This window comes from Oppia nitens, unplaced genomic scaffold (genome assembly GCF_028296485.1).
Source record: "Oppia nitens isolate AA-2021 unplaced genomic scaffold, nextdenovo-longstitch-racon4-pilon3 scaffold7_pilon_pilon_pilon, whole genome shotgun sequence".
Lineage (NCBI taxonomy): Eukaryota > Metazoa > Arthropoda > Arachnida > Sarcoptiformes > Oppiidae > Oppia > Oppia nitens.
Window position 1 is genome coordinate 3459050 of NW_026533251.1, and position 288358 is coordinate 3747407.

Consider the following 288358-nt stretch of genomic DNA (forward strand, 5'->3'; position numbering starts at 1 on the left):
TTGTTTAGTCAGTTTGTTGCTAATTATGGCCAGCAATTGACAAACCTTAGCATTAATTTCCGATTTCCTTATCAAACAAATAGCGAAATTCAGTCATTTGTGACGACATTGTTGTCCAAACAATTTTGTCAATTAAAGCAATTGAAAATTTTAAATTACAATTATAATCTGTTTATCGATGAACTATTGAGACAACAATTTAGCCGTCGATGTTGTCGTCAACTAAGATGTCTTTACTTAGATGATTGTTCTGGTGAAGAAATTCAATTAAAATCAATTCAACAATTAATAAAAACATTTGGCAAAGATCTGAAACAATTGAAACGACTGTACATTAATTGTCGAGTTATCAATGAATCCGATGATAAGTCAATACTGACTATTGATTTACTAAAACCTTTCAAACAATTAACACATTTGTTAGTCAATCTTAGAGTTGTTGTCTGTGACGATCGATTTTTCCGCGATATTGACCACAATTTACCGCGACTTCAATTCATTGACATTTGTTCGCTAGACATTAGCCGCTCAACACTACAATCATTGTCCCGATTGCGTCACTTAATTACCGTACGATTAGCTGATTGTCGTAACTTAGTTATCACTGACCACCAGATTATCAGTGATTTAATTTCGCCACAAAAATCAAAAGTGACTAATATTTCTTTAACTACTGATATTAGAAAAAAGACTTTTTCATTTGTAACTGGGTCATATTTAAAAAATCAATTACAATATTTTGATTAAATATTTTTTTACATTTATAATTTAATGTATTTATTTACATAATTAACTATTACATGTAAATGTAAATGTTTATCATTTATTAGAATTTACTGTATTATTATAAATATTTTTTTTTAATTATTATATATATATATATTGATGAAAACTAATTACAAAAGTAATATTAATTTTTTTATAAATATATAACAATAACACAACTATAATTGTTTGTATCTTTTATTAAGTTAATATTAAACACATATTTGCTATAATAGATTTTTTTTAAAAAACTTATAATTAATTCATACTAACAATAATATTTAAGATACTTTATATTTAATAAAAAAAACATTTTTTAAAACCTAAATAATTATTAATCATTGAATTGTATCAAACATTGCATTGATATCTGGTTTATAGTAATCCATAACAACATTGCGCTTCAATTTCATGGCCGCTGTAATCATACCGTTATCGGGTGACCACTCCTCAGGACATAGTCTACAGCGCACTGGTATCTCCAAGCGGGTCAAACCATTTTGTTGGCCAGTATCGGCTAGACCTTGGAGTACAGTGTCGACAATTTGACTATCAATACACAGTTGTTCCCAATTATTATTACTATCACTGTTGTTAATTAGTCCCAATTGTTTGGCCAGTTTATGGATAGCCCGACGATTAGGTGTTACCAGTGCTACACAATTGCTGTATTCGCTGTTAACAACAATACATATATTGTCGACAAAATCGCATGATTTTAGTGTCCCTTCAATCTAATAGTAATTTTTTGTAATAAATGTTAAGCACTGGTAGTTTACAATATCTCATAACATAACAAACATACAGTACTACTGTGTATACATACCTTTCCCAATGATACATACTCTCCATTAGACAGTTTTGACAGATCTTTTTTGCGGTCAATTATTTTGAACATACCGTCGTCGCTAACTTCGGCAATATCTCCCGTTTGAAACCATCGCTGGCCGTCACTGTCCACTTGAAACACCTGTGCCGTCAGCTCTGGTTCTTTGAAGTAGCCATTGCTAACAATATCGCCGCCGATCAGTATCTCACCCCTAGCTCGTGGCCGATCGGTAGTCAAATAGCCTCCCTCTGGCCAGTCGACCAGTTTTATGTCGATACCGTAAACAGGACAGCCAACCGATTCGTATTGAAAATCGTTGCCATACGTACCGATAGCACCGCTAGTTGTTTCGGTGGCACCGTATCCTAAAATAATATAATTTATTATTATCTAAATTTATCTTGGTTAATTTTTTAAAAATATATATATAACTAATTAATTACCAATCGATAAACGCTTAAGATTTAGTGCAGCTCTCATTAAGGCATTGATATGTGGATTCAATGGGGCCCCACCTATCATAAACTGCTCCAATTGGCCGCCCATAGCCTCACTGATCCGATTGGTTAACAGCCTATTGATTATCGGCGTCCGATAGCCTCTCTGAGTCCAACGTATCTTATATTGCATTAGATAAGCAAACAGAGGACCGGCTATTGGCGACGCCGACCGTATTTTTTCGTTGATATCTTTGAGCAGTCGGTCCAACACAAGCGGTACGGCCGGCATAGATGTTGGCTTAAGTAATTTTAGATCGCCCTGTTGGCCACTGGCCAAGTTTGGCGATGTATCGGTCAATGTAAATGGAGAACTGTAGCCTATTTTGACGCCACCTGAGAGTGAGAGAGAGAGAGAGAGAGAGAGAGAGAGTTTAGTAATTTTTATATATTATTTAGAAATTATTTTATTATATAATATTTAAAAAAAATTTAATTTAGTATAAATTTTTAATTAATAATTATATTATAAATATTAAATTATTTTTACTATATCTGTTTACTTAAAATACATTATAGTATTTTAAGTAAACAGGTATAGATTTTAATAAATATTATTAATTATATAATAATACTAAATTTTAAAAATTCAAAAAATCTAAATTCAAAAAAAATTAATACTAATTAAATTTATATCAAAATCTAGTTATATTATGTTATATATGCTATCATAACTAATTACTGTAGTTAAACTAAAAAAAAACAAAATTTTAATATAGAGATATAGAGATTTAAAAAAAACTAAAATATCGTATAAATTATAATTAATTAACAGATATTTTTTTAACAAACTAAATAAAAAACTTACAGAAAAAGCAAAACGAGTCCAACGAAAAGCCTAACATATGAGCCAACGGTAAGTAAGATATATGGATATGTCGGTCGACATCGTTGGTCATATCGTTGGTGGTAACGCTCAACAGTGATCGGGCACTGGAGTATAGCTGATGATGGGATATGCATACAGCTTTCGGTTGGCCAGTAGTACCTGACGTATACATAATCAGTGTTGTGTCGTTCAAATTTTCTGGCAACCGATAGCCGAGCGGCTCAGGTATGTTGCGGCCCAACTCTTCCAGCTTATCCATCGACCGGAGAGCGACACCCGAAGGAAAGGGATTGCCAGCGTATACATCCCGGTCAGTGTTTTTAATATAGACAATAGATTGGAGATTAGGTACCCTTTCAATGAAATCGTTTAGTTTCGGTAACATATCTATAGTCGTTATTATGGTTTTTGCTTCAGTTTGTGTGATGCCATGTATGATCCCTGAGCTACCTATGTGTGAGTGTGAGAGAGATAATGTAATTTATTAATCAATATATAACAAAATAATTAAGTTATATATTTCTATATAAAAAAAATTGATTATCTATTTAAGTTATATTCTGTATAAACAGTTAGGTCTGATTATTTTGATAAGGGGTAGTATGGGTGGAGGAAAGTGAGGCATTGTTACCTAAATTTGAGAGCAATGTAACAATTTTGGCGTCCAGTTTCATCAGTGCCAGTGCCGTAAGAAACCATTCAAGTCGGGTATCGGCCCATATGATAATTGGGTCGCCACTGGAGACACCAGATTTGGCCAAACCTTTAGCCAAATTGTCTACCCGTTCGAGTACTTGGCTTAGTGTTAGCCATCGATAACTGTCGCTTAGTATCAGTTTTTTGGATGGCTTTCCATTGGCTGTACACAAGTTTCCTACACATTGTTTAGTAGTTTTTTTTATAATAATAAAATCATATCTAAATAATTGTTATTATAGTTTTATTTTGAGTTAATTATTTTTTTCTAGTAAATACTAAATAGATAATTACTAACCGTTTTGGTCGGTCTCGACAACTTCCCTAATGATATCACGTTTACCGAGCATTGGCCGATCGGCAGCATAGTGTTTGTCCATATTGGCCAACATTTCGGCCATCGATCGATAGCCTAGGAGTACGGCATGCGGTTGTATTGACTGATAGCCCCGGTATATGGTTTCGCCGGCCGGTGTCTTATGGACAGTACCTTTAGGCGCTAGACTGTCCAACTCACGGAGCCGTTGCCATGGCTTATGTAGCAAATAATATATCGGTAGTGTAGTAACAGTATATGTTTGAACCAGTAGTCGGGTTTTCAGCATAAATAAGTTGACTAAAAATTTTGACATTTTTTGTTTGTTTGTATCACTTTGTATGATATTTTTTGGCACAGATATTAAATTAAAAATTATTAGTTATAAATAAAAAAAAATTATTTATTTATCATTGAAAATAAAAATTATGATAATAATGATGATGATAAATTACACTAATAATAATAATTAAATAATCATCATTGATAAGCATTTTTCAAATTTTACAACAAATTAAATAAAAACTATATATTTTGTATTTAAAACAATTTTCAAAAAAATTACATGACATACAATAATTTTAATATAATAAAAATAACCCAAGTTATTTTGAGGAAATTAATTTTTTAATATTATATTAGTTAAACAAAATAAAAAACAAAAATAGTATTATTGTTGTAAAAACTATTGTTTGTTTGTTTAAATTTTTTTTAATTCCTGGTTTAATAAAATATAGTGATTAACTTATTATTATTAATAAATATTATAAAAATTATATTATTATTAATAAATATTATAAAAATTATATTATTATTAATAAATATTATAAAAATTATATTATTATTAATAAATATTATAAAAATTATAATATTATTGATGCTAAAACACATAGACACATATTTTATTTGTAAATAATTAACAAAAATAATTATTATATATATTTTTTGATAACACATATAAAATTATATATCTTTTTTTATATTGTATTACATTTACTGTATATAAATAGACAGTTTAATAATAATAAACATACGGTATGTAAACAACTGATTTAATATGATATATCAATAATATATTTTCAATAATATTAATATTATATATACTGTTATAATAACAGTATATTTAGCTGTAAATAATATTTACATTTTTATTTAAATGATATTATATCGACAAACAAATACGACATTCCGGGAAATTACTGTAAAAATAATATACATATAGTTATAATAAATGACTATTAATTAGAGTTAATTTAGTATTTTTTTTATTTTATTTTTTTTAATAAATAAAACAACTTTATAACAAACAAACTATCAAAAATAAATAAATAAATAATTAATAGTAAATTAATTAATTATTATTATTCACATATAAAGTGAGTATACAGTACTAAACATTTGCATATATACTGTATTAAAAAAATTATATTTATTAAAAAACAAAATAAATAAATAAAAATAAAACAAACTTGTTTTAAATGATAAATACAAATAATTGTATAAATGACCATGTAAAATAATAATAATAATTGTTATTATTATTTTATTATTATTTTCTTAATATTACTCAGCTTTTTATTAATTTTATTTTATAATATTCAATAATATAAAATAAATTGTATTTCACATAAAACACAAAGTGTTTATAATAAATAAAGTTTGTATTAATTTACTGTTAATTTTATTTTATATAAATACTCGTATATCAAAAATTTAGATCATATTTTGTAAATTTATCAAATTATAATTTATAGCATTATATACTGTACTATATAAACATTGATTATTCATTTATAAACGTTGTTAATATTATATATGTATATAAAATATGTATATATGTTTGAAAATTTTTAAATCAGTTAAATGAAATTAAATCAAATATTGTGATAATTAATATACTTTACTTTAATTAGTAATATATTATAATTTATAAAGCATAGTAACATAATATTTATGATAAAATAAAAAAAATAAAAATAATTATTAAAAAATATGTTTACTAATAATGTGAGTTCATATATGATAATATAATTTTTAGTTTATTTAATATTTATTAGCGAATAAGTGATTATTTATTATAAACTACATTATTAGTGACAAACATAATAATAATAATAATAATATATAAAAGTCTATTGTATTTATATTAATTATTTAATAAATAATTTTGTTTTTTTTAATAATTAGTTTTGTAAAAAAAGAAACATTTTGTTTTTTTTAGTACATCATTACATGTACAGTATATCACTATTTAAAATTAAATCAACTAAATAAATAAATTCATAAAATACTGTATATAAAGATAAATTTTTCGTACAAATGAGTACATATGATAAAAAAATAGTTTTATTGATAAACTAATATAAATATTGATATAGTGTACTCAATAATTTTAATAATTGATAAATGTACAAATTAGGACAGTTTTAATTATTTTGATAATAAAAAAATTATTTAATTTAATATATTAAATAAATTTACTTAATTTCTTACTCTAGAATATCTAGTATAAAATTATTGTATAGATTTATTTATATTTATTATATTAAGCTTACAATATTTTATTCATTATTTATTAATTTTAATGTTAGTTAATAATTAACAAAAAATTAATATTTAAAAAATATTATACAATAAATTTTCATAAAAATGTTGTGATAATTATAAGTAAATATAATATCTCTTGATTTGTGTTGTCGTAAACAATGATTTTTTGTAAAAGTTTGCAAACATTCATTCAATGACATCGTTTTTCAACAAAAAAAATGTATTAATATTTTATGTTTATTAAAATGTATTTTTCGGGCAAATGTTTTATCGCAATACTTGACATCACATTTGAACTGTTTGTGTGTTTCAGTTGAACATTAGTTTTATGTCTTTGCAAATGATTACTTTGGGCCAAACTCTTTGTCGCAATCATTGACATCACATTTTGTATCGTATATTTAAATGTTTGCTACGTTTATGTTTATTTAGATTATTCAAAGCTAAATATCATTTAATACATTCACTATAATTACATTTATATTTATGATCAATATTTAAATGTTTTGTTTAGTTTATGGAAATTTATTACAGTTATCGACATCACATGCAAATGGTTTGGGCAATGAGTGAACCAATTGATGTCTGGATATATTGTATTCATCGTGTGTACTGAACTGACATATGGACCAAAAACACGTGAAACGCGTGTTGTTATTATCCACACGTGTGTTGTTGTTGTAATATGTGCTGTCATTTTCATTGGCCATTCAATCAGTAATTTTCACAGAAATGAAATCATTTGTTGAAATATTTGTTTGCTTTTTTCATAATCAATGTTTTCATACAAATAACACAATTTATTACTAATTAGTTGTAAACTATTTAATTTAAATTTAATTAATTGAATTAAATTCAGATTCAAATGTGTTGTTTGTTTGAATGTCTTCAGCGATTAATTGTTTGTAATGGCGATCACTTTCATCGCATCTTTTATCACATAATCAAAGCACATATCAAACATTCAGTCATATGAAATGGATATACATTTTTCTGGGATGAATTACTTTAATCCTTTAAAATCTGTTTATTTCATTAAATTTACGGTAATTACAAAAACTAATATACAGTATTGTATATAAATTAAATCAAATGTATATATATATATATAAAAAAAATAAGTTTTACAATATATAAGAAATAAAATTTATTATTTCTTAATAAAATATTTCAATATATTAATTATTAAACAATTACTGTAAGACCACTAAAAAATAGAGTTTAAAAATAAGTATAAAACATATATATAAAAAAGTAAAATTATCATTTAATCTAAAACAGATTATGTAGAAAATTGTTATTTTTATTACAAATATTACCCCGGGTAAATGTATTTTTACAATTAATATACGATATATAAACATTGGCCAGATTCGGTTGGGCCGAAATTAGATCACCAATAATATAGTGGTCAGCAATTGTATCGTTGATACAATCGGCTAATCGTACGGTATTTAAGTGACGCAATCGGGACATGGATTGCAATGACGAGCGGCTAATGTCCGCCGAATCGATGTCTACGATCTGAATTCGCGGTAAATGGCGGTCAATATCGCGGAAAAACTGGTCGCCGCAAACACTGAATCCTAATTTCAGTGACAAATGTGTCAATTGTTTCATATGTTTCAGTAAATCAATTGTTAGTATTGAGTTATCATTGAATTGATTGAAAACATTACAATCAATGGCCAATCGTTTCAATTGTTTCTGATTATTGTTCAATGTTTTCATTAATTCAATAATTAGATAATCAGATATCGAGTTTGAAATAATTGACAAACTTTTCAATTTACGATTCAACCGATGGCTAAATCCATGGATTATTAAATTACTAATAATTTCGATACAAAATTTGAAAATTCTTAGTCTAAGTCGTCTTAATTGAGACAACTGTGACAATGACCGGACAAATGACGGAACAACTGATTCGTCGGCAAAGTCGACAATAATGTCAAGTGTTGTCAATCGGTTGGCATAATTGGTTGAAACAAACGGTTGAAACAATGATTGCCCAACAGTTGTCAAAACAAACGATACCGACTGTAGACTAGTAGGCAAAACACAAATCCGGCGATCATTGAAAAAATAATGAAAATCTATTAAAATATTAATATTATTGTAACCGATAACCAGTTTGCGAAGTTTCGGCAAATACTCGACGACTTTGATGGCCAACTCGTGATGTTTGCGCATAACTTGTCTCAACTCTAATGACTGCAATTGTTGGCCAAATGCGGCCAATAATCGGTCAAAACTGTGGTCATCGATGGTGTGTGTACTGAGACTAATGTGTCGAAAGCGTCGACAATGGGTCACCAATAGGTCCAACAGTTGGTCGTTGCCAGACATAAACGGATTGCCGCGGATGACAACTGTTTGAATGTATGGACACTTTTGGACAATCGTTGCAAACAATGCAATACTTTGGCGTAAGTTTTGTGAATTGATGTCTAACTCGATAGCTGTCCGACTGTTGAATAACAATCTTTGCCACTGTTTTGACACTAATTGTAGTTTCATGAATGTCTCATCAGTTGTAATCTTCAGATACGACAACAATAGTTGTGCCAAATCATCGCCGAAACGATCAAATGAGTCCCTTATTGTTGTAGTTGTTGTAGTTGTTGTAGTTGTGGTCATCGATATCATTGACTTTGATATTATAGTCATTATTGTTATCTTCAATCGTCTACTGAAACAAAATATTTCTTCTTTTTTAAAAAATAAAAAATTATTATTTTTTATTAATTAATTTATAATAAAAACATACAAATTATATTTTATTTAAAACTTACTGTTAGTATTCAAACATACCTTTTTTTATAAAAAAAACTACTTATAAATTGTAATAAAATGTTTTAACAAACAATTTGTAAATTATTTGTTTTTAGTAACACAACAATTATTGAATAATTATTGTGTTTAACATACAGTATATACATTATAATAATAATAACAGTTATTGTAATAAATAAATGATGCAATTGATGTCCTAAACGATAGCTTTATTGAATTTATTCGAAAAAATACAACAATAAGTTTTATAAATAATTTTTTTTAATAATAAAATCTACAGTAAATATTTAATGTAATTAATTGCATAAAAACTATTAATTAATTTTGCTAGAAATAAGTCTAAATACAATTATATGATCACAATTATTTATACTTTCCAAAAAAATAAATTAAAATTAAATTATTTCCTACAATTTATCAACAAATATTTGATAACCAGTGTGAAAAAAACTTTTTTTTAAATGCTTTTTTCTAATTAAATTTCAAATTAAAAAAATTTTTCCATAATTTATTTATTTGAAAAAATAGATTTTTTTGGGGGGGAATTGATTACATTATTTAATTTTATTCATATAATAATAATCATAATCATAGAAATAAATAATTAATTGAAATAATTAATGATATTATTTGACAATATAAATATAGTATTTTTTATATTTAAGATTATATTTTTTTCTAGAAGATATCAAAAATATAAATAATTAACATTTTTAATTTTATTATTTTAGACAAATTTATAGATATAAATAAAATTGCCTAAATATGCATTAAATTAACATATTTATATATTTTTAACAAATATTTAATATATTGTGTTATTTTTATGAGATTTTTCATTACTATTATTAGTATTATTAATATTATATTCATTTATTTCACAAAAATTAACATAAATATATTTTTTTATGTTAAAATATTTATAATAATCTAACCTTCAAAATATATAAAGAAAATATATTTATTTAAATTATAAATCAGCTATCAATATTATTAGATAAATTTTCTATATAATAATACATTTACATTTAATTATCTTATTTTAATAATAAATATTCTAATAATAATTACAGTATAAAACTATTATAATATATGTGTTAAAAAAATATTATAAAATAAGAGAAAATATTTTTGATTTTAAATTAAATATATGTTCAAAATTTTTATGGATATACTAAATGTTGTACAAATTATAACATAAAATTTTATTTATTCAAAATATTATGTCAATAATTAAAATTTCATATTTAGTATATAATTACAAAAAAAAGGTTTTAATTTACAATAAATATTAATAATATGTGTTAGCTAAAGTCAATGTTAAATAAAAAAAATTGTTATAAATATAATATTAATACTAATAGTTATAAATTAATTTTTGTTGCATTAGTTACAACAAAAAACTATACATACGTTTGTGTGTTTTACTAACAATAAATTATTTTTTGTTTCTTAATTTTGACATTTATTTAAAAAATGTTTTTAAACTATCAATTTAATTACATTACATTAATCATTTAATTCAAAATAATAACTATAAACAAATATAAATCATATTGTTAATTTACAAAATAAAAAAATATATGTAAAAATTAAAAAATATCAAATTTATTATTTATATTTAATTATTTTTACAAATATATATATATTGTTTTATTTCCGTTTAATGAATAAATTGTCAATTATTTTATTAACAAATATTTATTATCAATTTAACCGTCAAACAAAAATAGCAATCAATTTGTTTAAATAATACAACACGTTTGTAATGATAAAATTGTTTACACTTTAAAAAAACAAATTTAATAACTATTTTAAATTGAAATTTTCAATATGAATTATTGTAATTTATTGTAATTATTTGTAAACAATTTTATATAAAAAAAACTATTGTATTTTAATAAATAAAAAAACAATTTGTGTATAACAATAATGTCAATGAATAAGTAAGTAAAATAAGATAATAAATAATTATATGACTATCGGTTAACACACAAAATCATATCACCGATAATATAGGGGTCAAGAAATTGAATCTTTTAGACAAAAAAAATTATATGAAAAATATCAATCAATGTTTATAATGTTTGTGAAGAGTAAGCGATCGATTTGATGAATAACTTTTATCGCATCCATTGACATCACATTTATACAATTTAATGTCTGAATGGGTTAACTTATGTTTCAATAGATACGAATTGCTAACAAATCTTTTATCGCAACCGTCGACATCACATTTGAATCGTTTGGAAATTATCTTCAGATGAACACTATTTATATGTTTTTCTAAATCATTTTTACTACCAAAATGTTTGTCACAATCGTCGTAATTGCAGCGAAATTGCAATTCAATTGAATGATCTCTGGATATGTGTTGTCGTAAACAATGATTTGTTGTAAAACTTTTCAAACACTTGTCAACTGAACAATGATAACGCTTTTCAACTAAATGTTGTAATTTGTGTTCAACTAATCGACTATTTGTAATAAATTTTTTATCGCAATACTCGACATCACATTTAAATGGTTTGTTTTTCAGGTGAACAATCATTCGATGTTTTTGTAAATCACTTTTACTTATATAAGTTTTGTGACAATTATCATAATCACAACAATACGGTCTAATCTTAAAATGAATACTAGTTTTATGTCTTAGCAAATGATGACTTTGGCCAAACTCTTTGCCGCAATCATTGACATCACATTTGTATCGTATATTTAAATGTTTGATACGTTTGTGTTTATTTAGATCATTCAATGCTATATACGATTTATCACATTCACTGTAATTGCATTTATATTTATGATCAATATTTAGATGTTTTTTACGTTTATGAGAATTTAGATCAGATTTTCTTTTAAATAATTTATTACAGTTATCGACATCACATGCAAATGGTTTGGGCAATGAGTGAACTAATTGATGTCTAGTTATATTGTATTCATCGTGTGTACTGAACTGACATTTGGGCCAAAAGCACGTGAAACGCGTGTTGTTGTTATCCACACGTGTGTTGTTGTCGTTGTTGTAATATGTTCTGTCATTTTCATTGACCATTGAATCAGTAATTTTCACAGAAATGAAATCATTAGTTGAAATATTTGTTTCATTTTCATAATCAATGTTTTCATACAAATCACTCAATTTATTAATAATTAGTTGTAAACTATTTGCCGTTGATTTCAATTTAATTAATTGAATTAAATTCATATTCAAAAATGTGTTGTTTGTTTGTTTGAATGTTTTCAGCGATTAATTGTTTGAAATGGCGATCACTTTCATCGCACATGTAATTTGTTTGTCTTTTAATCACAAATTCAAAGTACACTTTAAACAAACAAACAGTCAGTCATATGAAAAATGGATATAATTTTTTCTGATATGAATTACTTTAATCCTTAAACCTGTTTATGGATTTTCATTTAACATAAAAACAATAAAAATAAATACTTTTGTACACATTTATGAAAATAAAAAATTAATTTATTAATATAATATAAAATTAGATTAAATCATGATTAGGTATATATATATATATATATTTCAATTTAATTATAATTAAAGAAAATATGATTTCAGATTAAACTATGGTAAGCAATGTTTACAAATCTACCGATAATAGCAATTATATTCATAAATTATTTTAGTAAAAAAAATCTAATTTCTAATTAAATCCTCATTTTTCTATTAATTTCTATAAACATATCTATAAAAAAAAATAGACAACAATTATTTAGAAAATAAAATCATATAAGTTTTTTTTATTGTAATAATTATTATTATGTAATAATTAATGTAACCAATCGATAATCTATTAGATTGGTAAAAAAGAAATTAGCCTCTGTAGCTTAAGACAATTTTATTCAAATTTTTTTCAAATATTATTTAAATATAGTCTCCGTTAGCCCTTATGACACGTTTCATACGGTCGACCCACTTCTCATAGACCCCGCGCCAGTCGGCTGGACTTAGGTCTCCCAAAAATGACTCAATAGCGATGTCAATCTCAATTTCGCTATTAAATACCGTTCCTCTCAGGTGTTTCTTGAGGTTTTTGAAAAGCCAAAAATCAGCCGGAGCCAGATCAGGACTGTACGGTGGGTGTGCCAGAAGTCGAATACCATTGTCTTTGAGATACTTGGTTGTTACCAATGCTTTGTGAGGACGGGCATTATCGTGATGCAAAAAAATACCAGTTAGTCCCGACTTCGGGCGGTCCTCACAAACAGATTCAAAGACTTGAGGCAAACATTTCTTCACATACCAGTCGGCGGTAACCTTCTCTCCCTTTCCTAACTTAACGATTTTCACAATACCGGTTGAGCGAAAAAAATGGCGTACATTATCTTTTTTACATGCACTTCACGTTTGGCTAACTTCGGGATCTCTTCATCTTCTATGACCCATAACTTTGCTTCTTTACTGTTTAAATTGTCATAAAAGTACACATATGTTTCATCACCAGTCACTAATCGATAAATAAAGTGATCTCCGCCATCCGAAAATATCTTTGGGTTTTCCCGGCAGATCTTAACACGAGTGGCCATTTGGTCGGCTGACAGCACGTGGGGTACCCATTTGACACAAACATGTCTTGCATTAAGATAATTGTGTAGAATATGATGGACTCTCTCGGTTGAAATATTCAATGTATATGCCATCTGTATTAGTGTCATTCGTGGATCTACTTGAAGTAGTTCCCGAATTCTGGCCACATTTTCATCGGTGGTCACTTCCCGAGGTCGACCTGACTTCGGCATGTCCTCAAGTGATGTACGACCAAATTTGAACTCTCGATACCAATGCGTTACTGTAGAGTAAATAACAGTATTTGATCCCAATGTGTCATTAATTTCATCTGTCGCCTCCTGTGCCGTCAGCGCGCGCCGATAATAATAGGCAATTATTGCCCGACAATCACGAGAAGCAAAATTTATGGTTTTTTCAGACATTGAACACTTTAAGAAGTCACCAAAACTGAACCAAATGAGCAAATGTTGTGGAAATTTGTATTTATGACTAAAAATAAGTGTACTTTTGTTTAATAATAAAAGTTTTGTCATAATTTACAGTTTTGATGCTTATACTAATTATATATCTACTGTCCTAATAATTAATTTTTTTTATGATAAGTTAATAACAAACACACAAAACGCATGTTTAGTTAAATTTTATGTCAATTAAGGAAATGAAATTTAATTTTCTTTTAAAAAATATTGATAACTATACTGTAGTGTTAGTCAATTGAAATCATTATTGAATACAACAGTTACTGTTGAATAACAAACACATCAATGAAAAATAATAATAATATTTAAAAATTAATTATCTAATAGTATTTTGCATTATTTTTTAAAAATATTTTTATAATTCTATAAATTCATTTCACTGAATATTGTCAAACAAAAGAATAATTTTTTTTGAATAAATTATTAATATTTTAGTTTTATTTAATTATAATATAAACAGTATATTTTAAAAACATGAAAAATATGAAACAATACAAACAAATTTATTTTCTATGTCTATTAATCCAATCAACATATGAGCCGACATTAGTGTAGACACCATAGGAACCGGGCTGTTCACAGCCCCTACCAAACGATACCAGTCCTACGATTGTATTATTTTGTATGAGACCACTGCCTGAATCACCCTGGTTGTTTTTTAAAATTTTAAACAACTAAATTTACTATATTACTATGTATATTCAATAACATAAAATAACACATTATGATAATAATGCTTAAAAATTATTAATAATTATGTTTTAATATATATTAAATTTATAGATAATTAAATCTATTTATCTAAATACTAACTGAACATGGTCCTCTATTGCCTTGGGGCATACCGGCGCATATCTGGCCATCCTTGACCCGGCTAAACGTATCGTAATAGGTTTGGTTGCACTGTTGCCGATCGACAATCTCTAGGTCGACACTGTACAGACACGGTGTGGCCGGCGGTTGATGCCAGTGTTGAAAGCCCCAGCCGGCCAACATTGACTTTGATCCAGGTGCCGGATCGTAGCCCGAAACTGGTAGATCTATCGGTAGGGCCGTCTGGTCGTCAAACTTGATGTCCCGGTTCAATATGATAACAGCAACATCGTGTATCCATGATCCATTAGCATTGTTAATAAACCCGTACCGTTCCAGGTGATAAATTTCCTGTACTAGTTGGCCACCCCTAGCGTGACATAACGATCCCATACGTATCCAAATTGATCCATTTGGTTTACTTAAATGATAATAATAATGATAATATTAAAAATCTAATTAAAATTTTTTTTTATCAATTGATAAATCAATTATATATATATATTTAAATAGTTGCTAGTTTATTTGTATGAAAATTAAAGTAATATATTACTAACATATCGTTGTTAAATAAAATTTATTGATTTGCTTATTTTAAAATACAATTTTTTTATCAAAAAAAAAATAATATTTATTAATATATTTATTTAAAATACATGAATAAAGTGGTAGTTTATTATTATTATTATTATTATTAGTAACTAACCCGTAGGTACAATGGGCTGCCGTTAATATTGTACGCTTAGTAATGATAGCACCGCCACAAAAATGGATGATACCGAAAAACTGTAATGATACCATATAGGGGAACCGGGCTAATCGGTCGACTGGCCGACCACCAACAATTTTTTTATCCAAAATTATATGGTCATCATAAATTAATTGGCTATCAATTGCCAAAATTATTAATAATACTACTACTAAAATAATATTCAATAACATAGAATTAACAATTAGATAAATTAATCTATTATTAAAATAATTACAATTAATATTTATTAAATGAATTTTAAACAACAACAACAAAAATAATTAATAAATAATATTTTCTAATAATAATTAATTAATTAAATTTTTAAAATTTAGATTAGATAAAATAACAGTAAAATTATACAATTGTAATTGAGCATTTAAAAGTTATAATGATTTTTTATAATGATAATTGATTTAATTAATTAATAATAATAATAATTTTGTTTTAACACAGTCAACACAACTTGCAAAATTTTTTTTTTAATTAATTTTTTATTCAATCATTAAACAATATTATTAATATTATGGAAATAAATAGCAGTAATTAGTTATTATTAATTGATATTAATATTAATAATTAATTAATTTTTTTAAAACACAGTACTTAATTGTAACTATTATTTAGTATAATAGCTTATGTATAGTAAATTAGCAAGGTTAATATTTTTTATTATTAAATATTGATACTGTAGATAAAAAAAATTACAATAATCATTTTGCCAATTTATCAATAGCATCTCGATATTGACCAATACTAGTAAAAATAGCAGGTGCACCTTGCTGAAAACAGGACAAACTAAAGGTAAACAAACCGATTACCACTGCATTAGTACCGGTGCCAGTAGATACTGGGCCGCCAATGTCAAGCTAGATATTTATTAAATATTAAAATTATAACTAATTAATTAATTAATAGACTTATATAACTCTAATGTATATTTACCTGACAGGGATCGGCAGTATTTTTTGGTACTGCCGCACAAAACAATCCACCATCTACCTGTCCCTCATAGGTACCATTGCAAGCGTGTCTGTCAACAATATTTAGTGAATATTTTTCCATTACCGGCACCAACAATGGCAGGCCATTGGTAATGAAGCTCCAGCCGGCCGTCCAAACCGACTGTCCCAGATTGGGCAGTGCCGAACGTGGCGCCAATTTGGCCGCAGCAACCGTAGTAGTAGTAGGGTTGTCAAATACAATATTTTTGGCCAATTTAATTAGACTCCAATCACTGTGAAAATCTTGACTCTGGTTAAACTTGGGGGCCAATAGTATTTGCCGAATCGGTACTACTGTACCGCCTGATGACTGGTTCAGCGATCCGTATCGTACAGTCAATCGGGCAGTAGTATTGATCATGCTGAATTTTTTTATTTTGAATTAAAAATTAAAAAAAACAATCAATATTTTTAATTATTATACTGTAAACTATTGTATTGTATAAGCTATAATAAGTTTTACACCCCCCCCTATGCATATTATAACATTAATAAGTTTCATACAACAAAAATTAATTATAATATATATATTGATTGTTTACCTAATTGTACACCTGGCTACCGTCAAAATGGTTCGGGCATTCAATATGGTTCCGCCACATTGATGTCGGCCGTCCGATTGAATCGATACCATCCAGGGAAAGTCACCCGATCGGGCCGGCACCAGGGGGTTAGCAATTTTGTTAGCTGCCGGTTGCTTATTGTTGGCCCGGGCGATACTGATCATCAAACAGGTAACCAATGTATATATTATTATCATTATTATTAGAGTAACTTTCATAGTAATAATTTACTTTTCGGTCGATTTGATTATTAATAATAGTTAAAAAAAAATATTTAATTTACTAATAATTACTAAATACTTGTTAATAAATAATAATAAGTATTTATTTTAATACTGTATATATGTTGACTTTAAACTAAATGTCTATTAGAAATTTTATTGCAATAATAATATTTATTATAATATTATATTTAGCTATAAATTATCAATATAATACTGTACTACTGTATTATAATGATTAAATGATATTTACTGTATATAATGTAAATGTAATTTAATGTACAGCAAAAATAATATCATAGCATATGTTTATACTGTATATATACTAAAAAAATATCAATAGAAACTATTGGTAAGAATATATAGTTATAAATATTGGCTATTATAAAGTGTCAGGAAATTATTTTAAAACTAAATTGTTGTCATAATATTAATCATATGTTTATTCAATTGTAGGCATAATATAATATACTGTATATCAACTATATTATATAATAATAATATTTAAATAAAGACTATTGTTACACTTGATTATTGTGATAAAAATAATAATATTTATTATTTATATGTTTATTGAACTTATTTTTTTTTTGTATTTTACAGTACAACAGCATTTAATTATATAATTATTTACTAATATAATAAAAATTATTGAACTTTTAATTATTTATTCACAAGTTTAATAATAATATTATTGATAATATAATAAATTTTTAAAAAAATAAAATAAATATTTTAAGTCATACTTTTTTAGGACATACATACAAAACTAGTCATTATTATTATAATTATATTTGATAAATAAATTTTTTTTTAAATAAATGATTTAAAACATAATGTTGTTTTTATGCATTTACTTTAGAAAAAATTAAAATAAATCAATTATTTTCGGTGAATAAGTGTAAATATAAGTAAAAGAAATTAGAAATTTTAAATAAATAAAAAATTATTTATTAAATCCAAATAACTAATGAACAATCATTTGAACATTACGTTTGTGATCTACTAAATAGTTTTTATATCCAAAAAAATGTTTGTTACAATTGTTATAATAATCAGATTTTACACAACAACAAAATGTATGGATTTATGTTTAATTAAATGAGACTTTTGACTGAATGTTTTATCGCAATACTCGACATCACATTTAAATGGTTTATATTTCAGATGAACTGACTGTTGATGTCGTTTTAAATTTGTATTATTTGTAAATGCTTTGTGACAATTATTGTAATCACAAATAAATCGGCGTATATTATAATGAACACTAGTTTTGTGTCTATGCAAATGAGATTTATCATTAAATTTTTTGCCGCATTCATTGACATCACATTTATAATCATAATTATAGTGTTTTACAAGTCTATGATTAACTAATTGGGATTTATAAGAAAATACTTTAAAGCATTCATTAACATTACATTTATATTTATAGTGAAAATGTTTGGCATTTTTATGATTAACTAAAGCAGTTTTAGATGAAAATATATTTAGACATTCATTGATATCGCATTTGTATCTATTATTTAGATGATTAGCATTTTTATGCGAAATTAAACTACTATTAGTTGAAAATATTTTATTACAATTTTGATTGAAATCACATTTGATTTGATTGACAGTCAAATGAATTAATTGATGTTGACTTAAATGACTGTTAGTATAGCAACTGAACCTACATTTGGGCCAAAAACACTTGAATTTTGTTTTATTAGTTTTGTTATCCACACGTGTCTTATTGTTGTTGTTGTCATATATTTCAACAATAGACTCATTGATTATAAAATCAGTGATTTTCACTGAATGGCAATCATTTGTTGATTTAATCACTGAAATAATTTCATCATTTTTACAAAAAATATTTTCACTTAAATCATATAATTTTTCACTAATTAGTTGCAAACTATTTGCCGTTGATTTCAATTTAATTAATTTAATTAAATTCATATTCAATGTATTGGATTGAATGGTATTCAAAGTATTCATAATTTATTTGAAATCACTTTTATTGCACATATATTATAATTTGTTGTCGTTTATGATTAAAAAGTTTTACCACAAATTCTAAGCATTTTTATTGACCAAACAGTCAGTCAGTCATATGAAACGGATATATAAATATAATTTCAGTGTTAATACCAAAAAAACCTGTTTAGTAAACTAAAAATATTGATACTATGTATATTTATAAGATTAGCAATTTTATATAAATATAAAAATTTATATAAATATAAAAATTTATATAAATATAAAAATTTATATAAATAAACTGTATTTTAATTTATTACACTAATATAAAATTAATTATTTATATATAATATATTATACAAAATTTTGTAGCTATTTTTTCTGGTAAAATCTTTAAACAATAAATTAAAATCATAAATTTAATAATTTAAATAAAAATTATATTATATTTTTATATGATAGGATATTATTTTACTATAAATCTAATATATATAATAACTGTTAACAACACCAACAATAACATAAAATCCACTAAAAGAAAATAAATACTGGAAAATATTAAAATTTAATTATTATAATATAAATTATATTATATATAATATTATACAATAAAATATAATATAATATTTTTACTAATTATTATTATTATTAAAAATATGACATTGAATACTTATAATTTATTTATAAGCTATAAACTTATACAAATTATATTTTTATTATTGTACACAATTTTCAATGCTATAAAATGTTATCAAATATTAATCAATGAATTTCACTAATAAATAATTTATATAATTATTAAATGTTTACTAAATTTCAGTTAAGTTAAAATTAAGTTATTTAAAAAATATGTTTCTATATTTATTACAATATATTAACAATCATTTAAAATGAAAATGTTTTAAAAAACTTTTATACATAAATACCTGTATGATATAATTTTATAACTAATGTGTATATAATGTATATAAATTATATAATATATATATATATAAATTTATATAATAATCAAGGATTTCATAAAATAACTGAAATTTATACTGTATTAAGAAACTAGAAATTTTTATATACAGTATATCTATCATTACTAAATTTTTTTTATTATTATCGTAAGAATAAAAATAATAATATTACTATTATTTAAACAAAAACTTTTTATTATCAACTATTTTTTATTACTTTTAATATCTCAATTAAAAAATCTAATATTTCAAATTTTTATTTTATAAAAAGCTCATCAAAAAAAACAATATAATTTAGTTTACATCATAAAATGTATTGATGTCAATAAATACAGTACTAATTAATTAATTAATTGTGTTTTTTATTTTAATCATAATAATAATAATTTAATGGACATTAAGGAACTGATTACCAAACCTTCTCCATGGGATCGCATTAATTTTGTATCAAAATTTACATTTATGTAAAAATTATTTATAATATGTTTTTGTTTGTTTGTATTTTTAGTGGTAATAATAAACTGTTTTTACTTATTATTACTATTAATAGTTGGGTATGGCGTCTATTTATTCAGGCCCACAAAAAGGACCTGGAGTTTGGCGACCTATACCGGTGCTCAAAATCAGATGAAACGGCGTGTGTGCGAAACAAATTGGAAAAGTATTAAAAAATAATTATTAATAAATTTAATTTTGTTATTGTTTTTAATTATTTACAATTTAAAAAAAATAAATATTGGTGTATATTTTTTAAACAATATATATATATAGAAACTGGAACAATGAGCTAGCTAACAAAACAAATAATAAAAATAAACAACCATCCCTGGCTATGGCACTGTTCAAAACGTTTGCACCAGAATTTTTACCCTGGTTATTGTTGAGTACATTTCAAGTAAGTATAAATCAGTATATATTATTTTTGAATACATGTAGTTTAAATATGTGCATATTGTTACACTAATAAATTTTCAAGGAGGTCATCATTAAAGTCAGTTTGCCGCTTATGTTGGGCTATGTTGTACGCTATTTTCAGGGCGATCCCCTAATCGGCCGTCAGTGGGCCGTATGGGCAGCGGTAGGCATTGTGTTGGCCTCTATACTCGACCGGTTTGTTATCAATCATATAACGTTTTGCAATACATTGCGTATGGGTATGCGTATGAGAGTGGCCACATCGGCACTTATCTATCGAAAGGTACGGTTAGATCCCGTCACACACACACACACACACAAACACACACACATACATAAATACATTAACATTAATTAAATACACTAATACCTTACAAACTGTAATTTTTAAATTGTTAAATATAAATATGAAATTTAAATAAATTTTATTTATCAAGTTTATTAGGAAATAGAAAAGAAAATATACTTTTTTTTATAAAACTTTCTTAAAATAATTATCTTATTCAACATTAGATTACACAACATAACAATAAACGATATAGTTTTTAATTATATCATTAACATAACATTATTAATTATTATTTTGTTGTTTTTTATATTTATCGGTGTATTTATTATAGTCTATGAAATTGAGTCGTTCATCACTGGGAAAGACAACTGTCGGTCAAATACTTAACATACTGTCCAATGATGTCAATCGTTTTGATGAGGTTTATATATATATTAAAGAAATAATTTTAATTAATTGTTTATTATTATTAATAATTATCAAAATCTTAAATACAGTTTTCCTATTACTCGCACTCACTAGTGGTGGCACCGTTACAGTCGGCACTTATACTCTATCTTCTATGGGGACAGTTAGGCTGGGCTTGTTTGGCCGGTATGGCAATGCTTGTACTGTTTGTACCGTTCCTGTTGCTGGTCGGCGCCCTGTTTCGCCGGATCCGCCAAAAGACCGCACTGTTAACCGATCGGCGCATACGTGTCATGAATGAGATCATTGCCGGTATGCGTGTCATTAAAATGTATACCTGGGAAAAGCCGTTTGCACTGTTGGTTTCAGATACACGCAAGTATGACATTCCTGTCCATACAGTTTCTCAATATATAAATAAGCGTTAAAAAATAAGCGATTAAAATATAAGTTATAATATCTAACTAAACCTGTTTTTTGTAGATCGGAAGTGAAACGCATCCGTAACAGCAATTTTCTCAAAGGTCTCAACCTATCCATCTATTTTCTATTGCCCCGTATTATTATCTACCCGTGCCTATTGATGTATGTGCTGATGATGAACAACAACGACAACAATGGCCGGTTGACTGCCGACGTTGTGTTTGTTACCGTAAGCTATGTTAATACTATGCGGCTGATGATTGGTAAGGGTGTACCCTATGTTATCGCCGCCACCAATGAACTGGTAGTTGTTATCCGACGTATGGAGGTTAGCATATATAACATAAATTCAGTACATTTGTTTGTATAAAAATAATTTTTTTTAAATATAATAAAATAGGAGTTCCTATCGCTCGATGATATTAAACATATTGACGGCAAAGTTGATAACACCGGTAATGATAGTGTGAACAGTTGTAGCAATGTTGAGGAAAAGGGTGTATTAATTGATAATATGACTGCCCGTTGGTCTAATGTATGTAAAAATATACTATAATATACTATAAGAGTTAAAAAATATATTGTGTTTAAATAATTTAAATAATAATAATAATATTATTATTTTATAGAACGTGATTGAGCCGACACTTAAAAATATTAGTGTCTGTGTAAAAGCGGGACAATTGTTGGCTATCATCGGATCGGTAGGCAGTGGAAAGGTATAAGAAAACAAAACGAAATAAGTTTAAATAATATACTAAATAATAAATAAATATATATATATATCAATAAATCAAATAATATCAATAGAGTTCAGTATTGATGTCAGTCCTAAACGAGATGATACTGTCGTCTGGCGATTCACTGCGAGTAACGGGTCGACTATCCTATGCACCACAAGAGTCCTGGGCTTTCATTGCCAGTGTCAGGGATAACATACTGTTTGGTCAGCCGTACGATGAGCACCGGTATCGGCGAGTGGTCGAAGTTTGTGCACTGGACAGGGATTTGAAACTGTTTCCTTATGGCGATCGGACACTAGTTGGTGAAAAAGGTGTACTGTTGAGTGGCGGCCAAAAAGCACGTATCAATTTGGCCAGAGCTTTGTATCGTGAGGCCGATATCTATTTGTTGGACGACCCGCTATCGGCAGTGGACGCACACGTGGCCAAACATATATTTCAAAAGTAAGCTAGGATATATTTAAAATTAAAAATTATATTTAGTTAATAGAAAAACCATAATGATGATGATATTGATAATAAATTATTATTAGATATTTATTGTTATTAAAATTATAATTACGCTAATATAAAAAATTACTATTAAAATATTTAAATAGTAATATCAAATGGTAATTAAAAATTTTTATAATATAGTAAATTTTAATGCTATAGTAACTTATAGTACCGTTATTTACAATAATTATTATAAGTTATAGTTTCTAACTATTAAAATAAAATCATAAATTTATAATTTTCAACAATACGTCGGATTTAAAAATGACCAAGGTGGCAATGTTATAGATAATTTTGAAACTAAATAAGATTGTTATTGGTCATTTTTTTAAATTAATTTCATGATTGTCCAGATCCCATATTTTTTATACAAAAAAAACAATTTATTATATTATAATTTGTTTTTGTTTATAATATCACAACAGATGTATTGTTGATTATCTGAAAGACAAGGCACGCATACTAGTCACACATCAGATCCAGTATCTGAGAAAAGCCCATAAGATACTGGTGCTCGACGAAGGCCGGTGTGTAGCACTGGGCAGCTATGACGAGCTCAGGGAGTCGGGCATCGATCTGATGTCCTATCAACAGACCACTACTCCCGACAATCACACAAATCTGGTCAGCACTGGACCACCACTACCGATGAACGGTTCAATGATATTCACACCATCGCTGGTGAGCAGTACTATCAGCGACGGCGGTTCGGATATCAGATCACATGATGTCGTTGACGATGACATTGTTTCTATCATTGAGTCGACGGCCATTAGTTTAGATGACCCGCAGATCAAAGCCGAAAACAAAATAGTCGGTAGTCTTGATTCGACCATCTATTGGGACTATATTAAGGCCGGTGCCGGACCAATGTTGATGTCGACAACAGTTTTGATGGTATTGTTGTCGCAAATACTATATCAGGGAAGCGACTATTGGCTGTCTTACTGGTAGACAATAATAATAATTTTTTTTAAATAGATAATAATATTTTTTATTTTGTGTACACAATTACAGGACAAATAACAATCAAAACACTGATGACAATGAAAATCAATATATTTATGTATATACCGGTCTGATTGTATGCCTGTATGTGACATCACTGTTGGCCACCGTAACGTTTTATATGATGTGTATGCGGGCATCGATAATACTATATAAGCGTATATTTTCCACACTATTGAGAGCACCGATACATGTATTTGAAAGTTCACCGGCAGGTAAAACACTTATAATTTACACACTCACACACGCAATATATCTAACTTATAAATTATATACCTTTCCATTTACATTATAAAACAATTAGGACGTATATTGAACCGGTTCGCCAAAGATACCGGTATTATTGATGAACAGTTACCGTCGACAGCATTTGATCTAATAATAGTAATATTTCCAAAAAAAAAAAAATAAATCAATTTTTTTTAAACAAATTTTAATAATAACTCATTTAATACTAACTAAACCAGAACTTGGGTCTAATGATCGGCAATCTAGTGCTCAATGCAACCGTCAACTGGCTTCTAGTGTTTCCGGCAATCATATTACTGATTTTGGTATACATGTGCCGGTATTTCTATATTAGGGCCGCCCGTGATATCAAACGCATGGAAGGCTTATGTATAATAATATTTTAATAACTTATGATATAAATTATAATATAATCATGAATTTATTATATATATATGGCTGGACGAAAAAATAGCCCGGAGTCCAATCTACTCGCACGTTAGCAACACATTGGCCGGTCTGTCGACAATCCGATCGCTGGACGGCCAACGCATGTTTGAACGTCAGTTCGAGTGCCATCAAAACGACAACACCGCCACATATTTTATGTTTCTCTGTACGTCCCGAGCACTGGGCGTACTTATGGACAGTGTTTGCCTCATCTATATCGCAGCCATTGTAGCATTTGTAATGTCAGTGTCCGATGGAGACACAATGTCCGGCGGTAGCGCCGGTCTATTGTTATCGTCGGCACTGATGTTGACCGGAACAGCACAGCATGGGGTCCGGTGTTCGACAGATCTCGAGTCCTATATGACTGCTGTCGAACGGGTGCTCGAGTATACCCATATCGATCCGGAAGCCGATCTGGAATCGCCTGCCGATAGAAAACCTGGAGCCGGTTGGCCACAATCTGGTGGGATTGAGTTTGTCGATATGAGTCTACAGTATGCCGAATCTCCCGAACCGGTACTCAAACGATTGACCTTATCGTTGAGAGGCGGCGAAAAGATTGGTGTGGTTGGTCGTACCGGTGCCGGCAAGTCATCAATAATTGCTGCACTGTTTCGCTTGACCGAACCCAACGGCCAAATATTTATCGACGGTATCGATGTCGGCTGTATTGGTCTGCATGACTTGAGACGTCAGATATCAATTATACCTCAAGAGCCGGTACTGTTTACCGGTTCGGTTCGGAAAAACTTGGATCCGTTTGACGAACATCCGAACGACGAGCTGTGGGCCGCCTTAGATGAAGTACAGCTCCGGGATGTGATCAGCCAATTGCCCGGTACGCTTGATGGCCAGGTCACAGAAGGTGGCTCAAATTTCAGTGTTGGCCAACGTCAACTGGTATGTCTGGCCAGAGCAATACTTCGGGACAATAAGATACTGGTGTTGGACGAGGCGACTGCCAATGTTGACCATCAAACTGATGCATTAATTCAGCGGACAATACGCCATCGGTTTCGCAACTGTACTGTCCTGACGATTGCCCATCGATTGAACACAATTATCGATTCGGATAAAGTGCTGGTCAGTTACCATTCAACAGGACCGGGCGTTTTGTAGATAAGATCTTTATTTATTTTTTGTTTTGTTTGAAACCCCGGTAGGTTTTAGACGCCGGCCAAGTGGTTGAATACGGAGCGCCTCACAAACTGCTGGAAGAATCGCCCGACGGTCTGTTTGCTCAGTTGGTCAGCCAAACGGGCAAACATATGGCCAGTCGTTTGCGACAAACGGCTAAACATTACTATTCGCACAAATTTGACGTACAGTTTGATGAAAGAGAATCGGAAAATAATATAAGTATTTAAAACATTAAGTGTAGTTATAAACAAAAACTTATAATTAATAATTGATTTATTATTTTGCTATATATTTATTATGTTTTTTTAATAAATAACTGTACAGTTAATGATAGAAATAATATTTTTTTTAAATATCATAATTAAAGTAATTTAATTTTTTTAAAAATCACAATAATTACATTAATACAACTAAAATAATTAATATTATTATTGGATTAAGTTTAGTAGCAATTAATACAATAATAATGATTTAAAATATTATTTTAATTTAATTAAGTAATTTTTGTTAAATTTAAATAAAATAATATTAAAAAATTATTTTTTTTTAAAAAGTTAAGCACTTAAATGGATAAGACGTTTGTGTTTAAATAAAGCATCTGATGTAGCAAAATGTTTATTGCAATCGTTATAATCGCATTTGAATTTGGGTTCAATTGAATGATCTATTAATATATGTTGTCGTAAACAATGATTTGTTGTAAAACTTTTCAAACACTCATTGACTGAACAGACAAATCGTTTTCCACACAAATGAATGGATTTATGTCTAATTAAATTAGATTTTTCACTAAATGTTTTATCGCAATACTCGTCATCACATTTGAATGGTCTATAATTTAGATGCACTGCCTGTTTATGTGTTTTATAAATACTATAAGTTGCAAATGATTTGTGACAATTATGGTAATCACAAATAAATGGTCGTATCTTATAATGCACACATGATTTATGTCTATTTAGTTTACTATTATTAGTAAATATTTTGCCGCAATCATTAACATCACATTTGTATTGATTATTGAAATGTTTTACATTTTTGTGATTAACTAATAGAAATTTAGTTTGAAATACTTTAAAACAATCATTGACATCGCATTTGTATGTTTTAGTCAAATGTTTAGCATTTTTATGCAAAATTAAACCACTATTAGTTAGAAATATTTTGTTACAATTTATGAAATTACATTTGATTTGTGGAAAACATGAGTGAGACAATTGGTGTTTAAGTAAATTTTGTTTAATATTAGTCTTAAACCGACATTTAGGCCAAAAACACTTGAATGGCTTGTTATCCACACGTGTGTTGTTGTTGTTGTTGTTGTTGTTGTCATAACAGTCACTATAATCAACTATTTTTGCTGAAATGCAAGCATTTGTTGAGTAGTTAATCACTGAAATAATTTTATCATCATTTTTATAGCCAATGCTTTCACTTAAATCATATAATTGTTCACTAATTAGTTGCAAACTATTTGCCATTGATTTCAATTGAATTAATTGAATTAAATTCATATTCAAAATGTGTTGTTTTAATACAATGTTTTACAAAAATAATTGTTTGAAATGGCGATCACTTTTATTTATCACATATCACATACTTTTATGATAAAAGTGATATACAGTACAGCATATATAGTACATATATATTTATAGTACCAGTACTTTCTATATTAATCCCAAAACTTGTTTAGTATATTATAAAAGTAGTAAATATTTTTAAATACCTGTATACTATACAAATTAAATATTGTATATAAAAATTAAGCTACCTTAGTAAATTATTTTAAACAGTTAATTAATTTTTTTATAAGTTATTTTTATAATAATATTAAATTTTATCTATAACTCTATATTAACTCAAAAAATTAATAATACTAGAAACAACTAAACTTGTCAATTAATTAATATTGATAACATTTTGATAATATTTTAATAACTTTCTCTCTATATTTATTTTAGTAATAATCATTATAATTTAAAAAAAAAAAAATATTTATACTGTATAATACGGTATACAATGTAAACTACAATAACTATTGTATAAATACAATACTAATTTTATATTACTATAATAAATACTAATTACACATACAATTACTAATATCATACTAAAATAGACAATAAAAATTTTAATTTAGATTTATCTATCTATTACTAATTAAATCTATTTGTTTTATTATTATAACAATAAAAACTAATATTAATAAAACATAAAATTACATAAAGTTTACTTATCAAATTTTATTACCTTAAATATAACCTCCATTGTAAATGAGAAAAAAATAAATAATATTTTTGCAATTTTCAATGCTCAACAATATATTAATATATGACTTATTTTTATCAAAATTATTAATATCAACAAATATACTATGAAATAATTAATTGTATTTTTATATATATTGTTTTACAACAACAACAACAAAATTGATGGACATTAAGGAACTAATAACCATACCTTCCCCATGGGATCGCATTAATTTGGTATCAAAATATACATTTAGGTATAAATTATTTATTACTAGTTTTTTTTTAAAAAATTGGTAATAATAATAATAAATTGTTTGTAACTCATATTATTATTAGTTTTGTATGGCGTCTATTTATCCAGGCCTACAAAAAGGACCTGGAGTTTGGCGACCTATACCGGTGCTCAAAATCAGATGAAACGGCGTGCGTGCGAAACAAATTGGAAAAGTATTTTACAATTTATTTTAGTCTACTTTTGTATTGTTTATAGATATTTATTATATAAATTTTACAATAATTTTAATAATTTTTTTAAAAATAAATTACTTAAATTAACCCAGAAACTGGAACAATGAGCTAATAGCTAATAAAACTAATAAAAAGAAGCCATCCCTGACTATGGCACTGTTCAAAACGTTTGCACCCGAATTTCTACCTTGGTTATTGTTGAGCACATTTCAAGTACAGTAAACATTAAAAATTAAAATTATTAAAAAAAAAATTTTACAAGTTTATATTGTATTTATGAACTTTAAATTAATTTACTTTTGAATTGTTTTTTTATTAAGGAGGTTATCATCAAAGTCAGTTTGCCGCTAATGTTGGGCTATGTTGTACGCTATTTTCAGGGCGACCCACAAATCGGCCGCCAGTGGGCCGTATGGTCAGCGGTAGGCATTGTGTTGGCCTCTATTGTCGACCGTTTATTTATCAATCATATTGCGTTTTGCAATACTCTGCGCATTGGTATGCGTATGAGAGTGGCCACATCGGCACTAATCTATCGTAAGGTACGGGTAGTTACGGTCCGATCCGATTAGATAACGGTATATTGAATCAGATAGTTGTTGAAAGTAGTTTAGACACGCACACACACACACACACACACACACACACACACACACACACACACACACACACACACACACACACACACACACACACACACACACACACACACACACACACAAACTAACTAAACTGATTTATATACTGATATATACACTGATATTACAAACTGTAACTTTTAAAATCTTATATATATAAATATGGCTTTTATATTAATTTTATAGTTTAACTTTAGTTGTTTTTCACTTTTTTATAGCTTAATATTGATTTGTGTTAACATTAGTTTACAAAACACAATATAGTTTTTTAATTAAGATTAATAACATTTGTTTGTTATAATTATATATATATAGTCTATGAAATTGAGTCGTTCATCACTGGGAAAGACAACTGTCGGCCAAATAGTAAACATACTGTCCAATGATGTCAACCGTTTTGATGAGGTTTTTTTAAAATAAATTTTTAAGATATTAGTTGTTAACAAAAATCGGATACTTTTATTGTCATATAATACCTACATATATTATTGTTGTTAAAATTTACAAATATATATATATATATAGTTTTCCTATTACCCGCACGCAATTGTGGTAGCACCGTTACAGTCGGCACTGATACTCTATCTTCTATGGGGACAGTTAGGCTGGCCCTGTTTGGCCGGTATGGCAATGCTTATACTGTTTGTACCGTTCCTGTTGTTGGTCGGCTCATTGTTTCGACTGATTCGCCAAAAGACCTCAGTGTTGACCGATCGGCGCATACGTGTCATGAATGAGATGATTGCCGGTATGCGTGTCATCAAAATGTATACCTGGGAAAAGCCGTTTGCACTGTTGGTTTCCGATATACGCAAGTATGACATTCCTGTCCAAACATTTTCTCAATATATAGATAAGCGTTAAAAAATAAACGATTCAAATATAAGTTATAATATCTAACTAAACCTATTTTTTGTAGATCGGAAGTAAAACGGATCCGTAACAGCAATTTTCTCAAAGGTGTCAATCTATCCATTTGTTTTCTATTGCCCCGTATTGTTGTCTACCCGTGCCTATTGCTGTATGTGCTGATGATCAACAATGGCCGGTTGACTGCCGACGTTGTGTTTGTTACCGTAAGCTATGTTAATAGTATGCGGGTTATGATCGGTAAGGGTTTACCTCATCTATTCGCTGCAACCAATGAACTGGTAGTTGTTATCAGACGTATAGAGGTTAGGAATATACCGATAAATATAAATATATATATATATATTTATATATGGGTTGTAATATATTATCTAATATAGGAGTTCCTATCGCTCGATGATATTAAACATATTGATAACAACAATTCTGATGGAGTAACTGATGGTTTGAATAGTGGTTGTAATGTCGATGAAAAGGGTGTATTCATTGATAATATGACTGCCCGTTGGTCTTATGTATGCTATAAAAAAATACAATATATATATTTTTATCATTTTTATTATTTATTGATAGGACGTGACTGAGCCGACACTTAAAGATATCAGTATATGTGTAAAACCGGGACAATTGTTGGCCATCATCGGATCGGTAGGCAGTGGAAAGGTATTAATGAATTAAAAAATTATTTTTTAAATAATATACTAATAATAATATATATATATATTTAATAATAGAGTTCAGTATTGATGTCAGTGCTAAACGAGATGATACTGTCATCGGGTGATTCATTGCGAGTAACGGGTCGGCTATCCTATGCACCGCAAGAGTCGTGGGCTTTCATTGCCAGTGTCAGGGATAACATACTGTTTGGTCAGCCGTACGATGAGCACCGGTATCGGCGAGTGGTCGAAGTTTGTGCACTGGACAGGGATTTGAAACTGTTTCCTTATGGCGATCGGACACTGGTTGGTGAAAAGGGTGTACTGTTGAGTGGCGGCCAAAAAGCACGTATCAATTTGGCCAGAGCTTTGTATCGTGAGGCCGATATCTATTTGTTGGACGACCCGCTATCGGCAGTGGACGCACACGTGGCTAAACATATATTTCAAAAGTAAGCTAGGATATATATATATATATATTAAATTAGCTATTTTTATAACTTACAAAAAAATATTAGTTAATTATTTACAATATTTAAAATAGCTCTAATTTTATTTTTAAAATTAGTAAATAAATAATTTTATAATAAGTTATTTAAGACTTTATACTATAATATTTATCTATTGTAGTAAATAAAAAATAAAAAATAATTATTTACTACAATAGATATATATATATATATTAAATATAAAGGCTTAAATAACTGATTATAAAATTATTTATTTACTATTTTAAAAAATAAAATTAGAGTTATATTATTGTTACAAGCTAAATTATTGTAAGCTACAAATTTTTTTAACAAAAAATTTTAATATATTTATTGCAAATTATAGATAAATATTTATACATATATGATTTTAACTTTTTATTTATTTACTAGTTTATGTTTTAAAACTTATTTTCAAATAGATAACATTTATTTACAATTATTATTAAAGTTTATAATTGAAATAATTTTCCTATAAATAATACTGTATAATATTGTTAGCATAATACAGATTAAAATTTATATTTATCAGTTATTTATAAAAAAAAATATTATTATTATTGTTGTTATTTTAATTATAATATTACAGATGTATTGTTGATTATCTGAAAGACAAGGCACGCATACTAGTCACACATCAGATCCAGTATCTGAGAAAAGCCCATAAGATACTGGTGCTCGAAGAAGGCCGGTGTGTAGCACTGGGCAGCTATGACGAGCTCAGGGAGTCGGGCATCGATCTGATGTCCTATCAACAGACCACTACTCCTGACAACCACACAAATCTGGTCAGCACTGGACCACCACCACTACCGATGAACAGTTCAATGATGTTCACACCATTGCTGGTCAGCAGTACTATCAGTGACGGCGGTTCGGATATCAGATCACATGATGTCGTTGACGATGACATTGTTTCCATTAACGAGTCAACGACCGCTAGTTTGGATAACCCGCAGATCAAAGCCGAAAACAAAATAGTCGGTAGTCTTGATTCGACCATCTATTGGGACTATATTAAGGCCGGCGCCGGACCAATGTTGATGTCGACAACAGTTTTGATGGTATTGTTGTCACAAACGCTATATCAGGGAAGCGACTATTGGCTGTCCTATTGGTAGATATAAAACTAATAATAATAAACCTTTTTTTTGATAGTTTTGAAAATATTTTGTTTTTTGTTGTTTATCTACACAATTATAGGACAAATAACAATGAAACTAATGATAACAATCAAAATGAATATATTTATGTATATACCGGTATGATTGTAGGCCTGTGCGTAACATCACTGTTGGCCACTGTATCGTTTTATATGATGTGTATGCGGGCATCGATAATACTATATAAGCGTATATTTTCCACACTATTGAGAGCACCGATACATGTATTTGAAAGTTCACCGGCAGGTAAAACATTACACATAACTATCTTGAATTATTAGACCATTTACTTTACAAAATTAATACTTTAGGCCGTATATTGAATCGGTTCGCCAAAGATACCGGTATTATTGATGAACAGTTACCAACGGCAGCATTTGATTTTATAATAGTAAATGTTTTTTATTTAACAATTTGTAATATTAATACATTATTAATAATAATAATTATTATTTTAATTAACTAAACCAGAATCTAAGTCTAATGATCGGCAATCTAGTGCTCAATGCAACCGTCAACTGGCTTCTGGTGTTTCCGGCAATCATATTACTGGTTTTGGTATACATGTGTCGGTATTTCTATATTAGGGCCGCCCGTGATATCAAACGCATGGAAGGCTTATGTATGTCATTGATAAATAAAATAATTATTTTTTAAATACACATAATCATTATTTATTATATGCTTATACAAAATAAAAATAGCCCGGAGCCCAATCTATTCGCACGTTAGCAACACATTGGCCGGTCTGACGTCAATCCGATCGCTGGACGGCCAGCGCATGTTTGAGCGTCAGTACGAATGTCACCAAAACGACAACACCGCCACATATTTTATGTTTCTCTGTACGTCCCGAGCACTGGGCGTACTTCTGGAAGGCGTTTTTCTCATCTATATCGCTGCAATCGTAGCTTTTGTAATGTCAGCTACCGATGAAAGTGACACTATGTCCGGCGGTAACGCTGGCCTACTATTGTCGTCCTCACTGATGCTAACGGGAACAGCACAGCACGCGGTCCGGTGTTCGACAGATCTCGAGTCCTATATGACTGCTGTCGAGCGGGTACTCGAGTATACCCATATCGATCCGGAAGCCGATCTGGAATCGCCAGCCGATAGAAAACCTGCAATCGATTGGCCACAATCGGGTAGTATTGAGTTTGTCGACATGAGTCTACAGTACGTCGAATCTACTGAACCTGTACTTAAAGGTCTAACTCTATCGTTCAGCGGCGGCGAAAAGATTGGTGTTGTCGGCCGTACCGGTGCTGGCAAATCGTCAATAATTGCTGCAATGTTTCGCTTGACCGAACCCAACGGCCAGATACTCATCGACGGCATCGATATCTGCCGTATTGGTCTGCATGAACTGAGACGTCAGATATCGATCATACCTCAAGATCCGGTACTGTTTACCGGTTCGGTGCGGAAAAACTTGGATCCGTTTGACGAACATCCGAACGACGAGCTGTGGGCTGTCTTAGATGAGGTACAGCTCCGGGATGTTATCAGTAAATTGCCCGGTACGCTTGATGGCCACATTACCGAAGGCGGTTCAAATTTCAGTGTTGGCCAACGTCAACTGGTATGTCTGGCCAGAGCAATACTTCGGGACAATAAGATACTGGTGTTGGACGAGGCGACTGCCAATGTTGACCATCAAACTGATGCACTAATACAGCGGACAATACGCCATCGGTTTCGCAACTGTACTGTCCTGACGATTGCCCATCGATTGAACACAATTATCGATTCGGATAAAGTGCTGGTCAGTTACCATTCAACAGGACCGGGCGTTTTGTAGATAAGATCTTTATTTATTTTTTGTTGTTATTGAAACCCCGATAGGTATTAGACGCCGGCCAAGTGGTTGAATACGGAGCGCCGCACAAACTGCTGGAAGAATCGCCCGACGGTCTGTTTGCTCAGTTGGTCAGTCAAACGGGCAAACATATGGCCAGTCGTTTGCGTCAAACGGCTAAACATTACTATTCACACAAATTTGACGTACAGTTTGATAAAATTGAATCCGAGAATAATATAAGTATTTAATAATAATATATTAGTTTGTAAATCATTTTAATATAATAAATTTTTAGCTAAATCTATTAGTAGTAGTAGTAGTAGTAAAAATGCCAGCGAAATCTTTCTTAAAAAAACAATTAAAATTTAAGAAATAAATGTCTTTTATTTTATGTTACTTTAAAAAAAAATCATTTCAAATATTTTATAATAATTTTGTTTATTTAATAAATATTGTTATAATTGTATATCAAATGAATATTTTCTTAGAAAATGTATTATAAAATATAAATAATTAAATGTTTTTTTTGGTGTAAAACACATAATTAAAATAAAATTTAGTTATTAATTTAGATATTTAAACAATTCATTTATATATACAATATATATAGATCTGGTTATAAATAAAACTACATAATAATAATTATTATTTATCCTTTATAAATCTTGTAGCTTCAGGTTTAGCTTCAGTTGTGCTTGATATTATAAATAACTTAATTTAAAAAATTTAAAAATTAAAATTAAAATTAAACCAGTTGAGAATGCTTTAAAAGCATTTCCACACGAATTCCTTAACTTAAAAATGAAAAAATTTAAAAAAAAATAAAAAAACAGTTGAGAATGCTTCAAAAGCATTCCCATACGATCTCCTTAACTTAAAAAAGAAAAAAAACCAAAAAAAATCAAAAAAAAATCAAAAAAAAAATTTTGTAGCGGAGCCTGGATTCGAACCACTAACCTATGTGGGACAGACAGACGGACAGACAGACAGACAGACAGACAGACAGACAGACAGACAGACAGACAGACAGACTTTTTGAATGCATATACGTATTCCTTTCAGGAATTCGTAAAAATAATCATTTTAACAAATAAATTTATTCAATATTGCATCTAATTAATTATAATGTATGTTTGAGTAAACAAGTAATTTTTTTCATGATATATTTAATATAATAATAATATATTTATAATATTTAATGATAATTTTTATAATATAATTATTATTTATAAATATTAAGTATTATGTGTAATGAATAACATAAAATATATTTAATAATTTTTAATATAACTATAATAATAAAGAAATAATTATTTATTTAATTATGATATTAAACTTTATAAAATTTCAATAATAATATACTAATATACTTAGTGTCTGTAAATAAATTTTATTTTTATAAATATTTTTATTACATTACTAGACAATTATTTTCAACATAATAACCAAAAATATTATGTTTATATTGAATTAATTATCGAATAATTTAAATAAAAATATTAATGAATGCTATTATTTTAAGTTATTAAATGCTTTAATATATATATCTATAAATAAATAACAATTTTAAAATAATATATATTAATACAAGAAATATATTCAAAAAAAACTTGAAAAGTTTTGTTTACTGAAATCTATAATGGCTTTTTGAGTCTGTCTGTGTGTAGCATTTCATTTTGCGAATTTTGAAATTCTGACTTCAGATTCGGTTAGAGGACTACTAATAATGTATTGAAAAGTTGCATTAAAATTTTGATATCTCTTCGGGAACATAGACAAAATGGCGGCCAAAGTAAAAAAAAATTAAGAAAAATTTTTTTAAGTATAGATTTGAATAAAGCATCAAAAACAAGGATACATTAAAATTATGATATCTACGGGAATAAAAAAAGGAAAATCTTTATTCATATTTCAAGAATATGTTACATATAATAAAGGGAACAAAAAGAATAAGTATAAGCGGCAAAAGTATAATTATAGATGATTATTTTGTTATACTAAATCATTTGATACCACACATGAGTAGTTGTTTATTTTGTCATATTGAGTTAATTGATACTCTACATGACTAAAGTTGTATTTATTTTGTCATACTGAATCATTTGATACCATACATGACAATATTTATATTATGTATATTTGGCCAGTTTTTAAATTTATATGTTATTATATAGCCGCTATAATTATACAAACTAATGGTTTCCAATGCTATTCAAGTTTTTTTTCTGAAAATGCTTTCTAGCATTCTTAACTGGTTTTTAAATATAATTGTTTATAATAAGTAACTTAATATACAGTAAAGTGATGTAAAGTTGATGATATATATACAGTATATATATATATTATAATATTAATAACTTATAATGTTTGATAAGATTTTTATATTAATTGAATTTTCTTAACAAACTTCAAAAACATTAACGAAAAAATTGCCAAAATCTATATAAACAACAAATAAAATTCAATTTATTTATTAATATTATCATATTAAATAAATTATATCAAAATAAATATAAATAAATATTATCCATACTTTATATGATCTGAAGTAATCAATTGTAAACCATTTCCAACACGAAAAACCAACCCTTTTCTGTGCCGTCCTCTCCAGTAATACCAATAACTATATAATTATTAATACCATATATATTATATAACAATTATTTATTTTTAGAAACTATTTAATACAAACTTTTAGTTTATGATTAGTTGAAATTTGTTTATTGTTATGAACAAAAAATTTAATCAATAATTTATATGATTTATTATTAGCCATAGCCGTCAACGATGAGGCCGTAAATATAATAAACATAAATATTATGGTAAACATTATAAATCCATAAATAATTAGAATTTTTACAATTATATTGATTGGCATAAAAATTATAGTACATAAACATATTATGATAGATAAACCTAAAATACAGCAAAAATATAGCAATAATTTTGACCAAAATGTTTGGTTATAATCATTGATCTCAACAAACAAGTGATTAAATGATTTAATTGTAGACAATATGTCCATAGATTTACGATATCGTCGTCGACTAATAATTAACTTTTTTGTTAATTTATTTAATTTAAATTTCAAATATTTACACATAATATAGAAATATAACAATTGAAATGTAATACTATTCCACCAGTAATTGGACCAAACAGTAGTAATTAGTGTACAATAAATACCATAAACTAAAGTATTATAAACAGATTGTGTAAATAAATACATTAGTATTACAAATAGATTAGCAAATATTGGTATAATTAGTTCATTGTTTAGTCTACAAAACCAACACAAATATCTCATTTGTTTCAGTAGTTTCAAAATAGCCAACCGATCGGTAAATCCAATACTAGCGGGTGTTACCAAACCGGACATCATTTTGAATATATTCAAAAATCTAGGTTTTATATTATTCATATAATTCACTATAAAAGTCAATTGTGATGCAACTGGTAATAGTAGTAATAGTATTGGAAATATATTGCTAATATTTTTAGCATCAATCAAATAACTCCAATTACCAAATAGGACATAAAATTGCCAATTAGTTTTATTAATAAATAAACATATTATCCTATGTAATAAACATATATTAAGTATAATGAATTGAATCATTGGATTATTAAACCATTGTCTCGTAATTTGATTATTATTATTAGTAGTATTAATATTTTCATCAACTAATTCATTACATAATCCAATGCGATATAAATGAAATGCCGCTGATTTGTAGGCAATATTTGGTGGCAAACATTTTTTGACATCAAATTTATGCATTTTATATTTTAATTTTCAGCATAATATTTTTAAAAAGCTATTTTATTAGACAAAACGTTTAGTAAAGTTTATATTGAATATGTATTTTATGAAATAAATTTATTCAATATGGCATCTAATTAATTATACTGAATGTTTGAGTAAACATATAATTTATTTTCATAATGTATTTAATATAACTATATTTTGTAATAATATTTAATGATAATTTTTATAATATAATTATTAATTATAAATATTAATTATTACTTATAATGAATAACATAAAATATATTTAAATAAAACAATTTTTTATATAATTATAATAATGAAGAAATAATTATTTATTTAACTATAATATAAAATTTCAATAATAACACTAATATAATTAGTGTCTGTAAATAAATTTTATTTTTATAAATAATATTTTTATTACATTACTAGACAATTATTTTCAACATAATAACCGACAATATTATGTTTATATTCAATTAATTAACGAATAAATTAAATTAAAATATTAATGAATGTTATTATCTTAAATTATTAAATAATTTAATATATAATTAAATAGTATAATAATAATATAATATATATTGATATTAATACAAAAAATATAGTTTAATACCGGCTTAAAAATCATAATAATAATAAAATAAAATTTTGGTTATAATAAGAAACTTAATATAAAGTTCATGATACTGTATATACAGTATTATATTATAATATTAATTATTAATATAATTATATTTTATATAATGTTTTATTAAAATCAATAAATATTTATAAAAAAATTGAACTAGCTAATTGTATTATTACTCTAGTGTTAATAAAATTAATCTACTATAATATTAATAAGTTATAATGTTTGCTAAGATTTTTATATTAATTGAATTTTCTTAACAAACTTCAAAAACATTAACGAGAAAATTGCCAAAATCTATATAAACAACAAACAAAATTCAATTTATTTATTAAATTAATATTATCAAATAAATACAAATATGTATTATACAGTTATATAAATAAATATTATCCATACTTTATATGATCTGAAGTAATCAATTATAAACCATTTCCAACACGAAAAACCAACCCTTTTCTGTGCCGTCCTCTCAATCAATACAAATAACTACAGTATATTGAGAAATAAATAATTTTAAAAAAAAATATAACATTAGTAAAAAAAGTATTAAATTAATTACAAACTTTTATTTTATGATTAGTTGAAAGTCGTTTAGAATTATAAACTAAATATTTATTCAAATATTTATATGATTTATTAGCCATAGACGCAAACGATGAGGCCGTAAATATAATAAACATAAATATTATGGTAAACATTATAAATCCATAAATAAGTATAATTTTTACAATTATATTGATTGGCATAAAAATTATAGTATATAAACATATTATATTAGATAAACCCAAAATACAACAAAAATATAGTAATAATTTTGACCAAAATGTTTGGTTATAATCGTTAATCTCAACAAACAATTGATCAAATGATTTAATTATCGATAATATGTCAATAGATTTACGATATCGTCGTCGACTAATAATTAATTTTTTTAGTAATTTATTTAATTTAAATTTCAAATATTTACACAATATATAGAAATATAACAATTGAAATGTAATACTATTCCACCAGTAATGGGTCCAAACTGTTGAAATTAGTGTACAATAAATACCATATACTAAAGTATTATAAACAGATTGTGTAAATAAATACATTAATATTATAAATAGATTAGCAAATATTGGTATAATTAGTTCATTGTTTAGTCGACAAAACCGACACAAATATCTCATTTGTTTCAATAGTTTCAAAATAGCCAACCGATCGGTAAATCCAATACTAGCCGGTGTTAGCAAACCGGACATCATTTTGAATACATTCAAAAATCTAGGTTTTATATTATTCATATAATTCACTATAAAAGTCAATTGTGATGCAACTGGTAATAGTAGTAATAGTATTAGAAATAAATTGCAAATATTTTTAGCATCAATCAAATAACTCCAATTACCGAATAGGGCATAAAATAGCCAATTAGTTTTATTAATAAATAAACATATTATCCTATGAAATAAACATATATTAAGTATAATAAATTGAAAAATTGGACTATTAAACCATTGTCTCTTAATTTGATTATTATTAATAATATTTTCATCAATTATTACATTACATAATCCAATGCGATATAAATGAAATGCCGCCGATTTGTAGGCAATATTTGGTGGCAAACATTTTTTGACATCAAATTTATGCATTTTTTTTTCTTTAATATTTTTTAATCAATTAATTAATAAAAATAATTTTTTTAAACACAAAATATTAGAGCATAATATTATATAACTTTTATCGTAATTTACTGTATAACATTTTTTAAAAATGTTTTTATTAAATAAATTTCATAATTATTATCATTTATAGTTGATTATCAATTTATCAATTATCAATTTATAAGTAAACTAAACTATCATTTTATTATATTATTATTATAAAATACAGTAATGTATTTATAATTAGTACTGTAATGTATTTATAGTATCAAAAAATATTTAATGACAACTTTATTATTTATATAATAATTGAGTATTGTTTAAGTATAATGTGTATTGAATAAACTTGAAATAATAAAATAATTTTTTATTTAACTTAAAATAATAATAAGTGTAAAAAATAATTTATAGCAAAATTTTTATATAATAATAATAATCTACATTAGTATTACAAGTTTTTTATGTTTTGTATGTTACAAATGGTTTTTTAGTACATTATAATAATTAACCAAGAACATATTTTTGTAATAACTTATACATGTTTACATTATATTATAAAAAATAATAATTAATTAAAAAATTATTGTAATTACATTTATTATAATTATAAATTATAATTAGACTAAATAAACGATAATAATAGTTAGTAAACAAACAAATATTATAATTAATTTTTTCAATAATAGTATTACAATAAAATTTTGTAGACAATTATTAAAAAATACAAAAAATATATAAGGTCATTAATGTAACTATAGTAACAAAATAATAAACAATTAATAAAACAATAAATAATATCAATTACAGAATAATATCAATTTTAATATATATATTAAATTTTTATCATAATTGAAATTTCTTAACAATCTTCAAAAACATTAACGATAAAAATGCTAAAATCTATATAAAAAAATATTATATAAAATTTTTAATATTTTAAAAGATTGAAAAATAAAACAAAAATACTTTATATGATCTGAAGTAATCAATTGTAAACCATTTCCAACACGAAAAACCAACCCTTTTCTGTGCCGTCCTCTCTATTAATACTAATAACTATATTTCAAATAAACAAAAAAAAATAATTAACTTATATTTTAGTTTAATATAAAACTATTTAAAATTTATACAAACTTTTAAGTTGAAATGCGTTTACTATTATAAACTAAAAATTTATTTAATAATTTATACGATTTATTAGCCGTAGTCGTCAACGATGAAGCCGTAAATATAATAAACATAAATACAATTGTAAATATTATTAACAAATAAATGTATAGAAATTTTAATATCGGATTTAATGATACAAAAAATAAATTATGTAAATAAATAACTTCCGCCAAACCGATTGTTAACCAAAAATATACTAATATTTTTGACTAAAATGTTTGATTATAATCATTGATTTCAACAAACAATCGATTAAATCTATGGATAATAAATTTTATACGAATTGTTGGTTTACGATAACAATGTTTTTCATAGTCATAAAGTTTTTTATACAATTTTTTTAATTTTAGTTTTAAATATTTACATAATATATAAAAATAAATAAGTATTAATCCAATACTATTCCAAAAATAATAACCATATAGTGTTAAAATCAATGCATTTTGTATACCATATATGAGAGCATTAGTTAGTGATTGTAATGATAATAAATATGTTATTATAGTCAATAAAAATGTCATAATTGGTATAATAATCTGACTATTTAGCTGACAATACCGACACAATAATCGCAATTGTTTTGTTAGTTTAATAATAGCTAATCGATCGGTAAATCCAATGCTAACGGGTGTCACCAAACCGGACATCATTTTGAAAACATTCAAAAATTCAGGTTTTATATCACTAATAAAATTTATGACAAATGTCAACTGTATTGCAATAGCCAACAGTGATGTTAACATAAAAAATATATTGTTAATAGTTTTTATACCCATTAGATAACCTAAATCACCTAATAGTGAATAAAATTTCCAATTTTTGTTGTTAGACAACAAACAAATTGATCGTTCAATTAAATAGATATTAAATATTATTAATTGAAAAATTGGTTTATTAAACCATTTTCTTTTAATTTTATTATTATTATTATTATCACTAATACTTTCATTACATAATCCAATGCGATATAAATGAAATGCCGCCGATTTGTAGGCAATATTTGGTGTCAAACATTTTGCGACATCAAAATTATACATTTTTTATTTAAAACTATTGATATTTTAAATAAATAAATATTTCTATGTATTTAAGAAAATATATAGCAATGTTTGATTTTTTATAAATACAATTATTATTATTATAATTATTATTTTAAATAGTTTTATAAATGTAATATATATTTTTTTCATTAAAAAAACTTATACAACAAATACTATAAAATAAATTACTGAATTTTAGTATTAAATATATTACAATATTAAATAAGATATTATTTTTATGTATTATGTATTATTATTGTATATTATATTATAATTTTATAGATAATTACATATTAAATATACATTTCTAGTCAATAATGCTATTTCTATAATGAAAAATAAAAAATAGTTATTTAAAAATTAAATAAAATTATATTATATATTTATATATAATTATTATTTCTACTATAATATTTTATATAATTATTTGTTAGATATTTTTATATAACTAAATAAATAACTTTAAAAAATATTTAATAACTATTCTAATAAAATATAATTACACGCCGAGAAAAATCAATGTAGGTGTAGAGAAAAATGCACAAATTTTGGTGAATGTCCTAGATTATTGTTATTATGTATAGGAATGGGACATCAAGGCAAGTGCTCCGACCAATCAGGAGCAAGCATTGCATGAGATTGAATGAGCAAACAGGCGGCAACATCGGGTTAGTTTACACTAACTACCAGTGCTACCAATATTTTTATATTATCACACCTTTTATTACATCACATAATATGTATCACTTGATTAACAATTAATAAACTATACATTTAATCGTAAGCCGCGTATGTTATTTGTATTAATTAAATCGCAATAGATGTCAGTACAGAAACAAACAAACATTAAAGCGACTCTTTGTTTGTTTGTTTGTTTAATTTTTATTGTTTCTCATAGTCTGGTCATCAATTGGTTGAAAAAGTTTATCTTAATATTGTCTATATTTTATGTCAGTTTTTCAAATATTTTTTTATTAATTTTTTTATTACAGATTTACCACAGAAAACTTAAATAACCATTATTTTGTGGACATAAAGATTCAGAAACAATGTCTTCAAGATTATCACAAGATATTGGTTTTCAATCACATTTAAGTAATCTGTTGGTTCAGTATCAACAAGTTTGCCATTGTTTAGAGAAGAAACCAGAAACAGCCATCGATGAGTTGACTGAAATTATTAAACAAAAAGATAATTTGGATTATTTGGACAAAATTTTCTACGAATGTTCCGAAAGACGGATAATCGGCCCAAGACGACACATGTGTTCAGCAAAGAAGGTCTATAAGTCTAATTTGGGACATTATTCATCTGATGAACTACTGACTCATCTAATCATAATGAAGCCGTCGGTATCAATAGTCAAAGAACTAATTAAGCAATACTACATAACATCCTTTATGTTGAATGATAGTGGAAGTGATTTCGATGCGGCAACTGTTCGACTCAAGCATTTAGAAGATTCGTTAAGATTTGCTCTGAATAGCGACAGTAAGCTTATTCCTGCCGAAGAGTTTATTTACTTTAAGAGTATCGTCAATCCAGTCAATGATAAAGACAATGGCAAAGACAATGGCAAAGACAATGGCAAAGACAATGACAACTGCTGTCATAGCAATAGCGAGAAACCATCAGCTAATTTAGATGTCTTCGAAGCCAGACATGTTCGTCTGTTGGATCTAATTGAAAACAATTTCAATAGAAACCTTTTTTAGTCAATTATGTGACTCCAAACAGTAGCCATTTGTTTGCTAAATGTACGAAAAAAGTCATGGATTTCATATTATGCACCGGCTTTATAGATCAATCAAAAATATATGAATGACGGAGTGGACGGTCAGGTTTATGAACTGCTAAAATGTTTGTCTCACAAAATATATTTTCTATAAAATTATTACTAATAAACTATTATATTAATTATTAATACAGTATATACTGTATGTTAGTGATGATTAATTATATGTAAAATTGTAAAATTTAATTTAATTATTAGTAAAATATTATTATTATTAATTTTCTATAATCTGAAAATTATAGCGAAAATTAGTTAAAAATTATGTACATAAATAAGTATTTTGTAAAATTATTTATTTAATTTCTTAACAATTTTCAAAAATAATAAACTTAAAAATGCCATAATCTAAAAAAAATATATAAAATATATAAATAAATATATAATTATTTAATTTATTTAAAAAATAATAATATTTACTTTATATGATTTGAAGTAATCAATTGTAAACCATTTCCAACACGAAAAACCAACCCTTTTCTGTGCCGTCCTCTCTATTAATACCAATAACTATATAATTATTAATACCATATATTATAAACCAATTTTTCAATATTTCAAAAAAAATATATTAATACAAACTTTTAGTTTATGATTAGTTGATATTTGTTTATTGTTATAAACAAAAAATTTAATCAATAATTTATATGATTTATTAGAGGTAGTCGTCAACGATGAGGCCGTAAATATAGTAAACATAAATATAACGGTAAACATAATAAATCCATAAACGATAAGAATTTTGCTGATTATATTCATTGATACGAAAAATATATTATATAAAATCAAAATATCGACTAATCCTAAAATCAACCAAAAGTTTAGTAATATTTTTGACCAAAATGTTTGATTATAATCATTGATTTCAGCAAACAATCGATCAAATGAACCGATAATCGGCAGTAATTGAATAGATTTGCGATATTGTCGGCGACGGCGATGACGACGACCAGTAATTAGTTTTTTATATAATTTATTTAATTTTAGTTTTAAATATTTGGATAAAATATAGAAATATAACATTTGAAATATAATACAATTCCAACAGTAATAGAGCCATAACATTGAAATTATTGAATTATAAATACCATAGACTAGGGCATCATATAATGGTTTTGTCATCAAAAATATTGATATAGTAACCAAATAACCAAAAATAGGTATAACTATTTCATTGTTAAGCCAACAATATCTGCTTAAATATCTCATTTGTTTAATCAGATTTACTATTTTCAACCGATCGGTAAATCCAATACTGGCCGGTGTTATCAAACCGGACATCATTTTGAATACATTCAAAAATCTTGGTTTTATACCATTCATATAATTTATAATAAATATCAAATGTGTTGATATAGTTAATAGTATTAGTAATATAGCAATCAAATTATTGACAGTTATACCGCCCATTAGATAACCATAATTACATAGCAATGCATTTAAATACCAACTTTTTATGTCAACAAACAGACAAATTATTTGTAAAATTAAACAAATACTAAGTATTAATAATTGAATAATTGGTTTATTTAGCAATTTTCTTTGAATTTGATTATTATTATTATTATTATTACTAATATTTTTATCAATTAATTCATTATATAATCCAATACGATATAAATGAAATGCTGCCGATTTGTATGCAATATTTGGTGGCAAACATTTTTTAACATCAAAATTATGCATTTTAATTTTATTAGTTGTTTTAGCTAAATTACATACAAACTAATATGTTTATAAATTTATATATATATATATATATATATATATTTATATTAAGTTAAGTAAGGGTATTAATTTTTTTTATAGTTAATATAACTTAAACAATATAATTAAGTAATATATTAAAATTTTTTACATAATTAATAATTAACTAAAAATTTAATAGTCTTAGTTAATTAACTGTATTTGTATAAAATATATGTAAAGTTAAAAAATTAATTAATTAATTTTTATTGCATTATTAGGATAAAAAATAATGATGTTTTATATTTTATAATTATATAATTATAAAACTAACAATCATTAGAAAAAATTATGAAATATTATTGATATTTAATATCTTTATATATTCCTTATAATAAACATTTATCTAAATAATTTTATATATTTTATTAAATAATAAAATTTATGTTGTTATAATTAATTGACAAAATAAGTAACCTGTACCATTTAAATCAATAATTAATACCCCTGTATTAGTATTAAGTATGTGTATAAGTGTTATTATTTTATACATTTATATAAATATTAATGATTAAATAGATATTTAGTAGTCTAAGATAATAAATATAAATTAATTAGTTAATAATGTTAATAAAAGTTTAATAATTATAACAAAAAAAATTTTGATATACAGTATTATTGAAAAAAATATTTAATCAATTTGTTAAACAAGTTATTAATAACAATTACGAATTATTAATGCTAAACATATAATATATAAATATATAAATATACTTGTAGTAGATATATACAGTATATACAGTATATATTTCTAACAATTAATACATTTATTTGTTTATTAAAATATTACTTACTTTTATTTACATATTTTTACAATTATTTACAGATTTGGCAAACTATTTGTACAATTAAAATCTGTAAATAATTTACATTAAAAATATACAATAAATAAAATACAAACTTTTCCATACATACAATAAAGATTTTCAAATAAATCACTAATTGATATTAGAAATAATAATTTGTTTTGTGTACAACAAAAATAATATTTATTGAAAATTTATCAAATATTGTTAATTAAATCATAATTTTTTAAAAACATTTGTAAACATAAATATTATTGAACAATTTATATGTAAAAATACTATAAATAACAAATTTGTTGTTTAAATTTTAATTAATACCATTAATATGTTAGCTAATTTTAAAAACAAATTTTTTAGTAAAATTATACAAACTAATAATTATTTTGTTACATACATTACATTACATACATTATAATTTGTTTTTTAGTTATGAAATTTTTTCTATAAACTAATACTCACTAAAATGATTAATATTGTTGTTTAAGTGTAGTTTTCTTAACAATCTTTAGAAATAATAGCGACATAAAACTTAAAATCTATATAGAATTTTAAAAAAATTAAAAAATTTTATATAATACTAAAAAATAATTAAATAATTTTATTTTTTTATCTAATTTAATATTTATTTAGTATATTCAGTAAAATACTAAGACTTACTTTATATCATCTGATTATATATATATATATAAACAATTATTAAATTATAAAATATTATATTAAGACAAATACATACTTTATATGATCTGAAGTAATCAATTGTAAACCATTTCCAACACGAAAAACCAACCCTTTTCTGTGCCGTCCTCTCCAGTAATACCAATAACTATATATAAATTAATAATATAAATATATACAGTATTTATTGTTATAAAAATATTAAGTCTCTAAAAAATAATTACTTTAATTTTATGCTTAATTGAAATCCGTTTATTATTATGTAATAAATAATTATTTAATAACTTATAAGATTTGTTAGCCGTTGTAGTTAAAGACGATGCCATTAATGTAATAAACATGAATACAACGGTTAAAAATATAAATCCATAAATATATATTAATTTTGTAATTATATTCATTGATAGAAAAAATATATTATATAAGTATATAACGTCCGCCAAACCAATTGTTAACCAAAAATATAGCAATAGTTTTGACCAAAATGTTATGTTATAGTCATTAATCTCTACAAACAAGCGATCAATTGATAAAACAATAAACTTTATATGAATTGATTTAACAGATTGACGACGTCTTATAGATAATAGTTTATATAATTTGTTTAATTTTAATTTTAAATATTTAGTTAAAATAAAAAAATGTATTAATAGAAATGCTATACTATTCCACAAATAATAACCAAAAATTGTCAAAATTATTGCATTTGGTATACCATATAATAAAGCATTAGATACTGATAGCGATATATATAATATCATACTTAATAAAAATGAAAAAATCGGTAGAATTTGATTATTATTAAACATAAAAATCAATGATAAATATCTCATTTGTTTGATTAGTTTCAAAATTTTCAAACGATCAGTAAATTCAATGCTCGCGGGTGTCACCAAACCGGACATCATTTTGAAGACATTTAAAAACGTAGGTTTAATACCATTAAAATAATTTATAATAAATGTCAATTGCAGTACAATAGCCAATAGTGTCATTAATAGTATTAATATATTATTACTAGTTTTTATACCCATTAGATAACCAAAATTACCAAATATTACATGAATTTTCCAATTATTTTTATCAACAAATAGACAAATTAATCGTTCAATTAAATAGATATTCAAAAATATGAATTGAATTATTGGTTTATTAAACCATTTTCTTTGTAATTGATTATTATTATTATTATTAGTAATATTTTCATCAATTAATTCATTACATAATCCAATGCGATATAAATGAAATGCCGCCGATTTGTAGGCAATAGTCGGTGGCAAACATTTTTTGACATCAAAATTATACATTTTTTAAAAATATTTTATTTTATTTTAATATTGAATTTTGTAATAAATGACAGAACAAACTGATGAAAATAGTTAACTAAAAAAATAATAATTATTATACACTTTTATTATAATTATTTACTATTTTTGGTAAATTTATTATTATTAAAATTATTATATATATAATTATTAATTAATAGTTAATAATTAATTAAATATATTAATTTATAAAAACAATAACAAGTCTAATATATATATATATTATTAATTTACAATATATTACTGCATAATTATTATTATATATTATATTTATTGATTAAACAATATTATGTATTAAATGATTATTTTTTTATCTATGTTGTTTTATTTAATATGTACAGTATAAACATAACAATTTAATTTTAAAAAAATAATAATTTATAAATTAATTAAATACTTAAGTATATTAATTGCATAATTATTCTTTAACTATTGTAGTAATGACTACTGGTATTAAAGTAAATAATTAAATTTTAAGTCAATAACAAGTCTAATATAACATTAATAACAGTAATATAATAAGTTTGCCAATTCAAAAAAAACAAAATTTTTTATTAAAATTATACATACTAATAATATAATTATTTTTTACATAAATTAACATTATTAAATATATATATAATTTGTTTAATTTAGTAAAGTAAAAAACATATAAAGAGGCAGTCAATTGATCTTGCGCCACGTAATTTTTGAATAACTTTTAAACGGTTAGAGATAATTTAATTCTGTAAAATACATTTAAGAATATCATATCGACCACACTTAATATACACGTAATCATAAAACTATGATGACCAGATATACAAAATATCGGGACCAACGAAAGACACTATGCTACAGGCCAAACTACAACTGACAAATTTATTATGACAATTATAATTTGTAGTCAAGAAATAATAGTTTAATATAAAAAAGAATCATCAAAATCGGATTGGTAGTTTTAATTTTATGGCTTGTTAAGTTTATCATAAATCATATTATATAAAATAGTCTAAAATAAAAATGACGTTATTTATGAATATTATATACTTATTAGATGAACTTTTTAATTATATTACTATTTCTAAAAACGAAATTTTAAAATGTTGACTAGTTTTCAAAATAATCGAATTTCTATATGTAAAATAAATGATGGGTTGCAGTCGTTTTATAAGTTTTTTAAAAGTTATTTATTTAAAAAACTAATTAAAGTATAAGTTTTACACAAGTTTTATAAAAAGTAAGTTTAAAGTATTTATGTGTTGATCCAGTGATGATTTGACTTGAGTTGTATTATTGAAGGGCACACACTATCTTATTTAATGTCAATTTGTAACAATATTATTGCTGGATGTCTTGGGATCCGTTTGAGGTGATGTGGAGTTGGCTCCAGATGTGTGGCACATATGTGATGTGTTATGTTTGGCTCTCAGTCACTGAATGGCGGGTAAAGTGGAACACCAGCTTATATATGAACTAATGGTAATAAATGTTTTAATTGTGTTTAAGCGGTGTTCCCGGTCAAGGATTTTAATATAACTTTGTATGTGTATTAATGTTTGTATATATAATTGGCAACTAAAGTCAAATCTATGAGTTGACAATAGTTCAAAAGTTATTATCTAAAATGTTTTTAATTAACACATAGTGTTGAATATAAGGGAAAGTGGTTCCCATACTATGCATAGAGAGTATTGTCGGTGTATAACAAATACAGTAGATATTATGTGTATGTATATGTGTACTTACATGTTTAACATAAAGTTAAAGTAAGTGCTATAAAATATTAAATGTAATAAAAGGGTTGAATATTAATTGAAATAGATATTGAGTTTGTATTAGTTTTATTGTTTGCAAAATAAATGTATATCTAAATATAAAATATCAAATATATACTAAAACGAAATAATAATAAAATAAATGCATAAAATAAAAATATATTTTACATATATAAATTATAATATCAAAATACAATAGTGTGATTTTAATTGTAATTCGATTATTTTGAAAACTAGTCAACATTTTAAAATTTCGTTTTTAGAAATAGTAATATAATTAAAAAGTTCATCTAATAAGTATATAATATTCATAAATAACGTCATTTTTATTTTAGACTATTTTATATAATATGATTTATGATAAACTTAACAAGCCATAAAATTAAAACTACCAATCCGATTTTGATGATTCTTTTTTATATTAAACTATTATTTCTTGACTACAAATTATAATTGTCATAATAAATTTGTCAGTTGTAGTTTGGCCTGTAGCATAGTGTCTTTCGTTGGTCCCGATATTTTGTATATCTGGTCATCATAGTTTTATGATTACGTGTATATTAAGTGTGGTCGATATGATATTCTTAAATGTATTTTACAGAATTAAATTATCTCTAACCGTTTAAAAGTTATTCAAAAATTACGTGGCGCAAGATCAATTGACTGCCTCTTTATATGTTTTTTACTTTACTAAATTAAACAAATTATATATATATTTAATAATGTTAATTTATGTAAAAAATAATTATATTATTAGTATGTATAATTTTAATAAAAAATTTTGTTTTTTTTGAATTGGCAAACTTATTATATTACTGTTATTAATGTTATATTAGACTTGTTATTGACTTAAAATTTAATTATTTACTTTAATACCAGTAGTCATTACTACAATAGTTAAAGAATAATTATGCAATTAATATACTTAAGTATTTAATTAATTTATAAATTATTATTTTTTTAAAATTAAATTGTTATGTTTATACTGTACATATTAAATAAAACAACATAGATAAAAAAATAATCATTTAATACATAATATTGTTTAATCAATAAATATAATATATAATAATAATTATGCAGTAATATATTGTAAATTAATAATATATATATATATTAGACTTGTTATTGTTTTTATAAATTAATATATTTAATTAATTATTAACTATTAATTAATAATTATATATATAATAATTTTAATAATAATAAATTTACCAAAAATAGTAAATAATTATAATAAAAGTGTATAATAATTATTATTTTTTTAGTTAACTATTTTCATCAGTTTGTTCTGTCATTTATTACAAAATTCAATATTAAAATAAAATAAAATATTTTTAAAAAATGTATAATTTTGATGTCAAAAAATGTTTGCCACCGACTATTGCCTACAAATCGGCGGCATTTCATTTATATCGCATTGGATTATGTAATGAATTAATTGATGAAAATATTACTAATAATAATAATAATAATCAATTACAAAGAAAATGGTTTAATAAACCAATAATTCAATTCATATTTTTGAATATCTATTTAATTGAACGATTAATTTGTCTATTTGTTGATAAAAATAATTGGAAAATTCATGTAATATTTGGTAATTTTGGTTATCTAATGGGTATAAAAACTAGTAATAATATATTAATACTATTAATGACACTATTGGCTATTGTACTGCAATTGACATTTATTATAAATTATTTTAATGGTATTAAACCTACGTTTTTAAATGTCTTCAAAATGATGTCCGGTTTGGTGACACCCGCGAGCATTGAATTTACTGATCGTTTGAAAATTTTGAAACTAATCAAACAAATGAGATATTTATCATTGATTTTTATGTTTAATAATAATCAAATTCTACCGATTTTTTCATTTTTATTAAGTATGATATTATATATATCGCTATCAGTATCTAATGCTTTATTATATGGTATACCAAATGCAATAATTTTGACAATTTTTGGTTATTATTTGTGGAATAGTATAGCATTTCTATTAATACATTTTTTTATTTTAACTAAATATTTAAAATTAAAATTAAACAAATTATATAAACTATTATCTATAAGACGTCGTCAATCTGTTAAATCAATTCATATAAAGTTTATTGTTTTATCAATTGATCGCTTGTTTGTAGAGATTAATGACTATAACATAACATTTTGGTCAAAACTATTGCTATATTTTTGGTTAACAATTGGTTTGGCGGACGTTATATACTTATATAATATATTTTTTCTATCAATGAATATAATTACAAAATTAATATATATTTATGGATTTATATTTTTAACCGTTGTATTCATGTTTATTACATTAATGGCATCGTCTTTAACTACAACGGCTAACAAATCTTATAAGTTATTAAATAATTATTTATTACATAATAATAAACGGATTTCAATTAAGCATAAAATTAAAGTAATTATTTTTTAGAGACTTAATATTTTTATAACAATAAATACTGTATATATTTATATTATTAATTTATATATAGTTATTGGTATTACTGGAGAGGACGGCACAGAAAAGGGTTGGTTTTTCGTGTTGGAAATGGTTTACAATTGATTACTTCAGATCATATAAAGTATGTATTTGTCTTAATATAATATTTTATAATTTAATAATTGTTTATATATGTATATATAATCAGATGATATAAAGTAAGTCTTAGTATTTTACTGAATATACTAAATAAATATTAAATTAGATAAAAAAATAAAATTATTTAATTATTTTTTAGTATTATATAAAAAAATTTTAATTTTTTTAAAATTCTATATAGATTTTAAGTTTTATGTCGCTATTATTTCTAAAGATTGTTAAGAAAACTACACTTAAACAACAATATTAATCATTTTAGTGAGTATTAGTTTATAGAAAAAATTTCATAACTAAAAAACAAATTATAATGTATGTAATGTAATGTATGTAAAACAATAATTATATATTAAGTTTGTATAATTTTACTAAAAATTTTGTTTTTAAAATCTGTCAAATCTGTAAATAATATTAAAAGCATGTAAATAAAAGTAAGAAATATTTAAATAAATAAATTAATTGTATTAATTGTTAGTAATATATATATATATACTGTCAACAATATTGTATGTTTAGCATTAATAATTGTTATTAATAAATTGTTTAACAAATTGATTAAATATTTTTTTATAAAGAATAATACTGTAAGTTATTCAAAAATTACGTGGCGCAAGATCAATTGACTGCCTCTTTATGTAAATACTAATATTTATAAAAATGTGATTAATATTGTTGTTTAAATGTAGTTTTCTTTACAATCTTTAGAAATAATAGCGATATAAAACTTATAATTTATATAGAGTTTTAATTTTTTAATAAATTTTATACAATACTAAAATATAATTAAATGATTTAATTTATTGTATGTAAAGCTATATACACTGTATATATATATTAATATATATATATAAACATACAACAATATGAATACAGTATATAAATTAAAATAATTAATTAATAACACTATGCTAAAATCAATGCAAAAATTTATTTATTATATTATACATATTTTTTTGTAGACAAAAATAACAACAACACAACAAATAATAATAAATAACTTATTAATAATTTATATATAAATAAAAAATTTAGCTAGCACACAATTTGTAATTGTAATTATAATTTGGTTTGGTTAACCGTTTTTTTAGGTGTGACACCATTATCATCATCATCAGAGATAGAGGATACGGTTTGAATTATTATTATTAATTTTTATGTACACCCGATGCCACTGATTTAAGATTGTTGCCAATAGCCGATCCCATATGACTGGAGTCGCCGCCCTGTACTGATGTGCCCACTGCTTGTAGATTGTCCTGAATTGTTTGGGCCATACCATTAGATTTTGTACTTTTCAATGATGACGGTCCCAATGGTTTAGCATTTACACCACAACCATCATTATTGTTGCCCATAGTTATTATTAATAGTAATACTACTAATAAAAATAGTTTACTAAAAATTTGATTTCATTTTGTTGTTTAATAGTTAGTTTTTTTTATTTGTTTGTTGTTTTTGTATCGACTGTACAGTACTATTAACTAAACACTGTAATGACTGACTGATTGACTACTCTATGACTATATGATTATTATGATATATAGTATATAAAAGAAATTAAATTTTTTTATTGAATTATATATGTTTGTGTATGTGTATGTGTATGTGTATGTGTATGTGTATGTGTATGTGTATGTGTATGTGTATGTGTATGTGTATGTGTATGTGTATGTGTATGTGTATGTGTATGTGTATGTGTATGTGTATGTGTATGTGTATGTGTATGTGTATGTGTATGTGTATGTGTATGTGTATGTGTATGTGTATGTGTATGTGTATGTGTATGTGTATGTGTATGTGTATGTGTATGTGTATGTGTATGTGATTTACGTAATTGTTTTTATTAATTTTTAATATTTATATAATATTATATTACATTATTTTCAACAACAAAAATAAAATCTGGAAATTAAATTTCTAAATCAATAGTTAGGAAATAATTGCATAATAATTCATATTTTTTTGTTGTCCAAAACTATACTTTATATTCATTGATCTTAACAAACAAACTTTTTTTTTATTTTTGTTAGTGTCGTTGGATAACTAACTTATTGTATTATTATTTATTTTATTTTAATTTAAAAAATATTTATTTAAAAGTATAAACAACGCATTTCAGCGCATATTAGTTTTAATATAATTTTTTTAAAAATAATAATTATTTTTTTTATAAAGAAAAAATTTACTCCATTTTTATTTGTTAATATGTTTTTCTAAAAAATAATATTAATAATAATCAATTATGATATTTATTAATTTTCAGATAATAATAATAATAATAATAACACTATAACTATAGTCAGTTTATTGCAATGAAAAAAATACTTTATTTATTATATTTTTAATTCAAAAACAATATACATAAAATTATTATTGAAATATTATTATAAATGAAATCAACATCAAAATTAGTGTATTGTCCAATAAGTTTGTTTTATTGTTTACTTATTGATGATCCCAATGCAGCAGGGTTGCTGTTTGTATGAGATCCAAGTGCTCCGGGGTTACTATTTATGGCCGATCCCAGTGCAGCAGGATTGCTGTTTGTATGTGATCCCAAAGCTCCGGGGTTGCTATTTATAGCCGATCCCAGTGCAGCAGGATTGCTGCTTATACGTGATCCTAATGCACCGGGGTTGCTATTTATGGACGATCCCAATGCACCGGGGTGATTGCTTTTAATTGATGATCCCAATGGCTTAGCATTTCCACAATCATTACTTATTAATATTATCAATAATAATAGATAACTAAATGATAATAATTTTGATTTCATTTTGATTTCAATTTTCAATTAAATGTATTTAAAACAAAAATCTTTTTGACTGTTCAATACTAAATGACTGTAATGACTGAATACTAATGCTATAGATATTAATATCTATTGAAAATTAATAATTAATTAATTTTATAAAAGTGTTTCAATGAAAATTAAACTACTTTTTCAATATACTAAAACATACTTTTTTTAAAAAAAAATATATTAAAAACAAACTATTGATGTCAATAATAAATATTATAAAATCAATTAACACCTTATATATCTCTACCAGTTTAATAGTAATTAAATAATTTATTTAAAATTGTAATTTATATATAATATATAGTCTATATCAGGGTTAAGCAAGGGGTAGGATAGAGTATAGACATTTTGTCACCCCACCCCACCCCCAATGTTTATTGAGATAATTAAGATAATTTATAAATATATAACTATTGTGATGCTAATAAGCCAATAATATATAATTGATAAAATTATCAATGTTTATTACACAATCTATAATAATTACTACATTAACAATATGATGAAACAATAATAAAACAAATCAAACAAACAAAAAAACTATATCTAATAATATTGTTTTTTTAATGTTGTTTTCTTTACAATTTTTAAAAACAATAGCGACAATAAGCTCAATATCTATAATCAAAAAATAAATAAATGTTAATATTTTGTAATATAACGTCTAATTTAAATTTTAATAAAAATATCATATATATATATATATATATATATATATATATATATATAACTTACTTTATATGATCTGAAATAATCAATTGTAAACCATTTCCAACACGAAAAACCAACCCTTTTCTGTGCCGTCCTCTCTATTAATACCAATAACTACAGTATATTTCATTTAACAATTAATTTATAATCACTATTTATTATATATATAATATTAAACTAAAATTAAAATACCAAACTTTTAGTTTATAATTAGTTGATATTTGCTTATTGTTATGAACTATGAATTTATTTAATAATTTATATGATTTATTAGCCGTAGTCGTCAACGATGAGGCCGTAAATATAATAAACATAAATATAACGGTAACTGTAATAAAACCATAAATAAATATAATTTTTGCAATTATATTTATTGATACAAAAAATATATTATACAATATTATAATGTCTGCCAAACTAATTGTTAGACAAAAATATAACAATAATTTTGACCAATAGGTTATGTTATAGTTATTAATCTTAACAAACAAACAATCAAATGAATCAACAATTGACTGAATGTTTAGATATTTATGTTTTCTTTGATGTCGTCGACGAATTGATAGTTTATTAAACAATTTATTTAAATTTAATTTTAAAATTTTACATAACATATAAAAATAGATTAATTGAAATCCAATACAATTCCAAAAATAATAACTCAATAGCATATAAATCAATGAATTTGGTAAACCATATAATAGGCTATTAGTTAGCGATAGTAGACTGACCACCCAATTTATTAGTAAACCTGTATAATAGTATAAAATTATTATTTTCACCTGTATTTTCCTGTATATTAAATATTATATTCCTGTATGTTAACCTGTACTTAAATAACTATATATTCGTATATATTTATAATAATATAAAATAAATTTAATTTAGATACTATAATTATATAAAAAGTTGAAATTATTTTATATTGAACATGAACAATTTTACAAATATTTATAAATTTTTTATATTTAAAAAAAATATTTGAAATATTTAAACTGTATATTAAAAATACAAGCAAGCAACAAGCAATACAAGCAAAACTAACAAAACTTAATTCATAGTTATTTTATACTTTTATTAATCAATTAGTTTTACATATTTTAAAACTGTATATTTTATTATACAGGTTAGCCCTTTCCTGTCACCTGTATTAGACCCTTGATTCCTGTATAATACAGGCGGCACCTGTATGGGTGGTCAGTCTAAGCGATAGTGATAATAGATATGTTATCAATGAAAACATAAATGTCATAAACGGTGCAATAAAATCATTGTTTAGACAACAATACCGACACATAAATCTCATTTGTTTTGTTAGTTTTATTATTAACAATCGATCAGTAAATCCAATGCTCGCCGGTGTCAACAAACCGGAAATCATTTTGAAGACATCCAAAAATTCAGGTTTTATATGATTTAGTTTATTCATAATAAAAGTCAATTGCGATAATAAAGCCATCAATGAATTTAATATTATAAATATATTCATATTTGATTTTATATGTATTAGATAATCTAAATCGCCTAATAGGGCATAAATTTGCCAATTTTCAGTGACAACAAATAGACAAACAATTTGCTTATAGAAACAAAAATTATAAATTATAAATTGAAAAATTGGTTTATTAAACCATTTTCTATGAATTTGATTATTAGTATTATTATTATTATTAGTAAAATTTTTATCAATTAATTCATTACATAATCCAATGCGATATAAATGAAATGCCGCCGATTTGTAGGCTATATTCGGTGGCAAACAGTTTTTGACATCAAAATTATACATTTTATTAGCACTTAATTAATTAATTATTATTATTTTTTGCAATTTTAGCAATTAGTTAATTACAAACAAAATTTGTCTTTAAAATATTAACTTTAATTTAATATCAATACTAGTATCTGAGTCTTTAAAAAAAATTAAAATAATAAATAAGTAATATTATAAATGTTATTAAATAAAATAAAAATTCAAACATATAGAATACAATTTAATTTTTAAATTACAAAGTTATAATTTAACAAAAAAATAAAATAGTACTTAAATATTAAATTTAAATGTGTTATCAATAAAATAAGGTTATTTATATTAAAGTTATTTATTATACTGTATTATATTTATAATGCAATTTATAAATTTACTATTATCTACATAATTATACCTATTAATAATAAATTATATCTAAAAACAAAATTTTTGTATTTAATAGTTTTATGATAATTATTGCTTAACTTTAGTGAAAACTATTTTTCCTAAAAAATACAATTATGAAAAATAATTAGTAAATTATAAGAATAATAATAGTATTATTTAGGAAATTATTATTATTTTTTAATTAATTATAAAGTCATTACTCTTGTTATTAAGTTTATTTATGCTATTTTGAAAAAATATTTTACTTATACTAATATAATTACTAATTTTGCTAGAAATATAATAATAATTAAATATTATAGAAAAATGTGTATTAAATACAATTAACTTAATTATAAAGTAAAACTGTTAAACAATATATTTTTTTATTTATAGTTGTATTTATTGTTTATTGACATAACTTCAATTCATAATTATTTATAATACAATACAGTATATATTTGGCATAATTTTTTCACTAATTAAGCTGAAAATAACAAAACAATTATCAATCTTTATTTCACACAATTAAATTAAAAATGTAGAAAATATGAAACAATAAAAAAACTCTTTTTTCCTAAATCTAATAAAATTGTTATTTTTAATGTAGTTTTCTTAACAATTTAAAAAAACAATATCAACAAAATAAATTCAATATCTATGAAATAAAAAAATTAAATAATATATATATGATTTGAAATAATCAATTGTAAACCATTTCCAATACGAAAAAACCAACCATTTTCTGTACCGTTAATATCAATAATACCAATAACTATATGACAAACAAATATATATAAAAATAATTATTATTTTTCAATATTATTTTTAAAGACTTTTACTCAATCGCAAACTTTTATCTTATGTTTTAAATGAAAAACGTTTACTATTATGAGATAAAAAATATTATTCAATAATTTATATTATTTTCGTCAACGATTACGAAATAAATATAATAAACATAAATATAACTGTTAAAAATATAAAGCCATAAATAAATATGAATTTTGTTATTATATTCGTTGATACAAAACTATATATTATATAAATATATAACTTTTTATAATTATTTATAGTTAATTACTCATCTAAAAATATACTTAAATAAATAATAATGTGTTTTCAGTAAATTTTATTTTTTCATTATAAATTTAATTATACTTTGCTAATATTTCAAGTATTGTTAATTAGTATAAGTAAAACTAATTAATAAAATAAATAAAATTATGAACGAGATGATCAAAAATTACTTAAAATTATACAATATATATACCTTAAAATTTACTTTCAAAAACATTTACTTTCACAATAACTAATTAAAAATTATTAAGTTTTATGTATATACAGTATAATTAGTATAATGTTATTATCATAAACAAATTTAAAAGGTTATAGTGTATAATAATTTACATATAATATTACAAGTAATAATTCAAAATTATTGAAAATTATTGCATTTATTATACTATATAATAAAATATTAAATAATAATAATAATGCATAAATTATTATTTTATTTTATCGTTTAATTGATATTGTTTATTGATAATAAAATGTATAAGATAAATATTTACATAATTAATAAATAATCTTAATTAAATAAATTTTCATTTAAGAATAATATTAATAGTTATGTTATAATGTTATTTATTAAATTAAACTTTTTTTAAAAAAAAAACATTATTATACTATTTATTTAATTAAATTCATAAAAGTTTACAAAATAATTTTAGATAAATTATTGATTAAATTATGTTATAAATTATTTATAAAAAAAAATCTATTACAGATTTTACAAATAAATTTTTTACAATTATTAATACTTTACTGTTTTTATATTATTATTTATACTTACAAACTATTATTTCACTATTTTTAAACAAAAACTAGTTTTACTATTTAATAGATTTTATTTAATGTAGTTTTCTTTACAATTTTTAAAAACAATAGCAATAAAAATCCCAAAATCTATAGGTATGATAATATTTATTAGAAAAAGATGTTTTTATATTAAATAAATTTAAAGGAAATGTATTTAATATTAAAAATATATTTTATACATACTTTATATGATCTGAAGTAATCAATTGTAAACCATTTCCAACACGAAAAACCAACCCTTTTCTGTGCCGTCCTCTCTATTAACACTAATAACTATATTTCAATTAACAAATAATAATAATAATAATTTCAATTTTATTATTTGATTTAATTTTCAATATTATAATAAAAGTAATCATTAATACTAACTTTTATCTTATGTTTAAGTATAATATTTTTACTATTATTAGCTGAAAATTGATTCAATAATTTATATGATTTATTAGCCGTAATCGTCAACGACGAAGCCGTAAATATAATTATTATAAATATAATGCTAGTAATAATAAAACAATAGATAAATATAATTTTTGCTATTATATTCATTGATACAAAAAATATATTATATAATACTAAAACATCTGTAGCGCCCAGTGTTAACCAAAAATATAGCAATATTTTTGACCAAAATGTTACATTATATTCATTGATTTCAATAAATAAACGATCAAATGCTTTGATAATTAACGATATTTTCAATATATATTTAGACTTCTGGTAGATAATTAATTTTTTAAATATTTTATTTAATTTAAATTTTAAATATTGACATAAAATAGTAAAATAAATTAATTGAAATATAGTTTGATTCCAGAAATAATAACCCAAAAACATGAAATTGATTACATTTGGTATACCATATAATAGGGCATTAGATAGTGATAGGGATAATAAATATATTGTTGTAATCACTATTACTGAAATAATTGGTATAAATATATTATTATTTAGCTGACAATACCAACACAAATATCTCATTTGTTTGATTAGTTTCAAAATTTTCAAACGATCAGTAAATCCAAAGCTAGCGGGTGTCACCAAACCGGACATCATTTTGAATACAATCAAAAATGTTGGTTTAATATCATTGAAATAATTTAAATAAAATGTCAATTGCGATGCAATAGCCAATAAAGAAATTAAAATAACTATTATATTATTAATAGTTTTTATACCCATAAGATAACCAAAATCACCTAATAGTGCATAAAATTGCCAATTTTGTTTAGCAAATAATAAACAAACAATATGTTGATGTAAAAACATATTAAATATTATAAATGAAAAAATTGGTTTATTAAACCATTTTCTTTGAATTTGATTATTATTATTATTATTATTATTATTATTAATATTTTTATCAATTAATTCATTACATAATCCAATGCGATATAAATGAAATGCAGCCGATTTGTAGGCAATATTTGGTGGCAAACATTTTTTGATATCAAAATTATACATTTTATATATTATAGTATATATTATATATTAAATAGTTTATATTCAAATATCTATTACTTAATATAATAATATAACATAAATTTTCAATTTATATTTTTATACTAATTTTATTTTGTATATACAGCTACTTTTGATATGAGAAACTAATACAAAATAAAATGACAAAACAAACTATAAAAATGCTAAAATTTAGTATTAAATATTTAATTTTAATTATATTCTGTATAATGGGTATAATAAAAATATTAAATGCATTATATTAACTAAAACACTTTATACAGTTATAGACTTTATATATTTTACAGTTAATAATCAATTTATCTATGGATATAATAGTCAAACAACAATTGTTATGTTATCTATAATGTTTATATCATAGTTTACTAATTAATAATTTATATAAATTTTTTTAATAAAATAAATGATAATTATTATTATTTTTCTAACACAAATTATTTAAATAAAATATTAATTTATACTTATTTCTATTATTTTATATAAATATTATTATTGACTTTTAATTTATAGAATATTTTAATTGAATTAAAATTATATATATATTAACATTAAAATAACTATAATAAATATATTAACTATTAAAATAATTGTTGTTGTATTTAATAGTATTATCTTAAAGATAACATATATTTTTAAATTAATAAAATTTTTATATTTAGTTAATCAATAACATTATCAATTAATATAAAAGCGTGTTATTCAATTTACATATCTAAATGATATATTAAAAATATATACTAAAAATATAACGTTAACAATAATTAGAAAATAAATGAATAACAATTTTTAAATTAAATTTATTGATACAAAACATATCTGTAAACACAACATAATGTATGTATAAAAAATATATAACAATTATTAACCAAAAGTATAGCAATATTTTTGACCAAATATTGTTATGTTATAGTCGTTGATCTCAACAAACAAGCGATCAATTGATTTAATGAATATCTGTATCGAAATTGTTTTAGACTTTTTGTATAATTTTTTTAATTTAAATTTTAAACAAATTAAATAATATTGTAAAATATAACAATAGAAATGTAGAATTATTATAAATTATTATAAATCTTAAATATTGTATAGAATATATTAGAATATTAGTATAAATAATGAAAATAATCCAATAATTAATTAAAAAAATTAATTCATTGTTAAATTAACATTAAAGTTAATTTTTTTTATTATTGATTAATACAAGTTTAGAATATTATTGTCTTTTAATAATAATTATTATAATAATAAATTTAATAATAAACAATGTTTTATATTAAATTTATTTGTTAAAGATAATTTAATCTAATATATTTTATTTAATGTAGTTTTCTTAACAATTTTTAAAAACAATAGCAATAAAAATCCCAAAATCTAAAAAAGCATAATATTTTTTAAAAATGTTAATATACTAAATAGATTTCAATAATATATATTTAATTAAAAAACATTTTATACATACTTTATATGATCTGAAGTAATCAATTGTAAACCATTTCCAACACGAAAAACCAACCCTTTTCTGTGCCGTCCTCTCCAGTAATACCAATAACTATATATATATCGATATAAATAAAACAATTATAAAACAAATTAATTTAACATTAATTTAAAACACAAACTTTTAATTTATGACAAGTTTGTAAACGTTTACTATTTTGAATTAAAAATTTATTCAATATTTTATATGATTTATTAGCCGTAGTCGTCAACGATGAAGCCGTAAATATAATTATTATAAATATAATGCTATAAACAATAAAACCATAAATAATTATAACTTTTGTTAGTAAGTTTATTGATGCAAACAATATATTATATAATAATATAACATCTATAGAGCCTATTGTAAACCAAAAATATAATAATATTTTTGACCAAAACGTTACATTATATTCATTAATCTCGACAAATAAGCGATCAAATGATGTGATAATTAACGATATTTTCAATATATATTTAGACTTCTTGTAGATAATTAATTTTATGAATAAGTTATTTAATTTGAATTTTAAATATTTACATAAAATTGTAAAATAAATTAATTGAAATATAGTTTGATTACAAAAATAATAACCCAAAAGCATGAAATTGATTGCATTTGGTATACCATATAATAGGGCATTAGATAGTGATAGAGATAATAAATATATTATTATAATCAAACTAAACCCCAAAATTGGTATAAATATATTATTGTTTAGCTGACAATACCAACACAAATATCTCATTTGTTTGATTAGTTTCAAAATTTTCAACCGATTAGTAAATCCAATGCTAACGGGTGTCACCAAACCGGACATCATTTTGAATACATTCAAAAATGTTGGTTTAATACCATTGAAATAATTTAAATAAAAAGTCAATTGAAATGCAATGGCCAATAATGAAATTAATATAACTATTATATTGTTAATAGTTTTTATACCAATTAGATAACCAAAATCACCTAATAATGCATAAAATTGCCAATTTTTGTTATCAAAAACTAAACAAACAATATGTTGATATAAAAATATATTAAATATCATAAATAATAAAATAGGTTTATTAAACCATTTTCTTTGAATTTGATTATTATTATTAATATTTTTATCAATTAATTCATTACATAATCCAATGCGATATAAATGAAATGAAGCAGATTTGTAGGCTATATTTTCTGGCAAACATTTTTTGACATCAAAATTATACATTTTTTATGTAAAATCACTTAATTTAACTATTTATTAAGATTTTTTTCTAATTTTCAATTACTTTTGAAGTGAAAACTTAATATAAAAAATGCTAAACTAAAGCAAGTTATACGGGTTTATACATAAATATAATTAATTAATAAGCAATTTTTAATATATATATAATAGTTAAGTAATAATTGGTAAGTTAACTATAAATAAATGTTTTTAGCAGAATTCAAAATTATTTGAAAATACTTGAAAATAATTGAATAATAGACAAAACTAATATTACTTTTTTTGGTTATGTAATATAAAAACTATTATAATAATAAAATAACAAAAATAATCTAATAATATAGCAATTATATTAATAATTTAGATCAATGTCATAAAATAAATGGTTATTATTGTATTTTAGCACCAATTATCCATATGAAATCATCATTTATGATTATTTTTATTTTATTATTTTTTGATATAAATATTATTATTAACTTTTAATTTATAGAATACTTTATATTTAAGTTAAAATTATATATTATTAAAAATAAAAATATATTAAACATTAAGTTAATAGTGTTTGTATTTTATATTATTATAATAACACAAATAAGTATAATAACATAAATAATTTATAAATTAACTTACAATTTACGTCATATAATTAAACTTTTCTTTTTTAAATAAGTTTAAAAACTGTATAATTGACAATATGATTAAAAAATATTTTATTAAAAATAATATATATGTTTGTTTTGTTTTATAATTTTCAATCGATCAGAAAATCCAATGTTTATGGGTATCACAAAAACCGGACATTTATTTTTTGATAACATTCAAAAAATGTTGTTTTAATATCATTGAAAAAAATTTATGATAAAAATCAATTGCAATTACAGTAGCCAATTATAAAACTAAAACAATACTTATATTACAGTGTTATTATATAAATATTTAAATAAAAATATGTTTTAATAGCATATTATTTATTTAATAGTCATATGTATAATCTTAATACGTAACAATTTGTTATAAAATATATAAAATCTTTATTTATTATTATATAAATTAAGATATTTTATTTAATGTAGTTTTCTTAACTATTTTTAAAAACAATAGCAATAAAAATCACAAAATCTATAGTTATGATAATATTTATTAGAAAAACAAAAAAATGTAAATATACTAAATAGATTTAAATAAAATTATATTTATTTATTTTGTTTTATATAAAATTTATTTGTAAAAGATAATTTAATCTAATTTATTTTATTTAATGTAGTTTTCTTAACAATTTTTAAAAACAATAGCAATAAAAATCCCAAAATCTAAAGAAGCATAATATTTAAAAAAAAATGTTAATATACTAAATAGACTTCAATAATATATATTTAATTAAAAAACATTTTATACATACTTTATATGATCTGAAGTAATCAATTGTAAACCATTTCCAACACGAAAAACCAACCCTTTTCTGTGCCGTCCTCTCTATTAATACTAATAACTATATATATAAATAAAACAAATATAAGACTAATAATTTGTATATTTAACATTAGCTTCAAATACAAACTTTTAATTTATGATAAGTTTGTAAACGTTTACTATTTTCAACTAAAAATTTATTCAATATTTTATATGATTTATTAGCCGTAGTCGTCAACGATGAAGCCGTAAATATAATTATTATAAATATAATACTATAAACAATAAAACCATAAATAAGTATAACTTTTGTTAATAAATTCATTGATGCAAAAAATATATTATATAATAATATAACATCTATAGAGCCTATTGTAAACCAAAAATATAACAATATTTTTGACCAAAACGTTACATTATATTCATTAATCTCGACAAATAAGCGATCAAATGCTTTGATAATTAACGATATTTTCAATATATATTTGTACTTCTGGTAGATAATTAGTTTTTTGAATAAATTATTTAATTTGAATTTTAAATATAAACATAATATAGTAAAATAAATTAATTGAAATATAGTTTGATTACAAAAATAATAACCCAAAAGCATGAAATTGATTGCATTTGGTATACCATATATTAGGGCATTAGATAGTGATAGGGATAATAAATATATTATTAAAATCAAATTAAACGCCAAAATTGGTATAAATATATTATTGTTTAGCTGACAATACCAACACAAATATCTCATTTGTTTGATTAGTTTCAAAATTTTCAATCTATCAGTAAATCCAATGCTAACGGGTGTCACCAAACCGGACATCATTTTGAATACATTCAAAAATGTTGGTTTAATACCATTGAAAAAATTTATGAAAAAAGTCAATTGAAAAGCAATAGCCAATAACGAAACTAATATAACTATTATATTGTTAATAGTTTTTATACCAATTAGATAACCAAAATCACCTAATAATGCATAAAATTGCCAATTTTTGTTTGCATAAACTAAACAAACAATATGCTCATATAAAAACATATTAAATATTATAAATGAAAAAATAGGTTTATTAAACCATTTTCTTTGAATTTTATTATTATTATCAATTAATTCATTACATAATCCAATGAGATATAAATGAAATGCCGCTGATTTGTATGCAATATTTGGTGGCAAACATTTTTTGACATCAAAATTATACATTTTTAATGTAAAATCACTTAATATAATTTTGTAAACTGAATTATTTATATATATATATATATAGTTTTAGTATATATAAATATAGATAATAGTTAGGAAATAATTTATAAGTAAACTATAAATAAATGTTTTTAGCAGAATTCTAAATTATTTAAAAATAATTGCATAAAATACTAAAACTAATTTTACATTTTTGGTAATGTAATATAAAAAACTATAAATATTATAATAATAAATATAGCAATAATATTAATAATTTAGATCAATGTTACAAAATAAATGGTTATTATTGTATTTTAGTACCAATTATCGATATCATATAATAATTTATGCTTATTTTTATTTTATTATTATTTTTGATATAAATATTATTATTGACTTTTAATTTATAGAATACTTTATATTTAAGTTAAAATTATAAATTATTAAAAAATATAAATATATTAAACATTAAGTTAATAGTGTTTGTATTTTATATTATTATTATAATAACACAAATAAGTATAATAACATAAATAACTTATATACTAACTTACAATTTACGTCATATAATTAAACTTTTCTTTTTTAAATAAGTTTAAACAGCTGTTTAATTGACATATAGATTAAAAAAAATTATTAAAAATAATATATATGTTTGTTTACTTCTATAATAACATACTTATTTATTTAATAGTCATATGTATTTAATGTTAATACGTTTTATATTTTTAGTAACAATTTGTTATAAAATGTTAAAATTATAAAATATATAAAATCTTTATTTATTATTATATAGATAAAGATATATTTTATTTAAGTATCTTATATTATAATTTAAGTTAATTTTGTTTATATTTTCTATAAAGTGATAAATTAAAATAAAATTTCTATTATATAAACTACAATATTTTATACCGGTATATATATATATAAATATATATATTATAATAATAAATTTATATATCAAATTAATAATTTAATTTTATTGATAGCAATATTATTAATAATCCACATCATAAGTATTTTTATATATTATTATAATATTTGATTAGTATTTATTTCATTTAATATTTTTACTTTTTTTAATCATCTTTAAAAACACTAGCGACAAAAATACCAAAATCTAAATATATTTTAAGTAACAAATTATTATTTTACAATAAAAATGAATATATATTTTTTAAACAAAATGATTACTTTATAAGATCTGAAATAATCAATTGTAAACCATTTCCAACACGAAAAACCAACCCTTTTCTGTGCCGTCCTCTCCAGTAATACCAATAACTATACATAAAAATAAAACAAATATAAATCTAATAATCCTATATTTAACATTAACTTCAAATACAAACTTTTAATTTATGATAAGTTTGTAAACGTTTACTATTTTGAATTAAAAATTTATTCAATATTTTATATGATTTATTAGCCGTAGTCGTCAACGATGAAGACATAAATATAATTATTATAAATATAATTATTATAAATATAATGCTATAAACAATAAAACCATAAAAAGTATAATTTTTGTTAATAAATTCATTGATGCAAACAATATATTATATAATAATATAATATCAATAGAGCCTATTGTAAACCAAAAATATAATAGTATTTTTGACCAAAATGTTACATTATATTCATTAATCTCGATAAATATGCGATCAAATGCTTTGATAATTAACGATATTTTCAATATATATTTAGACTTTTGGTAGATAATTAATTTTTTGTATAAGTTATTTAATTTGAATCTTAAATATACACATAATATAGTAAAATAAATTAACACAAATATAGTTTGATTACAAAAATAATAAGCTAATAGCATGAAATTGATTGCATTTGGTATACCATATAATAGGGCATTAGATAGTGATAGAGATAATAAATATATTATTAAAATCAAACTAAACACCAAAATTGGTATAAATATATTATTGTTTAGCTGACAATACCAACACAAATATCTCATTTGTTTGATTAGTTTCAAAATTTTCAACCGATTAGTAAATCCAATGCTCGCGGGTGTCACCAAACCGGACATCATTTTAAATACATTCAAAAATGTTGGTTTAATACCACTGAAAAAATTTATGAAAAAAGTCAATTGCAATGCAATAGCCAATAACGAAACTAATATAACTATTATATTGTTAATAGTTTTTATACCAATTAGATAACCAAAATCACCTAATAATGCATAAAATTACCAATTTTTATTAGTAAAAACTAAACAAACAATATGTTCATATAAAAACATATTAAATATTATAAATAAAAAAATTGGGTAATTAAACCATTTTCTTTGAATTTGATTATTATTAATATTTTTATCATTTAATTCATTACATAATCCAATGCAATATAAATGAAAGACACTATGCTACAGGTCAAACCACAACTGATAAATTTATTATGACAATGAAACTTTGTAGTCAAGAAATAATAGTTTAATATAAAAAAAGAATCATCAAAATCGAATTGGTAGTTTAGTTTTTATGGCTTGTTAAGTTTGTCATAAATCACATTATATAATATGGTTTAAAATAAAAATGACGTTATTTATGAATATTATATACTTATTAGATCTAAATTTCAATTATATTATGATTTCTATAAACGAAATTTTAATATATCGACTAGTTTTCAAAATAATCGAATTTGAATATAAATCACACTATTGTAATTTGATAATATAATTTATATTAAAATTCGATTATTTCGAAAACTAGAAGACGTATTGAAATTTCGTTTTTATAATTAGTAATATAATTGAAAATTAGATCTAATAAGTATATAATATTCATAAATAACGTCATTTTTATTTTAGACCCTATTTTATAATGATTTATGACAAACTTAACAAGCCATAAAAACTAAACTACCAATTCGATTTTGATGATTCTTTTTTTATATTAAACTATTATTTCTTGACTACAAAGTTTCATTGTCATAATAAATTTATCAGTTGTGGTTTGACCTGTAGCATATTGTCTTTCGTTGGTCATGATATTTTGTATATCTGGTCATCCTAGTTTTGCGATTGTGTGTATATTAAGTGTGGTCGATATGATATTCTTAAATGTATTTTACAGAATTAAATTATCTCTTACCGTTTAAAAGTTATTCAAAAATTACGTGGCGCAAGATCAATTGACTGGCTCTTTATATATATAATAGTTAAGTAATAATTGGTAAGTTAACTATAAATAAATGTTTTTAGCAAAATTCAAAATTATTTGAAAATAATTGCATATAAGACAAAACTAATTTTAAATTTTGTGTAATGTAATATTAAAAAAAACTATTATAATAATAAAATAACAAAAATAATTTAATAATATAGCAATTATATTAATAATTTAAATAAATGTTATAAAATAAATTGTTATTATTGTATTTTAGCACTAATTATCCATATGAAATCATCATTTATGATTATTTCTATTTTATTATTTTTTTTGATATAAATATTATTATTAACTTCTAATTTATAGAATACTTTATATTTAAGTTAAAATTATAAATTATTAAAAAAATACAAATATATTAAACATTAAGTTAATAGTGTTTGTATTTTATATTATTATAATAACACAAATAAGTATAATAACATAAATAACTTTTATATTAACTTACAATTTACGTCATATAATTAGACTTTTATTTTTATTTAAATAAGTTTAAACAGCTGTTTAATTGACAGAAAAGATTTTTAAAAAATTTATTAAAAATAATATATATGTTTATTATGTTATGTTATATACTGTTATGTAATATTTTATATGATTTATTAGCCGTAGTCGTCAACGATGAAGCCGTAAATATAATTATTATAAATATAATGCTATAAACAATAAAACCATAAATAAGTATAATTTTTGTTAGTAAGTTCATTGATGCAAACAATATATTATATAATACTATAACATCTATAGAGCCTATTGTAAACCAAAAATATAACAATATTTTTGACCAAAACGTTACATTATATTCATTAATCTCGACAAATATGCGATCAAATGCTTTGATAATTAACGATATTTTCAATATATATTTAGACTTCTGATAGATAATTAATTTTTTGAATAAGTTATTTAATTTGAATTTTAAATATATACATAATATAGTAAAATAAATTAACAGAAATATAGTTTGATTACAAAAATAATAAGCTAATAGCATGAAATTGATTGCATTTGGTATACCATATAATAGGGCATTAGATAGTGATAGTGATAATAAATATATTATTAAAATCAAACTAAACACCAAAATTGGTATAAATATATTATTATTTAGCTGACAATACCAACACAAAAATCTCATTTGGTTGATTAGTTTGAAAATTTTCAAACGATCAGTAAATCCAATGCTCGCGGGTGTCACCAAACCGGACATCATTTTGAATACATTCAAAAATGTTGGTTTAATACCACTGAAAAAATTTATGAAAAAAGTCAATTGCAATGCAATAGCCAATAATGAAACTAATATAACTATTATATTGTTAATAGTTTTTATACCAATTAGATAACCAAAATCACCTAATAGTGCATAAAATTGCCAATTTTTGTTAGCAAAAAATAAACAAATAATATGTTCATATAAAAACATATTAAATATTATAAATGAAAAAATTGGTTTATTAAACCATTTTCTTTGAAATTGATTATTATTAATATTTTTATCAATTAATTCATTACATAATCCAATGCCATATAAATGAAATGCAGCCGATTTGTAGGCTATATTTTCTGGCAAACATTTTTTGACATCAAAATTATACATTTTAAATGTAAAATCACTTTAATATTATATTGTAAACTGAATTATTTATTTATTTATTTATTAAGTTTTTTTCTAATTTACAATTACTTTTGAAGCGAAAACGTAATATAAAAAATGCAATTTTAACTTTAATGTGTATTATATAAACTAAAGCAAGTTATACGTGTTTATATAGATAATAAGCAGTTTTAGTATATATAAATATATATAATAGTTAGGAAATAATTTATAAGTTAACTATAAATAAATGTTTTTAGCAGAATTCAAAATTATTTAAAAATAATTTCATAAAATACAAAAATAATGTTACATTTTTGGTAATGTAATATAAAAAACTATTATAATGATAAATATAGCAATAATATTAATAATTTAGATCAATGTTACAAAATAAATGATTATTATTGTATTTTAGTACCAATTATCGATATCATATAATAATTTATGCTTATTTCTAAATACAAATATATTAAACATTAAGTTAATAGTTTATGTATTTTATATTATTATAATAGCAAATAAGTATAATAAATATATATAACTCATAATTTTAACTTATAATTTACGTCATATATTTAGACTTTTATTTTTAACTAAGTTTAAACAGCTGTTTAATTGACAATATAGATAAAAAAAATTATTACAAAAATAATATATATGTTTGTTTAGTTTTATAATTTTCAATCAATCAGTAAATCCAATGTTGATGGGTATCACCAAAACCGGACATTCAATAAATGTTGGTTTAATATCATTGAAAAAATTTGTGATAAAAATCAATTGCAATTACAGTTTTATTATATACAGTAAATATTTCAATAGCATACTTATTTATTTTATAGTCATATTTATTTAATTTTAATACGATTTATATTGTTAGTAAAAATTTGTTATACAATGATAAAATTATAAAATATATAAAATCTTTATTTATTATTTTATAGATTAAGATATATTAACATATTTTTTATAATTTGATTTATTTTGTTATTGATTTTATTAACATTGATATATTTTATTTATAGTATTTTTCAATTTATTTTACCACTTAATACAAAATTACAACAAAAAACTTATATTACATTTTAAGTTAATTTTGTTTATATTTTATATAATGTGTTAAATTAAAATATAATAATATCAATTATATAAACTAGAATATTTTATACTGGTATATATATATTATATATATATAATAAATAATAAATTTATATATTAAATTAATAATCCACATTATTATTATTTTCCATATATTATTATATTTTTTTGATTAGTATTTATTTAATCAATATTTTTATTTTTTTAATCATCTTTAAAAACACTAACGACAAAAATCCCAAAATCTAGATATATTTTAAGTAAAAAATTATTATATAATAATAAATATTTATTTAAATAAAATGATTACTTTATAAGATCTGAAATAATTAATTGTAAACCATTTCCAACACGAAAAACCAACCCTTTTCTGTGCCGTCCTCTCTATTAATACCAATAACTATATAATTATTTTTAACAATTATTAAGACATATATTTAGTAATAATAATAATAATAAACAAAATTATTGTTATTATTAAATAATTTGTTTACTAACTTTTAACTTATTATTAGTTGAAATATGCTTATTGTTAATCAATAAAAATTTATTCAACAATTTATAAGATCTATTAGCGGTTGCCGTCAATGAAGATGTCGTAAATATAATAAATATAAATATAATAGTTATACCAATAAATATATAAATATAGATAATTTTTGATATGATATCAATTGATATAAATAATATATTATATAGAAAGACAACGTCAGCCAAACCTAAAATTAGCCAAAAATATAATAATATTTTTGACCAAAAAGTTATATTATAGTCATTAATTTCGGCAAACAATTTATTAAATTCACTGATAATAGACATATAGTTTAGTATTTTTCTATGATGTCGTCTATTATTATTATTATTAATTAATAATTGTTTATATAATTTATTTAGTTTTAATTTCAAATATTTGCATAGTATAATAAAATAAAGCAATTGAAATGATATACTATTCCACCAGTAATAGGTCCATAGCATAAAAAACATTGAATTAGGTATACCATAGATAAAGGCATCGGTTAGTAGCGATAGTTTCATTATAAATGGTAACATTGTTGTCATAATTGCCATCAACTGAATGATTAGTTCAGTATTCAATCGACACAACCGACACATAAATCTCATTTGTTTGACTAGTCTGGTAATAGCCAACCGATCGGTCAGTCCTATACTGGCGGGTGCTATCAAACCGGATATCATTTTGAATACATCCAAAAATCTAGGTTTTATATTATTAATATAATTATAGATGAAAGTCAATTGCGATGCCAATGCCAACAATGATATTAATATTAGAAATATATTACTACCGGTTTTAATACCCATAAAATAACTCCAATCACCTAATAGTGCATAAAATTGCCAACTTTTGTTGTCAGTCAGCAAACAGATTATACGTTCAAATAAATAGATAATAAATATTATAAATTGAATAATTGGTTTATTAAACCATTTTCTTTGAATAATTTGTCGATAACTAGTATTTTCATCAATAATTTCCGGATTCAATCCGATACGATATAAATGAAATGCTGCCGATTTGTAGGCAATATTTGGCGGCAATTTTTTTCTAACATCAATAATATTATTATACATATTTTAAATAAAAAATTTAAATTTTCTATATATATATATTTATTTATTATATCGTAATTGTATTTGTTTAATAATATTTTATTAACAAATAAAATTACTATTGAAAAGTTTCAAAAATATATTTATAAATAAAAAATATCTTTAATTATTATATTTATTTTTATAATAATAATAAATTAATTATTCATTTTTTAAAAAAAATATTGTATTATATTTAATTATTATGATTATATTATACAGTATATAAATTTTAGTATAATATTATTATTATTTCTGTTAATCAATATTACAATAATAATAATGTTATGCTTTAATTATATTGGGCAACAGTATATACAGTATAACTACTAATTATAATCAAGTAATTATGAATTTATATTTATATTTATTTATTTATTTATTTATCTACTTTACTTAATATACATATTATAAACTAAACTTAAGTGAATATAAAGTAATAATTATAATAATAAAAAAAATGTCAAAAATAATATTGTCTATATTTGTATAAAGTTACAAGGTCACTTATTGAATATATATAATTAATATTAATGAATTTTTATTAATTAATATTTTATTTTGTTTACTACTGAAAATTTGACATATTTTTTTTACTTATAAATATTATAGTTTTCATGAAAAAAAACAAATAAACAAAAACAAGAATACTAAATTATATTAATTATATAACATTATTTTTATTTACCCAGGGTAAATATATTAGTACAATATTTATAAGATATATTATAAGATTATTTTGTATAAAATATCAACCAATTATGAAAAATTTGTTTTACACATCGTTATCAATAATGACTTTAGAAATTAAAATAATTTTTTAATAAACTATTTTATAAACACATAAAATAAATAAACTTTAATAACAAAACAAATATTATAATTATTATTGTTTAAGTTTTGTCTTAAATTTAAAAAAAATCGTTTAAAACACATCAATTTATTATATATTTTTAATAATATTTTCAATTTTAGCAATTAGTATCTCAAACATAATAAAAGCCAAATAACTGACAAATAAACTCAATACAGTTATTGAAAAAAATTTCATAATCTAAACAAATTAAAATTAAAATAAAAACAATTGTTTTTTAAATAATATGTATTAATATTGGATACTAGAAAATGTGAATATAATTGTATGACATAATTATGATTTACTAACAATAGACACAAATCAATACAATTAATTATATTAAATAAATTTATTGATAACAAAATTATTATATTAAATTTTGAAAAATACTTAATTAGTATTATAATTTAATTAGCAAATTAAAATTGATTACATAAAATAAAATAAATTTTATAATAAATTGTTGTTATTATTAATAGTATAATTAAAACAAAATAATTAACTCATTTAATTAGATAAAGACAGAATCTTCTTTAACCGCAAAACTGAGATATTGTTTGACCAAATCGGCAAAATTGGTCAACAATTTTGTGACCAAATTGTCGTTAAAATCCAAACAAAATTTGTGAATATCATCAAACACTTGGTTAGCATAGACAAGAAACTCGTGTTTCAAATTCAATTCATTATACAATTGTCTGATTTGTTGGACACACTGGTCATCTACTCGGCCATAGTTATCGACAATTATAGCCCGTTGTCTATCATCTGCCAATTCCAATGCCCTGACCACTAACCAACTGAACTTACCCTCTTGTATATCAGTTCCGCCCTCTTTGTTCAGGTCTTCATAATCATTGATAGCGCCATCCAATACACCCAATAGTATTAACTTTTCTTCAACTATTTTTTGGTGTTCAATACAATCCCGTCCCGAAGCGTACAATCCTATCGATATTTATGGGTTATGTTATACTTTATATATAAATAGATACAATATATTAATATTAAAAAATAAAAACAAACCAAATTTGAATTGCATAAGTAATCCAAAATATGCATTTTTATATTTATTTTTATTAACATAACCTTTGATTGTAAAATATTTAAAATTGTCTGATTGAGGCATTTTTGTATATATCATATCCAATTGTTGGCCAAATGATATATTACCAAGTAGCTATTTATACATAATAATATATAACCACATTTGAATTACACTGTATATTAATAATTAATATATTCTAGATTCATTAATAAGTTACCTGGGTCATTAGTTCAATCATGTTTACATAGTATGGATGACTTTCATAGTAAAGTCGGATAATTTTATGGATAACTGATAACAACAGTGTACTGTCGTTTAGTGCCGATAAACCTACCGATGACTTATTACAACCAATAATATAAAAAAAATAATTTAGTATATCATTCATTAGTTATTGTTCAACACTAATAGTATACTTACCAATGTATGCCAACACTGTTTGCCCAATCTATTAGTTGAGTTATCCATAATGTCGTCCAACAGGAAATAATAGTTGGACAACATTATGCCCACCCAACCCAATGCATAGACATTTGTATCAAACAGTGGATCACTGGGCATATGTCCCGTAAGCAAACTATAGGTCATTACTGGTCCGAAACCAAACGGATTCAAAGTGTTTGATCCCTTATAATAGCCTATGATTTGTTGCAAATGTGGTTTCATCTGTTCAGCCACTGTCTCATCATTGGTGTTCATAATGTTTTCCAACACTTTATCAACAATTTTGTCAAACATTGACCAAAATTTTTCCGATTGTTGTTTGAAACAAATTAATACAAACGATTCGTTTGTATTGCTATTAATAAAGATACTAATATTTATTATTGATATTAATTATAATCAATTTTGATCCAGGCAATTATACTTTACTTACTTATTAAAATACAATTGTTCCTTAAAACTAACAGACATTATTCAATAGTATAGTTTTATTGATATTATAAATTAATATATAAAGTTTTTGTTGTTGTTGTTGTAAAACTTTTAAATAATTTAATTTATTAATTTTTAAATAATTTAATTTATTAATTTTTAAATAATTTAATTTATTAATTTTTAAATAATTTAATTTATTAATTTTTAAATAATTTAATTTATTAATTTTTAAATAATTTAATTTATTAATTTTTTGTTATATATTATATTTAAGTATAAATTGCAAGAGTTATAAGTGACTAAGTTTAACCTTTTTTCAAAAATCATTATTATATTAATTATTAAATCCTAATTATGTAATGTAAATGTAATGTAAATCTGTAATGTAATGTTATTTTATTTGTCAATACAATAACAATTTTATTTTGTTATTTATTTTATTTAATATTCTATGTAATTTTTTCTATAACTATTTTATATTATATATAGTTAATAAAAAACCACAGTTATATGATAGTGCATACGTGTAGTGTTTTATAAAAATAATTATATTATACCTAGTAAATAAAACATATAATATATAATTATTTTTTATAAAGTATTATGTTTTAGATAAATCTGCAAGGTAATCATATTTTTGTAACAATGCCCTCATCGCAGACAATGTCTACAATCACATCATAGGAACTATACATAAAAACAGTATTTTTAAAAAAAAATTGATTACAAAATAAAATAAAAACTTTTTATCTATAAAAACTTTTTTTAATTTAAAATCAAATTAATTGACTTTAAATGAACAATATAATGTATTATTTTAATCAATAATTAGATTCAATATAAGTTTTAAAAACATAATAACATTTACTAAATTATAATTATAGTATCAATTAAAATTAAAAAAAAAATTACACAATTATCTTAACAACAAATCTGATGCTTGTTTGGCATCAGTTTGTGTAACATTGTCAGACAATTTGTTATTTGCAAACAATTTAATTATAATAAAAAAATGATGAAATAATTGACAAATTGATCGCTGCAAACCCTACACTGACATTAAACGTAGTTTCAAAAATTAAAAAAATAGATAAAAAATATATAACTAAAAAGTAAAAAATTAAGTAATGTAATAGTAAGTAAAAAATATATATAATTAATTTTTAAATAATTAAATAAGCTTCAAATTATTTATTACTTTTTATTGTAATTTTTTGAAAAATAAAACATTAATTATAATAAATTGTTGTTATTATTAAAATTAAAATTATAAATAAAATAATTAACGAATTAACTATATAAAGACAGAATCATCTTTTACCGCATAATTGAGATATTGTTTGACCAAATCGGCAAAATTGGTCAACAATTTTGTGACCAAATTGTCGTTAAAATCCAAACAAAATTTGTGAATATCATCAAACACTTGGTTAGCATAGACAAGAAACTCGTGTTTCAAATTCAATTCATTATACAATTGTCTGATTTGTTGGACACACTGGTCATCTACTCGGCCATAGTTATCGACAATTATAGCCCGTTGTCTATCATCTGCCAATTCCAATGCCCTGACCACTAGCCAACTGAACTTACCCTCTTGTATATCAGTTCCGCCCTCTTTGTTCAGGTCTTCATAATCATTGATAGCGCCATCCAATACACCCAACAGTATTAACTTTTCTTCAACTATTTCTTGGTGTTCAATACAATCCCGACCCGAAGCGTACAATCCTATCGATAGTTATGAGTTATGTTATACTTTATATATAAATAGATATAATATATTAATATATTAATAATAAAAAAAATAAAAACAAACCAAATTTGAATTGCATAAGTAATCCAAAATATGCATTTTTATATTTATTTTTATTAACATAACCTTTGATTGTAAAATATTTAAAATTGTTTGATTGAGGCATTTGTGAGTATATCATATCCAATTGTTGTCCTAATGATATATTACCAAGTAGCTATATTATGTATATATAAATATTAAAACTTGTATTATATTATAAATTAATAACAATTTGATATATAAATTGTCAATTAATTTACCTGGGTCATTAGTTTAACCATATTTACATAGTATGGATGACTTTCATAGTAAAGTCGGATAATTTTATGGATAACTGATAACAACAGTGTACTGTCGTTTAGTGCCGATAAACCTACTGATGGCTGATTACAACCAATAATATAAAAAAAATAAAATAATTTAGTATATCATTCATTAGTTATTGTTCAACACTAATAATATACTTACCAATGTATGCCAACACTGTTTGCCCAATCTATTAGTTGAGTTATCCATAATATCGTCCAACAGGAAATAATAGTTGGACAACATTATGCCCACCCAACCCAATGCATAGACATTTGTATCAAACAGTGGATCACTGGGCATATGTCCCGTAAGTAAACTATAGGTCATTACTGGTCCGAAACCAAACGGATTCAAAGTTTTTGATCCCTTATAATAGCCTATGATTTGTTGCAAATGTGGTTTCATCTGTTCAGCCACTGTCTCATCATTGGTTGTCATAATGTTTTTCAACACTTTATCAACAATATTGTCAAACATTGACCAAAATTTTTCCGATTGTTGTTTAAAACAAATTAATACAAACGATTCGTTTGTATTGCTATTATTAAAGTTAATAATATTGATTATTGATTATAATTAATTTGACCAATGTCAATTACTTTACTTACTTATTAAAATACAAGTGTTCATTAAAACTAACAGACATTATTTAATAGTATAGTTTTATTAATATTATATATAATTTATACATAAAGTTTTTTTTGTTAATAAAACTGACTGTTAATATTTGTTATATCTTACATTGTAAATTCAAATATATATATATAGAATTTATTATAAAATTGAGAATGCTACAAAGCATTTCCAAACTTAATCCTAATCTGAATTAAAAATTAAATTAAAATCAAATGATTCAGTTTAAAAAATAAATTCAACTGTAGTCATGCGAGGTATCATTTATTGTTATTTATGATTATTTTACACGTGTTTTATATTAATAAGTTTTATTAAAAAAAAAACATAATAAATTATTTTACATTGATTGCGAGCACCGGTAGTAACCGAAAATACGCCCACAATGACGACACAAACAGTTAAACTAATATTAACGACGGAACAAATCAATCAAACGACGGAAGAATTTAATGGTCACAAAATCGTCACATAAGAGCCGATCTCTGGATCAACTTGTTTGAAGTTGACACGAGAGACATCAATATTTTAATGCTAATCTTTTATATTTTATTTTAGGCGTTGTTCACATATTACGTCCGCACTTGAGGGGAGGGGGGTAGCCAACTTTTGCGAACGAGGGGGAGGAGAGGGGTAGAGACTTTAAGAACGTTCGCATTTAGATAATATCTTATTTCTTGTGGTGGGGGGGGGGAGGTAGCAGTTAGGGATAAGCGAACGTAATTTTTTAAATGACTATATGCGAACAATTGCGAACATAGGGGAGGGAGGGGTCTAGATTTCTTAAAAAGTGCGAACGTAATATGTGAACCACGCCTTAGATGATTACTTCAAATATGAAGTGATAATTTCAAAATACATTGAAATGCGGACAAACGGACAGTTGGACAAAAAATATAGAATTCAGATATACGTAAGTCATTTCAGAATCATATTTTAACATTACTACATCAGTATTTTTAGTAATAATTTTTAATAAATTAAATTTCCTAATAATTTTTTAAGTTTTATTTTAATAATCATTAAAGACGTTATTAAAGACGTCAAACTCTTTAAACTATTAACAAATAATTTTAGTTATACTTGTATTTTAATTAAAAAAAAAATAGGTTTGTCATTGTCTAGATTTTTTAACATTGATAAGATTATTAAGGTTTATAGTTTAAATGTAAACAGCAATATACTATACATTCATACTATAATGTCAAGTTTAAAAATAACTTTTTTTTTAAAAAAAATTGATTAAATTTTCTGTATATTTTCTAATTTATACTAATATAAGTCATAAATAATTTATTAATAATATTAACTATTTAGTAATAAATATTTTTATAAAAAAAAACTACAGCAGTATTGTTTTGTTTTCAAATTACATATTGTATTATATATTGTTTACTTTATGTATTATATATATAGTATATAACTTATAAAATATATTATATAATAATTTTATTTAATTAAATAAATTGTACAAAAAAATTAGTTAATTATTTTTTTGTGGCTATAACTCGTAAACAGTGAAAATAGTAATGCAATTCTGTAATAGTATTGTCGGCCAAAAATTTAGTCCACGCGCTAGGATTGGGCTCAGCATCGGGTGGACTAAAAAAGGCGTCAAACACAGTGTCCCACAAGTGGTCGCCAACTTCGGCGTCAAACTGTTGGCTGTCCGGGAAATAGCAACGATAACAGTCAACCACTACTGGCATAAAGTCTATTGATTTTGTTGTTGTTTTAATTAAAAAATTTTCAACAAAAAAACAAAATTATTAATTAATTAATTTAAATACTAATAAAATAAATAGATTTTAATACCTATAATCTGTTTGCGATTCATCCCGACATTCAATTCAATTAGTTTTGACTTTTCTATCATAAATCCATTATCTGTTAAACTTTTTAGCCAATCTTCAGTCTGTTTGTCCAGTGATGGATACCATTGTTGGTTTGGATCCCTTTCCTTGCCTTTGCCTAATAATTTTCTATTCAAATCCTGATTAATCAATATATTGCCATAGAATAGTCCATCCGATTTCAATAATTGTCTAAATATGGCCATTACTTGCCGCTTATCCCGACTACAATAGTGTAGCATAAAACTGGTAAATACAAGATCCACCCGTCCATCCATTCATTTTAAATGTATAAATCAATAAATATTTTTTTATTAAATATTTTTTTATTAAATATTTTAAATAACTTATTTTTTTATATATATCATATATTATGTATAAGTATAAATTAAAACAGTTATATGATAGTGAATACGTGTAGTTCAAAATTATACTGTTGTAGATAAATCTTCAAAGTAATATTATTTTTTAGCAATAAAATAACAATTCAACCTTGTTAATTATTTTATTATTTATATATAATTATAAAATGCAATAGCTATATGCTAGTGAATACGTGTAGTGTTTTTAAAAAATCATTATAATATAAATATATTATACTAGTATTTTTATAAACTATTTTCTTGTAGATAAATCTGCAAAGTATGGTTATTTTTTTTGCAATAAAATAACAATTTAATCTTGTTATTTATTTTATTTATATTTTAAATAATTTAATTAACTTTTTTTATATTATATATACTATAAAATACAACATTTATATGCTTATGAATACTATAGTTTTTTTTAAATCATTATATTATAAATTTAAATACAGTAGATTATAATATAATGAAAAAGTAAATTACTTAAAGTACTATAAATGTGTGTCAATGTAACGTAATCTTCGGGTATAATTTGATTCATATTTTAGTTTAATATAAAGTTTATTATATTTTAAATGTATAAATCAATAGATATTTTTATTGTATATTTTTAAAAACTTATTTTTCTATGTATATTATGTAGAATTTTTGTATAAATTAAAACAGTTATATGATAGTGAATACGTGTAGTTCAAAATTATTCTGTTGTAGATAAATCTGCAAAGTAATGTTATTTTTTCGCAATAAAATAACAGTTTAACTTTGTTAATTATTTTATTTAATATTTTAATAAATTTAATTAACTATATAATTATAAAATACAATAGCTATATGCTAGTGAATACGTGTAGTGTTTTTAAAAAATCATTATAATATAACTATATTATACTAGTATTTTTATAAATTATTTTCTTGTAGATAAATCTGCAAAGTAATGTTATGTTTTTTAGCAATAAAATAACAGTTTAACCTTGTTAATTATTTTATTTAAGATTTTAATGAATTTAATTAATTATTTTATATTATATATAATTATAAATATATTATATTAGTATTTTTCTAAATTATTCTGTTGAAGATAAATCAGCAAAGTAATGTTATTTTTTTTGGCAATAAAATAACAATTTTATTTTGTTATTTATTTTAATTTTTATATATAATTATAAAATACAATAGCTATATTCTAGTGAATACATTTAGTGTTTTTAAAAAATCATTATAATATAACTATATTATACTAATATTTTTATAAATTATTTTCTTGTAAATAAATCTGCAAAGTAATGTTATTTTTTTGGCAATAAAATAACAATTTAACCTTGTTAATTATTTTATTTAATATTTAACTTTTTTATATTATATATAGTATAAAAAACAACATTTATATGCTTATGAATACGTATAGTTTTTTTTAAAAAATAAAATCATTATATTATAAATATAAATACAGTATATTATAATATATTAGTATTTTTCAAAAATTATTTTGTATATAAATCTTAAAGTAATATTATTTTTTTGCAATAAATAATAGTTTTAATGCGAATAAGAAAGTAAATTACTTACAGTACTATAAATATTATTAATTAAATGTTAATTACGTATAAAAATTATTTGAATAAATTTAACATAACTTTTAATAATAATTTTATTTGAATAAATTTAACATAACTTTTAATAATAATTTTATTTGAGTAATTATTTTATATAATTTTGAAATTTTATTTTTTTTCAATAAAACTAATATTATATAAATAGTTTATAAGATTTAAAAATTATCAAATTAAATATATTTTGTTTAGTTTAGAAACGTTTAACAAAACAGACTACAGGTTCTCGTTTAGGAGCGACTGATAATTGAAAGACATAATCAAGTGTTGTGTCCGTATTTTTTGTTGATTTGATTTCATATTTTTGAACCAACAAAACAATATACAAAAACATTTCAATCAGTGCCGACACCTCACCCGGACACGATCTCTTGCCTATAATATTATGATTTCTAGAAATAGTATTATTTGTTTAATCTAATAATAATATTAATAATATTAATATTAATTTAATGTATTTTAAGTATATTTATCTGTTATTAATACCAATTGAAAAGGGATTAAAATGTTCGGGTTTAGCAAAATTGGTTTCGCCGTCTATGAGGAATCTTTCGGGTCGAAAACGGTTCGGTTCGTCCCATAGTTTCGGGTTGTTTTGAATTGACCAAAAGTTGGCTAATATATGGGTACCTTTTGGTACAAAGTGTCCACCAATTATAGTGTCAGCAGTTGAACTAATTTTTTTTCAGTAAATAATTAATGTTAAATAGTGCTTAAAAATTACTTAATTAGTTAAATATTTTAGTATTGTTTATATGGATTAGTGAATAGAAAATATAATATTCAATAATATATATATATTAGCTATAAATTAAGTTATTAAATAATAAATTTGAAAAATTATTAATCAAATTCATACATTCGGGTTAAATTCAATGGTGTGACTGATCTAAATCTAAGCACTTCATACATGAATGCCTGAACGTAAGGCATATGTTTTCTTTGTGAATAAACCGGTCTATCGGTTGTACCTATAATTGAAACAATCTCTCCGTATATTCTTTGCTGAACATCGGGATATGTGGCCAACAATACTATCGACCATTCAATAGCACTTAAAACAGATAAAACTAAACCGCCGTAAAGATCAAATGAAACGCCCAATAAATTATTATCTGAATAAAAATAAAAATTAGTATAAATACAGTTATATTATTAGTATTAAATATAAGTTTTTTTTAAAAATAAAATCAATTTTTCAAATTATTTCAATAAATTTTACAATTAAATGAATTTTTATCGCTGTTATTGTGTTTAAGGGATTCACTAATAAAGGCATCGATATAATCCTTGGGAGCATTACTTGTATCCACTGTTTTCTCGTGCGATTTAATTTCATTTCTAAATATGATTTATTTTTTTAAATATATATATATATTAAATATTATTTATTACATTTTAAATTATTAAAAGTTTTCATATACTTTATTAGAGAAATAATTTCATCCATTGCTCGTCCATTGGCTGACTCTGGTAACAAAAATTTAAAATATTTGACCAAAAATCTGTTAATAATCGGAAACTGTGCAAAAACAGTGTTCAACGCCAGTGTAGGGTTGGCGCTAACCAATTGGTCAATTAGTTTCAACATTTTTTCTGTATAATCAAATTGTTTGTCAAATACAAATTGGCTGACAATGTTAAACAAACTGATGCCAAACAAGGATCGGATTTTTGTTTCACAACCACCAGTAGTAGTCGTATCGATTATATCGGACAACCGGTTAATCTCATTGACTATCAGGTCTTCCAACGATGTCTTTCCCGATCTTTTGATTTTAAAATAATATAATAAAAATCGTTTCTGTTCTCTATATTCCTGTCCGTTCATTGAACTTAATCCTAAAAATTATATAATATATAAAATATTTATATATCAGGGTTGCTAAAGGTTTTCGATATCAGAACACTGGGTGCCGTTAAACTTTATTTGTATGAAAAAATTGGCCGAATATTATACATTGTATTATATAAACATATTCATTTATCTGTCAAAACTGGTTAATAACAGTAATAAACAATTTTTATTACAAAAAAAGCTAACCCTTTGGACCAACTGATGAAAAAATATTATCAACGGGTCGGTCAAGATTTGTGTCCTGAGAGAGGCCATCTTTTATTGTCGGCCAATCGTTAAGTAATACAGTGGGAGACGAACCCATTTGTATACTGTTTTTTCATATATATATATATATATACAAAAAAATACATAATTAATTAATTAAAAATAAGTATTAATAAATTTTTATTTATTTGATTAGTTTTAATTATAAAAATATTTACCCAATTACTGGTCCATACTTTTTGGACCAATCGACAAAAGTTTTTGAATTGGCGCCCATAACCGATAAAACGTTTCCAATTAGTGGCCAATTTCGGGGACCGGGAGGCAGTCGACTCTGGTGATCATATTCTTTATAGATTTTTCTAATGATAGCATATATTGATAAAATGAAACTGAAAAAAATCAATGATAATAAAAACATTATATTTATGTAAAAATAAAATATTGTTTTTTTTATACAACAAAATTCAATAAAACTAAAATTGATTTTAGTTAAATAAATAACAAAATACTCTGTTAACTAATTGCTATTATACTATACTGTACTACTTATATTAGTTTTAATATAATTTTTATTTTATTATTTCATACATTATCATTGATATAAAATACGTAAATATAAATATCGATTACTAATTCTGAGTAGCAAAAATTTTAAAAATATTTTCTGTATATGTTTAAATTTTAAAATTACAAATATATATATATATAACCTTATATATAAACAATAAATACAAAATCAACAAAATATAATTGTAATAAATAGTGCTTTTTGTAAATATGTTTTTATGGACGCAAATAATTAGTTTTTATATTATAACACATTTATGGACACTTGTACTAAGTTTAACAATCGGCTATTTGGTGTACAAATTGGCAATGTTTTATCATTTATACTACAGTTTGCCTCCCGGTCCATTTCCATTGCCAGTTATAGGCAATATGTTAAGTAAAATTGATTATATTTTAATTGTATTTTTTTAATTTGAAAACTTTTATATTGATAAGTTTTGTTTGTTTGGATAAATTATAGCTTTTCAAACAAAAACCTTTTGGGATGACATTTATAGACAATTGTCCGAAAAGTATGGACCAGTTTTTACTGTATATATGGGTAATACACCACAAGTAATGATTAGCGACGCAGACATTGCTAGACAAGTGTTTAGTAAAACTGATTTTGCCGGACGACCGAAAACATATTTTGGTAATTATTATATCATTAAAAAACTATTTTGATTAAAAAAATACCTGCAAATAAATGTGTTATAAAAATATAATTATAGCATTATCTTAGTTTAAAATGTAAATATATGTTAGAAAAATAAAATTATAATATTATCTTATTTTCAATATATATTTTTTAGTTAAATCATTAAAGTTAAAGTATAGTTATATACTTATATAATATATAATAGGAAACTTTTGGAAAATAAAACGAGGGAGGGAATTTGTCCGAACCCTAACTAAACAATTTATAAAAATTTATTATTATTATTATTATAGCAACTTTGTTGGCTAATGATGTAATGATGGATGATTACGGTAACAGTTGGGAAGCACTTAGACGTGTAGCTCATACGGCAGCAATGTTTGTGTCTATAAATTAAAATCAATTGTTTTTTATAATAAAATTAATAATTATTATAAATAAAAAAAATAATCATAATTTTAACTTATATTATAAAAATCTATACAATATTAGGAAATATTCAATTAATGAACGTCTAGTCAATGTAGCCGTCGATTGTGTGGACAAAACAGTTGAATTAATGTTGAAAAGGGAGGGTCCGGACAAACCTATTAAACCAGTCGACTATATATATCTAATTTTTCTAAACATAATGACCAACAGTGCCTTCAATGAAAGGTATAAAAATAATAAATTAAAATAATAAACATTAGTTTTAATATTATTATTATTATTATTATTATTATTATTATTATTATTATTATTATTATTATTATTATTATTATTATTAATATTATTATTAATATTATTATTAATATTATTATTAATATTATTATTAATATTATTATTAATATTATTATTAATATTATTATTATTATTATTAATATTATTATTATTATTATTATTATTAATATTATTATTAATATTATTATTAATATTATTATTAATATTATTATTAATATTATTATTAATATTATTATTAATATTATTATTAATATTATTATTAATATTATTATTAATATTATTATTAATATTATTATTAATATTATTATTAATATTATTATTAATATTATTATTAATATTATTATTAATATTATTATTAATATTATTATTATTATTATTAATATTATTATTAATATTATTATTAATATTATTATTATTATTATTAATATTATTATTATTATTATTAATATTATTATTAATATTATTATTATTATTATTATTATTAATATTAATATTATCATCTAAATTAGTTACAATTTTGATGATATTGTGTTTAAAAAATTCAAATATGTATTGAAAGATATATTTGAAGAAATGAATCTAAGATTAATGTTAACTGAATATATTAAACCATTGCAATGGATTGACTATAAGCTGACCAACAAAATGAGTAATGCTTACAATGAAATGCGAGATATTATTTATAATAAGTTTAAACAGCATTACATTGATTACGATCGTGAAGTTGAACGAGACTTTTGCGATGCACTTATTGCGGCCAAAGATGATGCGCTCCGGGAGGGCCGAGAGTCGGCACCTTATCTTACAGATGATAAACTAGGTATGACTGTGTTTGACATGTTTTTTGCCGGAATAGAGACATCGGAAAAAACATTTCAATGGATACTACTATTGTTGTCGTATTATCCACGGATGCAAAAGAGATTACGAGATGAGATCATTAGCCAAATCGGTGACCGTTTACCCCGACATCAGGACAGACAGCAATGTCATTATGTGATGGCATTTATTGCCGAAACATTAAGATTCAGAAACGTAGCGCCATATGGTTTACCCCATCGTTCAGTAATAACCAGTAAAATAGGTTAATGTTTTTGTATTGTTTTGTTTTAAATAAACAAAATTAATAATTTATTATTAATATTATTGTTTTTTTTTTGTTTGTTAATTATTTAGGAAACTATACAATACCTAAAGGCATAACTGTATACACATATCAGGGAATTATACTGAAAAACAGTAATGACAAGCACTGGACTAATGGCGACCACTTTCTACCCGACCGTTTCATCGACAGTGACGGCCATTATATAACAACACATTCGCCGGCATTCATACCCTTTGGTGTGGGACGTCGTAAATGTTTGGGAGAAAAGTTGGCCATCGCTGACCTGTTTCTGGTTTTGGTCCGTTTTATACAATTGACACAAAACTATGACATTATTTTGGACAGTCATAGAGATTTGAGTGTTGACCCAAATTCCGGTTATCTAATTAATCCTAATGAGTATAAAATTATACTAAAAACTAAATTCTAATAATAATAATAATAATAAAAATAATACTTAAATTTAGAAAATATATTATATAATTATATTTGTCTATATAGTCAAGATATAAGGTCGTCCAAAATAATAGCCAGAATTATCATATAAATAATCTTTTAATAAAAAATTATTTTATAATCTGATTGTTTGTATTTTATGCATTTTTATAGTCTATTAGTTTTGATATTTTTCCTAATAATAGTTATTTAATTTTATTGTGTTTTTAATATGTGTCCCCGGATATTCTGTGGGAAACTCATAATTTAATAGTCTAAGTAAATAAATATTACATAAACATAAATAAAAAGTAATTATTATTATTATATATATATGTTGTATATTTTTTTTGTTAAAAAAATAAGTTAATTGTAATCTTGAATTGTATTGTGTTATGTGTTTAGTGTGTATAAAAGCTTTACGTGTGGCCACTAATCAAATAGTATATAATATAAACAGTATATTTTATATACTGTAAGTAACATTCAAGAAACTTTTTGTAATACTAATCTTATTTTTAAAAACTATAAAATTATAAAAATACAACAGTTATAGAGTATGATAGTGAATACGTGTAGTTTTAAAAAAAATCATTATAATATAAATATATTATATTAATATTTTTCTAAATTATTCTGTATTACTTAAATCTGCAAAGTAATTTTATTTTTTAGCAATAAAATAACAATTTAACATAGTTAATTATTTTTTTATTATTTTAAATGTTTTAATTTACTATTTCAAATCATATATAAATATATTATATTAGTATTTTTCTAAATTATTGTGTATTACTTAAATCTGCAAAGTAATTTTATTTTTTTTAGCAATAAAATGACAATAGTAATTTAATAAACTATTTTATAAATTTAATAAACAGCTATATGATAGTGAATACGTGAAGTTAAAAAAATCATTAAATAGTAAATATATTATATTAGTTTTTTTAAAATATTAGTATTTAAATAATAATTTAATCTCTATTTTAGTTTATTATTATTAGTATTTATTATTCTATTACTTTATTTAATTTATAATAAAATATTAATAAAAATGAAATTGAAAAAAACATTTGTTTTTAATTAAATTATTTAAATATAATATATAATTTTTAATTTAGAAAATAAATGTAAAAATTAATTTGTATTTAACTGCATTTATTCTAAAGTAATAAACAAAAAATTTTGAAAACAATATATTAAAACACTTATAAATATATATATATAATAAATTAATTATATAAACTGTATGTAACTATTGAAATAAATGACAAACATTTTTGCCATACTCTTTGGCCGCGTTGGCAAAGTTATCGACAATATCGACAATACGTTTGTTACCTAAACCGGTGGCCAGTTGTCTAAAACCAGTGAACACAGAGTCGGCAAACACTAACATCTCTGCCGGTATGTCTAACTCAGAGTACAGTTGTCTAATGATTTCGATACGATCGGTGTCGTTGTGTCCATAGTTGGCCAACAGTTCCGTACGTTGTCTATCATCGGCCAATTGCAATGCCCTAACAAACAACCAGGTGCATTTGCCTTCCTGTATATCGGTTCCGGTTGACTCTTCATAATAGTCCAGATAGTCATTCATAGCGCCGCACAATATACCAGTTTGTATTAAAAACTCTTCAACAATGTCCGACTCGTTATTATCCAATTTACTATCTGTTATGATCATTGCTAATCAAATTTTGTGTTTAACAAAAAAAATGTTAAACAAATTTATTCACAATTTTTTAAAAATTAATTATATCGTATGAGTTTCAGAAACTATTAGATTTATATTAATTAATATTATTTTGTAAACAAGAAAAAATAATTACTTAATTTAAATTGATAGACATACCCTGAAAAAGAGTTTTTGTACTTGTTAATTTTATTGTATAAATCCATATTATAATCAGTTATTTTAATTGATTTGTTAGTAATAACACTGTTTGTCATATCCAGTGCCTGTCCTATGGATATCTTCTCAATAAACTGAAAATAATAATAATAATAATTGTTTTATTAGATTTAAAAAAGCTTAAAAAATTTTTATTTATATTTGATTATATGAAAAAATATTTGAAATAAGGGACCGTATAATCATCTGATAACATCTGCTGTAGATAGTATAAAAAGGACCAAGATTTATAGTGCACGTCACATAGCATGTAAGGTACACTTTTTGGAGACCCTGTCCCCTTTTTTTGTATTATTACCCATAGCATGCGTATAGCACATACAAACAGTAAGTCAGCTTGGTAAAAGGACGATTCTATCGTAAGTGTCCAAACATTCAAACAATTAATTTCAAATAACAATTTCGGTGCCATTGAATGTCTGCTCAGAAATAAAACTAAATATAATATTTTCATTGATAATAATTTTATACTTATAAGTGATTTACTGAAACATATGAAACAATTGACACATTTATCGTTGAATTTTGGTATGGGTTTTAACGGCGACCAGTTTTTCCGCAATATTGACATCAATTTGTCCTGACTTCGGGTCATTGAAATCTATAATCCGATCGTCACTGTCCCGATTGTGTCACTTAAATACCGTGAGATTAGTCGGATGTCTTAACCAGGTTATCGCTGACCACCAGATAATCGGTGATCTTATTTCGGTCCAACCAATGGGCATCAATGTTTTTATATCATTTGACAATACTTTCGATAGATTTATCCAGGGTAATCATATAATATAGTGTTAATTATATTGAAAAAAAACTTTAAACTAGAAATAAAATTAAATGCTCCCAAAGATTGACAAATTGATTGCTAGCAAAACCAATACTGACATTGAACGCAGTTTCAAAAAAAAAAATAAATTAAAAACTTAAAACTTATATAGCTAAAAAAGTAAAAAATTAAGTAATATATATATATATATATATAATTAATATTTAAATAAATAAATAAACATCAAATATTTAATAACTATTTTATTAAAGTAAATTTTAAAAAAATAAAACATGAATTATACTAAAATGTTGTTATTATTAATATTATAATTATAAACAAAATAATTAAATCATTTAATTATATAAAAACAGAATCTTCTTTAACCGCATAATTGAAATATTGTTTGACCAAATCGGCAAAATTGGTCAACAAATTGGTGACCAAATTGTCATTGAAATCCAAACAAAATTTGTGAATATCATCAAACACTTGGTTAGCATAGACAAGAAACTCGTGTTTCAAATTCAATTCATTATACAATTGTCTGATTTGTTGGACACACTGGTCATCTACTCGGCCATAGTTATCGACAATTATAGCCCGTTGTCTATCATCTGCCAATTCCAATGCCCTGACCACTAGCCAACTGAACTTACCCTCTTGTATATCAGTTCCGCCCTCTTTGTTCAGGTCTTCATAATCATTGATAGCGCCATCCAATACACCCAACAGTATTAACTTTTCTTCAACTATTTCTTGGTGTTCAATACAATCCCGACCCGAAGCGTACAATCCTATTGATAGTTAAGATAGTATATATATAATATATATATATATATCCAGTATATTAATATAAAAAATAAAAACAAACCAAATTTGAATTGCATAAGTAATCCAAAATATGCATTTTTATATTTATTTTTATTAACATAGCGTTTGATTGTAAAATGTTCAAAATTTTCTGATTCATGCATTTGTGAGTATATCATATCCAATTGTTGTCCTAATGATATATTACCAATTAGCTATATTATGTATATATAAATATTATAAATTAAAACTTTTAATATATTATAATTTAATAATTTTTTCAATTAATTTACCTGGGTCATTAGTTTAACCATATTTACATAGTATGGATGACTTTCATAGTAAAGTCGAATAATTTTCTGTATAACCGACAGCAATAATGTACTGTCGTTTAGTGCCGATAAACCTACCGATGGCTGATTACAACCAATGATATAAAATAAAGTAATTTAGTATATCATTCATTAGTTATTGTTCAACACTAATAGTATACTTACCAATGTATGCCAACACTGTTTGCCCAATCTATTAGTTGAGTTATCCATAATGTCGTCCAACAGGAAATAATAGTTGGACAACATTATGCCCACCCAACCCAATGCATAGACATTTGTATCAAACAGTGGATCACTGGGCATATGACCCGTAAGTAAACTATAGGTCATTACTTGTCCGAAACCAAACGGATTCAAAGTGTTTGATCCCTTATAATAGCCTATGATTTGTTGCAAATGTGGTTTCATCTGTTCAGCCACTGTCTCATCATTGGTTGTCATAATGTTTTCCAACACTTTATCAACAATTTTGTCAAACATTGACCAAAATTTTTCCGATTGTTGTTTAAAACAAATTAATACAAACGATTCGTTTGTATTGCTATTATTAAAGTTAATAATAATAATTATTAATTATAATTAATTTGACCAATGTCAATTACTTTACTTACTTATTAAAATACAATTGTTCCTTAAAACTAACAGACATTATTCAATAGTATAGTTTTATTGATATTATAAATTAATATATAAAGTTTTTTTGTTGTTAATAAAACTGATTATTAATTTAATAAAATTATTAATATTTGTTATATCTTACATTGAAACTATAGAACCTATTTATATAGAATTTATTATTATAAAAACCAGTTAAGAATGCTAGAAAGCATTTCCATACGAACTTCTAACCTGAATTAAAAATTAAAGTAAAATCAAATGATTCAGTTTAAATAAAATAAACTCAACTAGTCATGTGGGGTAAAGGGGGGGGAACCGAAGAATTTTTGGAACCGAAACCGAACCGTATCTCAAAAACAGGAACCGCAACCGAACCGAAACCAAAAAATTTGAAAATCCTGAACCGTAAGTAAACTTAGGAACCGAATGAAACCGGAACCGAACCGTAATCTTACATAAATAACGTCAATAATATTAAGGGGGTAAAAAATGGACTTAAAATCTAAAAAATTGATTTTCATATTTTTATTTATTATAAAATACGGTTACAATTTAATTAGTATAAATTATAGTTATTATATTTATTGTAATATATAAACTTATAAATATAATTTTATAACTAATTTAATAATTAATTAAAAATAAATAAATTTTAGTTAATAGATGATTAAAAATAATAATCATTAATAGTAATAATTAAAAGTTATGAATAAGTATTTTTTAAATGCAATAATTATATTAATATAAAGTAATAATAGTTTTTTAATAAACATATTTAATAATATTAACAACAGTATTTCTAATTTTATTTGTGATATTAATTTAAACTCAAATCAGTTTTTAATTAAAACCGTTTTTATAACCGAACCCGTTTTAAAACCGAAAGCTAAAAACAAGAACCGAAACCAAAACAGAAAAAAACCAAAACCGTGAAAAAACCGTTTTGGTTTCGGTTCCTCCCTCTAATGTGGGGTATCAAATAATACAGAATAAAAATATTGATGCCAATAGATGTCACCCCATCCCAAAACACTAAGCCTTTTCATACCGGTTTGATATCTACCCATGGTACTCCATAAGTCCTTATATAAGGATTGTGACTGATTCAGTTTCGTTTACTATTTTACAAGTATTTTATATTTTAAGTTTTATTAATAAAAAATGTTATTAATCACATTTATTAATCACAAAAATTATTCACATTAATTGGCTAACATTAGCCAAGCTTCTAGAATCATCGCGACTTTGTCGTCACGATGTTGATAAGCGAATCAATACAAAACTAATAATCAACGCCCAAATCTAGTCGACAGACATACGCAATGGCAGTGCAATCAATTAAACAATTGGATGTTCAAAAGCAACCAGCACAACCGTTCGGGAAATGTTCACAAGCGTGAATCACTGTCTGGCAGACATAGACAGTTGCCTTGTACAAAAGTTACAACATAAAAACAATTTACAAACAATCCGTTCAGACAACTTATCCGTCATATAGATTAAACGTAAATCCTTAATCTCAAGTCTCATACTTTACAAACGAATCTGAAAATCAAAGTAACGAAGCTGTTCATCATACGTCTCAGGGAACGACTTGGTCTGTTTTCACTAACGGAGATAGCGGTGCGGGTCAACGTAGTTCCTACACGTGCTGTCATCGACTCTGGCGCAACCATTAACATAATAAGCACCGCTTTCGCCAGAGTTCTAAACAAATCGCTAGACGCGCCAACCTTTATCTCCGTTGAAGAAATCAATGGGAATACAAATTCCGACGGTCGCCTATTATTTTTTAAATAAACAAAACTACACTCAAAGTGCACGCGCACGTCTTCAAGGACTCTCCAAAGCCATTGATTATAGGTGACGGCACCTGTGCTGACTTTTGCTTATATCTTGAATTTTGTACAATGGCGTAATGAAATATCTCGATAACATTATCATACATGCACCCGATTAAGAACCTGAAATACGCCCACAATGACGACAAACAGTTAAACTAAAAAAACAGAACAAATCAATCACGAGTCACACAACAAACGTCCGTTTCTACTGAAATTTAATGGTTAACAAAATCGCCATAAAAGCCGATCAACTTGTTTGTAAATAGACACGTGATAGTTATCAAAATTTTAATGCAGATCTTTCATATATTTATTATTTTATTGTATGCTTATACTAAAGTATAAAATATAAAGCCATAATTTCAAAATTCAATAAAATGCAGACAGACGGACAGTAGGACGAAAATATAGAATTCAGATACAGTACGCGTTTAATATTGCAATATTTTACACCATATATTAACATTTCTCCTTCATATTTTATGTTAATAGTTATTAATAAAGAAAAATTTGCTAATTATTTTTGGTAAAGTTTTGTTTAATCATCATTATAACTTTATTAAAGACGTCAAAATGTAAATTTAATAAACTATTTTTATTATTCTTATATATTATACTTATATTTTAATTCCAAAAAATAGGGTTATCATTGTCAAGATTTTGACATTGATAAGATTTTTAAGGTTTATAGTGTATATAACAGCAATATCATACATTTGATGCTATAATAAGGTCAAAAATAACTTAAAAGAAAAATATTTTTTAAAAAAAATTATAAATGCTTTATTTTATTAGTTAGTAAATAATATAAAATAAAATACATTATTTAAGTCCTATTTGTCAATAGTATAACAATTTTAAAAATACTTGATTGAATTGATTAAATATTCTGTTAAATTTTCTAATTTATACTAATATAAGTCATAAATAATTTACTAATAATATTAACTATTTAGTAATAAATATTTTTTTTAAACTACAGCAGTATTGCTTACAAATTACATATTGTTTTAATACTTTATATACTATATATTAATATAGTATATAATATATAGTATATAACTTATAAAATATATTATATAATAATTTTATTTAATTAAATAAATTTTATAAAAAATTAGTTAATTATTTTTTTATGGCTATAACTCGTAAACAGTGAAAATAGTAATGCAATTCTGTAATAGTATTGTCGGCCAAAAATTTAGTCCACGCGCTAGGATTGGGCTCAGCATCGGGTGGACTAAAAAAGGCGTCAAACACAGTGTCCCACAAGTGGTCGCCAACTTCGGCGTCAAACTGTTGGCTGTCCGGGAAATAGCAACGATAACAGTCAACCACTACTGGCATAAAGTCTATTGATTTTGTTGTTGTTTTAATTAAAAAATTTTCAACAAAAAAACAAAATTATTAATTAATTAATTTAAATACTAATAAAATAAATAGATTTTAATACCTATAATCTGTTTGCGATTCATCCCGACATTCAATTCAATTAGTTTTGACTTTTCTATCATAAATCCATTATCTGTTAAACTTTTTAGCCAATTGTCAGTCTGTTTGTCCAGTGATGGATACCATTGTTGTTTTGGATCCCTTTCCTTGCCTTTGCCTAACAATTTTCTATTCAAATCCTGATTAATCAATATATTGCCATAGAATAGTCCATCCGATTTCAATAATTGTCTAAATATGGCCATTACTTGCCGCTTATCCCGACTACAATAGTGTAGCATAAAACTGGTAAATACAAGATCCACCCGTCCATCCATTTCCCTAAGTCTGGGACACAACTCTGGCCACCCGACTGTCATGTCTTGCTGGACATACTCAATGGTCGGACTGTTATTATAGGTATTGGCATACTTTAGCAATCCTTGATCCACATCAATGGCTACCAATTGTTTATGGGGTACTTGGGTTGACAACATTTTTGTAACACTGCCGTCACCGCAGCCAATGTCTATAATCACATCATAGGAACTATAAATAAAAACAGTATTTTAAAAAAAAATTGATTACAAAATAAAATAAAAAGTTTTTATCGATAAAAACCTTTTTTCATTTAAAATCAAATTTATTGACTCTAAATGAAATGAATCCAATTTGTGTGTCAATGTAACGTAATCTTCGGGTATAATTTGATTCATATTTTAGTTTAATATAAAGTTTATTATATTTTAAATGTATAAATCAATAGATATTTTTATTGTATATTTTTAAAAACTTATTTTTCTATGTATATTATGTAGAATTTTTGTATAAATTAAAACAGTTATATGATAGTGAATACGTGTAGTTCAAAATTATTCTGTTGTAGATAAATCTGCAAAGTAATGTTATTTTTTCGCAATAAAATAACAGTTTAACTTTGTTAATTATTTTATTTAATATTTTAATAAATTTAATTAACTATATAATTATAAAATACAATAGCTATATGCTAGTGAATACGTGTAGTGTTTTTAAAAAATCATTATAATATAACTATATTATACTAGTATTTTTATAAATTATTTTCTTGTAGATAAATCTGCAAAGTAATGTTATGTTTTTTAGCAATAAAATAACAGTTTAACCTTGTTAATTATTTTATTTAAGATTTTAATGAATTTAATTAATTATTTTATATTATATATAATTATAAATATATTATATTAGTATTTTTCTAAATTATTCTGTTGAAGATAAATCAGCAAAGTAATGTTATTTTTTTTGGCAATAAAATAACAATTTTATCTTGTTATTTATTTTAATTTTTATATATAATTATAAAATACAATAGCTATATTCTAGTGAATACATTTAGTGTTTTTAAAAAATCATTATAATATAACTATATTATACTAGTATTTTTATAAATTATTTTCTTGTAAATAAATCTGCAAAGTAATGTTATTTTTTTTGGCAATAAAATAACAATTTAACCTTGTTAATTATTTTATTTAATATTTAACTTTTTTATATTATATATAGTATAAAAAACAACATTTATATGCTTATGAATACGTATAGTTTTTTTTAAAAAAAAATAAAATCATTATATTATAAATATAAATACAGTATATTATAATATATTAGTATTTTTCAAAAATTATTTTGTATATAAATCTTAAAGTAATATTATTTTTTTGCAATAAATAATAGTTTTAATGGGAATAAGAAAGTAAATTACTTACAGTACTATAAATATTATTAATTAAATGTTTATTACGTATAAAAATTATTTTAATAAATTTAACATAACTTTTAATAATAATTTTATTTGAGTAATACTCTATTAGTTTATATTTATTATAATTTTGTAATTTTAGTTATTTTTACAATAAAAACTAATATTATATAAATAGTTTATAAGATAAACACAAAATCAAATATATTTAGTTTAGTTTAGAAACGTTTAACAAAACAGACTACAGGTTCTCGTTTAGGAGCGACTGATAATTGAAAGACATAATCAAGTGTTGTGTCCGTATTTTTTGTTGATTTGATTTCATATTTTTGAACCAACAAAACAATATACAAAAACATTTCAATCAGTGCCGACACCTCACCCGGACACGATCTCTTGCCTATAATATTATAATTTATAGAAATAGTATTATTTGTTTAATCTAATAATAATAATAATATTAATATAATGTATTTTAAGTATATTTATATGTTATTTAATACCAATTGAAAATGGATTAAAATGTTCGGGTTTAGCAAAATTGGTTTCGCCGTCTATGAGAAATCTTTCGGGTCGAAAGCGGTTCGGTTCGGCCCATAGTTTCGGATCGTTTTGAATTGACCAAAAGTTGGCCAATATATGAGTACCTTTTGGTATAAAGTGTCCACCGATTATACTGTCAGCAGTTGAACTAGTTTTTTTCCCGTAAATAATTAATTTTACCGTTAATTAATTTTTATATAATGCTTAAAAATTACTTAATTAGTAATTTGTTTGTTTTTTTTAAATAGAGTAAAAATATTTTAGTATTGTTTATATGGATTAGTGAATAGAAAATATAATATTCAATAATATATATATATATATATATATATATATATATTAGCTATAAATTAAGTTATTAAATAATAAATTTGAAAAAATTATTAATAAAATTCATACATTCGGGTTAAATTCAATGGTGTGACTGATCTAAATCTAAGCACTTCATACATGAATGCCTGAACGTATGGCATATGTTTTCTTTGCGAATAAACCGGTCTATCGGTTGTACCTATAATTGAAACAATCTCTCCGTATATTCTTTGCTGAACATCGGGATATGTGGCCAACAATACTATCGACCATTCAATAGCACTTAAAACAGATAAAACTAAACCGCCGTAGAGATCAAATGAAACGCCCAGTAAATTATTATCTAAATAAATAATTATTAGTATAAATACAGTTATATTATTAGTATTAAATATAAATATTTTTTTTTAATAAAATCAATTAAATTATTGAAATAAATTTTACAATTAAATGAACTTTTATTGCTGTTATTGTGTTTACGGGATTCACTAATAAAGGCGTCGATATAATCCTTGGGAGCATTACTTGTATCCACTGTTTTCTCGTGAGATTTAATTTCATTTCTAAAAATAATTTTTAATATATATATATATTAAATAATATTTATTACATTTTAAAATTATTAAAAATTTTCATATACTTTATTAGTAAAATAATTTCATCCATTGCTCGTCCATTGGCTGACTCTGGTAACAAAAATTTAAAATATTTGACCAAAAATCTGTTAATAATCGGAAACTGTGCAAAAACAGTGTTCAACGCCAGTGTAGGGTTGGCGCAAACCAATTGGTCAATTAGTTTCATCATTTTTTCTGTATAATCAAATTGTTTGTCAAATACAAATCGGCTGACAATGTTAAACAAACTGATGCCAAACAAGGATCGGATTTTTGTTTCACAACCACCAGTAGTAGTCGTATCGATTATATCGCACAACCGGTTAATCTCATTGACTATCAGGTCTTCCAACGATGTCTTTCCCGATCTTTTGGTTTTAAAATAATATAAAAAAAATCGTTTCTGTTCTCTATATTCCTGTCCGTTCATTGAACTTAATCCTAAAAAAATTATATAATATAAAAAATATATAAAAATTTATATAAATAATATATATTTAATATTAAATTAAGACTATTTATTAATTAGATTTTTGAAAATTGTATAATAATTTTTTTTTTAAATATTTAATACAAATTAAATAAATAAAAATTTTGATAAATTTAAACATTATATTTAAGTATATATTTTACAAACTACTGTAAGTATGCAGATATATACAAAATATTTATATATTAAATATATATATATATAATATATATAATATATATATCAGAGCTAATATAGGTTTTGGATTTAGGGAGGGGGTCTAGACAGGGGTCAATTTACAAAATTTTTAAAAAAATATTAATAAAAACTTTATAATATAAGTACATATTGTTTTACTAACTTTATTTATCTTAAAATTATTTATTTAATAACACTAGGTGGCGCTAAACTTTATTTGTATTCAAAAATGGTTGTGTATTATACATTGTATTTTACAAACATATTGTTTCTGCCAAAACTTGATAATAACAGCTAATAAACAATTTTTATTACAAACAAAAAAACACTAACCCTTTGGACCAATTGATGAAAAAATATTATCAACGGGTCGGTCAAGATTTGTGTCCTGTGAGAGGCCATCTTTAATTGTCGGCCAATCGTTAAGTAATACAGTGGGAGACGAACCCATTTGTATACTGTTTTTCAGATATATATATATACAAAATAATACATAATTAAATATATACATAATTAATTTTTTTTAAATATTAATAAATTTTTATTTATTTGATTAGTTTTAATTATAAAAAAATAAATAATTAATTTACCCAATTACTGGTCCATACTTTTTGGACCAATTGACAAAAGTTTTTGAATTGGCGCCCATAACCGATAAAACGTTTCCAATTAGTGGCCAATTTCGGGGACCGGGAGGCAGTCGACTCTGGTGATCATATTCTTTATAGATTTTTCTAATGATAGCATATATCAATAAAATAAAACTGAAAAAAATCAATGATAAGAAAAACATTATTTTTTATGTAAAAATAAAATATTTTGTTTTTTTACAACAAAATTCAATAAAACTAAAATTGATTTGTAGTTAAATAAATAACAAAATATTCTGTTAACTACTTGCTATTATACTATACTATTTCTATTAGTTTTAATTTTTTTTTATTTTATTATTTCATACATTATCATTGATATAAAATGCGTAAAAATAAATATTGATTACTAATCCTGATTAATATATTCTTTATATGTTTTAAATTTTATTACAAATACAATAAAACCTTATATATCTATATATACAATAAATACAAAATCAACAAAATATAATTGTAATAAATAGTGTTTTTTTTTGTAAATATGTTTTTATGGACGCAAATAATTAGTTTTTATATTATAACACATTTATGGACACTTGTACTAAGTTTAACAATCGGCTATTTGGTGTACAAATTGGCAATGTTTTATCATTTATACTACAGTTTGCCTCCCGGTCCATTTCCATTGCCAGTTATAGGCAATATGTTAAGTAAAACTGATAATATATTTTAATTGTATTTTTTTTAATTAGAAAAAGTTTACACATTTTTACATTATTTGTTTGTTTTTGATAAATTAAAGCTTTTCAAACAAAAACCTTTTGGGATGACATTTATAGACAATTGTCCGAAAAGTATGGACCAGTTTTTACTGTATATATGGGTAATACACCACAAGTAATGATTAGCGACGCAGACATTGCTAGACAAGTGTTTAGTAAAACTGATTTTGCCGGACGACCGAAAACATATTTTGGTAATTATTATATCATTAAAAAACTATTTTGATTAAAAAGTTAATTTAAAAATGTGTTAGAAAAATAAAATTATAATATTATCTTATTTTCAATATATATATATATATTTTTATTTAAATCATTTAAGTTAAAGTATAGTTACAAACTTAATTGGAAAATAAAACTAGGGAGGAAATTTGTCCGAACCCTAACTATAAAAATTATTAAAAGTATTATTATTATTATAGCAACTTTGTTGGCTAATGATGTAATGATGGATGATTACGGTAACAGTTGGGAAGCACTTAGACGTGTAGCTCATACGGCAGCAATGTTTGTGTCTATAAATTAAAATCAAATAATTTTAATAAAAAAATATAATAATCATAATTTTAACTTATAATATAAAAATCTATACAAAATATTAGGAAATATTCAATTAATGAACGTCTAGTCAATGTAGCCGTCGATTGTGTGGACAAAACAGTTGAATTAATGTTGAAAAGGGAGGGTCCGGACAAACCTATTAAACCAGTCGACTATATATATCTAATTTTTCTGAACATAATGACCAACAGTGCCTTCAATGAAAGGTAAATAAAAATAATATAATAAAATAATAAACATTATTATTATTATTATTAATTACATTAAATCTAAATTAGTTACAATTTTGACGATATTGTGTTCAAAAAATTCAAATATGTATTGAAAGATATATTTGAAGAAATGAATCTAAGATTAATGTTAACTGAATATATTAAACCATTGCAATGGATTGACTATAAACTGACCAACAAAATGAGTAATGCTTACAATGAAATGCGAGATATTATTTATAATAAGTTTAAACAGCATTACATTGATTACGATCGGGAAGTTGAACGAGACTTTTGCGATGCATTGATTGCCGCCAAAGATGATGCGCTCCGGGAGGGCCGTGAGTCGGCACCATATCTTACAGATGATAAACTAGGTATGACTGTGTTTGACATGTTTTTTGCCGGAATAGAGACATCGGAAAAAACATTTCAATGGATACTACTATTGTTGTCGTATTATCCACGGATGCAAAAGAGATTACGAGATGAGATCATTAGCCAAATCGGTGACCGTTTACCCCGACATCAGGACAGACAGCAATGTCATTATGTGATGGCATTTATTGCCGAAACATTAAGATTCAGAAACGTAGCGCCTTATGGTTTACCCCATCGTTCAATAATAACCAGTAAAATAGGTTAATATTTTTGGTTTTTTAAAAAATAATTTATTACTAATATTTTTGGTTTTTTTTTGTTGTTAATTATTTAGGAAACTATACAATACCTAAAGGCATAACTGTATACACATATCAGGGAATTATATTGAAAAACAGTAATGACAAGCACTGGACTAATGGCGACCACTTTCTACCCGACCGTTTCATCGACAGTGACGGCCATTATATAACAACACATTCGCCGGCATTCATGCCCTTTGGTGTGGGACGTCGTAAATGTTTGGGTGAAAAGTTGGCCATCGCTGACCTGTTTCTGGTTTTGGTCCGTTTTATACAATTGACACAAAACTATGACATAATTTTGGACAGTCATAGAGATTTGAGTGTTGACCCAAATTCCGGTTATCTAATTAATCCTAATGAGTATAAAATTATACTAAAAAGTAAATTCTAATAATAATAATAATTAAATTTAAAGAAAATATATTATTTAATTATATTTGTCTATATATTCAAGATAAAAGGTCGTCCAAAATAATCGCCAGAATTATTATATAAATATTTTTTTAGTTAAAAAATTATTTTATAATCTGTTTGTTTGTATTTTATGCATTTTTATTAGTCTATTAGTTTTAATAGTTTTCCTAACAATGTGTTATTTAATTTTATTGTGTTTTTAATATGAGTTCCCCGGATGGGACTGTGGGAAACTCATAATTTAATAGTCTAAGTAATCATAAATAAAAAGTAATTATTATTATTATATATATGTGTTGTATATTTTTTTGTTGTTAATAAATAAGTTAATTGTAATCTTGAATTGTATTGTGTTATGTGTTTAGTGTGTATAAAAGCTTATGATTTAACTTGTGACCATTAATCAAACAGTATATAATATAAACAGTATATTTTATATACTGTAAGTTAAATTCAAGAAACTTTTTATAATACTAATCCTATTTTTAAAAAAATATAAAATTATAAAATACAACAGTTATACAATATGCTAGTGATTACGTGTAGTTTTTTTTATAAAAATCATTATATTATAAACATCTAGTATTTTCTAAATTATTCTGTTGTAGATAAAACTGCAGAGTAATGTTATTATTTTGGCAATAAAATACAAATTTTACCTTTTAATTTATTTTATTTAATATTCAAATCAAATTAATTAATTATTTTATATTATATATATAGTATAAAATACAAAAAATATATGCTAGTGAATTAGCAGAGTAGTTTTTAAAAAAAATCATAATAATATAAATATAAATATATTATATTATATTAATATTATTCTAAATTATTCTGTTGTAGATAAATCTGCAAAGTAATGTTATTTTTTTGGCAATAAAATAACAATTTAACCTTGTTAATTATTTTATTTAATATTTTAAGTAAATTAATTAACTATTTTATATTATATATAAATATAAATATATTATATTAGTATTTTTCTAAATTATTCTGTTGTAGTTAAATCTGCAATGTAATGTTATTTTTTTGGCAATAAAATAACAATTTAACCTTGTTTATTATTTTATTTAATATTTTAATCAAATTAATATTTTATATTATATAGAATTATAAACTAAAACAGCTATATGTTAGTGAATACGTGTAGTTTTTTTAAAAATCATAATAATATAAATATAAATATATTATATTATATTAATATTATTCTAAATTATTCTGTTGTAGATAAATCTGCAAAGTAATGTTATTTTTTTGGAAATAAAATAACAATTTAACCTTGTTAATTATTTTATTTAATATTTTAAGTAAATTAATTAACTATTTTATATTATATATAAATATAAATATATTATATTAGTATTTTTCTAAATTATTCTGTTGTAGTTAAATCTGCAATGTAATGTTATTTTTTTGGCAATAAAATAACAATTTAACCTTGTTTATTATTTTATTTAATATTTTAATCAAATTAATATTTTATATTATATAGAATTATAAACTAAAACAGCTATATGTTAGTGAATACGTGTAGTTTTTTTAAAAATTATAATAATATAAATATAAATATAAATATATAATAAATTAAAATTATATATTATATAGAATTATAAAATACAACAGTTAGTGAATACGCGAATTTAAAAAAAATCATTAAATTGTAAATATATTATATTAGTTTTTTTAATATTAGTATTTAAATAATCATTTAATCTCTATTTTATTTTATTATTATTATTATTTATTATTCTATTATTTTATTTAATTTATAATAAAATATTAATAAAAATGAAATTGAAAAAACATTTTTTTATTAAATTATTTAAATATTATATAGAATTTTTAATTTAGAAAATAAATGTAAAAATTAATTTGTATTACATGTATTTATTATAAATTAATAAACTAAAATTTAGAAAACAATATTTTAAAACACTGGTAAAATATATATAAATATATATATATAATAAACTAATTATATAAACTGTTTGTAACTATTGAAATAAATGACAAACATTTTTGCCATACTCTTTGGCCGCGTTGGCAAAGTTATCGACAATATCGACAATACGTTTGTTACCTAAACCGGTGGCCAGTTGTCTAAAACCAGTGAACACAGAGTCGGCAAACACTAACATCTCTGCCGGTATGTCTAACTCAGAGTACAGTTGTCTAATGATTTCGATACGATCGGTGTCGTTGTGTCCATAGTTGGCCAACAGTTCCGTACGTTGTCTATCATTAGCCAATTGCAATGCCCTAACAAACAACCAGGTGCATTTGCCTTCCTGTATATCGGTTCCGGTTGACTCTTCATAATAGTCCTGATAGTCATTCATAGCGCCGCACAATATACCAGTTTGTATTAGAAACTCTTCAACAATGTCCGACTCGTTATTATCCAATTTACTATCTGTTATGATCATTGCTAATCAAATTTTGTGTTTAACAAAAAAATGTTAAACATATTTATTCACAATTTTTTAAAAATTAATTATATCGTATGAGTTTCAGAAACTATTAGATTTATATTTAATATATATTTTTGTGAACAAAAAAAATAATTACCTAATTTAAATTGATAGACAAACCCTGAAAAAGAGTTTTTGTACTTGTTAATTTTATTGTATAAATCCATATTATAATCAGTTATTTTAATTGATTTGTTAGTAATAACACTGTTTGTCATATCCAATGCCTGTCCTATGGATATCTTCTCAATAAACTGAAAATAATAATAATAATAATTGTTTTATTAGATTTAAAAAAGCAATTATCGTAGACAATAATAAATTAAACTAAGTTTTTAATAATAATAATAAATTTGTTTTAAATAATTGGGTAAGTAAATTAGCTAAGTGTGTAATATATACACTCTATATATAAAACAAACAAACCTCATGTAAACAGTGCACGATTTTGACATAATTACAATGATTTTTGTAATAGATTTCCGCTATTTTGTCAACAATTGCTAACATTATTGTGCTGTCATTTATAGCTGACATTCCCACCGATGGCTACAAAAAAAACAAAATAATTTTTTAGTATATTTTTTTAATACAGTAGTAATGCAATATATATATATATAATATAATAAATAGAATATGTATTATTTTATACCAATGTATACCAACAGGGTTTACCAAATTTTTGTGTCGATTTGTCCATAATATCGTCCAACAAAAACAAACTCATTGTTACCAATTCAACCGCCACTGCCATTGCATAGACCGGTTCATTGTCTTCGTCTTTGTTATTGCTGTCGATGACCGCACCGACCGATTGTTGATTACACTTACCGTTAGTCAACAGCCTATAGCCTAGTATATACATCCGGCCGTAGTCTACGGTATTGTATTGACTAAAGAAATAGTCAATCATTTTCTCCAATTGTGGTCTCAATTGTTGAATATCCGGACTCAACATATTATCCAATACTCGTCCGATAATCTTCTTAAACAGCGACCAAAACTTTGGCATATCGTTAGACATCATTGATTCAAATATTTCTGGTATTTCTCTTTGTATTCCAAATAAATTATTTATTAAATAGTTTACAATATTTTTATGTTTAATTTTTTTATACAGATTATTATATTTAATATTAATATTTAACATACTTATCCATATTATATCTATCAGATATCATAGACATAGATAGTATAGTTTTATTGATATAAGTTTTTTTTGAGAAAAATTGACTATTAATTTAATATTTTTTCTTATATATATATTATATATTTACAACAGTTAGATACTAGTGAATACGTGTAGTGTTGCAAAAAAATATATTAATGCAAAGTAATGTTATTTGTGAAATGTGTTAATAGTGTTGTCATCGAGGGGGGTGTTGATGTGTTGATGTCGATGTGATCCGATCGCAGACATTCATCTCCGAGCTTTTCCAGGACAACACAAGGTGCCTAAAAACGTTCTGAAAGTTTGCCAACTCTTTGTTGATGAGTGTCCGGCAATCGATACCGAACTTGATTACCAATTTCAAAGGTATGTTTGTTGACGTGTTTTTTGTTTTCTCATGTCTTTCGTTTTGCAGACTTCTGGACTTCAATGTCGCCTGAGTCCTGATCTCTTCAAGTGTGACATCAGTTGGAAGGGCTGATGAAAACCCGAAATGCAGAAATTTTGGTGTGAAACCAGTGCAGTTGCTGTTTGATTTGTTGACACTGTGATCAAGTGTTGAACAAACAGATGATGTTTTGAATGTGTTGTCGGTGATTTGTGAAATTTGTTGGTGAGTCGGCTGAATGCAACTTTTGGTGACTTGAATTTCTTGTTCAATCTCTTTGACAGATCCAACATTTGATTGAGAGAGAACTTTCGTTGTGTCGATTGAACAATGAGATTGTTCGGCCAAATCCAGTAATCGTTTCTTGTCGTTGAAATACGATTCGATGGATTCGTTTGATCTCAACTCACGTTCCATGGCCTCAGTCAATAAGTGACGGATGACTCGGGCAAACCGGTTCATCATCTTTTCTTTGACTTCAGCCCATGTTATTGAGTCGGCTTGTGGTGCAATTTCACGCACCAGAAATTTTATTCCCTCTCCTGTGACATGGCGTCCAAGTGCTGTGATGCGGTCGTCATCTGAGAAACCACGTGTGACCAACGTGAAGAGAGCCAACCAATCATCGGCTTTGACCAATGTATCGCTGCCTAAGAATGTATCGCAGAGTCGACCAGTGTTTCTAGATCTGCTGTGATTCGATTGTTTGTTCTCTTCATTGTCGTTGTTGAAGACCATGTGTTGTATGGCGTTGGCGCTAACATTTCATCTCTGTTGTTGTCCACGAGTTTGAGTTTGTCCTCCATGTGAACCGGAAGCGGAAGTCAATGCTTTTGGCGACGCCATGTCTTTTTCATTGGTGTTCATTGTGTCGTTGAGTTGGTTTCTGCGGTTTTGTCTGCTATTTATTCTTGGAGCAATTGTTGTTGAGGTTTGTTTTCTTGAGTTCACTTGAATTGTTGAATTGATGTCTAAATTTTTCAGTCGTGAAGTGGTTCGATTCTTGAAGACTGCGCCAAGTTGTGACCGTGGATGAGATTAGATGAATAAGTGGACACAACCAATTGATCGATAAAACAATTTATTGTTAAAAAAATATATATAATTAAAAATTGATTAAAAAAATGTAATTTGATTTGTTTCAGTTTTTGTCAAGTGATTGATTGAAATTCAAGTGAAGTGTTGAATGTCAAGAAAACAGTGAGTGAGATGTGATTGAATTGAAGTGTGAAGTGATCGGAGGTTTGATTCAAGAGAGTGATCAGAGAGCTGTTATGAGAGAGTGTGTTTCAAGAGAGAGAATAAAAGTGAACTGACGTCCAATGAGAGAGAAGGGTTTGTTAAATGTTGTGAATGTGTGTGTGCGTGATCTGTGGGCCATCTATGGTCACAATTAATATTGTTTTTAGTTTAATAAGTTAGTTATTACTAATAATTAATAGCTATTATGTTAGTTATTAATATAAAATAGTTATATGAAATACATGAATACCAGAACTCTGGCCAATGTCTTATTTCTGTCCAAATGCATGGCTCCTTCATGGCTGGCCGTCATAATCATTCAAAGTGTCCAAACATTCAAACAATTAATTTGAATGACAATTTCGGTGTCATTGGCTGTCAACTTGTCGACCAATTAGTAAAACATTCAAACCGTCGGTAGTCTACAACATATTGGCTTCAATTATCGTAAACTCTATAACTGGTCACTGTTTGAACCGGCTTTTGACCGATTTTTGTTAATATTTGGCCAACAATTGCTGACACTTGAACTCAATACACATCGACAAAACTATCGATTGGTGGCCAACAAAATGAAAAAATATTTATCGCAATTAAAAAAAACTCGTTATCATTGATAAAGGCTATAGTTTAGTAGATTTTTTCTGATTTTTTTATTAGTTAAGAAAACAGTTGTGTTTTGCCTACAACTATACAATCGCTTCAATTCAGTTTGAATTACATTGAAGTTTAGCTTTGGCCGATTTGCTGCCATTTATGGCAACCGATTGGACAGATCTGGCCATTCAAGACGTTACGGATGTGCCATCATTTGTATCATTATTTATAAAATCATTATCAAAGTTATGTCAACTAAGACGACTCAGATTCACATCAAATGATTATTGTATTGAATTTATTGGTGAACTAATTGTTAAACAATTTAGTCGCCAATGTCCTCAACTTAGTCGACTTAGTCTTTGTTTAACTGATTATTTGATAACCGATAAAATATTTCGTCAATTATTGGACAGATAGGGTAGAGATCTGAAACAATTGAAACGATTGACCATTGAATGTCGGTTCAGAAATAAAACTCATTATAATATTTTCATTGATAATAATTTTATACTTATAAGTGATTTATTGAAAACATATGAAACAATTGACACATTTATCGTTGAATTTTGGTATGGGTTTTAACGGCGACCAGTTTTTCCGCAATATTAACATCAATTTGACCCGATTTCGGGACATTGAAATCTATAATCCGCACATTACCCGATAGTCACTACAATCACTGTCTCGATTGTGTCACTTAAATACCGTGCGATTAGTCGGCCCGTCATAACCCGGTTATCGCTGACCACAAGATTATCGGTGATATGATTTCGGTCCAACAAATGGTCATCAATGTTTATATATCATTTGACAATACTTTCGATAGATTTATCCAGGGTAATCATATAATATAGTGTCATTTATCTTGAAAAAAAAACTTTCAATGTCAAATTAACATTATTATATTATATACATTTTTAAAAATTTAATTAATTTATTCCAAATAATTATTTATAATTAATATATTTAATTATTATAATATAATAAGCTTCAATATTTAATAACTATTTTATTAAAGTAAATTAAAAAAAATTAAAAATTAATTATAATAAATTGCTGTTATTACTAATAGTATAATTACAAACAAAATAATTAACTCATTTAATTATATAAAAACAGAATCTTCTTTAACCGCATAATTGAGATATTGTTTGACCAAATCGGCAAAATTGGTCAACAATTTTGTGACCAAATTGTCGTTGAAATCCAAACAAAATTTGTGAATATCATCAAACACTTGGTTAGCATAGACAAGAAACTCGTGTTTCAAATTCAATTCATTATACAATTGTCTGATTTGTTGGACACACTGGTCATCTACTCGGCCATAATTATTGACAATTATAGCCCGTTGTCTATCATCGGCCAATTCCAATGCCCTGACCTCTAACCAACTGAAGTGATTAAGTTTAACGTTTTTTAAAAGACATCATTATATTAGTTATAAAATCCTGATTATGTAATGTAATGTAAATGTAATGTAAATGTAATGTAAATGTAATGTAAATGTAATGTAAATGTAATGTAAATGTAATGTAAATGTAATGTAAATGTAATGTAAATGTAATGTAAATGTAATGTAAATGTAATGTAAATGTAATGTAAATGTAATGTAAATGTAATGTAAATGTAATGTAAATGTAATGTAAATGTAATGTAAATGTAATGTAAATGTAATGTAAATGTAATGTAAATGTAATGTAAATGTAATGTAAATGTAATGTAAATGTAATGTAAATGTAATGTAAATGTAATGTAAATGTAATGTAAATGTAATGTAAATGTAATGTAAATGTAATGTAAATGTAATGTAAATGTAATGTAAATGTAATGTAAATGTAATGTAAATGTAATGTAAATGTAATGTAAATGTAATGTAAATGTAATGTAAATGTAATGTAAATGTAATGTAAATGTAATGTAAATGTAATGTAAATGTAATGTAAATGTAATGTAAATGTAATGTAAATGTAATGTAAATGTAATGTAAATGTAATGTAAATGTAATGTAAATGTAATGTAAATGTAATGTAAATGTAATGTAAATGTAATGTAAATGTAATGTAAATGTAATGTAAATGTAATGTAAATGTAATGTAAATGTAATGTAAATGTAATGTAAATGTAATGTAAATGTAATGTAAATGTAATGTAAATGTAATGTAAATGTAATGTAAATGTAATGTAAATGTAATGTAAATCTGTAATTTAATGTTATTTTATTTGACAATAAAATCACAATTTTACCTTGTTCTTTATTTTATTTAATATTCTATGTAATTTTTCTATAACTATTTTATATTATATATATTACAGTTATATTATAGTGCATACGTGTATTGTTTTATAAAAATAATAATATTATAAATAAAACATATAATATATAATTATTTTTTTTTATAAAATATTCTGTTTTAGATAAATCTGCAAGGTAATCATATTTTTGTAACAATGCAGTTACCGCAGACAATGTCTACAATCACATTAATAGGAACTATACATAAAAAAAAGTATTTTTTTTAAAAAAATGATTACAAAATGTAGGGTATCTATCATATGATTCTGTTTAACAAAATAAACAATTCCTTATGTTTTGTACCTTAATAGTCAGCTTTCCTTTCCGTTTAAATAAAATGTCAACCAGTATTAACTAACAGACAATTTGTGTGTCAATGTAACGTAATCTTCGGGTATAATTTGATTCGTAGTTTACTTTAATAAAAAAAAACTTATATTTTAAATCTATAAATCAATTGATATTTTTTATTTAATATTTTAAGTATTTTTTTATTAAGAATTTATTATTATTTTTGTTATATTGATATATTATGTATCGATATAAGTGTAATTTAATTTACATCTATATGCTAGTGAATAAGTGTAGTGTTTTTTTTAAAAAAAATTTATATTATAAATATAAATATAGTATACTGTATATATATTATGTATTGTAACAGTTATATGATAGTGAATACGTGTAATTCAAAATTATTCTGTTGTAGATAAATCTGCAAAGTAATGTTATTTTTTTAGTAATAAAATAACAATTCAACCTTGTTAATTATTTTATTTATTATTTTAATGAATTTAATTAACTTTTTCATATTATATTAGTATATAGTTTAAAATACAACATTTATATGCTTATGAATGCGTATAGTTTTTTTTTATAAAAAAATCATTATATTATAAATATAAATACAGTATATTTTAATATATTAGTATTTTTCTAAATTATTTTCTTTTAGATAAATCTGTAAAGTAATGTTATTTTTTTGGTAATAAAATAACAATTTAAAGTTGTTATTTATTTTATTTAATATTCTAACTTTTTTTAAAAACTATTTTAATTTATCAGACTTCGTCAGATTATGTCAACTAAAACACAGTATTTAAGTTATAAGTGTTTATAATACAGAATATAAAACAACTTAAAATAATTATTTCATTAAAAGAAATTTTTAAAACTTATGTTAATATTATATACAATATGTCTGTATTGAGACAATTATATTCATTGATTATATCGGATATATTAACAACAATAATAAGTCTACTAATTGGTTATGTTGTCTACAAGTTGGCAAAATTTTATTACCAATATTATAGTCTACCTCCCGGTCCATTCCCATTACCATTTATTGGCAATTTATTAAGTTTGTATATAATAATAATAAAAATTAACTCTACAGTATCAACTATTAGTATTATTATTATTATTATTATTATTATTATTATTATTATTATTATTATTATTATTATTATTAATTATAATTATAATTATAATAATAATAATAATAATAATTTTGTAATCTAAATTAATATGTAATTTATTTATTTATTTAAAAAAACAAAAACAAATATGTTTTAGCATTCAGAACTCAACAACATTGGGATTATATTATGAGAAAATTGGCCAAAAAATATGGTCCAATATTTACCGTATATTTGGGAAACAGTCCACAAATTATGATCACCGATCCAGTCATAGCTAGAGAAGCATTTAATAAATCAAATTTTGCGGGAAGGGCTGAAACTTATTTTGGTAATTGTAATATATTTTTTATATTGTATTTATAAATGTTATTTCTAATTGGTAAATTTTAAACGAATATTGTTAGCAATGGTAGGTTTTTTGGGGGGAGGGGGTGGGTGGCAGGTAGACAACATGGTAGCTGAGTAACAACATGTTGCTATATTAAGTCATAGAGAGAGAGAGAGAGAGAGAGAGAGAGAGAGACAGACAGACAGAGAGAGAGAGAAAGAGAGTAATAATAATAAACAGTAATAATAATAATGCATTTTCTAGCAATTATATTATTTTACTGAGTATTTTTAAAGTAATTTTTTTAACATTCTATTAGTTTTAAAATTTGTATAATACATGCAGTATATTGTATTTTACTGTATTATACAATGTTAAAATCCTATTATATTTTGATTATATATATATATATATTAGAAATGTTAAATATTTTTGAAGTAATTTTTAAAATAATATATATTAGTATAAAACACTATTAGTATAAAAAAACAAATAAATAAAAATTAATATATTTTTTAATTTAGCAAAATTAATAGGTGATGGTGTCGTTATGGCTGATTACGGACCCAATTGGGTAGCGCGTAGAAATGTTGCGCACGCGGCAGTTAAGTACGTGTCTATTGATTTTTATTTTTTAAATTAAAAAAAATAATATTTATAATATTTATTTTTAAATAATACTAATAATAACAAAAAAAAATAAATTTTAGAAAATATTCAAACAATGAACGATTGGTTAACGTAGTCGTCGATTGTGTGGACAAAACAGTGGAAACTATGTTGAAAACTGTTGGTCCAAACAAACCCATAGAACCATCAAATTATATATATCTAACATTTTTAAACATTTTGGCTAACAGTGCTTTCAATGAAAAGTATACAAATTGTTGCTAATATTTTTTATATTTATATTTTATTTTTTAAATACTAGTTATAATATCGATGATCTAGAGTTTAAAAAATTCAAATATGTTTTAAAAGATTTCATTTACGAATCGGGAATACTAATGGCTTTCTGGGAATATTCAAAAATAATTCAATGGATTAACTATAAAATGTTCCAAAAACTAATTAAAGCTTTAGATGAAGTTCGCGAAATTATAATTAAAAAACTAAAAAATCATTATAAAGATTACGATCCCAATATTGAACGAGATTTATGCGATACACTGATTGCGGCAAAAAATAATGCACTGCTCCGGGAGGAGGAGGAGGAGGGAGAGGAAGGTAGCAAACAATCGTTGGCATCCTATCTATCGGATGATAAGCTCGGTTTGGCTGTGTTTGACATATTTTTTGCCGGAACCGATACCTCCTATAATACATTTCAATGGCTACTATTGTTTTTGGCAAATGATTTAATGGTTCAAAAAAAATTACGTAAAGAAATTTTGGACAAAATCGGTGACCGATTGCCAACACATGACGATAGACATCGATGTCATTATGTAATGGCATTCATATCGGAAACATTAAGATTTAGAAATGTTCTTCCAATAGGTGTCGTTCGTAAAGCAATAGTCAACAGTAAAATAGGTTTTCATTATTTTTATATATATATATAAAAACTAATTTTCTTTAATGTTAAATATATTTTTTTGCAAAAAATAATTATAAATATATTTTTTTGCAAAATATAATTATAAATATATATTTTTTTAGGTAATTATACGATACCGAAAAATATGTTAGTATTTGTCTATCAGGGGTTTATATTGAGAAACAACAGCAACAAGTATTGGACAAATGCTAATCAGTTTATACCCGAGCGCTTCCTCGACAGTGACAACCATTATATGATAACCCGTTTACAACAATCAGCTTTCATACCTTTCGGTGTCGGACGTCGTGTATGTTTAGGCGAAAAGTTGGCCATCGCTGACCTGTTTCTGGTTTTGATCCGATTTCTACAATCGACACAAAACTATGACATTGTTTTGGACAGTCATCCGGGTTTGGATGCCGATCCTAATAATAGCGATCTAATTAGTCCCAATAGTTATACCATTATGTTTAAATCTAAATAATAATTACTATACAATTAAATTATTGTTATTTGTATTTTTATTAGTAAAAAATAGCAATGAATATCATTGGATACATGTGTTTCTCAATATATATTATATTAGTCTAAACTGAAAAAATTAACGTTTTTTTAAAAAAACAGCCGCTATATAGTTATTATATTAATATAAATGATATATTTAAATAAATGTATTTTATTAGCAATTAAATCATATTTGTAAACATATTATAAGTAATGCAATAAAAATCTGAAAATTATTAGCAAAAAAAATTATGTGTTTTAATCAAAAACATTTGTCTCAATTTAGATATTATTCTTTATATATTTTTTATTATTTATTTAAACAATATTTAACAGCATATCCAAACAATTATACAAAAACAGTTATATGCTAATGAATACTGTAGTTTTTTTTACTAAAAAAAATCATTATATTATAATATATGTCTGCCAATTTAAATTGCTAAAAAGCAACTGTATTTATAAAAATAATGTAATTTACTGTTAATTAGCATGTTAATTATATTTATAAATATACTTATTTCAAGGATTTTACCTTTTAATTAAGGGTAAACAAAACAAAAATTAAAACAAATATATTGATAAAACATTGTTTTATAAATAAATAAATAATATAAAATCATAATAATAATAGGTGTCACCACCTGAAAATAGATGCCCAGGGCATTCAAGGCATTTGGCAAAATTTGCATCTATTGTTTATGACTGCTACACTTAAAACCTTGCATATGACACAATTGTCACGTTTGACTATAAGTGCAGTCAATAGGATGGACAGTAAGATAGCATTGGATTTGTTGGCCAGAATTGAGAAAATATTTGAACATTTTAGGTAATCTGATTTCGGCCCAACCAATTGGTCACCAATGTGTTTATATATAACATTTGACAATACTTTCGATAGATTTATCCAGGGTACTTATAAAATATTTATACTAGATAAACTATATTATATACATTTTTTTTAATTAAATAAAATTATTGCAGTAGTGTAAATTAAATTTTTGTTTAAAATTAATTAAGTTAAAGTTTTTCGTTTTACATAATATTTTTGTGGTCAAACATATATAAATTTTAAAAAATAAAATGTTAGATAAAAATTATGAATTTAATAAAAACATTTATTAAATAATTTTAGAATTAAGTTAATTAATAAGCTTCAAATATTTATTACTATTTTAAGAAAAGTATTTTTTTAAATAAAACATTAATTATAATAAATTGTTGTTATTTCAGTATTAATATTATAATTATAAACAAAATAATTAAAAAAAATAATTTAAAAAATAGTTATATAAAGACAGCATCTTCTTTAACCGCATAATTGAGATATTGTTTGACCAAATAAGCAAAATTGGTGACCAAATTGTCATTGAAATCCAAACAAAATTTGTGAATATCATCAAACACTTGGTTAGCATAGACAAGAAACTCGTGTTTCAAATTCAATTCATTATACAATTGTCTGATTTGTTGGACACACTGGTCATCTACTCGGCCATAGTTATCGACAATTATAGCCCGTTGTCTATCATCTGCCAATTCCAATGCCCTGACCACTAGCCAACTGAACTTACCCTCTTGTATATCAGTTCCGCCCTCTTTGTTCAGGTCTTCATAATCATTGATAGCGCCATCCAATACACCCAATAGTATTAACTTTTGTTCAACTATTTCTTGGTGTTCAATACAATCCCGTCCCGAAGCGTACAATCCTATTGATAGTTATGATAGTATATATATATAATATATAATATATACAGTATATTAATATAAAAAATAAAAACAAACCAAATTTGAATTGCATAAGTAATCCAAAATATGCATTTTTATATTTATTTTTATTAACATAACGTTTGATTGTAAAATATTCAAAATTCACTGATTCATGCATTTGTGAGTATATCATATCCAATTGTTGTCCTATTGATATATTACCAAGTAGCTTTATTAAAAATTAAAACTTGTATTATATTATAATTTAATAAGAATTTAATATAAATTTTTAATTAATTTACCTGGGTCATTAGTTTAATCATATTTACATAATGTATGCCAACACTGTTTGCCCAATCTATTAGTTGAGTTATCCATAATGTCGTCCAACAGGAAATAATAGTTGGACAACATTATGCCCACCCAACCCAATGCATAGACATTTGTATCAAACAGTGGATCACTGGGCATATGTCCCGTAAGCAAACTATAGGTCATTACTGGTCCGAAACCAAACGGATTCAAAGTGTTTTATCCCTTATAATAGCCTATGATTTGTTGCAAATGTGGTTTCATCTGTTCAGCCACTGTCTCATCATTGGTTGTCATAATGTTTTCCAACACTTTATCAACAATATTGTCAAACATTGACCAAAATTTTTCCGATTGTTGTTTGAAACAAATTAATACAAACGATTCGCTTGTATTGCTATTATTAAAGACAATAATATTAATTATTGATTGTAATTAATTTGACCAATGTCAATTACTTTACTTACTTATTAAAATACAATTGTTCCTTAAAACTAACAGACATTATATATATATATATATATATATATATAGTTTTATTGATATGATAAATTAAAATAAAATTTTTGTTGTAGATAAAATTGACTATTAATTTAATATTTTAGGTTTTTAAAAAATTCGTTATATTTGAAATATAAATATATTATATTAGTATTTTTTTAAATTATTTAGTTGTAGATAAATCTGCAAAGTAATTATATATATTTTTTGAAAATAAAATAACTATTTAACCATGTTATTTATTTTATTTAATATTTTTAGTAATTTAATTAAATATTTTATATTACAGACAGACAGACAGACAGACAGACAGACAGACAGAAATTCTATTTGTCAGAAAATCTATTGGTGTGTAAAATGAATAAATGCCGTAAAACTTAACTAATGTTTAAAATACAACATTTACATTATAGTGCATACGTGTATTTTAAAAAAAAATAATTATATTATTAATATAAATATAATTATTTTTTTTAATTATTCTTTTGTAGATAAATCTGCAAAGTAATGATATTTTTTAAAACTATGAGATTTAAAAAAAACTATTTCTACTATTCAAGTATACAGTATAACTAATATTTTCTTTTTAATATTTTTTTTCTAAACAATTGATTTTGTATAAAGATATAATATGAATAAGTAAGTTAAATAATAATAAGTATAATAGTAATAATATATATTATAATCTATAGAAAAACTAAATAAAAAAAGTTTGTGAAACTGTTCTCAATAAATTCCCATTAAATTCCCAATAAATTCTCAATAAATTCCCAATAAATTCCCAATAAATTCCCAATAAATTCCCAATATATGACCAGATAATTCTTTATAAATTCCCAATAAATAACCAATATATTCACAATATATTTACAAGAAATTCTTACATAAATTAGCTAAAAAAAAAAATATTCTCAACTTAAATTTTTTAAAACTCATAAAATATATTCTCAAATAAATTATTAACAAAATTTCCTGCAGTATAATACTGTATAATTCACGGTCACTAATATCAGACTATGTTAAATGGTATCAATTACTTTGAAATAGTGTTACAAATAGTGGTTTTACTATTAAATTAATATTTTTTTAAAAAAGAATGAATTAACAAAAAAAAAATAAAATGAAACAACATTTTCTTTAAAAAAAATAATTAAATATCTATATAAAAAATATATACGTATAATATAGTGATATCAAACAGTTATTACCTTTTTTAACTATTTCTACTATTCAAGTATACAATATAAATAATATATATTTTTAATATTTTTTTATCTAAACAATTAATTTTGTATAAACATATAATATGAATAAGTAAGTTATATAATAATAATAAGTATAACAATTTGTAAAAAAATTAAACATAAAAAGTTTGTAAACTGTTTAAAAAAATAATTTATTTTGAATACACAGAGAAATACCAGAAATATTTGAATCAATGATGTCTAACGATATGCCAAAGTTTTGGTCGCTGTTTAAGCAGATTATCGGACGAGTATTGGATAACATGTTGAGTCCGGATATTCAACAATTGAGACCACAATTGGAGAAAATGATTGACTATTTCTTTAGTCAATACAATACCGTAGACTACGGCCGGATGTATATACTAGGCTATAGGCTGTTGACTAACGGTAAGTGTAATCAACAATCGGTCGGTGCGATCATCGACAGCAATAACAAAGACGAAGACAATGAACCGGTCTATGCAATGGCAGTGGCGGTTGAATTGGTAACAATGAGTTTGTTTTTGTTGGACGATATTATGGACAAATCGACACAAAAATTTGGTAAACCCTGTTGGTATACATTGGTATAAAACAATACATAATTTATATAATATGCATTACTACTGTTGATAAGAAAAAAGTAAAAACTAAATATTAAAAAAATTATTTTGATTTTTAGCCATCGGTGGGAATGTCAGCTATAAATGATAGCACAATAATGTTGGCAATTGTGGACAAAATAGTAGAAATCTATTACAAAAATCATTGTAATTATGTCCAAATCGTACATTGTATACATGAGGTTAGTTTTATATAAATAGATTATATATTATATGTATAGATATTACACACTTATCTAATCTACAGTACTTAGTCAACCATTTATGATAATACACATAATACACTTATATAATTTTATTTCTCATTATTAAAACAAATTAGTTTAATTTATCTACTTTTGCCTACTTATTTGCCTACATTTATTGATAATAATAAAAACCAGTTAAGAATGCTAGAAAGCATTTTCAGAAAAAAAACTTGAATAACATTGAAAACCATTAGTTATAGCGGCTATATAATATATAAAAATTTAAAAAATGGTCAAATATACATTATATAAATATTGTCATGTAGAGTATCAATTGACTCGATATGACAAAATAAACAACTATAGTCATGTAGGGTATCAATTGACTAGGTATAACAAAATAAATTCAACTATAGTCATGTAGGGTATCAATTGACTAGGTATAACAAAATAAATTCAACTATAGTCATGTAGGGTATCAATTGACTAGGTATAACAAAATAAATTCAACTATAGTCATGTAGGGTATCAATTGACTAGGTATAACAAAATAAATTCAACTTTTGTCATGTGGGGTATCAAATAACTCGGTTTGACAAAATAAACAACTATAGTCATGTAGGGTATCAAATGATTTAGTATAACAAAATAATCATTTATAATTATACTTTTGCCGCTTATACTTATTCTTAATGTTCCCGTAGATATCAAAATTTTAATGCATATTTTTTTATTTTTGTTTTTGATTCTTTATTCAAATCTATAATTAAAAAAATTCTAAAATTTTTTTATACTTTTGCCGCCATTTTAAAAAAATATGCTGAAATATTATATCATATTTTTGATGCTCTTTACAATTCTAAACGTTAAAATTTTTACCTAATTTTTGTTACTTTGGCCGCCATTTTCTTTATGATCCCGAAGAGATATCAAAATTTTAATGCATATTTCTTATGCTTGTTTTTGATGCTTTATTCAAATCTATACTTTAAAAAAATTTCTTAAATTTTTTTTTACTTTGGCAGCCATTTTGTCCATGTTCCCGAAGAGATATCAAAATTTTAATGCATATTTCTTATGCTTGTTTTTGATGCTTTATTCAAATCTATACTTTAAAAAAATTTCTTAATTTTTTTTTTACTTTGGCAGCCATTTTGTCCATGTTCCCGAAGAAATATCAAAATTTTAATGCAACCTTTCAATACATTATTAGTAGTCCTCTAACCGAATCTGAAGTCAGAATTTCAAAATTCGCAAAAAAATTGCTACACACACACACACACAAAAAGCTCGGATAGATTTCAGAAAACAAAACTTTTCAAGTTTTTTTTGAAAATATAATAAAACAATTATTATTATTAATTTTTTCAGTTTATTGAGAAGATATCCATAGGACAGGCACTGGATATGACAAACAGTGTTATTACTAACAAATCAATTAAAATAACTGATTATAATATGGATTTATACAATAAAATTAACAAGTACAAAAACTCTTTTTCAGGGTTTGTCTATCAATTTAAATTAGGTAATTATTTTTGTTTACAAAATAATATATATTAATATAAATCTAATAGTTTCTGAAACTCATACGATATAATTAATTTTTAAAAAATTGTGAATAAATTTGTTTAACATTTTTTTTGTTAAACACAAAATTTGATTAGCAATGATCATAACAGATAGTAAATTGGATAATAACGAGTCGGACATTGTTGAAGAGTTTCTAATACAAACTGGTATATTGTGCGGCGCTATGAATGACTATCAGGACTATTATGAAGAGTCAACCGGAACCGATATACAGGAAGGCAAATGCACCTGGTTGTTTGTTAGGGCATTGCAATTGGCTAATGATAGACAACGTACGGAACTGTTGGCCAACTATGGACACAACGACACCGATCGTATCGAAATCATTAGACAACTGTACTCTGAGTTAGACATACCGGCAGAGATGTTAGTGTTTGCCGACTCTGTGTTCACTGGTTTTAGACAACTGGCCACCGGTTTAGGTAACAAACGTATTGTCGATATTGTCGATAACTTTGCCAACGCGGCCAAAGAGTATGGCAAAAATGTTTGTCATTTATTTCAATAGTTACATACAGTTTATATAATTAGTTTATTATATATATATATTTATATATATTTTATCAGTGTTTTAATATATTGTTTTCTAAATTTTAGTTTATCAATTTATAATAAATACATTTAATACAAATTATTTTTTACATTTATTTTCTAAATTAAAAATTTTATATTATATTTAAATAATTTAATAAAAAAATGTTTTTTTAATTTCATTTTTATTAATATTTTATTATAAATTAAATAAAGTAATAAAATATTAAATAGTAATAATAATAAAATAATATAGAGATTAAATGATTATTTAAATACTAACATTAAAAAAACTAATATATAATAATATATTTACAATTTAATGATTTTTTTTAACTTCACGTATTCACTAACATATTGCTGTTTTATTTTATAATTCTATAGTTAATTAATTTGATTAGAATATTAAATAAAATAATTAACAAAGTTAGCTTCTAATATAATATAATAATTTTTTTTAGTAAAAAACACTAAATTTTAGGAGGGAGGGGGGGGTCATTTCTCCTCGTTTTTAAGCGTCAATTTTTCCCATTTGGTCTAAAAGTCTGGGGGAGTAAAATCCCAAAATCTCGATCTTAGGGGGCTATTTTGGCCTTACCATCCCTACCCCCTTACTTAACCCTGATATATATATATTTAAAATATAAATATTTTATATATTGCTGCACAGTGCATACTTACAGTAGTTTATAAAATATATAAGTAGTCTGTCTGTCTGTCTGTCTGTCTGTCTGTCTGTCTGTCTGTCTGTCTGTCTGTCGGTCTGTCTGTCTGTCGGTCTGTCGGTCTGTCGGTCTGTCGGTCTGTCGGTCTGTCGGTCTGTCGGTCTGTCGGTCTGTCGGTCTGTCGGTCTGTCGGTCTGTCGGTCTGTCGGTCTGTCGGTCTGTCGGTCTGTCGGTCTGTCGGTCTGTCGGTCTGTCGGTCTGTCGGTCTGTCGGTCTGTCGGTCTGTCGGTCTGTCGGTCTGTCGGTCTGTCGGTCTGTCGGTCTGTCGGTCTGTCGGTCTGTCGGTCTGTCGGTCTGTCGGTCTGTCGGTCTGTCGGTCTGTCGGTCTGTCGGTCTGTCGGTCTGTCGGTCTGTCGGTCTGTCGGTCTGTCGGTCTGTCGGTCTGTCGGTCTGTCGGTCTGTCGGTCTGTCGGTCTGTCGGTCTGTCGGTCTGTCGGTCTGTCGGTCTGTCGGTCTGTCGGTCTGTCGGTCTGTCGGTCTGTCGGTCTGTCGGTCTGTCGGTCTGTCGGTCTGTCGGTCTGTCGGTCTGTCGGTCTGTCGGTCTGTCGGTCTGTCGGTCTGTCGGTCTGTCGGTCTGTCGGTCTGTCGGTCTGTCGGTCTGTCGGTCTGTCGGTCTGTCGGTCTGTCGGTCTGTCGGTCTGTCAATTAATAATATATTATAACATTTTTACCGGTATTTTAAAATTTAAAAAACTATTAGTATATAAACATAATTAACGTACAAAAAAAAGGTATTAAAACTCAAAATAAGTTTTTATTTTCAAACAATATTAGGAATAACTAATGTATTTATTTTTTTTAAAACTCATTTGAAAACAATATAAAACAAAACGTTTTTTGTTGTTATAGTTGTTTGTGTTTACAAAAACATTGTCTGCTATTTGAATATATCATTGAAATACAAACAAACAATTGATTGATTGCATTGACTATTGAATAGTTTTAATAAGTTTTTTTTAAAAATAATAATTAATTGTTGTATGAATTACAACAACTTATTGATTGATTAATTGATTGATTAATTTGTTGTCATTATCAATGAAGACATTATTTTTTTAAGAAGATATCTTAAGACAAGATATCAGTTTTATTGACACAAAAAAAACAATAAGAGATTAAAGTATTGATTGAAATAATAATAATAATAATAATAATCAAAGTTTTAATTTTGTTTTTATAAAAACACAAAACAATTATTACTATAATATTAACTGTAAGTTATTTTTATTGATTAAACATTTATTTTATATTTTATAGTTTTTTTTCAACAAAAAAATTAGTTAAATGAAGATATTTGAAGACTAATGACAACAACAATGACAACAAAGAAGAACTCGTTTGATCGCTTCGGCGATGATTTGGCGGAACTATTGCTTCAATATCTGCCAATTGATAACAAATGGAGACTACAATCGGTGTCCAAACAGTGGTCGGCATTGATATTCAACAGACAAACCAGTATTACATTAGACACAGATCTGTGTATTTCAATTGGTTTACAATTATTGAGTGATAGATATCAAAGAGTTAAGTTGTTTGCGGCGATCATCGAAAAGTGTCCAAACATTGAACGAGTTGTCATTAGTGATAATATCGGTATTTTTGGTCAACTCGTTAGTCTATTGGCGATACACTGTCCGCATATCAAACACATTGATATCTATTATAGTAATGATCGCAACAATTGGCGACTCTTTGAACCGGCTTTTGATCGCTTTTTGGTCAAATTTGGCCAACAATTGCAAACACTTGAACTGATGACACATATCGCTAACCATCGATTGGTGGTCAACAAAGTTAAGGATTATTTGCCGCAACTGAAGAAATTGGTTCTCAAAGACAATAGCATAAGTTTAATAGTTTTTTCACACTTTATTGCTGCTGAAGACAACTGTCTTTTGCCTACAACTATACAGTCGCTATCGTTTAGTTTGACCGACAACTATAGGTCACAATTTCGGCGATTTGCCGCTAATTATGGCCACCGTTTGATAGAACTCGATATTAACGTTCATTTTGATAGCGATATAGATGTCAAGTCATTTGTCCGGTCATTGTCGCAGATATCACAACTAAGACGACTCCGACTAACTGTTTCCGACAGTTTAAGTACTAAATTAATTAGTGAACTAATTGATCAGCAATTTTGTCGCCAATGTCCACAACTTAGTCGACTGAGTCTTGTTTTTAGTGGTAATTCAATAACAGATACACTATTTAATCAATTAATGGACACATTAGGCAAAAATCTCAAACAATTGAAACAACTGGACATCGATTGTGAAGTTTGTTATAATAATGATTCTGATATTTCTGCCGACAATAATAATAATAATGCGAAACTAACGAGTGATTCACTGAAACATATGAAACAATTGACACATTTGATACTGTCATTGGGTGGAGAAGTTTGCGGCGACCAGTTTTTCCACGATATTTACCGCCATTTACCGAGACTACAGTTGATTCATATCGATGAACCTATTATTACCCGCCGATCACTGCAATCACTGACCCGATTGCGTCGCTTACAAACAGTGCATTTAATCGGATGTCTTAACCCAGTTATTGCCGATCACTATATTATTGATGATCTGATTTCTGGCCATCCAATGGTCACTAATGTTAACATATCGTTTGCCAATACTTTTGATAAGTTTATTTATCGGTCTAATAATGATTTATCTAAAGTTACATTTTACTAAAAAACACTTATCAAATGTTATATAACAATAGTATTGATTAAGTACTTGTTTTTTATTAGTTTTAAATATTTAATAATATTAGATATTATTTTGTTGTTGTTGTAAATATACATTATTTAAATTTTTGTTGAAAAAATATAACTACCGGTACGATAATTTTTTTTAGTTATTTAATATTATTATTATAATCACTCAAAGAGTAGAATATTGTTATTTATATTTGATTTATTTATTTTTTAGTTTTTTTTAAATTTATTTTTATATATATTTATTTAGTTTTTTTTAGTTATTCTCAGATCAAATTTTTTAATTAATATATTTTTTGTGTTTATTAACTACAGTAGTATAGCTATTACGTTATCTATTATAAATGAATAGTAGATATATGTGAATGTATTTAATAAACATTTTTATTTATTAAAAAAATGAATATAAAATATTAGTTAATTAAAACAAAACAAACAAAAAATAATAAGGTATTAATCATAACGTTTGACAAAACCGACTACCGGTTCACGTTTAGGAGCGACTGATAATTGAAATTCATAGTCAAGTGTTGTGTCCGTGTTTTTTGTTGCTTTGATTTCATATTTTTGTATTAATAAAATAGTATAGAAAAACAATTGCATTAATGCCGACACCTCACCCGGACACGTCCTTTTGCCTATTATTCAAAAAAAAAATATGAAATATAATGTAATGTAATAGAAAATATTGTAATAATTAATATTATAATATTTTCACTAATCAATTATATACACATAGTATCAATATATACTGTATATATAGTATGTTTAGTAAATATGTTAATAAGGATATTATTGATACAGTATTTTAATAGTTTATACCAAATGAAAACGGTATCAGATATTCGGGTTTTACAAATTTGGTTTCGCCGTCTATGAGAAATCTTTCGGGTCGAAAGCGGTTCGGTTCGTCCCATAGGTTCGGGTCGTTGCTAACTGACCAAAAGTTTATCAATATATGTGTACCTTTTGGTACAAATTGTCCACCAATTATAGTGTCAGCAGTTGCCCTGTGATTATATATATAGATACAAATACAGTATATAAATATATATTTAACGTAATATATATATATATATATACAGATAATGCCAATAAATTTTAAATTTGAGTAATATCGTGTACAGTTAACTTTACGCTAAGCAAGGTAATTTATTATACAGTTACCCAATATTAGGAAAGTTAATAGAAAATACCTTGCTAAAGCATTGCATAATATTACTCAAATTTAAACTTTTAAGTAACATAAACTGTATATAAATATAATATATTAATTATATAATAAATTATATAAATTTATATAATACAAAATTAATTCATACATTCGTTGCAAATTCAATGGTGTAATTGATCTAAATCTCATCACTTCATAGATGAACGCCTGAACGTATGGCAACTGATTTCTTTGTTCATACATTGGTCTACCGTTTGTACCCAAAATTGAGACAATTTCTCGATAAACTTTTTGCTGAACATCCGGATATGTGGCCAACAATACCAGCGACCATTCAATCGGATTTATCATCGATAATACTTGACCACCGTATAGATCAAATATTATGCCTACTAGACTATTATCTAATGTACCAGCTTTAAATTAAATATATTGTTAGTTTTATTATTATTATTATTATTATTTTTTAATAAATTGTTAATTAAATTAAATTAGTATTTATAAAAAATTAATGGATTTTTTTCGACATACAACTAACTGAACTTTCAATTTTGATATTTTGTTTTCGAGATTCCCTGATATACGTATCCATATAATGGTTGTAATTATTATCATTTTTATTTGTATCCAATGTTTTTTCATGTGATGTAATTTCATTTCTAATTTATTTTTTTTTTAAACAATAAATAAATAAATAATAATTTATTGTAAACAATATACTGTATATATATATAATATATATATATTTGACATAAATAAAACAAACAAAATTAGTAAATCATACTTAATTATTGTACAAATATCAATATTTGCTTGTCCATTAGCTGATTTTTGTAATAAAAAGTTAAAATATTTAATCAAAAATTTGTTAACATTGGGAAACTGTCCAAAAATAGAGTTAAGAGCCAGATTAGGATTGGTAGCAAAAAAATTGTCAATTAGTTTCAACATTTCTATGTTTGTATAATCAAATCGTTGGCCTAATAGAAATTTGCTGCCAATGTTAAACAAACTCAAACCAAACAACGATCGGACAGGTATTTCAAAATCAATAGTAATTATCTTATCAATTGTATGAAACAATTGTTGAATTTCGTCGATAATTAGGTCTTCCAGTAATGGCTTTCCTTTTGATTTTATTTTTTTAAACCAAAGACTTAGAAATTTTTTCTGATCTCTATATTCTTGTCCATTCATTGAACTGATTCCTATTAATTGCCATTTTTAAAATATATAAATTATTTAATTATAAATATATAAATTATTTAATTATAAATATATAAATTATTTAATTATAAATATATATAAATTATTTAATTATAAATATATAAATTATTTAATTATAAATATATAAATTATTTAATTATAAATATATAAATTATTTAATTATAAATATATAAATTATTTAATTATAAATATATATAAATTATTTAATTATATATAGTTTTGTGTTTTCAACAATTTAATATATTTATATATATATTTAAATATTGAATCATATAACATTTAATTTAAAATAAATTTATTACAAAAAAATTGGGTATATAAAAATTATATGTACTGAATAATATACACTACGTGTATATATATATACTGTATGTTATTATTTTAAATATTTATTATTTATGCCTAAAACTATATATAATAATAATGATTACTATACAACCAAATTCACTGAATCAGTAATAGTTTATGTGTTTTTCTAGTTTTTTGATTTTAATATAAATTATTAAATAATTTGATTATAATTAAGTTTAATTGTATTTTATAGTTTTGTCATTGAGTTTATATAAAATTTTATATATGTCATCATATAAATATTAATCGTAAAATTACTATTTTTAAAAATGGCTCACATTTATTAGCATATTGAATAACTTATTACTTACTTATATAAATATTATATATATATATTGTTTAACTGATTTAATTCAAAGAAAAATATATATATTTTAATTATAAATAACCGTGATTTTGCACATCTATCTAAAACAATAAATTTGTAATAAAAATTATATTGTTTTATTTTCAAAAAGATAAATAAAATTAATGATTTATATTATTTTTTGAAAAATCATTATATGATTATTAATTATAATTTTCTTTATTGAACAAATAAAAAATTCTAACTATATTTCTTAATAAACTCAAAACATTTTATTAAAAAATTAATATTTATATATTTTCAATAGTTTAGAAATTAATAAATAGTTTTGCATAAAAACATATAAAAAGCAATAAAAAATACACTAATTAATTACATTTAACTTAAAAGTAAAAATTAAATGTTTATAGATATTTATTACTCAAAAAATATTTGTAACCCTAAAATTCAATTTATATTAAACCAGTTAAGAATGCTAGAAAGCATTATTAGAAAAAAAACTTGACTGCATAAAATATTATGTTCGCAAATTAATTGTCATTGGGTTTTAGTCATATATTCAAATGACTCTGTATGACAAAATAAACTCAACTTTAGTCATGTAGGGTATAAATGGTTCGGTATGACAAAATAAACAACTACTTATGTATGGTATCAAATGATTTACTATAACAAAATAAACAACTATAATCATACTTTTGCCGCCATTTTTTGAAAATTAATAATTTTGATTTATAATCTTATTTTTGATGCTCTATACAATTATAAACATTAAAATTTTTACCTAATTTTTTTTACTTTGGCCGCCATTTTCTCTATGTTCCCGAAAAAAATATCAAAATTTTAATGCATATTTTTTATGCTTGTTTTTGATGCTTTATTCAAATCTATGCTTAATAAAAATTTTTTAATTTTTTTTTACTTTGGCCGCCATTTTGTCTATGTTCCCGAAGAGATAGATAATTTTTGATGCAACTTTTCAATACATTATTATTAGTCCTCTAACCAAATCTGAAGTCAGAATTTCAAAATTCGCAAAAAATATGCTACACACAGACACACACACACACACACACACACACACACACACACACACACACACATACACACACATACACACACATACACACACATACACACACATACACAGACATACACACACATACACAAACATACACACACATACACACACATACACACACATACACACACAGACACACACACACACACACACACACACACACACACACACACACACACAAAAAGCCATTATAGATTTCAGTAAACAAAACTTTTCAATTTTTTTTGAACATAAAATATATATTTTTTTTTAAAATTTTAGATATAAAAATTTAATATTTCCATTATTTTCCAGGAAAATAATAGGAAAATATATTAAGGAACTTAGTAGAGATCTCTACATATTATTTTACATATTAAATAATTATTTTTTTTGTGTTTAAATATAAAAACAATTAAGTTTTATTGTTTTATTGCATAATATTTATTGTAAAGATTGTTAAATTGATGTATTAATTAGTTTTTTCAGTATTTAATTAGTTTTTATTCATTTATTTTGTAAATATATACTATTTATTTATATTTAAACTCACTGAGCATTTATTTATTTTTTTGTTTAATATTAAATTTCATTTTAAAAAAAGAAAAAATATTAGGAGTCACCCTAACATTTTCGGCAGGGGGGTGGTAAGATCTAACATTTGTAATCAAAGGGGAGGGGGTAAACCGATTTAACCTACCTTTCCCTTTTACCAAACCCAGATATATATAAATATATTAGATATTATATAGATATGTTTATATATATATATATATCTAATATTATAATATTATAATGATTTAAATATAAAATTAAACAATTTTTTTAAGATAATTGTCTTACCTTTTGGAGCAACCGATGCAAATAAATTATCAACGGGTCGATCAAGAGTTGTGTCCTGCAAGAGGGCATCCTTAATAGACGGCCAATCGTTAAGTAGTACAGTTGGAGAGGAACCCATATGTATACTAATTTTAATTAAAAAAAAAATAACAATATATTCAAAATATCAATTAACTTATTTAAAATAAATCAATTACCCGATAACAGGTCCATATTTTTTGGACCAATCGGCAAATGTTTTAGGATTGGCGCCCGTAATGGAAAATACACTACCAATGAGTGGCCAATTTCTGGGACCGGGAGGAAAACGTTTTCGGTGAGCATATTGGCCATAGATTTTCATTATAACACCAAATACTAATAGAAATATTAGTGTTGTTAATGTAAAATAACTAATTGAATTTATTATTGAAAATAATAACATTTTTTCTTGTTTTGGGAAACTTTAATAATTGAAATTTAAGTAAAAAAAAATAAATCTTAGTTCAAATAAATGAAGTAAACTAGTGGTTTGAATATTAGTTTTATAATAAAATCAAAGCAAATAATTCAAAATCAAATTAATGTTTAATAAATAATTAATAAACTATGAAATCATTAAAATAATACTTTTTTTTTGTAATTTTATTACTATTTTTAGTTTAGTCATTATTAATGCATTAAAGAATATTTAATTAAATAATTAATAAATTTTACTTTATTTAGTTATTTAATGTTTAAATTATAATTCTGTATTAATTACTCTAACAGTTGAATATTTTTATTTATTATTATAGTATTAATTATTATTAAATTTATATTGTTAGTTAATTTTAGTTATATTAATATATTTAATTAAATAAAATGTTTTAATATGAATCAAATATTTTTAACAAAATAAATAATAATTAATTATATTGAAATAATATTAATTAACCCACTTTTATATTATCATAAATTGTGTTAATTTAAAAAAAAAAATAGTAATTATACAGGTTTTTAGTGTTAAAAACAATAATTAGCTGGCAGTCTAGTTATAATTATAATATAATAAGTACAGTATTAATATTTTATATTATTTATATCATTATATAAAACAATCTCTAATTAATTGTGTTGTTAATTAACCAACAGTTTTGCATTAAGACATATATATATATATATATACAGTATATATACAGGTATTAATAATAATAATTTTAAATACATTATTAGCATATTATGTGACATAAACTTTGAATACATTATATTAATACTGTAGTAACTGTACAGGTATTACAACATTACAGGTTTAATATATATTGAACACAAATAACGTACAAAATCTATTAAAACCCTATATATATATGTATATAAAATTTCTATTAGTATTAATAACACTATATATTAATAAATATTCAAAACAAAAAAATCTCATTTAAAGTATAAAATAAACGTTTTTTATTAGTGTTGTTGTAATTTGTTTTGTTTTTATTGAAATGCAATAATTGTTTGTATTATATGTTTGATTGCATTGACTATTGAATAGACGTTTTGATTGTTGTTTTGTTGTTGTGTTTAGTGATTATAATCACTGATTGATTGATTGGATCACCGATTAAGACATTATTTGATTAACAAAAAAATAATAATTTGTTGACAAAAATAGTTTTGATTAATAACTGTAAGTTATTTATTAATTATCATATAATTAAACTTAAAAATTATTTTATATATATATTTTTAAAAATAAAGTTTAGTTTCAATTAATTAAAGTTTTTTTATTAAATATAAAAAAACTAATGAAATAAAGATATTTGAAAACTGAAGACAAAAACAATGACAGAGAAGACTGACGACGACTCGTTTGATCGTTTCGGCGATGATTTGTGTCAACTATTGCTTGAATATCTGCCGATTGATGACAAACTAAGACTACAATCGATGTCCAAACAGTGGTCGGCATTGATATTCAACAGACAAACCAGTATTACATTAGACACAGATCTGTGTATTTCAATTGATTTACAAGCAATGAATGAAAGACAACGAAGAGTTAAGGTGTTTGCGGCGATCATCGAAAAGTGTCCAAACATTGAACGGGTTGTCATTAGTGACAATATCGGTATATTTGATCAAATTGTCGACTCATTGATCAAACACTGTCCGCGTCTCAAACACATTATCATCGGTTATCGTAACGATAGTAACAATTGGTTACAGTTTGGACCGGCTTTTGATAAATTATTGGTCAAATTTGGCCAACAATTGCAAACACTTGAACTGATGACACACAACGATAATCATCAACTGGTGGTCAACAAAGTTAACCAATATTTGCCGCAACTGAAGAAACTGGAGATCAAAGACAATATTATGAATTTCATTGATATTTCTGATTTATTTACAAATGAAAACAATTATTGTGTTTTACCGCAAACTTTACAGTCGCTGTCGTTTAGTTTGAATTACGACAACACAACTAACGATCAGTTTAGTCGGTTTGTAGCCGATTATGGCCACCGATTGACTAGACTTGTCATTAGTGTCGAGTTTGACTCGGAAATAGATGTCCAGTCATTTGTTCGGTCATTGTCACAGATGTCACAACTAAGACGACTTCGGCTAATTGTTGATGAGTTTAATACTAGATTTATTGGTGAACTAATTGGCCAGAAATTTTGTCGCCAATGTCCACATATTAGTCGACTACTACTATCAATATCAGATGTCAATGCAGTAACACATACAGTGTTTAATCAATTGGTGGACACATTGGGCAAAGATCTGAAACAATTGAAACGACTGACCATTTCGTGTGAAGTCAGAAGAAACAATGTTTCTGTTAGTTCTGCTGTCGATAATAATACTATTGTGGAACTAACCAGTGATTCACTGAAACATATGAAACAATTGACACATTTGACACTATCATTGGGTGAAGGAGTTTGCGGCGACCAGTTTTTCCGCGATATTGACCGCCATTTACCGCGACTTCAATTCATTTGCATCGATAGACCTAACATTACTCCGGTGTCACTGCAATCACTGTCCCGATTGTCTCACTTAACTACCGTTCAATTAGTTGATTGCCATAATCCAGTTATTGCCGACCACCAAATTATCGGTGATCTGATTTCTCGGCAACCGATGGTCACCAATGTTAACATATCGTTTGCCTATACTTCTGATAATTTTATTAGGGGTATTGATTTCAAACATGCATTTATCTAAAAATGTTATATAACTAGTATTATCATTAGTACCGGTAATGTTAAATATGGGTTATATTTTAGGATTAATTTTGAAATATTTATTAATATTAGATACTATTTTTTTATTAAATATACAGATATATTGGTTTAAGTTTTGTTTTTAATCAAATTTTTAAAATTTATTTTTTCCGACATTATTGCAATGCTGTAATCACTTTAAAAGTAAATTTTGTTGTTTAGTATTATTTTTATTTTTTTTTTTTGAAATTAAAGTACCTACCGGTAATTTTTTTATCTATAAAATATTTTATACAGTAATTATATTAACTTTATTTTAATATAAATTATATTTATTTAAACATCAATTATAATTTATAAATTTTAAAATTGTTAAAAAACATTATTTAATAGATACCGTATTATACAATTATTAATAATTTAATTTTTTATTTTTTATTACATTGATTATACAGATTATAATAATTTATATATTTTTTATATTAAATAAAATAATTTTTTTCATTTCTAATTTGTTATTTATATTATACAGGTTTTAGTGTACAAAAATAATTTTTTATTAAGTTTAGTGTAGTTATAATAATTAAAAATGTGTTTTATATGTTTACAAAATATTTTTAATGTTTTTAGTATTCATTGAATGCAATAAATTAATTGCATTGACTATACATTAGGCGTTTAATTTTTGTATTTAATACACCACTGATTGTTTGATTGGATCATCGATTAAGACATCATTGAAGAAGATATTTGTAGACATGATATCAGTTTTTATAAACACAATAAAAGTGGACAAAAAACTAATGAAATATTATTAATAGTAATTTCATTGAATTTGATTACTTTTATTTTTAAATAGTTAAATACTTACACTAAATAGTTAGCAATAAAATATTCAAAACATTTAAATTTATTATATCTGTTTATAATTATTTTTAAATGTATAAAAAATTTGATATTTATATTGTTATGAATATAATGAAAATGTTTATTTAGGCAATAATCACGTATTACATTAGCTAATAATAATTTTGTTTAATACAAAAATATATTGTTAATATTATTAATACATGAATAATTAATTAACAAAATATATATATATACTTATACATGTATATTATTATTAAAAAAACTCCAAAAAATTGTAATTTAAATAAAAGTCAGTGGAATTAAAAATTCGTGATTAAATTATGAGAAAATATAATTTATATTTATATAGATTTTATAAATAAAAAAATATAAATTTGTGTTTTATATATTTGTTTTAATAGTTGAAACTTAATTTGTAAAAATAGTGTTTTAAGTAAAAAAAAAACAAAACAAATTTTACATTTATTTGTATTGTTATATTTAGTTATAAAAAATTATGGCTATATTTAGCATAATTTCTAATAACATAATTATTTATTTATTAATTATTTGTTATTTTATTTTTGTATGTCTATTTATATTGCAAACTAATTACAATAATAATTATAATAATAATAACAATGATAAATCATCTAGCAAACTTACAGTGTTTAGTAAATTTTATAAAAACACAAATGTTTTGGACGATAATAATCTAGCTTTAGATAAGCAAAACAACAATCAATTCAATGATAATAATAATGTTAATATAAATAGTGATAATTATTTGGTACCAAATATAGTACACTATGTATTAGTCAATACATTTGACTTGAAATTTATACACTATTTGTCAATACTATCGGTAGTGAAGAATCAGAAACCGGATGTCATTTATATTCACTGCAATTGTCGTCAACTGAGTGGCCAGTATTGGCAACGATTGTCGCGGTTGTCAAACATTACTAATATACCGATTGAATTAAAGGAACGGGAAATGTCTAAACATATATTTGGCCGTAAAGTTAATCCACAAATGTTTAAATGGCATTCAGCCGACTATACCCGAGTCAATGTACTCATTGAATACGGAGGTATATATCTGGACACTGATGTCTATGTTGTTAACAGTTTGGATGAGTATCGTAACAATGATATGACATTGGATTTTGAAGCCAATGATGAATTCATAGGTAATATAATGAAAATATAATGAAATTACAGTAAACTGAAAAAAACAAAATAATGTAATCAAATATTAATATAATTTACAGGTAGTATTCAATAGGATATTAGACTTATTTAAAGATTTATTATAATTAAAAAATAAATATTTTTATATCTAAATAAAAAATCATAGATTTAAGTATAAATTATAATAAGTGTTTAGTCATTTAAAACATTTAGTAATTGATTGGGAGTTAAATATTGTAAAAAATATATACTTAATTTATATTTTAAAAAATACATTTTAACATATAAATGATAAAAAATTTTATTAAAAAATATTATTTTATATAAATAAACAAATTATTCACACAATTATGACTATATATAGACATTATTAAACTTTTATTTAAAAAAATTATTTCTTCAATTAATAAATTTATTTATTTATTATCTGTTAGGTTCGCAAACATTGATTGCCCGAAAAAATGCAACATTTATGAGACTATGGTTGGAAACATACAGAAACTATCAATACAACTGTTGGATGTGTAATTCAGCCCATTTTCCCACACAAATAGTCAAACGTCGGCCCGATTTAGTCCAGCGGACAGCTGCCGATGCTTTCGGCTGTAATATTAATGTTGTCTGTCCGCTACTGTTTCTACGTTACGATAGCCAATGGCGTAACCGTTTTCATACTGTCCATCTGTTAGCCCGAGGAAATGGATATACAAAAGGCGAGAAATGTCTGAGAGGTAAACAACAGTTCAATGATTTTATTGACGAGAAATATATTTATGCAATGAATCGGACTTTCGGTGAAATGGGCAGAGATTTACTTGACTTTGAGAAACAATTGTTGGATTAGATTTTATTTTTTGTATATTAATGTAAATATTATTTTAGTTTTTAATTAAAATTATATTATATAGAATTTGTTAATATTTTATATTATAGATTTATATATTTATATTTAAATAATTAATAATAGAATAAAAAAATTTAAATAATGTAAAAGATATGTTTACAAATTAGTAATCAATAATATTTTTATGAACAGTTTTTTTTAAAATATAACAATTGTAAATTATATATTATGACACAATTTAAATAAAATAAATAATTTTTATGTGTAGGTTATATTATTTGGGGTAAAGCAAGTTTGGGACAAATAAGTTTTATTAATATAAATGCAACTAATATATCAGATATGATAAGATATACATGCATATAAATATTATAATAAATATATTATATATTATTATGTTACCTATAATATATTAGTTTTCTTAATGTTATAATACAGTACTAAATCTATCTAAAACTAATAAATTAATATCTAATAATAAAGTGATATAAATATACAAATATATTTAAGTTGTAGCGAATTTGTTAACAATTTTAGAAAAAACTGGAATTAATATTGAAAATTATTTTGTATAACAGTAAAGCAATGTTTAAACTTTATTATGATATAATATATCATATCATATCATATCATTGATATATATACTCTTGTTTTTCATAAATTTATAAAAAATATTCACTTATTTATCCGATAAAAATGAATGTAAAATGGTTTACATATAAAGGATTATTAAATAATGTAAGTGCTCTGTAAAGTCTGTGAAATAAAAATGAAATAAAATTTGTGAAACAGTTTACGCTAAGAAGTCATTCAAAATGATGTATTTTAATTGATATAAACGGTACAGACTTATTGTCATCATTATTATAAATACTTTTATAAATTTAAATTATTAATAATTAAAAATCGTTACAATTTAGAGTCACAATAATGTAAATAATTTATTAATTTTTATTATAAAATATTAATTTAAGTGTAATTGTTGTCATATTGTTAGATATTGTATTATCTAAATGTATTTTAATTTTTTTCATAATCTAATCACAAATATTAAAAATATATATATATATATTATGTATAAAATTTTATTTATTATGTTATAAATGTTATAAAAAATGTTTTATTAAATTATAGTTAATTTTTATATTTTAATTAAATTAAGCAACACTTATAAAAAATAATATTTTATATTTAAAATATATTTTGATAATTTTTGACTATTCATTAAATATTTCAAAATAAAAGAGTAATTACTTTAAATAAATATATATATATATTTTTAAAATTAATTATATATTAAATATATTTAGTTATTGTAATAATAATAATTTTAATATATGTTAACTGATACTAATCAGTAAAATTAAAACTTTGTACTTTTAGATACTTAAATACAGGATATGAAATTTATATTTATTGTTTATTAATCATAACTAATGAATTTTTATAAGAAATTTTAGATTATATATTTATATTGTATGATATGGTACTAAGCTATGGTTAATAAAAATATTATATAATGTATAAAAATTAATTAATATATTACAGGTAGTTTAATTAAAATACAATAGAATTAAAATGAATAATTTTTAATAATTATATTAAAGTTATTTTTAAATAATTTTATTTAACTTTATTTTAAATTTGTATAATAATCAAGTGTTTAATAAAAGTTTTAAAAAATGACAGCTAATACTGTTAATGAAGTTGATTTGATAACTGAAATTAATTCAGTAAATACAGGTTTGCAATATTTATTTCTAATTTAAAATATAATATAAATTTTATAACAAAATTTTCAAAATCTCTATTATTTACAATTTATTAATTTTAATTTTTCTATTTATTTAGTAGTTGTTTATTTGTTTAGATTTAAATACTTGTCTAAAGTTTTTGTAATACTTTTATTAATTTTTATTTTAAAATATTACAATTAGATATAATAGCTATTGAACAATATTTATTTGTACACATAATTATTATATATAAAATAATATTTTAAAAAACTAATAGTAACTGAAAAAAATTTAACAATGTTTAAAATATAATTAAAATATTTACACAAATAATATTTTATAATTTAATAAACTAATAATAATTTAATTAAATTTTTAATTAAATTTTTAATAATTCTTAAATTAATATTTAGAACAAATCAATAAAGTTGATAATCAATGCATATTAGAGAGTCATATGGATATAGATATAGGCGTTCAAAAAAATTTGTTAAAAAGAAAAGCTGACGACAATATAAATCAATTAAGTAATAATTTAATTAATTTAAAATTTAAGTAGTATTATAATGTTTTAAGTACTTACTATTGTATTATTAAATGTTTTTAAAATTTTTATTTATATAAATATATATATTAGATTCTGAATTTATAAATCAAGATAATAATGATGTTATAACGGTAATATAATAATTTTTATTTTTTAAAATTAATAATTTAATATTAATATAATTGTTTAAATTATATTTTAGGCATAATTTATATAATTAAATATAGTTTAGCTACAAAAAATATAAAACACTAGTATGTAGTTGTTTTAGCGACATATTATAATATATAACTACTTATGATCATTAAACATAAATATTATATTAAAATAATTTTATTTTATCAAAAAAAAAATTATTATATTATTAAAAATTACTTAAAAGGTTAATACAAACAATCATCAACAATTAACAATGTTATTGTTGGGTGAGACTGGTGTCGGCAAATCAACATTTATTAATGCATTTGTCAATTATCTATTGTTTGACAAAATGGTTGACGCAGTAAACAAATTACATTGTTTGATACCAACAAAGTTCACACTAACCGATCCGGAAACTGATTTGGATATGGTTTGTACGTTTGGTGAACCGAGTGATACGGAAAATACAGATAAAACCTGTAAATCTGCCACACAATACCCCCGATGTTATACATTTGATTTTGGCGACTATCGGCTCAATATTATCGATACGCCCGGTATTGCCGATACTGGTGGGCTGACTAAAGACAAACAAAATATTCAAAATATTCTGAATTTTATATCAAATTATAAAACAATTAACGGAATATGTGTACTATTGAAACCAAATCAATCAAGAGGTACGGCACAGTTTTTATATACACTAAATGAGTTGTTATCTCAGTTGAACAAATCGGCCGCCGATAACATAATGTTTGTGTTTACCAACGCTCGGAGCACTTTCTATGCACCGGGAGATACAACAGTTCCCATAAAAACAGCGCTAAATAAGATCAAACAGAGACCGCCAAATGTTGAGATAAAGTTTGACAAAACCAATAGATTTTGTTTCGATAACGAGTCGTTTCGTTATTTAGTTGCCGTCAGTCAACCAAATAATATTAATTTTGATGAAGATATTCAAAGTTTATATGGAAATAGTTGGGAAAAGTATTATAAATTAATAAAAATTATTTAAAAACAATATATATATATATATATTTATTATGTATTAATTATGATATATTTTTTAGATCAGTTAAAGAGTGCTTACGAATGATGAGCTATATATCTGATGTAAAGCCACATAATGTTAAAGAGACCCTTAGTGTAAATGAGGCCAAACGTACCATCAAATTGTTGACACAACCGTTGGCTGATATCACTGAAAATATTGCCGACAATATTAAAACATGTGAAATACGAAAAGAAAATATTAAACAATTCAATGGCAATATTGAAGACTTGAAACGTGAACTTTATATACCCGTTATTGAAATCGAGTCCAAACCGTTAGACTATCCGATGACTGTTTGCGAAGATAAAGACTGTGTAGAGATTGTGGTCATCGACGGCCAATCGTTCAAACATTATCGGCAATTATGTCACGAACATTGTTATCTGGATATCGACGACGGAAACGTTATCGGAAATGTCGGTATATTGGGTTGTGTGGCATTCGGTAATCGGGACAATAATTGCCGATATTGTAGACACAGCTATATGACACACTTACATGTCAGATATGAAACTAGAAAAGTTAATTCAGAGCGCAGGGATGAGTTTAAATCAAATATTATTACTGATAAACAAAAGGCTATGGAAGCGCAACAGGAAATGGTTAAGGAATTAGCGGACAGACAGATTGAATTTGAAAATGAAAGTAAAGTTATCAATGAATGTATGGCAGAATTCGCCGCTTTTCTCAAACATAATGCTTTGACACCGTTTAACGACGCTTTCGAGGATTATGTCAAACATTTGATTAGAGTTGAAGAACATAACTTAGCACTTATACCGGGAGAGTCGTCGTCCAGACAATCGGTCGAACAGTTAGAAAGTTTGCTAAAACAATATCAACACGAAAAAAATGTTATAATCGATTCAATGGAGAAAAATGGTGACAATTATTCAGCCGTCACTTTGGATGATATCGACAAATGTCTTAATAAATTGTATAGTTTGCCCATTAATGGCCAAAAGATACAGCAAATGATAAAAATGCAATTGAATATTGTGGACAAAATTCATGTACAAACACAACAACAAGTTATTGAAGTACCGGTTAACCAGAATAATAGTATTGTTAAAGGTTTAAAAAAATTTTATAATAATGTTTCAAACAATAGCCGTAAAGCTTGTAAAAAAATTCAACACATACTTACTTAATGTTTAAATTGATAAAATTAATACAGTTTTCAAAATTATAATTATTTATAATTTCATAATTATTAATTAATAATAATTTAAATATTTCAAACATTTAAATAAAGGCATTTAATATAAATAATTATTCATTTAAATTTTAATAACGTTAAGTTTGTTAAAATAGATTTTTTTTGAGAGAAACACATATAATTATTTTTGATAAATTCTGGTATTTTAAATTAATAATTTTTTTTAACAAATACTTATTTTTAGATGTTTATTTATACTATAAAATAATATTAATATTAAATAAAATAAAAACAATTAGTAAAATTGTATAAATATTATATTCAACCCAATATCACACATAATTAATCCAAGATTAGTCCAGCGGTCAGCTGCCGATGCTTTTGGCTGTAATATTAACGTTGTCTGTCCGCTACTATTTCTACGTTACGATAGCCAATGGCGTAACCGTTTTCATACTGTCCATCTGTTAGCCCGAGGAAATGGATATACAAAAGGCGAGAAATGTCTGAGAGGTAAACAACAGTTCAATGATTTTATTGATGAGAAATATATTTATTCAATGAATCGGACTTTCGGTGAAATGAGCAGAGATTTACTTGACTTTGAGAAACAATTGTTGGATTAGATTTTTTTTATTTATTTTAATTTTTAAGCCAAAAATTAACTATAAAACTGGAATATATAGATTTTATTCTACTATATTTGTATGTGTGTGCAATGTTGTTAACATAATTCTGGTATAAATAAATAAATATACATATATATACGAATATATATATATATATAAATAATTATATACTTTATAGAAATTTAAAAATTTATAAACAATTTTACCAAATTTAACAAAACTGGTAACAAAGCTGTTAACCGACACTTCAATAATATAATGTTTTTGTGAACTAGTATACAATTTTTTTTTCTAATAGACTATAGCATATTCATTAGCTACTGTATCTTAAGGCCATTCAATAGCAATTCATACAATTTATTCACACAGTTATTGATTTCAGCCAAACTGTTATAAATCATATATTATAACTAGAGCTATGTATATTCGGGAATTCATTTTCAATGAAATTAACGCCTATTGTTTTCCCAGATTTTTGGTGTTTTTAAAGAAAATCCCGAAAAACACTATTTAAGTGTGTTTTTTCCCGAAATTTGCTAAATATTGATTTAAATTGATCTAAAAGATTACAATATAAGCGGTACATCTAATACAATATTAACTCAATAGCAATGAACGATATTATATGTAGTGATGTACCGATTGCAAAATGCGCAATTGCATTGCTTGGAAATTGCGTGAAATTGCCGCAATTGCAAAAAGCTCGATTGCGAAAATCGCAATTGTAACATAAAAAAATTTATAATTTTTAAAAAATTTAAATGGCAAAGCAATATGAATAAAAACAAATTAATTATATAAAATTTAATTATTTTATCATAAAATGTTGACATCTAAAAACCATGTAAAAATAATAATAAATTAGTAAACTCTCTTAATCTATTGTAAACAAAATTTTTAACGTTGTCAAAGTTAATTTTTATACATTCCCTCATGCGCGCAATTTCAAGCAATTTCACGCAATTTTCCGCAATTGCGGCAATCGAAAATTGAATTGCGAAAAATTACCAACACTAATTATATGTATCAGAGGAAAGCAGTCTTTAGACAATATTTTGCTATAAAAACTGTAGTTATATATGTAGTGTAGAAATATTTACTGTAATATTTAAATTAATTAATGTATATTTTGTTTACAATCTTAATTTACTAACAAAATGCAGTTTATAAACTGAAATGCACTTAACAACTAAATGCATTTTTATAATCAATTAATTAATTAAAAACTGAAAATAAATCATTTTTAGCAAATATAACCGATTTTGTGACATATAAACTATTTATTATTAGTACTATGAGAAAAAACACAAATTTAATTTCCTGATTTTTTCATTTTTTACTCCCGAAAATGCATAGCTCTAATTATGACTAATATTCGTTTATTTATTAAAAATAATATTTAGATTTAATTTTAAATAAAAGTTATAAGAATATTAACTATTATTATGAAAAACTTATAAATAATTATATATTTTTATATATAATGTTGAACACATTATTTCTCAAAATTTTAATTATGATTAATCTAATTAAATTAAATACAAAAAAATAAAATAAAATTTGAACATTACAAAAATTATGTCAAATAATTAATGTTTCAATACTAATGAAACGCAAGTGGGAATATATAAATTTTTAATTAAAATTTTATAGTTATAATTAAATAGTTTATTAAATTAATTAAAACTACAATTTTATATTATTTTTAAAAGATGTTATAAATCATATATCTTAACTAATATTAGTCTATTTTATTAAAAATATAATTTAGATTGAATTTTGAATAAATATTTTATAATTATAGTTATATAAAATTAAATTATTTTAAAATTATTCATAAACGTGACAAACAATGCCATACTCTTTGGCCTCGTAGGCAAAGTTGTTGACAATGTCTTCGAGACGTTTATTACCCGAACCAGTGGCCAGTTGTCTAAAATTGGTAAACACAGAGTCGACAAACAGTCTGAGCTGTGCCGGTATGTCTAACTCGGCGTACAGGCGTCTAATGTGTTTAACCCGATCGGTGTCGTCGTGTCCATAGTTGGCGAACAGTTCCTCACGCTGTCTATCATTAGCCAATTGCAATGCCCTAACAAACAACCAGGTGCATTTACCTTCCTGTATATCAGTGCCAATTGACTCTTCATAATAGTCCAGATAGTCATTCATAGCGCCGCAAAGTATACCGATCTGTATTAGAAAGTCTTCAACAATATCTAGATCTTTATCATCAGATTTATCCGATATTATTATTGCTAATGAATTTAAAAATAAAAAAATCATTAAAATATATTTATCTAAATATTTTATTATTATTATTGTTAGAGAGATGAAAATATGTGTTTAACATATTATTATCGGTTAAAGATATTATGATCCGTGAAATCGATATCTATCCGAATCATATAATAAGTATCCGTTTAATAAATTTTCAAAACACATATTCATCACATATTATTACATTTTTACAAAAATATATAAAACTATCATTTTTATAAAAAACTATTAAATAAGCAAATGTTTGCAAAAAAAATGTTTAAGAATAACAGCGTGAGATTAAATCAAAAATTTTGACACTAAAAATCAAATAAATTGTGATAAAACGTATATACTATTTTAAATATTAATATTATAAAATAAATTTAATATATTATAAAATAAATTTAATATATTATAAAATAAATTTAATATATTATATTACGGTTAGTTTTTTTTTGAAAAACAATGTTTAAAATTTTATTATTAATAATATTCTACTAAATTATGCACTAATTTGGCTCAATTATAATTAAATTTTTAAAAAATGAGCACATATTTTAATGTATCTAATTATTATTATAGATAATTAATGATATTATTTGATTTTTAAATTATTAAATATTTTTTAGCCAAATAAAATTTTAGTTGAGTAACATTATAATTTAACTGTTAATAATTATAATTAATTATTAAATTTATATGTCTGCTGTAATATATTTTTAGTTATTAAGATAAATGCTTTTATATACTTTTATAAAAAAAATTACTGTTTTTTATTGACAAACAGTGTCTCAAAATTAATTATTAATTATATTCTAGTAAAATATGTACAAATATTAATTATTAAATATATATGTCTACTGTAAGATGTTTCAAAAGTTATTAAGATTAATACTCAATAAATATTTTTATTAAAAAAAACAAAACACAATTACCCAGTTTAAATTGATAGACAAAACAGGAAAATGAATTTTTGTGCTTGCTAATTTTATAATATAAATCCATATTGTAATTCGTTAATTGTGCCGATTTGTTGTTTCCAATGCTATTAGTCATATCCAATGCCTGTCCCAATGCTATCTTCTCAACAAACTAAACAATTTTTGTTTTAAAATTTAAAAGTTTAAATAATTTTTAATTTGAATAAAAATAAAATAAATGAATAGATGAATATACAGTATGTTTGTGGGAGTGGGTGTGTATGTGTTTGTGTGTGTGTGTGTGTGTGTGTGTATGTGTGTGTGTGTAACTAAGAATGGGTATATATATATATATAAGCATTTAAGTGGGAGATTGGATAAGTAAATAATAAAAATTATAAGTTAGTAGCTAAAAGTCAATAATTAGAAAAATTTAATAAATAGATAGAATATTGTTTAAAACTAACTTCATGTATACAATGAACAATTTGCATATAATTTCGATGATTATGGTAATAGATTTCGACAATTTTGTTGATCACTGACAATATAATATTACTGTCATTGAGGGCAGACATTCCCACTGATGGCTGAAAACAAAATTTAATTATTAATTATCTATTTAAATATAATAGTGTAAAAAAACATTAAGATTTATAATTATAACCTAATTATATTATTATTAGTAATTATAAGTATCAAAAATATAAAAAATATGTTTTTTAATTACCAATGTATGCCAACAGGGTGTACCATATCTTAGTGTAGATTTGTCCATAATATCATCCAATAGAATCATATTGATTACTACCAGTTCAGCTGCCATTGCCATTGCATAGAGAGGTTCGTTATCATCTATGTCTGTATCAGCTGATTGTTGATCATCCGTACCATTTGTTAGCAGTCTATAAGTTAATACATACATACGGCCGTAGTATAGATTGCATTGACGAAAAAAATAGTTTAACATTTCCTCTAAGTTTGGTCTCAACTCTTGAATGTCCGTATTTAACATGTTTTCCAATACTCGTCCGATAATCTGTGGAACCATTGACCAAATCTTTTGTATCTCATTTGAAATTATTTTGTCAGAGATTTCTGGTATTTCTCTGTTAATTAGCAATATATAGTAATTTTTATTAATAAAAAAATCTTTAGCATAATATTTGTTATATTAAAAAAATAAATAAATCTGATTTATCTTATTGACACAGAAAAGGTACAAAAAAAGCAATAAAATAAATTATTATTACTTTTTTTTGGCCATAACTCGTAAACAGTGAAAATAGTACTGCAATTCAGTAATAGTATTGTCGGTTAAAAATTTTTTCCACGCGTTAGGATTGGGCGCCGCATCGGGTGGACTAAAAAAAGCGTCAAACACAGTGTCCCACAAGTGGTCGCCAACTTCGGCGTCAAACTGTTGGCGATCCGGAAAATAGCATCGATAACAGTCAACCACTACTGGCATAAAGTCTATTGATGTTTGTTGTTGTTTAATCAAAATTAAAAACAAGTTATTAATTAATTAACTTAAATACTATTTAAATATAGAATAAATACCAATAATCTGTTTGCGATTCAACGTAACATTCAATTCAATTAGTTTTGACTCTTGAATTACAAACTTGTTTTCTGTTAAACTTTTTAGCCATTCATCAGTCTGTCTGTCCAGTGATGGATACCATTGTTTTGAACTCTTTTCCTTATTGGCCAACAATTTTCTATTCAAATCCTGATTAATCAATATATTGCCACAGAATAGTCCATCCGATTTCAATAACTGTCTAAATATGGCCATCACTTGCCGCTTATCACTACTACAATAGTGTAGCATAAAACTGGTAAATACGAGATCCACTTTACCAGCCATTTCCCGAAAACTTGGACTCAACTCTGGCCACCCGACAGTCATGTCCTGTTGGAAAAACTCAATGGTCGGACTGTTATTATAACTTTTGGCATACTTTAGTAACCCCTGGTTCACATCAATGGCTATCAGTTTTTTATGGGGTACTTGTGTTGACAATATTTTGCTAACATTGCCGTCACCGCAGCCATCGTCGACAATAAGATCATAGGAACTGAACATTTAATAAGTGATTTTAATTTATTACAAAAAATTATTATTTAAATAATTTAAAAAAACCTTTTTCGATTTAAAATCAAATTAATTGACTCTAAATGAAATGAATCCAATTTGTATTTAAGTGTAACGTAATCTTCGGGTATAATTTTATTCATTATTTTTTATAAAAAGATATATTAGTTATTTATCTTTTAAATAAAAAATTATTAATTGTTATATTTATTATGTATAGTATAAAATATAGTATAGTAATGTATACATAGTTTATATACTATTATAAGTGAATATATTATATTATTTTTTGAAAAATCATTATATTATAATTAATTAAAAATTATTTAATAAATTTTTTTTGATTTACTTGACTACTATAGTGTAATAAACTTTTCTAATATATCATTATAATTAATATATCTGTTTTTTGGCATTGAAATTTTGATAAGTAATTAAAATTCTTATAGATTGCCGATTCATTGAATTTAGTAAAATTAGTAGAAATTATATTATATAATTTTTTTTAATTTACATTAATACTATGACATTTAAATACCAGTTAGAATACTATAGTTAGTGTTGTCAAAAAAGAGAAATTTATAAAATAATAGAGAAATTTCTAGAAAGTTTCTAAAAGAAATTTCTATCTATGGGATTCCCAATTTAATTTTGTTATTTCGATATACTATCATAAATAATATATTACCGTAAATATTATTATTATTATTATAATTATTAATTAAAGTAAAATATTAATTAATTAAATTACAGTATGATATATATAATAAAATGATGAATACAATTTTACAAAATTAATTATTAAATAATTATAATTATTTTATATATAGTTATCACATTTGTATAGTACTGTACTATACTGTTTTGTATAATATTATATCTACAACATAACATATACTTTGTTATACAAGCGCTGCGCTGAACTCGGTTTAGCGGCTTCTGAAGGCTGCACCGGTCGTACAACTGGTCTTTAAAGTAGAGCACTCGCCAAACGCGTCCATTTGTTGAAACCAATGATTGCCCGATTTGGGCGGTGGTAGCGTTTCGTGCGCCACCCACTCACCAGCACCAGTATAGTTGTATGAATTGTTTATTAAAACACAATTAAAATGTATAATAATATAAACTTTATTGTTGATTATTAATATTAGTTAACAAATGTAAAATACTAAGTAAAATACATCTTGATTAACCCTCAGTCTGAGAGACTGGGCTCAGGGAACTCATATAAAAACTAAGTGACGAAGTAAGTAAGTGAACATAAACCAAGTGACCCTCAAATAGGGTTCGGTTGACTTATATAAACCATTGGAGGGGAGTGGTATGACCATCATGGGCCGTCCTACACTAACCAATTATATAAAATAAACTACAAAACACTATAATATATATGCAATATATATTATTATTTTTTAATATCCATAATATTACAATAACTATAGATATGGGGATCCCATAGTATAACAATAAAGTTAAATTTCTATAGAAATTTATTCCTGATAAATTTTTTAGAAACTTTCTCACGGAAATTTATTAGAAACTTTCTATTTGCCCATCTCTAATTATAATGCATTCCAGAAATAAACTTTTCTAATATATCACTATATAATAATTTATAATTAATATCTCTGTTTTTTTATCATTGACATTTTGTAAAGAAATTAAAATTCTTATAGATTGCTGGTTCATTGAATTTAGTAAAATTAGTAGATATTATATTATATATCGGTTTATATAATTTTTAGTTAATATTCTACTTACTAAATAATTATAGTTATAGTTATTAATATTAAAATAAATAATATAATAGTTACATAAAAAGCTAAAGTAATGTAGTTATTATTGTATGACATAAAGCACTGATTAAAAAATTATTTTAATTAAAAGTTTGTTGAAAACGATTTGTTTAAACGAAAAGTAGACAATAATGAAAATTAATTAAGTAATAATTTAATTAATTTAAATTTAAGTTCTTTAAAATGTTTGAAGATTATTATTATTATCAATATTTTATAGCTTTTTAAAATTTATTTTTTGTAATTTTATATATAAGATTAGATTTTAGATTGTGAACCCAATTTTTTTTTATATATAAAAGCAATTTTAGTATAAAATATATAGTAAAATATTTGATTATCACTTTTTCACGGATAAACCTCTAGTGTCAATGTATTCTATATATAATAGCATTTATACAGTACTCGTCAGGGTTGGAAAAATACAAGAATTTCAATTTTTGTTTTTGTAAAATACAGTAAAATACAATGTACTGAATGTAATTTACAATTTTAAAATTATAATACAAATATAAACAGATAAAATATTGAAATATTTTTTTTAATAAAAATTTATGTTTAAAGTGTCCCTAATATTGTTTGGTTTTACTTCGCATATATAGTACATGAATTCGTAAGCATTTCTTAAGCGATCTTAAAATGTTATTCTTAAGTATATATTATATCATATATACAGGTACTGTATATACAGTAAACAGATTTAATAAATATTTTTAAATCTATACCTTTTCCAACTATTCTTATATAATATTTGAAGATATTTAGTGAATCTAATATTATTGGGTTCACTGACAGCTACCAAATAACGGAAAGACTCGCTATGGAAACAAAATGTATTAGTTTTATTAAATTTAATTTTAACAAATGGCGGTCTCTTTTGAATATATTGAATCACATCCTCGAGTGCTACGGCTGTATCTCCCGGTGCATAGAAAGTGCTCCGAGCGTTGGTAAACACAAACATTATGTTATCGGCGGCCGATTTGTTCAATTGAGACAACAATTCAAGTATACAATAATTAAACGTAACGCCTACTCTGGACTCATTAGGTTTCAATAGCACACAAATACCGTTAATAGTGTTGAAATGCGATAATCAAATTCAGAATATTCTGCATATTTCGGTTATCTTTATCCAATTCTTTAGTATCGGCAATACCGGGCGTATCGATAATATTTAGACGATAGACACCAAAATCAAATGCATAACATCGTGGATATTGTGTGTCACGAATTGTTTGGATTATCGGTATATTCTGTATTACTCGGCTCACCAAACGTACAAACTTTTCGTTCACCAGTTTCCGGATCGGTTAGTGTGAACTTTGTTGGTATCAAACAAATCGGGTTCTTAATCGGTCGATGCGACCATATTGTCAAACATTAGATAATTGACAAATGCATTGATAAATGTTGATTTGCCGACACCCGACTCACCCAATAACAACAGTGTTAGCCGTGGATGACTTTCTGGATTATTCTTTAAAAGATAATTTATAAATAATAAAATAAAAATTATTTTTATTTTTAATATGATTTACTTGTATGTAATGTAGTTTTTCATATTTTTTTTAAGATAGCATCGTTTATTTTATTACCAGATTTTTGCTTATTATCCACTGATGTATTTTTTTCATAGACTATATTTTGTATTAATTCAATAAATTATATTTCTATATACATTATTTAAAATTTGAGATAAAAGTAATGACAGAGTTTTTTAATCTATTCGAAAATTAATATTTTAGTTTAAAAATAAAAAAGTTAATTAATTTGATTTAATAGAAATATTTAATTTGGTAATATTTTAAAATTATAATTGAATACATGTTGTCAAAGTTTATAAATAATTGTGTATAAATTAGTAGTAAATTTACAGCTAACAATTAAATTTGTAAACTTTTAATACTGTAGTTACTATATTAATATTAATAATTAGTTATATAAATAATTAATTATTTTTTATTTATGTAATATTTTTTCAATTTTTTAAACACATTTTTACTAGATTTGACAATATATATCATTAATTATTCATATAAAAACTTAATACTTTAAAGTTATAGTGTGATAAATATTAATTGAAAAATATTATTTTGCTTTTTAAATGTCTGGTTATAAATTATAAATTATAATACAATGTAATTATTGTATTGAATAAATAGTTTACATCAATTATATTGTATAAATCCAGATATATAATAACATTAAAAATAATAAATTAATAAACATAAAAATACGATTTATAAGGAATTAAAATTTATATTATTATAAAATATAATAATAAATAATCTAAATTATTAATTATAATTTATTATTATATTTGTTTATTATTAAATACAATCATCAATAATACTATTAATAATAATTATATTTTTTAAAAATAAATATTAGTAATTACCCAAACAATATATTAAAAGAATAGCTAATAGATTTGTTTAATACAATAATTATAATTATTGGTTATTAATTAATTAAATTATAATTATATTATAATTTACGGTAAAAATTTTTGAGAGCTTTGAGAAAACTTTTACCCAGTTTTACAGTACTGTTAGTACTGTTAACCGGTATTTCAATAACACGTTGTTGCTGTCCATTAGCATGAATTGTGTCACTAATAGTTAATTGCATATTCAGTAGCTCCTGTATCTTTTTGCCATTCAATGGCAAATTGTATAATTTATTAACACAATTATCAATGTCCTCCAAATTGACGACTGAATACTTGTCTCCTCTTTTCATTGACTCCAATATGACATCCCTTTCGTGTTGGTATTGTTTTAATATTGATTTCAACTGATCCACTGATTGTCGACATTCACCCGACTCTAGTGTCAGATTGTACTCTTCATCTCTAATCAGATGTTTGACATAATCTTCGAAAGCGTCGTTAAACGGTGTCATTGCATTCAGTTTGAGAAAAGCGGCAAACTTTGCCATACAATCGGTTATGAATTTGCTTTCATTTTCATATTCTAACTGTCTGTCTATCAATTCTCTAACAATTTCCTGTTGCGCTTCTACAGCCTTTTGATTAGTAGTAATCTTTGCATATTTACTCTCATCTCTGCGTTTTCTATCGACTTTTCTGGTCTCATACTTGACATGTAAGTGTGTTTTATAACTGTGACCACATTGTTGACAATTTTCATGTTTTACTCGTTCCGAACAAATCAATCTAATTAATCCAGTAATCGGATTCACTCCATGGTTAACATTTTGATCCGGATGTAGTTCATTGATATTTAAATCTTTAGGCTTAATCACACTAAATGCTGGTATAAATATTCAATTAAATTATTTTTACAATGGTATAATTAGTATAATAATTTAATCATTATTATACTAAATATATTTACTTATATACTAAAATATAATATATACTAAATATTTCATAAACTTATATAATTTTTAGTTAAAATAAATTATTTGAATATTTATACCTAATTAAAAAATATATAAGTTTATGAAATATTATAAAAGTAAATATATTTAGTATAATAAAGTTATTTTTTGATCAAATTTTAGCCGATTAAAAAAAATTATTATACTAATTGTATTATTGTAAAAATAATACTATAGATAACATACATATATCTTTATAAATATTGAATGCCTGACAATCCAATAGTCCAGTATTTCCCATAATATTTCCGTCGTCATACTTCAGGTAACATTTGTCGTGACATTTTTGCTTATAATCTTTAACTAACTGTCCGTTAATATTAGTTAATATACAACAATCATTATCTGAGCAAACAGTCATCGGATGGTCCAATGGTATGGTCTTTATTTCAACAACAGGTATATAAAGTTTACGTTTCAGGTCTTCAATATCTCCTTTAAATTTCAATATATTTTCCGTTTGTTTTTGACATTCTTTGATATTGTCGGCAATATTTTTACTGATATCAGCCAACGGTTGTGTCAACAATTTGATGGTACGTTTGGCCGAATTAATACTAAGAGTGTCTCTAACAATGTGTGGCTTTACTTCAAATATATATCTAATCATTCGTAAGCATTCATTAACTGATCTATAAATATAATATTTATATATATTTTTTTGTTGTAAAATTTCATTGAATTAACTTTTATTTGTATAAAAGTAATAAATAAAATAAAAATAACAATTACAGAATACCTTTTCCAACTATTTTCATATAATATTTGAATATCTTTAGTGAAACTAATATTATTTGGTTCACTGACGGCCACTAAATAACGAAACGACTCGTTATCGAAACAAAATGTATTGCTTTCGTCAAACTTGATCCTAACATATGGCGGGCGCTGTCGTACTTTTTGAAGTACGTCATCCAATGCTACAGTTGTATCTCCCGGTGCGTAGAAAGTACTCCGAGCGTTGGTAAACACAAACATTATGTTATCGGCGGCCGATTTGTTCAAATGAGACAACAACTCAAGTATGCAATACTTGAATATAACGCTAACTCTGGCCTCATTTGGTTTCAATAGCACACAAATACCATTAATAGTGTCGTAATTGGATATAAAATTCAGAATATTCTGCATATTTCGGTTGTCTTTATCCAAGCCTTTAGTATCGGCAATACCGGGCGTATCGATAATATTCAGCCGATATAAGTCAAAATCAAATGTATAACATCGGGGGTATTGTGTAGCAGATTCACTGGTATTATCATTATTTTCCGTATCACTGGGCGTACCAAACGTACAAACCTTACGGACTCCTTGTTCCCAATGTGTAAACTTTGTTGGTATCAAACAAATGGGATTTTTAATCGCGTCATCCATTTTGTTAAACAGTAGATAATTGACAAATGCATTGATAAATGTTGATTTGCCGACACCCGACTCACCCAACAATAACAATGTTATTTGTGGCCGATAATCATTTTCCTAATAGATTGACAATAATTTAAATAATTATTATTGTAATAAATTTTTTTTAATTAAAATATGATTAACCTTTTGATCAATTTTTTCAAATTTGCTTATTAGATCATTGACCTGTTCATCAGTGTCTGAATCATTTAAATCTGTAAAATACAGTAAAATTGTATAATTGTTTATATATAAAATAATTTTTCTATTATAATCCTGTATTTTTAAAAAAATAAATTTTTATTAAATATATCAAAATATTCAAACCATTTATGTTAACATCCATCAGATCCATAGTCGACATCTCAGTCATCTGTTTGTCAGTAATTATAGTATTACTTAATTTTATATCATTTTCATCTATTAAGTTCTGTTCACAAAAAAAACAAAATTAAATAACTTGTATTAAAATTAAGTTTTTATTAAATTTAATTTATGATTAACCATGTTAGTTGATATGTTAGATTTTATCTTGGTAGAATTTTTATTATAAGCACATCCACTTAATTGAACAATATTTTTTTCTAGAAAATAAATCACACATAGATTTTTTAAATGAATTTTAGTACAAATTAAAAATAGCATAATATATATAAATAAATTTAGTTAATTACTAAAAAAAGTAATCATTAAATTCTAATTAATAGGAAACTATGTGTTATTTTTTGTTGTTGACATACCTATGGCCACAGCAATTGGTTCCGTAGTCGATATCTCGGCAATCGGTTTGTCATTTATATCAGTTATACTCAGTTTTTTTGTTTTCTCATTATTTTCGGCTAATTTTTTCTCCAACAAATCAATACACTTCTGGACGGCGACAACGGCTGCTCTACGGGCCATACGGACGCCATCATCATTGCCGCCGTCTGTGTCAATAGTGTACAGTCTTGTCATACAACGGCTCAGCATATCATTCAAAAATCTGTATTTCATATTACGATCGGTTCCCTTAAATTCAATCACTTCTTCATTCAATTCATTTAAATCATTTAATACTGATTTGATTTCATCAATTGGATTCACTTTATCGACATATTTTGCAGCCATTATTCAGATTTCGGCAAAAAAATTGATCACAAATTTTGTTTGTTTGGTTTACTGTATATAAAGAGATAAAATTGTTATAAAATTTTAATTTTAAATTTTATTTTTTAATTTTATGTTAAGTATGTTTTATAAATAATAATTATATAAATTCTATTTTAATAGTTAATATTTAAAAATTAAATAATTAGAATTAGAATTATAAATAATCATTACTTTATTGTCGTTTTTGATTTATTGCTAAATAAATATTTTATTTTATTATTTTTTATTAAAAATGGCATCAAATAAAAAATTATTTATTATATTTAAATGCACTGCGCTTTACTGTCTTATCTTAAATTACATTATATACATGTATAATATAAATATATCATAAATTAGTTTTAATTTATAATAGTGTAATATACGTTATGATTACTAATTATAGTTATCAAACATATGTGATGATATGTTGTAGTCAACATTATTAATACATGTTTACTTTACTGTAATATAATACTGTATATGTAATAAATAATTTTATATTTGTTTAGAAATGTTTTATGTTTTAAAACTACATATTTACTGATTATAAATAACAATAATAATAACAGTAAAAAAAGTTATCAATTTAGTAATTCATTGTTAAATATATTTATGTAATCCTTCTAGATTTAAATATTTATGCTAAGTTAAAATTAATTTAAAACAAATGCCCATAAATATACAACTAAATTAAAAATAATCTAGTACATTAATGTTAATTATATAGTACATTAATTAAAATAAAATTATGTATATTAATTATCTAAAATTGTATAACATTATATATTACATGCGATTGTTTTATGATATTTCAAATTATTATTAGTGATCTAAGTCCATAAAATAAAAATAGTCTATTTCTAATTATATTTAAAATTTACATTTATATATATATATATATATATATTGTAAAATTAAAAATAATTTATTTTATATTCTTATTAATAATTAATCAATTTTTAAATAAGGTAAATAAATAATTATATCAAAATTTAGAATTAATGCTAAATTTACAAATTTAAATTATTATATATTAATTATTAAAATAAAATTATAATATGTACTGTATTTTGTATTATTACTGTTTTTTATATTTATAATAATATTTTTCGTTTTATAGCTTTATAAACACTTTTACCCAGTTTTACAATAATGTTTGAACTATTAACCGGTACTTTAATAACATGTTGTTGTTGTTGTAAATTAGTGTGTATTTTGTCGCAAATAATTAATTGCATATTTAACAGCTCCTGTATTTTATGTCCATTAATGGGTAATTTATACAAATTATTCAAACAGTTATCAATGTCTTCCAAATTGACTGTACAATAGTTGACACCTTTTATCATTGACTTCAATATGATATCTCTTTCGTGTTGGTATTGTTTTAATATTGATTTCAACTGATCCACTGATTGTCGACTTTCTCCCGGAACAAGTGATATGTTATACTCTTCGACTCTAATCAGATGTTTGACATAATCTTCGAAAGCGTCGTTAAACGGTGTCATTGCATTCAGTTTGAGAAAAGCGGCAAACTTTGCCATACAATCGGTAATTATTTTGGTCTCATTTTCGTATTCTAACTGTCTGTCCGTCAATTCCTCAACAATCTCTTTCTGTGCTTTTATTGCTTTCTTATTATTGTTTAGCATATTATACTTACTCTCATCCCTGCGCTTTGACTCTACTTTTCTGGTCTTATATTTGATGTGTAGATGTGTCTCATAACTGTGTCCACATTGTTGACAATTATCATACTTTATACGTTTACTTTTATTAACTTTCATTAAACCAGTTTCGGGATCTACTGTTATAGTTTTGTTTTGATCCGGATAAAGTTTTGCATTTTCTGGTTTAATAAATTTAGTTCCTTAAATAATAAATAAAATTAAAAAAAAATTAAACTTGTATTAACTGTAAATTTATATTTAAACTAATATCTAAAATATAATAAATATACTATTAATAATTTGTAGTTTTTATTTTAAAACCATTAATTCCTATAATTTTAAATTATTATTTTTAATTTTTTTAAAAAATATATACATTCAAAGTGCATACTTATTAGTTTATATTCATTGAATGCCTGACAGTCTAATAGACCTTCATTTCCGACAACATTTCCGTCGTCGTACTCTAAGTAACACTTGTTATGACACACTTGTCTATAATGTTTGACTACCTGTCCGTTAATATTCATTAGTTCACAACAATTATTATCTGAACAAACAGTCATCGGATGATCCAATGGTTTAGACTCGATCTCAACCACTGGTATATAGAGTTCGCGTTTCAATTCTTCAATATTGCCTCTAAATTGTAATATTTTTTCCGTCTGTATCTGACATTTCTTGATATTGTCGGCAATATTTTCAGTGATATCAGCCAACGGTTGTGTCAACAATTTAATGGTACGTTTGGTCTCATTGATGCTTAAAGTGTCCCTAACATTGTGTGGCTTTACATCAAATATATATCGCATCATTCGTAAGCACTCATTAACTGATCTATAAATATATTAATATTTTAGTTACAAATCAAATATCTATTCCAAAATATACAATTATAACTTTGCAAATATTTTTATAATATAAATTAACAAATAGTTAATCTATTAAATTAAATGCTTATACCTATCCCAACTTGTTTCAAATAAATTTTGAATATTTTCATTAAATTTAATATTATTTGGTTGACTGACGGCCACTAAATAACGAAACGATTCGTTATCGAAACAAAATGTATTAGTTTTATCAAACTTAATGTTAACATATGGCGGATACTGTCCAACTTTATTCAGTACATCCTTGAGTGCAACAGTTGTATCTCCCGGTGCATAGAAAGTGCTCCGAGCGTTGGTAAACACAAACATTATGTTATCGGCGGCCGATTTGTTCAAATGAGATAACAATTCAAGTATACAATACTTGAATATTACATTAACTTTTGCTTCATTTGGCTTTAATAGTACACAAATACCATTAATTGTGTTGTAATTGGATATAAAGTTCAGAATATTCTGCATATTTCGGTTGTCTTTATCCAATCCTTTAGTATCGGCAATACCGGGCGTATCGATAATATTGAGCCGATAGTCGCCAAAATCAAATGTATAACATCGGGGGTATTGTGTGGCCGATTCACTGGTTATTTCAGTATTTTCCGTATCACTCGGCGAACCAAACGTACAGACCTTACTTTCTCCAGTTTCCCAATCCGTTAGTGTAAACTTTGCGGGTATCAAACAAACTGATCGGTTAATCGCGTCATCCATTTTGTCAAACATTAGATAATTGACAAATGCATTAATAAATGTTGATTTGCCGACACCCGACTCACCCAATAATAACATAGTAATCTCTGACTTATTTTCCTATTATTTTTTATATAATTAAATTAGTATCAATACTTAATGTAATATATATATACATATTATAATTATATTTTTAAATATTTTTTTTAAATATAATATATTTAAATATATATAACTAACCTGGTGATCGAATTTTTCTAATTTTATGACAATTTCATCAATTTGTTTATTTAATTTTGTAGCATTTTTATCTAAAATTATATAAAAAATATGATTAAATTAATATAGCCAACAATAAAGTAATAAACTTTATTATATAATAATTGTTATTTAAGTTTACAAACTTATGATCACATCAATTGGTTCAATTATCGATAACATATCAATAGGTTTGTCATTATTTTCAGTAATACCTAATTTTGACTTATTTTTGTCGATTAAATTATGTTAAAAAAATTAAATAAATAAAGTATTATATAAATTATATAAATTATTATAATGTATTTACCTGATTATTTAATTTATCATTCAATATGATGGCTTTATTTTTATTAATATCACATTCACTTAATTGGAAAATATTTTTTTCTAGAAAAGACATATATAAATATATATAATAAATGTAAAAAAATATTTGTTTAAAAAACAATACTAATTAATAGGAATATATTTAATGTATTTTTTTTGTTGACAAACCTATGGCCACAGCAATTGGTCCCGTAGTCGATATCTCGGCAATCGGTTTGTCATTGCCATCAGTTATACTCAGTTTTTGTCTCTTAGTATTTTCGTCTAATTTTTTATCCAACAAATCAATACACTTCTGGACGGCGACAACGGCTGCTCTACGGGACATACGGACGCCATCATCATTGCCGCCGTCGGTGTCAATAGTGTATAGTCTAGTCATACAACGGCTCAGCATATCATTGATTAATCTGTATTTCATATTACGATCGGTTCCCTTAAATTCAATGACCTCTTCATTCAATTCATTCAAATCATTTAATACTGATTTGATTTCATCCATTGGATCCATTTTTTCCACATATTTTGCCGCCATTTTTTAGGTATCGGCCAGAAAAATGATTACAAATTTTTACAAATTGTTTTATTATATTCTTGTATATAAAGATATTTAATTAACTGTTTAAACTAATAAAATTGTATGAAATAACAATTACAATATAAATGTTTACAGATAAAAAAAACTTAATTTTATATTAAAAAAAATTAATTAAAATTTAAAATAATAATTATTACTTTAAAGTTGTTATAAAAGTATATATTTTGATTTATTTAAAAAATGGCATCAAATAAACAATTATTTTTAACTACTCTATGCTATACTGTCTTATCTCAAATTATAAATATATTATATATACTGTTTTATATCAATTTATAATAATGTAATAAATGATTACAAATCATAGTTAGCTAACATATTTGATGCTATGTAGTCAACATTTATTAATAAATATTACTGTACTGTAATATAATACCTATTAATTTAGTATGTTTTAAAACTATAGATTGTTTTTTTTGAATAAATATTTATGAATTTTGTATTAATAGTTTATTGTAAAACATATTTATGTAATTATAAAATAAAATATTATTTTAATGGTGATTAATTAAAATTTATTTTTCAGTAAATTCTCACAAATAAAGTAGATATATAATTAAATTTAAAATTAGCTAGTATATTAATTATTTATATTCATATATTATATATATATGCTTTAATAATAAGCATGAATTTTTTTAAATTGTTATTTAGATTTTAAAAAATAATCTTTATTATATAAAGTTAAATATGACAGTAATAATATTATTGATAATTAAATAATTAATAAAAATAAAATTAATCATAACTTTATATCGGCATATACTGTATATTGTAAAATCTTTATTAAAAATAGAGATATAATTTATTATAAAAATTAAAAAAAATAATAAAATATTTAATAATAATAATTATTTAATTATATTTCATTATATTTTATTAAACAATTAATAGTTTAATTTCACATGCATTGATAGCTTACTTTCAAATCGTATATTTATTTTTACTTTTAAAATAAAATTTTAATAAATATTCCACAATTTTTACTTAATTTTAGTTAATAATTATCTAAAACATAACAAATTTTTTCATTGAGTTAATTATAAATGTGTAAAAAGTTCCGCAATTTTTAATAAATATTTATATCTGTTATAAGCATTTCTTTTAACTGATTTACAGCATTTAAAAAAATGTGTCTATTATATGTGTTAACTGGCTCTTCAATGACATGTTGTTGAAAATTACTGTATATTTTGTGGCCAATCATTAATTGCATATTCATTAACTGCTTTATCTTTTGGCCATAAATAGGCAATTTATACAACTTATTCACTGAATTGTTAATGTCATCTAAAGTAATGCCAGAATAGTTGTATCCCTTTTTCATTGAATCCAAAATAACACACTTTTCGTGTTGATATTGTTTTAGGATTAGTTCCAATTGTTCCACCGATTGTCTACTTTATCCCGAAACGAGTGAAACATTGTATTCTTAGACTTTAATTAGATGTTTGACGTAATCCTCGAAAGCGTCGTTAAACGGTGTCATTGCGTTGTGTTTGAGAAAGGCTGCAAACTCTGCCATACATTCATTAATAATTTTACTCTCATTTTCGTATTCAATCTGTCTGTCCTCCAATTGCTTAACCATTTCCTGTTGTGCTTCCAAAGCCTTCTGTTTATCAGTTATTAGACTATACTTGAACTCATCCCTGCGTTTCTGGTCTCATATCTGACGTCTAAGTGTGTCATATAGCTATGTCCACACTATTGGCAAATTAGTTGACCACCGAATACCCAAACGACGTGATATACCGAAATTCCGGATAACATTTTCATTGTCTAAGTTTAGATAACAATTATAGTGACAAAATTGCCGATAATGTTTGATTGTAATTGGACAAGTAAGTTAATACTCCACATAAGAGATTGTTTTTATGTTATTGATATTTAAATTATTGTATTACTAGTAATGTACCGTTAAATTGTGTTTTCTCTTCCATATGGAAATGTTAAAGTCATGGGGAATAATGTGAGTTTACTCCCATAAGAAAAATATAGTTTTTTACTTTTAATAATAATTTATTATACCTGTTTTTTAAATATATTTTCAAGATTTCTCACCCCTTATATTTGGACGTCTCTAGTTGTTCCAAACCGTTTGAATATGCTATCTATTTACCGATTTATAATATATAAAAATACTCTAATTCCATACAAAAGTCATTTATTGTAAAACATTGTTATAACTAATTAATTAATTACCGGTAATATCTACCGGTTTTAATAGATTACTGTTAATTATCTGTCATTGCAGTCCCTATTCTGCTTTCCCCACAGATTCGTTTAATTAACCATGGGTGGTCAAAAAATGCGAGTTTTTTACAATATGAAAATGTTATTTTTGATTTTTTTTTTAATTCCTTATGGGAAATAAAACACGATTTTACGGTAAGTGTTTAAATACATTGAATAAATAGAATATAATTAATAGTAATAACATACTATAAATTTATATATATATATAATATTATATAATAAATACTTTTAATTTAAATAATTTTAATATACTTATAAAATAATACAATGATTCTATACTATAGATATCATTAAAATACAAATGTTTTTAATATTGTATACTATACTTTAATATGTTATTATTATTATTAGAAACAGTAAACAAATAAAAAACAAAAAGCAATTATTGTTTTGAAACTTCAATTAAAAATTTAGCAGGCGCTGTTTAGCAAATTTTGGAAATTAATATTTTAATTGATATATTTTAATAATAAATTAATTAAACTATAAATAATAATTAAATATTTAATAATAACAATAATATTTTGAATAATCTCAATATTATATAATTATTGATAGATTGATATTGATAACTAATAATTTTCATTAATTTTATTAATATTTAGGAATATTTATAATTTATATATATTATTTAATAATATGTTTGTATGTAATATTCTTATATAATATTTTTATACCATTTTTTGACTTTATTGTAAACATTTTTCACTCCGTTAACTAATGTATTATCAGTTGTGTTAATCGGCACTTCAATAACATAGTGATAACCAGAGTTAGTATAGATTTTATCGTTAATAGTTAATTGCATTGACAACAGTTGTCGTATTTTTTGGCCATAAATCGGTAATTCATACAATCTGTTCAAACATTTATTAATATCATCCAAAGTGACGGCTGAATACTTGTCTCCTCTAATCATCGACTCTTGAATGACCATCTTTTCGTGTTGATATTGTCTAAGCATTTGTTCCAACTGTTCCACCGATTGTCTACTTTCTTCCGGCACAAGTGACAGCTTATGCTTTTCGACTTCAATCATGTGTTTGACATAGTCTTCGAAAGCGTCGTTAAACGGTGTCATTGCGTTATGTTTGAGAAAAGCTGCGAACTCTGCCATACATTCGTTGATAATTTTACTCTCATTTTCGTATTCTAGTTGTCTGTCTGTCAATTTGGTAACAATTGCTTTCTGTGCACTCAATGCCTGCTGTTTATCAGTAATCAGATTATATTTGAAATCATCTCTGCGTTTTGAGTCGACTTTTCTGGTCTCATATTTTACATGCAAATGAGTTTTATAACTGTGTCCGCATTCCAGACATTTGTCGAAATTTTTCCAAAAGTTGAATGCCTGACACTTTAATAGTCCGATATTTCCGACAACATTTCCGTCGTCGAAATTTAGGTAACAATGTTCGTGACATAATTGCCGATAATGTTTGAACGATTGGCCGTCAATCACCACAATCTCCACACAGTTCTTGTCCTCGCAAACAGTCATCGGATAGTCTAACGGTATGGACTCGATCTCGACAACTGGTATATAGAGTTCGCGTTTTAGTTCTTCAATATTGCCATCAAATTCTTCCATTTTTTTCTTTCTTATCTGACATTCGTTGATATTGTCGGCAATGTTTTGGGTGATATCAGCCAACGGTTGTGTCAACAATTTGATGGTACGTTTAGCTTCATTGACGCTTAGAGTGTCCTTAACGTTGTGTGGCTTTACATCACTAATATAACTCATCATTCGCAAGCATTCATTAACTGATCTATAATTACAAATATAAATTATAAGTAATTTAACTTTTAAAATACTAATGTTTAAGAATAATAGCTTAAAATTCTTAAATCAACAAAAAAATATCAATACCTTTCCCAACTATTTGCGTATAATTTTTGAATATCTTCATCAAACTTAATATTATTTGGTTGACTGACGGCTACTAAATAACGGAACGATTCGTTATCGAAACAAAATCTATTACTTTTGTCAAACTTGATGGCAGTGTATGGAGGACTCAGTTTGATCTTTTCAAGTGCAGCCTTAAGCGGTACCATTGTATCTCCCGGTGCGTAGAAAGTGCTCCGAGCATTGGTGAAGACAAACATTATGTTATCGGCGGCCGATTTGTTCAAATGAGACAACAACTCGTTTATAGTATACATGAACTGAGTGGTACCTCTCGACTGATTTGGCTTTAGTAACAAACAAATAGCATTAATAGTATTATAATTGGATATAAAATTGAGAATATTCTGTATATTTCGTTTGTCTTTATCCAGACCGTCAGTATCGCAAATACCGGGCGTATCGATAATGTTGAGCCGATAGTGGCCTAAATCAAATGTATAACATCGGGGGTATTGAGTGGCAGATTCACTAGTTTTTGTTGTGTTTTCTGAATCATTTGGTAAACCAAACGTACACTCCTTATCCAAATCAGTTTCCGGATCGGTTAGTGTGAACTTTGTTGGTATCAAACAAACCAATTTGTTGATCGCTTCATCCATTTTTTCAAACATCATATAATTAAGAAATGCATTAATAAATGTTGATTTTCCTACACCTGTCTCTCCCAATAGTAGCAGTGTTATCTGTGGCTTACTTTCCTGTTTATCTTTATTAATAAAATACTTTTGTTTCAACAAATCGGTTGATTTCTGAACGGCAATAACGGCTTCCTTACGGGCCTTACGAACCGTTTCATTGCCTGAACTGTCAATATTGTCGAGTCTTGTAAGACAATTATTTAACAAATGATCCAAATTTTGGTATTGTTTGTCATCATTGACTGTACCATAAATACCATCAACTTTTGAATCCAATATTTTCAGTTCACTCATTATTGAATTGATTTGTGACAATAGATTATCTTCAATGATATTCTTTGTAGTTTCAATTTTCAAATTTTTCATAACATTTATGTCATCTAAATGTTAAAAAATACCAGATATTATTAAAAAATTATACAATTAGTTTAATATAATTTCCATACACACCCACACCCACCCACCTACACACACATACTTTAATTTTATTATTTTAATAAAACAATAAAATCTACTAATTCACTAATTTACTGATATTAATTGTATTTTATTTCTTATAAATTTTAAAGTTTTATATTTATATAATTTCGTATAATATATATTAAACACTAATTAATAGTAAACTATTTGTCATTTATTTATCAAACCTATGTTGACATCAATTGTTTCCGTAGTCGACATCTCGGTTAACGACTTGTCATTGATATCAGTATTACTTAATTTTGTTTCATTATTATTGTCGACTAACTTCTTGTCCAACAAATCTTTACACTTCTGGACGGCGACAACTGCTTCCTTACGGGCCATACGGACGCCATCATCATTGCCGTCGTCGGTGTCAATAGTGTACAGTCTAGTCATACAACGGCTCAGCATATCATTGATTAATCGGTATTTCATATTACAATCGGTTTCCTTAAATTGAATGACCTCTTCATTCAATTCTTTTAAATCATTTAATACTGATTTGATTTCATCCATTGGATCCACTTTTTCCACATATTTTGCCGCCATTTTTTAGGTATCGGCCAAAAATTGATCACAAATTTTAATGAATTGTTTTATTATATTCTTGTATATAAAGATATTTAATTATCTGTTTAAACTAATAAAATTGTATGAAAAAAACAATTACAATATATGTTTACAAAAAATGATAAAAAAATTAACTTAATTTTATATTAATATAAAAAATAATTAATTAATTATAATTTGAAATATTTTTTATTTTTAACTACTTTACGATGTTTCTAAATTAACAACTTAAAACTAAGTTGTAAATTAAATGTATTAATTTGATATACATTATTATGCATATTATATTTCAAAAAATAATATTAAATAGAAATATAAGTAATTTTATTTTAAAATAAAATATTAATAAATTTATATTTGTAATTTTGTTTTTAATATGATATTTATATTGTCAATAATAAAATATATTAAAATATAGTTTAATTATAAATGACTAAAAATTAAATTTTAATAAACAAAATAATATATTACATAATTGAGCTAAGTATTTTATATTAAATTTTGAATATTTTTACTTTTTATAAAATAAACTATAAAGTTAAAGTTTTAACTAATAAATAATTAATAAACTTTAATAGTATTATTATTGTATAATATTTATAGATATATCATAACAAAATATTAAACTTATTTTTAAATTTTATAATTATATTATTAAATTTAAATATAAATCAATTGAATAACTATTATATACATTATGAAATAATAATATTATTTACTTTAATTGACAAAATAAAATATTAATATTATGTGTTTAAAAGCAATTTCATACAGTAATAGTTATGTATAATATATGTATAAATAAAATTAACAACTATTACCTTAATGTTGATGTAATATAATTGCTAAATTAATTTTTTTATTATTAAAAAATAGCAAATTATTTTTATATATATATATATATATATATACGGAATTTAAATACAACTATACTGTACTGTCATTAAAGTAAATTCTCTCAATTTATATAATATAATATAGTTTATATATAAATAATATTATTTCAATTTTATAATAATGTAATCAATTTATACTAATCATTGCTACCAAACATTGTAACAAAAATTTGTGAGATACTATGCAGTCCTAAAATTTATTAATAGATAGTTTACTTATAAGCTATTAATAATTTTATGTGTTTATTTTAATGTTAAATAAATATTTATTGAATTTTGTAATTTATTGGAAAATACATTTAAGTATTTTCTATAAATAAATATCTATATTCAATCAATTTAAATAATTTTTAATTAAAATTTATTTAAATAAAATTCTTATAAATTAAAAATTTTCAATTATTTATTTATTTAAAAAAAATAGCAAGCATATTAATTATTAATAAAGTATTTAAGATTATATAACATAATACTTTACATGAGAGATTGTTTTTATGTTATTGATATTGATATTATTATTATTTCTAGTAATGAAAGATTTTAAATACATTCAAATAAAATACAATATAATTATTGGATACTTATTATTAATAATTACTAGTAATAGTAATAAGTTATTACTAATAACATACTATAAATTTACAGGTATTGTATAATATAATAAATAATTTAAACTTATAATAATATACTTATAAAAAATAATTCAATAATTCTATACTATAGATGGCATTAAAGTACAAATGTTTTTATTGATATTGTTTAACATATACTGTACTTTAATACTGTATATTATATGCTATTATTATTAACAGTAAACAAACAAACAAACAAAAAAAAGTAATTATTGTTTTGAAACTTTATTTAAACTTTTCATTTAAATTAATTAATTAATTAATTTTTTTATATAAATATAATACGATTACAATAATAACTATTTATTTTTACAAATCAATTATAAGTATTATTATTATTATTACAAACACATAGTATTGTTGTCGATATTGAATGTAGTGTTTGATTGTATATATTAATTGATTGATTGACACAATTATCTATTGATTTATGTTTTTTTAAAAATAATTATTAATTAAAGAGTTTTGTCGCAACTGAAGACATCACTGAAGAGAAGAGTATGTCGACGACGACGACTACGACAACAGCAAAGGACTCGTTTGATCGTTTCGGCGATGATTTGACTGAACTATTGCTGAGATATCTGTCAAACAATGACAGACTAAGACTTGATTGTGTGTCCAAACAGTGGCAGTCATTGATATTCATTAGACAAACACATCTCAGATTTGATGACAAACTATTGAAAAGTTGGAGTAAAGATCTGGATATCAACTTCAAGACTGTCAATCAAATTGTTAAGTTGTTTGAGTCAATTGTCCGAAAGTGTCCAAACTTGACATCAGTTATCATCAGTGATGTCTATTTGATGAACAGTTATCTGGATCTACTTGTCCAACACTGTCGTCAATTGAGACATTTGTGTCTACTATCGGAAACCAGTGGTAGTGGTGGTCATCAGCGGACACTCAACGACAATACAATTGACCGATTGTTTCTGACATTTGCCGACCAATTGCTGACATTCAAGTTTGACGGCCACGACTACGATCTCAATAGACAATTGTTTTACAAAGCCATCGACTTATTGCCAAACTTACAGACACTGGACATCACTGCAAACCGAAAGACAATCCTGTATTTGAATCTCATATTTACTGATGACTTCTGCTATGTTTTACCAAAAACTTTGAACTCATTTGCCGTACGTCTGAACAACCATTTGATGCCGTGGTTTGTCTTATTTGCCGAAACCTATGGCCAACAAATGCTTGAACTGAACATAACTATTGATAAGATTAGTTCACCGCCGGATGAGTTGGTCACCGGTTTGGCACAAATGTCTCAATTAAGACAATTGACAATCGACTTGATATACAACGCCAGTTGCGAACTATTTCTGCCGATATTGTCGGCTATCGGTCATCACAACTGTCCTCAACTCCAAGGCCTACACTTGAAGGGACTGAACTGTCAGAAGACATTTGTGCCCCAATTGTTTGCCGAACTAAACAAACACGTGTCGCACGTGCGACAATTGTCAATCATGTGTAGTCTAGTATCATATGACAGTACTATCGATAATCAAGTGATCAGTGCTGCCCTAAATTCAATGAACCGATTGACCGATCTGTCAATTAATGTATTATTTCGGTGTCCGTTAATCGGTGACCAGTTTTTCCGCGACATTCATCAACATCTGCCTCAACTCAAGCGACTTCGTGTGGACAGAGCTGCTATCACTGCCACCACCAAAGCTGGTACTATACAATCGTTAGCACAGTTAGCAAACTTAACTGATCTCTATCTACACTGTGAACCCATATTTATTATGCCCTCTCCTGACTATATCGACAATCATCTGATTGGTGTTAATACCAGTGTTAGACACGTGTGTATTAAGTACAGTGATAGTGATCATCGACCGCAAACCTATCTATACGGTCGCTATAGATCTATGATCTCAGATAATTAGTTAATTGATAAAGTGATGCTTAGCTCAGGTATCAACACATATAATAACCATGTAATTAGTAATAATATATAACTAAATTAATTAATTTTTTTTTGTTTAAATATGATTTTAGTTTAAATTATTTAAGTATTTATTAAAACAATTCATATTGTAAAAAACTACAGTTAATGATAAGTAAAAACAAAAAATTTAAATATTATATAATATAATTAAAAAAAAATTATATTTAAACTTAAGATAAATTTAATTCAAATTAAAATAATAATATTTTAATAAACTATTAATATTTTATAATTTGTTTCTCAAAGTCAAGTAAATCTCTGCCCATTTCACCGAAAGTCTGTTTCATTGCATAAATATATTTCTCATCAATAAAGTGATTGAATTGAGATTTTTTGCGCAAACAAACTAAACCATTGGTGTATGAGTTACCTCTGATCCACAGATGAACCGTTTGAAACTTTTGACGCCAATTGCTGTCATATCTACGAAAAACTAGTGGACAGACAACATAAACATTACATCCGAACGCTCCCTGAACTGTCCGATTGACTAAATCGGGTCGTTTGACAATCAATTGGGTCGGAATTGTTGCTGAATTACAGGTCCAACAGTTCCGGCGATAGTTACGATACGAGTCCAGCCATAGTCTCATAAAAGTTGCATTTTTCCGAGCAATCAGTGTCTGAGAGCCCATAAAATCGATTGGATTTTCAAAATCCAATGTCATTTCATTGTTACGATAAGTGTCCAAATTGTTGACAACATAGACATCTCTGTCCAAATATATGCCGCCGTATTCGATAAGTACCCGAACTCTGGTCACATCTCCCGCGTGCCAGTTATAGTACTCCGGATTAAACGATTGTCCGAAAATTGTTTTCGGTATTTCTCTTTCTTTTAATTGAATCGGTATTTTTGTAATGTCCGACACCCGCAATACTCGTTGCCAATACTGACCCGTCAATTGTCGGCAATTGCAGTGAATGTAAACGACATCCGGTTTATGATTCTTCAGCACCGATAGTATCGACAAAAAGTGTATAAATGTTATCTCAATAGTGTTGACCAATATATAGTGTACTATATTTGGCACCAAATAATTATTAGTACTATTATTATTACTATTATTCTTATCAATGAAATAACTAGTTTTGTTAATTTGATTAATATTATTATAATAGTTGATAGTTTCGTACAATTTACTATAAACATAAAATTTACTAGATGAGTTATCTGTATTTTGTAATATAAATAAACACATAAAAATAAAATAACACACAAATGATATTATAATAACTTTGTTATTACAAACTGTTACAATCATTGTCTTATTTTTTTTTAAAAAAACTTATTAATTTAGTTTATTATTAATTATTTAAGTTAACATTTCAGTGTTTTTAATACTAAAATGTGATTTTAAAAAAATATAATTACAGTATACACTAAATATTAGTTGAGTTATGGTTTAAACAAATTTTGCTATAAATTAATACATAATTTATTTTGGTTTTTAATCACGTAATTTTAATATAAATGTTTTGTTATGTCAATTTAATTTATAATTAATATGTTTACACATTATAATATATATCACTAATATTTATTTAATTGCTAAATATTTATCAATAAAAGTATTTTATAAAAATAGTTTAAATATCTATATACTTATGAAACTTAATATAATAAAATAAATATTATTATTGTGCTTTTACTAGATTAACATAAACTTTAATGATGATAATACAAATAAAACTATAATACTAAGTTTATATGATTTTATTGATATATTATTAGGAAATATGATCAAAATTAATACTTTATTCAATATTATTATAATATTTTTATAAAACAATTTTCCTAGATTTTGCTGTATTAATAATTTTTTAGAAATATGATTGACTATTATAAATTCAAATTTCATAAAAAACATACAGTAATTTAATATAAACTTACATATTTGTTTAAATATAAATATAATATATATATATATATAATTTAAAATATGAGATATATTATGATTATTTAAAAGTTTAAGTTAGTCAGTGATTGTATAAATCCAGGCAATTGTCGAAAGTGTGAACATAGCTATCAGATACACTTGAATGTCAAATATGAGACCAGAATTTACAAAAAAAGAATAATAAATACTATTTTATAATTAAAAATTTGTATTTAATTACTGAATAAATTTTTAAAAATATAATTTCATTAGTTATTAAATATCTTTAAATATTTTTAACTGAATAATATATTATATACAATATAAATTATATAGAGTTGTATAATTATGTATATAATATGAATACAAGATAATTGCATTATTTTAGATTTAATAAATAAACATTCAGTTAAATAGTACAGTATGTACTGTTTATTATACAGTGTATAGTAATATAAAGTATTGTATTTCACTGTATTTACTGAGAATATCAGTATTTAAATATCAAATTAATTGTACTTACTATATTAAGTATGATTTGATTTTTTAAAAATTTAATTGTTTTAATAGACAATCTAATATTTTTTAATATTTATGTTTTTTATTTGTAAAATGTTAATATTAAATTATTAAAGTCTGTAATAAATATATATTATTTTAAAATATATAATTTACTTTACTTAATAGATTTAAAAAACTAATTTTATATAAATTAATATACAATATTAATATTATATAGTAATAAAATATACAGTAATTTATAATTGCATTGTTTTTAATTTATTAAATAAACAGTCATTTAAATTATATCTTTTTATAGATTATAATATAAGAGATTGTATTTCATTGTAAGAGTATAACAAAATTCAAATAACAATTTAGTTGTATATATTTGATGTAAAATTGAAATATTTTTCATTAGTATGTTTTGTTGAAATATTTTTTAAGTTATTAAATAATGATAAATTAAAATTATTTAAGTGATTTTATAAAAATAATTAAATATTCATTATTTGGTAATTATATTTAATTTATCTGTTTATTTAAAAATATCTTGCTATTAATTAAAACATAGGTTATTTTTGCTTTTACTCAAGCAATTTTAATATAAATCTAATTAATGATATATAATATTTATTCAATTGCTATAAATTTATATTAGTTACTTGTATCTGCAGTGTTACTGTTTATTTGATTTATTAAAATTTTAGATGATATAAAATATTTTTTCTATAATTTATTTAAAAAATAAGTTATAATTTATAAATATAGCAATAAAAATTTGCATTTTTAAAAAATACGTTTTTGTAAAATCTTATATTCAAACAAACTTATTTTAAAAAAAATAGTTTACTAAAATCTATAAATGTGTGTGTGTGTGTCCGTTGATTTCAAAATTGCAAATTTTTAAATTTTGATTTCATATTTTGATAAAGCATCAAAAATGAGCTATGGGGATCTATATTGAAATATTGTTATTTTGTTTGACACCCCAAATGACCTTAGTGGAAATTATTTTGTCAAACTAAATCTTTTGATACCCCACATGACTATAGTTGTATTTATTTAATTATACTGAATCATTTGATACCCCAAATGACTTTAATTTATATTGTTATTATATATATTAATGTGAGACCATAAAATTTTATGCTATCAAAGTTTGTTTCTGGCTATGCTTTATAGCATTTTCACTGGATTTTCAATGTCAATTATTTTAATTAATAGTATATTTTTAATAAAATAAGAAGTAATAAATAAAATCATTTAGTATTATATTGTTTTTCATATTAGATTTTTAAGTGGGGTTTTTATCAATACGAGGATAAGATAATATTTTAACTATAATAATATATATTTTATGATTCAATTTTAAAAAATTCTCTGTATCTATGATAATGATTATTTATGAGTTGAAATATCTAAATATCAAGTTTACATTAATGTACTGTATATTTGATTTAATGAAATAAATTTTATTAAAATAATATCAATTAGCCTACATTTTGTTATTTCATTGTTTTGAATTTTGTAAAAAATTGATTTTAACTTATATAATAGTGTATAATATTTATATACTTGTTAGAGTAGCAATAAATAATTAATTATTTCATAATTATATTATAATTTAGTAAGTTTATTTTTTTAATTTATTTTTTGTATAAAATATATAGTAGTAATACAATGTAGTGTATAATATGTACAGTACAAGAGTATCTATAAAAATTTATTTTTTTTTATTAATTTCTTAATGAAATTATTATTAATTATACTCATAATATAATATTTATTATATATTTAAATTTTAAGATAAAAATGGCGGCAAAAAATGCCGAAGAAGTGGATTCGATGGATGAAATCAATTCAATATTAAATGATTTCAATGAATTAAATGAAGAAGTGATTGAATTTAAAGGAACCGATCGTAATATGAAATACCGATTTTTGGACGAAATGTTAAGCAATTGTATGACTAGACTGTTGACTATCGATAAAGACGGCAACGAAACGGTCCGTAAGCTATGCGAGGATACTGTTGTCGCCATTCAGAAGTGTATGGATTTGTTGGACAAGAAGTTAGTCGACAATAATGAGACAAAACTAAGTAATACTGAAATCAATGACAAATGGATAGCCCAGATGTCGGCTACGGAATCAATTGATGTGAACATAGGTTTGTAAAAGTTTTGTTTAATCATTTATCAAATAATAGTTTTAAAAAAGTTATAAAAAATTTTACTGTATTTACTTATACTTCAGAGAAACAAAACAATAACAATAATAAATCAATAAACGAAAAGGTAGATAAGTTTGTTTTAGATGTTTTAATTATTATTATAATTTCATAATACATTTATTTATTTTTTTTAAATAATAGAAAAATCAGCCACAGATAACACTATTATTATTGGGTGAGACCGGTGTCGGCAAATCAACATTTATTAATGCATTTGTCAATTATATGATATTTGACAAAATGAATGATGCGATTAATAAATTGATTTGTTTGATACCAACAAAGTTCACACTAACCGATCCGGAAACTGATTTGGATAAGGAGTGTACGTTTGGTACACCAAATGATTCAGAAAATACTAAGAAAACCAGTGAATCTGCGACACAATACCCCCGATGTTATACATTTGATTTTGGCGACTATCGGCTCAATATTATCGATACGCCCGGTATATGCGATACTGACGGTCTGGATAAAGACAAACGAAATATACAGAATATTTTGAATTTTATATCAAATTATAATACTATTAATGCTATTTGTTTGCTATTAAAGCCAAATCAGTCGAGAGGTACCACTCAGTTCATGTATACTATAAACGAGTTATTGTCTCATTTGAACAAATCGGCCGCCGATAACATAATGTTTGTCTTCACCAATGCTCGGAGCACTTTCTACGCACCGGGAGATACTATGGTACCGCTGAAGGCTGCACTGGAAAAGATCAAACTGAGTCCGCCATATGTTAGGATCAAGTTTGACAAAACCAATAGATTTTGTTTCGATAACGAATCGTTCCGTTATTTAGTAGCCGTCAGTCAACCAAATAATGTTATGTTTGATGAAGATATTCAAAAATTATATGGAAATAGTTGGGAAAGGTATACAAGTTTTAGTTGATTTAAAAAAATTTTTCCATAAATTAATTTTAATGAAAACAATATATAACATTAAGTAACTATTATTTTTATATTTATAATTATAGATCAGTTAATGAATGTTTACGAATGATGACATATATTACTGATGTAAAGCCACACAATGTTAAGGATACTCTAAGCGTCAATGAAGCCAAACGTACCATCAAATTGTTGACACAACCGTTGGCTGATATCAGCAAAAATATTGCCGACAATATCAACGAATGCGAAATACGAAAGAAAAAAATGGAAGAATTTGATGGCAATATTGAAGAACTAAAACGCGAACTCTTTATACCAGTTGTCGAGATTGAGTCGACACCGTTAGACTATCCGATGACTGTTTGCGAAGATAGGAATTGTGTTGAGATTGTGGTGATTGACGGCCAGACATTCAAACATTATCGGCAATTATGTCACGAACATTGCAACCTAAGATTTGACGACGGAAATGTTGTCGGAAATGTCGGTATATTAGGCTGTATTGCATTCAATGATAATTTCAAAAAATATGATAATTGTCTACACTGTGGACACAGCTATAAAACACACTTACATGTCAGATACGAGACCAGAAAAGTCGACTCAGAGCGCAGAGATGAGTTCAAATATAGCCTAATTACTGATAAACAGCAGGCATTGATAGCACAAAAGGAAATTGTAGCAAAATTGGCGGACAGACAAATTGAATTTGAAAATGAAAGCAAAGTTATTAATGAATGTATGGCAGAATTTGCCGCTTTTCTTAAACACAACGCATTGACCCCATTTAACGACGCTTTCGAGGATTACGTCAAACATCTGATTAAAGTCGAAGAATACAATGTGTCACTCGTTCCGGAAGAAAGTAAACAATCGGTGGAACAATTGGAACAAATGCTAAAACAATATCAACACGAAAAGTGTGTTATTTTGGATTCAATGAAAAAGGGAGACAAGTATTCAGCCGTTACTTTGGATGACATTAACAATTCAGTGAATAAATTGTATGAATTGCCTATTTATGGCCAAAAGATACAGCAGTTAATGAATATGCAATTAATGATTGGCCACAAAGTATACAGTAATTTTCAACAACATGTCATTGAAGTGCCGGTCAACACAAATAAGAGTATTGTTAAAAGTGTTCAAAATGTGGCCAATAAAGTTACCAAAAGTGGTAAAATTGTTTATAAAACTTTCAAACAATTTTTCTTATAAAATTATAAATATTACCAATTTTATTCACACACACACACACACACAAACACACACACACACACACACACACAAACACATACACACACACACACACACACACACACAAACACATACACACACACACAAATACACACACAAACACACACACACACAAACACATACACACACACACAAATACACACACACACACACACAATTTGCCATACACACACACACACACAAATTACAGTATGTATATCATATAAATACAATATAATTGCATTATTTTAGGTTTAATAAATAAACATTCAGTTAAATTGTATGTACAGTGTATACTGTATAAAGCAGGCGATATCACGATTATTATACGGTCCCTTACTTAAAAACATAATTACTGACCAAGATAAAAAACAAAAAAATTCTAATACACAAATTTAATAACCTTTTTTATATAATATTAAATAAAATATACTACTTAATTAAAATAAATATGTAACAGTGTATTTGAGCTAGATGAAATATATTTTAATAAACCATAAGCTTCGACAGTGCATTTTAATCAAAAGTAATCAGAAATCACTTGAATGATATCGGCCGGTATAAAGTATTGTATTTCACTGTATTTACTGAGAATATCAGTATTTAAATATCAAATTAGTTGTACTTATGATTTGATTTTTTTTTAATTTAATTGTTTTAATAGACAATCTAATATTTTTAATTTTTATGTTTTTTATTTGTAAAATGTTAATATTAAATTATTAATTTTGTCTAATTAAAGTGAAATAAATATGTATTATTTTAAAGTATATAATTTACTTTATTTATGTATTTTAAAAATTAATTTTATATAAATTAATATACAATAGTAATAAGATATAATAATTTTTTAAAAAAATATTGTACAACATATACTGTATATACATTAGTTTATGATTGCATTATTTTTTAATTTATAAAGTAAACATTGATTCAAATTATATTATTGTATAGTTTGTAATTATGTAAAAGATTATATTTCACTGTAAGACTATAACTAAATTCAAATAACAATTTAATTGTATATATTTGATGTGAAACTAAAATATTTTTCATTAGTATGTTTTGTTGAAAATTTTTAATTCAATAAGTATTGATAAATTAAAATTGATTTAATAAACATAATTAAAAACATTCATTATTTAGTATGTATATAAACATATTTATTTATTTATTTAAACTAATTAAACTAAAAAATAATAATAATATTATCAAAGTTTATATGATTTTATTGATATATGATTATGAATCTAAATTAATACTAATGTAAGTAATATTCAAAGTTTAATATAAAATATTTGTCATATTTTTTGTCTTATATTAATTATATTTAGTATTTTTTTTTAAATTTTAAACAATCGTTTTATTAATTTCAACTTAAATTACAAGTTATAACTTATTAAAAACATAATGTAAGGGTATTATTAATAATATAGTCATCAAATATAAAGCACATGTAAATCACACTACAATATAAATAATTTATTTTATTATGAACATATATAAAACACTATAATGTTTTTTTTTAAAAAAGATATATTGTTTGATAATGTATTAAAAAGTTATTTAATTTTATTAGAATAACTTGATTTTATATTTAATTGACAAAATATAATTGTAATATTTTATAAAACTATTATTATCATAATTTTGTGAAGTATGATTGACTATTATTATAAATTCAAAGTTCATAAAAAACATACAATAATTTAATATAAACTTACATATTAATTACATATAAATTTAATAATAATAATAATAATATATATATATATATTATATAAAATATATGATATATTATGGTTATCTAAGAGTTTAAATTTACATTATTGTAGTATATATATGATACCATTTTTAAAGAAATAAAATGATTTAGTATTCATTTAGTTTTTGCATTGTTTTGAATTTTGTAAAATAATTTAGTATAACTTATTATTTTTTGGTGTATAATATTTATATAATTGTTATTTTTAGTAATAATTAATTAATTGATTCATAATTATATTAAGTTTTTAAGGTAATTTCTACTATTTAGTATATTATAGTACAATAATATGAATTAAATTAATTTAGTTTTTGTATTGTTAATTGAATAATGAGAGTATTAATTATATTCATAATATTATATTTGTTATATAATTAAATTTTAAGATCCAAAAATGGCGGCAATAAATGCCGAAGAAGTGGATTTAATGGATGAAATCAATTCAATATTAAATGATTTGAATGATTTGAATGAAGAGATCATTGAATTTAAGGGAACCGATCGTAATATGAAATACAGATTTTTGAATGACACGCTTAGCCGTTGTATGACCAGACTGTACATTATTGACACCGACGGCAGCAATGGTGATGTCCTCCGTATGGCCCGTAGAGCAGCCGTTGTCGACGTCCAGAAGTGTATTGATTTGTTGGAGAAAAAATTAACCGAAAATAATGAGAAACAAAAACTAAGTATAACTGATATCAATGACAAACCGATTGCCGAGATGTCGACTACGGAAACAATTGATCTCAACATAGGTTTGTCAATAAAAACACATTAAATATATTACTATTAATTAGTATTGTTTTTTTAAAGTTGTTAAAAATACAAATTTTTACATTTATTTTATATATTTATAGTTTTATAAAATTTAAATATATGTCTCTTCTAGAAAAATATATTGTCCAATTGAGTAAATTAAATATTAATAAAAATAAAACCATCATATTGACTGATAATTTAACTAATCAGGTAAAGAATAATGTATATAATACTTCAATTATTTTAATTTTTTTAAAAACATAATTTAAATGACAAAAATAAGTCAAAATTAGGTATTACTGAAAATAATGACAAACCTACTGCTAAGTTACCGACAATTAAACCAATTGATGTGATCATAGGTTTGTAAACTTAATAACAATAATAATATAATAAATTGTATTAATTTATTGTCTGCTATATTAATTTAATCATATATTATGTATATTAAATATTAAGTTCTTAATATCAAATCTTAAAAATACAAAAACCAGTGACAAATCAATTGGCGAAATGTCGACTAAGGAACCGTTGAATTCAAACTTAAATGGTCTGAATATTTTGATATATTTAATATATATTTTAAAATTAACAAATATTTTTTTAATATAACATTATTATAGCTTCAAATAGTGACAAATTGATTGAATATCAAACTGATACTGAAATCATTGACAAAACAATAGCCGAAATGTCGACTACGGAAACAATTGATACTAATATAGGTTTGCAAAACATATTAAATATATAGCAAAATCTTTTATGAATAATTAGTTATAAATATATAATTATTATAATTATTTAATATCATTCAAACACTATTATTAATTACTATTTTTTACTAAAAAGTCTTATAATAGCTTGTATTTATTTACATAAAATATATTTTTTTTAATTGATTCATTGTGACAAATCAGATAAAATAATAAATCTCAATCAGTTGGATATTATTGGTACCGATGATGACGACGACTCAAATGATACCGTCGCTGAAGTCCTTAAAGAGTTCTTTAAGACGACGAATACTGAAATCAATAACAAACCAATAGCTGAGGAACCAATTGATATGGACATAGGTTTGCAAATAATTAATAGTATAAAACAAATTAAATATGATTTATTATATGATACCGTAAAATAAAATACCGTAAAATTATATTATTGTTTAATATTTTTCAATAATTTAATAAAAGAAAATAATACTGAAGACAATAATCAAGAAAATGTTAGTCAGTCTAATGATGCGGTTATAAAATCGCTAACATTAAGTAACCAATTGGTATGTTATATAAATTATTTAAATGTTTTTAAGATTATTAGTACAAGAAATAAATTTTTCTGTAAATTAAGGATAAACTTGAAAATCACAATCAAATAACACTATTACTATTGGGAGAGACCGGTGTCGGCAAATCAACATTTATCAATGCATTTGTCAATTATCTACTGTTTGGCAAAATGGACGACGCAATAGAAAAACCAATTTGTTTGATACCCGCAAAGTTTACATTAACCGATTGGCAGACCGGAGTCCGTAAGGTTTGTACGTTTGGTACGCCGAGTGATACGGAAAATACTGATAATGTAAGTGAATCTGCTACACAATACCCCCGATGTTATACATTTGATTTTGGCACTTATCGGCTCAATATTATCGATACACCCGGTATGGCCGACACTAACGGTTTGGATAAAGACAACCGAAATATGCAGAATATTCTTAATTTTATTTCAAATTACGACACTATTAATGGTATTTTTGTATTATTAAAGCCAAATGAGTCGAGAGTTACTGAATTATTCAAGTATTGTATATATGAGTTGTTGTCTCATTTAAACAAATCGGCCGCCGATAACATAATGTTTGTGTTTACCAACGCTCGGAGCACTTTCTATGCACCGGGAGATACAACTGTATCTCTGGAGGCTGTGTTGGAACAGATACGACAGCATCCGCCATATGTTAGGATCAAGTTTGACAAAAGTAATACATTTTGTTTCGATAACGAATCGTTATTTAGTGGCCGTCAGTAAACCTAATAATATTAAGTTTAACGAAAATATTCAAAAGTTATTTAAAGATAGTTGGGAAATGTAAATATATATTGATTTATATATATTTATATAAATATTTGTTATCTATACTAATTAACTATCGTATATTTTTATATTATCAAGTTTTTATAAATAATATTTATTATTATAGATCAGTCAATGAATGCTTACGAATGATGCAATACATATGTGATGTAAAGCCACACAATGTTAAGGACACTCTAAGCGTCAATGAGGCCAAACGTACCATTAAATTGTTGACACAACCGTTGGCTGATATTAGTAAAAATATTGCCGATAATATCAATGAATGTCAGATACAGACAGAAAATATTTTGCAATTTAAGGGTACAATTGAAGAACTGAAATGCGAACTTTATATACCAGTTATTGATATCAAGTCCATACCATTGGATCATCCGATGACTGTATGCTCGGACAAGGATTGTTGTGAACTAATGAATATTAACGGACAGGTAGTCAAACATTATAATAAAGTTTGTCACAAAATCTGTTACTTGAAGTACGACGACGGAAATGTTATCGGAAATGAAGGCTTTCTGGACTGTAAAGCATTCAATGAATATAAAAGATTAAGTAAGTGTTTTGTTGTTTTTTATTAAAATTATCGTATTTTTAAAAAATATTGCTAAATTTGTTTATTTATATATATTAAAGGTGACTATTTTGAGGTCAACCCCAAAGATGCAAACTTGTATCCGGACAATGATATGGATAACGTGGACCCGGAAACTGGACTCATGACTGTATGTAAATCTAAACGCATCAAACATGACAATTGTCAAAAATGCCAACACTGTTATCAAACACATCTACACGTAAAATATAAGACTAATAAAGTAGAATCAAAGTGCAGGGATGAGAGTAAGTATAACCAGATAACCGATAATCAGAAGGCAATCGAAGCTAAAGAAGAAATTGTCGGACAATTGATGAACAGACAATCGGAATACGAAAATGAGAGTAAATTTATAACCGATTGTATGGCAAAGTTTGCCGCTTTTCTCAAACACAACGCAATGACACCGTTTAACGACGCTTTCGAAGATTACGTCAAATATTTAATTAGAAATGAAAAGCGCGTCAAAACATTTGTGTCGTCGGGTGATAGTCGACGACGACAATCCGTGGAACAATTGGAACAGTTGTTACAACAATACCGACACGAAAAACGTGTTATATTGGAGTCAATGAAAAGGGGAGACAAAAACTACTGTACCATCACTTTGGATGACATTCAACAATGTGTGACTAAATTGTATGAATTGCCATTAAATGGCCAAAAGATACAGGAGTTGCTTAATATGCAATTGTCTATTAGCGACAAAATACACATTAATTCACAACAAAAAGTTATTGAATTGCCGGTTAACAAAGATAACACAGTTGCAAAACTTATGAAAAAATTGTTTAAAAAAATTATTTTTGGTTAAAATTTTAGATTTATATAAAATATAAACAGTATATTATAAAAAATAATATACTAATTATTATATTTATACGGTAGAAAAATATTTATGCATTTTTTGCATATTTATTTTTTCTAAATATTAAGAATAATTACATTTAATTGTAATTAAATATAATTTCTTAAATGATTTTATAGATATGAATTTATTTGTCAAAAAAAAAAAATTAATTACAATCAGAAATTTTTAATGCCATTAATTTTTTATATGAGTTCAATAGCTATTAAATATCTATATTATAAATTTAATACTTAGTTAATATTACTTTAATTAATTCATAAAATATGCTATATACAAAACCATTTACAGTATATATTAATATATATATATATATATATATAATTATATTAAAAACATATATAATATTTCTTTAATTTATTTCTGATAATTTACATAATTATATAATAAAAACATAATTAAATTGTTAATCGTTTGTAAATTAAGGTTCAAATAGTATGATCGCAATGTTATCGTAAACAATTGATGTAAAAATATTTTATTTATTAATATAGATATTGATTATATAAATTAGTAATTAAACTTTTATGCTAATTACAAAACTTGTTTAATTTAAACATTTAATATTTTATTTCAATTGTATATTTATTCATGACTTACATTTAATTTTTGTTTTAATGTAGTTTTCTTAACAATTTTTAGAAACAATAGCGACAAAAATCCTAAAATCTATATAATTAAAATAAATAAATATATTAAAATAAAAACTAATAAATATTTCAACAATAAATTAATTAAATATTAACAATGCTTACTTTATAACATCTAAAATAATTAATTGTAAACAATTTCCAACACGAAAAGCCAACCTTTTTTTGGGACGTCCTCTCAATTAATACCAATAACTAGAAAATAAAAATAACATTAAAAATAATCAAATATAACAATTTTTGTTATAATTTTTTGAAAAAATAATATTTTTATATCTACTTTTATTTTATGCTTAGTTAATATTCGTTTATTGTTTTTAACAAAAAATTGATTCAATAATTTATATGATTTATTAGCCGTAGTCGTCAACGATGATGTCGTAAATATAATAAATACAAATATTATGGTAAACATAATGAATACATAAGTAAATATCAATTTCGAGATAATATCTATTCGTACGAAAAACATATTGTATAACAATATAATATCAGCCAAACCGAAAATCATCCAAAAATATAGCAATAGTTTTGACCAAAATGTTATATTATAGTCATTGATTTCAACAAATAATTGATCAAATTTCTGATAAATTGTTAGTCTATTGTGTTGTCGGCAATTAGCTAAACAATTATATAAGTTATTTAATTTGTATTTCAAATATTTGCATAAAATACTAAAATATAACAATTGAAATGTTATACTATTCCACCAGTAATAGGACCATAGCATGAATAACATAGCATTAGGTATACCATAGACTAAAGCATTTCTAATTGATAGTTTGATCAGAAATGGTAATAATATGGAAAATAATGCAACAATTTGTATATTAATTTCACTGTTTAGCCGACTAAACCAACACATAAATCTCATTTGTTTGATTAGTTTACTAATAGCTAAGCGATCGGTAAATCCTAAGCTGACGGGTGTTACCAAACCGGACATCATTTGGAAAACTAACAAAAATGTCGGTTTTATATCATTAATATAATTCCAGCTAAAAGTCAATTGTGATGCCAATGCCAATAGTGATACCAATATAAACATTATATTATTAATGATTTTAATACCAATAAAATAACTCCAATCACCTAACAGTGCATAATATTGTTGTTGACTACTATTGTTATTATTAGCAAACAAACAGCTTAATCGTTGAATTAGATAGATATTGAATGTTATAAATTGATAAATAGGTTTATTAAACCATTTTCTAGTTTGAAATTCACTATTATTTTCATCAATTAATTCATTACATAATCCAATACGATATAAATGAAATGCCGCCGATTTATAGACAATATTTATCGGTAAATATTTAGTGACATAAATATTATTATTATTATTATTCATTGTTTTTTGTTGTTGAATACTATTCAAACTACTTGTTATGAAAATAATCACTATTTCAATGCTCTATTATAATTTAATATTAAAATGATTATTAAATTATAATAAAGCATTGAAATAATGATTATTTTCATAACAAGTAGTTTCAATATTAAAATGATTATTATTAATGTTTTACTATAAAAACTTATTTTTAATATAACTGTAAATTAATATTATAAATATACTATAGTAATTAACTTATTAAATGAAATTAATATATATATATATATATATATATATATGAGATTATGAATATTATATTTTAATGTAATTTTACTTTATTATTTAAAATACATCATTAAAAATTCAAATACAGTTAGTTTTAATAAAAAGTATATTAACTTTAATAGTAATCTTATAATTTTGTTTTATTAGTTTTAATATAATAATAAGTTAAAAATATTTTAGTAGTATTAGTAGTAGTAATAAAATTGTGTTATTCAAAAACTACTCTATTATTGCACTACTATTACGGAATATAAAATATAATTAAATTTTTAAATAATAAAAATACTAGTTTTATTGAGTTTTTACTTTCTATTTAGTATTGAATAAAAGTTAACTAAAAAAATCTTAAGATTACTTTTTTAGATCATAATTATATTTATTTTTTAACAATAATAATAATACAGTATTTACTATTAATATACAGTAAATAATGTAAATAAAATCATATAAACTAATTAGAAAATAAAATTTTAACATATTTTTTTAGTTATTTATTTCTCTAAATTATTTCTAGTAATTATTATTTTAATAATATATATATATATATATATATATATACATTATATTTATTGATAATTTATTGTCAATAATAAAGCTAACGAAATCATATAATTATAAGAATATAATTATGATATTATAAGTTATATGTTTACTATATAAAAATAATAATAATAATAATAAAAATAAAAATAATAAATATTTTTCATTGAATTAAGTTATCAATAGTTATTTCTAAATATTTGCGAAATTTTTATTAGTTTCAATAATAATAATAATAATAATAATAATAATAATAATAATAATAATAATAATAATAATAATAATAATAATAATAATAATAATAATAATAATAATAATAATAATAATAATAATAATAATATAATAATAATAATAATAATGAAAATCCTATTAATATTATAATTTAGATGTTTATTGTATAAAAAAATAAATAATTATAATAATAAATATTATCTAGTTTTTAATATATATGAAAATATTAGCAAAAATGTAAATACAGTTTATTAATTTAATTGTTAATAAACTATTTATTTTTTTGAGAGGACAATGACACCGATTTAAATCTTAGTCTATTTAAGTAATGTATTGTATATTGTGATTAAAATAACTACAGTATTACTATAAGTTAGTTATTTACTGTAGTTATTTTATTTACAATATTTAATCACAATTATAGTCTATAACTTAATAAACAGGATTAAGGATTAAAAAATTTTAATAAAATTTTTATATATCTGTTTCATACAGTATGACTGCAACTGTTTAATTAATAGACTTTCAATGTTTAATATACTGTAATATATATATAAAGTTTAAATATATATATACGATAAAAGTGATCGCCTTTTCTATGAATTATTCAAGACATTAAATAAACACATTGAATATATCATTTTTAATTCAATTATTATAATATTAAAAATTAAATAAAAAAGTTTTTTAATTAAATTAATTGTAAATATTTTGTTTATAATAAAAAAATTGAAGTAATTTTTTTTTGATTACCAAATGACAACAATGTTAATGAAGAATGACTCGTTTGATCGCTTCGGCGATGATTTGACTGAAGTATTGCTTAATTATCTACCGATTGATGACAAATGGAGACTACAATCGGTGTCCAAACAATGGTTGCGATTGATATTCACTAAACAAACTAATCTTGTATTTAATTACGACTTATTCAAGAATATAGGATTTGTATCATACAATGATCATCAAAAAGAAGTAAAATTGTTTGAATCAATTGTCACAAAGTGTCCAAACATTACAACTGTTAGCATAAGTTTTGTTGGTCTGATTGATGGTTACCTCGACTTACTGGTCATAAACTGTCATCACTTGAAACACATATCTATTAATATCAGTCATTATAGTCATTGGCTATTAACTGATGAATGTTTCAATAAGTTTTGCCTCAAGTTTGACCAACAGTTGCAATCATTCAAGTTTAAGGGACACAACAAAGAAAATAATGTAAATATATTTTATAAAATTGTCAATTGGTTGCCAAACTTGAAGACATTGGACATCAGATATGGTTGTAGATCTGTGATCACTTTGACTGATCTATTCATTCAAGAAAATGATAATTATTTGCCAAAAAAAGTTCAACAATTTAACATTAGTTTGAATCAACAATCAATGATATTGTTTGTAAAGTTTGTCAACACATCCAATGGCCAACAAATTCAATCATTGGATATAATTATAGATTATAATGTAAAAACTGAAGAGAATTGTCAATTATTGATCACTGGATTGTCAAAAATGACACAATTAAGACAATTGAAGATCCAATCGTCACAGTTATTCACCAGTAATATGACTATTGATTTGTTGGTACAAATTGGCCGCAACTGTTGTCATCTTAAATCACTGGATTTGAAATCAATTAAAGTAAATCGGGACTCAATTATTAAAATATTTGCCACAATCGGTGAACATATTTCAAAACAATTGAGACGATTATCACTAGACTATAATTATAATAGTTATTATAATTATAACTATAATAACAAAATTGAGTTAACAATCAAATTGTTAGCCAATTTAAAACGATTGACACATTTAAAGCTTACGATTAACGATTGGAGTGTATTTGATGACCGGTTTTTTCGTTACATTGACCAACATTTGCCGCGTTTACAGTACATACACTGTACCAAAGCGTCGATAGGTCAGGAAGTCATCCTATTGTTGGCCAAATTGCGATACTTGCGTAACATTTATCTGATAAGCAATGGCAATATGTATAGAGAGACAAAATATTTAATTTATCATATAATGGTTAGGACACGGATTGAAGATATTTATATTCAATGTTTAAATAAAGAAAACCATTTTATTTACATTTACGGGTCATATATGCAGAAACATAGCTGTCATTGTATACACTTATAATAAATGTATACAATTTTATTTTTTTTTAATATTTAGATTTATGGATTATGTAGTATTTAAAATAAAGTACTATTTAACTGTTTGAATGATTTAATGTGTTTTTTATCTCATATTTTAAAACTATATTTTTTTTATTTAACATTTATACTTTAATAATAACTTAATAAAAAAAACAAATGTAGTCTAAATGAAAAATGCAAAATTTACAATTAATTATTAAGTAAAATTAATAAAGAAAAACAATATAATTTTAATGGTAATTTTATTTTTTTAAATATTTAATATCTAATAATATAAGTTTTTTATACAAACTTAAACCTATCGTATGTTATTAACACACACACACACACATATTAATAATAATAACTATTATTTAAAAATATATTTATATACTGTAATTATTTTATTTTTTTAAAAATCTATTTATAAATTAAAAATATATAAATATATTTATTTTTACAATTATTATTGTTTAATTGCATACATTATTATTATTTCATTATAGCAAAAGTAATATTAATAATTAATAACTTAAGTTTATAAAGTTTATAAATGTAATCAATGTAAAAATTAAACGTCTATTTAAATTAAATGTTTAATAATTTGTTTATGTATCTATAAAAAAAACTGTAAATACATATTTATAGTGAAGTAAAATTTATATACCGGTACAAATAAAAATATAGATTTATTTGCAAGATACAATAGTCTAATAATATAGTACTTTAATAAATAAAAATATTATATTAAATAATTTTTGTTTTTAAATGAGAAAATATTATAATTTATTGTTTTTTTATTTAGAAAAATTAACTAATAATAGGTTTAAATGCTGTTAGGAATATAAATATAAAATAATTATTAGTTGAAATTATTACTACTAATAAATATACTATTTTACATTTATCTATTAAATAATTTAATTTATTTATCATCATCATTAATTAACTAATTAAATTATTTAATTATATTTATAATAGTAAATTTTTTTATATATAATCAAAACAATAAATTGTATAGCTTAAAATAAAATAATTACGATAAATTATTTATTATGACACAATAATGATATAAAATAATAATAATTAAATAATTAATTAAGTTTTAGATTATTTTTTTAGATCATAATTATATTTATTTTTTAACAACAATAATACAGTATTTACTATTAATATACAGTAAATATTGTAAATAAAATCACATAAACTAATTAGAAAATAAAATTTAAACATATTTTTTTAGTTATTTATTTCTCTTAATTATTTTTAGTAATTATTATTTTGATAATATATATACTGTATATTTATTGATAATTTATTGTCAATAATAAACCTAACGAACTCATATAATTATAAAAATATAATTATGATATTATAAGTTATATGTTTACTATATAAAAAAAATAATAATAAAATCAAAATAATAAATATTTTTCATTGAATTAAGTTATCAATAGTTATTTCTAAATATTTGCGAAATTTTTATTAGTTTCAATAATAATAATAATAATAATGAAAATCCTATTAATATTATTTGAAAATTATTAACATAATAATAATAATTATTATTTTATTTATTAGAAAATACAATAAAAAATTTACAATAATTATACAAACTATACATTGAACTCTCATCAAATTAATAGTTATATTTATTTATTTACTACTAATAATAATAATAAATCTAAACATTTGATTTTAGTTACTTATTTTAAACATTAAATTTTTGTTATCTAACAATTTTAAAAAAAATAATCATAAGTTAAATTAAATCAAAAATAAATAACAACACAATGATTACTACTACTGCTACTACTACTAATATAACTAATAATAATAATAATAAATTAAAACAAAAATTACCAGATCATTTAATAATTACCGATTTTGATTATCAATTACATAAAGTTGGCTTAAATGTATTAATGCCCAACAACATCAGAAAACTCAATAGGAAAGTTTCCCGAAATTTTCTATGTTCACCATTGATATGCTATCTATCTATCGGTTGGATTGTCCTACGTTTTACTGTTACATTATTTTTCAATCGTAACCTGACTGGCCATCGTCTACTGTTCCTTATTTTCGGTGATTTTGGCTATGTATTCGGTGCACCCTGGCATTTTAATTTTGCAATAATTACCTGGGCACTAAACAATCTGGCTATGCTATTGGTATTTCAATATAACTACACCAAAGGTAGACATCCTCAATTTATCCATTTGTTTAGTATGCTAGCCGGTTATAGGACACCCCAACAATTAGGCTTGAATAATTGGACGTATGTATCCAGATTTGCCCAGGTAGCCAAACTGTTGTTTAAGTTTGGTGAATTTTCTGTCAAGCGCCAGGCACCAATGTGTTTTTTTGCTAACTTTTATCCCTATTGGGCCAAATGTAGCTGGCTGGAAATCATTGCATATGGTTTACCAAATGGCCTGGCACTCAGTTTAGGTTCGTATAACGGGTTCGGTATTGGTACCTGGCTATTGATCTACCTGTACCTGATGATTCGATGCTTGAACTATAAGATACGGGTGCTTAATCGGGCATTGATTGTACGTATGGCTAACAAGCAGGGAACAGCTAACACTGAATCGGATAATATGTTTATTATTCAAACATTGAGATCATTGGATTCAATATACGCTGAACTAACTGTCTATAACTTAACCTATTGGTCCAAATATATGCTATCCATTTGGTCGTTACTGGGCCTGGATATCATTACATCCCTGTTCTCAGTAATGTTCTATTCGATGGACACAATGACCCGTTTGGTTATCGGTTCACCGATATGTCTATGTATTACATTGTTTATGATAAACATTACGATAGCATCGTCTATACACTCGACCGCCAACTCGACCTACAAATTATTGAATAGCTATAACTGTAGACATTATTTTGGTGACCGTTGTCGACTGTCCCTCTCATCATCGGGTATTGTCGCCAAATATAAGGTAATAATTTAATATGTGATTTATATATATATATTAATTTTTTTTGATGAATAACTTTTACTTATTATTTTACAAAAAGTTAATGGCATTTATTGAACGATTGGGTCAGCACCGGGTGGGCATAACCTGTTGGCATTTATTTGTTATTAATAAGTTTAGATGCTATGAGGTATTTATAGTACTAATAAAATTATTGTTTTTTATTATTATTATTGAAACTAGAATTTATCTTATTATTAAAATTTATTATTATTATTAAATAATTAATTTCTAATATAATTTTATTAAAATATTATTTAGATAATTGGATTTCTATCAATATTATTTCTAAAATTTGTACAAATGGCATTTAATTAATCTTAAATAATTATATTATATTACAATTTTATTATATACAGTTATTTAATAATAAAATATAACAAATACATTTTCTATTTTTAATAAATTAAATTTTAATTGTTTAAACACTGTTAATCTTATTAGTTAATAAAATTATTTATTAATTGAAAATGGTCATATAAATTATTTAAATAAATTAATTAATAATAAAAACATAAAGTAAATTTTAAGCTATTTTATAATAGTAATTTTAATTTAATTAACTTTTATTATTATTATTCAAAGTTTTACAATTATGTATGTTTTATTTTATTAAAAAATAAATAATTTAAAATGCTTTTACTATTTTAAATAAATCAAATTTATTAGTTATAATTTTAATATTGAGATTTATTTATAATAATTTTAATTAAAAATAATCTAGATCTTATAAATATAAATAATATTATCTAGATTTTATATATGAAAATATTAGCAAAAATGTAATTACAGTTTATTAATTTAATTGTTAATAAACTATTTTTTTCAAAAGATAATGAAACCGATTTTTAGTCTATTTCTAAGTTTAATGGACACAACAGTGAAAACAATGTAAATATGTTTTATAAAGTTATCAATTGGTTGTCAAACTTGAAGACATTGGACATCAGATATGGTTGTAGACCTGTAATCACTTTGACTGATCTATTCATTCAAGAAAATGGTAATTATTTGCCAAAAAATGTCCAACAATTTAATATTAGTTTGAATCAACAATCAATGATATTGTTTGTAAAGTTTGCCAACACATCCAATGGCCAACAAATACAATCATTGGATATTATTATAGATTATAATGTAAAATCTGAAGAAAGTTGTCAATTATTGATCACTGGATTGTCAAAAATGACACAATTAAGACAATTGAAGATCAAATCGTCACAGTTATTCACCAGTAATATGACTATTGATTTGTTGGTACAAATTGGCCACAACTGTTGTCATCTTAAATCACTGGATTTGAAATCAATTAAAGGAAATCGGGACTCAATTATTAAAATATTTGTCACAATCGGTGAACATATTTCAAAACAATTGAGACGATTATCACTAGACTATAAGTATAACGGTTATTGGAATTATAATAAAATTGATTTATCAGTCAAATTGTTAGCCAATTTAAAACGATTGACACATTTAAAGCTTACGATTAACGATTGGGGTATATTTGATACCAAGTTTTTTCTACACATTGACCAACATTTGCCGCGCTTACAGTACATACACTGTAATAAAGCATCGATTAATAAGGAGATCATCCCATGGTTTGCCAAATTGCGATACTTGCGTAACATTTATCTAATATGCGATTGTCTTATGTATAGAGAGACCAAATACTATATACTATATCATCTAACAGATAGGGCACGGGTTCAACATATCTATATTAAATGTGTAAATGATGTAAGCCATTTTATTTACATATGCGGGTGCTATATGCAGCAACATACCTGTCCCTGTATACACTTATACTAAATTATTAATTAATTAAAATTTTGATTTCATATTTGTTTACAAAATAAATATGAATTGATACTCAAGTATTTAAGATATGATTTAATGTTTTTTTTTTAATTATCTCCTATTTAATATGTAGTTGCTTATCTATTTTTAATCGTTTATAATTATTATATTATACTTAAATTTAAAAATTATTTTATTTAAATTAATAAACTGAATGTAATTTATGACAAATATATTAAATAAAGACTATAACCGTAGATACTATCGTAGAAAAAAATATATATTATGAATAAAATAACAAATTAAAATTTATTTCATATATGAAAATGTTAGCAAAAAAATATTATTTAGTAATTTATTACTAATGAACTATTTTGTATGATTGAAATATAAATTTATTCAATAAAAAACGGCTAATATGATTAATACAATAATAATAATAATACTTATCAGGTTAAAATTATCTACAAATATAGTTTATAAGTTAGTAATAAATTTATAGGAAAAAAAATTATATCCCTGATACTAATTTTTTCACCATTTATCTAATAATTATTTAATTAAATGATTCAATTTATTATTATTATTTGGTCTAATAATTACTTATTATTTTTATTATTGTAAATTAGACATTACTATATTATGTTAATGTTTCAAAGTTTTCATTAGTTTAAAGTAAAGTTAACTTAAATTATTTAGTTAATTTCTATGACTATTTTATGAGTGTTTTTGTATGTATATATATGATATATATATGTATTGATATATATATATTTATATATATATGTTTGTGTATTACACAGTGTGTAATAGTTTGTTTTGTTGGAAAAAATAAAATCACATTTAATTTAGTTTTAAAAAAATTTAAAAAGTTATTTGAAGTCTGAAGACAGCTATGAGATGACGACGACATTAATGACAACAACGAAAGACTCTTTTGATCGCTTCGGCGATGATTTGTGTCAACTATTGCTATCAGATCTACCAATTGATGACAAATTCAGACTGGAATCAGTGTCCAAACAATGGCAGTCATTGATACTGACCGGACAAACGAGTCTTTTATTTGATTCAAAACAAGTGAAAAGATTGAAACAAAATCTACAAATAAATAAAACTAACGAAAAGTTGTTTGAATTTATTATCCAAAAGTGTCCAAACATTTCAACAGTTATTATTGAATGTAATAAACAGTTTTTAAACAATTATTTGGATCTATTGATCAAATACTGTCATCGTTTAAGACATTTTTGTTTTAAAGTTAATTATAATTATTTTCCCCTTCAGTTCACTGATTGGAAATCTATTGATTGTTTTATGCAAACATTTGGCCAACAATTGCTAACATTTAAGTGTCACAAACATATCAGCAGATTTAGTAGACAATTGCTATACAGAGTATGCAATTTGTTGCCAAACTTGAAGACATTGGATATTAGCGATAAATTTTATAATCAAATCAATTTGGATGACATATCCACTGTCAACACAAGTCATCTAATGCTACCGAAAACCATACAATCTATTGGTCTACTAATACCTAGAAATGTGTCTAATTTTGAAAAGTTTGCCAACAATTATGGCCAACAATTGCGATCATTAGACTTAAATCTGGTGAAAACGTCATCATCAATCTCTGTATACAACAGCAATTTATCAACAATTAATTGTTTGACACAAATTACACAATTAAGACAATTAAAGATCAAAATAAATAAAACATCAAATCAATTGGCTATTGATTTGTTGGCCCAATTTGGCCGCCAGTGTCGGAAACTTTGGTCATTGGATTTCAAATCAAATTATTCAATACAATCGGATTGTATTGAAATTATTGACACAATCAATGATAAAATGTCACCAAAATTAAGACGATTGTCATTGAATTTCAGGATCAATACATTTACTATTGAATTTCATGGGCAATGGTTTTTGAAATGTTTGAAACAATTGACACATTTGTCAATACGGATACAAAATCGATGGAAAGTTGGCGATCAGTTTTTCGGTTCAATTGACCGACATATGCCTCGACTACAGTATCTATACGTTCACAATGCAGTGATCAGTCTGGCGGCTGTCCAAGCGTTGAACCGATTGGCACACTTGAGGTCAGTCCAGTTGACATACTATGCGGACACCGATTTGTTAACCAAAAAATATATTAAACACCAATTACTTAACAACAGTGTTGCTAAAGCTGTTCAGTTTAAACTTAAAAGTAAAAAATGATTTAATAATTATTATATATAGTTTATATATGACATTTAAATTAAAAACTAATGTAACTATTGAATTAATTCATATTTATATAATTTTGTTTCTACAATAATTATTTGACATATTTATATTATTATTTATTAGAATGTTATTATTATATTTATAGTAAATTTATTGCAAATAATTATGTCAATAATTGATTATTATCAAATTAAATTGTAATAATAATTAATAAAAATGATACTAAAATTAGTAACCTAAATATTAGTTAATGTAATTATTATCGTAAATATAAAATATATTGACTGTAAAAATATAATACTCACAAAACTATTAATTAACAAAAATTTCTTAACTAATGTTAATAACAATTAAAACAAATATTATGATGTAATGAACTAATTGACTGTTAATATATGTATTTTATATTATTATATAAAATTATTATTAAATAAAAGTATAAATTATAGCAATTTATTTTTTTATTTAACTTATATGATATTTATATATAACGTAATGTATGTATGAATGTATGCAATGATTGCATTAAAACAGTGATGTCATCGATATGTCTGTTAATTATATAAACAAAACACAACAACACGTGAAACACAATAACAATAATTGATATAAAAAAGTTAAATTTATTTCAGTTTAATAATTATATTATATAATAATATTATTTACTGTGTGAAACAATATCTAAAATAATACATAAATAAATACGATTAATATATAAATTGTTATTAAATTATATATTAATAATAAATATAAAAAATATTTTGAGTGTTTTTAAGTAATTTTTTAGTGAATTGTTATGAATAAGTAATGAATAGAAAACAATACAAACGATACGGTTTTGTGGTCACAGATTGTGATTACGATAAGTGTAATAAAAGATTTAAAAACAATTACAACAAATTTGGTATTACTGTTAACTCTATTAATAATACAAACAATAATTGTCAAGAATTTAATAAAGTTTTGGACAAATGTTTGAATAATTATAGTAAATATGGATTTACTGTACAATCAGTTAATAATAATAATAATAACAATTCAGACAATTATGAGAAGAGTCAGACATTTATTGACAAAGAAGTGTTAAATCAATCAATTGATCGACAAATAAATGACAAACAAGTAATGTGTGATAAAAGTGTTGCAAATTGTGAGACAAATACTGCGATTACAAGTATTGCATTCAATACACAATCAGTTAATTATTGTCACAATAATAGTAATTATAATAATAGTAACAATAATACAAATAAATGTCTTATAAGTGACGCTCCGTTACATCGACTCATACCATATCCGCAATTAAAATTAAAAGATAAGAAAGTAATTAAAGAAAATAATTTAAATGTTTTAAATGTTAAGTTTAGTAAACAAGAGATAGAAATACTGAGAGGAAATTGGGATCAATATTGTGTTGACTATAATTGCGATGAAATAATGAAAACACGTTTATTGGGTTACTTTGCTTACAGCAAGAGGTATACCAGAAATGATAGGAAAAAGTTTCGGGAATTTATGAGAAGCACACAGTTTTATCTGCGATTAGCCAATGGTTTGCCTAACCGTACACTGAATAGTATATATAGAAATGCAAGGATTAGATTTCATTCATTGAAATATAAGAAAGATTTATCCGATGATATTATTAATAATATGAAACATTATTATCTAATATTTGGTAAAAAATGGACACAAATTGCCGAAAAATTAATGTGTTATCCGGCTACTATTATGGAGCATTATAAAATTAATTACAATAAAAATGGTGAACCATATGATATGGGAAACTGGAGTGTAGATGAAGACAAACAACTATTGGATGCAATGAGACGAGTGCTGAACACCGATGATCTCAAACAACATATTTATACTAAAAACATACCCTTTAATAAAATTATAGATGAAATTGATATTAATAGGAGTTACTATCAAATACGTAATCATTGGTTAGCAAAACTTCGGTGGTCAATAGCCCAATGGAACCGTTTGGAGGACAGTTGGACACAAAAAGACACCGCAAGACTAATATATTGTTTGTTTAAATATGAATTCACAGACGAATTAGCCATAGATTGGGATGTAATAAAGGAAAGGTTTGCAAATATTTCGTCGTTTAATGCATTGATGAGAAATTGGCGTTTAATTAAACAAACGGTTCCCTCATTTGAATTTAAATCTTATAAAGAGATTATTGATTTTCTTTACGACAACTTTTTGCCGCAATTTATCACTAATAATGATAAAGGTATTGACTATTTGAAAGAATTTGAATTGTTTTTCAATGATTAATCAGTTTTAAGTAAATAAAAACATTAAAAATTTGTAATTTACTACTTATTATAACAATAATTGTAGAAAAAACTTTAATATATTGTTAATTGTTTATATTTACCGGTAATAGGATAATAATATTTAATTTCATCATAATATGTCAATCATAAATATTAGTTAATATACAGGTAAATGAAAAAATATAGTAAACGTTAAAAATATTTATTAACCTAAGCCTATATAAATGTCATTTAATTACTGTATAATTTTATATAAAATTATTATTTTGTATTTATGTTTTATATTCAATTATTTTTCCCGATCTAAGTAATAATACTAATAATAATAATAATAATAATAATAGTAAATATTTTTTGGCTTTATATATTTTATAAGTATAAAAATAAAATAAAAATTCTAAAAAAAATAAAATAAAACTACATTATAATTAATAGTTTAAGATACTGTACACTTAGATTAGATTAAAAATATTTAAGAAAATAAAATTTAAATAACAACTCATTTTTGTTGTCTTATTAGTGGATTTGAGCGCTCAATCATTTCAAGTTGTTGTCGAAGATCTTGTGATTGTTGTTGTAGTTGTTGTAGTAGTTGTTGTTGTTGTGGTTTTAAATCATTGTTTGATTGATGTCTCAAATCATCTGAAGCCACAAATATGGTGGTCTGACAAACATTGTCATCGCTGGCGGTAACGTCATCGGCGGCGGCGGCCATAGTCTGCCTTAAAATCCGATTCAATTTATAAACTTTTTTCAGATAATTTATCGCAACAAATCATATCATCGAAAAGCATATCAATAATATCAGTATTAAAATCAATGCGATAATAATAATGAATAAATTTGTTGAAATAATTATACTATACGGATCACTACTATTTATATATATATATAATACAAACATTTTATAATAATACTAATTAATTAATTAAAAACTTGTTTCAATATTTTTATAATAGTTTATTATAATAGTTTAAACTAATTATTATTATGATAATAATATAATTATTCAATATAAAAATATATATATATAAATTTTTGGTCACGTTATTAAGGATTTAGTTTATATTTCTTTTATTAATTATAATCTATAAAATAAAAGTATAAATTATAGCAATTTATTTTTTATTTAACTTCTATGATATTTATATATAACGTAATGTATGTATGGATGTATTCAATGATTACATTAAAACAGTGATGTCATCGATATGTCTGTTAATTATATAAACAAAACACAATGATAAAAAAAAGTTATATTTATTTCAGTTTAATAGTTATATATTATATAACCGTAATAATATTATTTACTGTGTGAAACAATATATAAAATAATATATAAATAAATACAATTAATATATAAATAAATACAATTAATATATAAATAGTTATTAAATTATATATTAATAATAAATATAAAAATATTTTGACTGTTTTGAAGTAATTTTTTTAGTGAATTGTTTAATGAATAAGTAATGAATAGAAAACAATACAAACGATACGGTTTTGTGGTCACAGATTGTGATTACGATAAGTGTAATAAAAGATTTAAAAACAATTACAACAAATTTGGTATTACTGTTAACTCTATTAATAATACAAACAATAATTGTCAAGAATTTAATAAAGTTTTGGACAAATGTTTCAATAATTATAGTAAATATGGATTTACTGTACAATCGGTTAATAATAATAACAATAATTCAGACAATTATGAGAAGAGTCAGCCATTTATTGACAAAGAAGTGTTAAATCAATCAATTGATCGACAAATAAATGACAAAAAAGTAATAAGTGATAAAAGTATTGCAAACTGTGTGACAAACAATGCGATTACAAGCATTGCATTCAATACACAATCAGTAAATTTATGTCACAATAATAGTAATTATAATAATAGTAACAACAATACAAATAAGTGTCTTATAAGTGATGCTCCGTTACATCGACTCATACCATATCCGCAATTAAAATTAAAAGATAAGAAAGTAATTAAAGAAAATAATTTAAATGTTTTAAATGTTAAGTTTAGTAAACAAGAGATAGAAATACTGAAAGGAAATTGGGATCAGTTTTGTGAAGACTATAACTGCGATGAAGACATGAAAACACGTTTATTGGGATATTTTGCTCAAAGCCAGAGATATACCAGAAATGATAGGAAAAAGTTTCGTGAATTTATGAGAAGCTCACAGTTTTATCTGCGATTAGCCAATGGTTTGCCTAATCGTACACTGAATAGTATATATAGAAATGCAAGGATTAGATTTCATTCATTGAAATATAAGAAAGATTTATCCGATGATATTATTAATAATATGAAACATTATTATCTAATATTTGGTAAAAAATGGACAAAAATTGCCGAAAATTTTATGTGTTATCCGGATACTTTAAAGGAGCATTATAGATTGAATTACAATAAAAATGGTGAACCATATGATATGGGAAACTGGAGTTTAGATGAAGACAAACAACTATTGGATGCAATGAGACGAGTACTGAACACCGATGATCTCAAACAACATATTTATACCAAACAATTACCGTTTAATCAAATTATAGATGAAATTGATATTAATAGGAGTTACTATCAAATACGTAACCATTGGTTAGGAAAACTTCGGTGGTCAATAGCCCAATGGGATCAATTAGAGGACAGTTGGACACAAAAAGACACCGCACGACTCATATATTGTTTGTTTAAATATGAATTCACAGACGAGTCAACCATCGATTGGGACGAAATTAAGGAAAAGTTTGTAAACATTTCATCGTTTAATTCATTGATGAAAAACTGGCGTTTAATTAAACAAACGGTTCCCTCATTTGAATGTAAATCTTATAAAGAGATTATTGATTTTCTTTACGACAACTTTTTGCCGCAATTTATAAGAAATAGTGATAAAGGTATTGACTATTTGAAAGAGTTTGAAATCTTTTTCAATGAGTAAATCAATTTTATTTTTTGTATTAATTTATTATAAATTAAAAATATATAAAATTATTATTTTGTATTTATGTTTTATATTCAATTATTTATCCCTATCTAAGAAGTAGTAATAATAATAATCAATAGTTTTTGGCTTTATAAGTATAAAAATAAAATAAAAATACTAAAAAAAAATAAAATAAAACTACATTATAATTAATAATTTAAGATACTGTACACTTAGATTAGATTAAAAATATTTACGAAAATAAAAAAATTAAAAAAAACAACTCATTTTTGTTGTCTTATTAGTGGATTTGAGCGCTCAATCATTTCAAGTTGTTGTCGAAGATCTTGTGATTGTTGTTGTAGTTGTTGTTGTGGTTTTAGATCATTGTTTGATTGATGTCTCAAATCATCTGAAGCCACAAATACAGTGGTCTGACAAACATTGTCATCGCTGGCGGTAACGTCATCGGCGGCGGCGGCCATAGTCTGCCTTAAAATCCGATTCAATTTATGAACTTTTTTCAGATAATTTATCGCAACAAATGAAAAGCATATCAATAATATCAGTATTAGAATCAATGCGATAATAATTATGAATAAATTTGTTGAAATAATTAGATTAAACGGATCACTACTATCTATATATTCATAATCTATAAATTGAAAATAAATATAAATTATTAAAACATGTTATTATTAATTATTTTATTTTATTTAATAAAAAGTTAAATGATATATAGTTCTAATACTGTATAAACATTTTATAATAATACTAATTAATTAATTAAAAACTTGTTTTTAATATATTTTTATAATAGTTTATTAAAATTATTATAACAATTTTTTTACTGAAAATTATATAAACTAACTATAATATTTAATAGTTATAATAATAATAATAATATAATTATTCAAAATAAACTTACCATTAATAGTAAAGTTTGTGAGATTCATAGTAATGATACTTTTAAATAGGTTTGTTAACTGTATATATTATTCACTATTTTTTTAAAATATAAAAAAATGATTAAATGGTTAAAGTATTAAAGTATTAACATTTATAAAATAGATTTACAAAATATATTATTACAGTAAACATATTATTGTTTAAAAAGTTATATGTTTTATAAATTAAATATTTACTTATATTTTCTATGATCTATGAATGTATTGAATATACAATATATGAAATTTTTATTAAATATCATAAACAGGGAAATAGTTTAATGATATATCATTTATTTTTTACATCATGTAAAACATTAAGATCAACAACAAAAATAATAATAACAATAATAATTACTTCACATGATATCAAATTTATTTAATGTTAATTAATTTTTACATTTAGCAAAAAAATTGTATTATAATATACTGTATTAATATAATGTATATAAAATAACAACAAATTGATAACTACTTCTATATTATAACGTAATTTGAGATGACATTTAAAAATTAAAACATCAAATCTCAACACTTTTACAACAAATGTTAATAATAACTTATTATACAATATATATACTGTATTGTATTATATATCTATATATTAAATATTATTAATCACAATTATTACAACAAATTAGAAAATAAATGTTTTTTCAAGTATTTAAATATAAATTGTATATTTTTATAAACATAATATTTGTCATAAATTAAATGCAAATATCTTAATAGTCAATTTAGTTATATGATAGATAAACTATTAAAAAAATATTTAAATAAATAAATTAAAAAAATATTTCAAACTAGTAATTTATAGTAAAGTGTTATTAACATATTATAAGCAAATTGATAGATCAAAAAATAGATGCCAACAATTGACACCAATTTATTCATGTGATTGTAAGTGTAATACAGTTTGCAACTAATATTAAAGATAAACAATAAATTACAAACATAGTAATTAAAATATTTTGAAAAATATATAATTTATTACTTATACTAACATTGTTATCAAATTATGAAAATACTGTATTATATTTATAAATTATAAAATATATTATAATAGATTACATTAGATCAATATTTAGCATTTACAAAATGATTTATTAATCTAAAAAATACATCAATTATTTATATTATATATACAGTATAAAATACTGTAAATCATTTATTTTAATTAATTTTTTATTTAAAAATAATAAGTGCTTATAATATATTATTTAGTAATTTTTCTGTTAAATATTATAATAAATACTGTTATAATATGTATTATTTATCACAAATTATTTATATTGCTGTTTAACAAAAAAAAATACTATAAAAATAAATATTTAAAACAAAATTATTAATAATGTTTAAATAATGTTTATTAAATTACAATTATAAATGTTAACAACAATTTTTATATAAACAATGCAAATAGCTTGATAGTCATTCTAGTTAAATGATAGATAAACTAGATAAATAAATAAATAAAAAAATAAATTATAAACATAATGAAATATTAAGTTATTTAATAGTTAATAATTAAACTTATATTATACCATATTATAAGTAAATTGATTAATTAAAAACATATGCCAACAATTAAAACCAATTTTTCCATTTGATGCCAATTGTATCAATGTTTGCAACTAGAAGTTCAAAATATATATATAAATATATATTAAAATTTTTTAATATATAAAAAAATAATAAATTTGATTTATAATTTACTTTTATCATAGTTGTTAAATGAAATTTATTATTATTATGTTTATTATAGTATTTATTGTTAGCTTTTGAAACATATAATTTATGCAAATATTTATGAGTTTTACTAAATTCTTTATTAACACTACTGGCAAACAATATAATAATAGTGATCATAATAAATAAAAATATCACAAATATTAGAAAAAATATTGTTAAATATTTGTTTAATTTAACTAATACTAGTGATACAAATAAATTTGAAATCATTAAACTAAATGATATCCAATAGACAAATATAATAAACGACCATGTTTGATTTAATTGTTTTAGTTGTAAGTTTAATTTGTTAATTTTATAAAATAAATGTTTAAATTTTAACTTATGTTGATTTTTAGTACCAACAATAAGATTTATAATAATTATATTGATAATTTTGATTTTCAATTTAATTGCTAAACATTGTACACTAATAAATCCAATGTGTGCTAAATAAATTTGGCTAATTGGTGAATAGATAATTATATAAAATATGGTCCAAACTAGTCCATAGGTTAGCAATTGTATCCAGGTAAAATACAATGACCAAGTGGCTAGACTAGGTATACAAGCTAATAAAATAAACATGTATTTTGATATTGATTTTATTAAATTAAAATATTTGTTAATTTTCCAATTATTTTCAACATCACTACTGTTGTTAATATTGATTAATAATAAACTATTTGTAGAAACATTTTTATCGTTATCTAAATGTTTTAGTAGTAATATTGATGACAGTACTGTTAATTGTATAAATTTAAATTGTAATCTAATTGGCCAATAGAAGGTTAAATCACCAAGTAACATTGCCATAAATTTATCATCATCATTCAAATTAAACGACATTATTATTTTAACAAGTTCAAATAATATTAATAGATTATACAATTTATTATAGAATTTTAATTTAATTTGACATTGATAACTTGGATGATATTTGGGAAATCCAAATTGATAGCATATTTCACCTAGTAGATATAATATATATCGTAATTGTAATAATTTAGTAAATAATTTTTTATTATTAATATAATCATAATTAGTCTTATTATTAAATTTATACATATTAAACATATATCTAAATAAATATTTAAATATTAATACAATAATGCATTCAAAATAAATAAATTTTATTTATTTAGTAATAATACATAACAATTATATTTTTTTTAACTATAAATTTAATAATAATAATAATAATATACAAATATATATTTTTGAAAATATATTATTTACAATAATTTCATTATTAATAATATACAGTATTATTTTAGAAAATCTATAATTATTAAGTAATACTGTATATTATAAAAACAATTATTATTATACTTAAACAACATAATTAACATTTTCTTAACATTTACATTACTTATTTATTTTATACTTAAACAATATATTTCTTTATTATTATATAAAATTTAAAAAACTGTAATTATATGTTAATTAAAGAAATAATTAATATTTACTATAAATTTAATATCTAATATGAATTTTAATGTTTTTATGATAATATAATATATTTAGACTAATAATAATAAAATGTTAATTGATATTACATTTATTGATTATAATTAATACTCAAATTATTAAAAGTACAGAAAATATTGTATTAATAAATTTTGTTTACAAAAATAATGCAAATAATTTGATTGTCATTTTAGTTATATGATAGATAAACTATTGAATAAAATAATAAAATAAAATATTAATATATATGATATTAAAGAAAAAAAAGTAGATTAGATTTTATACTTAACCATATTATAAGTAAATTGTGTGATCAAAAATAAATGCCAACATTTGAAACCAATTTTGCTATTTGTTGACAATTGTATCAATGTTTCCAACTATAGATAATATGTATATAAAGTACTTTATTAAATTATATATTTATAATAATTTTAGTAAAAAAATACAATTTATAAACATAACAAAATCTATTATATACTTTCAATAATGTCATCATTGATATTAGATTCATGTAATTATTTTTACTATTAAGTTTATTTCGATATATAGTTAAATATAATTTATGCAAATATTTATGTGTTTTCATGTATTCCGTGTTAACACTACTGGCAAACAATATGATGGCAGTCATCGGTATAAATAAAAACAATATGAATAATGTGAAAAATATTGTTAACATTTTGTTTAAATTGACAAACACTAGTGGGACAAACAAATTTGAAATTAAAATACTATACGATATCCAATAGATAAATATAATAAATGACCATGATTGATTTAATTGAGCAATTAGACGATTTAAGTTATCTAGTTTCTTTTGTAAATTTTTTATTTCTACTAGCACATCTTTCATATCATTTTTATTAATTATGGGCAAAATTGTTTTTACGTTTAAACATCTAATTTCAAGTGATATAACTAAACATTGTACAGTTATATAGCACATGTGTGCAGTAAGTGTTATAGGAAATGTAAAATAAATAGTTGCAATATATAATATCCACATTACCAGGCCATAGGTTAGCAATTGTAGCAAGCTAAAATGTAGATACCAGGTACCAAAACTAGATAAACTACACATTACATATGATAAACACATGTACATTTTTAATAGGAATTGATAAATGGATTTAAATTTTTGCATATTTTTAACATCACTATTTCTAATATTAATTAATAAATTATTATTATTATTATTATTATTATTATTATTATTATTGTTGTTGTTAATATTATTGGAATGTAAATGTTTTACTAATAATAATGTTAGAGTTGCCAATATTACAATGAATTTAAAGTGATTGCGTACAGGTCCAAAATAGATAGTAAAATCACCAGTTAACATTGCCAAAAATTTATCATCAATATAAAAAGTAATAATTATTCTAATAAATTCCATTAGTAATACTAAATTGTACATGGTATAAATACAATTATAATCTAGAATACGTTGATAATCTGGATGATATTTTCTAAATCCAACTTGATAACATGTATTACCCAATAAATATAATAAATATTTTGATTGTAATAATTTAAGATTTAAATTGCTATTTTTCATTTTTATTTTCTCCCAAAAAAATAACTTTAATTTTCAAAAACTTTTTCAATAACTAATTTTGTTTTACAATAAATGTTTTATTTATAGTTGACTATATTTTTAATATTAGATATTGACATAATATAATAAATTAAACAATACATTTAAAAATAGATATACTCTACGTATCATTTTATATAAAACATTAGATCAATATTTAGCATTTATAAAAAATGATTTATTTGAAAAAAATTTCTAACTAATAAATTGTAACAAATACATGACTATAAATAACTTTAATTATTTATATTATAAATTATAATTTCAGTATAATAAATTATATTCACTATATCATTTAAGTTTTGCATTAGTTTTTTAAATAATAAATGTATATAATTTATCATTCATTAATTTTTATTGTTAAATATAACAATAAATGTTATCATAAACATATATATTATTAATCACATATTATTTATTGCTGTTAAACAAATAATAATACTATAAGAATATATATTTTTATTTAAAAAAATATTAATAATGTTTAAATCATTTTTATTTTAATATAATTATAAATGTTAACATAATTTTTATAAAAAAATAATTCAAATAACTTTATAATCATCTTAGTTAAATGATAAATATAACAATAATATAATGATAAAAATTATATATATATATATATATATAAGAAATTATAAACATAATGAAGTATTAAATTACTTAATAGTAATAATTATTATTATTATAATTGAATTAATTAATTAAAACATAAGCCAACAATTAAAACCAATTTTATTAATGTTTCTAACTAGAAGTTTAAAAAAATATTTATATTATAATTTTAATTATAATTTAATTCAATATTTATTATTTACTTTTAATTAGTTGTTAAATTAAAAATTTATTATTACACAAATAGATATTTTTGAAATTTATTTTTAAAAATAATTGCATTATTAGTTATATACAGTATTATTTAAATTAGAAAATCTATAATTATAAAATAATAATGCATTTACACTTATACCTTATTATAAATATTCTCTTAACGTTTACATAATTTATTTATTTTATACTTAAAAATATATATAGATCTCTCTATTATCATATAAACTAAACAATACAGTAATATTATATACTGTATGTTAATTATAGACATAGTTAAACTAAAAAAATATTGAATTTATAATTTCAGTTCATATAAAACATTTAAGTTTATTATAAATAAATAAATACAGTTTATGCTATAATAACTTTAAATTTAATTATACAGTATAATTTAGGCCAGTTATAACTTAATTTTTATACTTATTAAGTAAAACAATATATTTATTATTGTAATAAAATGTTAATTGATAAAATGTTACATTTATTGAATATTTTTTATAATTCAAATATTAAAAATATAGTAAATACAACAATAAAAAAATACTAAGTTTGCAAAAATAATGCAAATAATTTGATTGTCATTTTAGTTATATGATAGATAAACTATTTAAAAAAATAATAAAACAAAATATTAATACAGTTTATAAATTTTAATGAAAAAATACATTAGATTTTATACTTTACCATATTATATGTAAATTGTGTGATCAAAAATAAATGCCAACATTTGAAACCAATTTTATTAGTTATTGACAATTGTATTAATGTTTCCAACTAAATTTTATAAGTATAATAAAATGCTCTATTAATAATAATATAAATTTATTTAAAAACTACAATTTACTTTAAAAAATTTTATATAAAAAACAAAATTTACTATACTTTTAATAATATCATCAACGATATTAGGTTTGTGTAATTATTTTTACTATTAATTTTATTTCTATATAAAGTCAAATATAATTTATGCAAATATTTATGTGTTTTCATGTATTCCGTGTTAACACTACTGGCAAACAATATGATAGCAGTCATCGGTATAAATAAAATTAATATAAATAATATAAAAAATATTGTCAACATTTGGTTCAATTTGATAAACACTAGTGAGACAAACAAATTTGAAATTAAAATACTAAACGATATCCAATAGATAAATATAATAAATGACCATGATTGATTTAATTGGACAATTAGACGATTTAAGTTATCTAGTTTCGCTTGTAAATTTCTGATATGTACTAGCACATTTTTTATATTATTAGTATTAATTATGGGTAAAATTGTTTTTATATTTAAACATCTAATTTCAAGTGATATAACTAAACATTGTACAGTTATATAGCACATGTGTGCAGTAAGTGTTATAGGAAATGTAAAATAAATAGTTGCAAAATATAGTGTCCACACTATCAGTCCATAGATTATCAATTGTAGCAAGCTAAAATGTAGATACCAGGTACCAAAACTAGCTAAACCACACATTACATAAGTAAAACACATATACATTATTAATAGCAATTGATAAATGTGCTTAAATTTTTGCATATTTTTAACATCACTATTTGTAATATTGATTAATAAATTATTATTATTGTTATTGCTGTTGTTGTTGTTAATATTATTGCACTGCAAATGTTTTACCAGTAATAATGTTAGAGTTGTCAATATTACAATGAATTTAAATTTATCACGTCCAGGTCCAAAATAAATAGTAAAATCACCAGTCAACATTGCCAAAAATTTATCATCAATATAATTGGTTAAAATTAATCTAGTCATTTCTATAAGTATTACTAAACTGTACATGGTATAAATACAGTTATAATCTTGAATACGTTTATAACCTGGATGATATTTTGGAAATCCAACTTGATAACATGTATCACCCAATAAATATAATAAATATTTTGTTTGCAACAATTTATGATTTAAATTACAATTTTTCATTTTTATTTTTTACCTAAAAATTTACTTTGTTTATCAAATATTTGTAAAATATTTTTAATTTAATAACAAAAATAATGAAATACTTATAACTTTATTTAATATTATGATAATATACAAAATTAAATAATATAGTATTCATAATAATGCACTTATTATTATAATAAAAACTATACTTTAATTTTTTTATTATTTACTTATACTTAAGTTTATTTCACAATTAAAATATCTATATTAAACTAATCAATTAATTTAGTATTATTATTATTATTATATCATAATTATATTAGTTTATGAATATACATTTTATGTTAATTACAATATTGTACAATTATACAATATTATTTTTACTATACAGTATTTATTAACATTTTCAAACTTTTATTTTTTTCAATTATATTTTTTATTTCAATAATTAAAAAGCTAAAATTAAACTAAAACATTATTATTATAATTATACTGAAAACTTTTTTGAATGAATAAAAAATAAATTATTTTATTATTATTATTATTACTTTGTTTGCTTAAAAATAAATAACTATTTATCTAAAGACTAATATAATAATATCATATAATAATGAAGTAATTATTGATATAATTATGCTTTTTTACAAAAGTTAATGATTATTATTATTATTATTATGAATAAATAATATTAGTAGAAATTATTTTAATTATAACTAATAAAATATTCAAAATAAATAATTATCAGTAATTGATTAATGATAAATACATACTTTACAAAAATAATGCAAATAATTTGATTGTCATTTTAGTTATATGATAGATAAACTATTGAATAAAATAATTAAAAACAAAAATATTAATTTATGACATTTAATTTTATGCTTAGATACATTAGATTTTATACTTAACCATATTATAAGTAAATTGTGTGATTAAAAATAAATGCCAACATTTGAAACCAATATTGCTATTTGTTGACAATTGTATCAATGTTTCCAACTATAGATAATAAAGTAAAAAATAATAATATTATACATTTAGATTAATTTATTAATTTAAAAAACTATATTAAAATAATTTGCTATACTTTTAATAATATCATCAATGATATTAGTTTTGTGTAATTGTTTTTACTATTAATTTTATTTCGATATAAAGTTAAATATAATTTATGCAAATTTTTATGTGTTTTCATGTATTCCGTGTTAACACTACTGGCAAACAATATGATAGCAGTCATCGGTATGAATATAAACAATATAAATAATATGAAAAATATTGTCAACATTTTGTTTAGTTTGATAAACACTAGTGAGACAAACAAATTTGAAATTAAAACACTAGAAGTTATCCAATAGATAAATATAATAAATGACCATGATTGATTTAGTTCGCTAATTTGTCTATTTAATTTATCTAATTTATCGAGTAAAAGTTTTAATTGTACTAGCACACTATTATTATTAGTGTCATTATTATTATTATTATTTATTATGGGCAAAATTGTTTTTACGTTTAAATACTTAATTTCCATTAACATAACTAAACATTGTACACAAATAAACCCAATATGTGAAAAATATGTTATTGCAAATGGGGAATAGATAGTTGCATAATATAGTATCCAAACTACCAGTCCATTGGTTAGCAATTGTAGCAAGCTAAAATGTAGATACCAGGTACCAAAACTAGCTAGACCACACATTACATAAGCTATAGACATGTATATTAGTATTATAAATTGATAATTGCGTTTAAATTTTGTCTGATTTTTAACATCATTAGCTGTAATATTGATTAACAAAATATTAATGCTGTTATTATTATTATTTTTGCAACGTATATGTTTAACCAATAATATTAATATAATGTCAAAAATTACAATAAACTTAAATAGACTACGTAAAGGTCCAAAATAGATAGTAAAATCACCAGTCAACATTGCCAAAAATTTATCATCAATATAATTAGTAATAATTGTTCTAGCAATTTCCATTAGTAATACAAAATTGTACATGATATAAATACAATTATAATCTAGAATACGTTGATAACCTGGATGATATTTTGGAAATCCAACTTGATAACATGTATCACCCAATAAATATAATAAATATTTTGTTTGTAACAATTTGTGATATAAATTACAATTTTTCATTTTATTTAAAAAACAACAAAAATATTCTTATATTTAATACAAAATAATTTTATATTAATTTTATAAAATAATTTATTAACTATAACTATAAAATATTATATTAATTAGAAATGTTTATAGTTTATTTTAATAATAATTTTTATTGGAATTTTTGTTGTTTAAAATACTGTGTTATCATTATTAATTAATAAGGTATTTATAAAATTTTTTGTTTGTTATTTGTTTGTTATATTAAAAAAAATTATATCTATTCCATAATTAAAATACTTTAGAAAACCTAAAAATAATTACTGTTAATAATTATAATATCGTAATATCTATAGTATTATATATTTAATAATTAACTTCTACACTATAAATATAATAATTATATCAAATTGATTATACAATATTTAATGATTTTCAAACTTAATTTTTAAAAACAGTATTTATTTTTGTTTATTACAATAATTATAAAAGCTATTAAGTATAATTATAGTTAATCTAAAAAATAAATTATTTGTTTAATTATGCTGAAAATTTTTTGAATAAAAATAAAAAATAAAATATTAATAAATAAAATAATAATTATTAAATTTATTACTGTTTAGTAATTAAATAATATTCTTAAAAATAATAATACTAATGAAATTTTTTTTATCAGCAATAGTATTACAATTGCAGTTAATGTTTAATATTATTACTAAAAAATAATACAATTTATAAACTATACAAATTAAATAAATAAAAAGATAAAATTTTATTTAAAAGTTTTATTATGATAGTTATAATATCATATTATAAATATTCAAAATTTATTTATTTATTTGTTGTAGTATTATATTTATTATTAAAATCCTATTTATTATAACTTGTAATATCAATAATTATTTATTTAATGTTATTGTTTTTAGTTTTAATTTTTTTACTTACAAGTTAGTAGTAAATATAATTTATGAAAATATTTATGATATATATTATACTAAAATATATAACGTAATGTATGTATGAAAGTATGCTATGATTGCATTCAAACAGTGATGTCATCGATATGTCTGTTAATTATATAAACAAAACACAACAACACGTGAAACACAATAACAATAATTAATATAATTTTTTTAAAAAATATTTCATTTTACACAATAAATAAAATGATATAAAACAAATACAATTAATATCTAAGTTGTTTTTATTTTATAATATAATAAATGGAAAATTGTTTTCAAATGTTATTTAAAGTTATTTTTTAGTGAATTTTTGTCAATAAGTAATGAATAGAAAACAATACAAACGATACGGTTTTGTGGTCACAGATCGTGATTACGATAAGTGTAATAAAAGATTTAAAAACAATTACAACAAATTTGGTATTACTGTTAACTCTATTAATAATACAAACAATAATTGTCAAGAATTTAATAAAGTTTTGGACAAATGTTTGAATAATTATAGTAAATATGGATTTACTGTACAATCAGTTAATAATAATAATAATAATTCAGACAATTATGAAAAGAGATATACATTTGTTGAAAAAGAAGTGTTAAATCAATCAATTGATTGTCACATAAATGACAAACAAGTAATGAGTGATAAAAGTATTCAAAACGATGTGACAAATACTGCATTCAATACACAATCAGTCAATTATTGTCACAATAGTAATAATATTAATATCAATACTAATAATTGTCTTATAAGTGACTCTCCGTTACATCGACTCATACCTTATGCACGAAATAATTTAAAGGAAAAGAAAATAATTAAAGAAAATAATATTAAAGTAATTAAAGGAAAGTTTAGTAAACATGAGATAAATATATTGAAAGAAAATTGGGATAAGTTTTGTGAAGACTATAACTGCGATGAAGACATGAAAACACGTTTATTAGGATTTTTTGCTTTAAGCCAGAGATATACCAAAAAAGAGAGGACAGACTTTCGTGAATTTATGAGAAGCTCACAGTTTTTGCTGCGATTGGCCAATGGTTTGCCTAACCGTACTATTTATCACATCTATTTTAAAGCAAGAATTAATTTTCATTCATTGAAATATTTAAAAGATTTATCCGACGATGACGTAAACAGTATAAGGCATTATCATTCAATATATGGCGCAAAATGGACTAAAATTTCTGAAAAATTTATGAGTTATCCCATGTCATTAAAGATCTATTATAAAAATAATTTTAACAAAAATGGTGAACCATTTGATAAGGGAAAGTGGAGTCCGGATGAAACTAAACAACTATTGGATGCAATGAGACGAGTGCTGAACACCGATGATCTCAAACAACATATTTATACCAAAAGCATACCGTTTAACCAAATTGTAGATGAAATTGATATTAATAGGAGTTACTATCAAATACATAGCCATTGGTTAGCAAAACTTCGGTGGTCAATAGCCCAATGGGATCAATTAGAGGATAGTTGGACACAAAAAGATACCGCACGACTCATATATTGTCTGTTTAAATATGACTTTACCGATGAATTGGCCATCGATTGGGACGAAATTAAGGAAAAATTTGCAAACATTTCATCGTTTAACGCATTGATGAAAAACTGGCGTTTAATTAAACAAACGGTTCCCTCATTTGAAAGCAAATCGTATAAACAAATTATTGATTTTCTTTATAACAACTTTTTGCCACAATTTATCACTAATAATGATAGAGGTATTGACTATTTGAAAGAATTTGAATTGTTTTTCAATGATTAATCAATTTTAAGTAAATAAAAACAATAAAAATTTATAATTTACTACTTATTATAACAATAATTATAAAAACTATAAAAACTGTTATTTGTTTATACTTAATAGGACAATAATATTTAATATTATCATAATATGTCAATCATAAATATTAGTTAATATACAGGTAAATGAAAAAAATATAGTTAACGTTAAAAATATCTATTAACCTAAGCCTATATATAAATGTTATTTAATTACTTACTGTATAATTTTCATTTAAAGTTCAAATTTTAAACTATGTTTATTACTATTTATAATAAAATTTTGTTAAATATAATTTTAAAAAATAAAAATTAGTCATTTAACTGCAGAAAAATACATATAATATATTAATATATAGCGTACTGTATGTATGAATGTATGAAATTATTTTCAATTCAAACAGTGATGTAATCATAATGTCAGTCAATCAATGAAAACAACAACACGTGAAACACAATAACAATTATTAATAATTGATAAAAAATTTTTTTTTAAATATTTCATTAATAATATTAACTGTTATATTATGTAATAATATTTTTCCAGTGTGTGAAACAATAAATAAAATGGTATAAAACAAATACAATTATATCTAAGTTGTTATTATTATTATATAATAAAATAAATGTAAAAATGTTTTCAAATGTTTTTTAAAGTTATTTTTTAATGAATTTTTGTCAAAAAGTAATGAATAGAAAACAATACAAACGATACGGTTTTGTGGTCACAGATTGTGATTACGATAAGTGCAATAAAAGATTTAAAAACAATTACAACAAATTTGGTATTACTGTTAACTCTATTAATAATACAAACAATAATTGTCAAGAATTTAATAAAGTTTTGGACAAATGTTTGAATAATTATAGTAAATATGGATTTACTGTACAATCAGTTAATAATAATAATAATAATAATTCAGACAATTATGAGAATAGACAGACAGTTGTTGACAAAGAAGTGTTAAATCAATCAATTGATTCACAAATGAATGACAAACAAGTAATGAATGATAAAAGTGTCGCAAACTGTGTGACAAACAATGCGATTACAAGCATTGCATTCAATACACAATCAATTAATTGTCAGAATAATAGTAATTTTAATAATAGTAACAACAATACAAATAAATGTCTTATAAGTAACTCTCCATTACATCGACTCATACCTTATCCGCGATTAAATCTAAAGGATAGGCAATTAATTAAAGAAAATAATTTAAAAATACTAAAATTAAAATTTAGTAAATATGAGTTGGAAATATTGAAACTAAATTGGGATCAATTTTGTAATGAATTTAATTGCGATGAAGACCTGAAAACACGTTTATTGGGTTACTTTGCATTCAGTGATAGATATACCAAAAAACAAAGGAAAGAGATCCGGGAATTCATGAAAAGTTCACAGTTTTACCTACGATTGGCCAATGGTTTGCCTAACCGTACGCTTAAACAAATTCATGACACCGCTAGAAATAATTTTCATAAATTAAAATACATTAATGACTTATCAGATGATGTCGTCAACAGTATAAAACATTATCATTCAATATATGGCGCAAAATGGACTAAAATTGCTGAAAAATTTATGTGTTATCCGCTGACATTGAAATGGTATTATAGTAATAATTTTAATAAAAATGGCGAACCATATGATAAGGGAAAGTGGAGTATAGATGAAGACAAACAACTATTGGATGCAATGAGACGAGTGCTGAACACCGATGATCTCAAACAACATATTTATACCAAACAATTACCGTTCAGTCAAATCAGGGATTTGTCGGGTTTGAATAGGAATGAAAATATGATATCTAAACGTTGGAGAAGACACATTAGATGGCAATTAGCACAATGGGATCAATTAGAGGACAGTTGGTCTAAGAGAGACACCGCACGACTAATATATTGTTTGTTTAAATATGAATTCACAGACGAGTCAGCCATCGATTGGGACGAAATTAAGGAAAAGTTTGCAAACATTTCATCGTTTAACGCATTGATGAAAAACTGGCGTTTAATCAAACAAACGGTTCCCTCATTTGACAGCAAATCTTATAAACAAATCATTGATTTTCTTTATCATAACTTTTTGCCACAATTTCTGAAAACTGATGACGACTTAAAAGAGTTTGAAATGTTTTTCGATAACTAATACTTACCGGTAATTAAAAAAAATTTTATAATAATAATAGCGTTTATTTAAAAATCATTTTTTTAAATACTATCGTAAATGTTATAATTATTGTATTTTTTATTATAATATACGGTAATACATATTAATATTTAATTATAATTATTAATAAAAAATAGTTTCAAAATTTCCAATTATTGTTTATATCTCTTATTTTTGTTAAAAACAAGTTTTTGCTCATTTAACTAAAATTCATTAATTTTATTAATTAAATTATTTTATTTAAGTTTTTCATATATATATATGTTATATTAACTGATAATTTCATTGTAGACTTTAAGTTGTTTTGTTTGAGAGGTTTTTTTTTTCATTGAAGATAACTAACACACAACTTAATGATCAGACAAAAAAATGTTTAATTATCATTCACTTAATAGTACATTGAATTCATGGTAAATATCTGTTAAAAATATTGATATGATATGATATAAAGCAAACATTGATTTTTACAGTATTTTTAACTAATAATATTAATAAGTAATAAGTGACACATAAAATGAGTGTTTATATATAAATATTTATATCTGTTTTTAATAGAAAATATGTGTTTTAAATTAAATAAAATTATTATCAGTTAACAAAAAAAAATTCAATTCAATAATATGAATAACAAGTTTGTCATTATAAGTAAATAAAAATAATTTTTCGGAAAAAATAACAAATATTAATATTTAGTTTATTATAACTTCATTTTTGTATTTTTAATTTAATTCTAAACAACAAACTTTTCCTAAAATGAAAAATTATTTTTACTTATATTTATTTTAATTAATAAATAATTTTGAAATTAATCCAATTATTTCCTAGTTTATTAGGATTTAAATATATATACAAATATATAAGTAAATTATACAATCAATTATACAGTCAATTGAAATGCATGTGATTGTTGTGAAAGACTCGGACACCGGTTATACTCAATTGGACGGCAAAGATGGCAACGATAACAATGCCGGCACTACTGGTCGACATCACAATATTGCCGATGAAAATGCATTGCTTGATGATGGCGATGAACATGGCGACGAGCACCGGGAGATAGTGTGCAGCTGTATACTAGGTGTCGACAATCAGCCGAAAAAACGCCGCTCAATACCCGATATGATACCGGCTTTCGGTATAATGATGTCGATATTCAGTGTCGTTAGCTTTTCGGTGGCCAGTCTTATAGTCAAAGTTCTGACTGATTTGCACTCTCTGGAGGTACTGTCCATTAGGTTTGTATATAATTATTATTTTTATTATTTATAAAATTAATTAATTTTTATACATTTAATAGTTTATTAAAAATATTTTTTGATGAAAAAAATGTTTACCAAGTTTTATAAAACATAAATAATGAAAATTTTAAAAAGTTTTTTGAGAAAAATTAGAATAAATAACTAAGCAATTTATAGCCAACTTAAAATATAATTTTATAATATTTATAGAAATTTTTAATTAAAAATTAATTATTTAATAAATCATTATATATAAAGTAACATTAATAACTAATAATTTATCATTAACTTAATTTATTTATTGTATACAAATTAATATTACTTAGTTTATAAAATTACAGTTTATAAGTTTAATTATTATACTGTAAATAAAATTTACAATAATTTAGTAAAGTGTACTTGTATGATATTTATAATAATTTATACAAATGTGCTAGATATTTTTATATATATACAGTATATATTTTTAAAAACTTTTACAGAAACTTTAAATTAATTTTAGTATGTTAAAATATTTTAAATAGATATATATTTTTTAACTTTAATTTTAGATATGATTTTTTAAATAGTTTTTTTACAAAATATATAAATATTTTTTTAATCTTTTAAATTAAAAAATCTATCTAGGTCAATAACATTTATACAAGATCAAATTAAATTTTTTTTAAAGATAATTTATAAATCATAATAAAATACATCCTGTTTATAATTTAAAGTGATACATTAATTAAATGTTATATTTAATTTACAATATTTATCATAATCACAATTAATAATTCATATTACATAATAAATAACAACAATAATTATATATATACAGTAGCAATAATTTATATATAAATAATAATAATATGATAATAACAATTGTGTACTAATTTTTTATCACTTATCTATCATCATAAAAAACCTACAGGTGCGCATTTCAAGTACTATTCTACATTGTGCCAATCATCCGGCACCGTCTACCCATATTTGGTGTACCTGGCCACCGTTTTGATCTATTTCTACGTGCATTTGCCGGTACATCGGCTGCCATATTCATCTATCAGGCCTATCGACTGATACCACTAGGCGATGCCACTACCATACAGTTTACAGCACCAGTAGTCGTCATATTTCTGGCCGTATTTGTACTGAAAGAACCGTTAACTTGGCTACAGTTTATCACCGGTATTATTACACTGGGCGGTGTCATCATCATTGCACGGCCAGAGTTTATATTCGGTAGCGATCCGTTTTCGGCTCCGGGACGTACTGAGGGACTAATATTTTCGGTAATAGCTATGCTGTCGACGGCAACTGTTATGTTGATTTTGAGGAAATTGCGTACAACACCCATACCAGTGGTTTGCGTATGGTTTTCCACTGTAGCAATGCTGACCAGTTTAACAGTGGTACTATCGATTGGCCAGTGGCGATGGCCGCACGGTTGGTTTCAGTACTGTATGCTCGTAGCTATCGGTATACTCGGCATAAGCGACCAGTACTTTATGACTATTGCACTGCATTATGAAAGTGCCGGACCGGTAGCCATCACACGTACCCTAAATATTGTATTGGCATTCATATGGGATGTAACCATAATTGGCGAACAATTTGATTTGCTTAGTGTTGTCGGCGCTATAGTTGTCTCCTTTTGTATAGTACTGTTAGGTGTGTGCAAATGGAAAGCCGAAAAACCTGAACAGTTTGACAGATGCCGGCGCCGACTGTGTTGTTACTGTTGTTGTTGTCCCGATAGACAGGACCTCTACAGGGAACAGGAGGAAAGCGATGTACTTATTATACACAGACAGTCGTCTCAGGCATACTATGATAGTATCGATGATAAGAGAAGAGACTCGACAACTACTGGAGAAGGAGTAGTGGTGGCCGGTCTGCGCATACCATCAGCCAAATCGTCGACAATGAAACGCGAAGAAAGTTTTGCTAAGCTCAGGGATGACAGTCCCGATATTGTGGTCGAAAAAAATAGTTGAGTATAAATATATTGTTTTATAGACAAAACCAATTTTTTAAATGTTTGCATTAGTAATAAATTAATTAATTTTCTTTTCAATTATATTTGTTTTCTTAGAGTTACTGTTTCCTTGATTTGTTATATTAAAAAAAACAATTTTGTAATTATTAACTATAGTTTTAATTATTATAGAATATTTTTAATTAATGTATTAAAATTATATTTTGATGTAATTTTATTGTAGATTTTCTATTATTTTTTAGAAATTTTTATCATGTTCACATTTATATTTGTTAATTATTATCTTAATGGTAGAAATGAATCTCATAAGTATTTATTTCTATTTTTTAAAAATTAAGTAATTATTATTACAAATTTTTGTAATTTAATTAAAGCATTTATATATCCATTTAATGTTAATATTATATATATATATTATTAATTTAATTTTTAAAAATTTTATAATTAAATTAATAATATAAGTATATCTTGAATAAATAATTAAATTAATATGTTGTATATTTACTGTTATATCTATATCATAATTGTTTATCACTTTAATTACTATAAATAAAATAAAATAATTATTTACATAAAACAAATTTTATATCATTATTTAATTTTACAAACTTATTTAAAATATTAAAATATTTTTGTAATCTCTAAACAATATATAGTAAACAACAAAAATTATATACTGAATGATTAAAAAAAATGTTGAACTTTTTTGTGTAAAAACAAAAATGTATATTAAATTATACTATTAATAGTATTTATACTGTATACAAAATGCCAAATTATAAATATTGATAATTTAATAGTTTGGTTATAATATATACTTATATATATATATATATATATATATATATATATATATATATATATATATATATATATATATATATATATATATATATATTATAACTATTATATTATAGTAAAAAATCCAGCTATTACTGGTTATTTTATTTTATCAATACTTTATCAATTGATTAATTAATATCATTGTTTAACTTTACTATAACTTATGCATACTTTTTTAATATACAAAATTATAAATTTACTGTATATTTATAATATAACTTATTAGCAAAAAAAAATAATTATTATCATAACTAACAACTCCTTATCATATCTTTAGTGTTAATAAAACTAATATTTTTTTAAAAAAATTATCTATTTTATTGACTTTAAACACATGCATTCAAATTAATTATGATTAATATACTTTATTAGAAAAATATGTACTGATATATTTTTTAAAAAAATATATTAATTATTTTAAAATTATACAATTACTAATATTTTGTAATTTCTAATTACTAAACAAAATTATTTTAGAAATTAATATAACAGTAATATCTTTTGTTTTGTAATAATAATAATTATTATTATTATTATTACAAACGATATAATTTAAAGTCTAAAACTAATTAAAAAGAAAAATTAATACATAAACATAAAACTTTTTTGTTTACATTTACTAAATATTAGATTAATTATAAAATAAATGTAATGATAGGTATATATATATATAGATAGATATATTTGTATATATATACAAATATATCTATATATAATTAGATAATTAACTAAAATATTTATGATTAGATTTTTTTTGTTGAAAATTTTCTTGAAAATTTATATCACCAAATAGTACAGTATATTATAATACAAATAAACTAACGAATAGAGTAGTATTAATATTTGATGTTTTAATTGTTTGGTTAGACACTTAAATTTTACACATAAAAGACACCATCAAAATAAAATCAAATCAAATAAATCAAATCAAAACCATTATTATTGTTTGTTTGATATGTGAGACAACAAAACACTTGATCTGTGATTTCTGCGGGAATTTACGTTTATAAGTGAAATTCATTGATAGAAATTGAAAGCCAATTAATTGTGTGTTGAAAGTCATTGAAATTAATAAAATAAATTTCTAAATATTTATTTGATAATATATTTTGTGAAAAACATTATTAAATTTGAATAGTAGTAATAATAATAGTTATGTTTAAATAAGAAAAAACCAATTAAATATTTAATCTTTTTTTTAGCTATATAACTAAATTTAAATTTAAAAAAAACTTAAATAACTATTAATAAAGTAAATATTAAATTTTTTATACAATGAAAAATAATAATAAACTTCAGTGCGATATAAGCGGCAAACAATTGCCAGCAAAAAATACAAATCAAATAATATATGCGGAAAAAAGTTTGGACATTAATAATCACAATGAAGTAATCATTGATTTGTTAACTACTATTGATAATACTAAATGCAAGGAACGGGATCATAATGTTATGACAACAATTGCAGCGCCAGTAGTCGTAGTAATTAATAATAATAAAAAATCGGTCCAAAAAAATTGGATCAAATGTTTACCGGAAAACATACCGGCGTTTGGCATCATTTTGATGGCATTGAGCGCTACATCCTATTCGTTGGGCAGTCTTATCATCAAATTGTTGCCAGAATTGCATTCACTGGAAGTCCTATTTTTTAGGTCTGTGTGTATGTGTGTGTGTGTCCTTCACATTGAAAATAAATTTTATTTATATTAAAGTATATATTTTTTTTAAAAAACATTATTTTCATTAACATTATTATTAGTATTAATAATTATGAAATATGTTATTAAAATATTATAATTAGTTTATTTAGTTTAGATTAAGTTAGGTTATAATCTAAGCTTTACTATAAAAATATACATTTAAAAAAATTTAAATAATGCATTTATAAATGTTTAAACAAACGGTAGTTTTATGGAAAATAGAAATTATACAAAAAATAAATATAAAAAATATTTAAATAATATTCTATAGTAAACTATAATTATTAATAATACAATAAAAAATAAAGTTTCAAACTATCTATTAATTATCACAAACAAAACAACAAAAAATGCTAAATGTCTATAAAACTGTATCTAACCTAACCTTATCCTAACTGTTCAAAATTATATCCAGATGTACGGTCCAATTCCTGGTAAACTTGGTCTACGCACTGGTCAAAGGTCAACCACTGGCCGGCGAATCGGGTTCGCGGGTTCAGCTATTTATGCGCGGACTCTACGGTACCGTATCATCGATGGGCAGTTTTATGGCCTTCGGTTTGATACCATTGTCCGATGCGACAACCATACAGTTTTCGTCGCCCGTATTCGTCACACTGTTTGCCTATTTTATACTGAAAGAGCCGCTAACAATACTCCAGGTGCTGACCGGAACCATAACGTTGTCGGGCGTTGTGGTCATTGCCCGACCAAAACTTCTATTCAGTCCAAACTATGTCATACCGTACGGCCATATCGAAGGCTTACTGTCGGCAATTATGGGTGCGTTTGGCAACGCTATGGCCATTATTACACTGAGACGACTCAAATCGGCACCGGTAGCCGTAGTTGTTGTCTGGTATTCGGTAGCCATAATGATTGCTACGTTGGCCACACTGCTAATGTGGGATCAATTCAGATGGCCAGTCGGTTGGCGTGTGTGGACACTATTGTTGGCCATCGGTATTACCGGTATCGGCGATCAACTTTTTATGACAGTAGCCTTGCGATACGAGAGTGCCGGTCCGGCATCGATAGCCCGCACACTGACCATAGTATTATCATTTGTATGGGACGTACTGGTGCTGAACGGCGCGTTTAACGGTACAGCAGCTATTGGTGCAGCTCTGGTATCAACTGGTGTCGTCATTTTGGGCGCCTATAAGTGGTCAGAGGAAAAACCTGAACAATACAAACGTTTAAAAGAGTGGTGTTTGTCCTGCGGGCGGCACCGGTAGACAAAAAAAATAATTCATAATAAACTATTTAGTTAGTCATCTAAAAGTAATCATTACTGAATGTAATTAATAATATACTTTATATAAATTTATTATAAATAGAAATACTACTAAACTAATATTGTATTTACATTTAATTATAAATTAATAAAATTTTAGTTTTTATTTGTTGTATTTCATATATATATATAGCATTAATTTCAGTGAATAAAAATTAACTATTAATAAGATTTATTTATTAATTTTTATACAATTATTTTTTAAAATTAACTTTTTATAATTTATAAAATTGTAAAATTAACTTAGGTTTTTTGATATTGATAATAAATTAAATATTTTTTTTCGTTTTAAAATTTATATATGAATATTCAATATACTTATACATATTTATTACATAAAATAAAATATTTTATTAATATAACGATTAATTTGATTGTTTTGTAGTTTTTTTAAAAAAATCAATAAATTACTGTATTTAATATTATACTAAAATTTTTTTATATTTAAAAAAAATCAATAAATAATAAACTTCATTACATTATAAATAATTAGGGAATAAACTTAAGTAAATTTGTAATGTATTTTAAAAACAATTATAATTATTTATTTAACCAAACATATTGATAAACAATAAATAATTATTAAAACACATAAACAAATAGAAAAATATTTCAATACTAATAATAGGAAAGTAATCATAACAATAGATACCAATCACTGGTCCAGTCGATAGACGTTCAATAAACTTATCAATAGTTAGTTGATATCTGATTGGCATAACTGGCCATTGATTTAGATACCGGTACATCAGTGACAGTGGTCTATGAGCCTGTTTGTTAACAGCTATAATAGGCAGCGACAATATAAATCCAAATACTGTCAAAATCAGTCCAAATATCAATAGTATAAATCGTACAATCAGTCCAAATTCAATGTGTCTGAAACAGTATAATATAAATATGAAATTAGTAAACCATAGATAATAGGTTAGGCATATCCAGGCGCACAGATAATTGTTGACATTGGCTATCATAGTGCTAACATAGTAGTGCTCATGTATGGTGCTTAACAATTTGCCAATATTACCCTGTTTGAGTGCACAGTTAAATTTTTGGTTAACTTCCCATAATTTTAACAATAAATAAACTATAGACACCGCAATTATTATGCTCAGATAGCTTACTATTGATATCAAATGTATAGCACCTAATGCACCGATTATTGTCCAATAAATTACATTGACCATGGTGATATTTGGATAAAACCAATAGTAAGCTGACATTGTTAGCACTGTATGTTGTATAATCAGTGTTATGTAGGAAATTTTATTAAATAATTGCATTCAATAGATATTTAATGTATTAGTAAAAATCAGAAAATATCTATGATTTAGATAATTTAGCGGTGATTTAATCTTATCATATTTGATAGCATATATGAATGACCAAAATTTATGGTATTTATCATCACCATCACTGTAATCCTGGTATAACCAATTGACAAAACATAGAAACCAGTAGCCAAAAAATAGGACCAACCAATAGGAAAATAGATATCGATTGCCCAATAGTTCAGTCCAATCGCATACCAGTGCCAACCATAGCCGACTATCAGTAGATCCACTGATAACAAATCGGATAATATTTACTAAACAAATCAATTTCATTATCAATGATATACACAATTGCTTTCGATTATATGGTCGCCTATAGTATTGGTCATCAATAGTGGCAAACAATGTCAGATAATTGCTTTGATTAAAGTGTTCAATACGTGTAATTATATTATAAATATTTAGATTTAAATTTAGATAAACTAACAAATAAATGGGAAAACTTATTATAAATATTATAATATTAATAATGAATTTTATTATTTTAATAGTGAACTTCATTTTATAAATAAAAAAGATTACTTAAAATAATTAATAAAATATTTTTCTAGTTTGCTTTTAACAATTATGTTTAAAATAGTATATATATATATATATATCAGGGTTAAGTAATGGGGGGGTAAGGCCAAAATACCCCCCCTAAGATCGAGAAATTGGGATTTTACCCCCTCCAGACTTTTTGACCAAATTGAAAAAATTGTCGCTTAAAAACGAGGAAAAATGACCCCCCCCCCTAAAATTTCGGCGCCGAGGGCGCCGAAAATTTTTTTGAAATTTATAAAAATTTTAATTTTAGTTGATACTATTTTTGTAAGTGTTTTTATGTTTTTAATATTTATAAAAATCTAATTATTGGTTAAAAATAGTTAAAATAACGTTAAAAGTCATCAAAAAATAACATTATTTTAATTAAAATAAACTAAAAAATTAAAAATTACCTATTTGTTGAAAAGAGTAATCATATTACAATTTAAATATAAGTTTAAGAAGTTAATAAAACAATAAATACTTATGTTTTTATTAATAATTTTTAAATTTTAAATAAAAAATTTAAAAATATTTTCAATTTTGTACTTAATATAATTAAACTTTAACGAAATTTGAGTTAAATAAGTAGTATTCAGTCAGTATTTGTATAAAAATAAAAATATATAACAAACTATAAACATTAAGTATTGTTTAAAAAATTAATTATGTTAAAAGTTAAAAATTATTAAAATACTAAAAATAACTCATAGTGTATCATTAATGCTTTTATCAACTATTTTTAAATCTTAAATTATTTATAATAACATTATTTTATTTTTTTTTTGTTAAAATTTAAGTTTTTATTAATTTTAAAATTTTTTTTTAAAAAATATTTATTTTTTGTTAAAATTTAAATTTTTGTTAATTTTTAAGTTTTTTAAGTTTTTTTTTATATTTTTGGAAATTTTACCTATTTTCCCGGGAATTTATACGGGAACTTGTGGGAATTTTATTGAATTTACATGGGAATATTCGGGAACTTAAGGAATTTTTAGGGAATTTTCTCTAGACCCCCCCCTTGATTTTGGATTTTTTAAAAAATTGCCGTTTAAAAATGCAATAAAAATCTTACCCCACCCAATACCCCCCCCCCCCCAAGATTTTTTGAGAATTTTGTAAATTTTACCCCGGTCTACCCCCCTAAAATCCAAAACCTTGCTTAACCCTGATATATATATATATATATATCAAGTAAAATAGATTTTATACTATTATAAATTTTGAAAATTTGAAGTTCAAAAATAGTCGATATATTGATTAATTAACATTAAAAATAATATTGTTTTAAGTATATCATTAATAATTATTAAAAAATCAAACATTTTTATAATAATAATAAAAGTCAATATGTAATAAAAATGTTTGATTAATACATACACTAAATTTTAATTATACTGAACAACTATATATTAATATTATAATAATATACTGTACTATTATATAATATATAATTAATATTTATATTGTATGATTTAAAAATAAATAAATAATATTTCTATAGTTTATTTTTACAATTAAATGATTACTTAATAAAGTACTATATATTTCATTAATAAAATTTATATATTTATACAATTAAATCTTTTTTATGAAATAAAAATTTTAGTCTATTTTGATTTATATAATGATTATATTAATTGTTATATTAGAAAAACATAATAAAAAACATTAACTATTTATTACAATAGTGTTAATAAATATATGACTAACATTAATTAAATAAATTCAACCAAACATATTAATAAACAATAAATAGTTGTTAAAACATATAACAATATATAAAAATATTTCAATACTAATTATAGGGAAAAAGTCATAACAATATATACCAATCACTGGTCCAGTCGATAGACGAACAATAAACTTATCTATAATAAGTCGTTGACTAAGTGACATAACTGGCCATTGATTTAGATATCGATAAATCAGTGATAGTGGTCTATGGGCCAGTTTGTTAACTACAATGATGGGCATCGACATCAAAAATCCAAATACAGCCATACACACCACATAGATTAATAGTATCAATCGTATAGTCAGTCCAATTTCAATGTGTCTGAAACAGTATAGTATAAATATGAAATTAGTAAACCATAGATAATAGGTTAGGCATATCCAGGCGCACAGATATTTGTTGACAGTGGCTATTATAGTGCTAACATAGTAATGCTCGTGTATGGCCTTGATAAATTTTCTAGTATTACCTAATTTCAATGCACTGATAAAATTTTTGTAAACCTCCCATAGTTTTAATATAATATAGCCAATAGTGATTGAATTTATCAAGCTTAAATAAATAATTATCGATATTAAATGTATAGCACCTATTGCTACAATTAAGTTCCAGTAAACTACATTGATCATGGACATATTTGAATAATACCAATAGGCTATCATTGTTAGTAATGTATTTTCAATTATAATTACTAAATAAGCTAAATGATAAAATAATTTTATAAGCACTAAACTCAGTGTATTTATGAAAATCAGATAACATCTATTGTGTAAATAATTTAATGGATATTTTAGTCTATCATATTTGACGGCATAGATAAATGACCAAAACTTTTGATAGTCATCACTGTAGTCCTGGTATAACCAATTGATACTACATAGAAACCAGTAGCCAAAAAATAAGGCCAACCAATGAGATAGTAGATATTGATTACCCAGTAGTCTTGTCCAATCGCATACCAGTGCCAACCATAGCCGACTATCAGTAGATCCACTGATAAAAAATCGGATAATATTTGGTAAACAAATCAATTTTATTATCAATGATTTCCACAATCGCTTTCGATTATATGGTTGCCTATAATATTGGTCATCAATAGTTGAAAACAATATCAGATAATTGCTTTCAGCAAAGTGTTCAATACGTGTGATTATATTATAAATATTTAAATTAATGTTTACATATATAATCAAATAAGTGGGTATACTAATTATAAATATTATAATATTAATAATGAATTTTATTGTTTTATTAATGAACGTCATTTTATCAAAGAAAAAATTACTTAAAATAATTAATAAAACAAACATTTTTCTAGTTTGCTTTTAACAATTATGTTTAAAATATAATATTGTAGTATATATACAGTACAGTTATAATCAAATAAAGTAGATTTTATATTATTATAAATATTAGAAATTTGAAGTTACAAATTAGTCGATATATTGATATATTGCATTATTAACTTTAAAATTAATATAGTTTTCAGTAAATCATTAATAATTATAAAAAATCAAACATTTTTATAATAATAATAAAAGTCAATAAGTTATGAAAATGTTCGTGTAATACATTAACTAAATTTTAATTATACTGTTCAGCTATATATTAATATTACCATTAATAGTATAATTTAAAAATAAATAAATAATATTTCTATAATTTACTTTTACAATTAAATAATTATTTAATAAAGTATATGTACTATATGTTTCACTAATAAAATTTATAAAATTATGATATATAAATGTATTAATAAAAATTTATAAATGTTGTAATTAATTTAATTTATAAACAAATAATAAATTTAGTTCTAAAATTACACAACAAAATAAATATAAATTAATTTTTTTTGTGTTAACATAAATGACTACAAAATTATTAGTTAAAATGCATTTATATCTTAATATTATAAGTTATTATTTTGAATAGTGTATTATTTATTTACAATACATTAATTAATTAAATAGCTTATTGTTGTGCAAATTAAAATATATTTTACTAAATAAAATATACAGAAATAATATAAATAAATAAAAATATAAATTATGTTTGAATTTATTAGCTATAAAATAACGGAGGTTTTTTATTATATAATAAAATATTTTATACAATTAAATATTTTTTATCAAATGAAAATTTTAGTCTATTTTGATTTATATAATAATTATAATAATTGTTATATTAGAAAAACATAATAAAAAACATTAACTATTTATTACAATAGTGGTAATAAATATATGACTAACATTAATTAAATAAATTCAACCAAACATATTAATAAACAATAAATAGTTGTTAAAACATATAACAATATATAAAAATATTTCAATACTAATTATAGGGAAAAAGTCATAACAATATATACCAATCACTGGTCCAGTCGATAGACGAACAATAAACTTATCTATAATAAGTCGTTGACTAAGTGACATAACTGGCCATTGATTTAGATATCGATAAATCAGTGATAGTGGTCTATGGGCCAGTTTGTTAACTACAATGATGGGCATCGACATCAAAAATCCAAATACAGCCATACACACCACATAGATTAATAGTATCAATCGTATAGTCAGTCCAATTTCAATGTGTCTGAAACAGTATAGTATAAATATGAAATTAGTAAACCATAGATAATAGGTTAGGCATATCCAGGCGCACAGATATTTGTTGACAGTGGCTATTATAGTGCTAACATAGTAATGCTCGTGTATGGCCTTGATAAATTTTCTAGTATTACCTAATTTCAATGCACTGATAAAATTTTTGTAAACCTCCCATAGTTTTAATATAATATAGCCAATAGTGATTGAATTTATCAAGCTTAAATAAATAATTATCGATATTAAATGTATAGCACCTATTGCTACAATTAAGTTCCAGTAAACTAAATTGATCATGGACATATTTGAATAATACCAATAGGCTATCATTGTTAGTAATGTATTTTCAATTATAATTACTACATAAGCTAAATGATAAAATAATTTTATAAGCACTAAACTCAGTGTATTTATGAAAATTAGATAACATCTATTGTGTAAATAATTTAATGGATATTCTAGTCTATCATATTTGATGGCATAGATAAATGACCAGAACTTTTGATAGTCATCACTGCAGTCCTGGTATAACCAATTGATACTACATAGAAACCAGTAGCCAAAAAATAAGGCCAACCAATGAGATAGTAGATATTGATTACCCAGTAGTCTTGTCCAATCGCATACCAGTGCCAACCATAGCCGACTATCAGTAGATCCACTGATAAAAAATCGGATAATATTTGGTAAACAAATCACTTTTATTATCAATGATTTCCATAATAGCTTTCGACTATATGATCGCCTATAGTATTGGTCATCAATAGTTGAAAACAATATCAGATAATTGCTTTCAGCAAAGTGTTCAATACGTGTGATTATATTATAAATATTTAAATTAATGTTTACATATATAATCAAATAAGTGGGTATACTAATTATAAATATAATAACATTTATAATGATTTTTACTAGTTTATTATTAAACATTTTTTAAATAACTAATTATAAATATATTTTAATCTTTATAAATTGTTTATAAGATATGTGTATTATTTTTTTATTTAAAAATTTGTTGTCACAATCAATCAAAAATTAAAATAAACACATATTTTGCTAAATAAATAAAAATAATTGTAATTAAATGTAATAGTATTAATATATCTATTTTCTATAATTTACAATAAAAAAATCAATTAAATAAATATATAAATATTTAAGTGAAAATAATAAATTAAACTCTAAATTGTCGATTATTATATAAAAAAAAATAAAAACAAAAAATAGTTATAATTATTTATATCATACAGATATTTTTGTATTATTTATATAACAATTTTTAAAAAATAAAAACTATTATAATATTGAAATATATCTAAAGTCACAAATCTAAATAAATAAGTAAAAATTTTCTAATAATTTGTTAATACTAATATTAAAGCTAATGTATAATTATTGCTAATATTTTTTTCTACACTGTAGACATGCAAAATTTACATTAAATAAATTAAGTAATAAAATTATGTACATTACATTATTAGTTAATAATATCATTATAATTTATTAATATAATATTAAATTTTATTATTAATATATAAATATATAAATACATGAATATTTTTTTTTATTATTGAAACATGCAAAATTTCTATTATATTATTGTAGAATTATTTAGTTTTTTTAATAGAATAATTTCTTAAAATAACTACTAAAATACAATAATATATTTTTATAACTACTAATATTTGATTTTTATAATATAATTTTTTTTTAATAATTAATACCAATTTAATACGGAATACAAATATATTGTAATTAAATGTTTTTAGAAATCAATAATATGTTTTATATGAAAAATATTATATGAGTTTTTTTAGATAAAATAATTATATCAACAATAATAAATAATTTTTTAAATATATTAATTATTATATCTTACAATTTAATATAATAATAAAAATAATTTAATAATAAAATTACTTATTAATATCATATTAAAAAGCAATTAAAAAGCAATTACTATAATTACATTCACAGTATATACTCTATATATGATATATTATAAAATTAACTACTTATATTTTTAAAAATTTAATATTTTTTTTAATATAATAATTTAGTTTAAAAACAATATGTAACTTTAATGATTTAAAATAAAGTCATAATTAAAATATAGTTAATTGCAGATATGTGTACAAATTGATAAAACTCATAACTAGTCATCGGAAACAAATTATAACAATAGAGTCCAATCACAGGTCCCGATAGTCTGTCCATAAATTGTGAAACTTTTAGTGCCATTCGTGTATTGTTTCGTTTATATCTACTATTTTGAGCAAAATATCTAAACATAATATCATAGGACTTATGTGCCGATTGACTGACACGAGTGCACATAATAGTCATCATAATGACAGCACAAAAACAAAATACAGTCAAAAACAAATAAAACAATTGACCAATAGATGTGGTATCAGATTTATAGACACCATATAGTATAACCTGAAATCCAGGTGTGGCCATATAGTAGAGTACAAATAAAATATAACAAAATGTATGATTAAAATCACGGGTCATGTATTCAACATATTTGTGTTCAACAATTGCTTGCCATAGCTGTAGACTATTACCAGATTGGAGACTGATTTCAATTTTTCTATTAATTTCCTTAAATTTTAGTTTCAAATAATAGGTAAATGTTAGCCAAAATGTTACGCCACCCCATAACAGGCTAAATATTTGTACTAACATTATTAGTTTAAGTAATATCCAAATTATTAGCATTACTAACGATTGTCGGCTATCATCATCATCAGCATCGGTAGCAGTCATATATGCTATTATATTACAAATTGAATGGACAGTTATGGTTAGGATAATCGACTGTTTGAATAAATGTTTTATACAAATCATGAACTGTAGTTTTATATGTTTAGCAAACTTTTGTTTATTCATGTAATTCAATGGATGTATAATACGATTGTGTTGTATTAGATGAGACAACCATATTATGTATAGACTATTATCAATATCATGATAGTGTAATACTATGCCAATAGTCCAGCCAACCATTGATATACAGATAAGCCAGGTATGGGCCATCAGCTCGTTGCCCATTATGTGTACATATGGGCACAGATAGTATTCAATGTATGGATTATAGCGATAGAAAACTATTAGTAAATAGCGCACCGGGACTAATAGGTATAACAGTTTTGCCATAATTAGCGCCAAATAGATATGTATGGCAATTGGTTTACCGTAAACATAGTCAACATTATTTCGGGTGACTACTAAATATTTACTACAAAATTTATGTAAACTATTCAATGTATTACAGATATTTTGATTTAAATTTAGCATTTTTAAAAAAAAAATATAGCTATATTAAAAAAGTTTTTATTTAAAATAAATTAAATAAAATGTGAATACTTTAAAAATTAAAATGAATATCTAAGTAATTATGTTTTGCTATAATAATAATACTATTATGATTTTATTGATTAAAAAAATAATATTTTAAATATAACTTTAATAAAATTTTATAAAAATTGTAGTTAACTAAATAAATATTTACAAATTATTGAATTTAGTTCTATTTATAAAATATTAAATTTTATATAAATACAGATACTGTATATATAAATATAAAATAGTTGATAATTTATTTGAAAACAAAATATTATTTGTAAAAAACAAAATTATAATACAGTAATTAAAAAAATGAAGTAATTTAAATCTATTAATAAATTTATTATTACATTATTATTATTTTAATTCATCGGCACGTTTGGCAGTCATTTCGATGGCCGACATGACAAGTCCGGCGAAACCGCCCGATTCGAGTGCGTGTAAGCCGTGAATTGTGGTACCGGCCGGTGAGGTCACCTCATCGCGCAATGCAATGGCATTTTGACCCGATTTTTCAACCATAAGTGCGGCGCCCTATCGATAGAAACAATAGATAATAATAACAAATATAATTATAAATAAAATTTTTTAAATTAAACAAATCATTTACTTTGACAGTCTGTGCGGCAATACTGGTGGCCACAGTACGCGATAAACCCATTTTGACTCCGCCGTCGGCCATGGCGTGTATCATCGTATAGACAAACGCTATGCCACTGCCGGCCAGTCCTATCACGGCATTAATTAGTTGTTCATCGTCGACAAACTCGACCAAACCTAACGGTGCCAACAGTTTGCTGAGAAACTCTTTGAATGATCCGTTGCTATCGGAAATGTTGTCAATATAAGCGCCGCACACACCAGCGCCCACCTTAACAGCCGTATTGGGCATCAATCGGGCAAACATTATGTTTGTTTTGCTAGTTTTGACCAACTCATCGGGAAATATCTGGCGCACCAAACATAGTTCAATGCCGGCCATCACCGACAAAATGACCAATTTATTAGTCATATGTAAGAGTGAGTCGATATTCACAAGTGCTGATCCATTGTCGATGTCCAGCGACTTCTTGTAGACACTGGGTTTGACACAGAGAAACACTACTTTAGTTGTGGTGACAATGTTTTTTGGTGCCAAATATGCAAACAGTTGGTTATTATCGGTACAGGTATGACAACCCAATTGCTAATCCATTGAATTAGATTTCATAGAAATACAGACAAAAAAAATAAGATATATTAATAGATTTATAGGTATTCTAGTAGTAATGAGATATAATATCATACCTGCCATCGGCTACCGATCCTCAATGTCGGCGAACTGGCGCTTATCTGTTGAGGACTTACGATACCTACACAAAGAGATTGATTGGGCCATCAAATCAAACCACTAAATCAGTAATTATTATTTGTATAATATATTAATACTTTACCGGTACTGATGAGACCGGTGGCCAAAGCCAGCGCCATATTTCCGGCGCCGATAAATCCAATCAAACAGTCGTTTAGATTTACAGATTCCATGTCTTATTCGGTAACCAGTGGTCAGCGGTAGTAATAAGAGACCCGATAGGAGATTTCACTTTTCAGAAAAAATTATTAAATTAATAATATTAATTAAACTTTCCTTTTTATGACATAAAGTATGAATTAATAAAAATCCAAATATTTTTGAAAACCAGTTTTTCAAAACTATTATTATTATTACTGTATTATTATAAACTTATAAATATAACGGTAATATTAAATTAAAAACAATTACCGATAATACTGTATATTAAATAGAAATACTAAATAAACATAATTTTTTATGTAATATTTTATTAAATATTTAAAAAAAAAAATTATTTGTACATATTTTTATAAAACATATATTAAAAGTCATTGTATTTCATTTACTGATTCAAAAAAAAATAATAAAATAAATAAGGAAAAATTTTCTAATAATATTAACCTAATTTAAAAATATTATAAATATGTAGATATATGTAGTAAAACAAGAACAGGTAATATAATATAATTTTATATAAATTAAACAATTTTTAAAATAAAATATTACAAATGTTATCATGTCAGTTGTGACTTTTATTTAGTAAACATTTATTTTATTATATTAAAATAACTATTGATAATTATTACCAGTAATATATTTTAATAATATATATATAAGCAATACTGTATAACTGTAAACGATATTAACGATAATATCATATCATAATTACGGTAATCTTTAAATATAAAAATAATTTTTATTAAATTTTTAATTAATTATAAATATATAAATCTAATTACGGCAATAATGTATTACAAAATCTATAAAATAATATTACCGGTAATAACAAATAAAATGATTATTCTATTGTATATAAATTTATATTAGAAAAAAAATATAATTCATAACTAAAAAAAATAAAATCTTTAAAAAATCCTATTATTATTTGAAATCTTCGGCCCGTTTGGTGGCCAACTCGATGGCAGACATGACGAGTCCGGCAAAACCGCCCGATTCGAGTGCGTGTAAGCCGTGAATTGTGGTACCGGCCGGTGAGGTCACCTCATCGCGCAATGCAATGGTATTTTGACCTGACTTTTCAACCATAAGTGCGGCGCCCTATCGATAGAAACAATAGATAATAACAAATATAATTATAAATAAAAATTTTTAATTAAACAAATCATTTACTTTAACAGTTTGTGCGGCAATACTGGTGGCCACAGTACGCGGTAAACCCATTTTGAGACCGCCATCAGCCATGGCGTGGATAAACGTATAGACAAACGCTATGCCACTGCCGGCCAGTCCGCACACGGCGTTCAAGAGGTGTTCGTCATCAACAAACTCGACCAAACCTAACGGTGCCAACAGTTTCTTCAGAAAACCTTTGAACGCATTGTCTCCACGAGCGCTACCGACACTTTCGATGCACGTACCGCAGACACCGGCGCCAACCGATACGGCCGTATTGGGCATCAGTCGGGCAAAAACTATGTGTGCTGGCGATGCAAATCGTTGATCGGGAAAAACCAGACGCCGTACCAAACGTAGCTCAACGCCGGCCATAACCGACACAATGACCAGTGTATTAGTCATGTGTAGAAGTGAATCGGGTTTTACGAGTGCGGTCGCCGCCGATCCATTGTTATCGCTGTCCACTGACTTCTTGTAGACATTAGGTTTGACACATAGAAACACTACTTTAGTTGTGGCAAAGTTTTGTGGACCCAAATGACCAAACAGTTGGTTATTATCGGTACAGATATGACAACCCAATTGCTGATATATCAGTAGATTTCAATAGATATATAAAAAGTTATTTATTTAATATTATTAGTAATGAGATATCATATATGATATGATATATGACATCCCTGTCCTCATCAGACATAAAAGTCGATATAATAAAAGCCATAACACATACCTGCCATCGGCTACCGATCCTCTGAGTTGGCGAACTGGCGCTTATCTGTTTGGGATTAATGGCACCTATTGATGATGAGAAGGAAGTGGATGATGGATTGACCACCAAATTATCAATCAATCAATCAATAAAACCTCTTATTTTTTTAATTGGCAATACATTACGTGAACCGATGAGACCGGTGGCCAATGCCAGTGCCATATTGCCGGCGCCGATAAACCCGATCAGACATTCGTTGAGATTCACTGATTCCATGTCGTTTCAAACCCACACACAGACACAGACAGAACCGATCGGCCGGTCAGTGGTCAGACAGACAGACAGCGGTAATAATAATTGACCCGAAAATGATTACAATCACTGTTACAAAAAAAAAATTTATATTAAAAATAAATACCAATTTTTTTTTGTAGACTTAATTGTATTGAAAGTATATAGTAATGGAATGAATGAATGTCAACAATATGTAGAATAGTAACTGTACTGTAATCATTATAACATACAGATATTTACTTATTTAGAGTGCAATTTTGGTACATTTTATTACTACAACATTCTAATAGTGTAACTATATAATTTTCATATATATAAAAGACCCGTATAATTGTTGATATGATAAATACTGTAATACTGTAAATAAAAACTATAATAGAGTTTAGTATTTAAAATAATTTAATTATATATTAAAAATTATTTATTCAATGAAATAATTTAATATTTATTATAAATTATGATTTAATTAAATAAATTAATTATTTATTTAATAAAAACTATTGTTTGTTTAAAACTAGTCACAGTATATAAACATAATAATAATACCCAAATGTTATGTAACAGTCAATAGGACTGGTTATAGCTTGGACAAATTGGAAACCATGGTCACCAGTTTCTACAGTTTCACCAATAATTATTTGGCTTTTTTTGGCAATTATTATAACTATTTAATAGAGTATAAAAAATTATCAATCAATACACTAGTAATAATTGTAAAAAACAATATTATAATTACTAATGAATATTGACAACACTATTGTATCTCTATAATAATTATAATTATTATAGAGATACAATAGTGTTGTCAATATTCATTAGTAATTATAATATTGTTTTTTACAATTATTACTAGTGTATTGATTGATAATTTTTTATACTCTATTAAATAGTTATAATAATTGCCAAAAAAAGCCAAATAGTTATTGAAATAGTTATTTATTTTCTTATAATTATTTGCAACTGATATATAATTCACTTGTTTTCAGCGTATTTACAAAAAATGATTTATATAAATAAACTAATTATTTTTATTGTTAAAAAAGTAATATGAGTTGATAACAGTTTACACATTTTATATAATTTATATAACTATTATTTTTTGTTTTTACATATATTTGTGCAATATTTTACAATTTAATGCTTATATTTTTCAAAATAATTGAAATAGTTATTTATAAGTTTTTATAGTATCTAACCCAACAAATAGTTATTTATAGTTATAATAAAATTTCGGAAATAGCGTCCACTGGTCAACTTCGGTGGACATACTAAGTCCCAGTTATAAGCTTTAAACCGACAAAATAATTTTTTTTAGTTGGAAATCAAGACACAAATTATTACTATTAACACTATTATTACTAATTATTTTTGGGGATTAATACTATACTGTAATTTTATTATTCTTATTATTTAATACTCATAATGTTAACCTTAAAGAGTACTGTGCTTAGAATTTGCATAAAACTGCTAGACCTAGAATTACTTACTATACATATTTATTGTACTTTTATTTTTTTATTATTATTAAATAAATACTGTTATATTAAACTTCAAAAAACGGAATACCTTTTATTTTAACTCAACGGTAAGTTCAACAGTATTGGACGGTTTCTATCTACATATAGATACCGGTTGTGTTTCATCGGCTCGTATCGGACCACTGGAGCGTATAAAGTGGCTACAAATTGGTGCAACAAAACGCAATATTATTAAATTATTTATGATAAATATTTGCATAAAAACTATATTTAGAATTTTATTTATTATATTTATAACTAATTTTCATATACTTATATATAAATAATATGTTTGAATAATATGATAAATATTAATTAAATATATAATAACTATATTTTATTTTTTTACTAAAAATAGATTCAATAAATAGTGTAGACTAGTATACAGTAATTAATGCTTTATTACTAATAGTTATACTATAAAACTATATTATAGTTAATTATTTTTAATCTATTATAATATAATGAATAACATCATACAGTTATCAATGAATAATATATTTAAATTTAGTAAAAAATATTTAGTAATTAGTCGTGATTTAGATAACTATGTTTTGGGAAAACCTATTAATAAATATACATATATATTAATAGTGATGTCAAAATTATTTAGTATATTAGAACCGATCAGATTTATATTAATCATAATATACACAAATAATTCCCATATTTGGTACTACATGTGCCCATATGTACACTTGTTTGGCAATAAACTATTAGCTCATACATGGATTATTGTAGTTATAATATTTTTTTGGATAATAGGTATGGTATTACACTATCAGGATTTCCATAACAATATACCAATGTTTCAATGGACTGATTTGATTAGACAAAACACAATACAATATCCATTAAATCGTTTAAATAAACGTAAATTTGCTAAACGACTTCATATATTATATAAAATATTAGTTAAATATTTATTCAAACCGTCGGTAATTATTAACATAGTTATACATACAATGTTTAATACGATAGCATATTATATGTATAACAATGGCAAACAACAATCACCAATAATGTTAGTATTATGGTCATTGATCTTGGTCAGTCTATCGATTCAATTATTTAGCTTACTATGTGTGGGCACAACATTTTTTATATCGTTAAACTATTATTTGAAATTAAAATTTATGGAAATTAATAAAAAAAATTGAAATCAGTCTCAAATACAGTAATAATAATAATAATAGTCTACATCTATGGCGTGCTATTGTTGAACACAAATATATTGAACAAATGACCCGTGATTTCAATCATACGTTTCGGTATATTTTGTTTGTACTCTACTATATGGCTACCCCTGGCTTTCAGATCATACTCTATGGTGTCCATCGATCAGACACCTCATTAATCGGTCGATTATATTATTTATTTTTGACAGTATTTTGTTTTAGTGCAGAAATTATGGTTACAATTATGTGTACAACTGTCAGTTCATCGGCCCATAAGTCATATACAAAATTGTTTGCATATTTTGCACGCAATAGTTGTTATCGACGACAAAACACACAAATGATAGTAAAAGTATCACAATTTATTGATAGACTATCGGGACCTGTGATTGGCATCTATTGCTATAATTTGTTTCCAATGACTAGTTATGAATTTTATCAATTTGTTTATATATCCGGTTCTAACTATTTTCTAATTATGAGTCTATTTTAAATTATTAAAATTAATAAAACTTTTTACTATTTAGCTAAATCTATGTTTATTATATTAATTTTAGTAATATTCATAGTTTTGTAAATAATACAATTGCTGTAATTAATATAATATATGTAATACATAAAGTTATTTTTTTATTTAAATATATATTTCTCTTAGTTTATTGATTTTATAGTATGTAAATATGATATAATAATATTTTTTTATAAATAATAGAAATCAAATTATATAAAGTTAACAACAACATGTTTTTTAATTAAATGCATACAAACACAAATAAGTGAATATATATTAATTAAAGGGTTATTTTAAATTATAAAATCAATATTAATTAATTGGTTCAAAATAAAATATTAAATTAAAACAAACAAAAAATATATACGTAACTTATAAGATTATAGATTAGATAATTATTTATTTAATATATTCAGTATATTATCATATATTATTTATAATATTTTATTTGTTTCAAATATTTTTCAGTAAATAATAATTATATTTATTAAAAAAAGCACTGAAATAAAACTAACATTAAGTATATATATTTTTAATAAATTAACATAATTAACTAAATATATATAAATTTATTTATAATTTATAAATGTAATACAAGTACTATAATTTATAATATATGCCTTATAATGTACATTGTTTTAATTTTATTTAAAATTATAATTATTTTCATTAATATTTATCATAATTAATAGTTTGGATTCCATAATAAAATCACTCAAAATTCATACTGAAAATATGAAAAATATTTTATTATCTACTAAATAGATTGTTAGAAATAAAAAATAAATAAATATATTTTATATTATTAAAATAAATGGTTACAATAAAAACTATGAAATGAAATATTTTAATAATTATATAAAACATATATTAATCAATATCACTCAATATATACAGTTCAATATAATATTTATTTATTTTTTGTTAGACATAATTAATTAATTGTGTTGTTTCGGATTCAATAGATTATTTACAAAAAAAATAAATAAATAAATTCCAAATGGGAACATATAAAAAAAATTTTAGATAAAAAATAAAAGGAGGGAATTTTATTGAACACAAATTATTTGATAATATTTATAGTTTATAATATTTGTATTATTAAAAAAAATGTAGTTAATTAAATGTCAGCCATTTGTGTGTAAAAATATTTGTTTTTTTTTGTTTAAATATTAATTTTTATTTAGTCAAACAACTAATAGCTAATGTTAGAGTTTTTTTTAACAGTATTGGCTGAGATATAGTAAAACAATGTATAATACATGACCAATTTTGCTTACAAGAAAAATTATAAATCCTTGATAAAAGTAAATCATGTTTTATAATAATTATAGATTTAATCTTTTTATTTATTCAATTTCTATGTCTTATTTTAAAATATTTTGAAACAACGATTATCATAATATACTTTTAAAAAAAAATAAAAAAAATTATAATTAAAATACTGTATATCATATGATTTATTGATATATCAGCTTTTTTATATATACTAATCGATTAAATTTTATTTACTTTATAAGAATAATATAAATATCTTATTTGTGTGTTATTATAAAATATATAATATAATAACACACAAATAAGATATAATTATAATAAAAAACAATAAATAATTTTTTATAATAGATATGATACAATATTGTTTTTTTTTGTATGTATGCAATGAACTATCAATAAGTACAATAAGTACAAAAAGTACAATAAGTTTCACAATATTTTATATTTAAAAAAATCAAAATATAAGATAAAATTGGAATTATTTATATATGATTATTAGAACTTTTTTAGTTATATATATATTTAATGATAAATAAATTGAAAAAATATATCATTAATATAGTTTTATTTATATAAATAAATAAAATAATTTTATACAGATTTATTGTATACTGTATATAATTATTAGGAATACTCTAAATAAATTTTAACAATATACTTTAGCAAAATAAAAAAATAATAATAATATATTTAATTTTGTTGTTAATCTCTTAAAAAAAACTAAAATTACAATTGAATAATATTTAACTAGAAAAATATGGATAAAATAATAAATACAAAATTGGATAAATTATTTAAATTTGCTAAAAAATATTTAGTATTTACTCGAGATTTGAGTGAATATGTTTCGAGACAACCAATTACTAAGAAAACATTAATATCAGTATTTGTGACAAAATTTGTTTATCTACTACTACCGGTGCGATTCATAATAATACTATTAATGCCTAATAATCCATATATTTGGTACTACCTGTGCCCTTATGTCCACTTATTTGGCAATGAACTGTTGGCCCACACATGGATTATAATAGTAATAATAGTTGGCTGGACTCTAGGTATGATATTTCATTGTCTGGATATTCATAACAATTTATCGATGTTTATATGGACTGATCTGATTAGACATAATCAAATCAAATATCCATTGAATAGTCTAAATAAACGTAAATTTGCTAAACGTATCAATATATTAATTACACTATTAGTTAAATGTCTGTTTAAACCGTCGATAATTATTACTGTAGGCTTTCATTCATTATTCAATGTTATAGCATATATGGATAACAATAGCAAATACAATGAATCATTAATAATGTTAATATTTTGGTGTATGACCATGGTTAATTTTAGTTATCAAATATATAGCCTACTATGGTTTGGTACAACATTTTGGATATCTTTTACATTCTATTTAAAACTAAAATTTATGGAAATTAATGATAAAATTATCGAAAGTATTAAAACTGATGACAAAATAGCGCTACAAAAAGCTATTGTTGAACACAAATATATTGAACATATGACCAGTGATTTCAACCATACATTTCGGTATATTTTGTTTGTACTTTACTATATGGCTACACCTGGCTTTCAGGTCATACTCTATGGTGTCCATCGATCCGATACATCATTTATCGGTCGATTATTTTATTTATTTTTGACAATATTTTGTTTTAGTGCAGAAATTATGGTAACAATTATGTGTACAACTGTCAGTGAATCGGCCCATAAATCGTACACAAAATTATTTGCATATTTTGCACGAAATGATTGTTATCGCCGACAAAACACACGAATAGTATTAAAAGTTTCACAATTTATTGATAGACTATCGGGACCTGTGATTGGCATCTATTGCTATAATTTGTTTCCAATGACTAGTTATGAATTTTATCAATTTGTTTATATTGCAGGTATTAATTATATACTAATTATGAATTTTTTATGAAGTTTTTTTTATATTATTTATTTTAACATTTATATATTTTTTAGATTTTTAAAAATAATATAATAATTTATAATCAAACAAACTATAAATGTTATGCTGTTGTAAAATATTATAATATTCTAACATTTTAGAAATTGTATTTTTTGTTTCAAAAAATGTCTGATATATTTGTAATAAAATTAGATTATTGCTATAAAAGTAAATTATATAATTATACAATACTATTAATAAACTATAATCTTATAATATATTATATCTTATAATATCTTATAACTTATAATATCTTATATTATAATAATCACTATTAAAAAAGTTTTAAAAAATTATTATTAAAATATTGTTCAATTTTTATTTGATATATTTTTTCTGAAAGTAATAAAATTATTTTTATTATATTTATCATAAATTAATCTATAAAATAAATATATATATAAATTAATAAAATAATGATTTATTTCACTAATAATATTAATAATTTTAAAATAAAATATAGTTTAATTTAATTTTTATTATATTTTTTTAATATTATTATTAACATATTATTAGTATTAATAGTATTATTTTATTATATTAATTTAATTATACAGTATTGTAGAATATATTATAATATATGATGTATTATACTTATGTAATATATGCAATCATCAAATCATAACCTTATTTTTTAAATAAATTATTATTTTTAGTTAATTATGTAAAAAAAATTATTTGCATTTTAATTATTAAAATAATATATGGTAAAAATTATTTCAGGAAATAAACACATTAAGTAATAATTATGAAACTTGATTATAAAACTATTAACTGAATATAATTATATAACATATTGATTTATTATACTATAACATATAGAATATATAAAATTATTGTTTTGAAATTATTTTATTGATAATATTGTCCGACTGGACTATAAGTATGATATTTCATTGTAATGATATTCATAACAATATACAGATGTTTATTATTATTATTATTATGGATTGATCTGATTAGATAAAATGCAATACAAAATTCATTAAATAATATAAATAAATGTAAATTTTCTAAACGACTAAATATATTGATTACACTATTAGTTAAATATTTGTTTAAACCGTCAATAATTATTACAGTAGGCTTTCATTCATTATTCAATGTTATAACATATATGGATAACAATAGCAAATACAATCAATTGTTAATAATGTTAATATTTTGGTGTATGACCATGGTTAATGTTTTTTTATCAAATATATAGTCTACTATAGATTAGCACAACATTTAATAACTTATTTGAAACCGAAATTTTCAGAAATTAATGCTAAAATCTCTAAATAGTATCCAAATAACACTACGAGAAGCTATTGTTGAACACAAATATATTGAATATATGACAATAATTTTTCAGTAAAAGAAATTATATTTATTAAAAATAGCATTGAAATAAAACTAACATTAAGAATATATTTTTAATAAATTAATTAAATATTTTTTTTATAAATAAAGATAATATAAAGTAATATAAAGTATAATATATGTCTTATACTGTACATTGTTTTGTTTTTTCATTCAAAATTTATTTATATTATTTTCATTAATTATAATATACTAGTAGTTTAATATAATTTGTAATTATCAAATCATATTTAAAAAAAATAAATTCATAGTTAATTAAATAATGAAAATGTCTGTATTTTTTTATTAATGTTAATTATTGTATGTATTTAAAATTATTTAAGTAAAATTGTAAAAGTGATTGAACACATTATTTATATTTTATAGTTTGAAATTTTTATTTTTGAAATAATATTTAAATAATTGATTTAATATTAACTAACAATTAAAGTAATATAATTTAAAAATAGTATTTTTTGATTCAATTGTATTAAATTTATTTTTTAAAAAGTTATTTAATTAATTTCCATTCAATCTATAGTTATCAATATTTGCAATAGTTTTTCATATTTGAAACATTATATTACCATTGATTTAGTATACATTTTGTAAAAATAATAATTTTAATGAAATATATTAATATTTTAAGTTTAATAACTAATTACTAATATAATGATAAACATTTTTAAACAAAAATTTAATATAAAACATATATTTATTTTTTCGGCTATTAATACATTTTTAAAAACATAATTATCTATAATTATTTTATTAAGACATTTTTATTTTACAACAATTTATCAAATTATTTACTATCATTATTATTATTCTTGAAATTTATTGTAGAAAACAAAAATAATTTAGATTTAATTAAACATAATTAAAATATAATTATATATTTAAATTATATTGTAGTTGTAGTAATGTTTATTTGTTGTGCAGTTTAATTGAATTATTTAGGACCCTGGACATACTCATAATGCGGAACAGCTTAAGTAAAATTTAGATTTAAAAAAAATAAAATAATAATTAAGATTAAAACTTTTAAAATTTATTTTAAAATTTATTTTAAAATTTATTTACGCATTGGAACTTTTGGTGTTTTAGCTGCATTTGTACTAGCTGAAACTGTTATATAAGTTTTATTTTGAAAAAAAAATAAATTTTAAGTAATTAATTATTAAACAAACATTTATTAATTAATAGTTATTTTTTTAATAATAAAAATATTTTCTCAATCAAAACTTACTGATGGCCACAATAATAACCACATAAGCAATCAATACAACAAAACGATTCATTGTTTTATGACTTTGTTTTTTTTCAGTAACTAATTTAAAAAAATGAAGTTATTTTTACAAATTAACTGTAAGATTGATATATTTTACTAAAAATTAATTTATTTTATTCACCCACATATTTAATATACAATTTTTAATTAAATATGTGTCCATATGTCTATTGACGCAAATCTAGAAATATTAAAATTTTTATATAATTAATTTTCAGCCATTTTTGTGTAAATATATATAACTTTATCATATCTTTTATAAAAAATTATTTATTGTTTTTTATTAATAATTACATCTTATTTTTGTGTGTGTTTGAGTTCAATTAATTACAAATAACTGCAACTTAAAATAATACATTGTAATAATACTATAATAAACAAACATATAAACAATGTAATAAATTATATAAAATATAATAAAATTTGTATTAAAAAAAATATAAATACTATTTATGATTATGAGTGATGATTTTGACAATTTAAAATAATTAATAATTAGTATACTTAAAATTTCATATACACTTTTTAATATATATATATATATATATATATATATATTTATTTATTTATTTTAGTATAACACTATATATTAGGACAATATAATGAATAATTTATTTACTTTAAATACTAAAATAAACTATATTTTCTAATATTTTTATTTTTTCAAAAAATAATTTTTTTATATTATATATGTGTGTGTGTTTGTATGCAATTAATTATAAATAAATATAAATAGAATATTTTATATTTAATAAAAATGATAAAATAAGATAAAGTTGCAATTATTTACAGTATATATGATTATGACATTTGATAATTATATTTAATGATAGATAAATTTGAAAATAATAATATAATAAATATTAAGAATACTCTAAAAGGATTTTAAAAACAGTATACTTTAGCAGAAATAAATAAATAATATATTTATTTTTGTTAGAAAACTAAATGTCAATATTATTTTTTAAAAAACATAAAAATAATTGAATAATACTTATCTAGAAAAAATATGGATGAATTAATTAATACAAAATTGGATAAATTATTTAAATTTGCTAAAAAATATTTAGTATTTACTCGAGATTTGAGTTATTATGTTTCAAAACAACCAATTAATGACAAAACATTAATATCATTATTTGTTGCAAAATTTATTTATCTACTACTACCGGTACGATTCATAATAATACTATTACTGCCTAATAATCCACATATTTGGTACTACCTGTGCCCTTATGTCCACTTATTTGGCAATGAACTGTTGGCCAACTCCTGGCTAATTATGATAATAATGGTTGGCTGGACTATAGGTATGATATTACACTATCAGGATATTCAAAACAATTTATCGATGTTAATGTGGACTAATCTAATTAGACATAATTCAATAAAATATCCATTGAATAGTTTAAATAAACGTAAATTTACGAAACGTCTCAATATTTTAATAACACTATTAGTTAAATATTTGTTTAAACCGTCGATAATTATTACAGTAGGCTTTCATTCATTATTCAATTCTATAGCATATATGGATAACAATAGCAAATACAATCAATCATTAATAATGTTAATATTTTGGTGTATGACCATGGTTAATTTTAGTTATCAAATATATAGCCTACTATGGTTTGGTACAACATTTTGGATATCTTTTACATTCTATTTAAAACTGAAATTTATGGAAATTAATGATAAAATTATCGAAAGTATTAAAACTGATGACCAAATAGCACTACAAAAAGCTATTGTTGAACACAAATATATTGAACATATGACCAGTGATTTCAATCATACGTTTCGATATATTTTATTAGTCATCTACTATATGGCTACCCCTGGCTTTCAGATAATACTCTATGGTGTCCATCGATCAGATACTTCACTAATCGGTCGACTATTTTATCTATTTTTGACTGTATTTTGTTTTAGTGCAGTAATCATAATGACAATTATGTGTACAAAAGTCAGTTCATCGGCACATAAGTCGTATACAAAATTGTTTACATATTTTGTAAGCAATGGTTGTTATCGCCGACAAAACACACGAATGGTATTAAAAGTATTACAATTTATTGATAGACTATCGGGACCTGTGATTGGCATCTATTGCTATAATTTGTTTCCAATGACTAGTTATGAATTTTATCAATTTGTTTATATCGCTTGTATTAACTATATATTAATTATGAATTTTTTATAAGTTTTTTCATATTATTTATTTTAACATTTATATATATATATATTTTGGATTTTTAAAATTAATATAATACTTAATAATCAAACAAATAATAAATGTTATGCTGTTGTAAAAAATTATATTTAATTAAAAATATTTTAATATATTAGAAATTGTTTTGTTTGTTTGAAATACATTATAGCTATAAAAGTAAATTATATAATTATACAGTATTATTAATAATAAACTATAATCTTATAATATATAATATATTATTAGTAATCACTATATAAAATGAATTTTTTATTATTATTAAAATATTTATATTACATTAATCTACATTTTTAAGTACAGGTAAATTATTGATACAGTATTTACTAATTACGAGTTTCTGTTTTTAAAATAAATATAGTATAATTTTATTTCTATTTTAGTATTATTAACATTTTATTATATTTTAATATTTTATTATATTTTAATATTTTTATTATATTAATTTAATTATATATATTGTAGAATATATTATAATATATGATGTATTATACTTAGAGATAGGCAAATAGAAAGTTTCTAATAAATTTTCCTGAAATAGTTTCTAGAAAATGTCTCAGAAATAAATTTGTATAGAAATTTAACTTTATTATTATACTATAGGATCCCCATATCTATAGCTATTGTAATAATATATAAATAATGAGACATAAACTACTACTCATATAACATTATACTAAACACTACTATAAAAAATGCGATACCTATATGTAAAATAATTATAATTATTTAATAATAATCATTTTTTTAATTTTTAATAATCATTTTATTATATATATATATAAGAATTTAAAATAATTAAATAAATTTCATGTTAGTTTAATTAATAATTAAAATATTAATACTAATATTACTAATATTTAATTATTACTTGTAAAAAAATGTATTGTTAAATAATAACATATATCGAGAAATTTCTCTATTATTTTATAAATTTTTCTTTTTTGTCAACACTAACTATACTGTATGCCATATAATATATTGTTTTAATTCAGAGATATTTCTATATTTCTAAGTATCATAATATTTTTTAAATAATAATATTACACTAATTATAATATAATTTAATGATATATGAAATTATAAAATCATAATCTTATTATTTAATAAATTATAATAATTAAAATAATATATGATAAAAATTATTTTAAGAAATAAATACATTGAGTAATAATTATTTAACTGATTTAACTAAATATTTTTTTTATAAATTAAAGTAATATAAGCTTTCTTGAAAATTGTCTTATACTGTACATTGTTTTGTTTTTATTCAAAATTTATTTATATTATTTTCATTGATTATAATATAATAGTAATTTAATACAATTTGTAATTATCAAATCATATTTTTTAAAAAAAAATAATTTATAGCTAATTAAATAATGAAAATGTCTGTATTTTTTTTATTAATGTTAATTATTGTCTGTATTTAATATTATTTAAGTAAAATTGTAAAAGTGATTGAACACATTATTTATATTTTATAGTTTGAAATTTTTATGTATAAAATAATATTTACATAATTGATTTAATATTAACTAATAATTAAAGTAATATAATTTAAAAATAGTATTTTTTGACTCAATTATATTAAATTTATGTTTTAAAAGTTATTTAATTAATTTCCATTCAATCTATAGTTTATCATATTTGAAACATTATATTACCATTGATTTAGTATAATTTACATTTTGTAAAAAAAACATTTATTTATTTTTTCGACTATTAATACACTTTTAAAAAACATAATTATCTATAATTATTTTATTGAAACATTTTTATTTTACAACAATTTTTCAAATTATTTACGAACATCATTATTATCATTATTTTTTGTAACTATATTTTCTAATATTTTTTCAAAAAAATATTTTATTAATATTATATATAATACATATGTGTGTTTGTATGCAATTAATTATAAATAAATATAAATAGAACATTTTATAATGATAAATTATATAAAATATAATAAAAAATATTTGTATTTAAAAAATTATAAATGCTGTATATGATTATGAGTGATGATTTTGACAATTAAATATAATTAATAATTAGTATACTTTAGATTTCATATATATAAATAAATTTATTTTAGTATAAAATTTTAAGATCACATTTTTAAAAACAATATATATTAGGACAATATAAGGAATAATTTATTTACTTTAAATACTAAAATAAACTATATTTTCTAATATTTTTATTATTTCAAAAAATTATTTTATTTTATATTATATTATAAATATTATATGTGTGTTTGTATGCAATTAATTATAAATAAATATAAATAAAATATTTTATATTTAAAAAATAATAACAAAATATATAGTTGGAATTATTTACAAAATAAATGATTATGACAATTTATTATTATATTTAATAATATATAAATTTGATAAAAATAATATAATAGATAATTTATAAAGTTGGATTTTGAAAACAGTATACTTTATCAAAATATATAAGTAATATATTTAATTTTATTGGTAAACTCTTAAAAAATTAAATTAATTCAATAATATTTATCTTAAAAAAATATGGATCAAATAATTAATAGAAAATTAGATGAAATATTTAAATTTTCTAAAAAATATTTAGTATTTTCACGAGATTTGTGTGATTATGTTTCGAGACAACCGATTACTAACAAAACATTAATATCAGTATTTGTTGCAAAATTTGTTTATCTATTACTACCGGTACGATTTTTAATAATACTATTAATACACATATTTGGTACTACCTGTGCCCTTATGTCCACTTATTTGGCAATGAACTGTTGGCCCACTCCTGGCTAATAATGATAATAATGGTTGGCTGGACTATTGGTATGATATTACACTTTCAGGACATTCACAACAATTTATTGTTGTTAATGTGGATTAATCTGATTAAAAATAATTCAATAAAATATCCATTAAATAGTCTAAATAAACGTAAATTTACGAAACGTCTCAATATATTAATTACATTATTAGTTAAATATATGTTTAAACCGTCGATAATTACTAATGTAGGCTTTCATTCATTATTCAATTTTATAGCATATATGGATAACAATAGCAAATACAATGAATCATTAATAATGTTAATATTTTGGTGTATGACCATGGTTAATTTATGTTATCAAATATTTAGCCTATTATGGTTTGGCTCAACAGTTTGGATATCTTTTTCATACTATTTAAAACTGAAATTTATGGAAATTCATAATAAAATTATCAAAAGTATTAAAACAAATGACAAAATAAGTCTACAAAAAGCTATTGTTGAACACAAATATATTGAACAAATGACCAGTGATTTCAATTATACGTTACGATATATTTTATTAGTCATCTACTATATGGCTACCCCTGGCTTTCAGGTCATACTCTATGGTGTCCATCGATCAGACACTTCACTAATCGGTCGATTATTTTATTTATTTTTGTCTATATTTTGTTTTAGTGCAGTAATCATAATGACAATTATGTGCACTAAAGTCAGTTCATCGGCACATAAGTCGTATACAAAATTGTTTACATATTTTGTAAGCAATGGTTGTTATCGCCGACAAAACACACGAATGGTATTAAAATATTCACAATTTATTGATAGACTATCGGGACCTGTGATTGGCATCTATTGCTATAATTTGTTTCCAATGACTAGTTATGAATTTTATCAATTTGTTTATATTGCAGGTACTAATTATATACTAATTATGAATTTTTTATAATTTTTTTCATATCATTTATTTCAACATATATTGGATTTTTAAAATTAGTTTAATACTAAATATTCAAACAAACAATAAATGTTATGCTGCTGTAAAATAATTTAATTAACATTTTAAAAAATTTGTAAAAAAATAACATTTTAGAAATAATTGTTTTGGTTGTTTTAAAAATGTCGTATATTTGTAATAAAATACATTATAATATAAAAGTAAATTATATAATTATACAGTACTATTAATACACTTTAATCTTATAATATATATTATAAGTAATCACTATTGAAAATTTAAAAATAAAATTATTATTAAAATGTTACATTATTAATACTAATTAGATTATAGATAAATTAACTATTTTTTCAGGGAGTAATTAAATATTGTTGTATTTTTATATAATGAATAGTGTTTTATTTTTGAAAAATGTTTTCTTTAAAAAAAATATTTATTATAATAATTTTATATATAATAGATTTTTTATATAAAATTATATAAATTATGTTTTATATGTCTTGTATTGATTTTAAGGAAAATTATAATCATTTGTGATTATTATAATATATTTTAATGCAATATTTAATTATAGAATTTAAAAAAAAATAAATTCTGAGTTAATTAAATAAATAATTAAAATTGTCTGCATTTTTATTTATTTTATTTATTTTAATTGTTTAATCAAATTACAGATACATAGACTGTCTGTAAACTACATATACTGTATATAAATATATGTTAATAATTATTGCTTAAAATTGTAAGTGAAATTAATTTATATAAATACATTGTTTATACAAAATTTAGGTTAAAAAATGAAAATAGTAGAAAAAATAATTTATGAAAAACTTGATTATATGTTTAAATTTGCTAAAAACTATTTGATTATAACACGAGATACAAGTGGTTATGTTTGGAGACAACCTATTAATAAAAATACATATAAATTAATATTTCTAATGAAATTTCTTTATCTACTACTACCGGTGCGATATATGTTAATAACATTATACTCAACAAATAATCAACAAATTTGGTACTACCTGTGCCCTTATGGCCACTTATTTGGCAATGAATTGTTAGCCCATACAAGGCTTACGGTTGTTAGTATGTCCGGTTGGACTATTGGTATGATATTACACTATCAGGACATACATAATACTATACCGATGTTTCAATGGACTCATCTGATTAAACAAAATACAATACAGTATCCATTAAATTATGAAAATAAACGCAAATTTGCAAAACAACTTAATATATTGAACATAATTTTTCTTAAATATCTATTCAAACTATCAATAATCATAACTGTTAGCTGTCATACATTATTCAATGTAATAGCTTATATGGATATTAACATAAATAATAACAAATTCAAACAATCCATAATAATGTTAATATTTTGGTGTATGACCATGGTTAATTATTGTTATCAAATCTATAGTTTGATATGGTTTGGTACAACATTTTGGTTGGCGTTAACCTATTATTTAAAATTGAAATTTATTGAAATTAATACAAAAATCGATATAAGCATTAAAAGTGTTAAACAATTAATGTTAGAAAAAGCTATCGATGAACACAAATATATTGAACATATGACCCGTGATTTTAATCATACATTTCGTTATATTTTATTAGTAATGTATTATATGTCTACCCCTGGCTTTCAGATCATACTCTATGGTGTCCATCGATCCGATACTACATTAATCGGTCGATTGTTTTATTTATTTTTGACTGTATTTGGTTTTAGTGCAGTCATTATAATGACAATTATGTGTACAGCTGTCAGCGCATCGGCACATAAGTCGTACACAAAATTGTTTGCATATTTTGCACGAAATGGTTATTATTATCGACAAAACACACGAATGGCGCTAAAAGTATCACAATTTATTGATAGACTATCGGGACCTGTGATTGGCATCTATTGCTATAATTTGTTTCCAATGACTAGTTATGAATTTTATCAGTTTGTTTGTATCGCTGTTATTAACTATGTTTTATTTATGAGTTTATTTTAAAATAAATTTATTTAGAAAAAAATTGGTTAATAATGCTAGTAGTTTATATTTGTATTATTATTTTTTTGTATAAATAATATTATTATAATATATATATATATATAATATTATCATACATCTAGTATTGTTGTTGTTGAATAGTATCAATTAAACTAGTAGTCTATTTGCGTGTATTTACAATTTTATTTATGAAACATTATATCAATAAAAACATTATAAATAATTGATTTCATTGAATTTAGTAATGATTGTCTATTACTATAGAATATAATATTTTTTTGGAAAAAATAAAATAAAATTAGTTTTAATAAAAATACCAAAACATATATAATTATAGTAATTATGTTTTTGTATTACTAGATATAAATAGTTATATAAAAAATATTGTACAGTAAAAGATAATCAACTATTAATATGTTTTAAAAAAAAATAAAAATAAGTTTATTTTAATCTCAAATATAATACAGTAGTATAGTATTCGTGAAATATAATAATTAATATAACAACTATCAATATATCTAATTATTATAATAATAATATAAAGATCACACAAAAATCATTTGTAATTATCATTAAAAATAATTACTAATTATCATGACTAATAAAGAAACTGTGTTAATTACATTTTTCTCTTTAATTATATATAATTTAATATGAAATAATTTAATTACAAAAAATAATAATTAGTAATTATAATTATAATTTCAGATATTTATTATTAGACAATTTTTAAGTTTTTTTTGTATCTCATAATATTTTGTTAAGCTATATGCTATATGTTTTTATATAATATTTAATATATATTTGTTCATTTATAAAACAAATTCAAAAAATAACATTAAAAGTATCAAATTTTTAGGACAGACTATCGGAACCTGTGATTGGCATCTATTGCTATAATTTGTTTCCGATAACTAGTTATAAATTTTATCAATTTGTTTGTATAGATTGTGTTAACAATATGTTACTAATTATGAATTAATTTTTATATATTAATTTTTTTATACAGTTTAATAATTATAAGCAAAGTTGCAATATTTTAATTTCTAGTTCTGTTTAATAATTATTGCAATTATTAGTTTTAATAAGTTAAAAATAATATTAAAATAATACTTGTTTTAATTTATATTATTCTAAAATGTTTTTTTAATATTAATTAATTAATTATTTTATTTATTTTTTTCAAAAAAAACACTAAAATATCATTTGATTAACTAAAGTTAAGTAAACTTTAATAAATTACATGTAATTATTTAGAATTTATTATATCATAAAATTAGTACAATTTTTTAAACAATAATTAATGTATTTTTTAATAATAATTAATGTATTTTTTAAAATATTATAAAAATATGTAATTTTATTAGTATATATCAGATAGTCACAATAAATAGTGGCGGGACGAAATGTATCAAAGTTGTATAATTACTGTGACAAAAGTATTAATGCTAAAAATACAAGACTAATTTCTTAAAATTAATTGATTATATATCTTTATATTTTAAAATTTAAAGTTTTAAAATTATTTTATTTTTGACTAATAATAAGCATTTTTGTAAACGACATCCAAAATTTACTAATCAAATTTTTAAAATATAAATATTATTTACATGTTGTAATGATAAATTTCTAAGTTTTAATCAACCATTATAAAATAGTCGACTAAATGTTTCTTTTGAGAAATTTTCATAGATCAATTAGATTTAATTAAGTATTAAAAAACAAAAAATGCCTATAATATGACTATAATGTTAAGTGATAATTTACAAAAAAATAAAAGTTAAAAACCTAAATTTTAAGTGTCATCCAGTAAGTCATATATTCATCTTTCATAATAAATAAAAATGTAACTTATTAGTTTTCAATTAGTAAAAAATATATATAAACAAATTAAATACTTTTTGTTGCTAGCTGAATAAAGTTAAATATACTATAATTTTATACATATCTTTCAGTTTTAAAGTAAAATAAATAATTTTTTGAATGATTTGAAGCGTTTTGTGTTTATACATGAGGTTTATTAAAAAATTTATAAACAATTTCAAATTTAATTAAAAGATTCTGTGAAAAAATGTTAAAATTTTACTTACTGCAATATTTACAAAATAATTAATTATTAGTATGAAAATATTTAATCTTATAAATATTTTTACGTTAATATGCTTATATTGCAATAATCTAAAAATGAAAAACTTAAATTATGTTGTTTAAATAAAAAATAATATCAATAATTTTTTATCATATCATTATCTTAAAATGTAGTTTTAAAAACATTTTTAAATATTAGAAAGAGTTGGATTTTTAAAAATATTATTTATTGATCAGATAGCCCTACTATCGATCTAATAAAATATTGAATGATTTGTAATTTTTATTTTTTTTAAAACGACTAAAATTTAAAAAGTTAAGGTATTGTCAAAAATGACGGAATTTATTTTTTTTTTATAAAAGTTAGTAAAATCTTTAAAAATAAAATAATTTTTTTGTTCAATTTATAGTCCATTAATTGCCAGTTAAATTGTTGAAAATTATTTTACTTAATCATTTTTAGTTATTAAATAAATTAACTTTAAAATTAGTCATATGTCCCGCCATTATATATTGTGACTACCTGATATTTGGTTATAAATAAACTATTATTATTAATATCAAAAAATATAAGTTATTTAAATAAGATATAGAATACAATATCTAATAATACTGTATAGCATATACTGTATATATAATAATATTTATGTATATATTTATAAAGCAACTTATAAATTATAACTTAATTAATGTAATTAATAAGATTAATAACTATCATTATTTTTATAAATTATAATATTTTTTACTCATTAATTAAATTATATGTCATAAACAAGTGTTTTTAATGACAATTATTTGATCAAATAATATATAGTTCATATATAAAAACTTATTATATATATAATATGTTTAAATAAAATCTAAAATAAACCATATTATATTTATATAACTTTATATATATTTACTAATATTATTTATAAAATCAAATAGTTATACTAATAAAAATGAAACCAATCGATAAAATAATTGATAATTTATTTAAATTTGCTAAAAAATATTTAGTTTTTACACGAGAATTAAATGATTATGTTTCGAGACAACCGATTACTAACAAAACATTAATATCACTATTTGTGGCTAAATTTTTTTATCTACTACTACCGGTGCGATTCATAATAATACTATTACTGCCTAGTAATCCATATATTTGGTACTATCTGTGCCCATACGTACACTTATTTGGCAATGAACTGTTAGCCCATACATGGATTATAATAACAATAATGGTTGGCTGGACTATTGGTATGATATTACACTATCAGGACATAAATAATACTATACCGATGTTTCAATGGACTGATCTGATTAAACAAAATACAATAGATTATCCATTAAATAGATTAAATAAATTAAAATTTGCTAAACGACTTAATATATTAAACATAATTTTAGTTAAATATTTATATAAGCCGTCAATTATCATTACTACAGGCATTCATTCATTATTCAATCTAATAGCTTATATGGATAACACCGATAGCAAACACAATCAATCATTAATAATGTTAATTGTTTGGTGTATGACCATGGTTAATTTTTCTTATCAAGTATATAGTCTTCTATGGTTTTGTACAACATTTTGGATATCGATTACCTATTATTTGAAATTAAAATTTTTGGAAATTAACGTTAAAATTGCTAAAAGTATTAAAAGTGGTAAACTAGTAATATTAGAAAAAATTATCGATGAACACAAATATATTGAACATATGACCAGTGATTTTAATCATACATTTCAATATATTTTATTAATTATTTACTATATGTCTACACCTGGTTTTCAGGTCGTAGTCTATGGTGTCCATCGATCCGATACTACATTAATAAGTCGATTGTTTTATTTATTTTTATCGGTATTTATTTTTAGTGCTTTAATTTCGATGACAATTATGTGTACGACTGTCAGTGCGTCGGCACATAAGTCGTACACAAAATTGTTTGCATATTTTGTAAGCAATGTTTATTATCGCCGACAAAACACACGAATGGTATTAAAAGTTTCACAATTTATTGATAGACTATCGGGACCTGTGATTGGCATCTATTGCTATAATTTGTTTCCAATGACTAGTTATGAATTTTATCAATTTGTTTATATCGCTGGTATGAACTATATATTAATTATGGGTTTATTTTAATTTGTTTATTAATAAAAATAGTTACTAAAAATACTTGTTTAATAATATTGAATATTAGTATATATCTTATTACAATTAAATTACAAGTAATATATAATTTTTGTTATTAAAAAATGTATCATTATATGGTATTGTAACACATTGTAATGTACATAAAAATACAAAAAAATAATACAATTATGTAATAAAAAATTATTATTCTACATATTATATTTATATATGTTCATAATTAATATATTAATTAAAAAAAATATTTTTAACAAAAAGTTATAAACTATTAGTTATTATCAAATATTAATTTTTCTGAAAGTTAATTATACTATATCTTACATAAGCTAATCATAAAAAATAAAATATTCACTAAAATTTTGAATTTTATAATTTATTATACTTAGTATTACAAATATTTATAAATAATGAATTACTTTTTGGGAAATAAATAATTATTTCATTACAATTGGATTTTGACTAAACTTAACAATTTAGTTGTTTACCAATTTAATCAATGATTGTTTTATTAAAATAATCGAAACTTTCCGTTATTTTATCTGATTTTAATTTATAGATAAAATATGATAGAATTATTAATAAAACAATTATATACAGTTATATACATTGTATGTTATTTTATTATGTAAAAATTAAGTATATAAAAATAAGCAACTTTACAAATATCTTTTTATTATTATTCATATAAACTATTTATAATAATATTTGATTAATTATAATATATTTACTTAAATTAATCTAATGATTACAAAAAACTAAAAATGATGATTATTTTTTAATGTTAATTAATCAAAATTTTTAATTTTTGTAATATTTATAAATTTACTTTCCAACTATTTATAGCATTAAATATTATTTTTCAATTTTATTAGTCAATTAGAAATTTAAATTAGAAATTATAATAATAGTAATGTTTTACTTAAAGTAGTTTAACTATAATTTTTTTGTAATATAAATGTTATACTTAAATAAAATTAATGTTTAATACAAATAATGAAAATAAACTTTAATGTTATTAAATTATTATATTTTTAGACTAATATTATTATTTTATAATATTATCTAGTATTTAAACACAAATTTAGTAAAATATAAATTATCGTAAAAATATTTAAAATTTTATATTTTTTAAAAATTGTAAAATAGTCAATACAATATATTAATATAATTTATTATTAAACAGCACTTTATTTATTATTATTTTTTTGTTAAATTAAATCTAAATAAACAATAGTTTTGTCCCAAAAAAAATATCTTAATACTAATTAAAAAACAATATGAATGAAAAAATTTCTACAAAATTGGATAATTTATTTAATTTTAGTAAACAATATTTAGTTGTCACACACAGTACCAGTGATTATGTTTCGGGACAACCAATCAATAGAAATACATATTTAACAATAATTGTAACAAAATTTCTGTATATATTATTTCTTGTACGACATTTATCAATAATATTTCTATCATCAGATAATCCCTATATATGGTACTACCTGTGCCCATACGTCCATTTATTTGGCAATGAATTATTGGCCTATACCTGGCTTAATGTAATACTAATTGTTGGCTGTACTATAGGTATGATATTACACTATCAAGATATCAATAATAACATACCAATGTTTCAATGGACTAATTTAATCAAACAAAATACAATTAAGTATACATTAAATCGTTTAAATAAACAAAAATTTGCTAAAAGACACGATATATTGATTAAAATATTGATTAAATATTTATTTAAACCGTCGGTAATCATAACCGTAAGCTTTCATATAGTATTCAATATATCGATAATAGCTTTTATAGATAATAATGGGGGTAAACAACAATCGGTAATAATGTTGATATTTTGGTGTCTAAATATAATTAATTGGTGTTTACAAATATTTAGTCTATTATGGGTTGGGGCAACATTTTGGATAGCATTTACCTATTATTTGAAACTAAAATTTTTTGAATTTAATTCAAAAATTACTAAAAACTTAAGATATGGTAATCATCAACATATGCTACAAAAAGCTATCGCTGAACACAATTATGTTGAACACATAGCCGTTGATTTCAATCATACATTTTGCTATATTTTATTAGTCATCTACTATATGGCTACCCCTGGCTTTCAGGTCATACTCTATGGTGTCCATCGATCCGATACATCACCGATCGGTCGATTTTTTTTATCTATTTTTGACCGTATTTTGTTTTAGTGCAGTAATCATAATGACAATTATGTGTACAAAAGTCAGTTCATCGGCACATAAGTCGTATACAAAATTATTTTCATATTTTGCACGAAATGGTTATTCTAACCGACGAAACAATACACGAATGGCACTAAAATTTTCACAATTTATTGATAGACTATCGGGACCTGTGATTGGACTCTATTGTTATAATTTGTTTCCAATGACTAGTTATGAATTTTATCAATTTGTTTGTATCTCTGGTATAAACTATTTACTAATTATGAGTTTGATTTAAACTATTAAATTTTTTTAAGACTGTTTATAATAATTATGAGGCAATTTTGAGTTTAATCAATAATAATTGGAGTAATTGTTTAGTAGTAGAATAAGTATTAAAATATTTTTTTATAGTTATTTTGTTAGATTTATTTTTTTTTTATTAAGATTATATTAATTAGTTTATTACTACAAATATTTGTTAGATAAAGATAATTAAAATACATTATTATTTTTACTCTTACTCTATGGTGTCCATCGATCCGATACATCATTTATCGGTCGATTTTTTTTATTTATTTTCGACATATTTTTGTTTTAGTTGACTAAAAATATGGGTACAATTATGTATACAAAAATCAATTCATCGGCCCATAAGTCATATCAATTTGTGTTAACTATAAACTATAAACTAATTATGAGTCTATTTTTAATTATTAATTTTTATACAGTTTAATAATTATAAGTCAAGTTGTTTAGTCTATAATAATTTGATTAATTGTTTAGTTAAGAGTATAAGTACATGTATTAAAAAATATTATTTTTTTAGATTATAAATATTTTAATTTCTATTTCAGTATAATTATTGCAATTGTTAGAAATTAGTTTAATAAGTTAAAAATATATTATATATTGTTTGTATAATATTTGTTTAACAATATTATTTGTTTTTATTTATCTCATAGTAATAGTGTTTTTTTTATTAATTACTAATTTAGAATTTATTATATCATAAAATTATTATTATTATTATTAATATGAAAATATAATTTATTTAAATAAATTATAATTTAGATATTAAATACAATATCTAATAATATATTGTAGACAATTTATAAATTATAACTTAATAAATGTAATTAATAAGATTAATAGCTATCATTATTTTTTTAAAGAACAATAACATATTTTTATAAATTATAATATTTTTTTCTCATTAATTAAATTATATGTCATAAACATGTGTTATTAATAGTCATTGGTTTTTATCAGATAACATATTGTTTATAATAAAAAATTATTGTATATAGAAAAATGTTTAAATAAAATCTAAAATAAACAATATTATATATATATTATATTGAATATATGTTTACTAATATTATATTTATAAAATCAAATACATGCTTAGTAGTTATGCTAATAAAAATGAAACCAATTGATAAAATAATTGATAATTTATTTAAATTTGCTAAAAAATATTTAGTTTTAACACGTGAATTGAATGATTATGTTTTGAGACAACCGATTACTAACAAGACATTAATATCACTATTTGTGGCTAAATATTTTTATCTACTATTAGCCATAAGATTTATAATAATACTATTACTGCCTAATAATCCATATATTTGGTACTACCTGTGCCCTTATGTCCACTTATTTGGCAATGAACTGTTGGCCCACACATGGATTATAATAGTAATAATAGTTGGCTGGACTCTAGGTATGATATTTCATTGTCTGGATTATCAAAATAATATACCGATATTTCAATGGACTGAACTGATCAAACAAAATACAATACTGTATCCATTAAATAGTGGAAATAAATTTAAATTTGCTAAACGGTTCAATATATTAAACATAATTTTAGTTAAATATTTATTTAAGCCGTCAATTATCATAACTTTTGGCTTTCATTCATTATTCAATGTAATAGCTTATATGGATAACAATAGCAAATACACTCAATCATTAATAATGTTAATTGTTTGGTGTATGAATATGGTTAATGTTTGTTATCAAATATATAGTCTATTATGGTTTGGTTCAACATTTTGTATATCGATTAGCTATTATTTGAAACTAAAATTTTTAGAAATTAATATTAAAATTGCTAAAAGTATTAAAACTGATGACAAAATAGCACTAAGAAAAGCTATCGATGAACACAAATATATTGAACATATGACCCGTGATTTTAATCATACATTTCAATATATTTTATTAGTCATCTACTATATGGCTACACCTTGTTTTCAGGTTATAGTCTATGGTGTCCATCAATCCGATACTACATTAATCGGTCGATTGTTTTATTTATTTTTATCGGCATTTTGTTTTAGTGCTATAATTTCGATGACAATTATGTGTACAAATGTCAGCTCATCAGCACATAAGTCGTACAGAAAATTGTTTGCATATTTTGCACGCAATCGTTATTATTATCACCGAAACAATACACGAATGGCATTAAAAATATCACAATTTATTGATAGACTATCGGGACCTGTGATTGGCATCTATTGCTATAATTTGTTTCCAATGACTAGTTATGAATTTTATCAATTTGTTTGTATTGCTGGTGCAAACTATATATTAATTATGAGTTTGATTTAAACTATTAATTTTTTAAGATTGTTTACAATAATTATGAGACAATTTTTGTTTAGTCAATAATAATTTGGTTAATTGTTTAATAGTAGTATAAGTATTAAAATATTTATGTTAGAAATATCTTTTAATCTTTAAGATTATTTTAATTTGTTTATTAATAAAAATATATTTTAAAAATACTTGTTTTATAAATATTTATATAACTAAATAATTTTTTTCAAATTAGTTTTTTGCAAGATTATTTCGATAAAATCAGCTAAAAAACCAGTTGAGAATGCTAGAAAGCATTACCCAAAAAAGATATTTTAATTGTATAAATTTAGTATTATATCATATTATAACCAAAATATTCATTGTTTATAATAATTAGTCTCTATTAATAATATAACTAAAATAATTTTTTTTTTAAATAAAATAAGCAATCATAGTTATTTTGAGTTATATTATATTTATCTTATACTATACATAATTATTTCTAATTTCAATTATAGTTTTTTATTATTGATAAATGTTTCATTATATGGGATTATAACATATTGTACATTAAATTACAGTTAAGTAGTAAAAAATAATTATTCTAAATATACTAAATAAAAATTACTTTTAATAAAAACGTCAAAAAAATATTATTTATTATCTTATTTTTCTGAAAGTTAATTATACTATAACTTACATTAGATAATCATAAAAAATAATATATTTTTGTAAAATTTAGAATATTACGATTTATTAAATTTACTAAATATTTATAATTAATGAATTGTTTTTTTCTGAAATATAATATATTATTATTTCATTACAATTGTATTTTGACTAAACTTAAAAAATTAATTTGTTTATAAATTTACTCAATGGTTGTTATAATAAAATTTTCGAAACTTTACGATAATTTTCTGATAACACATTTTTCAGTATAACTTTATAAACTATTTATAATAATTTTTGATTAATGATAATATATTTACTTAGATAATTAAATGATTGCATAACTAAAATTAATGGTTATTTTTTAATGATAATTAATCAAAATTTTGAAAATTTTTGTAATTTTTATACATTTATTTTCCATTTATTATAGCAATAAATTTTATTTTACAATTTTATTAGTCAATTTAATAAGTTTTACTTCAATTAGTTCAACTATAATTTATGATATATTATACATAAATAAAATTAATGTTTCAATACAAATAGTGAAAATAAACTGTAATATTATTATTTTATTATATTTTAAGGCTAGTGTTTTAGTTTTATAATTTTATCTAATATTTAAAAATAACTTTTAATAATATATAAATTGTTATAAAAAATATATTTTTAATTTTTATATCACTTTTAAAATTGTGCAATAGTCAATACAATATATTATTTTAATAATAAACAGCACTTTATTTATTTATATTTTTGTATTAAATATAATATATAGTAGTTTTATCAACAAAATAAAACTTAACACTAAGTAAAAAACATTATGAATGAAATAATATCTAAAAAATTGGATAATATATTTAATTTTGGTAAACGATATTTAGTTGTCACACGTAGTACCAGTGATTATGTTTCGGGACAACCTATCAATAAAAATATATATTTAAAAATATTTTTGTCAAAATTTATTTATCTATTACTACCATTAAGATATATACTTATTGTATTATTCACTAATAGTTCAAATACTTGGTACTACCTGTGCCCTTATGTGCACTTATTTGGCAATGAATTGCTGGCCCATACCTGGATAATAGTCATAATAATAGATGCCTGGACTATAGGTATGATATTACAATATCAGGATATCTATAATAATATACCTATATTTCGATGGACTCAATTGATTAAACAAAATACAATACAATATCCGTTAAATAGTCTGAATAAACATAGATTTGCTAAACGTTTAAATCTATTAAATATACTATTAATTCAATATTTATTCAAACCGTCGGTTATTATAACAGTTAGCTTTCATACGCTTTTCAATGTAATTGCATTCATGGATAGCAATGGCAAACAACAACAATCACTAATAATGTTAATATTTTGGTTTATGACCATGGTCAATATGTGTTTACAAATATTTAGTATACTATGGTTTACTACAACATTTTGGATGGCATTTACCTATTATTTGAAATTGAAATTCATAGAAATTAATGATAAAATTTCAAAAAGTATTAGTAGTGGTAATAATTTATTACTAGAGAAAGCTATTGTTGAACATAAATATGTTGAACACATAACCAATGATTTCAATGAAACATTTAAATATATTTTGTTTGTACTCTACTATATGGCTACACCTGGCTTTCAGGTCATACTCTATGGTGTCCATCGATCCGATACATCACTGTTCGGTCGTTTATTTTACTTATTTTTGACAATATTTTGTTTTAGTGCCGAAATTATGGTTACAATTATGTGCACAAAAGTTAGCGCATCGTCTCATAAATCTTATAAACAAATATTTTCATATTTTGCACGCAATGATTATCACCGAAATAAGACTATAATGTTAAAAGTATCACAATTTTTGGATAGACTATCGGGACCTGTGATTGGCATCTATTGCTATAATTTGTTTCCAATGACTAGTTATGAATTTTATCAATTTGTTTATATCGCTGGTATTAACTATATATTACTTATGGGATTTTTTTAATCTGTCAATTATCCATATAAATCAATTTAAATACAAATACTTTATATTTTATAAATAGAAATAAATTTCTAAATCATTTATTTGCATAATTTTACAAACATTTTATTTTTGATTGTTGATGTAATTAATTATTATGCTTATGATAAATGTTAATAAAATGTTTTTAATTAGTAATAAAAAAAATAAATTAGATTTAAAAAATAAAACTATTATAAAATAAATTTATAATGTGTGTCCAATTTCTACATTAGTTTTTAATGACATTTTTATATTTTACATGTTTAATAATAAAAAACTATTTTAATTTTAAAGATAGCAAAAAAATTATATTTAGCATTACATAATTTTTTTTAAATAAAATAAATAATATAATATCATAATTTAATTACAGTTGCGTTTTTACTTAACTTACTATTAGTTTGTTTATCAATTGATTCACTTATTGTGTCCACTATTGAGTCGGACTCTGATCTATACTGAGGTTTACAACACAACAACAGTCGGCCATAAAATTTCTGAAACTTTTCAGGATTTTCCTGATAACACTTATTCAGTGCAATAATGACAACACAGGAGCTTATAAGGCCGGCTCCAGCTATTGATGTCCATTCGACCGGTTCGTAAAATATGGTAACTTCCCATATAAATGACAGTACAATATTGAAACTTCTGGTCACTGATATAGGACCGGCCGACTCGTACTTGAGTGCCAACGTTAGGAACAGTTGGTTGAATACACCGGCAATACCGATGGCCAATAGTAGTAGCCAAGTGGTCAAACCATAGGGTAGAATCCAACGATCGATAAACGGTAAGAGTACGCTACCGATAACCACTGTTACCATTGAATACCACATGACTATTACGGGTACTGGTGTTGACCGTAGTTTACGCAAGTTTATCAACGAGTAGCCACTTGTGACGGCACCAGTTATGGACAGTATGATACCAGTCATACGGTTTGGGTATATATCAACTGCATTGCTATCATCATTAGTCTCACCAAACAGGAACACCGGTTTCGATATGATAAACACACCGACAATGGTTAAGATACCGGTCAGGGCCTGTACTATAGTTACCTTTTCTTTTAGTAATATATAGGCAAATATTGTTACAAACAATGGTGACGACAGATAGATAGTAGAGGCATCGGTTAGTGGCATCAACCGATAGGCCATATAAAGTGTTATCATCGATATCGTACCCGATAGACACCGTAGACCTAGATCTAGACGATGACCGACGATACCGAAAAATGGATGTTTTTTATGGACTGTTAGTATGAAATACGGTACAAATTGTATGACACATCTATTAGTAAAATACAATTTGTTTTAATTATAAAAATTGATATTAAAATAATTAGTTTTATTTATAATTAATTACCTGAACACTAGTATCTCAATTGAATGTAATTCAGTCAATAGTTTGACAATAAGTGAGGCCAACGAAAACATTGTAACACCTATTGAATGATTTAATTTTCAATTAATAAAACAAAATTATTATTATTATTATTAAATTGCTTTTCGTTATTATTAAAAAACTATTTGTTTGTTAAATTACCAAACAATGCGCTAAACAATCCAAACGCCGGTATGTGTTCGGGCAGTGCCACCAGTTTGGCGACCATACCATTGACTGGCGATTTGTTATGTCCGGGTGTCGTCGATGATGATGGTTGTGTAGTAGGTATGAGCCCATTGTCCACTTGTATTGATATATTATTATTATTATCTGTTGTTGTTTTTGTGTTTGACTTAGTTATGTCATCCACTAATATGTTTGTCACTATTTTCATCTAACTTTGTATATATATATATTATATCTAAAACTATATTTTATTTTGATTTAAAAATATTATTTAGACTGCAATATCTAATTATGATATAATAATTTATAAATAGTTAGCATGCTCCTTTTATACCAATAGATAATTGATTATTATTATTTTTAATTATTATTATTTTAACGACTAGATTATTAACTAACCGCATTTGATAAATATAATAATTTAGATTCATTGATCAGATAAAATAATAATAAATTTTATTAATTTATTAAAAAATATAGTCAATCGCAATGTAGCAATAATTAAGCTGAAAAGTTATATTTTTAATAAAAAAAAATAATATCATAAAACTATATGATAATTGATAGATTATTTTTTATTATGATTATAATAATTAAATTGATAATAATTTTTTCTTATCATAAATATATCTGTTATAAAATATTTATTTTACTTTTATATTTATAATTAATGTGATAATAAAATGTTCAATTTCAAATTAGATATAATTTAATTTAGTTTTTACTGTATATACATGTCATAATATTTTTTATAGATGTTATATAATGTATAATTGTTTTTTTTTTTAAAAATTATTTTAGTATCTTATAATTTATAAATCAACAATTTAATTTTTGTTATCTATCCATAATTAACTTTAGACACACAGTAAGTTTGCTTAAAGATAATTATTTTATTATTACATTATATTATGATGTTTTTTAAAAAAATGCATTTTATTGTTACTATAATAAATTGCTTAGTGTTAGCATTTATTAAAAAATAACATAATATAATGTAATAGATAGTTTATCAGTTTATCAAATTTCATAATAATAATAATTATATAATAATCTTTTTATTTTAAAAATACCAAATATTACTTTCACGCAACTTATGTGTGATATTTATCAATAGTTTATAAATTTTAGTTTTGTAATATACAAAAAAGTATTACTTTATATATATATATATTGTATATTAACAATAAAACTTTTATAATGTATTTACCAAAATTTATGTATTTATTATTTAATTATAATATATATTAATATAATATAGATATAATATTTATATATATATATACATACAGTATATTTAAGTTATTAAAAGATTTTTATTTAAATTATAAAATATTATCAAAAAATATATTGTCTATATTTATTCAATATTCTTTGGTTAAGATTTTCTGTAAAGTTATTATTAAAATTTTGACAAAAATTTAACTCAACTAATTAATTTAATTCAATATTATTATTAATAATAATTAATTTAAAATGTTAGACTTTATTAAAAATTATAAAATAAATACCAAACAAAAATTATTTAATGTTGTTGTTATTGTTGTGTAATATATGACAAAATAAAATCACTATATAGTTTAAATTAAAAATTTTAGTATATTTAATTTGTTTGAAATATAATTTAATTTTTTTTCTTTAAATAATTTAATATTATTTAATTAACTATTTTATTGGATTTATATACTACAATATATATTTTTTAATTAATCAATGAATATTGTTTATAAAAAAACTAAGCTATATATATATATTAAATTGCATATATATATAGTATTAAATGATAACTACTAGTGTAATCCTGTTTAATAAAAATTACAATTTTAGATAATTGATCATGCAGACACCATGTTTCTAACATGCAATAACTATTAGTACAATATTGGGGTCTAACTTATATTAGATTAATTGTAATAGTAATTCAATAATATTAAGATAACATATTGTAATATTAGTGACGCAAATCTATGAGTTCAATGTTAAGACAACCAAAATAAATGATAACTTAATTATATACCGTATATACTATTGAATATAATATAAATAGCATTTTATAGGATATACCATATTTATATATATATATATAAAAAACTTATAACCTTTAGTTTCCTTAAACAGTGAAATACACTGTAGTTTTAGATACAGACATATAGTTAATATAACTGCAGTGAGAAAAAGTGCCAAAAAAATAAACAAATTATTATTTATGAATTAAAATAATTACAATATATTGTAATACATTGTTTATAAATATCTAATCAAATAATTAAATAAAAAAGTAATTATTTAGTATGCATGCACTTAAAACAAAATTATTATAATTATTATTATGTTAAATAATCCCATTAAAATACAATTAAACAAAAAATGATATTTAAATTCACAATACTGTACTATAATATATACAAATAGCAAAATATTTTATTTCAAACATTAATAGTATAAATAAATTTCATGTAATCTGTTATTTTATTTAATAACAATTATATTAATATTAATAATTATATTAATGTTTTTACAAATAATGTAATAAATAAATAAATAAAATAGAAAATTAATAAACTTTATAAAAAAAATATTTTAGCATAAATATTAACTTAACAAATAATATGATAATTTATAAATTTATTTTAAAAAATTTATTTTATTAATTGTAAATTATAATAAAAATTTATTAAATGTATATTTAAAAAATATTTTTTTAAATCTAAACATAATAATTGCAATGTTTAATTTATCAATTATGATAATATTATTTCTACTAATCCAGGTACAATGTTACATCTATTTAATATATTAATCTCTGCAATTTAATAACTGATACTGCTTAAAAATAAAACAAATAATTTTTTTGTTTATATTTATTAATTATAATAAATTAAACAAAATTTACACTATTGAAGCAAAAAAAATTATTGATTAATTATATTTTATTCTATATTAATTTATTTATTTTAATAGCATTTTATATTAATTAAAAATTTATTTAAAAATTTAAAAATTAATTATATAAAATTTTATTTACGCCTAACCTTATAGGTTATAGACATATATATTATGCAAGTTTTATTAAGCTAGTTAGTTTATTAGTACTAACAAATAATTTTAGCATGCCAAAGTTACCATAGTGTTGCCAACTAGTAAAAAAATAGTGTCCATCAATAAAATTTATTGATAAATAATTTATATAGGGTTAGGTATTTGGTATACTAGAGTACAGGTACCACTAGACAGGTATATATATAAATAAGCCAAACAAACAAATATTACAGAAAACATATATACAGTTTAGCCAATTCATTAAAGTTAGCAAACTTTTAAAATAAAAAATTAATTTTATTTTTTATATGTATATTAAATAATAGTATTATTGAGACAATTCCTGCTTATATAGAGTTAGCTAATAATAAATGTCGACTATAAATAATGTTGAAAATGATACTAAGATAGCAATACCTAATGATTATGATCATAATACTGATGATGATAATTATGATGAGGACATACCTATCAGCAAATGGAAGTCAATACCGGAGCGCATACCAGCGTTTGGGCTCTTGTGTGCCTTATTTGGTAAATAAATAAATATTTATTCAATTTGTATTAATAATAATTTTTAATATTAAACAAAATTTACTTTTCATTTTTTTTTAGGTGAAACCATGTTTTCGTTGGCCTCGCTTATAGTCAAATTGGTAACAGATCTGCACTCGGTTGAGATACTGGTGTTTAGGTGGGTGCTAAATATACTTAATTATATATAATTTATATTTTTTAATGACTATATTAAATTCTAGTAAAAATTTTATAGATAAATTTAGCAAGCTTATTTATAACATTTTGATTTAATTTGTTTGAATTGTGCATTGAATAGAGTATTAGTAATAATTACAAACAATTAATAATAATTTTTAAATAACTGATTGTTTTCTTTATTGCTAATGCTTTAGTTAATTGTATTGAATTATTATTATTTTCAACAACAAAAAAACAGTGTTATAAACGCATTAATCTTAATATTTTATATATAATATATATTGTAATTTAAATAAATAAAATTACAGGTATTTTATTTAAATAGTTGATATTAAATTAAATTTATTTTTTATTTTTAAAAAATAATTATTATTTTAGATGTATAGTACAGTTTGTACCGTATTTCATCATAACATTGATCAAACGTTATCCATTTTTTGGACTACCCGGCCAACGTATACAACTAGTTTTGAGATGCATATCGGGAACAATAAACTCGATTGTCCTGTATATGGCCTATCGATTTATGCCGCTATCCGATGCCACTTCCATATCCCTGTCGTCGCCAGTGTTTGTCACCATATTTGCCTATTTTATACTCAAAGAACGTATCACTAAAGTCCAGATACTGACCGGTATTATCACACTGGCCGGTGTGTTCATCATATCGGAACCGGCCTTTATATTCGGTACGGACACTGCTGAGGAACTGTCGTATCCGAATCGTATATGGGGTATAGTACTGGCACTGGTATCAGCCGTAACCAGTGCCTACTCGTTGATAACTTTACGCCAGTTGCGTACAACACCCGTACCGTTGATGGTTATGTGGTATTCGTTGACGATTATAGTGGCCGGCAGTGCTATACTACCGGCCATCGACCACTGGACACTACCGAAACAATGGCATACTTGGCTACTGTTGTTGGCCGTAGGTGTGGCCGGTTTTTTCTATCAATTTTTTCAAGCAATATCCGTACAGTACGAAACTCCTGGACCGATATCTGTGACGCGTAGCATACAAATCGTACTGTCCTTTCTCTGGGAAGTCCTAATATTTGCCGAATCCCTAGACTTAGCATCGATTATCGGTGCCGTATTGATCACCGTATCGGTACTTATCGTAGCTTTCAATAAGATATACAATGAAAACCCTGAAAAATATGGTAAACTGTTTTGCAATGTCTGTGCTGTCGGTGGCGGTGGCAATACTGGCAACAATAGTAACAGTTTGGATATCAGTACCATTGACTATACTATTGGTTCAATGAAAACTGATAGTAATAATGATAATAATAATAATTTTGATAGAAAAATGAGCAAGCCCAAATTAGTATTGAATGTCGATAGACGCAAAATGAGTATATGGGAGGGCAATACATTTGATGGTCAATGGACACCATATGTTATTGAATTTTAAAACTATGGTTTTTTAAAAAAATAATAATAATTAATTATCATTTTATAATAATTGTCTAAAAAAAATATTGTAATTGTAAATATATTTTTTTTGTTTACAAAATTTCTCATACATATTATTTCTCATATATATTATATAATATTGTAAATAGTATACTGATTTTTGGAAATAATAAAATTTAATATATTTTAGTAAAAAATACATAATTATTGCTGTATTGCTGCTAAATGTTTGTGTTAATAATACAGTATTAATATCATAATTATTAGATACAAAATTATTTTTTAAAAAAATCATATATTATTATTATTTATTATAAAATTGAGTACAAATAATTTTTTATGTCATAATAATAGTTAACCAATAGTTTATTATATAGATAATATATTATATTTATACTCTACAATAGGGGTATGAATATCATTGTTACTAATAATAACTTATTATCATCAATAATTTAATAATGTTATTAAAAAAATGTGATTGGTTAAATTATTTATAATTGAAGGAGTGGTGGCTTATGTACGCAATATATGTACGCAAATAATTTATATATTAATAGATATTTTTAATAAAAAAGTTTTTATTTGATAATTTAGGTATTAAAAGATAATTAAATATTATTTAAAAAAAATAATGATATGATATATAAAATTATAGATATAAGATATTTTTAGCTTATATTTAAAAAAAATAATCTAGATTAGATTAATATTCTAGTGAATTATGTTTTTAAATAAATAGTTTATTAAATAGACCTTAGAAAAAATTATTTAAAAAATATAAATTATTTTAATTTATTATAATTTTTATAATATTTAATGATTATCAACAAATATATAATTACAAATAAAATAATTTATAGCAAATATCTTATCAAATAAATAAATAACTAAATGTTTAACTTATATTTAACTATTATAGTTTTTTTTACTAAATTTTATAAAGTAAAAATTTAATTTTTTATTTTTTAATAATTAATTAACTATTAGATTATATAAATTTATCTTTTCTCAAAAACAATAAGTATTATAAATTGTTATTTTTGAGAAAAGATAAATTTATATAATCTAATAATTTATTAATTATTAAAAAAATAAATTAAAATTATTAATTAATAACATAAGAGATTGTTATTTGTAAGTAACCTACAGTTTTTTTTATAGATAAGTTAATGTATTATAAATTGATAAAATTGTTTGTCACAATCAATCAATAAACAATTAAAAATAAAACACTAACTTATTTAGTGATTTTGATTGTTAATCTAAAATTTGATTATTTGTTACCGGTTTTTGTGCAATTTATTATTTTATTTAGTTTCAAACTTCAAGTTATTTTTTACTCAATAGGACGCAATTGTATATAATTTATACTGTATGACTATAATCTATAAAGTATATATATATATATTTTAAAAAAATAAATTAAGCAATGTGCTTTTTTGTATATGTTATCTCAAGTAGTTATTTTTGTTTACTGTTAATTATAGATCTATTATATTTTATTTAATATCAATAAGTAATCAATTTATATAACATATATAAATATCTAACAATTGTTTTAGTATATATATATTAGTTTAACTAGCTTAATTATTTTGTGTACAATAACTTATATATAACTTCTAATATTTATATAATAGTTTTTTAAAAATTATATTATAATTATTACAATACATAATACTACTTAAAATTTTTTTAAAATGTAAGCAAATTTGAATTTTTATACATTTTGATTTTACTATTTTTTAAATAATTATTTTTTAAAATTATATTTATTTATTATTATCTGTTTTTTGTTGACAGTAAGATTAATCTGAAAGATGACTTCACAATCAATGACTAGTAGTGATCATACACTTTATGACATACCGGTGCCAAACGATACTAAAATTCAAACTGAAATCAATGGTACGAAAACTGTTGAGAACAGTGTTAGGAAAAAGTCAATACCGGAGCGCATACCGGCGTTTGGCATAATATGTGCATTAATTGGTAAATAATTTATTTTGTTAATTTTTTATACAGTATATAATTATCTATAATTATTTTATTACTATTATAAATTATATTTTATATAAATATATAACTTATAAAATATATTTTTTTCTAAATTTTGTGTCAATAGGTGTGTCCCTGTTTTCGGTGGCATCGCTTATTGTGAAATTATTAGGCGAATTACATGCAATTGAAATACTAATAATTAGGTATGTAATTAAATTAAATTATTTTTTAATAGTTATAGTATATAATAAATCTTATCAAATCTTATTTTTTAAAATTTTTTTATCAATATTTTAATTAGTTATTTTTAAAAAAAATAAGTATTATTAATCTATAGATATTGATTATATATCTTTTTAGTATTATATTTTGCAACAATGTTATTATCATTAATTAATTTATTGCTGTTATAATAAACTTATATATAATAAAATATATTATCTATTTTATAGATAATAACTGGATTATATTGATTATTAATTAATTGATTTTTTTTGTTTGCCACAGGTGTGCCATACAATTCATACCATATTTTGCAATCACTATCTATAAGAGGCACTCATTATTTGGTCAACCGGGACATCGACTGTCACTTGGATTGAGGTGTATATCGGGCACCACATCACTGGTCACACTGTATATAGCCTACCGAATGATGCCGTTATCTGATGCCACCACTATATACATGGCATCGCCAGTGTTTACCACTATATTTGCCTATTTGTTGCTCAAGGAAAGGGTAACATTGATTCAGGCCATCACCGGTATTGTCAATATAGTAGGTGTAGTAATCATTGCCAAACCGGAGTTCCTGTTCGGTGCCGACGACAACAAAGACGACGATGTCAAGTATGACAAACGTGTTATCGGTATCATACTGTCCATAGTGTCGGCCATCAGTACTGCCTATTCGTTCATTAATTTGCGTAAACTAAGGACAACACCCGTACCGGTAGTTATCATGTGGTATTCACTGACAGTAGTCATAGCCGGATGTGCTATACTACCAGTACTTGACCGATGGCGTATGCCTACCGGTTCCCGTGCTTGGCTACTGTTGTTGGCCATTGGTGCGGCCGGAATCGGTAATCAATTATTCCAGACACTGGCCTTCAGGTACGAGTCTCCCGGTCCGGTATCAGTCACCCGAAGTTTTCAAATAGTTTTGGCATTTGTTTGGGAAGTATCGATATTTCACAACACAGTCGAGTGGACATCAATTACAGGTGCGCTACTCATAACTGGTTGTGTATTATGTACAGCACTGCTCAAGTGGTATAACGAAAATCCCGAAAAGTTTGCATCGATTACTAATTGTTTTAATTGTCGACAAAATTCATATGATTTATATGATGGCAATAGTGATAAAAATATAAGTAATTTAAACAATAATAATATAAAGTGCAATAGTATTATAGAAAACAGTGATAATAATAATAATAATAGTGATAATACTACAAGAGTTTCAATAATATTTAATAATTACTAATCCGTATAACTAATTAACTATTATTTATTTTGTAAATTATTATTATCTGTAAATACAATAATGTAAAAATTTTGCCATTTTATTTTTATAAAATTGATTTATAAATTTTTATTATTATTATTATGAATATCAAATATTTTAATAATACTAAATAATACAAATCTTAATTATATTTATTCATATACTTTATTTAATGTACACTTATTAAACAGGTTTTAATAGATTTAAGTTTTTTAAAAATGTGATATTAGTTATTAATAAATTAAAAAATAATGAATTAATAATATTTTTTTTAAATAATATATATATATATTTGTAAGCAAATAATGTTTTCTATTTTTATCAAATTATTTATTTATTAACAATTGAATAATGCGATTGTGTTTATATAAATCAATCGAAATATATGATCCAAAATGTTTGCCACAGTTGTCGTCGACATTACACTTGAATTTGGGTTCAATTGAATGATCTCTGGATATGTGTTGTCGTAAACAATGATTTGTTGTAAAACTTTTCAAACACTCATTGATTGAACAGACAAATCGTGGTTCACATAAATGTATGGATTTATGTCTAATTAATTGTGTTTTTAGGGCAAATGTTTTGTCACAATACTCGACATCACATTTGAATTGTTTGTCTTTCATATGAACAGCCAATTGATGTCTTTTTAATAAATATTTTTCTGTAAATCTTTTGTTACAATTATTATAATAACAAATAAATGATCGTATATTCAAATGTACATTAGATTTATGTCTATTCAAGTCATTATTTGTAGTAAATTTTTTACCGCAATCATTGAAATCACAAATATATCTGACATTTAAATGTTTAACTTTTTGATGAACTTTTAGATTACCTTTAGTTATGAATATTTTGTTACAATAATTGAAATCACATTTGAATCGTAAATCTTGTGAATGACTAATTTGATGTCTAATTAAAACACATTCATATTTAGCTTGAAATCGACATTTTGGCCAAAAGCACGTGAATCGCGTGTTGTTGTTATCGACACGTGTGTTGTTTTCATCAGTAATTTTCAATGATTTGTCACAATAAACATTTGTTTTCATAGTTATATCATTTTCATTACATATGTAAGCATAGGTTTCACACAATTTTTCACTAATTTGTTGAAAATTTTTTGTCAAACATTTCAATTGATTGAAATGATTTAAATTACTCTTCAATTTATCGCTTATTGAACACATTTTCCAATGATTTCACTAATTTTTTTTCATAATAAAATTAATTTATTTTTAAACTCTTGAAAACCAATTGAATAGTTTTGAAATCAATGATTGAGATGACAATCAATGGATGATATTTTTTTGTATAGATTTCGAGAGAAAGTTATCGGTGTTTACATAAAAATGAATATTTTTGTGAGAAAAATAATTTTTCAATATTATTACTGTAGTCTAAATATAATATATGTATAAATATCTACATATATTGATATTTGTCATAATTTATAATATTCAACATTTGTTTCTACATATTAATCTATTTTAATCCCTAAAATAAACCTAAAATAAACTTAATAATATGTGATAATGTACTGTATAAGTATTTAATTTAACAATTATTATCCTATGATATATCACATGTTTATAAATATATTATATATATAATTTTAAATTAAAAAAAACATTCAAAATACAGTTGCATCCAAAATAATAATAATAATAATATCAAAAATTAAAATATCTTATTCAATGTAAAGGGTATAAACGTTATAAAATATTTGTTATAAAATCTAAAAACAATAATATAAAGCAATATTATTATAAAACTATATCTTAATCATTGGTTTGTATTTTATTTTTAGTGTATATCTTATGGATTCAGTGAATATCAAATACTTCAGATGTCATCAGTGAAGACATATATACTGTATATATAACTCTTATTATATATTTTTGTCGGCAACTGTTTGGGCACTCATTTCATATTATATCAATCGATGACAACATTTTCCAAAGAAAACAACTCCTCAAGAGTTTTAGGATCAGTGATGACCACAATTCAGACGACAATTGTTTGTCTGCCGCCAAGATTTTTATGAAACCAATGATAAGATTTATATATAAATAAATAAATAAATAAAAAGTGATGAAAACAAATGAGATAATTAAATGAATATATTATTATTATTATTTTTAGCCAGCATTTGATAGACTGAATAATTTTTTTAATTAGTAAAATAAAATTTGTTTAATAAATATTAAATAGTAAACAATAATTAATTATTATATAAACAATTAAATAATTGAAATATTTTTTTTTAGATTTAAATACAAACTCAATTTTATTTTTAATTTAATTATATATTATTATCACTTTTTCTTAAAAATTACAATATTTATTATCATTAGTGTAATTAATTTTTATGTTATTAATTATTATCAAATAATTTTGTTTTTATATTTACATTACAGAAAAAAAAACTAAAATTAATTTTCTCTCAACAAATGTTTATATTTATATATATATAACTTAACTATATTTTTTACAATTTTTTGTATTTTAACTAACAATTTTTGTTGGAAATATTTTTTGTATGTTTGTTAAAATTGCTGCTTTTTTTAATTGGTAATACAAGTATTATTTTTTTTATTTATAATTATATTAGTTATACATAAAAAATCAAATATATATATTAATTTTTGAGCATTGATTGTATGTTTATTTAATATTAATATAATTTATATGAATAGTTAGTAAAAATTTTTTTTTCGTTAAACAAATTGTTTAGTGTTTTAATATCATATAATAATAAATGTTTTTTGTTTGCTTCAAATAATTACATAATTACAGTTTTGTTGAAAACTATTATATATATATATATATTTATTTATGTTGTTTTTATCTATAACATAATGTATGTTAACATTTGTGTAATTATTATTATTGTTATTATTATTATAATTATTTAATATGATTATTATTTTATTTCATACGATATTTACAATATGTTTGTCTCTCTGATAATTAATAATATTATTATTAATTTTATTTAAAAAAACAAAATATATATTTAAAGTTATTTTTTGACTAGATTATTATTATTATTATTACACACTCATCAAGTTATTAATTAATAAAGTTTTTTATATCCATATTTATTTTTAATTAAAATTATTATCTGCAATTTTTGAGCCTATTATTATTAAAATTATTTATTTTATTTTTGAAATTTAACAAATGCTAATATAATTTATAATTATAATAATGAAAAAATTTTCAAACAGAAACAAATTTGTTAGTTTTAATAATCTCAATAAACTCTCTTTTTTATATATATATATAATTATAAATCTAATAACACTTAGTTAAAAAAGCTAATTAATTTTATTTATAACCATAAATATTTTTAAAAATTGTTTAAAATTTTAATTATATAAATGTCTATATTTTATATATTATTCTCTTTCTCTATATATATATACATAATAATAATAATAAAATAACTTAATTATTAAAATTAAAAAATAGATTTTCAATAATATTTCACACATAATCACTATTTTTCTCAATAAAAAAATCAATAAACAATTTTACAATTTAATCAATATTTTTTTTTGTATTTATATATATAAATCATCTAGCACTAATAATAATAGTAAAGCTATTAATAGTTTTAGTAAAACAAAAAATAAATAAATTGTGCAAAATTGATCGCGGCTAAATTCCTTTATATAATAATAACAATAATAATTATTTTTTCACCGAAAAAATAATAATTAATAATATTGTAAAATATATTATTAATAATTTTAAATATACATGTACAATAGTATAATATATATTGTATATAAAATGTAAACCATAATAATTAATAATAATAACTACAATAATATTGTATCATATTATTAGTATTATTAGAAAAAAACAATAACAAATTTATTATACATAATAATTTTTTTTAAAAAACATTTCAGTCAACATAATCATAATTTTAACAATTTTGTTTTTATATATGAAAACATAACAACAACAATAATAACTATTGTACCTTTCTCATTTTATTTTGAATGGTTTGTTTGTTCATTGGTTAATCAACAAAAATTATCAATATTAATTTTAATTAAAAATGTTAAAATTATGTATTAGTATTATTAATAATAATAAATGATAATAATAATAATATTTTACATTAATTTATTTTACCCAATTTTTTACATTTCTATATATTAAATTAATTTTTTAAAACTATTTTACTGTATTATTATCATTAATTTTATTTGTTTTTAAAAAATTTAAAAATAAGTTTATGTATATTTTTAGAATAGATTTTCAATCTATTGTCAAAATTATTATTATCATCATTTTCATTATTAAAATTTATGTACTAGCTGATTATTATTATTATTATTAGTATCAATAATAATTTTGCACACATAGGCACACAAAAAACACACTTAGATATACAGTACACACACACAAAACAAAACAATCTTGTACAATTATAATTAATTAATTAAATTATTTTAAATATTAAATATATTCACACACACAATAATTATAATAATAATAATTTAGCAAAAACATAAAAATGATTTAATATATATATATATTAATACCAGTATATACATAGTACAGTATATGTCAACACATTATGTAATATACTGTAGTAGTGATTGTAACAACAGTTATAATAATCGTAATAATTATAATAATTAATTATTATTATTATACTATTAGTACTTATATCTATTACAGTATTATTATAATTATTATTTTAGTAGTAGTAGTAGTAATAGTAGTAGTATTGTATTTACTGTAGTATCCACATAACTAGTGTGACCAGTTTATTATTATTATTATTTAGTTAAATAAAGTTGTCTACAATTAATGCACAGACACACACACACACACATACATGCATCCTAAATGATGACACAATAGGATAGCCAGCAGCTTGTAGTAGTAGTAGTAGTAGTGGTGGTGGTGGTGATGGTTGTTGTGTGCAGGTAGTGTCGGTAGGGGCTCAGCCCTAAATCAATGGCTCATGAGATCTGGTTCAACATTGTGCGATATATGCAAATAGATGATCCAATACATAAAATTGAAGCAAATAAAACAAACTGGAAACACTACACGCGAGTATTTATCAATATCACTGGGCGATACACCAAACAGTTTGTTGGGATTTTTGCAGCCAAACGGTGCACTGGCCGGCGTCGATGGCGTATCGGGTTCCTGTCCACCGCCGCCAGCACCTGGTGTTGGTGTGGGTGGTGGTTGTAGTAGTTGTTGTTGGCCAGCACTGGCCACTGCTGCTGCCGAGGACGTCAATTGAGCACTACTGCCGCCGTTGTTCAATGGATTTTCTACTGTTGTATATGTTTTGGCATACGATTTGGCGTCAGACATCTTGAGCCGTACATCCTATTCATCATTTGGGGGATAAAAAAAATAATTTTTAATTAAAAAAAATCAATATTTTATTTTTTAATAAATAAATAAAAAAAATTCAATATTAAAATTTGAGAAAAAAAATCAATTTTCTTTCTTATTTTTTTTGAACACTTCAAGTATTTAATCAATAAATATTTTTTTTATTCGCTTAACTACTAAATATTTATATATTTATATTCATATCGAAATTTTTTTTTGTAATTTTAAATAATAATAGTAACAACAAAAATATTTGATTTTTTTTTATTATAATAATAATTTTTTTCTAATACCAATACTCTGTAGTATTTTTAGTACAGTAGATGATTGTCTATTCTATAGACGTAATGTATATTTGATTATATATGGAAAATAACTATAAAAAAAATTAATTTTTATTTTTTATAATTTATATTTTTTAATATAAAGTGCTATACGTTGTGTACCGGTATAGTTATATAAAATAAATAAATAAAATTACTGTACAGTATAGCTTTATTAGTACACTATGGCAGTATATATTATATATTATCAAATACACAATAGTAACCCTAGTATTATAAGATTATTCAGTGTAACCAATAATATACAAGAGAGAGAGAAAAAAATCTATCAATAAAATTAAGTAAAAATAAAATGCAAAAAAAGTAGTCAACAAAATTATTCAACAACAACAACATTATATAAGACTCTTAATAGTAATAGTAGTTTAGTGTTGTTGTTGTTGGTATTGTTATTATTGGGATTTAGTATGCTATACCATACATAGCGCTTTATTGTGTAAGTGTGTGTGTGTGTGTGTGTGTGTGTGTGTGGTGTAATGTACATAGAGATAACAGATAAATTTAAAAAAAATAATAAGTAACAAAAAACACATACATACATAAACACACACACACATTGTTTAATAAATTAGCTTAGTAAAATAAAATAAAATAATCATCATGGTCAATACATAATTTATTCTATGAAAATAATATTAATGATGATTAAAATAAACACACACACACATACATACACACATACATACATACATACACACACACACACACACATACATACATACATACACACACATACATACATACATACATACGTAAACATAAATATATACTGTATAATATACAATACTGTAAAAATTCATTTAATTAAATTAGGGCACTAAACAAATTAAATTAATGGATAAGATGAGGGTATACTATATGTATATATTTAATATTTAAATATATTTTACTCTCTCTCTCTCTCTCTCTCTCTCTCTCTCTCTATCTCTAAATTAAACTGTACATATACTTGTTATATGTTAGATATAATTTAATTTTTGCATATATGATATGTTTGTGATTATTTTTAATTAGATTAAATTTTAATCTATTAGGTTTTTTTTATTTAATCAAAAACTAGAAAATTATGTTTATATACCGTACAAACAGTTTATTATTGTACATTATATACATTATGTATTTTGCATAACTAAAAATATATTATTATTATTTTTGCTCCTATTATTATTATTATTATTGCTATCATCATCAACATCACTGGTTTAATGATTTATTTGTTTTGATTGTTTTCAACACACAATTTTTTAAGCAACAAAATAATTATTTTAAATGATTTTTTTCACATCAATTTAATCTCTCTCTTTATTTATCTCTCTCTCTCTCTCTCTCTCTCTCTTTCTTTAGAAACAAACAATTATTGATTTTTAAATGTATTATATATTTTTTGTATGTGTATGTGATGTTGTTGTTGTTGTATTAATGTTTGTTGTGTTAAATAATCCATAAAATTTAGAAAACAATTATAAGTAAATTCTTAATTATAAATGATTTTATATAAATTACATTTATTTTTATTTATAGTAACGTTTAATAATTTGTTAAAATTTTGTTGTTGTTGTTTGTTTTTATATCATAATAATGAATTTGATCTGAGTTTTGTTTTTGGTTACTTTTTATATTAAAAAAAATAAAAATTTAATATTTAAAAAATATAAATTTAATATTTAAAAAAACTATGGTTTATATATATATAAATATATATATATTTACTATTTATAATTTTTTATATACACGCATAAACACATACATTATCATTAATTTGTGTGTGTGTGTGTGTGTGTGTGTGTGTGTGTATTTAAAACAAATGTGTGTTTAAAAATAACATTATTATCGCATTATACTGTATTTAAACTATAAGTAACAAGATTTTAATATATATATATATATATATATAATTTTATGTTTGTATGTATATATATATAGTATATACAGTATATATTGTATTAAGGAATTGTTGTATAAATTGATAAAAAATATCATTTATTATAAGACAAATCAATACAAATGTGTTTTTCCTTTAGTTTGTCTACAGTGTTTGTGTGTATGTATATATGCATTATATTGTATTAAATATTTTATATATAAGTAGAGAGAAAGAGAGAAAAAAAATTTTGTGCTATTAAACACTAGTGATATATATTATAGTAATGTGTGGCAAACTTTAACTTTAAGTATTTTTGTAAAATAAATCAAGCTATTAGTTGTAATGATAAATAAAATTATATATATATATATATATATATATTAAATGGCTAAATTTTTAGTAAAATTATTTTTAAATTAGTTAATATTCATTAAAATTTTATTAATAGTAGCAAATTTTGTACTAATAATTATAGATATATTTTTTTTGTATTTTTTATAAAAGAAAATTTAATAATATCTTAAATTAAACTCTTTTATAATAGTTTTATAATTAGTATAATTATATAATATAATAATTGTATATATAAACATCTCATAGATATAAATAAAATTATTAGATATATAATTTTTCTTTTTCTTGAATATATATTGAAACTATAAATATTATATTTCGATATATATATATATTATATAAGTATCATATAATTAAAAAAAATATTTATTCATTAAAATATCATTTGAATCATTAAACACAAAATTTATATTTTATTTTTTCTAAATATTATATCTACTAATTTAAACTATAATACAGTGTATATATTGTACTATTTTGTATAGGAATGCTATGAAATTAATAATTTGAAATTAATATTATATAAAATAAATTAGTAATGTATTTAAATTTTAGCTTTTTATTTATATTATATCTATGTATAACCCTCTAATATAATGAATTGATACTGTATATAGAGTATGTTTAGTAAAATAAGTCACTAATAAAATAAGTTTGAATTATTATAACTAGTATTTAATGTATGTTTAATGGTTTTATATGTTACTGAATATATAAATATATATTATATATATATATATTTTTTTGTCGAGTATGCTATGCTATTGAATAATCAATAAAATTATTACTATTATTATTATTAACATAATTATTAATATTACTTATTAATGGTAAATACAATGAATACAATAAACACTAGACTACTATTAAATGACACTATAATTAAACTTCACTTTTTTTATAAATACAAATAAAAATTTGATTTCATTAAACTCTATACTTATATATAATTATAGAAATATATGGCATACTTGAATAAATTTATATTACATTCATAACATTACTTAATTAAAATTATTATCAGGTTTTATAGTGTGTAGGTGTCTATACTTTTTTTAAATATTTTAATGCTATTGAATATTAACTACTGAATATTTAAAAAATATATATTAATACATATATATACACTGTAATTTGAACAAAACAAAACAAAAAATAAAATAAAATGTTATTTTAACAAAATATTCAAATAAAATAATTTTATGTTAATTGACGATAATTTTAAAATAGAAATTTTTTAATTTTTATTTTAAGTTTTTTTAGGCAATATCTTTATTTAACACCAACAACAACAACAAAATTTGAAAATACAATCATATATTATATTAACAACAACAACAACAAATAATTGGAAATAAACTTTATTTTAATGTTTAGTAAAAACGTAAGAAAGAGAGAGAGAGAGAGAGAGAGAGAGAGAGAGAGAGAGAGAGAGAGAGAGAGAGAGAGAGAGAGAGAGATTGTAAAAAGTCATCAAAAATACTGGTCTACACAAAAAAAACAAAACAAAAATTACTTTAAAAGTAGGAATTGGTCTCAAAATCTAATAAATCAAAGCATAAAAAATAACTGTAGAAATACTAAAATAAAATAAAAATCAGTCGAAAAAATCTTTCCGAGGAAATGGCACACAAATCGACACACAAAATGAAAGTATAGGAGAAAATATAAAATACAAAAATAAGTCAAATGAAGGGGTTTTTGATGTTTTTTTCTGTGTGTTGTTACTGTTGTTGAGGCAAAACATCATTTGTCTCAAAGCAATATATATTAGTTGTAAAGAGAGAGAGAGAGTGAGAGAGAGAGAGAGAGAGAGAGAGAGAGAGAGATAGAGAGAGAGAGAGAGAGAGAGAGAGCAAAACTCTTATCCCAAAATAAAAAGTCATATATTGTGTGGTGTGTTGTGTTTTTAGTGGACTTTTTTCCACATACAACATCACTAGTGAAACAAAAATATAAAAAATAAAACATATTTAATAGTATTTATATATATATATAAAGTAATATTTATTATCTACTATATACTGTATATATATATATATGTGTGTACACTTACTGATAATATATCTATCTAACTATTTATCTACCTATTATTTATATACATTATATATTTAGTTAGATAAGAAAATTTTGCTATTTCTACGTTTTTTTTATATACAGTATATAAAGTATTACACTTTTTTGTTGTTGAAAATCTCTAATAGTTTGTATTATTGTATTGTAATTGTATTGTTGTTATTTTTATAAAGTATAACTAATATAAATAAATTCAAATAATATTTATAGAATATTCTTTTAATTATGGATATATATATATATTGTATTTTTAATTTTATAATAATTTTGATAATTTTAGTTAACTATTTTAACTAATTTAACTATAATTTGTTTGATTATACAAATAATAGTTGTTAAATTAAAATATAGTGTTATTTAGACAATCATATAAAATAAACACTGTATAATGATGACTACATATATAGTATAAATAAATGCAGTATTTTATATATTAAATATTTGCTTGTTGTTATCTATATGTTTCTAATAATGTATTATATAGTAGTAATAATAATAATAACTAAATGATAGTATTTGAGATTGATTGACAAATGTGTGTATGTCTACTACTACTGTATATATATATGAGATATAAACGATAAATAATAAATGATTTATTGAATAGTCTCATCATTTGCCATAATATCCGATTCAATGATTCATTTTTTATATTATTATTTTTACTTATCTATGTATAGTAGTAGTAGTAGTAATAATAATAATAATAATAGTAGTGTACTACTAGTAATGTAATTTACTATACAATACTGTATACTACTGTATGATATATGCATATATCATAGTATTATATTTGTATAGATAGTAGTAGTATTACAAGACAACAACAACAAAAATTACAAATATTGCACCAAAATTTCTAACATAAAAAATTATAATAAATACATTACAACAATATACTGTATATATATATATATATAAATATAATTTTTTTAAATGTATTTTATGATTTTGTTTGTTTTCAACTCTCTCTCTCTCTTTCTCTCTCTCTCTCTCTATCTATCTATCTATCTATCTATCTATCGCTTTCATGTCTACAGACAAACAACAAATTTGAGACTTAATCACTAAATTACTTAAAAGCATTAAAAACGTGTTATGATTTATATAAAGAATATAACTTTGTATTATATATCCATTTATAACTTATATATATATATAAGTCTATGTATAAAATGTTTTTTATTTATAATTTTATTTTTCTAGTTTTTTTTGTTGTTGTTATTTTGTGTATAACTACTTATTCATATTATGGGTACTACACATGTTTAGTGGAGAAAAACATACAAACAATACATACATATATGCCATGAATTTGATCTCTCTTTCTTTGTATAATTAAATTATAATAATATTATCAACAAAAAACAACAAAATAAATATATCCATTAAATCATAAAAAAATATTACTTAAAAAAATTATTTTATTTTCTAGTGTTTTTTTATTAAATAAAAATTGAGGTCATTTTTTGTATGGTTATTTTTATATCATAAAATTTAACATGTACATTTTTTGTCTATTGTGTGCTAAATAAGACACACACACACATACAGTACACTAATAATAAATATGTTTTTATTTTAATTTTGTTGTTGTTTTGAGTGTTTGTTAGTGTGTAATATTATACAGTAAATAATAGATACATTAACAATTGGCTAATTTAGCATAAACAAAACAAAATTTACTTTTTTGTATTATACATTATTAAATTATTACATTAATATGTCAATAATATGGGGTTTTATATATATATATTATATATATATATATACTGTATATTTACAGTACAGTAAATGTATTATAACCTTTTGAACTTTTGAAGATATATTGTGTATACAATTTATATATAAAAAAACATAGTATTAAAAATAAATACATAATTTTTTATACTCCACTTAATATTAAATAATTATCTATCTATCGATCTATTCATATATAAAATCTCTCTCTCTCTCTCTCTCTCTCTCTCTCTCTCTCTCTTCTACTGTCTTTTTAATACATAAATACTATATTTATATTTATATATATATATATTGTTTGTATGTCTTTTAAATATAATTTATCAATAAAATGATTGATTGCTCTTAACTTATAAATAAGGAATTATATTCAATACTTAAACAATATATAGAATATATTGTATAACAGAATATTCTATCATTTCTTTTCTCTTTTTAAAAACGATATTCATATATAATATAATAAGAATAATACAATTTATACTTACTTTCACTCACTCATACACACACACACACACACACACACACTCAACAACAAAATAAAAGAGATTTTATATATATAT

At 23.2% G+C, this 288358-nt stretch overlaps 43 protein-coding genes and 1 long non-coding RNA gene across 47 annotated transcripts in view; 21 read left to right on the forward strand and 23 right to left on the reverse strand.

Annotated features, from left to right (window-relative positions):
* Positions 1–1058: 1058 nt before the first annotated feature.
* LOC128963814 (long-chain-fatty-acid--CoA ligase 4-like) lies at positions 1059–5131 on the reverse strand. The gene is made up of 7 exons (XM_054310346.1): positions 5077–5131; positions 3915–4267; positions 3552–3794; positions 2900–3370; positions 2038–2427; positions 1592–1959; positions 1059–1499 (listed from the first exon to the last, which is right to left on the reverse strand). Exons 2-7 carry the CDS (start codon positions 4246–4248, stop codon positions 1104–1106), a joined length of 2202 nt encoding a protein of 733 aa, XP_054166321.1. The 5' UTR covers positions 4249–4267; positions 5077–5131; the 3' UTR covers positions 1059–1103.
* A 6215-nt stretch (positions 5132–11346) lies between these two features.
* LOC128963673 (zinc finger protein 92-like) lies at positions 11347–12333 on the reverse strand. The gene is made up of 2 exons (XM_054310187.1): positions 11894–12333; positions 11347–11638 (listed from the first exon to the last, which is right to left on the reverse strand). The coding sequence occupies exons 1-2, from the start codon at positions 12331–12333 to the stop codon at positions 11347–11349; spliced, it is 732 nt and encodes a 243-aa protein (XP_054166162.1).
* An 828-nt stretch (positions 12334–13161) lies between these two features.
* Positions 13162–14228, reverse strand: LOC128963674 (histone-lysine N-methyltransferase SETMAR-like). The gene is made up of 2 exons (XM_054310188.1): positions 13632–14228; positions 13162–13572 (listed from the first exon to the last, which is right to left on the reverse strand). The coding sequence occupies exons 1-2, from the start codon at positions 14226–14228 to the stop codon at positions 13162–13164; spliced, it is 1008 nt and encodes a 335-aa protein (XP_054166163.1).
* Positions 14229–14788: 560 nt separating this feature from the next.
* Positions 14789–15491, reverse strand: LOC128963675 (mite allergen Eur m 3-like). The gene is made up of 2 exons (XM_054310189.1): positions 15099–15491; positions 14789–14932 (listed from the first exon to the last, which is right to left on the reverse strand). The coding sequence occupies exons 1-2, from the start codon at positions 15489–15491 to the stop codon at positions 14789–14791; spliced, it is 537 nt and encodes a 178-aa protein (XP_054166164.1).
* A 1071-nt stretch (positions 15492–16562) lies between these two features.
* Positions 16563–17610, reverse strand: LOC128963677 (mite allergen Eur m 3-like). Its single transcript, XM_054310190.1, has 3 exons — positions 17396–17610; positions 16795–17215; positions 16563–16718 (listed from the first exon to the last, which is right to left on the reverse strand). The coding sequence occupies exons 1-3, from the start codon at positions 17578–17580 to the stop codon at positions 16563–16565; spliced, it is 762 nt and encodes a 253-aa protein (XP_054166165.1). The 5' UTR covers positions 17581–17610.
* A 3355-nt stretch (positions 17611–20965) lies between these two features.
* On the forward strand, positions 20966–26896 carry LOC128963678 (ATP-binding cassette sub-family C member 4-like). The gene is made up of 16 exons (XM_054310191.1): positions 20966–21031; positions 21118–21228; positions 21339–21462; positions 21544–21765; positions 22103–22192; positions 22269–22558; positions 22663–22930; positions 23003–23137; positions 23232–23321; positions 23413–23789; positions 24266–24790; positions 24858–25063; positions 25153–25232; positions 25316–25466; positions 25552–26612; positions 26693–26896. Exons 3-16 carry the CDS (start codon positions 21400–21402, stop codon positions 26894–26896), a joined length of 3762 nt encoding a protein of 1253 aa, XP_054166166.1. The 5' UTR covers positions 20966–21031; positions 21118–21228; positions 21339–21399.
* A 2176-nt stretch (positions 26897–29072) lies between these two features.
* LOC128963679 (ATP-binding cassette sub-family C member 4-like) lies at positions 29073–35259 on the forward strand. Its single transcript, XM_054310192.1, has 16 exons — positions 29073–29175; positions 29258–29368; positions 29482–29602; positions 29710–29931; positions 30343–30432; positions 30553–30842; positions 30947–31202; positions 31278–31412; positions 31471–31560; positions 31632–32008; positions 32634–33161; positions 33248–33453; positions 33519–33598; positions 33679–33829; positions 33912–34975; positions 35056–35259. The coding sequence occupies exons 1-16, from the start codon at positions 29102–29104 to the stop codon at positions 35257–35259; spliced, it is 3999 nt and encodes a 1332-aa protein (XP_054166167.1). The 5' UTR covers positions 29073–29101.
* A 41907-nt stretch (positions 35260–77166) lies between these two features.
* On the reverse strand, positions 77167–78486 carry LOC128963680 (uncharacterized). The gene is made up of 4 exons (XM_054310194.1): positions 78124–78486; positions 77921–78043; positions 77682–77835; positions 77167–77603 (listed from the first exon to the last, which is right to left on the reverse strand). The coding sequence occupies exons 1-4, from the start codon at positions 78439–78441 to the stop codon at positions 77167–77169; spliced, it is 1032 nt and encodes a 343-aa protein (XP_054166169.1). The 5' UTR covers positions 78442–78486.
* Positions 78487–79835: 1349 nt separating this feature from the next.
* On the reverse strand, positions 79836–81422 carry LOC128963151 (uncharacterized). Its single transcript, XM_054309640.1, has 5 exons — positions 81298–81422; positions 80849–81227; positions 80641–80763; positions 80402–80555; positions 79836–80313 (listed from the first exon to the last, which is right to left on the reverse strand). The coding sequence occupies exons 1-5, from the start codon at positions 81333–81335 to the stop codon at positions 79877–79879; spliced, it is 1131 nt and encodes a 376-aa protein (XP_054165615.1). The 5' UTR covers positions 81336–81422; the 3' UTR covers positions 79836–79876.
* Positions 81423–82809: 1387 nt separating this feature from the next.
* Positions 82810–83453, reverse strand: LOC128963681 (uncharacterized). The gene is made up of 2 exons (XM_054310195.1): positions 83138–83453; positions 82810–83036 (listed from the first exon to the last, which is right to left on the reverse strand). The coding sequence occupies exons 1-2, from the start codon at positions 83451–83453 to the stop codon at positions 82810–82812; spliced, it is 543 nt and encodes a 180-aa protein (XP_054166170.1).
* Positions 83454–85343: 1890 nt separating this feature from the next.
* LOC128963682 (cytochrome P450 2D9-like) lies at positions 85344–87735 on the reverse strand. The gene is made up of 7 exons (XM_054310196.1): positions 87434–87735; positions 87195–87319; positions 86575–86992; positions 86373–86491; positions 86010–86265; positions 85637–85824; positions 85344–85525 (listed from the first exon to the last, which is right to left on the reverse strand). The coding sequence occupies exons 1-7, from the start codon at positions 87634–87636 to the stop codon at positions 85344–85346; spliced, it is 1491 nt and encodes a 496-aa protein (XP_054166171.1). The 5' UTR covers positions 87637–87735.
* Positions 87736–87971: 236 nt separating this feature from the next.
* LOC128963683 (cytochrome P450 2A9-like) lies at positions 87972–90806 on the forward strand. The gene is made up of 7 exons (XM_054310197.1): positions 87972–88164; positions 88249–88422; positions 88722–88806; positions 88921–89085; positions 89661–90235; positions 90328–90658; positions 90761–90806. Exons 1-7 carry the CDS (start codon positions 87996–87998, stop codon positions 90804–90806), a joined length of 1545 nt encoding a protein of 514 aa, XP_054166172.1. The 5' UTR covers positions 87972–87995.
* Positions 90807–91949: 1143 nt separating this feature from the next.
* LOC128963685 (uncharacterized) lies at positions 91950–95164 on the reverse strand. Its single transcript, XM_054310198.1, has 7 exons — positions 95135–95164; positions 94686–95064; positions 94482–94604; positions 94250–94403; positions 93748–94172; positions 92936–92963; positions 91950–92383 (listed from the first exon to the last, which is right to left on the reverse strand). The coding sequence occupies exons 2-7, from the start codon at positions 95001–95003 to the stop codon at positions 91950–91952; spliced, it is 1482 nt and encodes a 493-aa protein (XP_054166173.1). The 5' UTR covers positions 95004–95064; positions 95135–95164.
* Positions 95165–96495: 1331 nt separating this feature from the next.
* LOC128963686 (uncharacterized) lies at positions 96496–99222 on the reverse strand. The gene is made up of 6 exons (XM_054310199.1): positions 99038–99222; positions 98439–98965; positions 98132–98337; positions 96971–97140; positions 96683–96923; positions 96496–96570 (listed from the first exon to the last, which is right to left on the reverse strand). Exons 1-6 carry the CDS (start codon positions 99130–99132, stop codon positions 96496–96498), a joined length of 1314 nt encoding a protein of 437 aa, XP_054166174.1. The 5' UTR covers positions 99133–99222.
* A 1150-nt stretch (positions 99223–100372) lies between these two features.
* Positions 100373–103032, reverse strand: LOC128963687 (cytochrome P450 2D9-like). Its single transcript, XM_054310200.1, has 7 exons — positions 102884–103032; positions 102627–102751; positions 101650–102067; positions 101454–101572; positions 101097–101352; positions 100658–100845; positions 100373–100554 (listed from the first exon to the last, which is right to left on the reverse strand). Exons 1-7 carry the CDS (start codon positions 102940–102942, stop codon positions 100373–100375), a joined length of 1347 nt encoding a protein of 448 aa, XP_054166175.1. The 5' UTR covers positions 102943–103032.
* A 375-nt stretch (positions 103033–103407) lies between these two features.
* Positions 103408–105585, forward strand: LOC128963689 (cytochrome P450 2A9-like). The gene is made up of 7 exons (XM_054310201.1): positions 103408–103596; positions 103689–103862; positions 104091–104175; positions 104271–104435; positions 104508–105082; positions 105157–105487; positions 105582–105585. Exons 1-7 carry the CDS (start codon positions 103428–103430, stop codon positions 105583–105585), a joined length of 1503 nt encoding a protein of 500 aa, XP_054166176.1. The 5' UTR covers positions 103408–103427.
* Positions 105586–107501: 1916 nt separating this feature from the next.
* Positions 107502–109237, reverse strand: LOC128963158 (uncharacterized). The gene is made up of 5 exons (XM_054309649.1): positions 109165–109237; positions 108665–109064; positions 108439–108561; positions 108110–108266; positions 107502–107969 (listed from the first exon to the last, which is right to left on the reverse strand). The coding sequence occupies exons 1-5, from the start codon at positions 109197–109199 to the stop codon at positions 107536–107538; spliced, it is 1149 nt and encodes a 382-aa protein (XP_054165624.1). The 5' UTR covers positions 109200–109237; the 3' UTR covers positions 107502–107535.
* Positions 109238–114886: 5649 nt separating this feature from the next.
* On the forward strand, positions 114887–117485 carry LOC128963690 (cytochrome P450 2A5-like). The gene is made up of 6 exons (XM_054310202.1): positions 114887–115069; positions 115285–115458; positions 115983–116067; positions 116169–116333; positions 116390–116994; positions 117121–117485. The coding sequence occupies exons 1-6, from the start codon at positions 114904–114906 to the stop codon at positions 117483–117485; spliced, it is 1560 nt and encodes a 519-aa protein (XP_054166177.1). The 5' UTR covers positions 114887–114903.
* Positions 117486–118795: 1310 nt separating this feature from the next.
* On the reverse strand, positions 118796–119350 carry LOC128963691 (uncharacterized). The gene is made up of 2 exons (XM_054310203.1): positions 119297–119350; positions 118796–119220 (listed from the first exon to the last, which is right to left on the reverse strand). The coding sequence occupies exons 1-2, from the start codon at positions 119310–119312 to the stop codon at positions 118796–118798; spliced, it is 441 nt and encodes a 146-aa protein (XP_054166178.1). The 5' UTR covers positions 119313–119350.
* A 2102-nt stretch (positions 119351–121452) lies between these two features.
* Positions 121453–124176, forward strand: LOC128963167 (uncharacterized). The gene is made up of 4 exons (XM_054309659.1): positions 121453–121847; positions 121943–122065; positions 123443–123599; positions 123739–124176. Exons 1-4 carry the CDS (start codon positions 121473–121475, stop codon positions 124170–124172), a joined length of 1089 nt encoding a protein of 362 aa, XP_054165634.1. The 5' UTR covers positions 121453–121472; the 3' UTR covers positions 124173–124176.
* A 3928-nt stretch (positions 124177–128104) lies between these two features.
* On the reverse strand, positions 128105–132956 carry LOC128963692 (cytochrome P450 2D9-like). Its single transcript, XM_054310205.1, has 7 exons — positions 132811–132956; positions 132614–132738; positions 129610–130033; positions 129357–129484; positions 128974–129241; positions 128474–128661; positions 128105–128289 (listed from the first exon to the last, which is right to left on the reverse strand). The coding sequence occupies exons 1-7, from the start codon at positions 132954–132956 to the stop codon at positions 128105–128107; spliced, it is 1464 nt and encodes a 487-aa protein (XP_054166180.1).
* Positions 132957–134120: 1164 nt separating this feature from the next.
* LOC128963693 (uncharacterized) lies at positions 134121–135805 on the forward strand. The gene is made up of 2 exons (XM_054310206.1): positions 134121–134255; positions 134385–135805. Exon 2 carries the CDS (start codon positions 134411–134413, stop codon positions 135803–135805), a length of 1395 nt encoding a protein of 464 aa, XP_054166181.1. The 5' UTR covers positions 134121–134255; positions 134385–134410.
* Positions 135806–135851: 46 nt separating this feature from the next.
* LOC128963694 (uncharacterized) lies at positions 135852–138691 on the forward strand. Its single transcript, XM_054310207.1, has 3 exons — positions 135852–135855; positions 137457–137846; positions 138282–138691. The coding sequence occupies exons 1-3, from the start codon at positions 135852–135854 to the stop codon at positions 138689–138691; spliced, it is 804 nt and encodes a 267-aa protein (XP_054166182.1).
* A 1660-nt stretch (positions 138692–140351) lies between these two features.
* On the forward strand, positions 140352–143377 carry LOC128963114 (uncharacterized). The gene is made up of 5 exons (XM_054309590.1): positions 140352–140434; positions 140841–140954; positions 141065–141105; positions 141357–142105; positions 142189–143377. The coding sequence occupies exons 1-5, from the start codon at positions 140374–140376 to the stop codon at positions 143321–143323; spliced, it is 2100 nt and encodes a 699-aa protein (XP_054165565.1). The 5' UTR covers positions 140352–140373; the 3' UTR covers positions 143324–143377.
* A 10152-nt stretch (positions 143378–153529) lies between these two features.
* LOC128963695 (uncharacterized) lies at positions 153530–156961 on the reverse strand. The gene is made up of 5 exons (XM_054310208.1): positions 156592–156961; positions 155996–156066; positions 155313–155926; positions 154634–155079; positions 153530–154317 (listed from the first exon to the last, which is right to left on the reverse strand). The coding sequence occupies exons 1-5, from the start codon at positions 156959–156961 to the stop codon at positions 153530–153532; spliced, it is 2289 nt and encodes a 762-aa protein (XP_054166183.1).
* Positions 156962–158051: 1090 nt separating this feature from the next.
* Positions 158052–161396, reverse strand: LOC128963095 (uncharacterized). Of its 2 annotated transcripts, XM_054309568.1 has the most exons (8): positions 160998–161396; positions 160810–160889; positions 160646–160724; positions 160482–160552; positions 160328–160361; positions 159622–160237; positions 159050–159495; positions 158052–158858 (listed from the first exon to the last, which is right to left on the reverse strand). In XM_054309568.1, the coding sequence occupies exons 1-8, from the start codon at positions 161362–161364 to the stop codon at positions 158080–158082; spliced, it is 2472 nt and encodes an 823-aa protein (XP_054165543.1). In that variant the 5' UTR covers positions 161365–161396; the 3' UTR covers positions 158052–158079. The 2 variants fall into 2 exon arrangements, with proteins under 2 accessions (XP_054165543.1, XP_054165542.1); XM_054309567.1 differs by having other exon boundaries at positions 159622–160361.
* A 7587-nt stretch (positions 161397–168983) lies between these two features.
* On the forward strand, positions 168984–170718 carry LOC128963696 (uncharacterized). Its single transcript, XM_054310209.1, has 2 exons — positions 168984–169007; positions 169264–170718. The coding sequence occupies exon 2, from the start codon at positions 169303–169305 to the stop codon at positions 170716–170718; it is 1416 nt and encodes a 471-aa protein (XP_054166184.1). The 5' UTR covers positions 168984–169007; positions 169264–169302.
* A 280-nt stretch (positions 170719–170998) lies between these two features.
* On the reverse strand, positions 170999–172045 carry LOC128963697 (uncharacterized). Its single transcript, XM_054310210.1, has 3 exons — positions 172034–172045; positions 171918–171954; positions 170999–171801 (listed from the first exon to the last, which is right to left on the reverse strand). Exons 1-3 carry the CDS (start codon positions 172043–172045, stop codon positions 170999–171001), a joined length of 852 nt encoding a protein of 283 aa, XP_054166185.1.
* Positions 172046–174647: 2602 nt separating this feature from the next.
* Positions 174648–177558, forward strand: LOC128963094 (uncharacterized). The gene is made up of 5 exons (XM_054309565.1): positions 174648–174791; positions 174971–175334; positions 175421–175461; positions 175539–176278; positions 176383–177558. Exons 2-5 carry the CDS (start codon positions 174977–174979, stop codon positions 177515–177517), a joined length of 2274 nt encoding a protein of 757 aa, XP_054165540.1. The 5' UTR covers positions 174648–174791; positions 174971–174976; the 3' UTR covers positions 177518–177558.
* A 2136-nt stretch (positions 177559–179694) lies between these two features.
* LOC128963698 (uncharacterized protein PF3D7_1120600-like) lies at positions 179695–182586 on the forward strand. Its single transcript, XM_054310211.1, has 9 exons — positions 179695–180061; positions 180196–180275; positions 180349–180417; positions 180525–180615; positions 180689–180790; positions 180983–181141; positions 181259–181344; positions 181416–182159; positions 182272–182586. Exons 1-8 carry the CDS (start codon positions 179695–179697, stop codon positions 182097–182099), a joined length of 1638 nt encoding a protein of 545 aa, XP_054166186.1. The 3' UTR covers positions 182100–182159; positions 182272–182586.
* LOC128963700 (uncharacterized) lies at positions 182297–184069 on the forward strand. The gene is made up of 3 exons (XM_054310212.1): positions 182297–182717; positions 182799–183508; positions 184055–184069. The coding sequence occupies exons 1-3, from the start codon at positions 182297–182299 to the stop codon at positions 184067–184069; spliced, it is 1146 nt and encodes a 381-aa protein (XP_054166187.1).
* Positions 184070–196676: 12607 nt separating this feature from the next.
* LOC128963701 (cyclin-D-binding Myb-like transcription factor 1) lies at positions 196677–198158 on the forward strand. Its single transcript, XM_054310213.1, has 4 exons — positions 196677–196773; positions 196885–196991; positions 197232–197704; positions 197789–198158. The coding sequence occupies exons 1-4, from the start codon at positions 196677–196679 to the stop codon at positions 198156–198158; spliced, it is 1047 nt and encodes a 348-aa protein (XP_054166188.1).
* A 2104-nt stretch (positions 198159–200262) lies between these two features.
* Positions 200263–201114, forward strand: LOC128963702 (cyclin-D-binding Myb-like transcription factor 1). Its single transcript, XM_054310214.1, has one exon. The coding sequence runs from the start codon at positions 200263–200265 to the stop codon at positions 201112–201114; it is 852 nt and encodes a 283-aa protein (XP_054166189.1).
* An 11891-nt stretch (positions 201115–213005) lies between these two features.
* LOC128963703 (transcription termination factor 1-like) lies at positions 213006–214460 on the forward strand. The gene is made up of 2 exons (XM_054310216.1): positions 213006–213102; positions 213214–214460. The coding sequence occupies exons 1-2, from the start codon at positions 213006–213008 to the stop codon at positions 214458–214460; spliced, it is 1344 nt and encodes a 447-aa protein (XP_054166191.1).
* A 705-nt stretch (positions 214461–215165) lies between these two features.
* On the forward strand, positions 215166–216632 carry LOC128963704 (transcription termination factor 1-like). The gene is made up of 3 exons (XM_054310217.1): positions 215166–215262; positions 215374–215508; positions 215791–216632. The coding sequence occupies exons 1-3, from the start codon at positions 215166–215168 to the stop codon at positions 216630–216632; spliced, it is 1074 nt and encodes a 357-aa protein (XP_054166192.1).
* A 734-nt stretch (positions 216633–217366) lies between these two features.
* Positions 217367–219985, forward strand: LOC128963705 (solute carrier family 35 member G1-like). Its single transcript, XM_054310218.1, has 3 exons — positions 217367–217888; positions 218805–219865; positions 219969–219985. The coding sequence occupies exons 1-3, from the start codon at positions 217548–217550 to the stop codon at positions 219983–219985; spliced, it is 1419 nt and encodes a 472-aa protein (XP_054166193.1). The 5' UTR covers positions 217367–217547.
* Positions 219986–221990: 2005 nt separating this feature from the next.
* On the forward strand, positions 221991–223656 carry LOC128963706 (solute carrier family 35 member G1-like). Its single transcript, XM_054310219.1, has 2 exons — positions 221991–222370; positions 222834–223656. The coding sequence occupies exons 1-2, from the start codon at positions 221991–221993 to the stop codon at positions 223654–223656; spliced, it is 1203 nt and encodes a 400-aa protein (XP_054166194.1).
* A 9970-nt stretch (positions 223657–233626) lies between these two features.
* LOC128963707 (pyrroline-5-carboxylate reductase 3-like) lies at positions 233627–234793 on the reverse strand. Its single transcript, XM_054310220.1, has 4 exons — positions 234703–234793; positions 234557–234621; positions 233880–234455; positions 233627–233803 (listed from the first exon to the last, which is right to left on the reverse strand). Exons 1-4 carry the CDS (start codon positions 234791–234793, stop codon positions 233627–233629), a joined length of 909 nt encoding a protein of 302 aa, XP_054166195.1.
* A 907-nt stretch (positions 234794–235700) lies between these two features.
* On the reverse strand, positions 235701–238548 carry LOC128963140 (pyrroline-5-carboxylate reductase 3-like). Of its 3 annotated transcripts, none has more exons than XM_054309625.1 (5): positions 238528–238548; positions 236823–237048; positions 236689–236753; positions 235953–236543; positions 235701–235880 (listed from the first exon to the last, which is right to left on the reverse strand). In XM_054309625.1, the coding sequence occupies exons 2-5, from the start codon at positions 236941–236943 to the stop codon at positions 235704–235706; spliced, it is 954 nt and encodes a 317-aa protein (XP_054165600.1). In that variant the 5' UTR covers positions 236944–237048; positions 238528–238548; the 3' UTR covers positions 235701–235703. The 3 variants fall into 3 exon arrangements, with proteins under 3 accessions (XP_054165600.1, XP_054165599.1, XP_054165601.1); XM_054309624.1 differs by lacking the exon at positions 238528–238548 and adding an exon at positions 237104–237115; XM_054309626.1 differs by lacking the exon at positions 238528–238548 and having other exon boundaries at positions 236853–237117.
* Positions 238549–245655: 7107 nt separating this feature from the next.
* LOC128963395 (uncharacterized) lies at positions 245656–246160 on the reverse strand. Its single transcript, XR_008484657.1, has 3 exons — positions 246020–246160; positions 245854–245898; positions 245656–245760 (listed from the first exon to the last, which is right to left on the reverse strand). It is a non-coding gene; the product is annotated as an uncharacterized LOC128963395 (long non-coding RNA).
* Positions 246161–265734: 19574 nt separating this feature from the next.
* On the reverse strand, positions 265735–267542 carry LOC128963708 (solute carrier family 35 member G1-like). Its single transcript, XM_054310221.1, has 4 exons — positions 267308–267542; positions 267128–267206; positions 266151–267052; positions 265735–265739 (listed from the first exon to the last, which is right to left on the reverse strand). The coding sequence occupies exons 1-4, from the start codon at positions 267540–267542 to the stop codon at positions 265735–265737; spliced, it is 1221 nt and encodes a 406-aa protein (XP_054166196.1).
* Positions 267543–270744: 3202 nt separating this feature from the next.
* LOC128963709 (solute carrier family 35 member G1-like) lies at positions 270745–272510 on the forward strand. Its single transcript, XM_054310222.1, has 3 exons — positions 270745–270907; positions 270989–271067; positions 271469–272510. The coding sequence occupies exons 1-3, from the start codon at positions 270745–270747 to the stop codon at positions 272508–272510; spliced, it is 1284 nt and encodes a 427-aa protein (XP_054166197.1).
* Positions 272511–274335: 1825 nt separating this feature from the next.
* On the forward strand, positions 274336–276224 carry LOC128963711 (solute carrier family 35 member G1-like). Its single transcript, XM_054310223.1, has 4 exons — positions 274336–274507; positions 274641–274719; positions 275024–275812; positions 276218–276224. Exons 1-4 carry the CDS (start codon positions 274336–274338, stop codon positions 276222–276224), a joined length of 1047 nt encoding a protein of 348 aa, XP_054166198.1.
* Positions 276225–280840: 4616 nt separating this feature from the next.
* LOC128963712 (gamma-aminobutyric acid receptor subunit beta-like) overlaps positions 280841–288358 on the reverse strand; it is a 46700-nt gene continuing 39182 nt past the window's right edge. Inside the window, exon 9 of the mRNA XM_054310224.1 lies at positions 280841–281408. Within this exon, the coding sequence (XP_054166199.1) occupies positions 281019–281408 (390 nt within the window). The 3' untranslated portion in view covers positions 280841–281018. The remainder of the gene's footprint in view (positions 281409–288358) is intronic.

Coding starts and splice junctions, on each gene's coding strand:
- LOC128963814 (XM_054310346.1), bottom strand. CDS start 4,248: ATGTCAAAATTTTTAGTCAACTTATTTATGCTGAAAACCCGACTACTG. Junction 3,795..3,914: donor TGTCGAGACCGACCAAAACG/GTTAGTAATTAT, acceptor AACAATGTGTAG/GAAACTTGTGTACAGCCAAT. Junction 2,428..2,899: donor GGACTCGTTTTGCTTTTTCT/GTAAGTTTTTTA, acceptor TCTCACTCTCAG/GTGGCGTCAAAATAGGCTAC.
- LOC128963673 (XM_054310187.1), bottom strand. CDS start 12,333: ATGGTCAATGAAAATGACAGAACATATTACAACAACGACAACAACACA. Junction 11,639..11,893: donor ATTCATTTTAAGATTAGACC/GTATTGTTGTGA, acceptor ACACATATCCAG/AGATCATTCAATTGAATTGC.
- LOC128963674 (XM_054310188.1), bottom strand. CDS start 14,228: ATGTCTGAAAAAACCATAAATTTTGCTTCTCGTGATTGTCGGGCAATA. Junction 13,573..13,631: donor TAGCCAAACGTGAAGTGCAT/GTAAAAAAGATA, acceptor AAAATCGTTAAG/TTAGGAAAGGGAGAGAAGGT.
- LOC128963675 (XM_054310189.1), bottom strand. CDS start 15,491: ATGGGATCGTTATGTCACGCTAGGGGTGGCCAACTAGTACAGGAAATT. Junction 14,933..15,098: donor GCAATAGAGGACCATGTTCA/GTTAGTATTTAG, acceptor AAAAACAACCAG/GGTGATTCAGGCAGTGGTCT.
- LOC128963677 (XM_054310190.1), bottom strand. CDS start 17,580: ATGATCAGTATCGCCCGGGCCAACAATAAGCAACCGGCAGCTAACAAA. Junction 17,216..17,395: donor GTAGCCAGGTGTACAATTAG/GTAAACAATCAA, acceptor AAAAAAATTCAG/CATGATCAATACTACTGCCC. Junction 16,719..16,794: donor ATACTGCCGATCCCTGTCAG/GTAAATATACAT, acceptor ATAAATATCTAG/CTTGACATTGGCGGCCCAGT.
- LOC128963678 (XM_054310191.1), top strand. CDS start 21,400: ATGGCACTGTTCAAAACGTTTGCACCAGAATTTTTACCCTGGTTATTG. Junction 22,193..22,268: donor ATGTCAATCGTTTTGATGAG/GTTTATATATAT, acceptor TCTTAAATACAG/TTTTCCTATTACTCGCACTC. Junction 23,322..23,412: donor GATCGGTAGGCAGTGGAAAG/GTATAAGAAAAC, acceptor TAATATCAATAG/AGTTCAGTATTGATGTCAGT.
- LOC128963679 (XM_054310192.1), top strand. CDS start 29,102: ATGGACATTAAGGAACTAATAACCATACCTTCCCCATGGGATCGCATT. Junction 29,603..29,709: donor TATTGTTGAGCACATTTCAA/GTACAGTAAACA, acceptor TTTTTTATTAAG/GAGGTTATCATCAAAGTCAG. Junction 29,932..30,342: donor CGGCACTAATCTATCGTAAG/GTACGGGTAGTT, acceptor ATATATATATAG/TCTATGAAATTGAGTCGTTC.
- LOC128963680 (XM_054310194.1), bottom strand. CDS start 78,441: ATGTTTGACAAAATTGTTGATAAAGTGTTGGAAAACATTATGAACACC. Junction 77,836..77,920: donor TGATTGAACTAATGACCCAG/GTAACTTATTAA, acceptor ATGTATAAATAG/CTACTTGGTAATATATCATT. Junction 77,604..77,681: donor ACTTATGCAATTCAAATTTG/GTTTGTTTTTAT, acceptor AAATATCGATAG/GATTGTACGCTTCGGGACGG.
- LOC128963151 (XM_054309640.1), bottom strand. CDS start 81,335: ATGTCTGTTAGTTTTAATGAACACTTGTATTTTAATAA. Junction 81,228..81,297: donor GAACACTTGTATTTTAATAA/GTAAGTAAAGTA, acceptor CTTTAATAATAG/CAATACAAACGAATCGTTTG. Junction 80,556..80,640: donor TGGTTAAACTAATGACCCAG/GTAAATTAATTG, acceptor TACATAATATAG/CTACTTGGTAATATATCATT.
- LOC128963681 (XM_054310195.1), bottom strand. CDS start 83,453: ATGGATGGACGGGTGGATCTTGTATTTACCAGTTTTATGCTACACTAT. Junction 83,037..83,137: donor GAATCGCAAACAGATTATAG/GTATTAAAATCT, acceptor CAAAATCAATAG/ACTTTATGCCAGTAGTGGTT.
- LOC128963682 (XM_054310196.1), bottom strand. CDS start 87,636: ATGTTTTTATTATCATTGATTTTTTTCAGTTTCATTTTATCAATATAT. Junction 86,492..86,574: donor GAAATTATTTCTCTAATAAA/GTATATGAAAAC, acceptor AATCATATTTAG/AAATGAAATTAAATCGCACG. Junction 85,526..85,636: donor TTTTAATCCCTTTTCAATTG/GTATTAATAACA, acceptor ATAATATTATAG/GCAAGAGATCGTGTCCGGGT.
- LOC128963683 (XM_054310197.1), top strand. CDS start 87,996: ATGTTTTTATGGACGCAAATAATTAGTTTTTATATTATAACACATTTA. Junction 88,423..88,721: donor ACGACCGAAAACATATTTTG/GTAATTATTATA, acceptor TTATTATTATAG/CAACTTTGTTGGCTAATGAT. Junction 90,659..90,760: donor TATCTAATTAATCCTAATGA/GTATAAAATTAT, acceptor TTGTCTATATAG/TCAAGATATAAGGTCGTCCA.
- LOC128963685 (XM_054310198.1), bottom strand. CDS start 95,003: ATGTTTGACAAAATTGTTGATAAAGTGTTGGAAAACATTATGACAACC. Junction 94,605..94,685: donor AACAGTGTTGGCATACATTG/GTAAGTATACTA, acceptor GGTTGTAATCAG/CCATCGGTAGGTTTATCGGC. Junction 92,384..92,935: donor TTTTACCAAGCTGACTTACT/GTTTGTATGTGC, acceptor AAATTTGATTAG/CAATGATCATAACAGATAGT.
- LOC128963686 (XM_054310199.1), bottom strand. CDS start 99,132: ATGAATCAAATTATACCCGAAGATTACGTTACATTGACACACAAATTG. Junction 98,966..99,037: donor TTGATTTTAAATGAAAAAAG/GTTTTTATCGAT, acceptor TTTTATTTATAG/TTCCTATGATGTGATTATAG. Junction 96,924..96,970: donor TTTGGAGAGTCCTTGAAGAC/GTGCGCGTGCAC, acceptor AAAAAATAATAG/GCGACCGTCGGAATTTGTAT.
- LOC128963687 (XM_054310200.1), bottom strand. CDS start 102,942: ATGGGCGCCAATTCAAAAACTTTTGTCAATTGGTCCAAAAAGTATGGA. Junction 102,752..102,883: donor AAGTATGGACCAGTAATTGG/GTAAATTAATTA, acceptor TCTGAAAAACAG/TATACAAATGGGTTCGTCTC. Junction 100,846..101,096: donor CCATTGAATTTAACCCGAAT/GTATGAATTTTA, acceptor GAAAAAAACTAG/TTCAACTGCTGACAGTATAA.
- LOC128963689 (XM_054310201.1), top strand. CDS start 103,428: ATGTTTTTATGGACGCAAATAATTAGTTTTTATATTATAACACATTTA. Junction 103,863..104,090: donor ACGACCGAAAACATATTTTG/GTAATTATTATA, acceptor TTATTATTATAG/CAACTTTGTTGGCTAATGAT. Junction 105,083..105,156: donor AATAATAACCAGTAAAATAG/GTTAATATTTTT, acceptor TTAATTATTTAG/GAAACTATACAATACCTAAA.
- LOC128963158 (XM_054309649.1), bottom strand. CDS start 109,199: ATGTCTATGATATCTGATAGATATAATATGGATAA. Junction 108,562..108,664: donor AACCCTGTTGGTATACATTG/GTATAAAATAAT, acceptor TTTTTTTTGTAG/CCATCGGTGGGAATGTCAGC. Junction 108,267..108,438: donor TCGTGCACTGTTTACATGAG/GTTTGTTTGTTT, acceptor TATTATTTTCAG/TTTATTGAGAAGATATCCAT.
- LOC128963690 (XM_054310202.1), top strand. CDS start 114,904: ATGTCTGTATTGAGACAATTATATTCATTGATTATATCGGATATATTA. Junction 115,070..115,284: donor ATTTATTGGCAATTTATTAA/GTTTGTATATAA, acceptor AATATGTTTTAG/CATTCAGAACTCAACAACAT. Junction 116,334..116,389: donor AACAGTGCTTTCAATGAAAA/GTATACAAATTG, acceptor TTTAAATACTAG/TTATAATATCGATGATCTAG.
- LOC128963167 (XM_054309659.1), top strand. CDS start 121,473: ATGATGTCTAACGATATGCCAAAGTTTTGGTCGCTGTTTAAGCAGATT. Junction 121,848..121,942: donor AACCCTGTTGGTATACATTG/GTATAAAACAAT, acceptor TTTGATTTTTAG/CCATCGGTGGGAATGTCAGC. Junction 122,066..123,442: donor TCGTACATTGTATACATGAG/GTTAGTTTTATA, acceptor TAATTTTTTCAG/TTTATTGAGAAGATATCCAT.
- LOC128963692 (XM_054310205.1), bottom strand. CDS start 132,956: ATGAAAATCTATGGCCAATATGCTCACCGAAAACGTTTTCCTCCCGGT. Junction 130,034..132,613: donor TGCATCGGTTGCTCCAAAAG/GTAAGACAATTA, acceptor GGCAATTAATAG/GAATCAGTTCAATGAATGGA. Junction 128,662..128,973: donor CCATTGAATTTGCAACGAAT/GTATGAATTAAT, acceptor ATATAATCACAG/GGCAACTGCTGACACTATAA.
- LOC128963693 (XM_054310206.1), top strand. CDS start 134,411: ATGACAGAGAAGACTGACGACGACTCGTTTGATCGTTTCGGCGATGAT.
- LOC128963694 (XM_054310207.1), top strand. Junction 137,847..138,281: donor AGCCAATGATGAATTCATAG/GTAATATAATGA, acceptor ATTATCTGTTAG/GTTCGCAAACATTGATTGCC.
- LOC128963114 (XM_054309590.1), top strand. CDS start 140,374: ATGACAGCTAATACTGTTAATGAAGTTGATTTGATAACTGAAATTAAT. Junction 140,435..140,840: donor AATTAATTCAGTAAATACAG/GTTTGCAATATT, acceptor ATTAATATTTAG/AACAAATCAATAAAGTTGAT. Junction 142,106..142,188: donor TATGGAAATAGTTGGGAAAA/GTATTATAAATT, acceptor TATATTTTTTAG/ATCAGTTAAAGAGTGCTTAC.
- LOC128963695 (XM_054310208.1), bottom strand. CDS start 156,961: ATGGCTGCAAAATATGTCGATAAAGTGAATCCAATTGATGAAATCAAA. Junction 156,067..156,591: donor ACCAATTGCTGTGGCCATAG/GTATGTCAACAA, acceptor TGTATTTTACAG/ATTTAAATGATTCAGACACT. Junction 154,318..154,633: donor CAATATTTATAAAGATATAT/GTATGTTATCTA, acceptor TATTTATACCAG/CATTTAGTGTGATTAAGCCT.
- LOC128963095 (XM_054309567.1), bottom strand. CDS start 161,364: ATGGCGGCAAAATATGTGGAAAAAATGGATCCAATGGATGAAATCAAA. Junction 160,890..160,997: donor ACCAATTGCTGTGGCCATAG/GTTTGTCAACAA, acceptor TGTCTTTTCTAG/AAAAAAATATTTTCCAATTA. Junction 158,859..159,049: donor CAATGAATATAAACTAATAA/GTATGCACTTTG, acceptor TTATTATTTAAG/GAACTAAATTTATTAAACCA.
- LOC128963696 (XM_054310209.1), top strand. CDS start 169,303: ATGTCGACGACGACGACTACGACAACAGCAAAGGACTCGTTTGATCGT.
- LOC128963697 (XM_054310210.1), bottom strand. Junction 171,802..171,917: donor TTTTATGTTTATAGTAAATT/GTACGAAACTAT, acceptor TGCCAAATATAG/TACACTATATATTGGTCAAC.
- LOC128963094 (XM_054309565.1), top strand. CDS start 174,977: ATGGCGGCAAAAAATGCCGAAGAAGTGGATTCGATGGATGAAATCAAT. Junction 175,462..175,538: donor ATAAATCAATAAACGAAAAG/GTAGATAAGTTT, acceptor TTTAAATAATAG/AAAAATCAGCCACAGATAAC. Junction 176,279..176,382: donor TATGGAAATAGTTGGGAAAG/GTATACAAGTTT, acceptor TTATAATTATAG/ATCAGTTAATGAATGTTTAC.
- LOC128963698 (XM_054310211.1), top strand. CDS start 179,695: ATGGCGGCAATAAATGCCGAAGAAGTGGATTTAATGGATGAAATCAAT. Junction 180,062..180,195: donor AACAATTGATCTCAACATAG/GTTTGTCAATAA, acceptor TGTCTCTTCTAG/AAAAATATATTGTCCAATTG. Junction 180,791..180,982: donor AACAATTGATACTAATATAG/GTTTGCAAAACA, acceptor GTGACAAATCAG/ATAAAATAATAAATCTCAAT.
- LOC128963700 (XM_054310212.1), top strand. CDS start 182,297: ATGCAATACATATGTGATGTAAAGCCACACAATGTTAAGGACACTCTA. Junction 182,718..182,798: donor CAATGAATATAAAAGATTAA/GTAAGTGTTTTG, acceptor TATATATTAAAG/GTGACTATTTTGAGGTCAAC.
- LOC128963701 (XM_054310213.1), top strand. CDS start 196,677: ATGAATAGAAAACAATACAAACGATACGGTTTTGTGGTCACAGATTGT. Junction 196,774..196,884: donor AAACAATTACAACAAATTTG/GTATTACTGTTA, acceptor CTGTACAATCAG/TTAATAATAATAATAATAAC. Junction 197,705..197,788: donor TTGGATGCAATGAGACGAGT/GCTGAACACCGA, acceptor TGATATTAATAG/GAGTTACTATCAAATACGTA.
- LOC128963702 (XM_054310214.1), top strand. CDS start 200,263: ATGAAAACACGTTTATTGGGATATTTTGCTCAAAGCCAGAGATATACC.
- LOC128963703 (XM_054310216.1), top strand. CDS start 213,006: ATGAATAGAAAACAATACAAACGATACGGTTTTGTGGTCACAGATCGT. Junction 213,103..213,213: donor AAACAATTACAACAAATTTG/GTATTACTGTTA, acceptor CTGTACAATCAG/TTAATAATAATAATAATAAT.
- LOC128963704 (XM_054310217.1), top strand. CDS start 215,166: ATGAATAGAAAACAATACAAACGATACGGTTTTGTGGTCACAGATTGT. Junction 215,263..215,373: donor AAACAATTACAACAAATTTG/GTATTACTGTTA, acceptor CTGTACAATCAG/TTAATAATAATAATAATAAT. Junction 215,509..215,790: donor TGATAAAAGTGTCGCAAACT/GTGTGACAAACA, acceptor ATTGCGATGAAG/ACCTGAAAACACGTTTATTG.
- LOC128963705 (XM_054310218.1), top strand. CDS start 217,548: ATGCATGTGATTGTTGTGAAAGACTCGGACACCGGTTATACTCAATTG. Junction 217,889..218,804: donor CTGGAGGTACTGTCCATTAG/GTTTGTATATAA, acceptor AAAAACCTACAG/GTGCGCATTTCAAGTACTAT.
- LOC128963706 (XM_054310219.1), top strand. CDS start 221,991: ATGAAAAATAATAATAAACTTCAGTGCGATATAAGCGGCAAACAATTG. Junction 222,371..222,833: donor CTGGAAGTCCTATTTTTTAG/GTCTGTGTGTAT, acceptor AATTATATCCAG/ATGTACGGTCCAATTCCTGG.
- LOC128963707 (XM_054310220.1), bottom strand. CDS start 234,793: ATGGAATCTGTAAATCTAAACGACTGTTTGATTGGATTTATCGGCGCC. Junction 234,622..234,702: donor CACCGGTCTCATCAGTACCG/GTAAAGTATTAA, acceptor CTCTTTGTGTAG/GTATCGTAAGTCCTCAACAG. Junction 234,456..234,556: donor GGATCGGTAGCCGATGGCAG/GTATGATATTAT, acceptor TCAATGGATTAG/CAATTGGGTTGTCATACCTG.
- LOC128963140 (XM_054309625.1), bottom strand. CDS start 236,943: ATGGAATCAGTGAATCTCAACGAATGTCTGATCGGGTTTATCGGCGCC. Junction 236,544..236,688: donor GGATCGGTAGCCGATGGCAG/GTATGTGTTATG, acceptor CTGATATATCAG/CAATTGGGTTGTCATATCTG. Junction 235,881..235,952: donor TTGCCGCACAAACTGTTAAA/GTAAATGATTTG, acceptor TTCTATCGATAG/GGCGCCGCACTTATGGTTGA.
- LOC128963708 (XM_054310221.1), bottom strand. CDS start 267,542: ATGAAAATAGTGACAAACATATTAGTGGATGACATAACTAAGTCAAAC. Junction 267,207..267,307: donor ATTGTTTAGCGCATTGTTTG/GTAATTTAACAA, acceptor ATCATTCAATAG/GTGTTACAATGTTTTCGTTG. Junction 267,053..267,127: donor ATTGAGATACTAGTGTTCAG/GTAATTAATTAT, acceptor TTTTACTAATAG/ATGTGTCATACAATTTGTAC.
- LOC128963709 (XM_054310222.1), top strand. CDS start 270,745: ATGTCGACTATAAATAATGTTGAAAATGATACTAAGATAGCAATACCT. Junction 270,908..270,988: donor GCTCTTGTGTGCCTTATTTG/GTAAATAAATAA, acceptor ATTTTTTTTTAG/GTGAAACCATGTTTTCGTTG. Junction 271,068..271,468: donor GTTGAGATACTGGTGTTTAG/GTGGGTGCTAAA, acceptor TTATTATTTTAG/ATGTATAGTACAGTTTGTAC.
- LOC128963711 (XM_054310223.1), top strand. CDS start 274,336: ATGACTTCACAATCAATGACTAGTAGTGATCATACACTTTATGACATA. Junction 274,508..274,640: donor CATAATATGTGCATTAATTG/GTAAATAATTTA, acceptor TTGTGTCAATAG/GTGTGTCCCTGTTTTCGGTG. Junction 274,720..275,023: donor ATTGAAATACTAATAATTAG/GTATGTAATTAA, acceptor TGTTTGCCACAG/GTGTGCCATACAATTCATAC.